At 41.4% G+C, this 279,393-nt stretch overlaps 36 protein-coding genes across 57 annotated transcripts; 16 read left to right on the top strand and 20 right to left on the bottom strand.

Annotated features, from left to right (window-relative positions):
- Positions 1-4,792: 4,792 nt before the first annotated feature.
- Positions 4,793-13,824, top strand: LOC6578412. Its single transcript, XM_032730052.2, has 9 exons — positions 4,793-5,322; positions 6,287-6,379; positions 6,466-6,684; positions 7,948-8,058; positions 8,125-8,361; positions 8,428-8,508; positions 8,570-9,060; positions 9,122-9,376; positions 9,442-13,824. The coding sequence occupies exons 1-9, from the start codon at positions 4,971-4,973 to the stop codon at positions 12,655-12,657; spliced, it is 5,055 nt and encodes a 1,684-aa protein (XP_032585943.1). The 5' UTR covers positions 4,793-4,970; the 3' UTR covers positions 12,658-13,824.
- An 80-nt stretch (positions 13,825-13,904) lies between these two features.
- On the top strand, positions 13,905-14,981 carry LOC6578411. The gene is made up of 2 exons (XM_002004287.4): positions 13,905-14,640; positions 14,715-14,981. The coding sequence occupies exons 1-2, from the start codon at positions 13,960-13,962 to the stop codon at positions 14,823-14,825; spliced, it is 792 nt and encodes a 263-aa protein (XP_002004323.1). The 5' UTR covers positions 13,905-13,959; the 3' UTR covers positions 14,826-14,981.
- Positions 14,982-21,979: 6,998 nt separating this feature from the next.
- On the top strand, positions 21,980-25,479 carry LOC6578410 (transient receptor potential cation channel protein painless). The gene is made up of 3 exons (XM_032729918.2): positions 21,980-22,198; positions 22,261-24,252; positions 24,326-25,479. The coding sequence occupies exons 1-3, from the start codon at positions 21,980-21,982 to the stop codon at positions 24,842-24,844; spliced, it is 2,730 nt and encodes a 909-aa protein (XP_032585809.1). The 3' UTR covers positions 24,845-25,479.
- A 1,964-nt stretch (positions 25,480-27,443) lies between these two features.
- On the bottom strand, positions 27,444-65,474 carry LOC6578407 (sodium channel protein 60E). Of its 11 annotated transcripts, none has more exons than XM_032730648.2 (29): positions 64,378-65,474; positions 60,749-61,265; positions 47,327-47,535; positions 44,342-44,550; positions 43,857-44,267; positions 43,328-43,547; positions 43,124-43,258; positions 42,272-43,067; positions 41,995-42,209; positions 41,762-41,932; positions 41,507-41,700; positions 41,345-41,447; positions 41,150-41,278; positions 40,278-40,292; positions 39,698-39,925; positions 37,478-39,633; positions 37,089-37,416; positions 36,921-37,021; positions 36,207-36,381; positions 35,805-36,101; positions 35,314-35,468; positions 34,354-34,487; positions 33,567-34,236; positions 33,125-33,484; positions 32,919-33,027; positions 32,677-32,858; positions 32,298-32,398; positions 29,953-30,204; positions 27,444-29,877 (listed from the first exon to the last, which is right to left on the bottom strand). In XM_032730648.2, the coding sequence occupies exons 2-29, from the start codon at positions 60,789-60,791 to the stop codon at positions 29,378-29,380; spliced, it is 8,598 nt and encodes a 2,865-aa protein (XP_032586539.2). In that variant the 5' UTR covers positions 60,792-61,265; positions 64,378-65,474; the 3' UTR covers positions 27,444-29,377. The 11 variants fall into 11 exon arrangements, with proteins under 11 accessions (XP_032586539.2, XP_043866361.1, XP_043866359.1 ...); XM_044010426.1 differs by having other exon boundaries at positions 29,953-30,201; XM_044010424.1 differs by lacking the exon at positions 32,298-32,398 and adding an exon at positions 31,202-31,320.
- Positions 44,711-49,017, top strand: LOC6578406 (mitochondrial thiamine pyrophosphate carrier). The gene is made up of 4 exons (XM_002004282.4): positions 44,711-44,821; positions 44,920-45,016; positions 45,127-45,667; positions 47,896-49,017. Exons 3-4 carry the CDS (start codon positions 45,647-45,649, stop codon positions 48,907-48,909), a joined length of 1,035 nt encoding a protein of 344 aa, XP_002004318.2. The 5' UTR covers positions 44,711-44,821; positions 44,920-45,016; positions 45,127-45,646; the 3' UTR covers positions 48,910-49,017.
- LOC6578405 (glycine-rich protein DOT1) lies at positions 49,659-52,099 on the bottom strand. Its single transcript, XM_032730649.2, has 2 exons — positions 51,449-52,099; positions 49,659-51,343 (listed from the first exon to the last, which is right to left on the bottom strand). Exons 1-2 carry the CDS (start codon positions 51,464-51,466, stop codon positions 50,345-50,347), a joined length of 1,017 nt encoding a protein of 338 aa, XP_032586540.1. The 5' UTR covers positions 51,467-52,099; the 3' UTR covers positions 49,659-50,344.
- A 1,651-nt stretch (positions 65,475-67,125) lies between the features above and the next one.
- On the top strand, positions 67,126-69,974 carry LOC6578404 (angiotensin-converting enzyme). Its single transcript, XM_002004280.4, has 6 exons — positions 67,126-68,026; positions 68,144-68,435; positions 68,495-69,061; positions 69,293-69,433; positions 69,495-69,667; positions 69,741-69,974. The coding sequence occupies exons 1-6, from the start codon at positions 67,327-67,329 to the stop codon at positions 69,755-69,757; spliced, it is 1,890 nt and encodes a 629-aa protein (XP_002004316.2). The 5' UTR covers positions 67,126-67,326; the 3' UTR covers positions 69,758-69,974.
- Positions 69,975-70,212: 238 nt separating this feature from the next.
- On the bottom strand, positions 70,213-79,128 carry LOC6578402 (sodium/potassium-transporting ATPase subunit beta-1-interacting protein). The gene is given in 8 exon segments (XM_015163128.3): positions 70,213-71,178; positions 71,180-72,044; positions 76,464-76,524; positions 76,651-76,842; positions 77,273-77,353; positions 77,433-77,570; positions 77,722-78,239; positions 79,026-79,128. Coding segments are annotated over 7 exon segments (1,746 nt in total). The 5' UTR covers positions 77,782-78,239; positions 79,026-79,128; the 3' UTR covers positions 70,213-70,829.
- Positions 79,129-79,333: 205 nt separating this feature from the next.
- Positions 79,334-83,851, top strand: LOC6578401 (inhibitor of Bruton tyrosine kinase). Of its 2 annotated transcripts, XM_002004277.4 has the most exons (8): positions 79,334-79,863; positions 79,920-80,493; positions 80,551-80,678; positions 80,743-80,886; positions 80,945-81,540; positions 81,598-81,721; positions 81,778-82,459; positions 82,528-83,851. In XM_002004277.4, the coding sequence occupies exons 1-8, from the start codon at positions 79,433-79,435 to the stop codon at positions 83,422-83,424; spliced, it is 3,576 nt and encodes a 1,191-aa protein (XP_002004313.2). In that variant the 5' UTR covers positions 79,334-79,432; the 3' UTR covers positions 83,425-83,851. The 2 variants fall into 2 exon arrangements, with proteins under 2 accessions (XP_002004313.2, XP_015018613.1); XM_015163127.3 differs by lacking the exons at positions 79,334-79,863; positions 79,920-80,493; positions 80,551-80,678 and having other exon boundaries at positions 80,771-80,859.
- A 391-nt stretch (positions 83,852-84,242) lies between these two features.
- On the bottom strand, positions 84,243-93,160 carry LOC6578400 (NADPH oxidase 5). Its single transcript, XM_002004276.4, has 14 exons — positions 92,324-93,160; positions 90,259-90,353; positions 88,680-88,794; positions 88,523-88,620; positions 88,321-88,441; positions 88,110-88,260; positions 87,842-88,052; positions 87,551-87,777; positions 86,191-87,439; positions 85,643-85,973; positions 85,396-85,572; positions 84,998-85,314; positions 84,843-84,939; positions 84,243-84,781 (listed from the first exon to the last, which is right to left on the bottom strand). The coding sequence occupies exons 1-14, from the start codon at positions 92,900-92,902 to the stop codon at positions 84,584-84,586; spliced, it is 3,966 nt and encodes a 1,321-aa protein (XP_002004312.2). The 5' UTR covers positions 92,903-93,160; the 3' UTR covers positions 84,243-84,583.
- A 20,957-nt stretch (positions 93,161-114,117) lies between these two features.
- LOC6578396 (autophagy-related protein 9A) lies at positions 114,118-117,227 on the bottom strand. The gene is made up of 2 exons (XM_002004272.4): positions 115,407-117,227; positions 114,118-115,338 (listed from the first exon to the last, which is right to left on the bottom strand). The coding sequence occupies exons 1-2, from the start codon at positions 117,061-117,063 to the stop codon at positions 114,416-114,418; spliced, it is 2,580 nt and encodes an 859-aa protein (XP_002004308.3). The 5' UTR covers positions 117,064-117,227; the 3' UTR covers positions 114,118-114,415.
- A 266-nt stretch (positions 117,228-117,493) lies between these two features.
- LOC6578394 (heterogeneous nuclear ribonucleoprotein K homolog) lies at positions 117,494-145,481 on the top strand. 3 transcript variants are annotated; one of them, XM_015163121.3, is made up of 9 exons: positions 117,494-117,701; positions 131,619-131,722; positions 131,791-131,847; positions 133,550-133,593; positions 134,921-134,993; positions 135,058-135,153; positions 143,110-144,075; positions 144,144-144,313; positions 145,079-145,481. In XM_015163121.3, exons 2-9 carry the CDS (start codon positions 131,624-131,626, stop codon positions 145,107-145,109), a joined length of 1,536 nt encoding a protein of 511 aa, XP_015018607.1. In that variant the 5' UTR covers positions 117,494-117,701; positions 131,619-131,623; the 3' UTR covers positions 145,110-145,481. The 3 variants fall into 3 exon arrangements, with proteins under 3 accessions (XP_015018607.1, XP_032585693.1, XP_043867063.1); XM_032729802.2 differs by lacking the exon at positions 117,494-117,701 and having other exon boundaries at positions 144,144-144,337; XM_044011128.1 differs by lacking the exons at positions 117,494-117,701; positions 133,550-133,593.
- Positions 145,482-148,919: 3,438 nt separating this feature from the next.
- Positions 148,920-164,255, bottom strand: LOC6578392 (hillarin). 3 transcript variants are annotated; one of them, XM_044011126.1, is made up of 9 exons: positions 164,153-164,255; positions 157,051-157,658; positions 155,454-155,595; positions 155,170-155,387; positions 150,681-151,675; positions 150,067-150,553; positions 149,893-150,006; positions 149,648-149,811; positions 148,920-149,590 (listed from the first exon to the last, which is right to left on the bottom strand). In XM_044011126.1, exons 2-9 carry the CDS (start codon positions 157,237-157,239, stop codon positions 149,434-149,436), a joined length of 2,466 nt encoding a protein of 821 aa, XP_043867061.1. In that variant the 5' UTR covers positions 157,240-157,658; positions 164,153-164,255; the 3' UTR covers positions 148,920-149,433. The 3 variants fall into 3 exon arrangements, with proteins under 3 accessions (XP_043867061.1, XP_002004305.1, XP_043867062.1); XM_002004269.4 differs by having other exon boundaries at positions 155,170-155,378; XM_044011127.1 differs by having other exon boundaries at positions 164,168-164,255.
- Positions 164,256-164,490: 235 nt separating this feature from the next.
- Positions 164,491-167,106, top strand: LOC6578391 (DDB1- and CUL4-associated factor 11). Its single transcript, XM_002004268.4, has 7 exons — positions 164,491-164,807; positions 164,869-165,136; positions 165,196-165,342; positions 165,417-165,959; positions 166,109-166,264; positions 166,339-166,445; positions 166,505-167,106. The coding sequence occupies exons 1-7, from the start codon at positions 164,628-164,630 to the stop codon at positions 166,643-166,645; spliced, it is 1,542 nt and encodes a 513-aa protein (XP_002004304.1). The 5' UTR covers positions 164,491-164,627; the 3' UTR covers positions 166,646-167,106.
- Positions 167,107-167,117: 11 nt separating this feature from the next.
- On the bottom strand, positions 167,118-169,285 carry LOC6578390 (PIN2/TERF1-interacting telomerase inhibitor 1). Of its 2 annotated transcripts, XM_015163118.3 has the most exons (3): positions 169,056-169,285; positions 167,555-168,996; positions 167,343-167,445 (listed from the first exon to the last, which is right to left on the bottom strand). In XM_015163118.3, exons 1-3 carry the CDS (start codon positions 169,126-169,128, stop codon positions 167,428-167,430), a joined length of 1,533 nt encoding a protein of 510 aa, XP_015018604.2. In that variant the 5' UTR covers positions 169,129-169,285; the 3' UTR covers positions 167,343-167,427. The 2 variants fall into 2 exon arrangements, with proteins under 2 accessions (XP_002004303.3, XP_015018604.2); XM_002004267.4 differs by having other exon boundaries at positions 167,118-168,996.
- Positions 169,286-169,806: 521 nt separating this feature from the next.
- LOC6578389 (WASH complex subunit 2) lies at positions 169,807-174,931 on the top strand. The gene is made up of 4 exons (XM_032730376.2): positions 169,807-169,908; positions 169,969-170,163; positions 170,232-170,371; positions 170,428-174,931. Exons 1-4 carry the CDS (start codon positions 169,807-169,809, stop codon positions 174,893-174,895), a joined length of 4,905 nt encoding a protein of 1,634 aa, XP_032586267.1. The 3' UTR covers positions 174,896-174,931.
- Positions 174,932-176,573: 1,642 nt separating this feature from the next.
- Positions 176,574-186,033, bottom strand: LOC6578388. The gene is made up of 5 exons (XM_044011129.1): positions 185,812-186,033; positions 184,415-184,513; positions 179,875-180,448; positions 178,667-178,906; positions 176,574-178,596 (listed from the first exon to the last, which is right to left on the bottom strand). Exons 3-5 carry the CDS (start codon positions 180,136-180,138, stop codon positions 177,541-177,543), a joined length of 1,560 nt encoding a protein of 519 aa, XP_043867064.1. The 5' UTR covers positions 180,139-180,448; positions 184,415-184,513; positions 185,812-186,033; the 3' UTR covers positions 176,574-177,540.
- Positions 186,034-186,811: 778 nt separating this feature from the next.
- Positions 186,812-193,535, bottom strand: LOC6578386 (protein rigor mortis). The gene is made up of 9 exons (XM_002004263.4): positions 191,973-193,535; positions 191,603-191,915; positions 191,374-191,536; positions 191,145-191,298; positions 188,005-188,888; positions 187,779-187,944; positions 187,565-187,715; positions 187,225-187,482; positions 186,812-187,164 (listed from the first exon to the last, which is right to left on the bottom strand). Exons 1-9 carry the CDS (start codon positions 193,414-193,416, stop codon positions 186,993-186,995), a joined length of 3,705 nt encoding a protein of 1,234 aa, XP_002004299.1. The 5' UTR covers positions 193,417-193,535; the 3' UTR covers positions 186,812-186,992.
- On the top strand, positions 189,056-191,372 carry LOC6578387 (cilia- and flagella-associated protein 206). The gene is made up of 3 exons (XM_002004264.4): positions 189,056-189,912; positions 189,981-190,330; positions 190,390-191,372. Exons 1-3 carry the CDS (start codon positions 189,270-189,272, stop codon positions 191,134-191,136), a joined length of 1,740 nt encoding a protein of 579 aa, XP_002004300.1. The 5' UTR covers positions 189,056-189,269; the 3' UTR covers positions 191,137-191,372.
- Positions 193,536-193,626: 91 nt separating the features above from the next.
- Positions 193,627-194,377, top strand: LOC6578385 (transcription factor MafG). The gene is made up of 3 exons (XM_002004262.4): positions 193,627-193,668; positions 193,724-193,775; positions 193,848-194,377. Exons 2-3 carry the CDS (start codon positions 193,743-193,745, stop codon positions 194,211-194,213), a joined length of 399 nt encoding a protein of 132 aa, XP_002004298.1. The 5' UTR covers positions 193,627-193,668; positions 193,724-193,742; the 3' UTR covers positions 194,214-194,377.
- Positions 194,373-195,403, top strand: LOC6578384 (mitochondrial inner membrane protease subunit 2). The gene is made up of 3 exons (XM_002004261.4): positions 194,373-194,464; positions 194,552-194,729; positions 194,793-195,403. Exons 2-3 carry the CDS (start codon positions 194,636-194,638, stop codon positions 195,206-195,208), a joined length of 510 nt encoding a protein of 169 aa, XP_002004297.1. The 5' UTR covers positions 194,373-194,464; positions 194,552-194,635; the 3' UTR covers positions 195,209-195,403.
- Positions 195,238-196,301, bottom strand: LOC6578383 (yrdC domain-containing protein, mitochondrial). The gene has a single exon (XM_002004260.2). It carries the CDS (start codon positions 196,299-196,301, stop codon positions 195,525-195,527), a length of 777 nt encoding a protein of 258 aa, XP_002004296.2. The 3' UTR covers positions 195,238-195,524.
- On the bottom strand, positions 196,277-196,756 carry LOC6578382 (DNA-directed RNA polymerase III subunit RPC10). Its single transcript, XM_002004259.4, has 2 exons — positions 196,517-196,756; positions 196,277-196,462 (listed from the first exon to the last, which is right to left on the bottom strand). Exons 1-2 carry the CDS (start codon positions 196,655-196,657, stop codon positions 196,277-196,279), a joined length of 327 nt encoding a protein of 108 aa, XP_002004295.1. The 5' UTR covers positions 196,658-196,756.
- A 214-nt stretch (positions 196,757-196,970) lies between these two features.
- On the top strand, positions 196,971-198,736 carry LOC6578381 (DNA methyltransferase 1-associated protein 1). The gene is made up of 4 exons (XM_002004258.4): positions 196,971-197,175; positions 197,244-197,633; positions 197,687-198,276; positions 198,347-198,736. Exons 1-4 carry the CDS (start codon positions 197,075-197,077, stop codon positions 198,565-198,567), a joined length of 1,302 nt encoding a protein of 433 aa, XP_002004294.1. The 5' UTR covers positions 196,971-197,074; the 3' UTR covers positions 198,568-198,736.
- Positions 198,737-199,526: 790 nt separating this feature from the next.
- Positions 199,527-223,682, top strand: LOC6578377 (slit homolog 3 protein). Its single transcript, XM_015163117.3, has 6 exons — positions 199,527-200,495; positions 219,284-219,680; positions 220,378-221,568; positions 221,626-221,772; positions 221,835-221,920; positions 222,136-223,682. Exons 1-6 carry the CDS (start codon positions 200,479-200,481, stop codon positions 222,752-222,754), a joined length of 2,457 nt encoding a protein of 818 aa, XP_015018603.1. The 5' UTR covers positions 199,527-200,478; the 3' UTR covers positions 222,755-223,682.
- LOC6578379 (lysozyme) lies at positions 213,417-215,397 on the bottom strand. 2 transcript variants are annotated; one of them, XM_002004256.4, is made up of 4 exons: positions 215,168-215,397; positions 214,047-214,196; positions 213,830-213,982; positions 213,417-213,769 (listed from the first exon to the last, which is right to left on the bottom strand). In XM_002004256.4, the coding sequence occupies exons 2-4, from the start codon at positions 214,192-214,194 to the stop codon at positions 213,588-213,590; spliced, it is 483 nt and encodes a 160-aa protein (XP_002004292.1). In that variant the 5' UTR covers positions 214,195-214,196; positions 215,168-215,397; the 3' UTR covers positions 213,417-213,587. The 2 variants fall into 2 exon arrangements, with proteins under 2 accessions (XP_002004292.1, XP_032585859.1); XM_032729968.2 differs by lacking the exon at positions 215,168-215,397 and having other exon boundaries at positions 214,047-214,214.
- Positions 216,833-218,123, bottom strand: LOC6578378 (lysozyme). The gene is made up of 4 exons (XM_002004255.4): positions 217,616-218,123; positions 217,473-217,561; positions 217,345-217,408; positions 216,833-217,249 (listed from the first exon to the last, which is right to left on the bottom strand). The coding sequence occupies exons 1-4, from the start codon at positions 217,764-217,766 to the stop codon at positions 217,116-217,118; spliced, it is 438 nt and encodes a 145-aa protein (XP_002004291.1). The 5' UTR covers positions 217,767-218,123; the 3' UTR covers positions 216,833-217,115.
- A 685-nt stretch (positions 223,683-224,367) lies between the features above and the next one.
- LOC6578376 lies at positions 224,368-225,329 on the top strand. Its single transcript, XM_002004253.4, has 2 exons — positions 224,368-225,085; positions 225,151-225,329. The coding sequence occupies exons 1-2, from the start codon at positions 224,734-224,736 to the stop codon at positions 225,243-225,245; spliced, it is 447 nt and encodes a 148-aa protein (XP_002004289.1). The 5' UTR covers positions 224,368-224,733; the 3' UTR covers positions 225,246-225,329.
- A 622-nt stretch (positions 225,330-225,951) lies between these two features.
- LOC6578375 (protein fem-1 homolog B) lies at positions 225,952-230,940 on the bottom strand. Of its 2 annotated transcripts, XM_002004252.4 has the most exons (7): positions 229,150-229,258; positions 228,988-229,087; positions 227,750-228,032; positions 226,946-227,688; positions 226,469-226,884; positions 226,184-226,410; positions 225,952-226,120 (listed from the first exon to the last, which is right to left on the bottom strand). In XM_002004252.4, the coding sequence occupies exons 1-7, from the start codon at positions 229,167-229,169 to the stop codon at positions 225,957-225,959; spliced, it is 1,953 nt and encodes a 650-aa protein (XP_002004288.2). In that variant the 5' UTR covers positions 229,170-229,258; the 3' UTR covers positions 225,952-225,956. The 2 variants fall into 2 exon arrangements, with proteins under 2 accessions (XP_002004288.2, XP_015018602.2); XM_015163116.3 differs by lacking the exons at positions 228,988-229,087; positions 229,150-229,258 and adding an exon at positions 230,529-230,940.
- A 291-nt stretch (positions 230,941-231,231) lies between these two features.
- Positions 231,232-235,199, bottom strand: LOC6578374 (maternal protein exuperantia). Of its 4 annotated transcripts, none has more exons than XM_015163115.3 (5): positions 235,061-235,199; positions 234,546-234,717; positions 234,320-234,472; positions 233,044-234,236; positions 231,232-232,606 (listed from the first exon to the last, which is right to left on the bottom strand). In XM_015163115.3, exons 2-4 carry the CDS (start codon positions 234,702-234,704, stop codon positions 233,064-233,066), a joined length of 1,485 nt encoding a protein of 494 aa, XP_015018601.1. In that variant the 5' UTR covers positions 234,705-234,717; positions 235,061-235,199; the 3' UTR covers positions 231,232-232,606; positions 233,044-233,063. The 4 variants fall into 4 exon arrangements, with proteins under 4 accessions (XP_015018601.1, XP_002004287.4, XP_043866402.1 ...); XM_002004251.4 differs by lacking the exon at positions 235,061-235,199 and adding an exon at positions 234,777-234,874; XM_044010467.1 differs by lacking the exon at positions 235,061-235,199 and having other exon boundaries at positions 234,546-234,829.
- A 751-nt stretch (positions 235,200-235,950) lies between these two features.
- LOC6578373 (MIP18 family protein galla-1) lies at positions 235,951-237,576 on the top strand. Its single transcript, XM_002004250.4, has 4 exons — positions 235,951-236,514; positions 236,583-236,695; positions 236,920-237,070; positions 237,132-237,576. Exons 1-4 carry the CDS (start codon positions 236,313-236,315, stop codon positions 237,227-237,229), a joined length of 564 nt encoding a protein of 187 aa, XP_002004286.1. The 5' UTR covers positions 235,951-236,312; the 3' UTR covers positions 237,230-237,576.
- A 22,591-nt stretch (positions 237,577-260,167) lies between these two features.
- On the bottom strand, positions 260,168-261,907 carry LOC6578371 (putative gustatory receptor 57a). The gene is made up of 2 exons (XM_002004248.4): positions 260,673-261,907; positions 260,168-260,464 (listed from the first exon to the last, which is right to left on the bottom strand). Exons 1-2 carry the CDS (start codon positions 261,825-261,827, stop codon positions 260,348-260,350), a joined length of 1,272 nt encoding a protein of 423 aa, XP_002004284.1. The 5' UTR covers positions 261,828-261,907; the 3' UTR covers positions 260,168-260,347.
- Positions 261,908-263,285: 1,378 nt separating this feature from the next.
- Positions 263,286-264,167, bottom strand: LOC26528161. The gene is made up of 4 exons (XM_015163114.3): positions 264,062-264,167; positions 263,844-264,002; positions 263,615-263,788; positions 263,286-263,551 (listed from the first exon to the last, which is right to left on the bottom strand). The coding sequence occupies exons 1-4, from the start codon at positions 264,110-264,112 to the stop codon at positions 263,366-263,368; spliced, it is 570 nt and encodes a 189-aa protein (XP_015018600.1). The 5' UTR covers positions 264,113-264,167; the 3' UTR covers positions 263,286-263,365.
- A 241-nt stretch (positions 264,168-264,408) lies between these two features.
- LOC26528721 lies at positions 264,409-265,159 on the bottom strand. The gene is made up of 4 exons (XM_015163113.2): positions 265,109-265,159; positions 264,882-265,040; positions 264,651-264,824; positions 264,409-264,590 (listed from the first exon to the last, which is right to left on the bottom strand). The coding sequence occupies exons 1-4, from the start codon at positions 265,157-265,159 to the stop codon at positions 264,411-264,413; spliced, it is 564 nt and encodes a 187-aa protein (XP_015018599.1). The 3' UTR covers positions 264,409-264,410.
- Positions 265,160-265,700: 541 nt separating this feature from the next.
- LOC116804140 lies at positions 265,701-266,605 on the bottom strand. Its single transcript, XM_032730350.2, has 4 exons — positions 266,555-266,605; positions 266,336-266,494; positions 266,104-266,277; positions 265,701-266,041 (listed from the first exon to the last, which is right to left on the bottom strand). The coding sequence occupies exons 1-4, from the start codon at positions 266,603-266,605 to the stop codon at positions 265,826-265,828; spliced, it is 600 nt and encodes a 199-aa protein (XP_032586241.1). The 3' UTR covers positions 265,701-265,825.
- A 332-nt stretch (positions 266,606-266,937) lies between these two features.
- Positions 266,938-267,894, bottom strand: LOC6578370. Its single transcript, XM_032730548.2, has 2 exons — positions 267,671-267,894; positions 266,938-267,598 (listed from the first exon to the last, which is right to left on the bottom strand). The coding sequence occupies exons 1-2, from the start codon at positions 267,800-267,802 to the stop codon at positions 267,203-267,205; spliced, it is 528 nt and encodes a 175-aa protein (XP_032586439.1). The 5' UTR covers positions 267,803-267,894; the 3' UTR covers positions 266,938-267,202.
- Positions 267,895-279,393: the final 11,499 nt, after the last annotated feature.

Raw genomic sequence — 279,393 nt, 5'->3', positions numbered from 1 at the left:
TGGCGACCTTGATAGACGTGCCAGCGGCTTAAAAACTAACAAGACGAAGAAGCACCCAAAAAAAAAAGCTTTCTATTGTTGAAAAAAGAAAAAAGTGTTTACTTTTGGCGTGACGAAAAATATGTAAAAAATAAATATTTCAGAAAAACGAATTTAGAAAACAAATGTGAAAAATGTGTTCAAAATATGGCTGAAAAGAAATTATGATTTTCAAAAGTGTAATTTATGTGTGCTAAACAAAAAGTTTTTACTATATATATCTAATATGAAGCAGAGTATTTTAGTTGATATTCAACGAAAGAAAATCTGCTAAAGCAGTGCGAAAATTCAAGCTCTAAGAGCCGTACCGTTAAATAGCAATTGTTCAAGCATTTTCCGCAAACTCCACTTGAGGTGCTAATTTCTATTCATTGGCCGGAACCTGCGAACGAGCTGTGAGTACAAATTTGCATTTCCTTTTGCCCAACCCAAAAAAAAAGAAAAACATAACAAGAAAGTTACAGTTAGGTCTGTGAACTGCTGTTGGCCATATCTGGCTAGAGCTTAAGAACACTTTGCATCAACTTTTGATTACTTGTTGTAGACTTTTTATTTCCATGATTTCTGAGCGACAATAAGACTCTGGTGACATAAATTGTTAGAGATCGTTTGAGGCAGTAAAATTATCATTAGGCAAAGACTTTAGCAAATATTTGCGATTATAATCTTTAGCTCAACATAATTTCAGTTATGCAAATTTTACGATATTTGTATAGATCAGATGTGGCATTTAGTATTGTCTGTTTTGATTGAGGAATCAATTTGGTTTTGTTCGAAAAACTATTGTACAACGCTCGACCTTTGTCTGCTGCTTTCTGCCAGCAAACGGATGCTGATTCAAGCAAATTTTTCGTCTTTTCATGTGAGCCCAGAATCGACCCAATTCCAAACATCAGCTTAGTTCATTGTAACTTATGGAAGTTAGGTTAAAAAAGTGGCTAAATACTGATGAACATACTCGTATATATATTATATATTACATATATGACCATAAATCTTGCATAAAAAAGAACTCATTGATTTGCTTAAAATTATTATGATCCATACTTAGAAATTATCAACTGAAATGTTTTCCCAACTCTATAAAATATATAAAATTTTCCTTTGACTATGAGTCGAAAGTAACTGTTAGACAAAAGACGCTATACTTAAGTTAATCTGAATTGGCTAGATGCATTTCCTAGAGTTGAAAGCGCAGCTATAGCTACCCCATTAGCTGAGTCTTAGTCATAAATTTTGTATTCCAAATTAAAATTTAAAAATAATTTTATTAGAAATTCTTTCTATAGGTCAGTTTACATACATATATCATGATATACATATCACATATAATATACGATAAACTTCTTCAATCTAGTTTTTTTCTCAATCAACTCTTGGCCACCTCGGCCCTAGTTCCATTTACTGTTCATTCATATTACACACACCTCGTGTGCTCGACCTTTAGCTTCTGTTTCTGCTTCTGCTTCTGCTTCGTGCCACATATGGTTACATTTCCACTACGTTATCAAGCTGCTTTTCACACATTTCCAGCATTTCTAATAACGAACAAGAAATGAAAAAGGTTTTGCTTTTTATTTCTTTTTTTGGCCTTTTGGTTATGGCCCCTTTTTTTTCGTTTTTTTGTTTTTTGGGCTGTGGACTGCCCTTGCTGTGCAGTTGAACGAAATTAAGCTTATCAGACCATTGAGTTTAGGTCAGTGGGCAGGCGCACTGCGAATAGATCAAGATCTTTTAAAGTGAAAGTAATTTGACCAAACACTAAACACCGAACCAAAGCCAGGCGAACCAAACCAAACTGAGATCCAGCCAGAGCCAAAAAATTAAGACCAAGCAACAATATGGTCAATATGGTAGCTGGCCAGTCGAGTGGAGCTCGGCTCGGAGTTGATTGCACTGTCGTAATTTAGTTTTAACAACTATTTTGAAAACCGTTGGCCAGCCCTAGCCAGATGTGGCTAAAAGCCTAGCCTCGCCTAGCCCGGGCCAAGCATAAGTACATATTAAAGCACATTAAGGCGTCGAGCAAATGATGCGCTTCTCTAACCACACAATGGACCAAACAGCCAGCCAGTCAGCCAGCGGGCTAGCCGCAAATATGTTGAATAAATTTCAAATTTGTTATGAGAGCAAACGGGAGAGAGAGAGAGGGAGAGAGGGGAGTGGTTTCTATAGCGACTCATATGCGACTAGCGTGTGTTCTAAGTGTTAAAAGTGAGCCGAGTGTGACGTGGACTCGGAAGTGTAGCTACTGCAGAAACAGACAATGCCCCATAACAACAACAGCAACTACAACAACAGCAAGAACAACAACAATAATTGTGTGTGCACTGGATCTGCGTGCATAGGTTACAGCTGCATATACCTATATATTGCTATATATATGGAGAGAAACATAAATTTATGCGCAAAGTTAGAACAATGTGCAGCATATCGTGTTGCCTAATAATTAATGAACGTGCATGCAGCAGCATGTAGCCATATAAATAAATATATGTACATATATATATATGTGGTAGGTATGCATGCAGCTGGCGCGCAAAGTTCAATTACCTGTTAATTGAGTTTAGACGAATGCAAAAAGTCAAGTCGTAGCGCGCTACAATTCCCAGTCGCAGTCGCAGTCGCAGTCGCAGTCGCAGTCGCATCATCAAAATCACATCAGTCAGGCATTTTCTGCAGCAGCGCTGGCTAAAAAGCAAAATCAAGCTTTAAAATGGCTAAAAATCAGGTCACCTCTGTCATTAAATTGTTTCAAAATGCAAAGAGATTGGGCCACAGCAGCCTCATCCATAAATACATGGTATTATATATTATTGTTAATCTTTAAATGCCAGCTAACTGTACAAAATGGTTCGCGCTGTTCGACTGCTCAATCAAAGAGACTCAAGCAACGAACTAACAAATCAAAAGACTCTGGCCACGAACTTCACACAAAATTTTACTTTCAAATTAGGCCGCAACTGTTGCTTTTTTTTTTTTATCGCTTTCTTCTCATATTCTAGAGCCACCAAAAAAAAAATAGAAGAGAAAAAAAAACATAATGATTGTTTCCACTTAGACTATTGTTAATTTTATTGTTGCTGTTGTTATTGTGTTCTTCTTCTCCTTCTCTTTGTATAGGTTAAGTGTAACAAACAGTTAGAAGTCCCCAATAATATTTTGTGTGTTGTTTTGTTTGTGTGAAATATTTATGTAAATTATGGTCAAGCGGCTAAAGTGCAACTGATTAGCGGTATAAATACAACAACCATTCACTCGCCCCCCCCTCCTCTCCCTGTCTCTCTCTCTTTAGTTCTCTCGCTATTACTGGGTGTATGTAGATTAAGCAGACATAACTGCAGTCGCATTTGTAACGGTATACCGCGAGCAGGCCAGGTTAGATATACATATGTGGCATATACGCAGCGTGTTCCCAGGCAGAAGCGACGCACTTGCTCCACCGCTGCATAATTCGCGCCGGTGGTGCTGATGGTGCTGGTGGTGCCAGCGTGTGAGTGTGTGTGTGCGTGTTTTTTATAAGTATATACATTTCGCCTCGCAGAACGAGTTTTAATTGCAACATTTGTTTAAATGTTGTCCGTTAGCTGCCGCTGCAACTAGCAACTAACTACAACAACAACAACAACAACAACAACAGCAGTAGCCGCAGCAGCAACCACTTGGCTTTTGATGCTGCTCCATTTACAAAAATGGACGACAACAATTTTTGCCTCATTACCGCCGCTTAAAGAATGTCACCTGGGTGTGCGTGTGTGTTGCCTGTGTGTACGTTAGTGTGTGTGTGTGTGTGTGCGGACAAGCGCAGTCAGTGGGGAAATCTAAACGTATTTGTTTTTCTTTCATACTCTGAAGCCATTTCGAATGAGCAAAACGGGTATCACGTTTATGTGGCAATGCATGTTACAGCTCCCCCCTCCCCTTCCCCTCCTCCCACCTTACCTGAAGCTAAACATAAAAAGCTGACAGATTCTAGATAATGTTGATGGGCTTGGTCAATGTAATTGACGTAGGCTTCAAGTTGTAAATATTTATAGATAGATGTATATTCCGTTAGTTTATTCGCATGACAAGTTCTGCATTCTTAGATCACAGAATTCCCCCTATATCAATAAACTTCTAATTTGGGACATGCTTTTTTAAGCATAAATCGATAACTGCAGGCGCTAAGGTCAATAAATTTTGTATGCGGAACTTAACAATGGAAATTTGTTGGATAAATTAGCGGATTAGCACATAATAAATTTCAATTAGATGTTATGGGTTTTCTTTTTTTACTGCTCTCTCTCTCCCTCTCTCTCTCTCTGCATTGTAGCAGCCGAAGCTAAGCTTCAATATCTTTACTTATTTTTACTACCAATAAAAATTCAATTTCAGCATAACTAAAGAACTTTAGGAGCTAGAGCCATCAAATTTTGTGAAAACACATGTAAATACCATTAAGAGCATTAAGAGCGAATCCATACTAGCTCTAGCTAATCAAATTACATTTATCGAACTTTTTAACTACCTCTCGCTTCACTTACAAAATTTTTGTTTCTAATAATGTAATTTACATAATTTTTAGCGATACATTCTTATAAAAGGGAATAGCTAAAGTCACCATATTTTGTATATACTCTCTCACTTACACATATTTAGAGAATATCCCAATTATATAATTATACCTCCATATCCATCTCTGCGCTCAGAGTATCTTCTAGCCGTGTACCTCCCACTTTTGTTTTGTTTTCTGTGTTTTTCGCCATTTGCAGCTGTTTTTTTTTTTCGCGTTGTTGCGTTTTGGATTTGTTTTAATTAGTCGCGCGTTTTCTCTCTTGTACAACTTATTTATGGCTTAAATGTACTTATTTTGTTTTCGTTTTCTCGTTTTACGTTTCTAGCCCCAGTCCGACCCGGTCGCATGCATTAGCTATGATGCGCTTGCTGCGATGTCTCGCACCAACATTGGCTATTCCTTCTGGCTGCCGCTGCTGCTGCTCGCTGGCTGCTGCTGCTGTCGCAGAGCAACTGGCACGCCCACAGCGCCCCCAAGCAGAGCTGGCGGGCAGGTCATTGGCGCCACCTCCTTGGCGGCGACCCAAGCAGCTGTGTTTGCTGCCACCAGCAGCAACAACAATAACAACAACGACAACAACAATAAGAAGCGACACAACGACATTCAGAGAAATCAACTAGCTGATTTAATGCCAGCAAATTTACTGTTAGAGGATCTACAACAGTCTAACGGACAGCTAATCAATCTGACAAGGCATCACGATGGTGATATCTTCTATACGAGCGGTAAGCAACAACTGTAGTATATAAAGCATATAGCATAACCCCTAATAGAAATCCTAAAGCTTAAGCTTCAAACAGCTTCAAGCTGCAACTGCTGCTGATGTTGCTGATGCTGCTGATATTGCTGCTAATGCTGTGAGCCATGCTGCTGACAGCAGCATTAATTTCCAGCCAGTCAACTTATTAGCCAAGTTGAGCTACAGACAGAGAAATCAAGTGACTTCAAATCGAGAGATAGAATCGAATTTCTTTAAATTAATTTTGAAGTTTAGCTAGATTTTTGGCACAGATACAATTATTTTTATGGACTACAGACTAAAATGTCAGTCGATATAAAATCATATAATAAACATAACTTCTCTTCATATGTATCTCAATTTGGACATCTGTCAGTCTCTCAATTTTTATGTATTCGGGCGCACGTAAAACAGTTACAAGCAAAACCCAGATAACACAACCTGAATCGGCAGAGAGAAAAGAGATAGTATCATCTACAACACGGCACAGTTATGTGCCAGTTCCAGTTCCAGTCCAGAAGACTATAGGTATAGTTTTGATAATCATATACAACGGGCAGCTGTGGCTATTGCCGACTAGAGCATTCTAGCTTTTTATAGCTATTGACTTCTTTTCCAGTTAAACTTTATTGGAATAATCGATATTTTCTCTTTAAAGAGTTTCTAAGGCACGGGCCATACTCTTTTCTTCAGAACTTTCATCTCTTTAGTTAAAGATTGTTTATATTTTTGAATGCATTTTTCCGATCTAAGTTTGATGCTAATCTTCGTTTCTCTCAGTGTAGGCTCTTGGCTCGTTCTGTTGTGACGGGCTTAAATCAAGCTGACAACAGTTCTGCCCCCTTCCAGAGTCTCCCACCAGTTTCCAGTCAGCCAGTCCCCCTCGCTGCCTCGCTCCCTTCTCTCGCTGTGTGCGTCTCCGTTAACAGTTTCTCTTTCTTTTCACGCAGGCTTGGGTCTTGGCGGCGCTTGCAACGCGGACACCTGCATCGGCCTGTCCAGCGGCACGGCGGCTGTCGTTCGTCTGGGTGGCGACTCCAACGGTAATTCGTCGATTCATATGGAAATTTTATTTGCCACACGTTGCCTAATCTGTGCCTCTGTTTGCTTGCTTATTTCATTTGCCTAGCTGGCGAAGCAGTGGGTCAAGCCTCCGCCTCGCTGGCCAGCTCGAGGCTTGAGCTGCTCACGCGCCGCGTGAAGCTGCAGCGTGGCAGTGCTCAGGCAGGAGGCGTGGCTGCGCAGAAGGAGGCGGGCGCCGAGGAGGAGGAGGGCTGCAGCTGCCGCTGCTTGCCATATTTGCGGGCCTATCGCGAGGATTTGGGCATCTGTGTGGATGACATACATGGTAAGTGCCAAAGTGGAAGAGCTGATGACGATGACGATGATGGTGATGATGAGGATGACGATGACGATGACGATGACGCGGAAGTGCTGGCTAAATAATTAGTCAGCCAATTCGCTGCAAATTGTGTGCTCCATTTCCACAGCTGGCAAGTGACGCTGGGAAATTTCGCTACCATTTTCCCAGGCATTGTTAGCTGAATATATATTATAGCCAAAAAAGCAAAAAATCACAATGGTTGCTCAACTATTTTTTCTGCTTTGATTGCGAAAAAGAAATGCTGTAATAATAATAACAAAATTGTGCAGGGCGCGAGCGCTCGAACTGGAGAATGAAAACGAAACGTGACGCAAAATATATCAGCGACAAAGAGACGAGAGCAGAGCCCCAATTGGAGGTTGACGAAGAGTAGATACTCTGCAAATGCAGCTACTAAGTGAAAACGTCTTCGGGCATAGATCTCGTTAGTCTAGACAAAAAGGGAATAGAATAGGGAATGACGAAATCCTCTACATTCATAAGAGAGAGAAGCATTGCCTGAAGAAAAGAAATCAGGAATCATCGACGATATTCCATATTCAAGGATTTGGCTAACTCTCCAGAATAAAGTCGAATATCTTTGCGATAGATGTTCTGTTCTGTTCTGTTCTACAAGGCTATATTCTCAACTACCTTCAGACTCCTTCGATGTTTCAGATTATTGCTAAGTGATAAATCATAATTACTATCCCGCACCCTCTCTTTATTCTTCACACTTTTCACAGACACCTACTATAGCTACCTCCCCTGTCATAGCTCTTATGCAAGTCAAACAACTGCGAATATTAGGGTAACCCCAAGCTTTACAAACGGTAGCTGTAGACGTCGGCTAGTATGGCAAATATGTGCTATTATTGAACAAATCAACTCGAAGCACTTTTATGAAAGGAAAAATAGTTTAAGCCAACTTTCGCTGACGGCAACAATGACAATCGTAACATCAACAATAATCATAACAATAAACCTTCGAAAATCCATCAAGACGGAAAGTAAGAGCGTTTCGAGAAACAAAAACAAAAATGTTTTATTGTTTTTTTTTTGGGAAAATCTGTCTGGCTCTGGTATCAATAATAGATCGATCGAACGATGTTATCACAGCTGTGATATAAACATTGCCATATTATTTCTAATTCATATTTTTGTTGCTATCGTCGCTGTCCAGACTTTCTCATTGAGCTCTTTTTTGTTTTGTTTTTGTTTTTCTTTATCTTTCATTTATTTTTGCAGAATGCTCTCTCTCACCATTTGTTAGCGGCTCATCGTCGGAGAAAATTCCATTTGTGTTTTTGCCGCTGCGCGGCCAAATCATTTACCCCAGCAGAGAAATCAGTTTTCCCAGTAAGTATAGCCCACACACATACGGCATATATGTATAGCCAGCTCTACATACATGTGTGCATTTAGATATACACACGCCGGTCTGTGCGGTTACGGGCGCCCAGTACCTCAGCTCGAATGGCTGGTCGGATCTGCGTAACCCCATTGACACGGACTATCCATTTCGCATGTTCCGCGACGAGGGTCGCAGCTTTCTGCAGTGGCTGGGCGAGACGGAGCTGAGGCAGAAGATGCAGGGCCGACTGATCGTGGTGCACCTGGTGTGCCGCGACATGACCGTGGCCTTAAACGCCAGCCAGAAAGGTGAGTCTAATAATGAACGGACAGCCTAATAGCTATTGCCTGAATTTCCCTGAATTTCCCGTGCAGATCATCTGATGCCGCCCAAGAATGTGCACTCGCCGTGCGTCGCCTTCCGGGTCAATGGCAGCCCAGTCAAATATACGCACAGTAAGTACGGCCAACTGCTCGTCTGTACGCAGCCTAAACGTCCCTCCCGACTCGTGCTTAGATGTGCCGGAGGTCTTCTTTCAGCCCGCCAACTCGACGACTCTGGCCTCCACCTCGGATGGCATGACCATGCGAGAGTACGTGGTCATTGGCATCTGCAGCCTGCTGCTGGGTCTCATCTACGTGGCGTCCGTCTTTCTCTATCTGTACATGAAGAAGCGCAAGAGTCGAGGGCGCCACAACTCCCGCCACTCGCTGGACAACCTGGCCAATGAGATCAACTATCCGAAGAACGACCAAGTGACATACGGAGCGCCCTTCAGTCGAGTGGGCAGCATCTACTCGGCCAACAGCATGGGCCTGGGCAGTGGCAATGGCAACGAGGCGGGCACACGGGCCAGCATGGCCAGCCTGAAGGATGATCTGGGCATCGTGAAGAACAATCCGCTGCTGCAGCACTTCCCACAGCTGGGCGAGCGGGAGCACAACTCTGGCTTTGTCAGCGACATCTCCAACTCGAACTCTGAGTGCGAGATGGAGGAGAAGATTAAGGTGAGTCCAAACAGCTTCGCACTGGATCTCTGGTAGACAGCCTGACCTGATTCTACTGCAGAGCTCGGTTTCGGTTCTGGTGCATCCACAGCTGAACAAATCGCCCAAGCCGGGCCACGCCTCTGGAGCGGAGAGCTCCTCCCACGAGTCAGACGACTTTCGGCAGGACAACGAGTGCCTGCCCACAGAGAATGTGGCTGTCATCGAGGATCTGATGAGTGAGGAGAAGCTAGAGAACCTTCGCGCCATGGTCAACGGCAATGTGCGCAAGAAGCTCTACTTCAATCCAGCCTACTTTGAGCCACACTTGTTAGCGGTAGGTCCAAGTGGAGGAGTCATGTACTCGAAACCATTCCTAATCTCAATACCTTGTCTCCGCAGGAGCCCCCACAAGCTGCCATTGAGTTTCTGCAGAAGATTCGCGAGGTCATTGCCATTGCCAAGTATAAGATGGCTGCGAAGCGCTATCAGCCATCGCTTAATATCATACCCGAGGAGGCTAGCCTGGACTCCAGCTCGACCAGGTACAAGGCGCCGCTGCTGCAGCAGCAGAATTTGCAAGCCAAGAGCGTGGGGGACAAGCGCAACAGCATCGAGCAGTGGCTGCAGAGCGTGCCCAACTCAGAGCCAACGCAGCAGTCGAAGAAGGGCAACGGGTCACCTACAAAGCCCACGCAGCGCAAGGAGATCTCGGCTCCAAAGGAACGTCCTCCTCCACCGCCCATGCCCAAGTCGCAGCAGGAGGCACAGTCCATGCCAGAGCCGCAGTCCAGCTCAAGCAAAGATCTGCGCTCCAACAAGTCCACTCCTGAGCCCGTCAAGCCCAAGTCGCCGTCCTATGACAGCTATACGGCGTATTCGGCAACCGTGTCCGCTAATGTTTACAGCTTTGCCGAAACTGGCGGTGAGATCTATAATAATCCCAAGTTTATGCTGGTCGATTCGCCGGCTGGCTCCATGCGCAGCGCTTCCAGCCATTCCAAGTCGCTGCGCAAGCGCGGCGACGTCTTGGACCAATTCGCCGCGGCCAATTCGACGCCCACCTCGCTCAACTCCTTCGATCGCCAGCATTATAATATGCTGCGTAACATGAAGCCAGCGGAGCTGATATACGACTCGCTGAAGCGTGAGTATGCGGCGCATATTCCCACGCCGGACTACGACAGCACCATGGAGAAGAAGATCAAGGACATCTACAGCAGCACCCAGAGCAGCATTCCATCCGTGCCCACGCCGGACTACAGCTCACTGAGTCGCAAGAGCCTGAAGCAATTTCAGCCGGATTCGCCGATCTACAGACGCAAATCGCCGCAGTATCTGATCGTGGACTACGAGACGGATAGCCTGGAGCGTCTAGAGCCGAGCAAGCGCAAGAGCTCGCACTCCTCCAGCTCGCCCTCATCCGATGTCAGCTCACAGCTCAGCCCCAGTTTGAGCACCGCTCTACCGCTGGAGGAGGAGATGGAGATCAGCCATACGGTCTACGATCGCGTCAACGGATTTCGCAAGGAGGGCGATCTAAAGAAGCGTCTAGCCGGCAAGCATCAGCATGGTCAGCATCATGGCCAGGCGCAGCGGCACAAGGAGGCGGCGGCACGCATCAAGTACGACACGCCCTTTCGTGGCAGCATGACCATCGAGGTAGAGCACGAGCCGCCTTCTGATATGGAGCGCACGGACAGCGACCAGTTCGAGCCGGACACACTCGATCGCAAGCCCAAGAAGCAGAGCTTTTGCGACATCAACGCTTGGGATAATCATGGCCGGCAGAGCAGAGCCGATCTCGAGGACTACAATCAAATCAACTCGTTGCCCGATCTCAGTCGCCAGGTGGGCAGCTGCCCGGTGGAGAACAGCCAGTTGAATAAGCCACGCACAGCCTCCTTCATACTGCGCTCCAGCAACTCTTTTCGGAATCTGCGCGAGATCTACGAGTCACCTCTGGCTGTGCAGGAGAACATCAAGAGCGAGACGCAGCAGCAGAGCGACGAGCAGGGTCGCATCCTGGCGCTGGAGGCGAAGCACTCCAGGCGACAGCGCGGCTTGCAGTCCTCGCCCACCCTGTCCGTGGTGGACGTGAGCAAGGCCAGTCTTAATAAGACCACTATAACGATATCCTCGCCCAAGCTGCCAGAGAAACAGCAGCCGGCTAAGGCCGAGCCGAGCAAGGCCAAGCAGCACTACTGCGCCCCATTGGTGCACAACAAGCGTCCGTTGCCGCCCCCACCACCTTCGCCTAGCTACCAGGAGAGAGGAGGAGCTGCCGACGACGATGCCTACAGTCTGCGTAGCGAGATAACCGAGCTGACGGGTGTCTCGGATACCCTCGATAACTCCTGCAACAATACCATGTCCAGCGTCATCTCGGCCAGGACTGAGCAGTCGAAGCCGTTGAAGGGAAAGTCCTCTGTGCTGGAGCAGAAGGCGCAGCTGGATGCGGACTACGATGGCATAGAAGGCATCTACGGCAAGAAGATGAATAGCCTGCGCAATGACTACAGCCTCAACAAGTATCTCAATCGACGGAAGCGTGAGAACAATAACGAAATGGATCAGGAAAAGGAAAAGGAAAAGGAGCAGGAGCTGGAGTTGAAGGACTCCTCAGATCTTGACTCCAGCAGTAACAACAACAACAACAATGTAAAGAACCTTAAGGATGTGGATCTCAATCAATTCGATGCGCTGTCCATCAGCTCGCGATCGAACAGAAGCAGCAGCCACCTCTCGGAGCGCACCAAGGAGATGTACAGGAATGCTGGAGTGCCAGTGGGCATTGCCTATCCCCAAAGAGCAGCCAACAGTGTTGTCACCACCTCCACAACCAGCTCCAATGTGAATGTGCAGACCGTCTATCGCTGCGAGATTGAGCCGGCGCAATTGACGGCGGGCATGCAGATTGCCATTGGCCTGAAGGATCGGGCCAAGAAGGCCAAGGATCTGAAGAATGCCTGGCGCAAATTCGTGACCATGGCAGCCAACAAGTTCAGCCCGAGCCAGAGTCCAGCTCCGACGTATGGCACCAAGAATGCAGCTGGATTTTTGGAGGATGAAGATGGCATTGCCTCCATCATTGAGGCAGCAGCGGCTCAGCCGGGCTCCCAGGCACAGCCGGTGGGGCAGAACTACTACGAGCAGCGTTTTGGACAGCTGGACAGTGGGTACATGAGCACCGACTCCACGGAGCTGTACAAACGCAACGTCTACGATCGCTACAACTTCAAGCGACAGATCATACGGGTCGATACCATCGAGGACAATGAGGAGGAGAGCGTGAACGGGAACAGGTTGGAGATGGATGCTTCACGCTTTGAGGATCTGGAGCACATGGTCTCGCCGGGCAACGATAGAGTACCTCCAAATACTGGCGAGGAACTGAGCGATGCTGAATCCGACAAGACTCTGACACGTTCACAAACTAATGATCGGCACAGCTCCAATACGATGTCTTCCTATTCCTCGGAGGACGAGCAGCGAAGAGGGCACAGCACTTGTTGCGGATCATCCGACGAGGAGACGAATGCCGAGGATATGTGGGAATCAGGTGCGGAGAGCATCGAGACCCACTCGGTGCTCTACAAGATGATACGAAAAAGTTAGTTTATAAAATCTATATAGGAATATACAAATATACATACACATATGTGTATAATTTAGGAATGTGCAATATCTGAACAAGAAGAAAGACTTCCATTAAGTTAAGCAACCAACAGGTGCAATAATACTACGTTTCTTGCCAAACCATAAGGTGCAATTTAAACCTAAATATATGAAATATTTACATTAGTAGGGTAGGGGTGCTGCAGGTGATATTGCAATAGTTGCCTCTATGGGTGACACATCCCTGTCTGGCTCCCCCTATACCAAACAAGCAATGAATACTCTACCGTTAACTGAACAATATATACATATTTATATAAATAAATAACTAGCTTACATCGCATCAGCTAGTTATCGGATGCGAATTGTGATAAATGTTAGCAGTCTTTGGGCCGGAAATGTGCAATCTTTAATTTTAGTCTCAGCATAAACTAGATGTAGACATACATACATGCATAAGTTTACCTGTAACTACTGTTTACTCAATTTCTCAAAAGTAAATCATGTACATACACATTTGTTTTCATACAGATGAAAAATAATATAAATAAGCAAGATTTATAAATAATGTCAAATTAAACAAAACATTGCGATTTTAAAACGCTTATCAAATTTCTTTGATTATGGTTGTGTGCGCAGACTAATCAAAATCACTGTATATTACTCTCCCGTTTGCTCTAAACTTTATTTGCCGAAAATGAACACAGCTAATGAACCGTCTTGCCGGTATTTGCTCTCTCACTCTCTTCACTCTTCTTAAGATAAGAAAGGCAGAAGTAGAAATACTCATTTGGATACATACATTACGAGAGAGCATCGCTCACAACTCAATTGCAAACAAATACGCAAAAATCAATCAGTACCTGTACTTTTACAGTATTTACATATGCATATGTGAGTGAGAGAGCTCTCACTGCAGATCTGGAAGACACAGCGCTCTCCCTCGCTCTTCTTAAGGCAGAGAACACATGCATGTAGGTATAAAAAGACACTACATATACAATTCAACAACTTCATCTGACCGGCAGAGGCTCTTTCAGGCGCGGCTTTACTGCGTACATATAAACAGAGCGGAAAACACACAGCATAAATGTATAAACATGTACATACATATATATCTCTCGCTCTGAGAGACTCGAGCTGACTGTAACATCAATTTACTAAGTTGATAAGCAAGAGACTTAACCGAACAGTGTGCTAGTGTATGTGTGAGTAGCACAGGCTGAGCATAATTCATTTTCAGACAAGGCGTCAGTTCACCGCCAGACACGGAGGAGTGCGGTTCAATTAACTTCGGTGGGGATGTCGAAAATTTTATTCGCGATTTGTTTTGCGTTGTGCGGTGCTTCGCTGGAAGCAAGCAGCAGGCGCTGGTGGCCAGCCAAGCTGCAGGCTGATCCTGTCACCTACTCCCCAGAGCTGTTGCAGGATCTGCGCGAGTTCATTGATCTCATACCGAGTATCACCGTCGATGAGGTCGTCGCCGAGCATATGCTAACCGATTCGGGATTCCGCAAAGCGATCAAATTTCTGCGCAGTTCCGACTTTAAGCACTTGCAGCAACGCGCCGAGTCGCTGCCCGAGATAATTGAGGTTATAAATTTCGTGCATTTGAATGATACGGCTATCAGATCGCGAATTCTAATCAATAAAAGCGTCGAGCAGCAGCTAAGAGCCTATGCGTACAAAAGCTATGGCTATCCATCGATAACTGAAAGTGCGTTTAACGAGGAGGAGAACGAGGGGGATGCGGATGAAAATAGCTTGGTGGTGATACTCGTGCCACTAAATATCCAGCAGGAGCCCAAGCGATCGACCAACCTCAACAGTTTTGTGAGCTTTGCCCAGGAATTATTGACTCATCTACCGCGCGATCGGTTTGTGGCTTTAATCAACGAGAAACGTAAGAGTGGAACAGTTTTTCCCAAATTCTACGAAGCCATACGCAGCGATGCATTCAAATCTCTGCTGGACAAGACTATGGTAGTAAATTCGCTATATAATCTATATATAATACATACATATACATATTTATTGTATTTTCTTTGTCATTGCAGAAGTCGCAGAATGTTCAGAGTCTGATTAAAACGCTGGCCAGCCATGACATCGATGCTGAGTCTTTGAAGAGCATTGCACTGGAAGTCATCTCATGGGGACCGAAGATCTGATTTTAATTAAATTAATAGATATGTTTAAGGATTAGTATGTATATAATTGGAGCTGTGATAACGCTGGTTAATCTCTGCTCGAACATTCAAGTGCATTTTACGATTGTAAGCTTTCACGCAAGCTAAAATATAAATTCGTACGAATATTATGGCATACTTTTGGGCTGTTTTGTAAATTTAAAATTCATATGCTAGTGGCTGCTGCTAAGCTGCTGTTACTCTGTCTGCTATGTTAAAAAGCTGTTAAGCAGCAACTGCAGCTAGATTTATATGGGTCTTTAAATGATCATATCTCCAGTTATATATGTTCGATCCTGAAATCGTATGTCTTTTTGTGCCCGTGACTATGCCTAGCATCGATTGCCATCAACTATTTTCAGTTTCAAGAGAAGTCGATTTTCGATCATCACGTTTTTTGTCGAAAATGGATATCTCTTGGATTTAAGATTTTGAGAAGCCAAACGAAAATGAAGCTCTGCACGAATACAAAAAGGTATATCATTCCGAAATGTAACTATATTTAAGGGAGATATTCGCATTAAAAAATATATCAATTTTTCAAAGTATGCAATCATGCAACACATTTTAATAAGTACTGTGCTTGCATTTAATGAAAATACGTGAAGTATGTTGTGAAATAAATTTATTTATATTGCCAGTGACTATAATCATACATGTAAAATTTGACTTAAACTTAAATATGTATTATTTATACAAAATATGCTGCTTCCTTGACTTCTCAGATGTAATATTTCCGGATCATCCAACTGATTTTTCATAAGATCTGTGATTAAATCAAAATTATAGCTTAGTATATATTGTAAGTTAAATTGTTGTAATTTATCATATGTATGTATATGTGTCCGGGAAAGATATACCATACATACATATATCAGATATTTGCTGTATGTATGTAGGCTTTTATACCGACTTTAAATTTGTATAGCCTACTCTTAGATGTTGCCTTTAATGAAACCCTTCTGTCTCTTTCTCGCTTTAGAAAGCCTACTTTTGCCTGCTGTCAATTTATTCCATTGAAATGTACAGCTTTGCTTTTTGGTTTGCTGGGGATCGCAACTTGTTGATCGGTTCCAAGTTACTGATCAGTTGGTCTTTGGATATTTCGGAGTGCAGTTGTCTGGCGCGCAAGCATTTAGTGAGTGTTTAAATTAAAAAAAACCCAAATATGGCAATTTTCAAAATGAAACTTAACAAGTGAAATAATATTCGAAACGGAATGAATCATAATACATATGCAAATCGAAAGTGATTTATCTTAAGAGATGCCGTGTGCCCACACTCATCGACTGAGATTTCAATATGTTAAATGACAGTTAAAGTGAATCACGCCTGTAATGCAGATACAACAACAAATGAGCAAACCGCAGTTGCAAACTGCCAAGCACTTACGACCCACACAAACAACAACAACACAACAACAATAAATTATAAATAAAAAAGTTTGAAAACACGTTTTTCGAATCAAGGAACAAACGACGCGCTTAAACAAAAGAAACTGCAATTAATTAATAAAAAATTTTAAAGACAAATTGCTAAAAAATACTTCAAACACTATGCTATGCACAGAGATATACATATATATTATATATATATATATATCTTTTTTTAAAAGTGTTGTGACCTCATCTAAAAAGAGTTTTTCTACACAAATTTTTGGCTTATTCCAGTGGGCAGATCTATTAAAAAAAGAAAAAGAGACACTTGTAGCTGCCTTTTAAGGCAACGCCTTTGGCCAGGCTTGAGCTGATGATATGAGTGAATAAAATAGCATATATATTTATACATATAAATGTATATTATATATCTCTATATATATGTATTGATTGCAGTTTTCACTGCGTTTCCCAATTAACATTGACTTAAGGCACGCACACACACACACACACACACACACACACACACTCAAACACACTGGCAAGCGCACGCACGCACACTCATGCGCCATTTCCGTTAGGCTCAATTATCAGTACATTAATCCAACTCTATATATGTCTGTGTTTGTGTTAGCATTTGCATATGTTTATTGCTCTATTAGCTGCATAAACTAAATAATTGACTGCTTAAGGCATGGACATGCCGAAACCTCTATCATTCTCTTTCACTCTCTCTTTCTCTGTTTCTCCTTCTGTTTAGCCTACCTGCTCGTGCTCCTGCTTAATTTCTATTGGCTACGCCCACGATTTGTATTTTTTCCACTTTTTTCGTGCCATAAACAGTGGCGTAGCTGGCATATATTTGATTGGGGATCGGGTGGGGGTGCGGTAATTAGCTCAATAACTGTTAACTCTTTGGCTGGCGATTTGAATTTTAGATTCATTTCATTTAATTAATTGGAATATGTCGTGGCATTTGTTTAGCACCAGCAGCGAATCTCGTTCGCTCGCCACGATTTTCCACACTCTCTGCGTGTAAGTGTGTGTGTGTGTGTGTGTGTATTTAATTCGTTTAGTTTTACAAATTATTGAAAGAGGGCCAATCCCCACACACCCGGCTGCCCCCTCCAGTCGACCAACCTCTTGTTATTGTAATCGTGAAATGTTTTTGTTAGTGCTCTCCATCTAGGCCAGCCAATTGTTTATGAAGTGCACACTGGGTATATAGAGACTATATACATATATCCACTTATTGTCGTTGTGTAAGTGCGCGCGTGTGTGTGTGCGTTTCCATACTGGAAATGAATTTTTTTCGGCGTATGCCATTGAGAGGGAGAGAGAAGAGAGAGTCGTATGAAGTCATGCTCAGGCGACTCAGCTTCAGGCACATCCATCTTAATTATGACGTTTTTTTATGATGACAATTTCGGAGATGCTCAAAAATGAAGACAAGATAAAAAGCAACAACGAGCGGTACTACTAGGGCCATGTTTTTATAATACCCATTGAAAATCAGCGAAAAAGAAGGGCTTAATTAAATGGTAGCAGTAGACAGTGAGATAGAGAGGTAGGGGGAGAGCAAGGCAGGCAAGCGAAACGAACTTATATATGTCTGTACATGTAGATATATAGGCAACATATATTCCTGATCATATATAGTCAATTGACCGTCTAAAATGTCTAGCATACACACTTTGATTTAAATAAGATCTGAGGTATTTCAACGGTACTTGGACAGGTTATCAAGGATAAGCTCTTATACATTACGTTCTCAAGGATAAGTTCATATACATACATACACATAACAAATTGTTGCTTAACACTACTATGTAGTCAGCTCAAGCTTGAAAATGTTGTAGATTTCTCTGAATGGTACAGGGTATACGACGGTAGTCTATCCGAACTCATTCCTGCATGCTAAACATGAACTGTTTATAATTGCGCACTTGAGCGCATTAAGAAACAAGATTTTGTTAGCTCTATGAAAAAGTGTGTTCGTGTTTATAGTCGACATCTTCTTCTTCTTTAATGCAGGGAACATTCTTCAAACTGTAATGTAAACAGCATTTTTTGCAGCTGTATTAAAAAGCAGCTATAAATGAAATAAACAACAATTCGCTAAAACTAATCAGTTTAATACTGAAACGGCTCATGATATAGATCTTTATATACATACATATATTAATGTCTATATATATGACTGTGTGTGCTTCTCAAGTTGGCCCATCTGGAGAGCTTCTAGAGATTTTGAAGATCACGCTGCCCGACTTTTTTGACACGCCTTTCTCCCTCTTAAAGACAGCGCGTCACGTACAGCGAACTCGACTCCCAAAATTGCTGACAAACACATAAATGTTTTTTTCTGTCTTTATCTGATACCCTAAATCCGTTGAAATTGGTTGTTTGGAGTATTGCGTATTTGTGGAAATGTTTGTAACAGGCAAAAGAAGGGATCAATGATATAAAGTCTATAATATTATTATACAATCTTGATCAGAATCCACTGCAGAGTCGATCTAGCGGTATTCTCTGGTAGCTCCCTCCGCTTATCCGCCTATCTTTTCGTTTTTCTGTAAGTGTGTCCCTCTTTTTTATCCTTCCCTCTGTCTGCCTCTCCATTCATTCATTCCAATGTTTAGAGGAACAGCTCCACTCAGGCCTTCAGAGTATCTTTCAGTCAGCCACTCTCCTCTACAGCACACTTAAATGTTTTTTGCTTGTTTATGCGATCCGTGCAATAAACTTGTCATGGAACCTGAGTTGCACAAAACTTCCTCGAAGTTAGGTAATTATTTCTCAATTTTTATTTCTTTCGATTTCTGTCGGCAAGGAAAACTCGCTGAACAAGTTTGGCCAGCTCTGCGAAATGCAGCTGAGATTGCATTTTTGTACTTTTACTTTTCAGATCTCAGTTCGAAACCTGCCCAGAAGAAGTAGAAGAGCAAACTTCTGCTCAATTACTTCATTCTAATACCTTTAAGTTCTATTTACCTATCAAACAATGAATTCTTTTGTCATGCGACAGCTTTAATTGAATTCGCAAACAGCAGCCAGAGGCAAACAGTGCTGGGGCTAATGTGTTGACAATTGTATTACGAGAGTTACCTGAGACATTGTGGAGCTTGAACTTGTACCTGCTTGCTTACATGGGCACTATTTTTGTATTGAATCATGGTTTATTATATCTACAATGGTAGCATATGGGTAGATGTATAAATATCGTTATATCTTCATGGGGAAGCTGATAGGCATGTAATGTAAGACCAGTAAGACCTTGTTCTGAGACTTTAATTATTGTCTCTGCTTCCACAATGACGCTTCGACTGGGAGTGCAGACCTGGGACTAGTCTTAGAGTCGAACAGGCTCTATTCCACAATTCGCTTCCTATTTGAACTTCACTTGGGAAAGAAATAACGTTAGATATATTAAAAATATGCTAATTGCTGCAGATTCGTCACGGAGTTTAAGGCCAGGTCTGTTTCTTTTTTCCAAGCAAACAATAGTGAGTCATTCCACAACGCAGCTTGGCATTTCAGACGTAAATAAATTGTAGTTTGTTAAATATATTAACTAAGTATTCGATTTTGTGCAGAGCTCGAACTCTCTCCCTGTCTTAAGCTGCCTTTAATTAAGCGGCTTTAACACCTACCAATAAAAGTCTGCCTGATAAATAAAAATCCAAGTTCATAGGCCGTACAAATTATCATTTATCTTCGCTGTAATAATAGAGGCAGCACAATCTGAAAGCCATAGGCTCGTTTCGAATGAATTTGAAAGAATTCGAACCCCCGAATAAAGCCAGCCAATTAGCTGAAGTGATGCTGCAAATAGTGCCCAATGGAGATAACTCTCTAGGCATAGGGTCAAATAGCAACAAGACTTTGTTGTTGTTGTTGTTGTTGTTGCTGTTGTCTTACAATAAATAATTTGTAAAAGCTATCAAATGCCGACAGCTACTTATTAGTTGTTCGCTGATTACTAATATATATTCTCTCTTCTTCTTCCTCCGCGTCATCTTCATCTTCTGCTTCTTCAACTCAGCTGTGCGTTTGATTATATATACAGCAGCTGGGGTATATTCAAATGAGCTCAAGTCTTCGACTCTGGCGTGATTAGCCGATTTCTCACACATATCAAGCGTCAAAACAGATTCGAATTGAATAGCCCCAAACAGACGAAGAAGAAGCAGAAGCCGATTTTGGCTCAATACCTATTCGAGTGGTATATAAAGAGTATATTGGCTTTGCCTATCTATCTAGCAATACAGCATCTGGTAAAGTGCTAAGTTTGTTAGGATTAGACACTTAAGTAGCTAGGTAATTCGGAAATATTTATTTCTGTCAAAGTCTTGAAACTGAACCGCATTAAACTACATCAAAGACAGATTTCGAATTCGATTATTATCATAAACAAGTATTACACATTCAGTTACAACCGACTATCATATTTTTCACTGATTTTTAAATTCTATTTTTCGGAATCTTCAAATCGAGCTTTGCGGCCCAAAAGATCGCAAAAGAATTGAAAGCGTGAAGCGCAACAAATTGATTGCTAATTGATATTGATATGTCGATTATTTTATGATTATTCTTTATGATGGTTAGGAAAACGAAAAACCCGAAATTCCGCCATGACCACCGCGTCAGCGGATCACAAGGCTAACATGCGGCCCCGCCCACGCAACTGCTATAATTTCATAAGCAATTAGATGAGAGCGAACCACAGAAAGCACTTAAGCGAACGCTTTCTTTAATTACCACACAAAATCCAATTGTACATTTATTATCTTGTATTCGAAATTCGCTTTTGTTTTTTCTATGTTTTGGGTTGTCTGTGAGAAAAACCTGTAAAGCAGCTTTTGACCGAACAGAAAAAAACGGTCAAGCTACCATCAACACTTGGCCAAAACCCGCCCGCTCCACAGCTTGTGAAAATCAACGTACCATGAAGCGTGTGTCAAGCATCATGCTCTTCCTCTCTCTCTCGCTCTCTCTGTTAGTGTGTGTGTGTGTGTGTGTGGCAGCCAAAAACTTTTGTTTAGCTTCAAGGTTTCATGCCCCCATCTCGCGTTTAGCATAAATAGAATATCGTAGCTGGACAAATGCAACTACGCTTCAAATTGAATGTGGGTTTCTTCTGCTTCTTTTTTTCTGTTCTATGGCATACTATTTCCGAGGGGCCTTTGATGGCTATGTCCATATAAGTAATCTAGACTTTAGCTTTTTTATATGAGCTCTACACATATGTAATCTAATATGATACAAGTATCATTTTATGAGCTGTTATGATAAGACATGACAAAATGGATTGTTGAAAGCCTTAGGGCGATTTAGGACAGCACATATAAATGTATATATGTACACATATATGTTTATCGGTAAATATTGTTCAGCATTTAGTGCCCAGTTACAGTAATATTCTCAGCCACCCAGCGACATGTATATATACCTATGTATATACGAATTTTTAAAGGGTTCATCTATAAATGAAACTTATTGTTGGCTGATATTGATCATATATAAAATGAATACATAATTTAAGCAAAATTATTATCAGTCAATTCTGGATAATTCATTAGTAATACAATGATATGTGATTAATCGAGAGAGTAGCACATTGCTTCCTTTAAAATCATCTAGTTTAATGGCTAGGCTAAACTGGTCTCATATATATTTAGATATCTATATATACATTTTATACTCACCTTGGGCATTTTCTATTCCAGTTAACAGCTCTACCTCTTCCTTTATACAACAAAGATGGACTTGACCGGTTGCGGGTTAAGTGATCCCCAGACGCAGCTGGCCGCGGCGCTGGCCAATCGCAATATAAAAGAGTTCCAAACGGCGCTTCAGCTGGGCGCACAGCCGAATCTGGAGGATGAGCGACACGCGAGCATCTATGAGAAGGCTCTGTCCACGCCGGGCTGCGCGGAATTTATCGAGGCATGCCTTGCACACGGCTGCAATGCGAATCATGTGAGTAGCTGGACCATAGCTGAAGCTGGAGATAATCTCAACGTGGTCTTTCTCTTCCGTAGATCAATCTGAAGCACAATAAGGCAGCTATTAGCTATGTCTGCGATTCCAGAGATCCCTTGAATTTGGCGGTGCTGCTGCGCCGTCCCGAGGTGCTGGTGGATCGTAAATATGGCCGGCTGACTCCACTTCACTCGCTGGCCAAGAATTTGAAGCCAGAGAACGTGGAACAGGTGCACAGATGCATGCAGCAGCTGCTCGATTACGGAGCCTCGCCCAATGTGGTGGACCAGGGCGAGCAGACGCCGCTGCATTTGGTGCTGCGCAACAATAGGATACCGGCTCCTGCCAAGCAGGAGCTGGTGAAGCTCTTCTTGCAGCAGCCCAGCCTGGACATCGATACCTATCGCAATGGCGAAGTGCGTCAAATGTTGGCGGCGCAGTATCCAGAGCTTCAGCTGCCGCCGCAGCGATCGGTGAACGACGATGGAGAGATTGACTTGGAGAGATTGCTGCGGCAACTGCGGGATGACGATGAGTCCCAATTCGAGCAGCTACTCGCTGAGCATAAGCTGAACATCAGTGACCAGGAAAACCAGCGCAATATACAGCAGGAGCAGTACCTGCCGCTCCTGATGGAGTCCATCAAGCTGGGCAAGCAGAGCGCCTTCGAGGCGATACTCCAGACGGGCATCAACGTCAATCAGAAGCCATTGGGACAGGCTAGCTCAGCTGTGGAGCTGGCCATCATCTGGGGCAATTGGCGCGCACTGGAGAAGCTGCTGCAGCACCCGGAGCTGAAACTGGGGCCCGACAGCAGGCTGCTCAATGCCGTGATCAGCAGGCTGGACCAACAGCCGTTGGATAGTTTCTGTGATTATTCGCGCTGCTTCGAGCTGCTGCTCGATAGTCCGCTGGTGGACATCAACGAGCAGGATGCCAGCGGACAAGTGCCGCTCTACTATGCGGTCAAATACCGCAATATGCAGGCGGTGCAGACGTTGCTGAGCCACGGCGCCTACATCGGCTCGAAGAGCGTCTTCGGTGAGCTGGCCATCGAGCATATGTGGCCGGAGCTGCTGGAGCAACATTTCGACTCCTGCATCACGACAAATGCCCAAAAAGCGGGCGACCAAAACTTTGAGATTATCATCGACTTCAAGAACCTAATGCGACAGCAGCCCAATGTCGAGCAGCAGCCGCTCAAGCGGCGATCCATGCCAGCGCAGGACGAAATGACGCCCATTGCGTGCATAGCCAAGTCAAAGGAGCTGCGACCCTTGCTGCAGCATCCACTAATCTCCAGTTTCCTCTTCCTGAAATGGCACCGCCTCTCGTTCATCTTCTACATCAATTTTGTGATCTACACCTTCTTCACGGGCTCCATCATCATCTACACGCTGCTCAAGTTCCACGAGAGCAGCCATTCGGGTCTGACGGCCCTCTTCGCCATCCTCTCGTGGGTGGGCATATGTTATCTGATTATAAGAGAGCTGATACAGTTGCTGATGGCACCCAAGTGGAATTACTACTTCTCACTTACCAATGTGCTGGAATTGGCGCTGATTGTCCTCTCCATTATGACGTGCAAGGAGTCGAGCTTCGATAGGGAGACACAGCGGGTGCTTGCTGTCTGCACCATCCTGCTGGTTGCCTTGGAGTTCTGCTTGCTTGTTGGCTCGCTGCCCGTATTGTCGATATCGACGCACATGCTCATGCTACGTGCTGTCTCGAGCAGCTTCATCAAGAGCTTTGGCCTCTACTCCATCTTTGTGGTGACCTTCAGCTTGTGCTTCTACATACTGTTCGGAAAGCCGCAGGAACAGCAGGAGCAGCCGCCGCAGCCTGGAGCCCAGGAGGATAATGGCTTCAATAGCTTCTCGAAGCCCATCGAGGCCGTGATCAAGACCATAGTCATGTTGACGGGCGAGTTCGACGCCAGCAGCATCAAATTCGACAGCGTGCCCACCTACTTCATCTTCCTGCTCTTCGTCTTATTCATGACCATCGTGCTGTTCAATCTGCTCAATGGCCTGGCCGTCTCCGATACTCAGGTAAGCCCAGCTTCGACTAAACGCTTTCTTTACTCACTTTACACTAATTATTATTCCCATTCCTGCTCGCTAGGCCATCAAAGCCCAGGCGGAGCTGAACGGCGCCATTTGCCGCTCCAATACGCTGCTGCGCTACGAGCAGGTGTTAATGGATCGCAAGGGACGCACCGGCTACCTGATGAGCACCAAGCCCCTCCGCTGGGCGTATGAGCGCTTGATTCGCGTCTATCCCAACTATCTGGCACTGCGCCAGATCTCGGTGCTGCCCAACGATGGCAACAAGGTGCTCATACCACTTGTCGATCCCACCGAGATGAGGCAGCGCAACAATGCCACCTTCCAGGCGGTGCCCACCAATCAAGATTGCCAACAGAAACTGCTCGATCCGCCCCTGAACCTTCTGCCCTGCTGCTGCTCAATGCTCAAGGGCAAATGCTCCCGCATCGATAGTCGCACCGTCAAGCAGGCCCTGGCGATCATCGAGCAGCGGTCCAGCGGCGAACAGAAGCGTCAGAGGGAACAAAACACCGAGAGGCGTCTGCAGCATATCGAACAGAAGCTGGAACAGCTGCTGCAGCTGCTGCAGAAGTAATGTGCATAGCGAGGGTGGCCTAAAAAATGTGTTGAAACTTAAAAAGAAAACTAGAATAATACAAAAATTAATTTAAATGTTAAATAAAAAAAAAATAAATCAAATAAAATATAAGTTTAAGTTTAATAATTGACTACCCTCGTATACATACATTATCACACTCGCCTCCTGCCAGTTAGCTGCGTCCTGCTCCCTCCACTTGGCTGTTATTTTGTAGTTTGGAAATTATTTTTATTAACATATGAATATATAAATATAATGAAATTTAACAAAAACCCTTAAGAGTTATTAACCGAATGGAAATAATCACTATTATTTAATAGTTACGATCTGCTCCATACATACATATACATATGTGTATATGCATTTGGAGCCTTCTGAACTGAAAACAATTTGTTCTGCTATTTATACTGTTATCAACAAGTTGTTTGTTAATTTTTTATTTATATATAGACTATATGTTTTGCTCTTAACATTGTTCACATCCACCTTGAACCGTGGTCAACTTTTGTGTCTATTCAATATTCTCCTCTTTTCCTGTCGCATTGTCTTATATGTTTTCAGTTTTAAAAGTTCATGTTCATTTTTATGTTTTTCTTTTTCAGTTAATAAATTTTGACTTTTGATAAGTTATACGTATGAGAGTATTTCATTTTCTATAAGTATAATGATTATATAATATTTAGACAGTAAATATTGTATAAACGAATGTCTTTACTGTACCAATTTGTACCCGAGTAAATACATATGTATAATATATATATACATATATATTGTTTTTTTTTATTGCAAATGTTAATTTTCTTTTTTTCTTTTTGTTTGTTTTGATATGAATTCGGTTCAATATGTGACACTATATAAATATATATATTTGTACATATTTACATGTATAAATATATATTTATATATCTTTAACTAGGGCTATGAGCATTGCGGATCTAAGCAAATCAAATTCATTGAAATTAATCCTTTAAGAAATGTGCTGAAAATTTGGAGCGATATATACATACATTTATATATATATATATACATATGTAGTTATTAATTTATCTTCGATCTGTTGCTATTTGAGCATATATATATATATATATATAAATACATGTATTAGTATGATTCGAAGCTAAGTTTAATATATATATATATTATTTTATTATGCTTGGAATGAGGACTAAAACGCGTTTCTAATATACAAAAAATGTTTGCTTTTAATACTTAATGATTTTTTTCTCTATTTATACTCGTTCATGTTGTCTAAAAAGGGAGTATACTGAATTTGTGCATTGTACAGCCGAATTAGAGCAACGTAAATTAGAATTTCCGTGTATAACATATACATATAATAACACAATAGTAAATATTTAAATAATATAGTTACGATTATGAAGAGGGGGGAAAAACTTGAACTAGAGAAGGTTCAAGTTTTTCCCCCTCTTCATAGAGAGTTAAATTGAATTTGATTTATACAACATTTCGCATTTATTCCTTTTTTACGTATCATGAACGAGTATTGCACAGTCGGTTATACACGACTGCAATAATCATGCTTATTTTGTATTATTTTGTTTTTGTTAACGCAAATTAAAAATAATTGACATTGTTTGCAGAGCATGTGTTAAACAATTTGTATGCTCCTATATATATATAACTTACTATGTATATATATAATAATTATAATCATTATTATGAATATATATTTGGTTTTCTTTTCTTCTCATATATATGAAACGTTAACTTGTGTTATAAATTTACTTTGAACCTCAACAAATAAAATCGTTTATACTGTAAGGCATGCCTAATCAAACCAGCTGTACTTAATTGTTTTTAACTATATATATATGTACGTATATATACACTATTTCTTTATTTATTATATATTTTAATGTATCTGCATTGTTTGACGATTCGTTCCACTGCTATATTAAATGCATAGGACTGTTTTTGTTTTATATTTGGTTGGTTCAATATTTTGGACTAAGTTGTGGTGTTTTAGCTATTTTCATGGGTTCTTTGGAATTCTTGAAGCTCTGGCCCGTCTTTATTTAATTTATATTTAATATTAATATATGCCTCATTCGTTTTATTGTCTTTATATTCTATGACTAAATCAAATGTTGCCTTTTCTTTTTTTTTGGTTTTTTTTTTTTCTTTTTTGTAATTGTGAATTGAAAGTTTTGGTTTACATTAGTTTTAAGCGAATATTTGAATGAAAAATTAAAGCTTTGCTATATAATTTAATAATAATATATGTATATATAACATATATATGTATATTTACAAATTGAAAGATGGTACACTCTATTTTATATATGTTGGTTTTGCTTTCATTTTTATATGTACATATATAATGTACCAATTAATAAATATCACTTAATTGACGAGTGTTTGGTTTTGGTTTTGTTTTTTGGTTTCTGACTGCTCGGTATTCAATAAATTATTACTTAAACATTATTTAGCAATTTGTTAACAATTCTAATTAAAAGTTTATTATGATCTTAAGTTTTGTAGTTTCTTTTGTTTTGTTTTGTTTTGTTTTGTTGTGTAAAAATTGCAGTTTAAAATCACAAGTGTGTACGTCTTTGTATTTGTTATTTGTTATTTGTTCTGGAGAAAACGATTTGTAGTTGGTACCATAATTTCAATTTACGATCAATCGTCTGTCTGATTGTCTGTTGTATATAGATAGATAGATATATATATATATATATATATATATATATATATAGTACATGTATATTAGATGAGTGGGCGCGTGTAGGAGGGGGCTCATTAAAAACTTAACATATGATTGATTGCATGCAGCTAAACTAAACATAATTCACTTTTGTTTCTTTGAAACGTGGCCTAGGCCTAATAAAATAGTATATAGTGTATATTTTCAATGTATAGTATATCATATATATATACATGATATCAAATGTCATTTTGTGGAAGCTTGTATAGAAGAGCATTTATGCAAATTTTGATTTCACAATTCAATATATATACATATAATATGTAAGAAATTCCTTTCTTCTTTTTAAATACTAAATAAAATCATTTTATGCCCTAATGGTATATATTCGATATAGCGTAGGTAGTATCAATGCACATTGCTTAGGTAGGACTGCGGTTCAAACTGGCTGCTTATTTTGGTTACAGAAAGAAGAAAACATTATCAGACAAGTGTTACTGTGTCATAGATATCGTATGTGGCATATGGAATATGTAATAACACCCGATTGGGTCTTAGCTATTAGATGATTCTGTTTAAATTGCTTTAGTTTACTTTTTGGAATTCTAAATCACTTGACATTATTTGTATTTTTGGCTTTTTTTTAGTTTTGAGATCTGGAAATTTCTGAGTTCTGAGAAATAGTTGTGAGATAGTTTGCAAAGAGTATTGAAAACTACAATTCTTAATACTTCTCCTTTGTACTATATGCTTAAGCTATCAAATCAAAATAAACAAACACAAAAATGTAGGGAAAAAGTAGGGAAATTCTTTCTTTCTTTTCTCATAAATATTTCAATTCGATTCTCGCTAACTAATTCTTTTAATATATTACTATGAATACTCTCTAATAATTAGCTTTAAAATACTTCCTTTGGCATATGTACAAAATATATATATACATATACATATATCGTAGTATACAATATACGTATATATATGTTTATGTATGTATTGCATTGAAGAAAAACAAACTCTAAGCCTATGTCTACAACGCGATTGTTAAGTTATGTATGTATATATCGATATATATGTATATATACCCATGTAAGAATGTTTCGTATCGTATTTGTATTTGTATTCGTATTGTATAATTAAAAACAACCTTTAAAATATCTTTCGAAATCGGCTGATAAAGCCACTTGACTGACTGACTGACTGTCATAACGAAAATCCAACCGTTTTAACTAGTATCTAATTATACATACATCTATCATATATAATGTTAATGTTACTGTTAAGTTTTACTGTTTATGTTTATGTTAATGTTAGTGTTTTCTATTTGATTTGATTTTTGAGTATTACAACGTGTACGCACTTGTACGGTATAATGCACGTTTTGTTAACACAGAGTTTATATTGATTTTCTTGTTAAAACTAAGCTAATTCTAGTTCTAAGACTAGGCTAGGCTAGACTTGGCTGGACGCACAGCGCACTGTTGCCAAGGCTTAAATATATATGTATGTGTATAGAATGATGTAAACATTGGATAGTTCTGTCTAAGTATCTTATAAAGCAACTTTATATATATATATATGTGTATATATATAGTCGACTAGAATAACAAGTGGGACAAAAACGTTTGCCCCGTTCCTAGGTCTAAGCATTTATAAGTACTCTTCCAAAATGCACGTGAAAATTGCTCTCAGACTGGAGTTTGTCAACTTGGACGCTGTCCATTTGACTGGCTAGCTGATGAGGTGCTGCTGCTGCTGCTGTTGCTGTTAATGCTGCTGCAGCTGCTCGTTTTACTGCTGCTGCTGCTGCTTGAACGCTTCTCTTGCTTCTGTTCCTTATCTGGCTCTGCCACATTAACTGAAGGTCATCTCTGCTTATCGTCGGTATCCGGCAGCTTTGCATCCATGGGCTGTATATCATTGCTATTATCCACATTCGACTCGGGATTGTATTCGTAAAACACTTGCGATGTATCTCCTTGTACATTCACATCAATGGGCGCATCCACATCGACAGTCGGTGTATAGGCAGCACTGAAGTCGCCGCGAGGCGGCTCCTTTGGGCTGTCGACCATTATCTGCACTGTGGGCATTAGGCAGGCATCCATTCCGCTCTCCATTGAGCCAGTGTTGATGCGTATTTGCGGCGGTTTCGGCTTGTCATGGCCACTGCCATTTGCTGAGCCTTGGCCCGGGGAGGAGAGGCTGCATTCATCGTCCTCCTTGTACTCCTCGCTCTCACGATGCACCAGTACATGAACGAGCGTCGCATTGTCCGGCCGTAGGCTGAGCGCATGGACATGCGGATGTTTTTGCTGCTCTGGCGATGGTTTCGTCACAATCACCTCCGGTGCCGGGGCATCCGCTGCAAGGTTGTCAAAATGGGAGAAATGACATGAGTGGAGTTGATCCAGGGTATAGATTAGGGGTTCACACATACAGACATAAGCGTTCTTGTTAACTCTTAAAGCGCTTTGTGCTGACAAACCTCTTTCTAGGGGCGGTTTCTTGCGTATAAAACTAGAGGCGCGCTTACGCGTTGGAGTTGGCGCCATCTGTTGATGGTGTTGCGTTTGCTTGTCGCTTTCAACGGTAGAGGCGCTAGCAGAGACGAAGGCAGAGGTAGAGGCGGAGGCAGATGTGCCGGATGTGGAGATTGAGGTTGTGTTGTTGTTGCTGGTGTTCATTGCTGCTGTTGTAGGTGAAATGCACAGCATTAGTGTACAACGATCGTGATACGAATAAAGTACATAATACATAGAGGATCGTGTGACAAAAGAGGGCAAAGATCAACGGGATTTAAATTGTAAGTAAAGTTGGTAAAGTAAGTGAGTTGTAAGTAAATAGTAAAAAAGTAATCAAATAGACAGTAGATAAGTTTTAAGTCGTGTGTAGGGCTGAATAGTAAGTAGTATGAGTTTGTCATTTTGAGGTATTGGGCAAGAAGTCGACGAGCAGTAGCTAGGTTAATAAATATCAGTAGGTAAGTAGTATGCAAACAGTCGAGTAGGTAGGTACTAGGTAGCAGTAGTAGCAGTACTAATAGAATTATCTGTTGTAGTATTAGCATTAGTAGCAATAGAAACATTAGTAGTAATTGTGGTAGAAGTGGTACTTGAATTCGATTAAGGAGTAAACGTAAAGCGTCTCGTATTTAAGTAGATATCAAGAAGTCGGTATATGGAGTAAATAGTCTATAGTAGTCTAGAATTTGGTATTATTGCAGTAGAATGTTTAGTCAATAGTACATAGTCAGAAAATAGTCAAAAAGTGTACTTAAAATACTAATAATATATTCAGTGGTATTTAGTAAAAGTTAAGATATATATTTATATATAGAGTATGTTATGATTAACAAAATTTGTGAGTGTGTTTGTACAACGATGATTGATTTTGATTGGCAAAAGCAACGTTCGATGTGCGATTAAATCGTATCACAATGATAAAAACTTAGTTGAAATTGGACAGAGAGAAACAGCGAGACTGAGAGAGATTTAGGGACTTTAAGTCAAATGATGATGATAGATCTATATACTGAAATGGTACGTGATTGGCTTATAATTAATTGTAAGTGCAGACTATGGTTGCGGCTATGTACAAGAGAATATATACACAAACATATTGATTGATTGATTGATTGATATAGTGATATAGAGTGATTGGGTGTTTAGGCACTTGTCAATAATTACTTTTTCTATGTACTGAAGGTGAGGTTAAGCTGTCATCGACAGCATCCTGATGACGCAAAAAGAAATTATAAAAGCTTCGGCGACGAGTTGCTCGAGGCGCTTCCACAAATATGCTACCGCTAATGATTATAGATTGATAGAAATAATAATGATCCAAAGAAAATAAACCAATAAATTTTGTTTATATATTTCGATATTGATATGGTCTCAAGACTGTAGATAGATAATAGATACAGATAAATAGTTTTTTTTTTTTATCAAATTCTCTGCAATTTTTTGACGAAATTATGGATTCATAGTTGTTTTTCATAGAACTGTACAAAAAAGCTGCAAATTCAATAAGCTGTACATTATTATATTACAGGGTATGTGAGAGTGTGAGTGTGTACAAATTGGTTTGCTCAATTTCTCATAGATCGAATTTTGAATTTTTTGCATGTGTTTCGGGCTGTATATGATAGAATAAATGCTGCTACATTAAAAAAAATATATATTTAAAAGTATAAACGTTTTAAAGATAATCGTGTCAAAGATCGGGCAAGCAGCGGCTAGGCAACTGAGCAGATAAACTTAACTAAACTAAAATTTACGCATTCAAACGAATTTTGATTTCTGAGTTTCAGAGAATTTCTTATGTAAAGAGAGAGCTCAACTACTTACAAATTAAAAATTTAGATAATTTCGTTTCATAATTCTTATGATTTCATAATTAATTTTTACTGCATAAAGTTTTGGGTTTGAGTTGTAGAGTTTAGCATTGGCAGCAATGAGAGAGACTTTGGAACTGTTTTGATTTTGGTTTTGCTTTGCTGTATGAGTATGTTGAAACTAAGTAGCTAGATAAGTCGACTTGTACGAGTTACTGGGTAAATATTATTAATATTATTATATATATAAATATATTTATTGAGAGATAGAGAGAGAGAGAGAGAGAGCGGCAGAGAAAGGTATTTATATATGAGTGAGCTGGTGGCGGCGAGTTTTTGAAGACAGAACTTAAAACTTTGACAGATATTTGCTAGTTTGTATTGTAATTGTAATAGTTGTTGTTGTAGTTGTTGTTGTTTTAGCTAACTGATATAAGCATTGGCTTTACCTAAATAATTCAAGCCATTAGGCTGCGAGCCACTTCTTAAAACGGCTGTGACCATATCGGCGAGCAAGGACTCATAGTTTAGGGAGATACAAGAGGATATGCTAAAAATAGGGCTCAATTTTTTATATATATTGATGGAACACAAAAGACGTTAAAGAAATTTAATTTTTTTTTTTTAGAATTTCTTCGTTTTATCAATGTTGTTGCTGTTTGCTGTTCATGATTGTGAAAGCCTTTCGTCTAAAAATTGCATTTCGAATCATGTTTACGGTATATATATATATATAGAATATTATATATATGTATATACACATGTGTGTGTGTGTGTGTGTATTTGTATATGCATCTGTGTGTGCGTGTTAAGTATAAGATTAAATACCGTTTGCCCAGTTCATCGCTTTGCTGTTTGATATCCTTGACTACATCATCCGCACCAGAGACGAGCATCAAAGGCAAATTTAGCCAAGGCCCAGCGAGTTCACTCAGATCAGAGCCATCCGAGGCGCGTGAGGACTTGCGCGAGGAGGCGCGACTGGAGCAGGCAGTGCCACGACGGCTTACCTATAAGAAGGATTGATTAGTCAAGCGGAGCAAGGTATCCATCATATTTCAGAGACTCACCTGCAGATGGAAGAAGTTGAGCGCGGAGAGCTTCGATTGCCAGCCGCCTGGACTAGAGTTTTGCGTAGCGCTATCGCCCGAATTGGAGCGTTCCTTTTCACTCTTGCGCCTGAAATAAGTATAGAATCATATGAGCCATGGATTTATAAAGAAAATCAATATTATATATAGTAAGGGATTGTGTTTGGGCTAGCTGCTGTTAGTACCGCAAATAGTCCTTCCATGCGGTCTGTATGGTCTTTGCTGCCTTTTCCTGGCGCTTCCAGATCCGTGTTGATGAAACAATTTCCAATTCTTTTCGTGTTGGAAACTGTTTCTTGAACTTGACATCCATTTGTTCCTGCAACTGTTTGAAGTTATCGGTCTCCTCGACATGACCTAGCACGTGCTTAACTAGCGCGTGCAAAATGTCGAGACAGTGTATTTTATTACCCTTCGAGATGGGTAGATTAAATGACACTAAAGCGACATTATTGGGCTTCGAGATGCCCAATGGTGGATCGAGTGAGGCAATAAAATCGGACAGTTGCGAGAAGTGTATAAATTGGGTGGCATGTGGATCATATCTGTAACGAATTCAAGTGCAAATTTAATCTTAGTATTCAGACAGTTTCCGTGTTCATTGCCGACTCAAGATCGAGAACCTACTTGGACCAGCGTATGTAAAACATTTCCAAATCGTCTTCAACGATGCCAATCTCCTCTTCCTGATGCGCCTGATTGAAGTTCTCCAGAATGATGGCAATGTACATGTTAATCACAATCATATAACTGATTATTATGAAGCTCGTAAAGTAGGTGATCGCCAGCAGCGGATGGCCGCAATCGCCGTTCGTTTGCCTATTGAAGAACGGATCACAATCCGGCGGCTGTATCATTAGCGACTCCAGCACATCATTCCAGCCTGCCGACGTCATCAGACGGAACAGCAATTGCATGCTACGGCCGAACGTCTGAAAGTTCACCATGTCATCCAGCGCGCCTTGCAGCTTGACATGTCCAAACAGCGACATGCCCAATATGGCATAGATGAATGTGATGAGGCCGAGCAGGGCGCCAATGTTGAAGAGGGCGGGCAGCGAGACGACCAAAGCAAATAGGAGCTTGCGTATGCCTTTGGCCGCCTTGATGAGACGCAGGATGCGGCCAATGCGAAAGACGCGCACCACACGCAACAGCGTCGGACTGATGGGCAAATCAATCATGATGTCTTCCATGAGTATGCCAAAGATGGAGGCCAACACCAGCAGGAAGTCAAAGACATTCCAAGGCACCGTGAAGTAATGATAGCGCAGACCCACAATCTTGACTATGGCCTCTGTGAAGCATTGAGTGTCGTATAAGTGTGAGTATAAGAGTTGATATGAGATAGGTATAATATATAAACTATAAACTATCAGTTCGTATAGGCTTTTGCCTAGTTACGGGCACTTACCTAGTCCAAAGACCGTGGTGAAAAATGCATTGCTCACTTCTAGTATAAAGAACACAGCATGGGGCTGATCGTAGTGCTCAATGCCCATTGTAAGCATATTTAGAAAAATCAGTACAAAGATCGCTATTTCGAATCTGCATATATGATCGATGCCGATTCAATCGTATACATACATATGAAATTACAAACAGATATTAATTAAGTAAAGAGTTTTCGAACAAATGAGAGAGACACAGACTTCGTGCGTGCCGAAGTGCAGATGCTGCTCAAAGAACATCAACTATCAAAACATATATATACAGATATTTGAGTAGCATACGACTAAGGACTAGTTCTATGTTTATACTCATGCTTTTCGATATTATTTATTTTGTAGTATAATAATATGTAGTTACAAAGATTAAATCAACCCCCAATCACTAACTCTGTCAACTATTTACTTTACTTTACAGAGTGCATGCCCACACTTCACAGAGTGCGTTTAGAATTCATTTTTCGAATGCATTAGGAAACATCTATTTATATTAAGATATACGTATAGTAGTAGTAGTAGTAGTAGTGCTCTAAAACATCTATAAACATATCGGATTGGAAAAGATTTGTAGTTGCATTATGGCTTATAGGCGTTTGGGCGACTTCTTCGGGTTGCGCTAAAGAAGCAGCCAACAAAACAGCCAGCGAAACATCATCAAATGCGGAGAATGTGAAGTGTTCAAATGGATTTTATCACCAAATCATAATTATATAGATATATATTTAGAGAGAGAGAGAGAAAGAGAGACAGAGACAGAGAGAGAATGCTCTAGATCGATGCCTAACCAGCAGTAGAGTATTATGTTTATAGAGCTAACAGTTATAGTATATAATTAAAACTATATATTTTCAATTTACATAGAAGTATAGGTTAAGCAAAAATAATTGTTTGTGGGTTTTTGCAGAAAACTTTTTGGTTTTGTTTACCTTCTCGAATTGGATAAATCATAAAACATAGCTAAAAAATGATTTATAGGTCGCTTAATAACTTTCTGTGGTTTCTTTCGTCCCAATTTTTTCATAGCGGTGTAATAATGTTTTTGAGATTCGGTGAGAAACATTTCCAACACTCCTCCTTCATACTATATAAAAGTGATGAGAATAGAATGAACATTTATTTATATATACAATACATACAATACACACATATATTGTTATATCAATAAAAACAATGTAAGAAAATCAACACCAATACACACACTAGTTATTGAACACCGATAACTGAATGAACAGAGGGAAATCAGGGTTTATACATCGATTGTTTTATACATTTCAAGTGATTTTTTTTTTTTCTTTTTTGTTAAGGGTAGTTAAGGGAATTGTTGTTTAGAGTTGTTTTTATATTTATAATATATACAGTTGTTGAACAATTGAGAGTATTGATTAGTCTGGTTAAGAGCTTAGGCCATATGGCTTACCTTCTTCTTGAGCATATTGAAATTATCAATGATAACTCCAATGAATAGATTGAGTGTAAAGAACGATCCGCACACAATAAAGATAACAAAATAAATATACGCATATAAATTGGCCTCGCGCTGAGGTTGCAAATCGACGCCGCGCGCATCCACAGCATCCGCCATCACCTCCATCCAGCCCTCAAAGGTGGCCACCTGCAGTAGAGCCAAATAGCCCATGCCGACATGATCAAAGGTGATCTTCGAATTGATCCACGTATAGTTTTGCTCAATGCAATCCCATTTATCGTTGACCTCCTACAAGGAGAGCCAAAGGAAAATATATTATATCAAACTTCCGATCTATGTATATGCAGAGGAAGATATAATTACAGATCCTGATCTGGGTTTTGGCATACTTACAGTAATCGGCAGCAATTCGCCCAACTCATTGACGCATTTGAAAAATTTACCACCAAAGAATTGTACACCCATTATTGAGAAAATTAACCAAAAAACTAAACAAACCAAAAGTACATTGAAAATTGATGGTATTGCATACATGAGAGCATTTACTACAATCCGCATTCCTTGCCACCTGGAATAGAAATGTTTTATGAAACGCTAAAAAATCTGTTACGGATGGGATAATTTCTTTTTGGGGAGGGGATACAGCTACAAAATACAGTTAAAGGCCGAATTATAATATAAGGAATGTGCTTTTCTCATCTGCTAAAAGAACTACACAAAATATATTGAGTATTCGTATATATATTACAAGTGTTGACTGCTTATATACAAAGGATAGTATCGATACTATACGAGTCGTTGACTATGTACATTATGGATATATGGAGTTATGGAGATATGTACTACAAAAATAGATTTCTATTCGAAATTCATAAAGAAGACGAGATTGTATTAAACACTGCACAGCTCATTTGGCGCTGATTTCGATTTGATTCAATTTGATTTGAGTTTTAAAAGAAATAAGAGTTATAAGAAAGTAGAAACCTACGTAGAGATAGAGAGCTTACACTTGGATTAGCATTAGATAGAGAATTGATTCCCTTTTTCACAGATTCAGCAGTTAGTTAGGTGCAACCTAAGCCTAGAGAAACTCGGTCGGCCACTTACCTAGAGATGGCTCTCAGCGGACGTAACGCGCGCAGAGTGCGCAAAGAACGCAGAACCTTAAGATTCTCATTCTCTTCAATGAGTAGCGAGAAAACCGAAACCTGAAAAGCAAATAAATACATACAAATATATATATACATGTACATAGTCTATCACTAGAGATCTTACAAAAACTATAATGAAGTCGAGTATAGTCCAAAAGCTGGTGAAATATTTGGAAAATCCCAAAGCCAACCACTTGAGCACCATTTCCACGACGAAGATGAGACAGAAGGAGAAATTGGTCCAATAGAGCACACGCTTTAAAGTCTTATTGCTATCCAAATAGATATCCTCGAAGCAGAGCGTAATACTAGACGCAAAGATCAACACTAGCACAAACCACTCAAAGGCTGGAGTATCGACAACCGTCAAGACAGCCGTACGCACGCGTGTCCAATGCTTGGCACTCGGCGTATCCATGCAGGACATGAACCAGGGGCAACGGAAATACAGGCTGGAAAACAAAAACACATGAGATATAGCTGATATACATATATGGTGTCACGATCACTCACTGCTCGTAGCACTTTTGTGGAAAACAATCGTCTGGCACTTTTGGCGGCTTTGCCTGGCCAAAGCTTGGAAAAGTCATGGGATCATTGTAGGCGCCCTGCGAGTTACGTCTCCCACCGACAGTGAGATCGTCTACGTAGGATACCAGACAATGCCATGGTTTTTCGGTGAGTCGTGCAAACGTCGATGGTTTGCTTAACGACGGCTCAGTCTTCTCGCTGCTCGAAGCTCTAAGCAACTCTTGCTGGCGATTGTTGGTGTTGTTGCTGCTGCCCATTCCGGGCAGAGCTAAATGTGAAGCTGTGCCGGAGCTGTGCGACTCGGTGCGTGCCGATTGAAAGGAAGCGGCTTTGTCTAATGTCGATTGTGGATGCTCGGCACGGCGTTGTTTACTACTCACAGCCGTGCTCGCAGCCTTTGTTGTTGTTGCTGCTGTTGCTGTTACTGCTGTGGCAGCTTGCGTTGTGGTTTGCTGTATGCTTGTCGCATGATAGTGCTGCTGGTGCTCAGTCAAAGCAGCCAGCGGCGGTGTTGCTTTCAGCGATGAAATTTGCGCCAGTGTCGGCGGCTCAATGCTCGATTTCAAAGACGTGGGCGGCGTGGCTGGCTGCTTGGCAGCATCCCTACACATTTGCTTCTGTATCAGTAGGTTCTCATACGAATTGGTGCTCTTCAGCGAGAGGCTGTCCATGCGCAGTTTGTCGCTGTTAAGAAACTTGCGCGGCATCTTCTCCGATTCAATGCGCAGCGTCGATATGGGCTTATCCTCCTCGGGCAGCTCCTCGACGCGCTCAATCAGCGACAGCCGCTTGAATCGATCGAACTGCACGCTAAATGGATCGTTCTTCCGTCTCATGAAGGGCGACTGGCTGCCGGATTGATGGCTGCCGCTGGTCGCCGCTACAGCCAGCGCCTCCATTGCGGCAAAGGGGGCGTGTATTTGATCACAGATTTTGCGTATTTCATTCGATATGCTAAAGTCTTCGTCGATCTTGCGCTGCTTCTCTAAGCTACGCCGTTTGAGCTTTACGGATTGTCGCTGGGCGGCAGCGCTGACAGATTGAGAGCGTCGGGGCACAGTGGACAGATCGTAGCTATCGTAGGGATTCAATGGATGCACTACCTCATCGGCAGCTGTGCGTTCCGAGGCGCCAGTTATGATCGCTATGTGATCCATGATCGCTTTGGTTGCTTCATCCGCTGCAGGCGAAGGCTCGGAGAGTGTTGAAATCTTTCTCTCCAGCGAGCTAGTCGAGCGCTTAATCTCTTCCAATTCTTTTTCGAAACTCTGTATGATATTGTCAAATTCAGAGTGCTGTTCCATCAGCGGCTCGCTTTCCTGCTGGCCATTGGAATGGCTGCCACTGTGCCTCGAGTCCAGGGTTTGCATTATGGAATTGGAGATATAGCTAAGATTCGACTTGATGCTGCTTGTCGTCGTGGGCTTCTTCTTGCCCAAGAGCTCTTCGTCCTCTTGCAGAAACTGAAACAATTCCTTCTGATCGCAATTGAGCAGCTCCTCGCGCAAATTCGCCTGCTGTGACAGCAGCTCATCCTGCTCCAGTGAAATGGAGTTGAGCGAGTGCCCACTGGAGTGTCTTCGCATGGCACTCTCCTCGGATTTGAGACTGCGCGAGGGCAACAGAGAGCGTTGCGACTGCCCGCTGGATTGGGATAGACGATCGAGGGATTTGCGATAGCTAGGCGAACGTGTTAGCAGCGATTTCTGATACTTGATGAAGGCTTCGTCGGTGTCTTGCAGCGAGCCGCTGCGCTGATCCGCTGCATAGGCGTACGGATCTGTATCTGTGGAATTGTATTGGCCCAGCAGACGCAGCTCAATGGATTCCGTATATGTCGCCGAATCGTTCTGCAGCGAATCATTCTGTTGTGTGCCCACGCCCGAGGAGATTTGATGCTGTAATCGGCTGCGATCAGCAGCCGCCACGGGCGTTAGATTGGAGGCAACGCCATTGCTCGAGGCGTGCAGCATGGCGCACTCATATGTGGGTGGCAGGGAATCAGCTACAGGTTGCTGCTGATGCTGTGCTGCTGGCTCCTCATCATATTCCAGGCCATCGACTATGGTGTGCAGGCCATCGTTGAGTGGAATTTGAAAGCCAAAATCGGAGCCGGAAACGGGACGATTCATAGATTCCTGTGGGCAATGAGATAACTGTATAAACTAAACTTCTCCCTTTGGCTATTTCAGCACCACTCACCTGATAGCTTAATCTATGAAATTTTGTTTCCTCCAGCAGACCTGGCTTATCAATTTCTCTCACTGCCACCGTTCCAGAGTGCGCCTGCTGCTGTGCCTCGAGCACGATTTGCTGAAACTTTTCTGCAAATTTACGCTCCTTACGATCCTTGCGCTCCTGCCGCTTCTTTCTTATCAAATCACGCACGCGTTCTATGCTGCGAGCCAGCTTGGACTCCTCGCCCACCTCCTATACGAAGCAAAGAATTGGCATTAGCTTTAATTGCTTTACAGATGGGGTATGCACAACTAAAGATTACACTACTAATAATCATTTTTGTTTTGTTTTTTTAATTTACACATATATATATATAGAATTAGTTAGTCCAATGCAACAATTTACAATCTAACAGCCAAAAAGCTAAACACTTAGAAACACAAAAAGAACATTAGTTGCATTTTTTTTTTTTTGTAACAAATACAATTAATAATTGGTTTTATGTACAGGCGTTTTTTGTTCACTTTTAGATTTGTAAATAAAATAAAAATAGCAAACAATTTGTTTAAGTAGGATTTTTAAAGTTTGAGTTTGAAAAAATTACCTTTTTCTTGAAAATCTGTTTAACGGTTTTTTGTGTGTGGTTTTAAATATTGGGTTATTATTTTGGTATTTTTTAGGTGTATTTTGTGTGTTTGTGTTTTAGTATTAAAAAGTTTTCAACGCATTGTGCAAAAGTTGACGAACAGAGTTTTAGTTTTTTAGTTAATACAATTAAATTTTTAGTGCATATGAAAAGATTATTATATTAAGACTTAAGACACTGAGACTTAGACAGGGTTTTTATCATAGGAAATGCAATAGACATACGTTTAAATGATATACCAACAACGAAATTATGAAATTTCGTACAAAGCCGAAATTGAATAAACAATATTTAGATAAAATATAAAAATTAATGCATTAACAATTTCAACGATAGTTTCGGTGTTTGAGTGGAGATGAGAATTTAAATAATTTGATTTCCGTGTATATTACACCTTTTTCGAGTAAAAAGTGCTTTTCTTTCTGTTTCAGTGTATAATTCAATTGGGCATCAAATGTATTTTTTTAATGCATTTTGTGTGGAATGTGGTATTAGATACTTAATCTAGTTAATCTAGTTACACACGAATCACACTCAAACGACACGCATACAAAGTGCAAGACAAACACCATATAGATGTAGATATATAGAGTAGATATTTAGAGATATATAGGTTATATATAAGTATTTGGTTTTATCGTTAGGATTTTAGTGACAAGCTTTCCGCTTGTGCTCAAGACTCGGTTCGGTTTTTAGCTTAAGGGTTTTCCTTTTTTGTTTAAGTGGCACACACACACATACACATTTAACGGATAGACATTTAGACATTCCACATAACAATAGATATGAAAAGCATTTCTCTTTCCAAGTGGAAAACGCATTGGACTTGCCTCTTTCTTAGATTTCAGCTCCTCGGAATTGAAGCTGTTGAGCAACAGAGCCAAGAACAAATTTAAAACCATAAAATTTCCCATCACCAAAGTGGGTAAGAAGATGGCAAAGCATGTGGAAGCACCTTGCTGTAATGGCAAAAATATTGTATATAGCATATGTACATTTATATATAACTATAAAATAAATCCAACCTCCTCTTCGGCACGCATACAATCCCATAGTGGTTCAATCCATTCGCCACACAAAATGCGAAAGATCATCATGAAAGAGTGGAAGAAGTCATTGAAGTTCCATCTGTAAAAGAAAAACTTTATTACACACATTTATATATGGATATATAGAAGCAATCTTACCTGGGCACCGGATCAGGATCAAACTTTTCGGGTGTATAATCTTTGGAAAACAATTGCATGCCAATCACAGCGAATATATAGATGACTATAACAAGGATCAACGTGAGGTTGCCGAGCGCACCAATTGTCGATATAATGATGCTCAACAGCACCTTCATCGTCGTCCAAGACTGCGCAAGTTTCAGTACACGCAACTGTAATAGAAGTCGAAGGAGTTATTAAGCTTCTATCACTCTATGCCAAAAGTTTTCTTACCAAGCGTAGACCGCGCAGCACACTCAGACCATCAACTAGCTCGAAAATGATATCAAGCAGGCTGGCAGTGACAATAATCAAATCAAAGATGTTCCAACCACATAGAAAGAACTCTTTGGATAGAGCCATTAGCTTCACAATGCACTCGAAGGTGAAAATGGATGTGAACACCTGGAAAGTAAGGAATTTAATAAGATGTTTTATCAGATTTAGCTAGCTTTATTTATATCCACCTTGTTGCCCACATCTAAGGCATTGCGAAAGCTTTCGCTCATGCCATGATGTTCCATGGCCAGAAATGCGGTGTTTAGCACAATGCACAGCGTAATAGCCAGCTCGAAGAGCGGATCACGCACCACCTTATAAAGGCAATTCTGGAATTGCAGCCAGCTCTCGTAATCCGCGCAGCAGTGCACGCAGCGATCACAATTGCGATCAGGCAGATCATCTGAAAGGAGCATAAACTTTAATATATAATTTAAAATGATATAGATTCAGTTGTTGTCTAACCAATGACGACCACTTCGGAGGAGAATTCCTGATGCAGCGCATAGACATTGTGATTCTTAATGCGCGCTATGTTGCCATTGCATTTGATTAGGCGCACCTCGCGTGGCGATAGAGCCAGCTCCACTGTAGAGACATGACCCATTTCGTTGCCCGTTTCCTGTTCGTCGTGATCGTCCACCACGCCCGAATCATCTTGAGAGGATTCCCGATTGACGCCTCCACTTGAATTGGAACTCGTCTGGCGGCTGCTTGTGATTAGCTGGCCCTTATAGTCAGAGGGATACAGCATATTGGGATTCTTAACGCTACCCTCTCTAAAGCTGATGCGTGTTCGCTGCTGCGATGTTGCAGCTGCTTCGCTTTGAACAAGCTGTTTCTGTTGCTGCTGCTGCTTCTGCTGTTGCTCCATTTGCTGGTATTGCTGCTGTGCTTGCAGCGCCAAAGCCGAAGGACGATCCGTGGTGCTGTGCCGCGGACTCCGTCCTGGACTCGGCGTAGCCGAGTGCACTTTAGATCGCTCATGATCATTGCCATTGCTGCCATTGCCATTACCATTACCATTGCCATGATCATTGCCATTGCCATTGCCGTTGCCATTGCCAATGCTGATATTGTCTTTGCCTGCTTTTCCCTTTTTTCGCCGCGTCTTCTTTTTGCTGTAGGAGGCGAGCAGCACGCCTTTGCGTGAATCAATTTTCTTCTTATTGTTTTTATTGAGCTTCTTGACATTCAGCACTGAAGGATCAAAGCTAAAAGTGGAATCATCTCGATGATCCAGTAAATCCTTTTTGCGCTCCTGAAAGAGTAAGAGAGGGTTTAGCAGAGCTCTTTCTTCGATTATGGATAACTTACCTCATTTGTAATTTCCGCCTCCTCCTCGTAGCTCAAGGCCACAACAGCCAGCATCAAATTGATTAAATAGAAAGAGCCAAAAAACACAACCACTGTAAAAAATGTAACGCTCATTGGACCACACGTAGCTAGAACCTATGAGAGAGCGAGACAGAGCATACGTGAGACTAGATGAATAGCTGAAGAATTCAAGAGTTGCCTTACCATATTGTATACATTCTCCCAATAGTCCAACGTAATCAATTGAAACGTTGTCAGCATGGACCACATAAAGTTGTCGAAATTCGTATAGCCATGATTGGGATTATCGCCAACACAGATGCACATATAGCCCATCGGACAATGACGAGCGCCTGTCAGATTGCCACATAACGTCGGCATCTCGTCCTCATCGTACAGCCAATTGTCCGTGTCATTTACCCAGCTGGAAAAGAGGATTAACATATGGTTAACTGTATGAATATATGTACATATGCTCTTAACATATACCATCAAACAGATAAACCGTTATTCATGTTATGTAATGCGTATAACATAACATTTTGCTCTGATCTGCCACTTACATACATGTATAACGGTTTCTATCATTGCTGTAAGCAATGTTATACAGACGTACATTTGTATAACAGAATTGAATGGCTTATAAAATGGCAAAAACTGCATTCAAATAAAACTAACTTCTTTATGTTCACACTTGTGACATTATCAGATCTAAGGCTATTTCTCCACTTACATTTTCCAATCCAGATGCGATATATTCGTCCAATCTGTGGGCACATTTCGCACGCACTTGTTGCGCAATTCGCCCATGTAAACCTGCAAGGCGAACAGCGCAAAGACCATCAGGCAAAAGATGGTCAAGGTCATGACCTCTGCCAATTGGCGAAACGAATGTAACAGTGCATTGATAATCGTTTTCAGGCCCGGCATAATGGATACCGTTTTAAGTGCGCGGAGCACACGAAATGTTCGCAGCCCGGCCAGATTTCCCACTTCCATGCCGATGGTCGCGTAGCCACTAGTGATGACAACAAAATCCAGCCAATTCCATGGATTACGCAAATAGGTGTATTTGTTGAGCAAAAAGCCTTTGGCAATGATTTTGATAACCATTTCAATTGAGTAAATGGCCAGGAAGATATATCTGCAAATTTAAAAGTAGTATCGATCAACGAGTGTTAACCAGTTACAAATCATCAACGAAAGCTGACTACTTACTCCGCTTCCTCCACAGTCTCTGTCATGGCTAGGAATATACAGTTAAACAGTATAGTTGCCATTACACAGTAGTCGAAGAATTGATTTGTTGCTATATAGACACAGACTCGTCGCCATGGGCTCCATGGATGGAAGAGGAATAGGCTTTTGGTGCCAGTAAAACGATGTATATAATTCTTTCGGAAACGCTTCGACACCACACAAAATGTCTGTGAAGAAAAAGTTGATATTGGCGCCATATTAGGGTTGATTTTAACATTTTATCGCTGGCAGCACCAGTTAACAGTGCTGCTCCTCAATTAACAGAATTGCTCGCTTCGAAATAGAAATGTTTAATGTTAAGCAAATGTCATGCGACCTATCGATAACTTGTGAACTGTCAAAGTCGAGCCACGCGAAGCTGCCAGCTAGATTTCCGTTCGACCGTCGTTCTTTCGTTCTCAGGCCGTCTTCGTAAGCAGAAGGAAAATGAGAGCTAAGGTAAAATTTCGAATTTTCTCCCAGTGAAGAAAAAAATAGTGTATTAAATATTTAAAAAGTAATTGCTATATTGATTGTGTACTCTTGTGTATTTACAGTGGCGTAAGAAGCGTATGCGTAGGTTGAAGCGTAAGCGCAGGAAGATGCGTGCAAGGTCTAAGTAAACCTGCCATTCCGCTATCGACCATTTTCGTGGTGAGTACCGTTTGTCGGCGGCCGGCGGAGCGCTAGCGCTCCATTTACTGCTTTACTTTCTTAGCTCTCATGTGATACTGATATTCTGTTTTTGTTTTCTGCCATTTCAGGAACTTCTGACGTACAAAAATGAAAAATACCGACTGGGCAATATGAAGCCCGAAGTAATTTGCAAATTTGGTTTTCGACAACCAGAAAAATAAATGTGCTTACTAAAATTCACTTTGAAATTTCCATTTGAGAAAACTTAAATAAATTGCTGGTTTAAAAACGTTCCACAAAAACAAAAAACAAAATTTTTGTGTTAATATTGGTCGAAAACGGAATCAGTTTTAAAGTATTTAGAACGTGCTTTTTCAACATAACCAAATATATGTACACATGTGCGGGTCGACTCTCGCTTGTATATGTTTGGAACTGAAGTGTGGAAGCGTGAGTGTCATCTGCAACGGTGCGAGGAAGTTTCTGGAGTCGGCCCACAATGCCAATATTATTGTATTTAGATTAAGTACAAAAACACTGCCGGGATATCCATAGTTTTGGTTGGATTTTACCAAAAACCTCATTTGGACCTTTTTGTTAAAAATTTCTGCTAACAGGACAAGGGCAACGGCGCTACGCTGAATAAAGATGGGGGGCAGGGAAAAAAAGGTGAGCAAAAGACAAATGGAAAACACCCAGCCGGTGATCAGCTGGGCAAGGTCCATCAGCAATGTCCGACGGCGGAAGCGTCTATTGATTTGTTAGCAAAACATTCTGATTGGCATTGCCTGTTAGCCCGTCTTGGGTTTTGGGCAGGAATGGCAGGTTCATTAGCGCTGATTTCTTCAATTAAGTGTGCTGAGGATAATCAAATGCTCTGCCCGGTCCCCAAGGTCGTTTACCGTTGAGCCGTGTAAGCAGAAATTTTAATGTACCAAGCAGAAATTACGATTGGGGGCGGCAGTTTGTTCGTTCTATGGCCCCCCCAACTAGCTGTGGTGTGTGCGTGTGTGTATGTGTATGCGTGCTCTGTAAATTTGCATGCTCTGGGCAGCTGTATGCAAGTGTGTGTGTGTGTGTGAGCTTAAGAAAAAGCGTGTGCGCAAAATGAAAAATTGTGTTAGCACTTGTAACCAGATAAAGTGTATGAAGTGAGAGGGAGGGGTGATGTATGTTCTTAGATTGTGTACATCTTGGCAAACATGCTGCTGGTCTCTTATCACATGCCACTGCAGATGTTTGCTCTTGCTTTTGGCCAGCTTAAAGTGTGCCATTAAATGCCATTAAGCACTTTGATTTTCCGTTCCCCTGTTGCACACACACAAGCACAAATGCCTTGGCGTTGCCATGCGTGCTTGCGCTCAAATGTCTGGCAACATTACGTTACACTTACGCCAGCCCTGATGGCCATTTGAATGCATGTTTACGCTACGGCCCAACTCAGGCCAGTGGAATTATTTGGCCAGAACACGTTTACGTGTGTGTGTGTGTGTTTTTTTTTTATGGAATGCCGCCAAGTCTTGAGTAAACTTGCATGTTCACCTATAATTTGTCCGGCTCGTTGGCTTGCCTGCTGCCTGCCTGGCTGGGCTGCTGTATAGCTGTTGGCTCCACCTGTCGGCCGTTGGCAGTTTGTTTAAGTTAGCAGTCACGTAAAAAAAACTGTTGTCACATTGCTGCTCGGCCATTTTTAAGGCAAACTCTCTGCCTGACCCATTTCCTGTTTGTATATGTACATGTGTTTGCGTGTGTGTGTGTGTGTACTTGTATTTGTGTTTCTTTACTTTAGCTGTTGCTAAATTTACTCTCACTTTATTTGCCCTTTTTTGTGGCACATTATGCTGATATCCGTGGCGCTTACTCAAGTGGCGGCCCCACGAGGGCTGCTCTAGCCGTTTTGCATTTACATTAACCTCAGTATTTTTTATGCTGCTACTTTTTTCAATTTTGGCATCAAAAAGTGCATTCATTTTCATTAAGTCGTTGCATTTTGCACTTTTGCACAACAACAATGGCGACGACAGCGCGTTCCATTTCCGCTTGTGCCACTTGCTGCACACTATGAATAGGCGCATTGAAACGGTTTGGGTTTGCCCTGTGTACGTGTGTGTATGTGTGTCTGTGTGTGTGTGTTTGAGTTTGTTTGTTTGTTTGAGTTATTAATTAAAGGCTATGGAAATGGCAATGGGCCAAATGCAGCATTTTAATAAATTTTGTTGCTATTCTTGTTGTAGCTGTTTCGTTTTCGTTTGCCACGCTAATATGCAGATGAGTGGAGTGTTGTGAGTATGTGTGTGTGTGTGTGTGTGCGCGGGGGCATTCGCTTACCTCCTCATATATAAAGGTGTCAATCTCCTCGAGCGGCTTGCCGTACATATCCTCCGGAAACGGCTCAAACTTTCGTGGCAACACATCGCCATCCTCCACGGAGGCCTTCGTCCGCGGATGGAAGCCATATTCGCGCACCAGCTGAATGTGCCGATTCTCGTGCTTGACCTGCGACTTTTGCGTGTAGGCAACGACTTGCTGTTTGGCAACTGCAACCAATGCGAGAAAGAGAGAGAGAGAGAGAGAGCGAGCGTGAGTGAGTTGAAGTTGAACTTAAAGTTAGTAAGTGATTAAGCACATCACACAGCGTGTCACATAAATCTTAGCGAAAATAAAGTGTTTTTCTCTTTCTGGGTCATAAATGCCCCATCCATCGTAGAAGGCAACTTTCAAAGTCGATTCTCGTGCATAGAACCACCCAATGCACAGGGTTTCATTTCATATAGACGAGGAAAATATAGTAAAAACTATCCCGTCCGGGATAGGGTGCAACAGTTTTGAGCATTTCTAGGCTATATAAAGCAGAATGAACTATAATAGTTTAATATAATTTTGAAAAACCCTCGCAGGCAAACAATTCGAATTCGGCGAAAGTACAAATGCTGCAGGCCCTTGGAGGCGGTGTTTCAGGTGCACTGACCCGATTCGTAGCGCACCCGTTCGACGTGCTGAAGATTCGATTCCAATTGCAGGTGGAGCCGCTAAAGAAACGCTCGAACGTTTCCAAATATGCCGGCATGCTGCAAGCCTTTTCATCCATCTTCCGGGAGGAGGGTCTGCGCGGCATCTGGAAGGGCCATTTGCCGGCGCAAATGATGAGCATCACCTATGCCCTGGTCCAGTTCTGGTCATACGAGCAGCTCCACACGGCTGCGTTGCAGTATAAATTTGGGCGCGATAATGTGCATCTGTCATATTTTATGTGTGGCGGCTTGGCCGGCTGCGTGGGCACGGTGGTTGCCCAGCCGTTCGATGTGGTGCGAACGCGAGTGGTTGCTGCCGATCCGGGTACGACTGCCGGCACTCTGAAGCCGTTCTCCGGCGTGCACAAAGTATTCAAGAATGAGGGACTGCGAGGCGTCTCTAGCGGCATGATGATGACCCTGGTGCAAATCTATCCGCTAGTCGGTGCCAATTTCGTCATTTACAAGTTCTTAAATCACTTAACGTTTAAGATCATCAGCCTGATACGGGAGGAGAAGCATGTTAGACGTGAAATACCGGGGCCGCTGCTCTTCATGAACGGCGCCATCTCCGGCGTCCTCGCCAAGGTGCTGATCTATCCGGCCGATCTGATCAAGAAGCGCACCATGCTCAGCCACTTCCAGGAGGACCGCAAGAGCTTCGGCGTCAATCCGCTCTGCGACACGATAATGCTATGCATACGCAGCACCTTGGAGAAGGAGGGCATGCGCGGCTTCTACAAGGGCATGTGGCCCACTCTGTTCAAGTCGGGCGTCATGTCCGCCTGCTATTTTACCATCTACGATTACTTCAACAACAAAGTCACCGTGCCCTACAAGCAGTACGAACGTCAGCAAAATGAGGAAAAAAACAAAGCCAAAAAGAAAAATTCTAATTAAACGGATAACCAAAGCGCAATCGATAAACGATAATCAAATTGAAATTGAAATTGATAGGAAGAACCAAATGTGAGTTCAAATCAAACGAAGTGAATATGATAGGAATACTACAAATATGGAGCTTAGGGGAAACTCAACAATTTTCGATAGCAAAAGGACGCAAAGGAAAACCACAAAGCAAAAAAAAAAAAAAAACAAATTCCGAATTTTCTTGTCCAAAAATATTTTGTCGTTGTTTTCGTTTTTTTAAACATTTTCTACTCGCATCAAATATCTCTTTATTTATACACATCGAAATAACAAATTTTAGATTTAAACAAAAACTATAAACAAATAAATAATGTTATATATAGAAAAGAAAATTGTAAGTGAATGAAAAAAAAAAAATATATATATATATACAATAAAAAAAATATAATAAAATATGTATAAATTAGTTTTATAATTATTAATCATTTTAATAGAATCTAATAATATTGTTTGTATAGTTCCTAAGTCTTGGACACTATCTCTCCATTTAGTACACTAAAACCATCAATTTAGGTACTTTACTGATAGATAGTTTCATAGTAGATGATAGAAAGAAGTTGAGCAACTGTCTAAACTCTTTTTTCACTCGACATAAATGTGAAGATAGATATAGCTCTAGATATGTATATAAGTATATGGATATAGTTATAGAATGCATCTGATTGACATAGGACCTTTTATGGTATATATCTATACATAGTACATAGTACATAGTACATAGCATGGTATTTCTTCATTTCAAATAATCATGGTTTATCTAATTGAAATGAATATCAAAAAGCCCAATTTCTAATATTGCCTGACATTATTCACATTCCCTCTACTAACGCTTATTTTCCTTCGATTGTTACATAAATCAACTTCATAATAATGATAATTAACATAATTATCATTGGCATTAGCGCTAATAATTACGATTGCTCTTGAATTTGCATTGCATCATCGCGTCTTACGTCTTCAACTTGATCTTCAGCTCAACGCTGAACGGGCATCTCGAATCTCCCACCTTCCATCTCGAATCTCCCATCTCCCATCAACCATCCACCTTCTTCTTCTTCTTCGTCTCTTACACTTTCACCTCAGGCTGACATAATCTCTTGTGGCTTTGACTTTTGGTTAGACTCGAGTTTGTCAAGTTTTGTTTTTGCTCTTAAATTATTACACTACATACTTTATTTTGTACATGGACATAACATTTGGGTTAATCCCCCTTTTATGGGGGCGAGTGAAAGGGGTCGGTTACATAAATACGAAGAGTAAATGTTGCAGAGATGCTGAAATGGATGCTGCGTATGGGTATGCTGATCAGTGAGTGAATCATAACTTATTATCTCCAATGGGGCGCGGGGGCCATGAACATGAACATAGACTAGACGACCAGGGTTGGTCAGAGCTGGCCGTTGGCCTAGGCCCAGCCGGAGTTGCCGCCGGACCAGCCGCCAGTGGGCGGGGAGTAGTTGTAGCCACCGCCACCACCGCCACCACCGCCGCCTGAGCTGCCAGCTGCTGCTGCCACAATGTGGCTGTCATCGTGGCCGCCACTGTAGCTGCTGCCGCCAGTGTAGCTGCTGCCGGTGCTGTAGCTGCTGCCGCCGCTGTAGCTGGAGCCGGTTCCCGTCCAGCCGCTGGCTGGCGCTGCATAGCTGCTGGCTGGCGCTCCATAGCTACTAGCTGGCGGTCCATAGCTACTAGCTGGCGGTCCATAGCTGCTGGCTGGCGGTCCATAGCTGCTGGCGGGCGCTGCATAGCTGCTGAAGCCTCCACCACCACCAGATCCGTGCGAGGAGCCCGAGGACGCAGCAGTCGCCGCTGCCACGACTGCCAAATGGGCATCGTCGTGACCACCACCACCGCCGCTGTAGCCACCGGCACCATGTCCACCACTGTAGCCACCATAGCCGCCGCTGCCATGGGAAGAGGAGTCCGAGGTGGCAGCAATGGCCGCGATGTGTGCGATGCCGCTGTCATGTGAGCCGCCGCCGCCGCTGCTGTAGCCATGGCCTCCGCCACCGCCGCCATGTCCACCGCCAGCGCCCGCAGCAGCAGCGATCACAGCCAGTTTGCCGTCGTCATGTCCGTGACCGTGTCCACCGGCGCTGTAGCCACCGGAACCACCATAATGACCGCCGCCAAGCGATCCACCATGATTCTCAGTAATAACAGCAAAGGTGCTCACATGAGGAGCACCGCCGCCGCCAAAGCCGCCACCGCCGCCATATCCACCGCCGCCATGACCCTGATCGTGTATTTCGTAAGCGGAAAAATCGCCGCCGCCTCCGCCATGGCCATGATCGTGGCCACCGTCGCCTCCACTTTCCGGCAGGTGGATGCGTATATGCACGTGCTCACGTCCAAAGGTTGGCTTGCTCCATGCAGCGGGACTGGCGAGCAGCAGAGCGCTCAGCTATACATGCGAGAGATAGAGAGAGGGGGAGGGAGAGCGAGATAGCACTAGTTAGCAACCACAGCGATGAGCTGCAACAGCAGCAACCACAACAACAACACTCACAATGAAATACGCCGCCATAACGCTTCGATTTACTGGATAAAGGATATGGGCTTTGTTTTTGCTTTGTGTCGTCTGCTGGAACAACGACAAACTGTAAATGATTCGGCTAACGATGCAACGGCCCGTTTTATACACGAAACGAACTAACGGAGCAGCCGAATTGAGCAGCGCTCGGGTTATGTAAGCTGGCCACTGGCAAGTGCAAGAGCTTATCAACAGAGCAACAGAGCACAGAGAGAGAGGAGGAGAGAGAGAGAGAGTGAGAGTGAGAGCGAGGGCGCGCGGTAGAGTGCAAGCAGAGCAGAGAGTGCGTCTGCAGGCAGGCAGGTAGTCAGGCAGTCTGCAGACGAAGTCGGCTCACTGAAGGCCGTCGCGTATTGCTGTTAGGTGCTTTCGTTACATTTCGTTCGTTTGTTTTTTTTTTCGTTTCTCAATTTTCGTTTTCGTTTCGTTTTTTGAGAGTGTTGTTGACCTTTTACACGAGACGAGGCGCCCTTTGCAAAACTTGCGCGCGAGATCAAGATCGAAGAAACAGAAACAAACAAGAAAAGCATAAGCAGCTCTTCCGCTCTTGCAGCACCACACAGAAGAGGGCCGGCGCGGGGCCCATTGCTCCACTTTCATTGACTAACAGTGAAAATCTGGTTTGGTTAAAAAATTTCAAATTATTTAAATCGTATATCGAGCAGAGCAACAACAACAACAACAACAATAACAATAACAAATTAATATGCAAGTTGTGCAGCTGCCCTCGCCGCGCCTGAACCCCTCCTGTCGACATTTTCATTATTTATTGTTGTTGCCGCTGCTCATGCTGCTGCTGCTGGCGTCGAATGCTGGCTGGACATTAACTGTTATTTTGATTGTGTTTACGTTTATGCTTATGGTAATGTTGCCTGCTGATATGAACTTCCTATTGGCAATTCCTTTTGTCACATTGTTGTTGCTGAGCCTTAGGCAATAAACAGAGATAGCAACAGCAACCGAAGCAGCAGCAACAGCAACAACCGTTACTTGCATAACGGCCCCGTTGGCTGGCACTGGAAATTGCTTTTGCTTTGATTGGCCAAACCCTTTTTGCTCACGGGTTTTTTTTCGGCATTTTTGTTTCATTATGTTTTTATTTTTATTTTTTAATTCGACTCTTTTCGTCTCGTTCGAACTCGTTGTTAACCCATTAACATTTATGTATGAAATGTCTCTCTTCAAGCAATGATTAAGCTGTCATCAGCCTGGCAACATTTCAAAATTATTTCATTTTAATTGCCGCCAATTACAATTGCTTTCAAACATTTCAAATAAATATACATATATGTCAGTGTGTCATAGATCTATTTAAATGTGCTCGAAATCATTTAGCAAATTATGTTAAATTAATAATTTGATTGCTTATGTGCAAATTTAATGATATGTTGGACATGTTATTAACAAAATCTGGAGAGATTTGGAGATGTTAAAAGAGAGGGCTATAGAAGAGGATATCAATATGTGTGTATATTGTAGTATTATTTTATGTTATATATTTTTATACAATGTATATCAAATTTAATATGCAATAATATTATATTTATGTATGTATATATTATAAAAAGTTATGCAGGAATTTGTTTCTATTTGAAAACCAATGGAAATTATTAAGCATTAAAGATTAGTTATATGTATATTATTAAATAATATTTAATAATATTAACTTCCTTACGAAATGTGAATTCCGATTAAATTTATAATTCCAACTTTTGTATGCTGTATGAATTGGATATTTGAATTCAGTTTCTAAACTGATATTAGCTCGAATTTTACATAAAATATATTAAATTAAATATTTATATATATTTTAATCACGTTTTTTTTTTTTTTAGCGTATTAACAAAAACATTTCTAAATAAATTTGCTGCGCCTTGTTCTGAAATTATGTATATCCTGCATATTTTCATATACAAATTTGCGCTAAATTTCAGGTCTAGCCTATAAATTGAAACAGTTATAGAAGCTCTGAAATAGGTAATATTCTTAGAATAGGCTCTGACTATTTAGAATTTCTTGTTGGGTCTGTCTCAAAATTGTTTGAATCAAAGATTTTTAAGTATTTAGAAATATGTATATTATATTTTTATGAATAATTCATTTTTAAATTCTTACTTTATTCAATTTATAGCAATTTGGAGAGTTTTTGCCCCACGAAGCGTAACAATTTGAACAGCATGAGCAAATCATATTTAAATACAAGTCTCTTCTGCCTCTGTAATTTTGCTTTACATAGAATGTCTACACACACACATACATACAAATATACACAGGCATATCGATGTAAACATAGATACGTAAGCGGATTATTTTGTGCATGACAACAAATTCGCATTGCCAGTTTTTTTCTTAAGTAATTTCTCTTGTCTGATTTCGTAATTGGGTTGCCATTGGGTTAAGACTTGCCACAGGCTGGTTGCAGCCAGTTGCTGCCACAGTCACAGCCACAGCCAGTGCCACTGCCACTGCCACTGTCTCTCGCTCGCTGTTGCTGCCACTAGCAAAACCGAAAACATCATCAACAACAGCAGCAACAGCAACAACAACAGCAACAACAACAACAACAACAATCATAACACGCTCTGCTGCAGCGTTGGCGAAATTGTAACGCAAATTGTCTCGATTCGCCGTTCATTTCTACGCGTTCTTACATCAGAGACGAGGTCATGGTCACCGAGCCCGCATCCCATCTTTGGTCAGCATCTATATGTAGCTGTAGCCGTAGCTGTAGCTGTAACTGTAATTGTATATGTATCTCACTGATTGTATCAAACTAAATGTGTCTGTATCTGCATAAGACTATATGTGTGTGTGTGTGTGTGAATCTGAAACTTTTACCAAAATATCTGTATCTATTGCTGTATCTGTATCTGACTAACTGCATCTGTGAATTTAGTCAGCATATACATATATGCTAACTGTAATTGTATCAAATGTATCTCTATCTTCATTAGACTGTATGAATGAATTTATATCTGATGCTTTTCTCTGTGTATCTGCATCTGTAAATGTATCTGTGATTGACTAAATGTATATGTATCTTAATGGATTTTGAAGTTTATTGTTTGCTTGAGTAACTCATAATTTGTATCTATGTAGGACCATTTGAATGTGTGTATCTCAACTCATTTGTATCTCTAACTGAATATATACTATAATAAATGTATGTGTATTCCAGTGTATCACTCAATGGGTCTTATAATAACAATAAAAGTATCTATTCTTACCAAATGTCTCTGAATGTGTCTGAAACTATCTAAAGTTAATTATTTGCTAATATAAATATAGTAAAGTAAATATGGGTCACTATATACAGCTGTATCTGAGCACACAATCTATCTGTATCTGAATTTTACTCATTGCAGGTGTTTTTAAGTATACGCATCCATCAAAATTTATCTGTATCTTTTCTTCATATCGTATCTATATCTCGCTATGTTTGCAATTATATCTTAATTAAAATATTTTTTTATTTGGCTAGTCACACAAAATCTGCATCTTCAGCTCTCCAAATGTATCTGTTTGCAACAATAAGCACCTGCAACTCAATGTATCTTACTTTCGCTATCTGTCTAAGTATCTGCATGTGCTCTTATTGTATCTGAATAAAAAATCTGTGTTTTCATTTTAACATAAACATGTATCTGTATCTGTGCATTTCTATCTCTAAGTGCCTGCTTGTGCTCTTCATATGTATCTATATCTTGTATTGTGTGTTCTGTATCGGTATATACCTATATATTTACATCTTTCCGTCAAAATATTCATACATATATATTCTTCGTATTTCCATCTCACATCATATATCTATTAAGTATATGTATCATCATGCTCATATATGTATATATGCCAAGCATCTACATGCGCCTCCCATGTCTGTTTATTTAACAATTTGTATCTGTAAGTATCTTGGCAAGTATCTGCATGGTTTCTCCATGCGTCTGTATCTGACATTTTGCATATGTATCTGTAGTTTTCTATCTGTATCTTTCTGCTCTCTATGTATCGGTATTTGCATATTCTCAGTCTCTCTCTATCTATCTGTCTGTCTGTCTGTCTGTCTGTCTGTCTCTCTCCCTCTGCTGCTTGGTCTGTTTTAGTTCATGGTCCTGTCCATTGTTTGGCTTTCGCTGCTGATTAGTAATCCAGCTGCTGCTGCTGCTGCTGGCCAAGTGGGCGGCAATATTCATTAACCGTTATTTCTTTTTTACATCCGAGAGAAATGAGATGGGGATGGGCGAGGTGGGGCTGACACACATATAGTATATGTAACAATGCAAATCAACAGATTAACATTTCTCATACGGTGTTTCGTTTTCTTCGGCGTGTTGTGCAAGTCTGTCCGATCAGATTCCATCTATTGCCAAATTAATTAATATACATTTTGATTCACTCAAAAGGCAACATAAATGTGTAAACAAAAGACCTATCAAACGCCATCAGAGGCAGCCGACTCATATTATATACCTATATATATATTAATATCATCAAACCAGGTGCTTACATAAACTCCACTTCACCATCAGCTAACAACAATGGCAACAGCCAGAGCAAGAGCAAACAGCAATGAGGGCAGCTGTTACAAATATAATAAGAGGCGGAAAACGTTTTCAATGTCGCACCGTTGGCTCTGATGCCCTTAATTCAATTAGATCTTGGATAAAAAGTGAGAGTTGTTAATTAGGAATTTATGTAAACGATGTAAAAGCTATAAATGAGCGTGATTAATGTTAATACTGTCCTAAGATGTGTTTTAAGATTGAAGATATTTTGTAATAGCAGTAGCGATCGATAAGCAAAGAGACCTTGTGGTCGGCATAAATATTTAGAGATGTGGAGATAGGAAGATGGGTAGACAAATAGATGTAGAGATGGATAGAGAAAATAGAGAAAAGTGGCTATAGATAAAGCATAGCTAGATAAATTGGTAAAGAAAGAAGAAGAGGTAATTAGATGGATAGATATAGATGAGTAGATAAATACAGATTGATGGACTTACATACTGATAGGTAGATAGAAAAATAGATAGATAGATAGATAGATAGATAGGTACAGATAGATAGATACACCTACAAATGAGCTCGATAGATAGATTAAGACTCATATAGCATAATAAATGGCTAATATATCTATTTCAACATCTATAAATACCTATATGGATAAAGAGGAAAAGAAAGGGAATGTAAATAAAAAACCGAATGAGGCTACTTCACCTCTATCAAATCTATTTACATTATTTTCAGCTTTCAATCGATTTGAGCAAATAAATGAAGGAAATCAATGATATAATAGATGTTAATGCTTTTAATTATTGATGCCTTTTATGAATGGAGAGATCTGCAGTTGTTTTATAGCAGTTTTGCAGTACTTCCCCAGGGGCAAACAATCAATGAATGGTGGGCAAAGGAAACAGTTTGACAAACATGACTTGAGTATTCGCTATACCCGGAATTAGTTGGAGGGTATAGCTAGTAACGATGATTAGGTAAAAATCATATGAAATGCATTTTGAATACAATAATTTCGACTCTAGTCTATCCATATATATAAGGCAGACAGTACAGGTCGTTAGCTATCCGAGAAAATCAAGTTCGTGTGTAACGCTTGATGAAGATTAACAGTCGAGACTACGACAACAAAGTAGCGGGTTATTAAGCCAGGCCACTGAGAGACAGCGAGAGTGAAACAGAGTGGGACGGCGATAGCGGGCGAGACAGAGAGCCAAAAAGAGAAAGAGTCTGAGTCTGGGAGACTGGAACTGGGAAGCAGGGCTCCAATGATGGGCAACCGGTTCGCAGTCGCACATTAACATTAAATGCAGCCAACGCACATCTTCCCTGTATTGCATAATGCAGCGACAGCATCAACAGCGGCAGCAGCAACATCGCCTACAACAACAATAACCTGATTGCAACATCTTCGGCAGATGCGCGAACAAAGTTTATGCGGAAGCAAAATGATTCTCAACAGCGCCTCAGATACAAAGTCAAAAGGAAATTGTGCACACACAAACACAAACACTCACACACACATACACACAGGTGCAGCGGCACAGTTATGTAGCAAAAGTTGGATTTTCCAAAAATACCAAAAATGAAATGAATAACCAAACAAACAAGTGTGCTCTTACACGGGCAATGCACGACTAACAGTCACCCTGGCAATGGAATCAGACAGACTTTTGATGTGGAAATGAATTGAGTTCATGCAGACATATAGAAAGTTATTAGAATCCAGATGAAAATGAGTTGAGTTAGGCAAGAAAATAATTTGATAGAGACTTGAGAACAATCAGCATACAAATCTTAAATATATTATAGCTTTATATAATATAGGGACCCGTTCTAGTCACCGCTTTAGCTATAAGCTAGTATTCATTCTATTATATGTAACTGCTATAAATAATATAATATAATATACAACAATTTTGTAGCTGTACTTTGAGATACTTTAAGATCCAGTAAAGTTCTTAAAGTCTCTTGGGTATGCAACAAAGGTGAGCTATCAAATAGCTTTATATACTTAATGAGCGTGTTCATATTAAATTTTGATAACTTTAACTAAACGTCGGCCTGAGTTGGGTTTAAATAAATGCCAGACAAGAGGACATATGCGATACGTAAAAGAATATTTTGTGCATATTTTACGAGCATTTACATGCGAAATTTTACAGCTGTCACAGTTATTGAGGTATGCTGCAGCTAACGATGGGGTATTGAAAAAAGAAGAGGGATATATTGATATATTGATATATTTCATATCTGTGTATACTTGAAGAGCATCAAATACATATAAAATTTAACAACTTGTTCGAGCTGTGTTACAAAGCACAAGAATTTACTATGGCTAAAACTGAAATATTTACTATCTGTCTGGACATTTCGAGCATAGGCGTAACAAATTTTATAGCGCCAGCTCTTAAAGTATTCGACTTGTGATAGATTGGGTTAAATTGTATGCATAGCAAATTTCAAGCTCTGGCTTGAAAAGTCTTTGATTAAGGCATAAGGAATCACTGCTCACATCAATTTTTGGTTGTGTTATTTAGAGATATCAACTATGCCTTAAGATATATACTATGTATAAGATATACATTTACTATATATTTTTCATAGGTATATCAGATATATCAGCTCATTTTAACTAGTGTTATACCACACTCCTTGCCCTGCCCATTCGCCTTGCCCCACCTGTTACCTGCACGGTCATCAAATCATCAAGTTTCCTGGTTAACCAATCAAGAGGTATTAAAACCAGTCAAAGTTGCAAGTCGCCCGTTGCATTCATCTTAAAACGTTGCTGCAGCTGTGCAGACCTTTGCACAAGTTCAATGGTGACTGGGAGTTGTGAGTCTGCATGTGCGAGTGTGTCTGTGTATGTGTGTGTGTGTGTGACATAATTGCCAGTCAGCGTGCTGCACTTTCTTTCTTTTGCCATACGCTTCCTGGCCGAAGGCAAATTGAATTGCCACCAAAAAAAAAGCCAAAATAAAAATGATAATACAAAAAATGAAATAAAATAAAATAGAATACAGTCCAAGGTAAACGGCTGCACAGTTTGCTCTACATATTTAATTAGTTTCCGTTTCCGTTCATATTTGTAATCCGTTGTCGCTGCCTGCCTGCCCGCCTGCCTGCCACGCCCCCTGGCTCACGCGCTGCGCTTTGGCCTTTGTGCATTGTTTCCCGCTGCACTGAGCGACGGTTTGCGTTAAGGCCAAACAATTGGCCCAGCTGGCAATTGTAGCAATGCCACGCGTGCCCACCCTCCCCCCTCCCGCGTTGCCCCAAGCATTGCGTAACCTATGGCCACTCATTAGAGAGGCAGGGAGAGGGGCGTATGTGTGTGTGTGAAAGAGATGGCTAGTCGCTCCCCTAGCGATTGCGTTTTTAGTTTATCATTTATTTAAACAGCCTCCAAATCCTGCTGCTCCTTAAGCATTGCTTTGTGCTCGTATGTGTCTCTATGTGTCTGTATGGGTGTGTGTGTGCGCACACACGGACACCGTTCGTATGTGGCATATTTGATTCGAGTTTGAGTCAAATTTTATTGAGCTGCACACACAATGAGCAATGGCTATTTAATTATGCTGATGAGCCAAGCACGAGTCCGGAACGTAGCCAACTGCCCTTACACCTAACGTCACCTACCGCCATCCTCCCCCACCACCCCTCTCCAGCCAGCAGAGCAAAAAAGCTGGCAACACAACACACGCACACACAGCACCAGCAGCTAACCGTAAATACTCGCCCACATCATGCAGATGTGCCCCTCGCTGGCCCCTGGTGTAGCCCCTGCGCGGTGCTGTGGCCCCTGCTCTAATGCCCGCTTCATTGCCAATCCCTGCACAGCTTTTAGCCTTGCGTGTCGCTATACCCTGTAACTAGTCGTGGAATTGGGTTGGACTACACTCGACTGGACATGGAATCAGTTTACTAATTTTTATTGGGCAATTCAAGTATAATCTTCTATTTCGAATGAGTCCTTTGATAATAGAGTAGTAGAAGCTATTACAAGGCCATAAAATACCCTGTAAATAGCTTTATTGACAAGAATTTTGATGGTATGCATGCCAAGTGCCAATTTCTTTCCATTTGTCACCTCTAAAATTAATTACAGGGTAGCTCCTAGTCGAATGCTCTGTAAAACACACTAATGTGATTAAAATACAATCTACTATATACGCTTAGATGCATGTTAAAGATATGCTCTAAGCACAAATGCTACTCGTGCTCAACCTCTGCAGTCAATGCACAACTTTACAGGGTATCTTTTAGTCTAATACCTAACGAGTAAATCCAATACAAATTATGTATATGTTGCTTAATAATCTATGGCCAAATCTACAGAGTATTTCTTCGTCGAATATTTTTTGTGAAATAGTAATAGAGACCTGTTTATATTAACTACAGAGTATCTTTTAGTCGAGCACGTTACAATAAACTATTTATATACAGGGAATCTCTTAGCCGTGCAAGCCGCGCCTTTTAATTTTCGCCTGTTTGCCTTTGGGCCAGTTGCAGGGTGTCAAGAGCTGTGCCCCGCCCCCTGCTCCTCCATTGCCTGGGGCTCATTTCATATGCATGGCCCAGGACCGGGCGCAGATTTGATGGCAACTCAAACCAGGCGTCGTTCGCCTCGACAATCTGTTTCATACTCGATATTTATGGCAACTACTATGTACTATATATATATACTTGTATAAATCTGTCTGTGTGTGTGTGTGTTTGTGTGTGTGTGAGTTCGTTTGTGTTTGTGGCTCCTTTATGAACTTACCTTTATCATCATTCTGTGCTGCAAGCGTTTGATCATCACTCATCTTGACTGATTGTCCTCGTTAATATCCTTGTTTGCTTTTGTTGTTGCTCTCTTACCGCAGCTGCATGCTCTCTCGCCCTCACACTCTCTCGCTCTCGCTCTTTCTCTTTCGCTGTCTCTCTTTGTCGTTCACTCTGTCTCTGTCACACTTTAGCACTGCTCAGACATTGGGATCGTCGCATTTAGCGTTAATATTGTCGCCTTTGTTAGCATTTTGCATTCGCCTCATGTCCTGCCTTGTGACATCCTTCGGTCGGCGTCTTTAGCTATGCAAATCTGTTGAGTCTGACGGGTATTTCCAATAATGGGCATGGCTCAACGCCTTTGCCTTTTGTTGCTGACACTTTGTTGTTGCCTCGTTTATTGTTATCGCTGTTGTTGTCGTTGTTGTTGCTGCTGCTGCTGCTGATGATGATGTTGTTGTTGTTGTTGTTGTTGTTGGCCTCACATTTTGTGCTTTTGTAGTTAGGGCTTACTGCAGGCAATTGATATGCAAAGCAATTGGGGTAAAGAAGAAAAAAAAGGACAACTTATTAGTTTGGTAACTCATCTAGTTAGGCTTCTATAAGTAAATTGTGCTACGCAGCCAAATTAGAAGATATTTGCCTTAATATATGCATTCAATACTATTAGGCTCTCATGGAACTCATTTCATTCGAGAGTACAATGAAGTAAATTGAATTTTATATTATTTTCATTTAGATTGCCCAAGCCTAGGCACTCGTTCCATTGAGGCCAAGGATTGGATTATTTACGACTGCATAAAGTTCAGAAATAGTAGATATAGGGGGCTGTTTTATTTAAAGAAGCGTAAGCATGCACAAACATGCAGGCAGTTACTCACACACCCATACACATACACATTCATACACGCTCATACTCAGCTTAGCTTGAACTGCATTTCTGACTTTACTATATTTATTTGGGTTTCCTCTTGGGGTTTGGTATCAACTATATATCGACTATATATGGACTGAAAGAGAGAACTTGACTTTATCTATTCAGCTTGTCAGCTTTATCAAGAATTTATATAGTTAATGCGATCCGACTCGCCTCCTTCTGCCTCTTAAAAAACATATTTGATAAGCAATAATAGAATAGAATAAAATCTAGCCTTATTAAATAGATTCTTTATGTCATAATATAATAAATTTATTGTATTTAGGCCTGTTTAATTACTTGTTTAATTATCTGCTTATATCGTACATAAATGTATATATGATATACAGTCCATATAAATGCACGTTCTTTCTCGTCTGTCAGCGGCTTACGTTCCGCTCAATTGTCTCTGCTCATTAAACGGAAATTGGCTGCCAGATAATGTGCAGTTTAAGCCACCTACACGACGGCTTACGCGTCGTATGCGCAATGTAAGCTTGCTATCGCATTACGTTTACGTAACGTATACGTAATGTGCGTAGCGGAAAAGATAAACGTGCGAGCGAGCAAAAGACAGAGAGAAAGAGAGAGAGAGAGAGAGAGAGGCGTAGAATAAATGAAGAAGCGGAAAATGTGCACGCTTTAAGACTTAAAGCATTACCAAAAGATAAAGTTAATTAACATTATGGTACATACACACACACACACACACACACGTACAACTAAAAGTAAGTTACAAGAATTGATAAATGGCGCACAGCAAAAGGCAAACAGAAGGAGGCCAAGCTTCGGATGCTGTAAGCAGCTTTGTATGTGTATGTGTGTGTGTGTGTGTGTGTGTGTGTGTGTGCGAGTGTGTATGTTTGCGTGTGTTTGGTTGACTTGGGTGCTACGTAGGCCTGCTTCCTGTTGTGTTTTTGCAAAACTTCTTGACACCGCTGACGCTGGCGAAATGGAAAACGTTAGATGAAGTGCCATAAAATATTCAATATCAAGTACGGCACAGCATCTCGCATAGTTGCAGGCAGGTGTGTCTTGCCAGCCAGCCCCCCTCCCTGTCGGAAGCCGCACTGTGATTGAATGAGCGTGGGCAAGTGGGAGCGTGGGGCGTGGGGCGTGCTAGGGTGTGCTGCTCGAGGAGCTGGGGTACTTAGGGGGGACAGGTGTCAAGAGTACGCAACAATGCAGTCATAAAGGCGCACCGGCCTAAGCGGGCGAGAGTTCTCAGAGCTGTGTGTACTTATGTACAGTGAGGGCTCTGATAAAGCGAACAATAAAGCGATAAAGAGCACTAAGAACTTGCTTCAGCTCTAAAGTAATAGATGTGTTTACATTGAAGAGGGTGCTCTGAAAAATTATAAACAGAAAATGAAGATAGAATACGTTCATTGGCTTCACTGTGTCTTATCCTATCAAATATGCGCATAGATAGGATTCTACTATTCGAGCTGCTCCTGAGGGATGCTTTAGTGCCTGAACTGCTGGATTCTATTTTAGTATCTGATTTAATATTCCATGGATAAGTAGTGAAATGATGAAGATAATTGAGGCAAACGTGGGAGTCCTTACGATGAATTTATATGTGTAACTCCTGCTGTGCATTTTTGAGCAGCAGATAGTATTCAGGATATCCATTGACTCGCACAATCTGGATAAGAGCTTTTGTTTTCTATACTGCTCAGGTTGTATTGCTTGTCTTTGAATGTTCTCTCCCGTAATTTCTAGTGTAACTTATGTGAAGTTATTTAATCGTATATGTACTTCTATGCATATACGATATTTATGGATGAGTAGCTGCATCTATTTTCATTATATTTCAGTTGTGCCTTAATCTTATCATATAAACTTAATCCTATATGAGTACTCGAGCAACTTCTTAAGTTTATAGCTCACATACTCGTATATTTCCCGCATATTGCGGCTGTTCGTTAATTGAGGTTTTACTGTCTCTTTGCTGCGTGCGGCAGTCGATAAGCAAATGGCCAAGCAGGGCACAGAAATCAGTTAGCGGAACCCCTGCGGTACGCCAACGAACCTTCTCTCTTTCCCCCCTATTTTGCTGCTCTCTGTCTGCCTACTCTTTCTCTCTCGCTCTCGCTCTCGCTCTCGCTATCGCTCTCTCGAGCTCACCTGCACTGCTTCGTTTGTTGTTTTGCTTAGCACACAAATCGTCAAAATATATTTTTTATTACAACAATAAGAGCAGCTCAGGTAGCTATGTGGCGGCGCTTATTTTAATTTTCTTTTATTTTTCATTTTGTTTTTTGGGCGTGACCTCAGGGCATTTCGTTAGGAAGCTGGCCTGCGCCTTGAGCTAGGCTACACTTTTTGGCCTTTCGCTGGCTGCCTCGTCGCGTCGGTTGCGCGCTACTTAAGTGCAGCACATCAAGCGCTAATTTATGGGCCAAAAATACAAAACAAAAAAGAGCAGAAATCACAAAAAAAAAAAAAAAACAAAAAAAAACAGAAGCAGAAAAACAGCAAAACAGAAACGGAAAAACAACAAAAAGTAAGGCAATGCCACAAGCCACAACCGCAAAGGCCGCAATAGGGCACACAGCAAACGCCACGCCCCCTCGACCATTCGGCAACACATGTGCAAACAAACGCAAATACAAACACACGCCAACAGAGCAGTACCCACCCACCCATACACACACATACACACATTTACATATATGCTGCATTGAAAATGTTCGCCGATTTACCTTAAAAGATGTTTAATTGCTTTTTATTGCATTTGTTTGTAGCAGTTGTTGCAGTTGTTGTTGCTGCTGTTTTCTTTATGTAATCGCTGAACAACGCACAGGATATGCACACAGGCGCGCGCACACGCATATGTGTGTGAGTGTGTGTCTGTGTGTTTGTTTGTGTGTATTTACATTTCAATTTGCCCAATGCACTAGTTACTATTTATATATACACACACACACACGCGCATACACATACCAATATATACATACATATGCAGGCTGCATTCGATTGTTGCAATTGGCTCTTCTGCTCTCCTTTTGCTCCCTTCTCCTTTTACAGCGGCTACTTCAATTGGCCGCAGCTGGGCACACTTTTGTTATTATTATTGCGCTTTCTGTTACTGCTGCTTCTTCTTCTTCTTCAACTCTTGTTGCTTGCTGCTGCTTCTGTTGTTGTTGTATGTATGTATGTATATATTTTACATTAATTACATTTTTATTTTAGTCGCAACTCTCTATGCAACAATGCTGGCCCAGCAAGCACAGCGGCGCTGGCAAAAGCAACAAAAATGAAAACAGCGCTGGCACGCACATTGTTTGACACACAAACACACACACACACGCATACCACGACAAATGGCGACGACGACGGCGACGACAACGGCAACGACGACGACGACGACGACGACGGCGGCGTTGCACGCACACACCTCAAGCCGAGAAGTGTTATTACAATTTACTGTTGATTTCTTTTTCTGGTTTGAAGCGCGTGCGAGCGAGCGCGCAACAGCACAGGCGTCACAGTTACTGTAAGTGTGTGCGTGCGTGTTTGTTCGTTCGTTCGTTCGTTGCTGTGTATGTGTTAGTTTGGTCTTGGCTTGTGCGAAAGCGTGCGAAAGAGCGCGAAAATGTAGGTTAGTTTCCGTTATATCCTGCTTTACAACAACAACAATATGCACATTTCACTCTATTTTTGGGCGCAGAAGACTTTTTCGCTGCTTGCACTTGTAAATCTCTGTTTCTCAGACTCGCTAAGTGTATGTGTGTGAGTGTGTGTGGGTAGGAGTGTGTGAGTGTGTATGTCCCTCAGTCTGTGTGTGTGTGTCAGTGTGCTGTCTTTTCTTATATACGTATATATATGATATTTTTTTGGTTTTTTCTTTTTTTTTTTTTTTTTTGTATTATTTTATTTGTTCTTTTGTATTTGTGTGGCTCGCACTACGGACGCGTGCATTGCAATGGCGACTGCTCGGTTCTAAGGTTCGTTGGTGACTGACTGCGAGCAAACGGGTTTTCCTTTCCGTTTGACGTAATCTGCAGAGCAGCCAGACGATTAAGTGCCAACGAAATTTCCCCCTATAGCGCACATGCCAGGACACGCGCGCTCTCTCTCGCTCTCTCTCGCTCTCTCTCTGTTCCAGTGGCGTGTGCCATGTGCGTGTCGCAGCGACCCACGGCGTATGTTTTGGCCAAAATGTCAGAAGTAGCCGACCAACCAGGCTAAGCAGTCGAAGAAAATCAAAACGTGGCTTGGACTCGGCTAAACTCGTCATTGCCAGCGTCGATTTGGCACAGTTTACTTCTTTTCTTTTACTCCTGCCGGCATAAACAAATGCGCTGCTGGGCATGACGAATTTCCCACTATTCTGGCTTCGTGCTGGCGTTGTTGCTGCCTCTGTTGCTACCGCTGCTGTTGCTGCTGCTACTGCTGCTGCTGCTGCTGCTGCTGCACCGCAGGCCGCTGTCTAAAAACGTCAAAATTATTAAGCCCCAAATATGGGCCACTGACTAACAAAAGATGAATTGGATGCTGCGACGCCAGCTCTTTGCTCGCCATTCAATCGAAAGCCAAGTTAACTGTAATTCTTAACCGGTGTGCCACATGGCGTATACTTCATTTCATTTTCGGCCTTGAGGGCCGCGAGATGGCGAGAGCGAGAGAGATAGAGTGGAAGCAAGAGAGAGAAAGGTGAAGTGTTTGCCAGCGACTTCTCAATGCAATTGCAGCAGAGCGTATAAATAACGTTTTATTCATTATTTAAATAGAAACTTATTTAAATTTAGGTCTGTCTGCGTGTGAAAGAGAAGTGTGTGTGAGTGTGTGAGTGTGAGTGTGAGTGTGCTTGAGCACGTGTGCTTTGATAGCCAATCGGAAAACAGACGAAGTATAACTGAAATTAAACATTATTCTTAGTTGGTGCTCTCCTCCTCGATTCTCATAAATTCAACTAGGCTCATGAGTTCAAGTCGAGAGTATATTTTATATATGTGCATACGTATATATTATTTGTTGAAATGTTTCTATTTTTCAATATTTTCATGTTTCCTTGCCTCTATTGCATATTTCTACATACATACTTATCTATGCTTGTATCAATGCACATTATACCAAATTCAGCTCAAGTTCATTAAATTATTTGTTTGAATAGTGCGTTTCTCCCTAATTCTTAAATATTTAAATTAGATCTGAAGGTTTCGCACACTATATGTCAAGGCAACCGGCTCATTCTGGATTCTAGTTGAGCTCGAAACTGATAAGAAATGTTGCTCAAGATTATTGTAAAGAGTGGGCAGCAATAAATGTTGTAGTTAATGAAAATAAATCAAATTGTTTTCTAAAAATATTACTATATATATTAATGAGTTAATTTAATATGAAATAAATTTAATTTCGTTTTATTTTTATCAATTTTATTACTCGTATGTGCCAACTTCTTAAGCGACCCACTCGCTTGTTTGTTTTACGCCCTTATAGGAATACACATATTCCAATCACTCGCTCAGTGCGCAACTGGAGCTCGTATAGCTCGCAGCTCTAGAAGATCTGAACGAGAGAAGAACATAAACGCAGCTTGGAGACTGATAAGCCAGAGACGAGTTGAGTTATCGGTAACAGCTACTTAACGGAAGTAAGCTTGAAGCAGGGCAGCTCTACTCAAGGCCCTAACAATAGCCAGCCGCGCCATGCTCTGGCAAAAGCTGCTGCCAGTTCTGCTCCTGGCGGTTGCCCTAGCCGCTGCCACGCCCACTTCGAATCACTCTAGTCAATATGAGGAGTCCACGCAGCGTATACTTGATGTGGCCACGCAGCGAATGCGCGTCATATGGGATATGCGCCGACGCATCTTTCTGCAGCTCACCTCGAAGGGTAAGTCTCCGCTGGGTGGCCAGGCGCCCAGCAAGCAGGAAGTGGAAACGGAGACCTACAAGCTGCTCCACGAACTGGCGGCCAATCTGAGTGTTGTGCCCGTGGAGCAGCTGCGTGATCCGTTGCTACGTCGTCGCGTTCAACGCCTGGCCAAACTCCAGCTGCACGGTTTGCGGCCCGACGACTATGAACAGGCCAAGGATCTGCTGAGAACCATGCAGAATTTCATCAGCGGCGCCTTGGTCTGCACCAGCGACGATTGCTCGGCGCGCAGACCGTTGGCCATGTACCCCCAGCTCTACAATCTGAATATGCACACAAGGGTGTACGAGGATCTGAAAACGAACTGGTTCTACTGGCGCATAGCCATCAATGACAAGGATACGGCCAGGTCCACGTTCATCGACTATGTGCGCCTCCTGCGAATCGCTGCCACCTACAATGGGCATGTGACGCCGTCCAGAACCTGGTATTTGTATTACGATACGGAGAACTTCCAGGCCGAAATGGAGGAGGGTAAGAGAAGTTTTTTATTTTTGTTTATTTGCGGTAGTTCATCTATATATATGATAGAGGAACTTATCATTGGCATTACTATATATACATATCTATATATCTAACCCTACTGCTTAGTTATCTGGGAGATAATGCCGCTCTATAGGGAGATGCACGCCTATTTGAGGCACTCGGCCAAACTCGCCTACCCCAAGGCCAATATCAAAGATGACGGCGCCATCTCAGCGCCCGTGTTCGACCAAATGCTGTCGCAGGCCTGGTACTCGCACCAGATCTTCCGCACGCCCTATCCCAAGGATCAGTTGCCCTCAGTGCATCATCGTCTGGAGGAGGTGCTCGTGACACCTGTCAAGATTAACAACAAGGCAACCGAGTTCTTCGAGTCGCTGGGTCTCAATAAGATGTCTAGGTGAGATTTAGAGTAACTCTAAGTCGGCCAACCTCAATGCTTATGTTTTTCCTTTACAGCAACTTCTATGAGCGCTTCTTACGGCGCATGAATGATGATGAAGGCGGTCCGGATTGCAAGTCTCAAGTCTACTACTTTCCACCAGATGTCGCGATGCGGTATTGTCCCAAGCCCAACTACAAGAAGCTGATGCAAATCCATGGCACCATGGCCGAGCTGCAGTATAATATCTACAAGCGTGAGCTACCGTTTGGCTTAGATACGGAACCCTGTCCGGGCTTTGCTGCCGCGCTAGGCGAGACTGCGGTGCTGGCTTCGGGCACGCCACGTCATCTGCATCGCCTGTACATCCTGTTGAATGACAGCTTAACGGAGAATCAGTCCCTGAATCGACTCTTCCGCATGGGCGTACACACGCTCTTGGCTGTGCCGCAGTATTTCATCAACGATAAATTCCTTGTGGATGTCATGGACGGTCGCATTGGCGTACAGGACTACAACTGCGCCTATTGGCGTCTGCAGGATAAATTTGCGGGCGTACAGCCTCCCAGATGGCGTACTGCTAAGGACTTTGATTTGGACTATAAATTTTATCGTGGCCTACAGCCAGAGAAATCCAGTACAAGGTAAGCAGAAATATTATTTTTAGCTGGAGAAATTCTTTAGAGGAATTCTAATATAGATTTCCATGCCTAGAATAATTATTTGTCCTTTCATATATACATTTCTACAATATTTCCAGTTTTAAATAGTTTTTCTTCTGCCATATAATCCTGCTAGTCTTATATAGTCTTCACTGTTATTCTTGTTTCGTATTTTGTCTATCTTGTCTAAGTGTTCTCTCTTCTTCTTCCCAGAAAATTCATCAGTGAGGTTCTTGGCTTCCAGTTTTATCGCTCTTTTTGCATAGCTAGCCAACAATATAAGCCCGGAGATCCCAACTTCCCGCTGCACAATTGCGATTTTCACAAAAGCACTGAGGCGGGAGACTTGATGCGGTACGTATAGCTGCTCAACTTAGTTCTATATGCCATATACCCTATATTATTATTTGCATAGGGAAATGATGAAATTGGGCGCCACGAAGCATTGGCGCGACATCATGTTTATAGCCACAGGTGAACGCAAGCTGAGTGGGCGCGGCATCTTGGAATACTTTGCCCCGCTCTTCACCTGGCTGAAGGAGCGGAATATGCAGCTTGAATTGGAGCCGGGCTGGGAAGCAGATGAGTGTGAGTAGTACAAACTTAAGAATATATATACCTATAACTATTACCATACTTTTCGATTATTTCTGGCTTCTAGTGTGCCGCAATGAATAACAACGGGATTATACTTATCTTACATCAATGCCTAAAAGCCTATAAATAAATATCAGGCTTTATATCGGGTCTACAGTTTATATAGCACGAGCTACAAACAATCTATGCATTATAATCGATGTCTATACCTGTACACAAATATGTGTCTATATCTATACCTAAAAATATAAATATATATGTATATTTTTCAGTATATATATATCCATATCTAACCATATCTCTATTTTGCCTTACTGTCAAAAATATGAAGCGTAAGTTCAATGTCATATAAGGGTCACTTATTTTCTATATATCTACGTCAATTCTCATAGCTCTCACTATCTAGAAACACACCAAAATCAATATAAAAACTATATTCTATATGTGCTGACGAATTTTGATATGAAGGTTAGTTTGCGATATCTCATCATCTATCTAACATCTACAATCTTATCTAAATTCATAATACGGAGATCTGACATACAAAAGAATCGTTTATTTGTTGTTGTTTTCTATATAAGTATATACAAAGGCACTTTGGTAAAACGACAGAAGCTTAAAATCTAATTTAGATTTAGAGTTAAATACATTTATAGATAATTATATAAGATATAAGTAAACAGTTATCATGTAGTTTGTAGGCGAATTGTTTACAGTTAACTTTGTATATTTTTATAGCGATATAAATAGTGTTCGATTCGAGTCAATCGAGATCTTTGATGTATATGTGATAGAATGAGTCATATGGACATTCAATAACTTATTAATGATTCATGTGATGTCAATAAGTCATTGAAGGATTCATATCTTGGAATTTCTATGATTCAATTTTATATCTCCGAGCTATTGAATATTTTTGAACTTTTCGAAACATTGAATGATATGAATAAGTTATTAAATAATTCCTTCATTTGATAAATATAAGTTCATAGGCACTAAGTTATTCACATAGCAAATGATAGTTTTAAGTTAATGAATGATATTTTCTTATGATCGTAATCTTTTAGGATGACTCAGACAATAGTTATTACTTATTGATTCATTAGTTATTGAACGATTCATATGCTAGCTATAAATATTTGTTACTGGTCCTTCACATGGTTGTCTCGGAGTCAGGCGGCGTATGATAGTTAAGATTATAGGCAGGCGGTCCATTGTTCAGGAAGGCCATGGAGCGTATGCTCTCTCTGGAGGCAGTGTGCTTTGAGAAGCTCATGTGAGACTGGGCACTGACGTAAGCTGGCGCTGGCTCTGGCACAGGAGGCGGCAGATATTGTTGTTGTTGCTGCTGCTGCTGCTGCTGCTGTTGGTGTAGTGGGTGCTGCTGATACAGTGGCGGCGTGCAGGGCGGCTGTGGCGGACTGGCGCTGGCACCGCTCAGACCCACAAAAACATTCTCCGCATTGTTGTAGGCGGTGGAGAGTGGGCGTGAGCCGTGGAAAAGCCGTGGAGCGCACAGAGGGCGGACGGTTGTTGTACAGCTCATCGCTGGCGTGGCCAACATCGTTGAGCTGCGTGGTCGAGTGCTGATAGCTGGGATTATAATGGCCGCCGCCCAGTGGCGCCGGTGGTGGCGGCGGCGGCGGCAATGGCGGCGACGCCTGCTGCTCCAACAACATGCCCTGCCCATTTGTATTATAGTAAATGGGATCGAGTGGTATATTCTTGCGATAGCTGTGATACAAATTGCTGTTGCTCATAATGTTGTTGATGTTGATGTTGCTGTTGCTAATGTTGCTGTTGCTGTTCCTGTTGCTGGCGATGTCCGCATTGAGACTCTGCAGATTGGAAGCTGTCAACGAGCGCTGACGATGAAATGAGCCCAGCTGTGGCTGCTGCAGCTGCTGCTGCTGATGTTGCTGCTGCAGTTGCAACTGCTGCTGCTGCTGCAGCTGCAACTGTTGCTGCTGATCCAGCAACTTGGTCACCGGATTCTGTTGATATTTGCGCCGCGAGCTACGCGTGCTGCTCCGCACATAGCTGCCACTGCTGCTGTCCCCATGTCCATGTCCATGCTTCGATCTCAATGTGTTGCTGGAGCCATGATGCGAGCGTCGGGTGCTGCTGCTGCCGCTGCCACCCGCTCCACTCGATTGCCTGCCATGTGAGCCGCGCGCCATCACCGAGCGCCGCTTAACCCGACGCGGCGTCATGGGCTTGGGACTCAGCTCGCCGCCATCCTGGTCCAGATCCTGATCGTGTGGATCGCCAAAGCCCAACATCACGTCGCCTCGATGCCGTATCGTGTCGCTTATATCAATGGAGTACAGCGACTGGCGATGCTTCGACTGCTTGCTAATGTGCTTCACTGTAGATGACGAAATGCAAGAAATTAGTTCAGTGATCGATAAACTTTATTCTAAGGCAGATATAGCTAGCCAAGTTAACAGCAGTTACCTGATTGTTAGATATTGATTTTGATTTTTGGTGTGTTTTGTGTGATTAAAATGTATACAGGATTAGCTACGAGAGAGGGAGAGAGGGAGACAGAGATACAGTTAGAGGATAGCAGCTACATGAAGCCAGTTAACCAGATTATATATAAATAAGTCGATAACTATCGATATCGATATCAAAAAGCCAAAAAACATTTTGTGTAAATGAACATTTATTATTATTAATATTTTTGTTTAGAGGGTTAAACGCTTTGCAGAATATATATTGGCACGCAATCAGCTCGTAGAACTATATAGACTCTATAAGTAGAACTACATACATGTATCTTTATATATACTATATAGATCGATCGTTCTGCCTAATAACTAATTAGCGAATTTCTCTTGTGTATAGCTTATTAACTAGTCTTAACAATTGATATATATATATATGTATAGAGATAAATCTATATAACGAATCTCGCTTAAATTTTTCTTTCTTTTATATTTTTCAACAAAAAGTTTTCTTTCGTTTTAAAGGCATTTTGGTTGCATTGGCAAATTTAAATATTTTGATTTGAATTTTTAACAACTTTTGTGACATTTGTTTGTGTGTTTGTTTTAATAATTTGTTATCGTTATGTAGTATCACAGTTGAACATAAAATTATGAAGGCATTTCGACTTTCCGCTTAGCGTTACGTTTCTCTTCCCATTTAGTTCCCTTCCCAGTTTATAGTTTTTCGTTTCATTTCGTTTCGTATCGTTTCAGATTTTGTTTTTATCTTTTTGTAACATTTTCTATCACATTTCATAATGTTGTTTGCAGCCATTATGGAAAGTCTCATATGAATGAGAGCGCGCATGTATGTATGTATCTATGTATGTCTGTATGTATTTCTTGTGTGTTTGTCACATAATTCAGTGAATGGCTATCAAGGCATCCAATATTTAGCTTAAATCTACATTTTTTAATCCACTTCAAGTGCTATGCAAGGCAAATCTAGACGCAACAAATTCTTTTAGCTTTGGTAATAAAATTTCCATTATGTTGAACATTTTGCTAGACTAAATTTCTTTAAGTGTATAAAATTTCAACTTTTCTGCTTGCCGCTTGCTTGAGCTGCAATTGGAACAGTTGGTATTAAATATAACTGTAATTCATTCAATTTGCATTGCACTTGCACGATATGGACAGCTGTTCCTGGGAGCACTCTTAATTATTGCAACATTTTCGTTTTACAATGACACTTAAAGTGAGTACAGTTTAGTATTACACTGTTCCAACAGTTGACTTCCAACGAATTGGGAACAGTGTGTTAAAGTGATTCTATTATATAGTCTACATTCAAACTGAAACTCGAACTGTGAACAACATCATATAAACAGACAATAGGGTACAGATCATCAAATAACTTTTATATGGCTGCAAGTGGGAACAGCTGTATAGTAAAAGTCGAGAATAATTCTTTAGAGTAGAGCTAACTAGAGGTGTTCCTAACTGGGAACAGCATATATGTAGTTAACAACTGTAGTGTCTACAGTGCGTATAAGTGTCTACAGCTAACTGTTCCCACACTTCAATTGCAACAGGGAACAGTTTGTTCAAATGAGCACAGCTCAATATATGCTTTTGCCTAACGCCTTTTTTAAGCTAAACTGTAACTGGGAACAGTTTAGTCGTTCAGTTTTTTTTTGTTTTTTTTTTTTTTGGGAAATCGAAACCATTCTCTTGCATTGCACTTCAAGCCAGCACTTTACAAACTATCTCTAACTATAGTGTTTCTAGGTCGTTCTCGTAGCTTGTATTAAGATTAAACTCTGTTAGCCACAACAAAAAGGATGACAACACATACTAAATCGTAATATACAGTTAGTTAGCATGGACAAACACGTGAGACACAAGCGGCAAATCTCGCCCAGCACCCGCAGTAGAGATTTATAATAGTGAAAGAGAGAGAGAGATGGTTATATAGAGATACTAAAGGAGCTGAACATACGTGAGTCAAAGAGAGCGTGAGAGCGAGAGAGACAACTGGAGCTTCGGTTGAAATGGACGCGACTTAACGCGCCTGTATAATCTCTAAAAGTCTATCAGATTTGGTCAAAAGGAATGCAGCAAAATGAGGATCTGTGTGTGCAGGGCCTTTAGGCTTGGGCGCCCACAATGGAATTGCAAAAGGAGCGCGGGCGAGCTTTGCGTCCGCTGCGTCGATTGACATGCGGAGCCGACTGCGATGGCGATTGCGATTGGGATTGGGACTGAGCTGGCACCGGCTGCTCCTCCAACCGATCTTCGCTGTGGGCGCGCAACATGTAGCCGGGCGGTGTGTCCCGTATCTGATCACAGAAGTTGGCCGGAGCTGGATGTGGACGCGGGCGACGCTGACTGCGACGCACCATGGGCGAGCCACTGGGCACATGCTGTGTGGGCATGGCATATTTTTCGGCTATTTCGGGCGAGAGATCGGGGTAGGGTGCTTGACCCAGACGTGGCTGAAAGATGTGCGGCCGTGGCACAGGAGGAGGAGGGGGCGACAGGGTTAGTTCCGACTCCGGATCAGCCTCGACATGGCAGCTGTGTATGGGCACAGTGGGCAGCGGTATCTGTGTGGGGCGTGGCAGTTGCTTATAGCTCGAAATAGTGGGCAAAGACAAAGGCAAAGGCAAGCCATGCTGTTCATATGGATAATGATTATTATTGCTGTTGTTGTTGTTGTTGTTGTTATGGGCCTGCTCGGGATGGGAGCTGAAGGCAATGTGCGGCGTGCCCACATTATTATTCTCAACAAACAAGCTATTGGGTGTGGGACTCTGAAAGGGCACATAGGTAACGCCATTGTCGCCATTGGGCGATAGATTGTGCAGTGAGAAGCTATCCTCATCCTCTTCCAAATTGCGCGAAAGTCGGGCTGAAGTCACCTGGGCATATTTGATGTCGGGCAACGACTTGGGAGCCTTTGGCTTATAATGAATGCGTGCAAAGTGTCCACTGGACGTATCGTTGCAAATGCTATAGTTGCTGTTGCTCAGCTGGGGATTCGAGTTCTGCAGCGAGGCATACGAGAGCGAGGAGGTGGTCTGCGGCGACATGGACATGGACATGGACAGGGACATGGGACTGACTGAGTTCAAAGCTGGTGATTTGCTTTGATAGAGGCGCTTGCGCTGCTGTTGCTCTTTGTTTTGGCTCTCAATGTGGTTCAACTGTGGCTGCTGCTGCTGCGACCTGCTGCGAGTGTTCTTGCTGCCACTGTTGTAGTTGCTGTTGTTGTTGCCACTTGTGTGGGTTAAATGTGGTTGGTATGCATTAAGGTTATTTGCTTGCTGTGCTTGTGGCTGTTGATGAGCATTGCTGAGTGTATTATTGTAGCTGCTGTTGTTGCTATTGTTGTTGTTGTTGTTGTGGTTGCTCGATTTGTGTCTGTGTTGATGATGGAATTGCAGTGAGTATTGCTGCTGCTGCTGCTGTAGCTGCTGCTGCTGCTGCTGCTGCTGTTGTTGCTGCTGCTGCTGCTGCATATGCTTATTTGATTGCATGGTTGCGCTTGCAGACGTTGTTGGTATACTTGTATAGCTCACGTACATTGGATGGACGACGGTGTGCTGTGGACTCTTCGCATCGCCGTTCATGAAATCGACTGTAAACCAGAAATTGTTTAAGATGCTTTAACATTATAAATAAAATACAAATCAAATGTATATTATGTGTGTGCGATTAAACAGCAAAAGCAATTAACAATTAAATAACAATCAAAAATTATAGCTCTTTTCGTTGGACTCATGACATAATTATAACATAGATAACGTTTACGAGCATATATATAAAGGATATGATATATGATATATGATATAAGATAAATGTATAGAGTATATATATATATGTGGCATATGATTGTTTCTGGTATGCATAACATTTGGTTGTTTTTTTTTTCACATTCGTTTTATAAACATTTCGCTTGGTTAATCAAAAACAAAAAACAAAAATAATAAGAAGACATTCCGGGCAGGTATTCTTTTTTTTGTATATATCAAAGCTTTGAAATTAATATAACATTACACAGTTCACTTCGTTCTTTTTTGTTTATAAATAAATATATAGTTTAACAATTATAGATATAAACATATCAGTCGTTGCGTACATAAACATTCAGCTTAATTTCTTTCGGGGAGCTTTGGGAAATTATTATAAAAATATAAATATATATACACAAAAAGTTGGTTAAATCAAAAAGACAAAACTACAAATTGTTAGAAACCAATTACCAAAGAGTGCGTCACTTTTAGACAGTATAAATATATATTTAGATAGATGAATGTGCTTGAAATTTGTTGAGCTTTGCAGCAACTTACATCTGTCGTCCTCATCGAGAAATATGCAGCTGATTAGAATCGCACCAAGTATGCCCAGCAGCTAAACAAAGAGGGAGAGAGAAAGAGTCAGACAATTGATGACAATTCGTAGCACTTAAAATTGATTAATATATATATGTATGTATTTGAGTGTGTGCACATATTTATATATATTTAGCTTGCTCACCGCCAGCGCGCATTGTACACCCGAATGGATGACCTCAACGAGCGTATAGTCCAGCAGACAATCCTCAACACGCTCCGGCCTCAAAGGTCGAAACGGATCATCCGAGGTAATGTTATAGGTGGGCTTACAGCCATAACCATTTGCCTCGAACCAGGAGACGCTGCCAGTGCCCATGTTAAGCAAATCGCCATCCTGCAAAAGGAAACGAAAGCAGTTAATAGATTGCCTCGATAAAGATATTATAATGGATATATATAATCGATATAAATGAGATGAAGCACAGGGCATATAAATACTTATATTAAATTGGAAACATGTTAAGGAAACAATCTAAAAGCAAAAAAGCAAACAAAAGTTTATAGAAGTTTCCAATGGAAAGGAAGATATGATATGAATCTCTTAAGCAAACAGCTACGTATAAAGAATTTAAAAAGTACTACAAAAAAAAAAAAACGCAATAAACATATATTAATCAGCTACAAAAAGTTCCAGCTGTAAATAAAATCATTTAAAATACAATCGCTCCCTCATAAAAGCAAAGCTCTGTTCTATATATACAATATTTTATCAGGCTAAGCCCTATTTCCCACATTTTATTTGTGATTTGACCTCAATTGCTTACCTTATCCAGGCTGCCGACATTCAAATAGAAGCATATTAAAAACGCATTCCAACCGATCCACACAAAGTTCCATACTAAATACTGTGAACACAAATTTGGGTTATCGTCAAATAATTTGTTATCTCTGGCCGGTTGGGCCTGGAGGGTTTTGTGTACTTACGGTTATAATGTACTTGATTCTAAAATGATATGCACCGTAGAAGCCAAATATGATGAATAATATTTGAAAAAAGTTGACCAATATGGGCGCCCACATATATCCGAGAAAGTCGAATACCTGGCGTTCGATAATCGTTATCTGTCGATTGTTTGGCAATTCAGAACAGATATCAAGCATTGTTTGTATGTCCATAAAAAATAGGGAAATGAAATAAAATTAGGGTCAGCCATATGGTACTCTCACTGTATCTAACACACACACACACACTCACACACACTCACACACTTACCATTTGCAGGAAGCATGTTGACAGCAGAAAGTGTCGCCGTGTACACGAGCACGAGCCCATCACAACATAATTATTCCATTCATTCAATTTGTGCCAAAGATTATGTGCATGTATGTGTGTTGGGGTATCTGGATGTGTGTGTGTATTATCTGCAGTTCCAGTGCAGAAAGCTGCATTGATTTAGTTCAACTCGCTCACACACACAAACACACAGCACACAGCTCTCAGCGCTGGTTCTTTTATGTTGTTTTGTTTCTTAGTTTTTTGTTGATCGCTGCTTTCTTTATGCAGGCGCTTCTTATCTGCTTCTGCTTATGGTCGACTTTTTTCTATTGGCATTTCCGGGGGTTGTGTTCTCGCATTTAACCTGTCCAGTCAGGCACTCAGGCAGCCAGGCAAACACTTGTTCTCTTTCGCACCTTAGAATAATATGCTTAAAAGGGAGACGAAGAAATGTAATGTAATGCAGCTGCAGCGAGGACAGGCACTTGATGACTGGAAAACCTGATCTGTGTGAACTAAAAGTAAATAAAAAGAAATTAATACGAAATGAGCACCAGCTACCGAGAGAAACTTTGTTGCTCTCTCACTCTCTTACACACTAACACACAGGTACAAGCTAGCAACATACTCATGCACTGGCAACATATTTATGTAGGCATGCATGTATGTATGTAAACAAGTATTACGTGCACATGAACTTATTCACTATTCACTACTATTCCATTTTCTTAAAGTAGGTTTGCAAGTGTATACGTATAGACACATGGTATATATAGAATTTTAAAGAATTCTTCAGCATTAACGCGCACATTGAGTGACCGCTTAGGTCAAATAATTAATTAATTAATAAAGGCGAGCTACACCAACACTAATATATACACACACACATTCACACACATAGATTATCAGTTCCCATACACTGAGTACATACAGTTAGCGTATGAGTAGCTGATAAATTGTTTATTGTTGTTATGCATACTAATTGAATTAACCAAATTGATGCCTATGACAACACACAATTCAACGTATTTTGATACTACAGACATGACGCGTTCTCTGCCTGGCTTATGACTCAAACTTAAACTCAATTTATTTCCCGTTTGTAGCACCTCCTGCACACACATGCACATACACTAATGCACACACATAGTAAATTCACTATTTAACCAGCTATGCTGCCACTGCAGTCACTTCCATATGTTACGATATATGTTGATTATTTATAATTTGTGTTATTTCAATTTACATAACACTGCGACTATGTTTTTACATTATCAATAAATTAACACTTTTTAACTTACGTAGCAAGGTGCGCGTAGCTTCTACCTATACACCGTGCACGCAACAACTACTACTTCAAGTGGAGTGCATAGTGTGGACGTATGCGGAATAAAAGAAAATACCAACTAATAGTATTTTTGGCTCATGCGGAGCGAGCCGGCGTTCACTTGGGCGTTTAGTTAATTTCACAATATTGTGATTATAATATGCATAATAAAATTAAGCTTTTATATTATATTTATTTTTTTTTTAGCTTTATTGGTAATGGAAACTTAGATTAGGTTTGTAATTGCTAGCATTACTGACGTGAACATTTGTTCCTTTGCCACTAGTTCCGATTCCGTTTGCAAATCAAAACAACAATTTTTGAAGTGAAAAGTGCAATTTTGTTGCGGCATTTACAATTAGTTATAACAATTAATTACGCATGTCTGCGTTAAGAAATCACGAGTATGATTGCACCTCCAAGTGCCGTCAGCGTCAGCATGGCAACTGCATTACTGCGGCGCTCACTAAACGCTCCATCGATGATCAAAAGTTGGCCACTTTCATTGCCAAAACTTGTGCAAACTTTTGCAATATTCCGGATTATTTGGGCCGCACCGCCGTACATATGTGTGCTTCCGTCGCCAGATATAGGATACTCGAATGGCTACTGAATCAGGGTGCACTTGTTAACGAGCGGGATTGGGAATCGGGCTTTACACCACTTCATAGAGCTTTATTTTACGGCTCTATCGATTGCGCCGTATTGTTGCTGCGTTACGGTGGCAGCTTGGAAGTGCTGGATGAGGATACACGTTGTCCACTGCAGGCCATATGCCGCAAATGTGACCAAGAGCAGCAGGTTGAGTCGCAGTGAGTAACCAAAGCAGTTGCCTTTACCGCAAGCCCTAATCCGTAATCCTTTCCAGGAACGAGGCGCTCGTTTGGGGGTCTAATAGAAATTATAATCTGGGCATTGGCAATGAGCAGAATACGCTGACGCCACAATCCCTGGATTTCTTTCGCAAGTCGAATCTTTGGCTGGAGCAAGTGGCTCTGGGACCCTTTCACAGTCTCTTTCTGGATAAGCGTGGACATCTCTATGCAGTGGGTCATGGCAAGGGCGGCCGCTTGGGTATTGGTGTGGAGAACAGTCTGCCAGCTCCCAAACGGGTCAAAGTGCCACTCAAGCACAACGAGGAGCTCATCATAGGCATCAGCGTCTCGCGCCAACACTCGCTGCTCCTAACCAATCGCTCGTTGGTCTTCGCCTGCGGCTTGAATGACCAACAACAGCTGGGCGTCAGGGATGCCGGCGACTATTTAACCACATTCAAAGAGGTAGTTGCCCTGAGGGATAAGGGCGCGAGTCAGCTCCTGCGTGTCATCGCCTGCGATCAGCACTCGATTGCGTATAGCGCGAAGGCCGTCTATGTCTGGGGCGCCAATCAGGGACAGTTTGGCATTAGCGCCAATACGAAAATCATTGCAGCTCCCACACTGGTAAGTGCTCCCAAGAGACTTGCTCAGCTTAACTAACTATTCTCATTTACCTTTCAGTTAAAGCTAGCGGATCGCACCTGCATACGCTTCGTGGAGGCAAACAATGCCGCGACTGTTGTCTACACCGAGGAGAAGTTGATACTGCTCTTCTATGCGGACAAGCCTAGGACCATTAAGACTCCCAAGTAGGTTGCCTACTATACATAAAATGTTATATCTAAATCATCTTTAACTGCTTCTCCTTCACAGTTACGAGCATTTAAAGAGCATCTCTCTTATGGGCGGCCACATAAAGAACTCCACCAAGGGCTCTGCTGTGGCCCTGAAGCTGTTGATGCTAACCGAAACGAACGTTGTTTTTCTTTGGTATGAGAATACGCAACAGTTCTACAGGCAATTATATTATAACCCACTTCCACTCCGCAATCGCTAATCAAGTTGCCTTTTTCAGATGCGTCTTCTCGCCCGTTCGCATGCCACAAATCAAGCGCATCTTGTACAAATGCAATCAGGCGCTGCTGCTCTCCATGGATGGCTGCGTTTATCGTGGCAAATGCCATCAGCTAGTCTTGCCCGCCATCTCCCAAGAGAAATCGAGGCCCAATTTGGATATATGGCAAAACAACGATCAGCATCGCACAGAGATCTCCAGGGAACATTACATTCGCATCGATTTGCAGCGTGTGCCAAATGTGGATCGTGTTGTGGACATTGTGTGTGACGAGAGCTTCGTCTCGTTTGCTGTGCTGCAGGAATCGCATATGAAATACTTTCGAAAGCCGGCTTTGCCACGACGTGAGCACAGCTTCAAGAAGCTCTACCATGACACGAGCGAAGCGGATGCTGTGCATGATTTAGTCTTCCATGTGGATGGCGAGCGCTATGCGGCGCATAAGTTTATCATCTTTGGACGGGCTCCGGGCTTGAGAGAACTTATTCGCAATTATTTGGATAAGGATATCTATTTAAATTTTGAGAATTTAACTGGCAAAATGTTTGAGCTGGTGCTGAAGCATATCTACACAAACTATTGGCCCACAGAGGAGGGTAAGCAGGCTTAGGAATACAGAGTGCAGGTCTTACTAACCCTTCTTCTCTTTTCAGATATTGACTGCATGCAGCAGAGCTTGGGTCCAAGCAAACCTGCTCAACGCAACCGTGTCTGTGAAATGTTTCATGCCCATCTGGAAAAGTTCCAACTCCATGAGCTGGCCAAATATGTCAACAAGTGAGTGAGCATGGGTCAAACCTCATAACTCAATTTATTCCCTGAATATTCTCCAGCTACCTCACCGAGCAGCAGTTCCCAATGCCACCTCGGCAACGTTTCCATCGTCTCCAGCGCTCGCAATATCCAGAGCTCTACGATGTGCGCATTGTCTGCGAGGATAATCAGGTCCTAGAAGCTCACAAATGCATCCTCGTGGCCCGTCTCGAATACTTTGAAATGATGTTCATGCACTCGTGGGCCGAGCGCACCACAGTTCACTTTGATGGCGTGCCCTTTGAGTATCTGGAGCCAGTGCTGGACTATCTCTACAGCCTCGATACGGAGGCGTTTTGCAAGCAAAACTATACGGAAACGTTTCTATATAATATGATAACGCTGTGTGATCAGTACTTCATTGAATCGCTGCAGAATGTCTGTGAGTCCCTGATTCTGGACAAGATTAGCATTCGGAAGTGTGGCGAGATGCTCGAATTTGCCACAATGTACAATTGCAAGCTGCTGCAGCAGGGCTGCCTCGATTTCATCTGCCAGAATCTGGCGCGCGTGCTGTGCTATCGCAGCATCGAGCAGTGCGAACCGAATACGCTGCAACGTCTCAATGATCACTACCGAAGGATGTTTCAGTCGGTCTTCGATTATAGACAGATCACGCCGTTTTCCGAAGCGATTGAGGATGAGCTGCTGCTCAGCTTTGTGGATGGCTGTGAAGTCGATCTGGATTATCGAATGGATGCGGTTCGTTTAATACATTTTGTAATACTCAATTAAACCTTTAACTAAGCTAAACTCTTTATATTCCTTAGGAGGCCAAGCTAAAGGAAGCTACGAAGCAAAAGCAAAAGGAGCTGCACAACAAGCAGGATGCACGTCATTATGAACAGCAGGCCATATCCAGCATGATGCGTTCGCTGAGGCTAAGTAAAACAGCTGGACCAGCACAAGCAACAGCCACAATAACCTCTCCCGAGTCAGCGCCAAATGAGACTAAAAATTGGTCGCGCGTGGTGGACAAAAAGGAGCAAAAGCGCAAGCAGGCCGAGACAGCGGTCAAGGTCAACAATGTGCTCAAGCAGGAGGTGCAGCCTACGCCGGAGCTTGTGCCCATATCGCCACGTGCCATGTCTACAAAGGAAGCAACGCCCCCACCGCAGTGCGTTAACAGTTCAGCCGAGTGCAGCACGCCCTTGAGCAAGAGCTACAACCTGGACTTAAGTTCCTTAATGCCGCAATCGGCTAAGCTGTCGCAGAAGCAACGCAAACGTCTCTGCTCCGAGTCGCAGAGCTGGCGGGCACCAGTGGAGTTGAATAGCTCCACGCCTGTGGCTGTGCCCAATGCTTGGGGCGTGACGGCCAGCTCGCCGAATTCATCATATGCCGAGCCCTTCAGCTCTCCAGCAGCTGCTCCCACGGGCAGCAGTGCAGATCCCACGTCCTTTGCCAATATGATGCGTGGCGGACAGGTAGCTAGTCCGCCAGAGGCCGGCAACAGCTTCTCACAGATCCTGGCCGATGAGCGTCGTCAGCGCGACACCTACGAGCGCATGCGCAACAAATCGCTCGTGCACACCCAGATCGAGGAGACGGCCATTGCGGAGCTGCGCGAATTCTACAATGTGGACAACATAGACGATGAGACAATCACCATCGAGCGCAAGTCGAGGCCCAGCAATATTAATTTTACCACCTGGCTGAAGCATTGAATAGTTGCTAATACATTTATTTAGGTGTGAGTGCGTGTGTGTGTGTGGAAGTGTTTGTGTGTGTGTCTTAGATGAAATTAAGAACTAGCCAGTTGCCTAGAAATTCGTCTCAGATGTAGAACTCGGAGCCACCTGCAAAGGTGCATTAAGACTACTTCAGCAATGCAGATTAAGAGAGAGACTAAGTCTAAGGAGTGGACAACACATCAGCGTAGAGTGCAGTACAGTGAACGCTCGGCATGTTAAACTGCCCGAAAGATATACGAATTTTTCGTACGAATTATATTTGTATTTAAGCATAAATTGTTTGTGAATATCTAGGTCTGACTATATCCTTTTAAAGGGTATTCAACAATATTATTTGACTAATAAATGTTAAGCACTCTTATGTATATATCTTGAGATATATATGTATATTCTAGATCTATATGGATTGACAAAGTTATTATTTTATTATTACCCCATCTATCATTAATTAAAATTTGTAATTTATGCCACATATCATATCATCATGGCAAGTCTTGATCGAATTTTGAATTATTGTACAAATTTGAATCCAAAAGATTTATGAAACAGTTCGATTTTTTAAATGAAAAGTTTTGTAAAATATTTTTCCAAAATGATTTTTTTTTTTTTTTAGAAATAGTAAAGCCTTACCAAATGGGCCAACAATATAACTATAAATCAACACCTATTCACCTTAGCGAGCGATCACTGTACTTTCAATTTTGATAATCAGTCTTAACATATCCCGAAAGACAACACAACAACAGCTATATGGCCTAGCCATAACCCATTCGCAGCCATTAACCAACATATAGAGTAACAAATTTTTTATTATAATGCAATTACGTATAAAGATAGATATATGTATATAAAGATATATTTACAGGCTGGGACACACGCATAGCGAATGAGGCAACAAAACACATGGACGAATAAATAGAAAAAATAGTAAACAAACCCAAAACCTAATTGAGATGAACATGAGTTGAGTATTGAGAAAGGTTGGGAGGTGGATGGGGAGGGTGCAGGGGAAAAGATGAAAGTGGAAGGTGGAGATGAGATTGAGAAAAGGGACAAGGGTAGGAATAGGCATAGGGATTGGGAATGGGATAGGAGATGGACTTGGGAATGGGGATGAGGATTGTTGGCGAACTCAAAAGCACTCCTTACGAAAGGCGAATCCGTATTGATCACACTTGACGCGCAGCGTCTTGGCCAGCTGTGGCGGACCGCAATAGAAGACGGTGACCTTGCCCTTCTGCTGCGCCTGCAGCTGCTTGAAGACCTTGTCCCAATTGGGTCTGCCAGCATTGGTGCGGGTTTTGAGGCCCGTTATCAGGTCCCGTTTGCCCTGCAGTGGAAGAGTGGAAATGATACTGGAGAACTCTAGAGGCTGAAGACAACTCCATTACCTTCTCGTGCAGCAGGTCGAGCGCCAGCTGCAGTCCCACCGCCTTCATATCTGTGCGCTGCAGTGCGCTGGTTATGTACATGTGCATGTCCAGAAAGCTAGCAGGGGAAGATCCTCCATTAATATATACTCTGACTGGATTCACTGCATCCTTACCGCTCCATGGCGCCGCCCAGCTCTGCCTGCTCTATCTCCAGCTGTGAGAGCAGATTGACGAACCACTCGAACGAGCGCTGGTCCCGATTGATCCAGAAGAAGTCCACCTTGCGCAGATTCATCACAGACTTGGGTATCTCGCTGGCCCACTCAAAGTGGCATCTCGGGCAGCTGTGCCGCGCCTTCCAGTAGCGGTGCATGATGGACTGCAGGATGGAGGCGAAGGGCGTTACCCCGATGCCAGTGCCGATGAGCACCGCATGCTGAGCGCCAAAGATGTGGCTCGAAGGGGCGCCGTAAGGGCCATCTATGAAGATCTGAAACGGAGAGGGGATTAGCCAGGGATTGGGGTTAGTCTAGCGCGTGTGTGTGTAGGTGTGTGTGTGTGTGACTCGCACCTCCATGACGCCTGCATCGAGTGTGACCTTGCTACCGCTGTTAGTTGTGGTGCTGCCGCTGCCGCCACCTCCTCCTCCGCCTCCGCCTCCTCCCCGATTAGTAATGGAGGTGGACAGCGTGCGCAGAAATGTGGGACGACGCAGGCGCGACTTTCGATTGCCCGTGTTTGTGTTATCCTTGGAGAGCAAGCAACATAAGGTAGGTTAGTCTTAAGTATTACGGATTAGTCGGTCAACTCCTGCCCACCTCCAGCGGCTTCTGCTCTGCGCCCAGGCTGAGCCGCATCAGCTGCTCCGTGCCACTGTCCGCCCCGGCTGCATGACCCAGCTCCACGGAGTTGGCCTCCATGGTGCCATTGCTGTCGGCAGCTCCGGCTGCCTGCTGTGCCTCGCTCAGCTCCAGGCTGGGCGTCTTGAAGGCTATGATGGTGGGCTTGTTGCGCATGTAGCGGAAACTCTGCGCCAGCGACTTGTTCTGCGGACTCAAATAGGCCAGCCCCACGCTATTGTTCCGAGCGCGTCTCAGACGCTGGTCATCAAAGGCGCGCTCCGACTCGGAGCGACCCAAGGCGCGCAGTCTGCAAAGGATTGGCATTAGAGGGGATAAGGTTACAGTAGGGAGAGGGAGCTCTATGTCTAGAAAAACAACGGGAGATCAGTAGAGGCAACAACCCAGATAACTCTAGACATCTCCAAGCGATCTCTGCCCAGACAAGGATTTCTAATGCCTCAGGGAACCCTATTGGCTACCTAGACTCATACACACGGAGAGGGAGATTCCTGTCAAACACTTACGCCTTAAGCCGACTGCGCTTCTTGCTCTTCATGCTAATGTCCGGCAGCGAGATGCTCTTCTCCAGGGGCCGCTGCTTGCGCCTGGATTGCTCGCGCTCCGTCTCAGCCATGAAGGCGCCGTTGGCTATACCCGAGTTCTTCGGCTCCGACTCCTTGCGTGAGAAGGTGCGCTGCAGGGATTTCTTAATGCTCCTTATGCGATTCACGCCCGTTGTGGTGGATGGAGCCTCCAGCGGTGCGGCGGCTGACTTGCGGTGCTGCCTGGGCGGACGCGCCGGCGGCAGCTGCTCATCCGGAGTGCCGCCTCTGCTGGCCATGTTGCGTGCCAGGAAATCCGTCTGCGGTGTCGTCGTGCTGGACTGCCGCGACATCTCGGCGAGCGCCGGATTGCGCGCCTCGTTGAGCATCATGAAACTGGGCGTGGGTATCGCATGCATGTGAGTATTCACTTCGCCCTTGTGCAGCTTCTGCTGCTCCCTTTCGAAGTAGCGATAGAGGCGATTCGTCCACTCGCCCACGGTGCGTATGTGGAGCCACATGTAGTCCTCCTGCTCCGGGGCCGAGCTGATCGTGAACGGATGCCACTCATAGTTGGCAATGGCTGGTATGTTGACAAAGACGTAGTCGCCGGGTCGGAAGTTGAAGTTGAAGGGTCGCTTGATGACCAAGTGAATCACCTTCGAGGGGAGGAGCAGGCCGGAGCTAATGTAGGTCTTGCCATGCTCTCCGCGCATCCAGACGAAGCGCAGCACGCGCTCCACAATGTACACCAGGCCGGGCAGCATGAACCACTTCCAGAAGTTGGGCCCGTGAAAGAGCGTGAGTATCCAGAAGGGCACATAGAGCAGATGCGTCCAGTAGAACACCTCAAAGCTGCCCTTGCGCCGCACGAAAGGCTGCGAGCAGACGAACATGACAATCAGTATCACCAGCAGGGCAACTCCAGTGGGATTGGCGCAGCCCGGAATGAGGCCAAACAGGCCGGGACGATCCGTCAACAGCCATTCGCCTATCGTGTAGTGTCCGGCGTTTATCTGGGGGTCATTGATCACGATGATGGAGAAGTTGAACAGATGCATTATCGTGTGCACCAGACTCAGCACCGCGATCGTAATGCCCGTCAGCTTGTGCAGGTAGACATGATGGTCCAGTGGCAGGAAGGAGGACAGGCCACGCGAACGGAGGTAGGTCAGGGAGTGGCGCAGCATCAGCACCAAGACCCAGGCGCAGTTGAAGTTGAGGCATTGACCTGGGCAGGGACGAAAGCTGGATTAAGGCGAATGGATAACTGAGGCAGGGTAGAGTCCCTCTCTGCTCTGTTTACAGAGGAAGGACTCAAAAGGACTCTAGCTGTACTTACCACACGCTCTGGCTATGATCACAAAGCCATTGCTGGCGCGATACTGTATGGCACGGGAGATGAACAGGCAGAGATTGACGGCGATGTAGAAGAACAGGTAGCTGACAAACACCTGGTTGTTCTTCATGTAGGCCAGCGTCAGCTGGTGAGGTATTGTGTGCCAGAGCCTCGACCTTTTGCTGCTAGACGGCGGCTCCTCCGCAATGGGCACCAGCCAGCGATCAATGCTGCGAGGTAAAGTAGATATTGAATAGATAGTAATACTAATTATAGAGCAAAGTCTCTATCTACGTAATGCTGAGATTCTCGAGCAGGCCGCCGTGTTTGTGCAGTTGGTTTTTGAGCGCCTCGTAGGTGATCTCGCCGCTGTTATGTGGATCGGCATCCTCGAACATGGCGCTGGTTAGGTCCTCGATTTGATCCTCGGAGAACTCCATGCCGTTCTCCTTGATGCAATGCCGTATCACGTCGTGCAGCTCCTTGTGCTGTATGAGACCATCGCCTGGAAAATGTCATGGAAATTAGTTCTGGATTATGGGAAGCTACCCAATGCACACACCATCTATGTCGTAGACCTTGAAGAGAAACCTTATCTTATCGTCAGCCGATTGTCCTGAGAACTGATGTATGGCATCTATGAACTCCTGCAGCGATATGGACCCAGAGTTATCCTTGTCGAATATTTGGAACACGCGCTCCGTAAAGAAGGGCTGCAATGAACATTAGTTAGTCTGCATTTGCTTGACAGTTGACTGGAATAGTTGTCTTACATTCTTGGAGGTGACAATCTTTTGGAACTCCTCGCGTCGTATCTCCTGCTCATTGCCCACAGTGTTGCGAAAGAGCTGCTCCAAGCGCGCCAGGGAGCTCTTGTCGAAGCCTGTGCGAGGTCTAAATAGTCAAGATATGGTATATTATGTTACTTACTTAAAAAGACCTAGTAGAGCTTTGCTTCTTTCATTATAACCTTACCTGGAGTTTGTTAGATGTGATATAAACTCCATGACCTGGTTCGTGGAGATGAGATTGGTGCCATCGATGTCAATCAGGCGGTATAGCTTATCCAATATCTGCAAGTAGCTCGCGTAGTTAAGGATCTTATCTTGTAAAGAGTGTGAGGAATACTTACACCTCTCGTATGCCAGATATCGCGAAAGTTCTTGAAGTTCACTTGGCTCTTCTCGCCGCAGATGACGTAGGCCACCGACTCGATTTGCTCCGCAAAGTCCATTTGACGATCATCGCTTTAAGGTAAAAAATTATGTAAATAGTTAAAGTTTGCATGGGAAAAAGCCAGCTCAGTCCTTCCACCCTTTCCCTTCTTCTTCGAAGTCTAGAAGGTCTTATAGGAAATAAGATCTTGTACTTTCCCTAGAGGTAAAGCTTAAGTTTAAGCTTCTATTCCACCAATTTCTGTTCATCTATCTCTTTCGTGTATAACACCTTTAATATAAGCTTCCTGCCTTCCCCCTCGACATGCTTCCAGCCTTCCAGCTTTCCAACTTCCTTCTTTAGTTCCTCCCTCGACATGGTTGCCCAGTCCAGCAGTCAAACAAGGCCAGGTCTGCCAGTTATAGCTACAGCTGCAGCTACGAGCCTTCCAGCTTTCCAGCCTGCCTGCCTGCCTGCCTGCTCTATCGCCTCCCTCGACACGCTATATTTGTATTTTGAATGACTTCATTACGACAGGCGGGCCAGTGACAGTCGGAGCTGCCAGAGCTGCCGTGGATCGGGTGGGTCAGGGGCTGGCTGGGGCAGCGGGCATGCGGACTATGTTAGCTGTTGTATATGTTAACATACAACACAGATAGCATCACCATCGGCGATGGCATCGCCGCGGCAGTTGGCGTGCAAAGTGCAGCGCAGCTGGAATGCCAGCACAAACGAAGCTGGGAATGGAGATGGCGATGGAGACGGTGCTGTAGAAGCTGGAGCAGGGCAGCTGGGTTCGGCTCGGGTTGGGTCTGGCTAAGGCTACGGCTATGGCTATGGCTATGGCTATGGGTATGGTATGTGCGTGTGTCACATGCTGCGATCGAGGATTGGGGACCGGGGCGAGGCCAGTGAGGAGTGGAAAGTGAGACAGCTTTTTTGCGTGGCAGCGAGCTAATTGTTTTGGCACCGCTTTGAAAAAGGCAAATGAGATGGCTGAAAAAAAAATCTAAAATCTGATCTAGTTCGGAATGAACGAATCGTAAATACCCTACAAACAACAATTTGTGCTGGCATACAGCTGAACTTAATCAAAATCAACTCAAAATTTGTGTCGGTGCTTGGCAATATTTAAATTTATGCATATAATATTTATCTATATATAATATATTTAAGTATACAGCTGATGAAAGACAGAGATAGAAGATAAAATACAATGTGGGTGTATTTTTAATTTATTATAAATATAGGGTATTCAAATAAATATAAATATGTACAAGATATGCGAATTTTACCTATAAGAAATGTACAAATTTTTAGTATTTGATATCTATACTCATAAAAAAGTCTTTACTTTAAAAATATTCTTCACTTATATACCCGCTTTCAAACATGATAACATACTGGGTATAGCTTTTTCTTTTCTTTAATTTTAAATTATATACCCGTTTACTCACTATACCACTTTACAGGGTATACAGCCTGCTCTGCAACACACACACACACTCACACACAGATACATATGTAGCTAAATATATGTTAAGTGCCATACTCACGTTAGTCGTCCCTTGAGATGCTCGATCCAGCGATCTTGTAGCAAATATCCATTTCGTTCAAGATCGAAGAGCTGAAAGAGCTTCTGCTGAAATTCCTATGAGAAGAGAGAAGATAGACAAAACAATAACAAATGAGCGAATCTGTAAAGAAACTCAATTTATACATATAAACAAATATATATATATACATATGAAGAGTACTATATATAATAGAGTTTGCTTAACAATTAATTAGCGTTCATATAAATTGAGTTTCTTTACAACCTGCTTATTTGCTGTTCTTTTATACATATATAGGTATATTTATCTAGTATATGCTTATAGACAGATGCTGTTTACTCTAGAGAATTTGTTTACAAACTTCTTCGATTTATGCGCCTTTGTGGGCAGAGCGAACATAATTGAAAGGCTTTGTCGTTAATTAAATTCTTATTAATATATTTTAATGACATTCAATAGCACGATACTTAGTGTCTGCATGTACATACATACATATGCATATATATATGTATGTATATTTGTTTGATCGGGCGATAGCTGCCCAGCCCGTTGAAAAAATGTGCATATTTAAGAGATGAGCTTGATGCTTGGGTCTGGAGACTGGTTCAACAGCTTTCTTATAGTTCATAAAACAGCACAGAGTGAGAGAGAGAGAGAGAAGAGAGAGTGAGGGCTACTACAGAAAACAGCATAAATCAAAAAACCAACAAAATAAACGAGTTTCAATTTTTGCTTCGGGTAAAGGACCACAAAATATGTAGCACAAGGTCAATACACACACACACACATATATATGATACACACACATGCCGCCTTAAGCAAACCCTACGGTTCCAGTTTTTTCTGAACCGAAAATAAAGTTGTGGCAGACTCAAGAAAACTCGACAGAAATTATTTCAATTTATGAATATTTGTCATATTTTGGTTTAGCTAATCCAAACTTAAGGTAGGTCTATGTTGACTATTTTAATATGCAATTTTTTCAAACTTAAGCTATAAGAATAAAAGGGATTGTTGACCGTGAAGCAAGCGACACCAAACTTGTTTAAAGATATTTGATAAAAAAAAATGAAGCCATTAGAAAATTTGAAAATTTTTTAATAAAGCTCCAAAAAAGTTGTGAAGTTGTATGTATATTCACATTTTAAATTATAAATACCACCAAATCATACATATTTGAACCAAAAAAGCATTGCAAAAAAAAAAAAAATAAATAAATAAATAAGTAAATAAAATAATAAATACTAAATTCTTGTACTAGAACAAATTTATGAAAATTTGCATAAAAATTATAGATTAGTAATTTAAAAAAAAAAAAATTATAATTATTTTCAATATAACCTATAATTTCTTTGAAAATTTCAATTGTTTATAATAAAAGTAAGCAAATTTTTTATTTATTTAAAATTAAAAAAAAATATATTTTTTAGGTTTTGGCTTGGACTTCACAATTCTTTACATTTTTGTATTTTTATATATTTTTTACATTATTTACTTTATATTTAATTTTAAAAAAATTTTATCTCTTTATGTCAACTTATATAATTTTTTATTGTAATTTAATTAAATTTTTTTTAAATTATTTTTTTTAATGTTTGTTTTTTGTTTAACTTTTAAAATTTTTTTTTTAACAAACAGTTTTGTTAATGTTTCATTTATTTTTAAATTTTTGGATTATTTAATTTTTTATTAGAACAACGCGATTTTATTATGTTTTAGCTAAAGATATATTCAAATTTGTATTCACATTTCCTTTTCTGTTGAATTTCATTCATTGAACAATTTTTTTATTTACTTTGAAAATTTTGTGAGTAATTAGAATAATTTTGAAGTATGATTTCAAGAAAAAAGCACTTGCTGTAAATTTTGCATTAAACTTAAATGATCTCACAACTGGAGTAGTTGGCTTTCAACAAGTCGTGGTTCGTTATCAGAGCTTTCACTGTAATTGATCTTTATCTGGCATATAGACACAGTCACTTTGTATACTCCCTTTACATAATATATCGCATGTATATTGACGTCTACGGTAAGAGTAATTAATGCAACTGTGGATGAATCGTACCTCATCGAGGAAGAGCTTGCGAAACGCTTCGCGCGTGTGCTTGCCCTCGCCGAAGCGGGCGCTGCATTCCGATATCAAGAGCCAGCGCTGCTTCTCGCGTCGCGCCTCCAGCTCCATGGAGCTGCAGTTTTTATCTAAATGAAGCTTGTATCGCTCCATGTACAAATTCGATTGCGGCTGATCATACGGCACTTCCTGCTTGCCATTGGCGTAATCATTGCCATCGTCACCAATCAGAATGCTCGGCGAGGCAGCAACGGCGGAGGTAGCAGTAGCAGCAGCGGCAGAGGCAGAGGTAGAGGTATTCGCTTCCAGCTGAACCGATTGCGTATCCAATTGCAGCACAGCAGGCGTTGGCTCAACATCCTCGACTGGAAAATCGCGTGCGCCGTGCAAACGTTCCAGATACTGCGAAGCCTGCTGGAGCACTTGGCTGACGCCGCTGGGCTCGGATTGCACTTGGCTGCCGGGCAGCTCGTCGGAGAAGGACACCTTTTTGGGTGAGCGTGAGGGCGTAACAGGTATATCCAATGATTTACTGGAGGACACCGAACCGCGGTGATTGTCCTGCGTATCCATATTGAAATCACAAAGAACACAACACAACTCAACACAGCATAGCAGAAGAGACAGGATCTCAAATTTAATACATTTTTGTGCGCGATATCGATTCGGCTTGGTTATCGAGGCAGCGTTTTACCGTTGGCGAGAGAGCAGCTCACGGCGAATAGCGCGACACGGCGAAAACGACGAACGGCGAATGGCGAGCAGCGAAACGGACAGCGAAGCTGAAAGACAAAACCAATCGGACGCAGCAACGAGCAGCAACTGAAAGCGAAAGCCCGCTAAACACGAGCCGCAGCCCCCCAACGAGCGAACGTGCGTCGGCCCTCGGCTCGGCTGTGTACTGTTGTTGTTGCTGTTGTTGTTGTATTTGTGAGTGCCTTTGTGTTGTTGTTGCGGGGATCTGGAACTTGGAACGCGTTTTAGTTGCGTTTGACGTGCTAAAAACGCTTTAATTTCCAAGATTTTGGAATTAGTGAACAGAATGGAAGCACGCTGAGTATGTGTGTGTGTGTAATTGTATTGGTTTATGCATGTATGCATGTATGCATGTATGTCGTCAGTATGTACATCGATCGATCTGTGGGCAGAGAGATGTTTACGATCTGCTCGTAAGATAGATATTCTAATTTGTGTGTGTCTGTACTTTATTTGATAAGGTGCAAATAATTCGAGCTGTACAGGTAGCAAAAGCTCCCTCGGTGTGTGTGATATTTCTCTTTTTTTTTACAATGTCTTCAATTTTTAATTTCAACGGCCGTGTTTCGTAATAATCAAACTTGTTTAGTGCGGCGAACGTGTCTGTTTCCGAATTCTGCTCTGACTGCATTTGTAACACATTTAGCACGAATTGTCATGGATGATATTATCAATATATGTACATATATGTTGTATTTATATAAGGTATCTGAGCTACTGTTTCTTTGTTCTGTGAGTCATGTCTGCGGGAGTTAGAAAACAATGCAAACATTATGCAAAGCACAAACAGGAAATGAAATTGAAAATGACCGTTAGCACCGTTGCCCCTTCTGCCTCCCTCTGCTGCTCGTTTTTCCGCCTCTTTGACAGCCAACATGAATCAAATCTTGTTAAATAGTTCATTTGCCCACGAATTTAAATCAAGGCCAAGCATCAAACGCAGACCCTACACAGACAGACAGAAAGACAGGCAGACAGACCGACAGACAGGCCATTCACAGCTTTTTAGACACCTTTCAACAATACACACAGACACACACACACCTACACACATACAATATCAATCTTTTTTGAGTCATTGAACTTGGCTTTTTGATTGCAGCGCCTTGAATCATAAAAAACGTGAAGTTGAAGCTGAAGCTGAAAGAAAAGAAATATATGAATAAATAAATTGAATCTCAGTTTCTCAGCTTCAGCCAAAGGGCAAAGCGAATCAAAATAAGAGATTTTTGGAGCAATTTGTAGCTGGCAATGCGCTGTAATTTACATAAATGGGGTATGCAAGGCACAATGGCCTATGTTTGCAGAAATTACCATAGTCTGATAGCGATAATAGCAATACTAGATTGCGCTCTGTAAGCTTAAAAGAAATTCTTGAGCTGTTTGCATAAAGACATTTAACAGTTTGACTTAACATGTTTAGCTTTAACAGCATATTTAATCGGCAAACAACAGGCACATATACATAAATACTAACATTGTCTGTTATGTTAGCAAATATTGAATTTTAGAGTTTGTATTATCCTACAGGACAATATTTATTCATTACTCATTCGCCATATACGCTTTTACAGGGTATCGCCCAGTTGCTCATCTAGAGTGCTTACATTTTATATTTATTTATCCTAATAACTGCATAAACAATGGCCAATATACGAATATGATCTGTTGATTAATGTGCGCCATTGGCCTTTGGCTCGGTCAATGGTCGCCACGAACCGCTGCGGAGCGCAGCTACCGCTTACTTTTACTCCAGCGCACAGTGCAAATCCAATAAGAAAACAAAATGGCGTTGCCCGGTTTCAAAAATTCATATTCAAATTGGAGATCGTGCGAGCAGTTAAAGCTACACACCAATTGCCGTTCCAATCAGAATATTGGAAGTGGCTTTAGCTTTAGCTGAATTGCAAACGCATCTCAGTCTCTCTCTCTCTCTCTCTCTCTCTCTCTCTCTCCCATTCGCTCTTGCATCTGCTTCTGTGGCTGACTGCTGGCTGCTGCTTTTCCAGTCAGTTTATGCGTTTCACGCATTTATGGCCATTGTTGTTAATTGCTGAAATTGGCATTCCCGTGCACAGCGGGCGACTGCGCGACTGCGCTGCTGCGCTGCCCCAGCAGCAAGTCACATTGCCAACTCCCAGGGGAGTCAGTGAGCTGGCAGCTGCAGGCGGCGTAGGTTTGCCTTTAATTGAGCGCTGGCGCTGCAATTGACACCGCAGCGGCCAATTATAAAGCACCTGGAATTGCAGCACTCACAAGCACACAAATATATATGTATGTATATGTATATATATGTGTGCATGTATATACACAGTATCGTATCTGCCGGGTGGTCCAGTGTCTTGACACAGTTAGCCGTCGTCGCTGACTGCTGGCATGCAGATTGATTTGCTTGACCAAAACGTTGCCAACTTTGTACGTAATTTTCCGAATGGCCAGCGCCGAGCGCAGTGTCTCATCAATTTCAATTAAGTTCCACTCTTTATCGCCATCGTCGCTTGGACTCCTTCTTCCAATCCGTTGCCCGTCATCATTATCCAAAACATGTCATTAGCCGACTCCGACTTCGACTCCAACTAGCAGCGAGCGAATCCAGAATCCTGTTCTGACACCGCTATCAACTCTGGCATTCTGGCATTCCGAACTCGAACAGCGACGCCAGCAGCGCTGCCAGCGTCGCCGCACAGTGCTTAGCAACGTGCGACAAGGGTTTGTTATGCAAAAATTTGTATACGGTAATTCTGATGTGTGTTAGCACAGGGTGTTTAGCTTACAGAGTGTTGCAAACTAGAACTGTTAATGGGAGAGCTGATTGATGGATTTTATTTATGAAGTATTTGTATTCTCTGAATCCATTGCTTTATATAGCAAGTTATTGTGAATTGAATGAACACAACTGTAGGTTTTCATACAGGGTGTTTCGCTTAAAGACTGTAACGCACTAAGCTAATGATCAAAGAGAGTTTAATTGCCTTTATTTACAATGTATTGACTATACTGAAACTAATGCCTTATTTTTATATATTTATAAACAATATATGAACGGTGAATCTTCAATGCATTTTCAGACCGAGAGAAGCGATATTTTTCCTTAATTTTCTTCTTTGTAGTCTATTTGATATAAAACGGGGGCATCCGTTCGTGTTTACCTTTTCATCTGTTTGGTTTATGTTTTGTATAGTGCAGTGTTTCGTATAGTGAGCAAAACATTTTGGGCTCGTACAGGGTGTTTGGTAAACTAAATACGTTTATATGACATCCATGCAGCCATTTGCCCAGCTTCTGCTTTATGAAGTGGGATTAGCTATAAATGGCAATCGCTTACAAAATGATTTGTTTGGCTTCTTAAACTGCGCTCAATTGTCAGCACATTCATTTGTCCATAAATGCGGGCTGTTAAAATTTTAATCTTTTTGCCACACCATCCGGCCCGACTCGTTCCACTGTGCGGCGGCAGCGGAAATTGGCTGCAGGCGCTTAGCAGCGGCAAACTGGAAGACGCTGACGCAGTCGCCATCGCAGACTCTGCGCAGATGCAGACGCGCTAACATCGCCTTCCACGTTCATTCGTTGTAGTTGTTGTTGTTGTTGTTGTTGCTGTTGTCGTCGCCTAATAAAGCAGCCGCGCGGATCGCAACGCTAATTAAAATAATTGAAATTTCTCACGGGAAACGTCGCAGCTGTTTTGTTGTTTTGCTGTTTGTTGCAAGTGTCGCAGGGCATCCAAACCAAACCATATCCGTTGCAAGTGCGGCTAATTGCAAATTGATCAGAGCAGAGCAGCGCAGCGCAGCGCTGAGTCGTATCTGCAACTCCTTGGCAACTTTGCAACATGTTCAACAATCGAATTGACAGCCGAGAGAGTCACATTTATTTGATGGACATTAACATGGATCATGGCATCGTGGCATCATGGCATACGGACAACATCCTCCACATTAAGCCCGTTGGCATAAATGCATAAATTTCATTAGTGCAGACAGTCCCTCCAATTGGAGCTCGCCGCTCGAGTTGGCTCGAGCTGCAGTTGGAGCACGATCTGGTCCTGGTGTTGGCACTTAAATTAAATGTCAGCTTAGTTGGGCACGTAAAAAATTCAATATTTTTGTAGGAGCTGCTAAAAAGTGAGACAGGAAATGTGGCCAACAAAGTGAAGTGCCTGCTTCATGGGAGTGTTAGTGAGTGCTAGTGTGCGTGTGTGTGTGTGTGTGCGTGTTTTTGATCTAAGCTACAGATAACGTGGCCCAAAAAATAAAATAAAATAAATAAGTAAAAGAAAATACACTGAAAGCAAATATACGAATTTTTATTAGTTATATTTTCATATTGCTGCTAAAATCATGTAAAAGCTAAAAATATCTCATAGGTTTCTCTTTAATCTCAACTATTCTCAATGGAAATCCAGCTCAAGCTTAAATCGTGATTCTTAGGTTCAAGCCAAGTTTTTAAATTATGTGAATTTTGAGCATAAAGCGATTTTATTTTCCTTGAGATGAAATTCTCTGCATCACAATTCCCATTAAGCTCACGCGGTCTTTGCATTGATTCTTTGATTATAAACTTGTTTTTTTGTCCGCTATTTCTCAAGACTTTTACAAAATATTTATGGTCATATTTATGTTAGTTTTTAGTAAAATTAATTGTTTAAGATTTTTTATTAATATAAATTTTAATGATAATAATTATTTCATTATTTCTCCATACATTTTAATGTGAATAATTGAATATTGTGCACTTGGTCAAAAATCAAGCACAAAGAAGCTCGAATTTATGGTTATTTATGATTCTCGAATTTATCAAGTACACACATTAAACATATATATTTTCATTATGCTTGACTTTAGGGATAGATCAATTGTGCTTTTAGAGAACTATTCTCAACTCCATCTATTGAAATTCAGTGGAAATCCGATATAAGCTCAAGCTTAAATGAATATATAAATATTATAAAATATTAAATGAATATATAAATATTATAAGAACTGTTGGCAGAAAAAACAATATCGAAACGTATTTGATAATATCCTCACTTAAACCTGCTTCGTACTCTGCAACCTGCATATAACAAATATCACAGCAAATCTCGAATGTTAAAGTTCAAAACAAATCGAAATGGATTCGCACCCTTTGTTTTCGCCAAGTGTATTTAAGAGTTATGCACGTTTTTGAACGTGCGCGCGGCCGTAAAGTTGTCGAAAATGATTTGCAGATCAAGATTTGTGTGCACAATTTATGTGATAAGAAAACTCAAAGGCTTGCAACATCCACAACAACTGCGGCAACAAATGCAACTGCAACTGCAACTACAACAGCAACAGCAACAATTGCAGCAACTGTTCCAATTAGTGAGGCGCTTCCATTTGAAATGCAAACAATTATTAGTGCCTCCTTTGTAGCGCTAATAATGACGCCTTTAAATGTGCCACAGCAACAAAAACAACAAAAAGAAGAGAGCAGAGCACTCCAGATCGATCTCTATATGTGTGTATGTATTTATGTCTTTATATACATACAGCTATCTACATATATGTGCGTGTGTGATTGGCTGCTTGTAACTCGGCTCAATCAGCAGCAAAAAAGTCGCCTCATGAGCTACGTGCGACGTTTACTGATGTCAATCAGACAGACAATCCGGCCTCACGACGGACGCGCATCATTATGTGGGAGAAGAGGAGCCAAGGAAAAAAAAAATGAATTCCTTAAAGCGTCATGCAGCAGCTGGCAGTGCATCAAATACCCTAGCGAACACTTTGTAGTGAAACGCTTACAATTATTTGCCTATTACTATTGTTATTATTAACATTATCATTAGCATAGTCAACTCAATATCGTTCGTCTTCTCATTCAGATTCTCATCACTATTGTCATTACCATTCTTGATATCCTAATTAGTCTCATTCTCGTTCTCAATTTGAAAGTCATTCTCATTATCGTCTTAGGGTTATTTCTCTCCTCTTTCTTATTCTTACTCCCAGTCTCAATCTGAGTCTCATTCTCATTCTTACTTTCCCAATCATTGTCCTTCTCAGTCCTTCCGATAGATAATCCTGCTATATATACTTTGCTGTTCGATTCGATTGGGTTTATTGTAACATTTTATTAATAAAAGGTTTCTCATTGATAGAATATTCCAATATTTCCAATCACACTCTTTCTCAACAGAGAACCATGCTCTCTTTTCTCTCTCTCTCTCTCTCTCTCTCTACAAGTACAATAATGAAATGTAATTGGCAAGCTCGAGTATTTGCCATATTACGTATACGCATCGATGACCATGCAGAGGATTAACACCATAAGCCACATATAGCTAAGTAGACTGGTGTGAAGATTAATGTGCAGCCGAGACAGCTGTAAACGAGAAAGAGCCGCAATTGAGCTTAATTGGATGCAGCAGGTAGATGAGGTGCAGAAGCTGCAAAGGTATAAAAAGTGAAAAATTGATGATATATACATATATGTACATATATATGTATATATAAGTAGCCAAAGGGTACAGTGTAATATATATATATATATATATAACTGACAATTCAATATATAGAAATATATATTATAAAGTCAATTTACCTGACTTGTTGAACAGTCTTAACTCTAAGTGGAAGCCATGTTAACTAATTGGATTTGAGAAATTCCCAAGTTCATAAAAAGTGTGTTTCCTAGATTTACTAGAAATTGTTTTAAAAACTCCCATTAAATTGTGTCTCAAATCTGGCTTTTACATTTTCCCTCAATTTGACTTTTACTTTAAATAATATACATTTCACATTTAACTAAAATTTTTAAATTAATATCCTATAAATATTCTACATACGAGTAATTTGACAATATTTTTTATTAAATATTTAAATAGGCTATTCATATCTATAGCAACAACCCTTATATAATATAGAAGCTCTGCTCCCAAAATCTAGTTTTTACAGATTTTAAATTTATGTGTATTTACAAATATTAAATATACGCATGGGTGACTGCATATTAAACAGTTGATTGAAAAGTAATTAATTATATTATAATGATATTGCATATATGACGTATTAATATTAGCTACCTTTCTGCTATGCTAAGCTAAGCTAAGCTATCTATAGTATATATTTATGATACTCATATAAGCTTCTATAGAATCTAAGCGAGGGCTGACTAAGAGTTAGCTGAACTTGGATATATAAAGTAAGCCAAAAGTTAATTGCTCTCCAGCTTACATTATCTCTTGTCAGCTGTCTATATAATATTATTGCTACTCTTGGAACCGCCCTCGTTTGCGCCACAGCGAAACTCATTAATCAATTTGGCTGCAGTTGATTAAGAATTGGGCGCACAGCGCGCTACTTTAGCCAAATGAAGCCCTTGGGAGAGAGACAGTGTTAACGAGCGCTGGCCACCAAGGAGATCATTGAAATGCACCGACATGTACGCCGGACAGACAGAGACAGACAGCACGGATAGCAGGGGCGACAGCTGAAACAAAGTGTGTGTCAGTTGCAGTCAAGTGGAGTCATAAAGCTGCGGCCCAGATCGGTGGCTCGACTTTGACACCTCGATCAGTCAACGGCGTGGCAGCGGGATTTGGCTCTGGGATTGCTGTTGCTGTTGGAGTCGGAGTAGCAACACCAGGCGGATTTATGGGCTGCCCAGCGTCGGCTTAATGAGCTGCAGGCATTAATAAAAAGCACAAAGGAGCTCTGAGCGAAAAGGGAGTGGGAGTAGGAGTTGAAGCCTGAGTAGGAGTAGGAGTCGACACTAGATGCTGTTGCAAGACATTGACTGGTTCCACACACTCACACACACACACACATGCACACATACGCACACGCACACAGACAATCGAGTTGGCAATTGGATTAGATTAGACGTGGCCCAGCTGTCGTGACAGGTTGAGAGCTCAGAGACCCGGCACGAAAACGAACGAATGAGAATTTATGGCCAATGGCCGTGCGAGCCAGCGGCCCCGGTTCAGGCCTGGTCAGGCACGGTGCGTGCATTGGACGCAATATTTTATAATGACTTCATTACAACAAAGCAGCCAAACAGCAACAACAATGCGCTCGAGCGTCTGCCGTAAGCGACTGGCATTTACCCTGGAGACGATTGGCGGGTGAGGTGTTCAAGGTGGGAAATGCCAAAAGACAGCTCATGGGTCATATTTGATGGGAGTAGCTGCTATAGTTATCGATTATTATAGATTTCCTTTCGGGACCCTGAGATATTTGATTTCCGCGACAGTTATCTATGTCTAGGAAAGTGTTAAATGATCAGTGGTAAAGGACTTACGCTATATTTTAATACTAGTTAAGAAAAGCTCATACCAAATTTGACCTCTTTAACCCTTATAGTTCTCGAGATCTTAATTTTTATAGCTCTTACAAAAAATTACCTTTCGGGTCTCATAGACATTTCATATTTGATTTCTGCGACAGTTCTCTATGTCTAGCAAAGCATTAAATGATCAGTGACGCGAGGTATCAGAAAAAGGATTCACGCTATATTTTAATACTAGTTAAGAAAAGCTCATACCAAATTTGACGTCTTTAACCCTTATTGTTCTCGAGATCTTGACTTTTAAAGCTCTTACAAAAAAATTCATTACTATATATCTTTCTAAACAAGCATATATACCAAATATCAGATCTTTAGCTTTTGGAGCTATATTATAATTGTAGCTAATCTCCCACAAGTTTCTTCGATTCCTCCCACAGCCTGTCACATATCCTCACTCACGTACATCATACCCTTTATTCAGTTATCTGCCATGATCGGCAACTGCTGTTGCCTGGGGCCAAACTCTCGAGAATTGCAATAAAAAGCTGACTTTATTTTGATTTTCTTTTGGCCAAATTTGGCTGCTTTGATTCGTCGCATAATTGGCAATTACCGTGGCCAACTGCTACGTGGGCCCACAGCTTCTCGTGGCCCATGGCTCTCTCGCTGCCCGCTGGGTGTACGACTATATATCGCATATAATTGCCAAATCATATTTGTGCCCAGTCACGCGAACCCTGCGGGTTGTCTATCCTGCCATTTTTTTTTGTCAATGTTTAAATTGTTTTTGTTTTGTTTTAGGTTTGGGAGAGTATAAAATGGAATTCGTGACACGAGTGGGTGGGTGACAGCACGATGAGATGAGAGTATAAGGGGAAGCATATTGGAATCATAGAAATATAAATATGAAGGCAAATTTGGAATTTTTTATTTGAAAGGAGAATTAAGATTTTAAGAAGTGTCGAAAATCCATTGAATAGCATTTTCATTTATATTTGACATTCTGGACTTTGGATTTAGCTTACGAAATTGGTGTCTTCACCTGAGGCCTCGCTTTGATAGATAGGTCATTCTAAGGTTTGTCTGAGCTTTACATATCTGGATTCTTCTCTATTTTCCCTAGTTTCAATATATGAATTAAGTTTTAATATAGAAATGCTCTCTTTGAAAATGAAGAGTCTAAGGGCTAAGTTATTTATGATATTTTGCTACGAGTCCTCTTCTAAATGTTTTGTAACATTTTTTAAAGGAAATGTGTATATATGAAAGCTCTTTGAGTATATCAGATGTATTTTATTTTCTTCTTAAATAGAAATGTAAGCTCTTATACAAGTTTTTCAATATAAATAGTTTCGTATGCTTTACAGGTTTTCTTATGATAAAGGTATTCCAAAATTTCACTCTCACTTCCTAATTATATGTTTACACGCTAAGTTGGATATCGCTTTATCCCTCTATTCCCTTCCTTAATACCTCTCCTTCTATCAATGTGTTACTGTCTCACTCTCTCTCTCTCTCTCTCTCTCTCTCTCTTTCATTGCCCCTCACTTTTACTTTCACTCTTTTTCTTCCTTTTTCTCTATCTCTCATGTTCCGTGAAACACTTCGCATTATTGCTGCTTATTCCCATGCTTAACATTTTCGTGTCACGCTCTCATCTCTAGCCGTTCTTTGATAGCTAAGCTGCTTGCATCTACGCCCAGATGGGCTGGCAGTGTCACATATATTTAACTTTGGTTTTCCTTTCTTACGGCATCCTAATCTCTGACTGCATCCGTATAGCGTAGAGGGATGCGGGGGCAGCGGCAGCAGCAGCAGCTGGCTTCAACTTCTTTTTATCTGATATTTTTATTTTTTCGGCTGGGCATGTCAGCCATTTATTGATTGCTTTAATAGGCGCAGCCGTTCACTTTGCTAAGCCTCTAGCCTTAGCCTTAGCCCAGGTGAATGTGCCACACACACACACACACGCACGCACACACACACAGAGTTTCCTGCACGCACATTTGCATTTTATTTAAATGCATTTGTATGCTAAAATTAGCGTCTAATTGGAGTTTACACGCTGCATTTTTTATGCGCAAATAAATTGTGGCAATCTAGAGCCTAGAGCTCAACCTGCCACGCCCCCTCCGCGTCGCACACCCGCCTCCCCAACTTGCGGCTGGTTGCTGTAGTTTGCCATTTGCCGAATTTGTCAAAGAGCTCAATGAAAACAAAAAAACGAGTCGCTCGTATTTTGTGATAAAAAAAAATAATAATAAAAAAAAAATCAAAATGAAAAACTAAGCTAAAGCTCCAACTAAAAGCCAAAATCAAAATCAACAAACAACAAGTGCGCGCACAGCCATTCACTACGCACACACACACACATACACGCACTCTATCTCCATCTCCCTCTCACTTGCACTGCTCGCTCGCCTTTGGCGGCCAACTTTGCGTATGCGTGATTTTATTTTTCGTTTCTTTCTGTTCAATTTTATAATTGCACATTACACACACACACACACGCACACACATTTACGCACAGGTGTCACAGCTGCTGAAGTAGGCGTGTTTATTAGACGGCCTCAAAGCCAGCTTTAAAATGGCGTCCATATAAATAGCCAAAAGCTGCTTGAAATTTCGTCAAGTTACGCGTGCGCTGCTCAAAAGTAGTTTACGGTAGTGATGTAAAAAGTCGATGCATCGAGCATCGATGTTTTATTACCGATGTTTTTCATTGTTGAACGATGCATCGATGTCTTGCAAAAAATCATTATCTGCGAATGCAGTTAACCCCATTTGAAAGCAACGTTTCCTTTGGTTATTGGGTGGGTATGAAAAGTAAAAAATTGCAATTAAATGTTTTCCGTTAATTGTATCTTCTGTTCCCTCTAAAAATTTAATGTAAATCTGTTCAATTTTAGTGAAATGTATAAGCATAAAATATCTCTCCTATGTTAAAAATTATTAAGTTTGGCCTTAAGCAAAATACTGCTATGAAAGCTCATTTTTATTTTGGTTAAATAATGTTGAATACTTATAAGTTTTATTTTTTATTATTATTATTTTTTTAATAATAATAACGCCATAAGAAAAAAAAAGAAATATTCGTTTTAAAATCGTACGGGAAAATTTTCAAACATCAGTCATACATCGATGCATCGAATTTTCAATACGATAATTAATCCAACATCGATGCTTGATTTTGGAAAACATTGATGGACATCGACATCGATGTTTTCATTCAAATTTACATCACTAGTTTACGGCTAACTTTGCTGCAGTCTGCAGCAGAGACACAGTTACAGAGAGTGTCAAGTGCTAAGCGGACTAATGGATGCTCACTGAAAGCCTGAAGACTTGCTGTAGCCTTAGATCAGAGACTTTATAGTTGACATTGCTCTCAATTATAAATTACATACGTTAGTATTAAACAGCAAACAAAATGTTAAGTGTGAAATGTTAAATTAGGCTAATTAAGTTTAATGTTAAGAAATAGTTAAAGGTTTATTCTTCTTTCTGGGATACGTTCCGTTCGCTTAATCCATTTTCAGTTCTTGCCCAATTGCAGCTCTTATGTCCACAGAAATCTCTAATAGAAATACTATGCCTATGCCAGACAGCATATACTTTTCCCAATTTACAAATGAAATTTCTTATATATCAAATAGATTTCTTATTTCTCAAACAGTAGCTTATTCTATAGTCTAAGTAAATCCCACATATTTTATCGTAATTTTTCGATGACATTTTAACAGCGAACCGGGATATTTTCTCAACCGATCTTCAAGAGCTTATTCGAGACTCTCTAACTAGCATCCAATAAAGGATCTATTCAATGTCGACCTCTAATGTCCTCTTTTGCTTCCTAATCAACAATCAGCTCTGCAACTTATTTCTTTTATGATCGATTACTGTATTATATAGATTAAATACGTGCTGTATTGTATAGATTAAATAAGTTTTCGATTCTATGTCCGAGTTCCTAGATCATAGGTCTGAGGTATGTCGTGTACTGAGAAATCTTAATCTGATCTCTTCACTTTTGAATACTCTGCATCTCACCACCAATTAGTTCAATTCTCAACTAACTGTTTTGCAACTATTTGGTAAGAAATATTTGTCTGGATCTCAAGATGATCTTGTTTCCCAACAACTCAATGAGACTCTTCTATATTTTTACTGATATTATCTGGATAGATTTTATTACTTTTCAGCTTTTGGCTGTTAATTCGTCTGCATTTTTCCATCAGCTATGAGAAGCGGCTTTCTATGAAGTCGCTTCTTCTCTTTTAAATATGTCAAATGAAACTCTCTTCTATGTCTTGTAGCTGATCTTTTTTTGCAATCCACCCATCGTCATCATATCTGGCATCTCCCATCTCTGGCCTGATCTAATCTAGCAACTGTAACATCTGGATTGGCTAACTGCATTGGCTTTATAGCTTTTGGTTTCGGGTTTTAGCAGTTCATGTCCGCTGCCAACGGCAGATGATGCCGCATCTTTGCTGTATTCTCTTCTTCCTCGTGTTGCCTCTTCTTTCCACCTGCCTTGCAATGTGTCGTCGACTTGGGATGCCTCTCATTCTGATGTTGCTGCCGCTGCTGCTGCTGCTGCTTCTCCTGCTGTTGCTGTTGGCAAGGCTTGTTCAACATGTGCTTATGCCCGCCTCTGCTTCAGTGGCTCGGAGTCCAGGCCAGGTCCGCAGTCTGTGGGCCTCTCTCGTATCGGATTACGTGCAATGACAAGTGGCTGGCTACCAGAGCGAAATTCGATATAGCATTTGCTGCTGGCGCTCTTGTAGAGCAGCTGCCCAGCTTTTCGCCAGCTAGGCGGCTGCCCACTTGCATTTGCTTGGCTATTTCTTGTTGCATTATTTTCGAGCTCTGCTTTTTCAATTAATTTCGCATTAGGCGCCGCCCAGTGCAACTCTTTTTCATATTTTTATATTTTGTATTTGTGTTTCGTTTTAGACATTTTTGCCGCCTGTCACTCGCAGCTATGTAACGTCATCTTCAACATGACAGCCGGCTGCTAATCCACACCTACCCAAAAGCTCCATCTCGAGTGCCTTCAAGGAGCTGCAGCAGCTGCGGCTAAGAGGCTAACCATCTACCAACTACCAGCTACCATCTACCATCTACCAGCTGCATTTGCTGTTTGCATTCGCTGCTCCTCGGCTCGCGGCTCAGAAAAATTATTAACGCCATTAACGGCAATAGAAATATTTTTGTGTTGTGTGCCACAAGCAAAGCACGCAGATGCTGCCCCCTGCCCCAGCACGCCCCTCCTCATAACCGGGGGCTGTGAAAAACGGGTTGCACTTAGTCGAACTCGTAAATATACTCGATTCAGGTCTGACTAGCAGGCCGTTACCCTAACTAACTCAGCTCTTAAAGGCTCTAGTTGATCCCTTATTATTCCTTCTGGGCCTGATCCTCTGGGTATATATACGATCATGTGTAGCTTCAATATTTAATGGTAAATTCCTAAAGGATTCTTGATTCCTGACTCGTCAGTTTAAGAGGTCTTAGAGTTAGGAATAAGGAATTTTTTATCTCTAACTTGGAGTTACCAAAAAAAGGATATATTTCTTAGTATTCCTTACTTGAGGAGCATCTATGTAACAAATCTGCAGTCTCTAGCGCGTATAGTTCTCGAGTTACGTCGAAAAAGAAACAAGTTCCTAAATCTATTTTTGGGCTTACAGAAGAAATTGTGAATTTCTTTATTATAAATTCAGTTATAAGTAAAGCGAATATGTATATGATTTGATTGTCATATCTGTTAAGCTCTACATATATAAAGTTCCTTTTACGTGTCACATAGCTGGTAGCACAATCAATGTACCCTCCTTAGAGCATTGCTAGGGTATGCTTAAAATTACAAGTCATGGTAACAAGCGGCAATTGCGACGCTGTGCCCCACAAATGTGACTAATGGCATTTTTTAATGCAGACTCTGCCAGACTGAGCAGAGGATGGGCAGAGGATGGCAAGGTAGGTTAGGGTAGGAGTGGGGCATAGGCATAGCAACTCCTCAGCTCGATAAGTTTTATAGGCAACAATTTTTAACGCCTAGACGCAGGCGCAGGCGCAGGCAGAGCCTCGAGCAGATTCGCCCATATTTGCATCAGCTTCAAGAGCTGCTCCAACCCAGCCACAGCCTCCCAGCTCTACGGCTGTATGTGTGTGTGTGTGTGTATGTGCATTTTCTTCAGCGTCATTAATTTTGCCATGAATTGACAAAAACATCATAAACTACTTGTTGAACAGAAAATCCACTTCGGGCGACAGCCGCTGCCCACGCGCCAACCGTCGCTGGCGACGACGCAGAGCAGAGCTCGATGGAGCATGGATGCTGTGGCGGATGCTGCGGCTGCGGCTGCGGCTGTGGCAGTCGATGCGATTGCCGCCCGGCAGGCGCATGTTAAGTCAGCTCTCGAGTCATCCCCCTGCCCTGCTGCTCCTCAGTCTCCTGCACTGGCCTCATAAATATGTCTAGCGGTTTAATTTCTTCTCTTTTTTTAACGGCTCGCCTGACCTACAGGGCGTATACGTTGCGCAAATTGATGACCATCAACGGATCAGATTATAGTGTACTATATATACAGCTAGTTTTGCCAGCGTGTGTGTGTGTGTGTGCGTGTGTGCGTGTGTGTGGGGCTGTCAGCTCTTGTGTGCCTGGCCCATAAATTGCGAACTTTAGCTTCGTATCAATTACAAGCAAACTTGTTCACAAATAATCAAAGCCAATTCGCGTTTAATGTGAACTTCGCATGACCCAAACTTATCTTAGAGAAGAAAAAGTGTTTCAGATTTATGTTAATTTATAAAAATGCAAAGAAAACTTATATAATCGATATAAATGTTTGACTAGGTAACAATTTGAAAATACATTTTAAAGTTTTTAAAAAATATATTTAAATATTTGTTATACTATATAAATTGTGGAAGTAAATTGAACAATGAAAAAAAAAAAAAAAAAAAAAAAAAAAAAAAAAAAATACAAAAAAAAAAAAAATAATAATAATAATAATAATTTTCATACCTTGATATCCATTTTTCAATGGGTTCAGGCATATAAATTTAAGCAAAAAGAAAAAAAATAATAAGAAAAAAACGTATCTTTATTTATGTAAAATTCATCTAAAACTTTTGTGGAATTTATTTAACATTTATTTCAAATTCATCAAAAATTTCTTTAAAATCAGTAGCTCCATATTCAAATTAGATCTATGCTACACCGTTATATAAATTGATAAATTTATATGTATACAAATTTCATTTGTCCATTTTATTTTCAAATAGAAAATTGCGTTTTTTACTGAAAATAAATCAATGCATATTTATTTTCATAAAATGATAAACGCTAGAATTTATATACATATATTCATAATTTGCTTTTATTCAAATTTGGGTAAATAATTGTAAACTTTTCAACCTATATAAAATACTTACAGATTTCTCATTTGTCAACTTCAACTAAGAATAAATTTCTAGCTTTTGTTACAAATTTATATACCTAAAGAAAACCGCCTCCTGCCATCTATTTACTCTATGTTTATACGTAAAACGACGTACTTAACGTAACGCTCTTTAATTTGAATATCTAGAGCACTCAAGAGCCCACAGCTTAAGCCAAAACCTTTCACACCTGCTCCACTCAAGCCAAAACAGCCGCACTTTAGTCTAGCTTCTTGGTCTTTAAGTAGTTGACCCGAACGATCCATTAAATTGACCCGAGCTGCCAATTAAGTTAATGATCGTGTAAGCGATTTAACAAACAGGCGACAGCAATTGGATGGTTAATGAATTGGCCGTGGAGTGAGGCAGAGGACGCAGAGACAGAGAGGAGAGACGGAGATAGCGTTTGAAGCAGTGACTGGTGCAGAGATTGGAACAGAGAATGAAAGAGGGGGTCGGAGGCAAGCTGAAGGAGAGCTAAAAGCAATGACTTAGTTAGAGACTAGGAGAGAGGCTGAAGTAGAAGGGGCTGAATGGGAGTTCGAGATGGGTAGGGGAATGCGGAGGAGGAGGAGCTGTAGCATCTGCTAGGATAGAGACTAAGAGAGGGAAAGCTGAAGCAAAAGCCGAGACAAGCAGAAGCTGAGGAAGAGACTGCAGCAGATTGTAGCAGAATCAATATCAGAGGCTGGGACAGAGGGAGGAGGGAGGAGGGACCAGGATGGACTGCCATAGAAGTTCGCAAGGAGAGAGGAGGCAGAGATAGAGCTAGAGGAGATGCAGAAGGAGCGATCAGGATAGGAAGGACGGAGAGACTGGAGCTCGCGCTGCAGACTGACGCCGTAGGGGAGGAAGGACTGAGGGAGGGAGGGAGGTAGACAGAATCCACTGTAAAGATAGAGGCTCGAGCAGAGGCAAATCCAACAAGCAACTTTCTACAGTCGCAGCAGCAACACGAGGAACAGCAGCTACAAAACGAGTAGCAAAGTTGCCTGCCAAAGGTAAATCGAAGCCAGAGATTAATAGCGATAAGCTATTGATTAGCCAGGCAGCCACTGCCATTAAACGGAGAGAGGCCGAAAGGGAGTGGAGGCAGATGGGAAGAGAAAGAGAGAGGGAGAGGGAGAGAGAGAGTAAGTTAAATTGTAGACGATCCACTCTAGATGTTATCAGCGACAGGTGCTTCGGGGGCTGGAGGCTGGGTTAGGTGTTACATGCATGCGATCTAGAGATAATTCAAGCGAATCTTCATAGCCGGATGCCTAAAGATCGAGTGTGAGAGCGAGTGAGAGCGAGTGAGAGAGAGGAACGGGCAGAGGAGTAGGGGTAGCTAGAGCTGGATCGAAAATTAAGCGCACGCTGGCAATTTGCATAAAAGCAGTTTAATGTTTAAATGTTTTATTGAATCGACGCTCGATTACAAGCTGCACGAGGGCAGCCGCAGGGGGGAGGGGCTGTTGCTGCCGTTTCTAATTTGCATTGCAAATGCAGCAGTCGAGGATTGCAGCGCAGAGTTTCGGGCTATCTGCAACGATCCATCGGCCTGCCTCGCCGCGGCGTCTGCAATTTGACTAAACTATCTGACCGCATATGAGAGGCCCATTTGTAAGGCGAACGGGTTTTCCTTTTTATATTTTTAATTATAACTGCTGCACGGAAATGCGGCTCAAATAAATTAAAAGAAAAGCACAGTTAGCTGACGAAGTGAGGCTGATGAAATACCCTGTGAAGATCAAATTCGAGATGCTTAACAGATGATTCAATAAAAGCGCTTCTATTGCTTCTTATAGACTCATAGAGTCATATAGTCATATAGGTTCATAGACTCATAGACTCATGGACTCATAGACTCACAGACTCCTAGACTCATCGATTCATAGATTTATAGATAGACTCTAAGACTCATAGACTCACAGACTCATAGAGTTATAGATAGATAGAGTCATATACTATTAGACTCATAGACTCATATACTCATAGACTCATAGAGTCATAGACTCATAGACTCATAGACTCATAGACTCATAGACTCATAGATTCATAGACTCATAGACTCATAGACTCATAGTCTTATAGACTCATAGACTCATAGACTCATAGACTCATAGACTCATAGACTCATAGACTCATAGACTCATAGACTCATAGACTCATAGACTCATGTACTCATAGACTGAGACTCATAGATAGATAGAGTCATAGAGTCATAGACACATAGACTTATAGATAGATAGAGTCATATACTATAGACTCATAGACTCACAGACTCATAGTGTCATAGATAGATAGAGTCATAGACTCATAAACTCATAGAATTATAGATAAATAGACTCATAGATATACTTCTGGATAGATAGATAGACTCATAAACTCATAAACTCATAGACTCATAGACTCATAGACTCATACACTCATAGACTGAGACTCATAGATAGATAGAGTCATAGAGTCATAGACTCATACACTGATAGACTCAAGTGAAGCTACCCTTTGCTAGTTTATACAGGTAGAAAAACTCTAGATCGATAGCTTATCAAGTTAGCGGCTAGTTACGTGACTAAAAGGATGCCTCCAAAAGCGTTGGCCAACAGCTTCCAAGCATCAAAGCTAGACAGTCGGCACGTTGCACGTTGCGCGTTGCACGTAGCACGTTGCACGTTGATCAGTTGTCAATCAAATGGGACGCAGATGCTTCACACTCGATCGTCTGAGATCTGGCTGCAACTATCATCATTAGTCGACATACAGACACGTCGCTGGCCAGCTCCAACTGGATGGATCGATGGATGGATGTGATGTCTGGCTGGCCTGGCCTGGCTGGCTGGCTGGCTGGCTGGCTGGAGCTGCCCTAATTGCTGGAATGGCAGCTGCCGATCTGGCTATGGCCAAGGCTTTATCCAACTGCGCGCCCCAACTGGTTGATTCGGCCATGCGGTGGGTCCACTCTCTCAAAAAATATCAGCACGGACAGACATTCACTTCTTTCCAATTCTTTTGACATGGCCCTGCTGTGCGTAGCTGAAAACTGATCTGTCGATTGCAAATATTTGCATTTTATTTCTATATACATATATATGTTTTTTATTTTTTATTTGTATTGCGTATGACTGTGCAGGAAATCATAAATTTAAATCGACAAAAATAAAGTGTTTAAAAATAACAAAATAAATCCGGATTCCTATTGACTTATAGAATATAAAATATCTATTGATAAAAATAAATATGTTTTCTTTTTTTTTTTGTTGTATCTAAGCAATAAATAAATTTATTTAGTAATATTCAAAGTGATTTAAAATCATATCCAACTTAAAATAAATAATATATGCATATGTATATATACTTAAATTTATTGATTAAAATATACAATTTATTTAGCAATATTTAAAGTGATTTTAAATCAAATTTAACTTAAAATAAATAATATATGCATATGTATATATACTTAAATTTATTGATTAAAATATACAATTTATTTAGCAATATTTAAAGTGATTTAAAATCAAATTTAACTTAAAATAAATAATATATGCATATGTATACACATATATTTAAATTTGTTGTATTTGATTATCTGATAGAGAATTTGGATCACAGAAAAAAATAAGTTTAAAATTTAAAATAGTGAAATCAAATTTAATTTGTATGTCTTCTTTTTAGAGTACCCGGTATGTCTTATTAATGATGCTACATATATATCTATATATATTTATTTATATTTATATATATTCTTATTTTTATATAGATTTATATATAACACATATATTTGTATAACATATAGAATAACTTAAATATAAATAATAACTAAATGTACATACATATTTATATACATATATATAGATCAATATCAAGCAATTATTTTCATAGCTAACGCATTATGGTCCGCTCACATTTGGCATTCGATTTTGCTATCGCACAAGAGAGCTACATGATCGCTACAATTAGCACAACATGCAACAAGTGAGGCACTGCAGCAGCGAGGCACTGAAGGTGAGGAACTGGAGGCCCAGCTGTAAGAGTCTGGCATGGCAGATGCTCGTGGTGATAGCGGAGATTTACCAAAACGGGCAACTCTAACAAATGGGCTGGCAGTTAATGTACAACCACGTTTCACCCAAAATTGGCGTGCAGCGTAAAAATGAGACAACGTGTTCTACACAGCCAAAGAGCTGCAAGAGCTGCAAGAGCTGCAAGAGCTGCAAGAGCTGCTAGAGCTGCTAGAGCGCTCTGCCCCCACACTCCTACTCGACTCCAACTACCATGCGAGATCCGACTACAACTCTCGCTCAATCTCACGCGACACGCTCATAATTCATAAACTTGGCCATCGCATGAGCTCCGCTGCAGCTGGAAGCTAATGCAGATGCTGATGCTAATGCAAGCACACACATATAAATATATACACATACATATCTGTGTATATGTATCGACTCTAACTTCGCCATTGGCCATCAACACCCAGCTCCAAATGGGGCTCGTGTGTGGCCATTGACACACGAGGCGCTGCTGCACAGCTGGATGCGACGTCGTCCACCCAAAACGCAACTATTTAGCTATAGATATACGTATGTATGTATGTCTGTATGTGTGTATGTGTATGTATGCAGGTGTGCGGTGTGCGGTGTGTGCGCAGGTGTGTCGACAATTCCTGGGAATGGAAACGGCATAACTAGAGATGGCAGCGTGACAACTAAATTAAGGCTGATTGGAGCACAGAGGCCTGAATGATCTCATTGGAGGATTCCCTTAAAGAGAGCTTAGAAGCATTGGCAGTAGTTCCAGGAAAAGAGAGTTTATATAGTTGATTGCATGTTGGCTTCATATCTTTTCACCCTCACTTGCTCCTCGATTTTGGTCTCTATATGCATTAGGTCCTCTTCGCCTCATTTTGCCTTGCTCAAAGTCATATTTCTCATTCCTCACTCTACCACTTTCTCTCTCTTACTTTCCCATGCATTATCTCTATTTGCCTCCCTCTCACTCACACACACTCTCTCTCTCTCTCTCTCTCTGTCTCTCTCTCTCTCACAGTTTTCTATATGCCTTCCTCTCACTCTCACTCTTTCTCTCTCTCTCTCACAGTCCCTTGCTCTCTTACTATTTGCCTCCCACTCCTGCTATCTTTCTATCACTCTATATCTCTCATATCTCTTTATACATATTCTCTTGTGACTTAACTCTCATATCTCTCTATACATATTCTCATTTGTATTTCCTTTCCCTACCCTCTCCAAAGCTGACTCTCATTCTGTCCAAGGAATCTCTCAACTCTCTCTGTCTAACTTCTCTCCCTTTTCCCACACCCATGGAAAGCAACACTCCTTCAATTGGTTCGTTGATGCAGTTAATTTATTGCTTTTCGTATTTAGATTTAGCTAAGGCTAAAGCACTAAGACATCGTCCGATTTACGTTTCGATTTACACACACACAGTTTGTTTGTTTTTTTTCTCACACTTTACAACTTAAACGCTAGTAGCAGGGGGAGGGTGTTTGTAGTGTTAGTAGTTAGTACAATGAATTCTGTTTTAGGTTTAGGTTTAGTTTTAGTTTCTGTTTCTCTCTTTTTACTTAAGTCTATAAGTATTATGCATAGATATTATCAATTAGATCCAAACTGGTCGCTGCTATGAGCGAATGTTGCCCAAAAGCGGCGTCCGCTCGGCCGCCTTGGAGGTAATCACGGTGTGGCCCGCCGATCCGGTGGGCGGCTGTGTCGGTGCCTGTGGGCGTGGCCCCCTTGAGCTTGGACCGGGTCGCTCGTCAGCCTCCTCGATGCGCGATTGCCGGGACAAGCGCTTCTGCTGACTCAGCTCGTGCAAGTAGAGAGCACTAAGGCACATATCCGCAACGGTGACGCCAATCGGATTCTTGGCGAGGCGTGGCTCCACGCCGTATAGGCTGTAGAGCAGGGTATCCGTTGGTCCCTCGAGGCGTCCTTCAGCCTTGCTAAGACGCAGTCTTCGCATGCTGTCCCCTGGACCCATGCTCATGCTGCTCAATGGCTCGCCCAGATTTTGCTGCAGCATCTGGCGGAAGTCGGATGCAGCCGCTGCTCCGGCTCCAACTCCAAGTCCAGCTGGAGGATTGTTAAAGCTAGCACGGCCAGCGTTCATTGACTGCGAGAGCTGCAGCTGCTCGGGACTCACATCGGCAGCCAACACAGAGTTGGCTATGGAGGAGTACGCCTCGCCAATGTTGCCAAATGAGATCAGGCTGTGCATCAGCGGATTATCACGTGCCGCTGTCTGTGGCGATGTCTTCGCCTGGACCAGCTCATCGATGGCATGCTCTCGAATGCCCTTGATAAACTTGGAGGCCTCCTTTGGCATCTGCCATTCTGGATTGTTCAGAGTGAAGCGCACCAGCGACATTTCCGTCTTGCCGCCAGCCAAACTCTGCTGCTGCTGCTGCTGCTGATGCAGTGGATCATTGTTGAGACCAGGTAGATCCAACAAATGGCTATTGTTGATCTGCCAATCGGGATTGCCATGCTTGCGCACGTCCATCTGGGCAAAAGAGCAAACGTTGCCAACGCCACGCACAGAAACTGAAAATGGAAAAGTTTTAGTTATATATGGTGATATATAGAGCAGAAAGAAAGATGAGCCAACTCACCTGTGAAGCTGCGAAAGAACTTAACAATCTCCATGGCCTTGGGTCGAAAGACAAAGATGAGCACAAATGGCGTCACGAATGGACTGAAGATCTCGCTGAGCAGATAGCCCGCCTTGAACTGGAAGAAGTTGCTGAACTCGCTCCGCACGTGGGCAGTGTGGGCCTGCTGCTTCCATTCGGTGGGCAAGTAGTGAACGTGGGCTAGGATGGCGGTCATCAGCTGCTCGGGGCACCAGATGAGGTTCTCATCGGGTATGAAGGTGCGGCATAGCACGCCGACAACGGTCAAGGCAGCGATAATACTGAGCACATGCTCCACCTGGAAGACATGCTCGTCGTAGATGCCCAGGGCGAGTATCAGGATCAGCAAGCCTCCGCTTATGAAGAGGCCGTTACGGGCTATCACAGCAGCCAGAGGCGAGGAGAAGGAGCTCAAATAGCGATCGGCGTACTCGTAGGCGCGATTCAGGCGTGCATCCAGCTCATGGTCCAGCTCATTGAAGTGACGCAAGTAGAGGCGTCCGTAGTTCGACCAGGTGCGCACACCTAAGGCACTGGGCTCCTTGCGCAAGATGTTCGCATACGAGAAGCTGAAGTAGATCAGCTGCCAGAGGAATATGACGGGAGCCAGCAGCAGGTTAACTAGTGCCACGCCCAATATCAGCTTCGACAGCCTTTGGGCCAATTCCGTTTGATTGCTGCGCACGGCGAACTCATCGCGCAGCTGCCAATTGTTCTGGAACGGAGAACCAGGTCCGCGGAAGAGTATGAAATCGATGTTGAAGAGCATGCCGCGAGAGAGCGAGACGACCTCGCCAATCAATGGCAGCTGGAAGCGGACAGGCAGCAGCTGCTTGTTCATGAGAGCCACCAAATAGTTCTTGAAGCGCAGAATGCGATGGTAAATGTCCAGCTCCGTGAGCAGCTCCTTGTCGATGCACATGTGCTGCTCGGCTTGCACCTTGCGCGTGCGCTGCTGCACGTCGTGCCAGGTGATGTTATCCAAGTCGCTGTCCTCGATGCCCAGGGCAGTGTTGTAGAATCTCTTGATATCAGCGTATTGGGTTATGTGATAGATCGTCTTGAGCAGCCGTATGCCCAGGTATATGGCAGCCAGGAATATAGTCAGATAGGTGAAGAACCCAAATTTGGACACACATTCACCCGTCGATATAAAGACGTCGCTCAGCATCGTTTTAGTTCGATTAGGCTCGGGCAAACTATTGCCAAAGAGCACATCGTACTTTATGCAGTGCGTCGAAAAGGTAAACAGCCAAATGACGAACCCGAGCTCCAGCACCTGAAACACCTCGTCCAGTACAATAACACGAAATCCATGCTTTTGTTGATAGTTGTACATGCGGGAGAAAAAGGAATCGAGATCTTCGATGTGATTCCAGCGTTGCGATTCTTTTCCAGTTTCGGGAACGATATGTATCATAATTCCACTATTGTGTGACATATCCTCGTGCTCGTGGTCGTGTTCCTGGTCTCCATCTTCTTCGTCATCCGCGTGTTCGCCTAAATGCGCAGCAGCTGTAAATGTTTTTGCGTCGTCCAAATTTGTTTTTATGTTCGCTGCTGTTGTTGTTGTTGTTTGAAATGGATTTGCGTGCTCCTCAGCCAAGGAGCGATAATTAATGTTTGGGCTAGCCATGACGCACACCTCACAGCGCCCAAGGTCAATTGTATATTTTCCTATGTATATATATTTATATCACTGTGCTATCTATCTAGTATAGTTTAAATGAATAATTCGTCTTCTTTGTTGTTGAATTTGGCTACTGTTCGCATAATGCGTTGCGTATAAAAGTACTAATGAAATGCCCAAAATAGAATTAATTGGTCACACTCGACATATAACAGCTGGTCACTCAATTTGCAGAACACCTGATGCGTTTTTGCAAAAAATGCCTACTTTTAGATGTCGAAATAAATTTAATACCATTTGTATGCGCTAAAAAGTATGCAACTCTATTCAAGTGTGGAGTGAGTGGAGCAGAAATGTTATTTATCAGACTGTTGAGTCAATTACAGCACTGTTAGATGCCTTGGCAATTGCTGACTATCGTTGGTCGTCCATCTCTAGGTTGAACAAAAAATGCAAAAATAAGTACACGATAGACGTACAGTCATTTTAATGCTCGGTTATTAATTTGCTCGTGTTTTTGTGTTAAATATTAAATAAAGAATACAAAGGATTGCAAATCAGTTTATTTAGTGTTTGTGGAAGCTGAAAAATATATAGTGTTGTTTGTGCACGCGGAGCATAAACTAAAGAAAGCGAAGCGTGAGGTAAGTTAGAAAAACGACGCGACGTGCAGGGGAAAAAATACTCGAAAGAATTTGTCACCTAAGAAATTGCGAATTTCACATTACATTTGTATCGTACGCGCATATGTGAAGATGTGTGTGTGTGTGTGTATTTATATATGTGCGAACTAATAAAAAATGTTATACTGTGCTTTGCATTGCTTTCGGCAAATTGCCAATTGTGCAGTCCTTGTGCACTGTCTTTCGTGGCTTCTTTTGGCTTCCCATTCACATTGTATTTACAACCACCAAGCTAAAAGGTTCTTGAGAAGGGAAAAATAGATTGGACTGAGCTGCTTTTGCTTATTTTGCTGTAATGTTACATCAGCCCTCTCGCTTGCACTCGCATGTGAATGGCGCGCCGGCTTTCCGCATTTTGAGTGCAAAGGCGTCGCAGTCGACGGCGCTGTTAGCGATTTAACTGTTGTTTCTGTTACCTTCTTTGCTTTTGTCTGTTGTTTTGCTATTTTCCACGCGCCTTTTCGCTGGCTACCGCGTGTGCCGGCACACACGCACACACACACTCATAAGCAACTTCATTATAGTGTAATTTAGTTATTCTTTGTTGTTGTTTTGCAAGTCGAGAGATAAAATCAAAACAAATTGTTTACTCGAAAATAGTAACTCCCACGCTTCGCTTCGCTAAGCGCGCTGAGTTCAACGTGCCGCTACAAATATGGCAAAAAACGACAAATACAGCATAACCTACATTTTATGCATAGTATTTTGCCGTTATTTATGTGCTGCTGCTGCTGCAGCCACAGTCACAGCATCAATCGATTGATCGAATCGAGTGGAGATGTTTTTATTTTGGTCAATTAATGTAATTAGACACGTGTGATCAACCGAGACACAAAATCAAATGAGGAAAGAGAAAAATCGAGAGAAATTTTGACAGGCAAAGTGAAAGAGTGAGAGCAACTGCTTCAGGTTAGCAAGCGAAAGGGGCAGAGATAGAGAGTGAAGAAGATAAATGCTGAGCAAACGAGAGTTTAAGTAAATATAGAACTGTTTATACGAAAAGGTATAACGGCTAACAACAAAACAAAACATTTATAAATGTATAACATTTATAACGAACTTCCTAACACTTCAAGTAAATGAATAACAAATTTATATGTAAACGTATAACAATATAACACTTTGTGAGTGTATAGCAAATACAAATATATAATTTTATAGGACGAGCAAACTTGCAAGTAGAATTATTGAAAATATATTTAAATGTATAACAGTAGTGATGGTATAACAGTAGAGTAGAAATATATTGGTTTACATAACCTGTGAACTTCTTCCAATAGCAGTCAACAATCATGGGAATTTGCATTCATCTGAATATAACATCTGAATATATTCAGAAATCTGTTATATAGGGTATTTCGCAGTCGGTCGCAACCTATCACTATGGGCTTATCAGTGTTTGTAGATTCTAATTAGCGAATGTGTTGAGCTTGTGATGTTTAATTCTCCTTCAAAGTTACCCCTAAATTATATATTAGAGTGTATTATTAACTAACATATACTATAATTATTGTTATATAAACTAAACATCAAAGATTGTAGCCTCTATCTCTTTCTCTCTTTGTAAAATATGAATTTTTACAAATTTATTTACATTTCCCAGGGCAAAAAAAAGTATTAGCTTTCAAAATGTTTTTACATAAACTATTCCATTGTAAATAAACTCAAGTGAGAGAGAGAGAGAGAGAGACAGGGAGCTAGAGTGAAGATGCCATAAATCGAATGTGTTTAACACCTTTGTTTTTCGTTTTGTCTAGCAACTTGTTTCAATTGCCATTTTGGTCGCTTGGAATCTCAGTTGAAAACGAACTTAATTTTTTTCTTCTGTATTTGAAATATATTAACTTTTGCTTTTTTCCTGCAAATTCCAGTTTTAGCGCTCACTTTTATTTGCTCTCTTTGCGAAAAGAGAGGCAGGGAGAGCGGCAGAGTGGTGAGTCGAGAGAGGAGGACGGGTTGTCAAACTCTGCCAAATTGCTAATTTGTGTAGCGTGTTTAGCTGTCGTCTATATATATGGGCTCACATCTTTGTATGTGTATGTGTATGTATGCATGTATGTGTGCGCTTTGTTTCTTTGCATATTTTGGCAGTGAGACAATTCTACGCCAAGTTCGCCAAATCATTGAGATTGTTCTCAGCGTATAATATATATAGTCTGTGTGTATGTATGTGTGCTGTATTATATCTCTGAATCTCTATTTGTATTTCTCTCTCACACGCGTTCTTAGCCAATATGCCGCGTTTTTTGTTCTGTTTGCCAAGTCTGCTCTGTGTTTTGTTGCGTTCATTGACATTGAGCTAAAAATCTCGAAATACACTTCATTTTATTTTATTGGCCAACAACGAAGTTAACCTATCTTATTATTAGCGAAGCCATAAAAAATATACGGTATATACATTTATATATATATTCCCGATTGCTGATTAACAGTCTGTATGTTTCTAATCTTATTTGCAATCTGTGTACACAATTTAATCAGGGTTTTAATTGAACTGGAAATATAAAAATTGTGTACATATATATATATTATTTATTTATTTATTATTGAATTCTTGAGAAATTTTGACTGTTGAAGTAAGGTTCTTAAAGCTAAGTAATTTTGGTACACAAACACAGATTTGGTTGTCTTACAAAGAAGTTCTAAAAACTGTATTAGATAAATATAGACGCTTTCAAAAGGCTAAAAGAATATGTCAGGGTATGACCTAGTCGTCCACTCCTTTCTATATATGTATATATATATTTATTTTGTCACTGATTTCTTTCATAATTTTTGCATTGTTTTCAATGTAAATTTATTTCTGCTGCTCGCTTAGCTTGCTAATAAAGAAAAACCGATAAGAATACGTATATAATATATATATTGTATAAACATGTTGAATAATGTTTATTTGTTGTCTTTGTAATTTTGGTGACACGCCAAAAAATAAAATGCGAAAAAAATGAAACATTCAAAACATTTGTTCAACAAAAAATTGGTTTATTAAATGAAATTTCTCTTAGGCGGGGGTGTTTTTTTTTTCTTTTTGCTCGGCCTATATTTACTCATCAAACACATAAAAGCAGCCAGCCTACCCAAAAAAAAATATATGTATAAGTGTATGACAAGCCTTTTTCTGTATTTGCTTTTTTGGCTTCATTCAAAAGTTGTGTTTGGCTTGTTCATAAAATATTAGCTGGACGCATCATTGAATATTTATGCACTTTTTATATAGATTATCCATAGCTGGAAACGCAATCGGCTTAACTTATATGCACTTGTTCTCTCCATAGTATACAGTGTATACCCCTTAGGTAAATAGAGAAATGGGTAAATAAGTATATAATGTTTAATTTGTATATAAGTGTTATAGATAGAAAAGGGTGTGGCCGATGGTACGAAGCTTACTTTAACTTTATTAAGAAAACCTCCATTATCCAGTCCGGATTACGAAGTATCCAGTAGCTGGGCACTCCCCATTATCCGTATATTTTTTGTTTAAATATCATCAGTAGCTTGTTATCCAGCTATTTCTCCACTCCTTACTCGTCGTACTCCTCTCTCTTTCTATCTCTTTCCCCCTCTCAAGCTGCATTTTGTTTTCCTGATTTCCCCGTAGGCCGAAAAAACAGTTTTTACTGAATTTTGCTCTGTGGCTGTCTCAAATATCTGTGTACATGCCATACATATATGTTGGTCCGAGGGCTGCCATTGTAGTTTGGGAATGAAATACTCTCGAATGCTTAAAAATAAACCATTGATATTGTATATAAAGCGCATAATAATGTTTCAATATAACTATAAGATCTTAAGCTTTGATCATTATAACTATTTTGCTGCTTCATTGTTATCAGATGAAATATATTCAAAACTGAATATGTTTTCCTAGATCATGATTGATATACGATTTATAGTCAAAGTTTGTAACTAACAAATGAATAACAATTTAATATTATTGTAAAATAATTCATTTGAAATTCAAGTCTTAGTAATTTTTAGAGTTCATCTCGCAACGCTGATGTATATTTATTTTCGTATAGTCGTGTATTTTTACTGTTTAAATATTCATTTCTGCCCGCATTAACAAATACATTTTATGAAATATATTTCATCTACAACAGTTGCATGCACACATGCGGGCTAATTGTTGTTATTGTTGTTGCTGTTGTTGCCGTTGTTGTTTATTCATCTGTAGAGATTTGTTTCTATGATTTGCAGCTGTGATGTCATAAAACATGCAACTTTAATCTTGAATTGTATTTGTTGTTATACTTGTTCATGGAGTCAAAAGAGAGAGTCTATAGGTTTGGTCAATTTGTCTGAGACTTGAAATTGGGAATTTATACTGATGTGTACCCTTGTCTGATATGCTGATAAGATTTCTGTTATTTATTTGTTGAGGCATAAGGCTTCGGGTATATTACAACATAAACAACGTTGTCTAGAGATTCGGTAAATCTCGACTGGTATATACCCTGTCATATGGAAATATAAGAGCATATGCAGTTATCTCTCATTGATAAATATTGAATCAGTTCGTTTTGTAGCTGAATCAGAATATTATATTATAAATTTTTGCGTAGATAGAGTTTTTCTATACCTTAGGCGAGCATTATGTAGTCAGTTGAGCCCGGTAATGTTCTCACTAGTTTCGCGTTGTTGTTAGTTATTAACGCAACTTGACGCTTTCCTCGACATGCTTTTGAGAACCCACACTACCGCTTGACACCCCTTTACCACTAGCTGCTTCGCAGCTCTCCTCTCCGTCCGTCTATGTCCTCTCTATGCGCTTCTCAAAACCCCCCTCGGGCAAAACATGTTTCGTTCAAGTCGTTTTTGATGGCTTTTGTCTTATTGAATGGCAGGCAGGCAACAAATATTTATGCTGTTATTGTTTGTTGGTTGTTGTTGTTGTTGTAGTTGTTGCTTTTATGCTAATACTCGATTTGCTGCAAACACGTTTCACGAGTCGAGAAAGAGCCTTGAGCTGCCTTTGGAAGCATCAGCCGCAGTAGCAGCAGCAGCAGCATTTCTTGTTTTCCCATGACATTATATATGTATAATTGCGAATATGTTGAATATTGAATGTTTCATTATACAATCATCAACGTCATCATCATCTTTACTTGCCAATGACTCGACACGAAACTATTTTCAAGCCATGACAATTACAGTCGCCAATAAGAGAAGAAGAAGAAGAAGAAACTGCAGACTTAAGCTTTATCTACATAATTTATGCGAATCGGCATTTATAGTTTTATTTATGCTCGTAGTAAAACGTAACGTATTAATTAGCTTAAATTAAAAATATTTGTGACTTATGTGCTTTTGGTATAAAAAGAAGCCACGGGGCATTCCCTGTGCTAGATTCGCTTAGGTGTTTCAGCATGAAAGGTGTGTAGCAGGCAACGGTAGAAATGTGGATATTGGTGACGGTACTCCTATGTAGATATGTATGAGTCTGAGCGTCGATAAATATTGTTAAGCTTCATGTCTTATCTGGAAGTACACTTAAGATATGAGAAAGATAATTGAAATAGATTAGTGGGAAAACAATGGCTTGTGTTGTATATAGTAATGTTTGTATATAAGTAAACTGATAATGATAATACTAACACTAATACTAATGATAATGATAATGATAATGGTAATTAATCTCATTAATGCTGGAGTTAATGCTAATTCTGATACTAATGATTATGATTGACATTGATTTTTATTTTTATATTGATTAATATTTAATATTCTTACTGCTATTGGTATTTATTAATTTATATAATTATAATAACAAGTAAGAAGGCTCCAGTCGAGACTGCTCGACTAGGAGATACCCTGAACCCTCCTCCAAGCTGATATTCTAATCATTCTGGACTTTTTTTATGCACACATACATACACATGCACTTATAAGCACGCGCTCTGCTAGCTGCGCAGTAAGCAGCGACAGCGCTTAGGCTGCGCTGCAATGTGGGCAATATTATGACAATTTATTTGTTGAATAATTTCTTTTGTAGACACACGATCTTAATGAAACTTTTAGAGCGTAATCATATGGTTAAAATGTGTGTACATTCCAAAGCACAAGTCTCTAGTACTTGAAATGCGTTTTTTATAAATTGGGGGCGAAGGGGGCGTGGTATCCAAAATCTGTAAATTACAAAATCTTTGTGTCAATTAACTCTATATACAAGGCAAATTTGAAGTCTCCAGGTTTAAAAGTGTCCAAATTAGGCTGAAAAAACCAAGTCGATTTTTCGATTATTCTCGATAAAAAAGTTATCGGATGAGTTATCGAAAAAATAAAGCAAACTCGTACTGCCTATGGTATTCACGAGTATGCATGCCTAATTTCAGCTCTCTAGCTCTTATATCTTCTGAGATCCTTTTGCTCATACGGACGGACGGACGGACGGACGGAGGGACGGACGGACAGACGGACAGGGCTATATCGACTCAGCTCGTCGTCCTGATCAAGAATATATATACTTTATGGGGTCTGCGATGATTCCTTCTGCCTGTTACATACTTTTCACAAAACCATTATACCCTGATTTCCCATTTTCAATGGGTTCTGGGTATAAAAATGAACAGAATAATACATATGAGAATAATTCATTATATTGTTGCTATGCATATTAGGAATATTTATGATAATAATGCTAATAACAATACTTCAGCTAAATGCATAATTCACGGAAACTTGTTTCAAATTCTTTTCGAATAGTTTAAAAGCTTCCACTAAACTTTTAACAGCTCAATATTTTTTCATTAACCGCGTCTATAATTAAGTTTTATTAGCTCACTATGCAGGCCATGCAAATATATATGAAGCGAGAGGCGCATAATTAGTCGAGATGTAGATGGATTTGAATTTTGACTTCGATACGAATATATGGCCCCACGTTTGGGTGTTAATGGGTGAGAGGTGGTGGTGGGATAAGTGGTTTGGGTTTGGGTGTCTGCGCCAACTGCTTTTCAATCGAAGCCTCTTAATAATTCAAATCGAATGCTTAACAGAGCAGAGAGTCAAATAGACAAGACAGCAAAGGCAGGAAAATTGACAAAGTTTTTTCTTTTTCCTCTTTTTTTTTTTTTTTTTTTTTTTTTTTTTTTTTTAGTATACCACGGAACTTGGTGTTGTTCAGACCAGCGCACGCCATAAGGACATTAGTTTTTAGCGCAGGCATTTGGTTGATGAGGGGGTCGCGAGGGGCCGTTGGGAAGGGGGTGGTCTAAGGTAGGGAATTAGCCTAGGTGGGAGCTGGTAGACACGCGATGGCCGTTGTGTAGGTTCGCTGAGCATGCTGACATGTCCATAAAAGCCTTGAAGTGGACAGACAGATAGACACAAAACGCGCATAGAGCGAGGGCAGACTACCGTTTATACATACATACATATACATATATACATATATACATAGATATATATATGTATGTATGAGAATTGTCAATTGTGTGCATTTCCGCCCACCAAAAAGACCCCGCTGTTGCTCGCCTTTTGTTGCTGTTGCGTGGCGTTCGGACTGGACATGACGTCCATTAGCTGTTTTTCCGCTAAATTATAGAGTGCTAGGCCAACGCATATACCCCACCGTCAGCAGCAGCAGCAGGAGCACCAGCAGCAGCAACAGCAGCAGCGTCCAATTAAGTTTACTGAAGGCCGGACCGGTAGGGGGTGGCTTGGTAACAGCGACACAACTACACATGCATTCAGTCCGGCAAGGGGCACAAAATATGCTGCTACTTTATTGTCCTGCATAAAATAACAGCCTGGGTGCGCATATAACCGTTTCCTGGTGCTCGACTGCCTCCTGTTTCCTTTTTCCGCCTCCTCTTCGCTTGCGACGCGGTTTTGCACGTCTCGCCTTTGGCTCTTCCTCTCCCCCTATCTCTTTCCCCCTCTCTTACGCATACATTTTTGTGGTCAGCAGACCACTTGTGCGTGCGTGTGTGTGTCGAACATGAAAAAATGTGTCTAACCCCCGCACACTTCAACTAACTTATACCCTGTAGGGACAATTTTAGTAATGAAGTTGTAATTGTCGGAAAACTTGTACTAAAAAGTTGGTATTACCTCTGAGGTTTTATAAAACTATTACGATATTAAATTTCATATCTAATTCGGTTCTCTCACTCTCTCGCTCTCTTTATAACCTAAATCGATAAATATCACTTGCTGCATTGCTTGCGATAAAGTATTGCTGAAACTTTTATATAAACATTTTACTCTCCATGCTAACAACTTGCTTATATTAAAGAGAAAATCTGTGGTATCCAATGGGATTTCAGGTCAAAAATATAGGATTTAGATATAGAATATACAAATTCTTATATGAAATACAAACAAACATGAATCATTGTTAAATTACTGCGTAGAGAGCTCAAATATCGTTATATTTGTATATATCGATATTTATCGATTTACCAAAAGCCGTTAAACTGCTTATTTCCTTCTCTTTTCATTCGCCCAAAATCGCTCAATGTTTACAGGGTATCCTACAGTCGTGCAGAGACGCTATAGCTTACGCCTACCTGTTATATTCCCGCTTATTCGTATTGTATGTGCGAGGGGCTTGTGTAGGCGTGGCCGCGCCTGTGGTTAGGCGTGTGTGCGCTGTCAAAAGCTATTTGAACAGGATGTGGCTAAGCGAGTGTATTTCTCTTTCTCTCTCTCTTTTTTCCCTTTGTCGCTCTCCTGTTCACCCTCTTTAAGTGTGTGTGTGTGTCAATCAAATGATTTTCACATAATTGCTACCTGTCATTTATGTCACATTCAGCTCCACTTGCTTGGGCTCTATCAATTGCTCAGCTGCCCCTCAGACAGCACTTCATTTAGGTCCCCTACTCACGCATTTGCTCTCTCTTTCTATCTAAACCTTGGCATATGTCTTGGGAAGCTGTAAATATTTGATTAAGCTTCTGCGGTTGCTTTAATCAATGGCCACTTGACTCATCTTCAGACTAGCCAAAGCAACCGCTACAAAGTGTCCTTCAAGCACACGCATCCCCTATTTATGTACCCTCCCTGGCCTCCCTCTGTGGCTCGCTCTCCCTGTCTCCCTCTAGCTCTGTGGCTTTACTGACAACGCAATTAACCTATTATTAGTTGCTTTTGAAGCAATTGAGGCCAACGGCTGTTCAAACTCTCAGCATTTTAATTAAAAATGCGTCCGCCTTTTCCTTCTGGAAAATGGAAAATGTCCTCTTTTTCGTTGCTATTGTTGTTGTTGTAGTTCAATTTTGTTCCTGTTGCAAATGCATCGAGCAGCTCCTCAAGTCAATATCGAAGAATTGTTCGCAGCAAATTGCTCCAATTACATGAATAATATAGAAGTTTTGTGTCTTTAGGCTGCATTTTCTATTTTCCGATTTGCACCGGAAGAAAATTTGTAGTTAACTGTACTAATGAAATGAATGCGGTTTATCTTGTGTTATACAAATTTAATAATTCAGAATTTAAAACTTTGCGTGTGTGAGTGTGGCGAGGCTATCGAATTAATACAAAGATGAGTAGATCCAAAACCTAAACATGGGTACTTATTGAGATAGATTGCTTTAGGTATATCGATTTGAGACTGAATAGTTTCGACCTCAATTTTCTCGCAGAACTGCTAAGTATTACAACTTCCTGTAACGGCAGAATAAACGTAAAAACCTCTAATAATATTTTCTTAATATTTTATCTCAATTATTAATTATGCCAATTATATTATCCATTTACATTTGCATATACCTCTTCAATAATGTTAAATGAATTGAATTATCTCACTGTTTTTCATCTATCTTAAGATCTTAAGTCCGAAAATATTTGCATATACATTCATTTATAATTTCTCTCAGTGCATCTGAACTATACCTTCATTATAATGACAGTTCAGTTAGTTATAATGACGGCCTTGCTGCACCTGTCCACGTTATTCTCCTTTTTCTAATAATATTTGCCCGCAATTTGTTGCATTTCACAGGCATTTAGCGAAGACCCCGCCTCTTGGCCCTCCCCCTATTTCCCTATGTCCCTCTATTAATTTTTTAAACGCTTTTTGCTGTCTTGGATGGAACGCATTTAAAAATGCATAATGTGAAAACATCAGCTGAAGTCGTCGCATATACCGTATAATATAATATATGTAGTAAAGTCGTTTATCTAATATTCATAAAGCTGCAGGCGTCGCAGACCCAACCCCCAAAACCTGGCCCAACTACGGCCCCAGCTTTTATAGTTCAGTTATTAGGTCCATATATTGAGGGAACTTGGGTTTCATTAGTTGCCCCAAAGCCAATTACTATATAAGCTTTTATATATAATTTGTCCATATGTCAAATATGTATATATATGTGTGTGTGGTATATGTGAATATATATACCATATATCATTCTTATGTAAAGCGACCCACATGTGTGTAGATCTATCAATCAAGGATATGGAAAATGCACTTTTGACCCGTACATATATATACCAACGTATATATTGGTATCTCTCTCACATTTGTGTAGTTGGAACAGTATCTGTTGGTATAGCTCGTCTAACTTCTGGGTTTTCTCCACTTTTGTCTGTTGTGGCCAGAAGTCAGGGACAATTAGTGTCCCGTTGCCTAGCATCGGCAATCCATAGCTCTAGTACCCTCAGCATATATTTCCCCTGTTTGTCTGTCACTTGTGAACACATTTGTACGATTTCTATTGGTCAACCAATATCCGTTTCCGTAGCTATCCCTAAACCGATTTGTGTCTCCTATTGGCCAGCCAGCCCTTTGCCTGATTGCCCAAGATTTGGCTATAAATAGTGAGATATCTGGTTTATATTTTCATTAGTTTCTGTACTGCACTTGCAACAGGACACTAGGACCTGCTGCTTCTACTACACCTGATAACCTCTCTAACTGCCCAAGGAACATTTCCAAAATTAAATTCAAACATTATGTAACTGGTGAAAAATATTAAAATCGTATTTTGTGTTGAAAACTGTGATAAACTAAATGAATTGGCCGTAAAACTTAAGATATCGTGTGAAACTGAACCGATCTGTGATACGCATATTCTTAGAGAAAGGTAATTAAATGAAAAATGATATTTCACTTGAAAGATCTGGAAACTGTAATCGGAATTGTGCGAAAGAGCAAATATTTCTACTTTAGAAACATAAAAATTACAAATTAAAAACTATGTGAGATAAAAGAGGAATTAAAAAAAAATGAAATAGGTCTAAATTCTATAGTACTTATATTTATCAGATATTTAAATTGATTCAAGATAAAAAAAGCTAATTGTCGTTCTTTGACTATTGTTTATATTTAGTAATAGTTTATAAAATAAGTTCCTAGATTTATGCTTCGATCTTTCTGTCTTACGTTTATATCTCAACGAGACGATATCACATTTTTACTCCGACATTAAATTTACTTCAAATAGATCTGAATCAATTAATCTTATAAAATATTTAGCGAAGACTTGAAAAGCAGTTCCCAAGTCTTATGAAAACTTGAAAAGCAGTTCCTAAGTCTTATTGCCACTTAAGATTTGATATGCAGTTGGTCAACATCAGTTTATCGTCAGACAACCATACGACAAGAAAGCCCTAAAATGATGAGAGTGCTTGAATATAAACATTTTCTCAGTTCAAACCCACGAAGAACAATAATTTCTTTTCAGTTCTTATTCTCATTATTATTGGGCTTACGCTCGGCTGGGCACAGTGTCTGGCAGCAGTTAACCAACTGGTTGGTCAATAAGAGCTTTTCCAAGGTGTTTTGCTTAACCTTTTTGACAATCCAACGCTGCCCACACGAGCCCATTAATACGATTATATGGAAGCACTTACAGCATATTTATATATGTATGTGTATGTATGTGTACCTGTACCTGCACTTGTAATTGTTGTTGCCCGTTTCATGCGACGGCACGGAACAAAGCCGCGCTTTTTACTTGGCTGCTGTTTGCTCATGTATCGGACATCATTTTGACAACTTAACAGCTCTGAACAATTCAATGTTTTGACATCTGAGCCGAGTGTTTGTGCTCACTCGAAGTCTAGAAATGGGAAAACAAAAAGCAACAACAGCATCCATGAGTAAAGTGGGCGGCTGTTATGACTATATCCCCCAATTATTGTTGGCTTTAATGCGCGTTCATTAACTGAAAAGGGGTGTATGATATTAACGCAATGTCTGCTGTCTGTTTGTCTGTAAGGTAGGGAAAAAAAAACAAGTGTTGCTCAGCTGATTGGTAACCAGTTTACTCTAAATCTGATCTACAAATACATATAAGATGATGCATTTGATTGTTGGGGTTCGACTAATTGTAAATAAATAAATATGCAACTAAATTACGATAGTTTTGCAGTTCTATCATAACATAACTCATCTATAGTTAGTCGATTCACCAGTTAGATCACTCTACTTCTGCAGTTTTAAAGCCAAAGTCCCATCGGTGCCATCTGCATCGTTTATACTTCTTATAGACTATATAGATACGAATATAAACGCATATATACGAATGAATTTAAATGCATTACACTCAAGACAGACTGTGGTATTTTGGCTAGTTATTCATAGATGCTTAGCTAAATGCATGTGAATAACACAAATTGCACTTAATTATGCATAAATAATATAGAGCAACAAATGTGGGATATACAATATACAATATATTGTTTATATTATTTATATATAGCATGCATTATTCTCATGAGCGTTGGCTGTCTGGCATTTCCGCTTGGGCCCAGGGCGTATGCAGCGATATATATAGAATACATATATAGATAGCTGCCCAGATAAATAGATATAGCTTGCTAAAATCTAGACGCAGTCTTCAAAGCCTTGAACGCCTTTTCTCAAATGCATTCGCTGGCAGCTGCACGATTCTACAAAACACCAACACAAATAGCAAATATATATTTATATACTATATATGAACAGTCAGTCGGCTTCAACTCAGTCGGCGAATCTCATTCAACTTCGACTGTATTCGATATGAGGCAAATTGAATTTTTGTTTAATTGCGCTTGGCAAACTCACAAATTCCAACCCACAATGTGCGCTGCCTCATTTTGAGTCATTGTTATTTTAGCTGAATTAACTATGGGGCTTGAAGACTGCGACAAGCGTTTTGTAACCTTTAAAGACTAATATAAGATATAAGATTTAATATTTTAACAGTGTTGGTAAACATGAGAAGTTGCAGCTTAGAGTTGAAGCCTTAGAAATACTCATCATTTCGAGTTCAGCATTCATTTATTACCCTATACAACACTGTTATATTTCTGTGCAATGTTGCGCAACACTGAAATTATAAAAAATAACTCAGCAACCCTATATTTTGTTTCATTTTTAATTACTTTACTGATTGCGTTAGACAACACTGTATGTCAGTGAGTCTAGTAAAATACAGGCCTGCTGTCAATTCTGACAATTAGTTCATTCGAGTCGGTTGCAAAAGTTTCTTATTTTCATGTTTTTCATAAAATTTAATTTATTGAAACAATTCTTGGATTTGTTGTACTATTTATACTTAAGAGGTATGTGGAGTAAAGAGTGTATCTTTATATTATAGTGCAATTTTTAGTTGAAATAGTTTATATGCATGCGAAAGCACAAGAAAAACTCTAAAGATTATAAGAAGGAGCAGATTTAACTAATATATATACGCATGTATTATAAGCCTATGCAATTAGACTATAGAAATCTAGAGTATATATGCAAAGTTTAGAGTATTCATGTGTGCGACTTGAGAAAATATTTGAATCAGCTAAAAGTTTTTACAGACTTGTCGCTTGAAGCCAAATGGCTCGTACGTTCGCTCAGTTAACTATGAGCGGGCGCAAGCGGCGTATGTGTAATCTGTAGCGCAGAGTTTGAGCCGTATTTATAATGTTTGTTTTGATCTTTGATTTATTTTACAGGGAGCATGAAAATGAAGCGCGAAAGCAATGATGGAGATGGACCACAGGACCAAAAGCGCAACAGACGCAATGAGGAAACGGTGCGAATATTGATACCAAGCAGTGTAAGTAGAGGCCTTGAATACTCTTATATGGTATATTCTACATGTTCTCTTTTGAATCACATTTGCAGATTGCGGGCGCTGTCATTGGCAAAGGAGGCCAACACATACAAAAGATGCGCACTCAGGTACTATAAAACCAAACTGATCTCACATAAACCTAAACTTATATATATGAAAGAAAAAACAACAACAAACAATACATTTGAAGCGTCTAGTATTATTTATTAATTATTTATTTCACTACGCGTTTACCAAAAAAAAAAAGGAAAACAAAAATTAAATCCCAAAGTTTAAGAGAAAGCAAAGCAAATTCCAAAATTCCGTCTCTCTTTTGTGTGTCGCTCCTATACTCTTCGACTCTCTCAAGCTCTACTCTTCTGTATATGTATATATATACCGCATTATATACATGTATATAAATCCATAATGTCCAAGTAGTACCCGTCTCTTATTCTCAGTCCCCTTCAGCGTGTGAGTTTTTTCCTTCAACTCTCTAATAATCAAAGCTTAAACGACACGCCTTTAACTAACTCTCCCTCACTCACTCCTATCTCTCTCTCTTTCTCTCTCAGCTGCCCGCACTCAGCTAACAGTCTCTCACTCAATCTCTCTCTCGCTGTCTTTCTCTTTCTCTATGTCTCTGTCTCTGTCTGTCTCTCGCCTGTGACCCAAGTCTCAAAAGTCTTTCATAAATTATAATATTTAGGCGCTTTATTTACCAACAAATGAAAAAAAAAAAAAAAAGAAAAACAAAACAAATCATACGAAAAAACATTTGCCACTTTTTTGTTGTATAATTCAATATATAAAAGAAAATATATTATACAAATAATTTACACGCTTTTAACCTTTTTAACTAAATGAACAATTTTCTCTCTCTCTCTTCTTCTTCTCTCTACTTCTTACGTACGACCCAAAAAATAAATATAAAACCAAATCGAATCTTGTAAAACGACCAAATAAATTACAATCATCCAAAATTATCGATCAACTGTGATCGATTGATCGATCGACCCGCCTACTCGCTCGCTCGCTCGCTCTGGTCTGTCCCGCATATATATGTATGTATATATGTGTATATAATATATATATACATATATATATATATGTAAACTCATATAACTGGCGTCTTACCCCTCAACCCCGGGTCTGGGTCTGGGTCGTCTCCTCGCTTCGTCACCTGCCACTGCTCTGTAAACAAAACTCTGTAAACTGGCCCGGCCTGATGATGCCAAAATGAACCAAAACAAAAACAATCGTGCATCGATATGTGTGTATATCGATCAACAATAAATAATTAATCAATGCCCAACTGATGGCCTTGCGCATCAACAAATCTTACGTAATAAAAAATATGACTATAATCGATAATCGATAACTGATGCCAAAAAAATGATGCACCAATATAATATCATAATATCTGTACAAAATCTCAACATATATATATGAAACGTATATATATTTATAAATCTGGTATAACAAATGTTTATCCATGCTTGGGGCCCAACCAACGTTCCCTTTATTGTTGTGTGTGTGTGTGGGTGTATATATATCTCTCTCTATCTATCTATTTCTCTCTTTGTGCCCCACAACAACAATGCATCGTAATATATATACACACAACAACAACAAAATCACAAATATATATACAATATTTATGCGGCCAACCGAATCAACTGATCGTTAATCGAAAAAAATATATATATAATAATAAAATAAATATCTATCGACCGACCGCCCGCTCAATCGCCCGCCCGCCCGATCCGACCGACCAACTGCCCGCCCGTCTGCCCGTCTGTTGTCCAACCATCAAATGTAAATGCACAGTATAAAGCCACTGTGTCTGTGGACGATTCCCAAGGCCCCGAACGGTAAACCACAAATCTTCAAATCTTTAAAAACAAAACAAAAACAAAAAATCTTTACCAAATATTTCATCATAAATAAGCTTACCAAAAAATGAAAATAATCTCTTACAGTGAACCATTAAGAATGTAATTTGTACCACATGCTTAGCCTTTAGTTAGGACTATTTCAGAACTTTATAATGTATGCATAGTATTTGTTTGATAATGTATCTAGAATAATCCTGTTTGAAAAGAACACACTTGTACCTGCTGGACGCGTGTCTCTTGCTCGCTCGCTCGCTCGTTATTTCTCTCTTTCTCACTCTATCTCTCTCGCTCTCTGTCTCGCTCTTGCTCCGTAAGTTGTTGTATATGCTAGTGTCCTTAGGTGTGATCGTCTCATATGTGCATATATATAAATATCCCGAGTTTTGAATTACATTTAACTCCAGCAAAAGCATTTTAATAATATCTCTTGCTACTAATCACAGCACGGCAATTAACTTCATATGATAAAATAATCTCTCGAGCTCGCTATATATTCACGTAATACTAACACCAACCAAGCGTTACGTCCAAACCGAACCCAGCCCAGAAACAAAATTTACTATATTTGTCTTTTATTATTATTTTTTTTTTGCCCATATACCTCCTCGCCCGCCCAGCAAGCGTCTTGTGTGTCCTTCTAAATATGTGTGTGGATGTGTTCACAAAAAAGAAGTATGAGTGAGTGCGAATGTGAGTGTGTGTGCGTAGGTACAACAAAAAAGATTCACAGCAGTTCAGGTCGTATATCTCTTTCTCTCTCTATATACATATATATGTATCATAAGTTGTTAAAGACGGGGGTTGCCTTTTAAAAGAAATTACTTACATTAATACTAACTGATAATTTTTGAATATGGGATTACAAGAGAACTACAGAAAACAGTTACGTCAGTTATTCAAATATTCCACACAAAGTTAGGGAATAACAGAACTTCAAAGTTACTAAAAACTACTTATAGCATTGCAAAACTTTCGAGTATTTGATTCGGTTTTCATTATTAATAAAATAAAATACAAAATAGTTCTACAAAATTCGACTTATTGTTTGAACCGCATTCAATCAAATACTGAAGGGCAGCCCTCGTTTAAAATATTGTATAATCCTTAGTCGTAAATCTATAAATACATATATATTTTTTTTTTTTGTAAGGTCTAGTGTTTAAGTTGAGTTTTTGTATGTTGCAATGTGTTTTTAATATGTTCCTATAAACTTTACATTTCTCTCCCTCTTTCTATCTCTCTGTTCTCTACTTTTCTCTCTCCAAACAAAAACCAACAATTTTTCATCCTGCACTTTAAACAGCACCATACAAATCTCCACGGATATCGACTCCACGCTGGAGATTATAACAGAAATGCTGAAATACTTTGAAGAGGTGAGTGTACACCGACCGTTAATGTAATATGATACAGGCATTAATCCCACTCTATTTCTTTTAGCGCGACGAGGAATACGATGTGCGCTTGCTAATTCATCAAAGTTTGGCCGGTTGTGTCATAGGCAAGGGTGGCCAAAAGATCAAGGAGATACGCGATGTGAGTCCATAACTATATACTTTATATATATATATATAAATACATATATATGTATTATATGCCATATACTATATCTATATATCTATAGCTGCCCTTGCATGCAGCTAATAGCCTTTGTGACAAGCCTAATTATAGTTTCCTGCGGTTGTCCTGTTATTTGGGGGTTTGAGTCCTTTATTTTTTACGACGGGCTTCAGCGGGCACGTTAAGTGCCACATTCCGTTGCAGGCAATCAATAGTTGCCGCTCTTCAACTGTCAATAGCAGCGTCAGCACCAGCAGCAGCCGCGCATAACAGCTACACTACCACACACACACACACGCACACACTCGTGGCATGTGCAGGATCTGCTCCTGCTGTGAACGGTTGTTCGTTTCAGCTCTTGCATAACGCAATTGTCGCTATTACCAACGCGATTCAATTTGCAAGGAAACCTGGCAACGCAATGCGTGTATGTGTATGTATGTGTGTGTGTGTGTGTGTGTGTCACATGTCAAGCTCTATTCAATTGCGCAATTGTATCATACACACACACACACATGCACATGCACAGAATTCGCAGCGGGTGCGCTCAGGTATCGCAATCAATTGACTACTTCGATATTTTTTTTTATACTCTTCATTTGTTGCAAAAGGCTTAATGTGGGGCTTAGTCGACAGGAGGCGAAAGGTTCAATTACATAAGATCTGATGTACATATAAAGCTGATCTATTTGTGCATAAACCTCTGTTCTATGTGATCCAATTTTTAAGTTATAAATACACAAAAACTTTATTTAATAAATCACTTGCTATCGATAGCTATCCTCTTCTAGTACATCTCCTGTTCAAGTCAGAGGGTATCTGCTGGCTGCTTACTGGCTAACATAACCCTAATTTGTTGCCATTTCCCTTATTCACTCTCCTATGCGTCTCGCCCTCTCTTTCTGACTTTCGCATTAAATGTGCGTTGGCTGTTTTTCATTAATTAACAATGAGTAGTTGCTGCCAAGTGGCTGCATTTTAATTGGAATGTCTTTGTTTTGTTGCCGACCCGCCCCCTCTCCCTTTCCCTCGTCCTCCTCCATCTCGCTGTGCACAGCGGCTGTCCAGCGCATTCATATATATATATGTATATAATATATACAACATATATATTACATATATTTTTATCGTTCGTCTTGCTCGTTGACTGTTAGCCGTCCGTCCGTCCGTCCAAGTGTCCATTTGGGGCGCACAAAGGCGCGCGCGTGAATTTATTATTGCATACTTTTGAGCGCACGCAAAAAATATGTCTGCCCTGTCGCATTTGCTTATGTGAGTTGTATGTGTGTGTGTGTGTGTGTGTTGGTTGGTGTTGGCCTGCCTTCTGCTGCCTTATTTATGCATATTCATATTATACCCTGGCTGCCAAGTGGAAGAGGTCTAAGCATTGTGAGGAATATTAAATGTAGAAGATAACTCCATTTTGATATATCTTGGCGCTCTGTGTAGATAAATAAATATATCTCAGCAGATAAATTTGTTATTCAGTTTGTTATCCTTGAAAGAAAATAACACAATTTTTTCTAGGATTGTTTGGAACTCTTAATTCCTACTTCACTTAATATTTAAATAAGTTCCGTTAGCTTTTATTTTCATATCCATATCATTCAGGGATAAATATGTATAGATATCTGATCAGCAGAATCATAAATTATAAAAAAAAAAATTATCTCCAAGACTTCATATTGAATCACATTCAAATCTTCGCCTTCATTTCCTATGAATCCTCCTTAGCTTACGACTTTTCACAGGGTATTTGTGCCTTGTTAGATTTCATATTCTTTTTGTCCATTTGCTGCTTGCGCCATGGAGGTCAACAAGTCCAAAAGCAACACAAAGGACATGGCTGTTCGTCCTGCGTGCTGTAACGTTTCTGCAGCAACTGTGAAAACGTTTTCACTTCATGTTTTTTCTTTCATAATATTTCTTTGGAATTTCTTGGCCTGCTGCTGCAATGTGAAAATTGTTTGGCATCATCATCCGGCTGGCTGGCTGGTTGGTTGGCTGACTGGCTGGCAGCATTCTTCAAGCAGGGGCGCTGTCTCGCATCCTGGCGGCACATCCTTTGCAGCTGCCATCGCCCATTCAGCTGTTGTGTCAGCGTTGTGACGATCAACAGTGGAGCAGCCTCTCTCCCTGTCTCTCTGTCTCTGTCTCTGTCTTAGGTCCTGTCTGTGTCTCAGCATGTGTTTCAGTTTTATTTATTTTTTTGTTGTGCGTCGCATCTTTCATCTTTTCGTCGCTCGTTTGGTCCATTGTCTTGGCCCAGCCAGCAGCTGTTTCAGTTTCTTTCAAAAGGCATTTTGCATTCTCCCTGCTTATCCTTCTATCAGCTTTGCTTCTTTACCTTGTTTTCGTTTTGCGTGTTGCTCTTTGTTTCTCTTTTTGCTTGTTGGTTCCCATTCTGACTTTTTGTTTTTGGCTTTCGCAGCCGGTTATTTTTTTTTTTATTTTATTTTTTTTATTTTTGCACTCATTTAGTTTGCCCTTGGCAAAAGGTTATAATAAGGTTGTCTTTGAATCAGCTAAGGATAACATTTTGTATAAAGTTTGAAGATTGTTGCTATGGGCCTAATTAAGTTGAGACTGGAATGCAATTCATACCATAATTTCAATAAGATTGTGTATAAAATAGTTTTGGTTTTATCTCAGATAGAGCAATGGGAATTCGAAGAAACTGAAAGACTGGAAAATTCCCATTATAGACAGATCCTTGTAGAGAATGAATTCAATAAATTTTTTCAAATTTCGCCTTATTGTAACATGCATTTAATTCCAATTCCAGTTGCTCATGATATCATTATACATTATATTTATAATACATGTCATATATTATAAAGCTAAAGGATTCTGAAACTGATTTCTTGAATGAACTTAATATAATAAAGGAATAGCTTAGGTATTAGATTTCTTGTTTATATATAACAATTTGGTTATATAACATTCAGAAAAATAAATAAACCTTGTCATATTTCCTGGAATTTCTCGCACATGTTTCCTTTTTCGTCCTGCTTGGCTGCTTGTGACATTTTCCTTTTGGGCGCCAAATTTGTCACGTCAACGTTGCTCCCAACATGTGTCTGGCTCTCGCCTTCTATACATATTCTTATATATATCCATAGGTATACTCTGTTCACTTTTCAAATGTACTCAAGCTGTTGCCCATTAAAAATTGTTGTCCTGTGCCATCTGATGGTTTTTACTTCAAACGGCATCTGCTGTCGCGCCCTAATAATGAGCAGCAGCTACAACAGCGACGGCAGCTGCCGTTGCTTAGTCTCGCTCGCTCTCATTCCCCCTCTCCTCTCACTCTCTCGGTCTGTCTCTTTCTCTGATCCATCTACTAAATCCATCTATTGAGGCATTCAAAATTGAGCAGCGTGCCAATGGCTTTTGTTAGTCCCTCTGCCCGGCCCTCGCCCTCATCCTCATCCTCACCCTCACCCTCGCCGCTCGCTGCTGGTTGCCTGCGGCTCACAATTGTTGCTGCGCTTAGGACGAAGTTGCCTCGTAGCCTTTGTTGTTGTCGTCGCTATGCCGTGTGTGTGAGTGTGTGTGTCAGCTCTTAATGAATGCCTAACAGGTGTTACATACGCACAGACACACACACACACATACGCGCTGTGGCAGCTGAAGACATTCGACTTCATGCATCGGCATCTGCTCCTTGGCATTTCGTTACAAGCTGCTTGAATTGTTATGCGACTGGCATGTACTACTCTCTACGCATGGCTAAGAATGCTTCTAGTATGTTTAAATATATATATACGTCAGTTTTATATATATGTATATGCAGTCCTGATCAGCATTCACAACTAAGACAATTTTTCTTTGATCATAGAGAAATGAAACCCAAGTTACACAATTTAAAAGTTTAGCAATTAGATTTTGTTCTAATTTTAGTTTACATAAATATATAATTATATTCATGTATTGTCTATATATAACTCTGATCCGATATATGAATTGAAATGTAGCTGGAAATATTTTGAGCTTTTAAACTTGTTTTAAGCAAGCATCTTTCTTTCACATACAGCCAAGCTGGGAGCCTTGGCCTATTCACGGGGTATCTATCAGTCTATTACCTTAAAACTAGGCCACTCTTAACAGCTTTTAGTGCCTATAAAACTTTATCAATTGATGAATAAGCTTATGAAACTTCAGCTATGGCACATGCATGCTGCTGCTGACAGCCGTATGCCACGCCCCCGCTCGCTATCTTTTATTGATGAATGCCTCGCTCTCTGTCTCTCTCTCTCTCACACGCACACACTCACTCACTCACTTACTCTCTCGCTCGCTTTACATGTCGCGCATTGTAAATCCTGTCAATATCCGGTTCAGTTATCGCTCCTGTATGTGGCATCAACTTAAATGTTGTTGAGCTGCTTCCGCTTTGTTTTAAGTGCGGCCCCAGCCTGCGACTCAAACGCAGCCTCAATCTTTGCCTCTGTTCAGTTTGACAGCTCATTTGCTGTTGCTCTTGCCCTTAATCCCCCTGCTGCCACAGCTCCTGCTCCTGCTTCTGCTCCCATCTTGGCATCATCCAGCTGCTGTTATTTGTGGGGGCCAAAAAGTTTTCTAATTGCAGCTGCTGTTTTGGATTTTAATGCCCCGAACGCCGTAGCAAAGTAATGTGAATTGGGTATAATGATTCAGTGTGTGTATATGCAACAGTAGAATCACCAGAAAGAGAGAGACATATATATGCTCGCTGTGCAAAAATAGTTATCTGGGTCATCTGGAGAGTTTCGATAGTATATAGACTCAAAATATGTGTACTCGCATAGAGAAATTCGTTTTAGGTATATAGAAATCTCTTTAGATTAAGAAAAAACTAAATATTCATATATCTTACTCGGATTGATTTGGGTTTTGAGGGTATTTTCTAGTCGTGAAGTTTCACTAATTTTTGTTTTTTTGGACGACTCTTGGAAAGCAAGCGCAAAAACTCAATTACAAACAAGCTGCTTGCATTACGAACATTATTGGTGCCACAGGCATACATACAGAGTAACCACATACATAACCACACACACACACAGGCACAGGCACAGACACACACGTGCCAAGTGTTGCCAAGCTGTAGCTGCAGCTGCTTTAAGGATATTAGAGAAGCACTTGAAGAAGCTGCAGCTGCCTTGCAAATAGTATTTTTTTGCATAAAAATCCGCTTAGAAAGTCAACATGAAGAAGAATATGAAGGAAGAGCAAGAGGCTGAAATAGAAGGTAAAAGTAGCTAAAGTAAAAGAAGTAAAAATTAATAAGTAGATGGCAGCAATGATTGCGTTCCATTTGCCATGGCTACATCTAAAGGCATAGGAGAGAACTAGTGCGTGTGTGTGTGTGTGTGTGCGTGTGCCTAGTTTACTGCGGCACAGCTACTGCGCAGGCCTCAATACACACACACACGCACGCACATGCTGAGAGCAAAGGAAAAAAAGGGAAGGCAAGGCGAGCAAAAGAAGCTGAATAATACACCGGTTCCGACAGCAGCTGCGCCTCAGCAGCGGCAGTGGCAGTGGCAGAGCCAGAGCCAGCAGCCGTATCCTTTAAGCCGTCTGACTGACTCGACTGCCTATAGCCAGGACTCTACCAACAACAGCGAGAAGAAGAAGCCTAAAGAAGAGCGCACATGCTGCCTGGCTTGCCTAGCTGGCTTGGTCTGCCTGCTGTGGGCTCTCTTCTTATTTCTACACATAACTGTGCTCTCTCGCTCTCTCACTATTCTGCTCTGCTCTGCCCGCTGCTCTGCTCTGCTGCTCTCTTCGCTGCTGGCTGGCTGCGTCTTCTGCTTTACATGGCAACTAGCATTCGTTGAACCCAATTAGTTCGACATTGGCGCTGGTCGCGCACGGTACTACGCGCTGCTGGTGCTGCTTCAACAGTGCCTCGCATTTCTATATGCACCTTTGGTGTATATACACAGTGCACAGTAGTTGATAAACAAAAATATGGGCAGAGGTACAAAATATAAACAACTCAACAAAACTAAAGAAAAAAGTGACAAATATATATAAAGTAAAGTGTGGTGTGTGTATAGAGAGATGTGCGTGCTAGTGTGCGTGTGTGCTGGCATGCCTGAACGCACACATACACACATCTACGTATTGCCAATTGCTGCTTCGCACAGTTTCGTACATTTTTGTATGCCACTAAAAAGTATGCTACGCTTTTTTTGTGCGCTCGCTCGCCTTTCGTCTGTGTATGCATATGCATGTGTATGTGTGTCACAGCTTGCTCTCACTCGCTATGCTCTGCTCTCGCTCGCTCGCTCGCACGCTTTGTCTTATTGTTGTGTTTTAAATTAAATAATAAATTCAATAAGCGTCCAGTCGCCCGCACGTTGCCTTTTGATGTGTCCTGTGCATCGTGACATAAAAGCTAAAAAGCAACGCACACACACATACACACAGAGTATATGTACGTGTGTGTGTGTGTGTGTGACTCAACATTTTGCGCCTGCCATTCATAAGGCTGAACGTGGGGGCACTTCAGCAGCGTTTTTATACATTTCTTTTTAGTTTTTGATGTGTCGCCATTGTTGTCTGGGGGTCACACGCAACGAGTTGTCGCCAAGGGAGCAGCGGACTGTATAAGTGTTTGTGTGTGTTAGGCATGACGCAGCCTTTGGTCATTCGCACACACACACACATAGAGACATAGTTAAGCATGGAGTAGCACGCAATTTGGGCTTTGGAAATGATGCAATCATCAAGGCAGGACACCAAAACACGCAGCTGCGAGCTGAAGGGGGAATAGTAATGGCAGGGGTGGCAGCAACAGCAGCAGCAGCAGCAGCAGGGGTCACATAAAGGAAACGGAAGCAGGCTCCAATGCACGTAGGCATAAAATCTGCGACCCTATCACACACGCACACACACACACACACAGAGCAACAAACACTTAGGGCCTGCATTGCTCTAAGTGCCTATCGAATTTCACATTTACACTTCCGCTGCAGACGACAGACGACAGAGAGAGAGACTATCAAGGATGTGGAGGAGCTGGGGTAGCTCTGTGCGTGTGTGTGTATGAGTGTGGGGTAGGGGACAGCAAACAACTTCCGGTGCAGCAACTTGGGAGCCAAGCAGGTAGCGCAAATATGCTGAAGTGCCTGCACATCCTGCACACATCAGCAGCAGCAGCAGCAGCTGTCAGAGTGAGCCGAGCAGAGCATAGCGGATCATGGATAAAGAGAGGCCTTTGTTGTCGGTTTAAGCCTGTTGATAGGGCCGTGTCATAAGCCGCAGTGGCTTGGCTTCCCTTGCCATGTCGGTGTCGGTGTCGGTTGTCGGTTGTCGAGCAGCGACGCAGGAGGTTTGGGTCAGTGTCATGGCCAAAATTGATTTGAACTGTGAAGCAGCGGCAGCTGCTTTTGAATGAGAGGCTGTTTGTGCGACGAGTTGGCCAGGCAACTCCAGCCATTGTCGGCCATTTTGAGTGGCTGAAAGGACTCTGTGTGCGTGTGTGTGTGTGTTTTTATCCTGTTTGAAATGCTGAAGCGTAAGAATTGCTCTACAAATGAAACCAAGCGAAAATAATTATCAGATAGTAGTTGTCCTACATATATACTCCATGAGGAGTAGATAGGAAGAGGCGAGCTGTATCTGCTTAGCTAAAAATAAACAACAGTTGGGCAGTTGATAATATTCTAAAGTATATTTATATATAGAATCTAATTATTTCTATCTTAGCTTTCTTATCCTATAAATGATCCTATCAATTTTAAATGGATTCGTCTCTAACTATGAGCAACAGGATATCTTTTAGTCATCCTATAGATAATCTTAATTCATCATTCAGCTCTAGCTATTTGCAATACGGATTTCTCTATAGTATAAGCAGTTGTATATAATGTATTTATCTGTTCGCGCTATTCTGTGCACACTGTACTTAGCTAACTCTTCTCTTTTCTCTTCTCCCTGCAGCGCATTGGTTGCCGTTTTCTGAAGGTCTTCTCGAATGTGGCGCCGCAGAGCACAGATCGCGTGGTGCAGACGGTGGGCAAGCAGAGCCAGGTCATCGAGGCGGTGCGAGAGGTGATCACCTTGACCCGTGACACGCCCATTAAGGGGCCGATACACAACTATGATCCGATGAACTTCGATCGCGTCTATGCGGACGAGTACGGCGGCTATGGCACCGGCACCGGCAGCACACGGCCCAGCCAGCGTGGTGGCAATCGCGGTGGTGGCGGCGGCGGTGCTGGTGGTGGCGGTGGTGGAGGAGGATTCGGCGGTGGTGGCGGCAATGGCGGCCGCGGTGGCAATGATCGCTTCGGTGGTGGTGGCCGCGGCGGTGGCGGAGGAGGCGGCGGTGGTGCTGGTGGTAACGGCGTCTCCGGGCTCGGCGGCATGGGCGGACCCCGCGACAATCCCTTCATCAATCCCTGGGCCAACGGCGGCGGCGGCGGCGATGCCGATGGCTTCGGCGTGGGCAACAATGGCGGCGGCTTCGGCGGCAACAACTTCGGCGGCGGCAACTTTGGCAATAACTTCGGCAACAACTTCGGCAACGGCCCGAACGACTTCGGCGGCGGCAACCAGCTGGGCGGCGGCGGAGGTGGCGGCGGCAGCAGCAATCTGCCCAGCCTGGGCAACTTTGGCCAGAGCCAAGGCAGCAACAGCGGCGGCGCTGGTTTCGGTGCGGGCAACAACAGTCTGGGCAACGGCCTGGGCGCTGGCTTCGGTGCCGGCGGCAACAACAGCCTGGTCAATGGCCTGGGCACTGTCAACAATGGCGGCGTGGGTGGACTGGGTGCTAACAACGGCGCTGGTGGCTTCAATGCGGGCGTCGGCGGCAATGCGGGCTCCAACAACAGCGCCAATGCCCCGACGAACATACCGCAGGGACACGATCCGAATAACAGCACACAGGTCACCATACCCAAGGATGTACGTGTTATCTGGATTAGAGATTTAACTGAATTTTTTTTAACTTTCTGCCTGTCTTCCTCTTCCAGCTGGCTGGCGCTATCATCGGCAAGGGAGGCGGTCGCATACGACGAATCCGGAACGAGTCGAGCGCCTATATTACCATAGACGAGCCGCTGCCCGGCTCGAATGATCGCATCATTACCATCTCGGGCACGCCCAAGCAAATACAGATGGCACAGTATCTGCTGCAACAGAGGTTGGTGTCGCAAACAGACTAAAAGTATGCACCACAACTCCTCCTTTCATATCGAGCTAACTGAAGACCCATACAGACACACACACACACCGACACACACACGTACAGAAACACACACAGAGACACACCTATAATCATATCAGTTTCGTTTACTCAAGTGCTTTGCATCATTAACAAACCTAACCGTTCGTCGTATCGAGTGCTTGCCGTATGGAAGACTAGTGATTTTGTTGTTTGGTCTCTGCTAATAACAATAAATCCCTTGTCTTCTTATGGCTCGCATTGAGCTCTTCATTTCAAATCTCGTTAACGGTGGTGCCACAACTAACTAAACTAAATAATACTAAATGTCGTGTTCATTCATAATCAATCCCACACACATACACACACAACACACACATACACAAATCATTGACATTGACATTTACAGTGAAAACTTGCTTGAGTTGAACAATAATATGCTTATTAATCAATGTTATTTGCTAATGCATTAGAATTGATATAGATTTTAAGTAAATTAGATTAAAAATATAAATATTTAATATGTGAAGGCTCGTTTAGGCTTTAAAGTTATTGGCAAATCATTTATTTTATAACTAATTTACTAGTTGTTCCTCAATCGAGTTTTCACTGTACCCGCACATTATAGAACTTCCCTCAATATAACACGCCCAGAAATACAATTTTATTGATAATGATCTCATTGCAACTCTGCTTTTCTCTCTCTCCCGTTTTGTCTCTCTCCAATCATCGCTCACTTTGCAGCGTGCATGAAAATGGAAGGCGAAACATTTAAGTGGACTGCAACAACAACAACAACAACAACAACAAACATAAGCATATAGCGAAGTAGCCATGGAAGTGCAAAAGCTGCGTTCACATTTAACTTAAAAACATAAAACAAAAAACTTACTAAAAATATAAAATAAAAAATGCAACTGATTAAGGATTGTCCCCAATATCTAGAGAGTAAAATTATACTATAATATTTCTTTGCTAAGTTTAAGTAAATTCTACAAAAACCTTCCACCCGCCCCCCGCTACATATATATAAAGAAATGTGCCCCAAAAAAGCTCGCCCCCTAGAAATTCTCTATATACATATACAATACATATATTTATATGATTAAGAAGCATGAACAAATAAAGTATACAATAAAGAACGAAACTTGAAATGGATATTTTTTCCGGGCCTGGCGGTGGGAGTCGAACTCTCTCCGCCAGGAGGCCTAGCTGGAGGCCACCGGACGGGTCGCAGGTTGCGGATAGCGAACGGCCTGCCACCAGGTGGCAGGTTAGCTGCGAATAAGCAGCGAGCGTCTCGCCGCCCAATAAGCAGCCCCGGACAGCCAGCGGATAAGGCGGCTGTCTCAACAGGCGCCTTATCGACCAGGCGCTTGTGGGGCCGCCTGTCAAAGCATAGCCCCACACACTCGTTCCGGGCCGGACTAAGGTGTCATTCGAACCGTGCCAATGGTCGGCCAGGCTGAAGGCCCGGGTTAACAAATATTTCAGTCGCGAACGGCGAGCTCAGGCACTTGGCCAACGCCTGTTCTATGTTCGGCCTTACCCGGGTAACGCGGATCTCTGCCCGGGCGGACCGTTTGTATATCTCCGCAGCTCGTGGGAATCAAAACAAGATGAATCGAAAATTTAACTACAATAAAAACAAAAAACCAAATCAAAATCAAATGCCGCAACGCTTTAATGCGGGTTACCATTCCGGAAGGAATATGCAGAACATGCCACAGTGGCAGAACGAACAACAGCAGCAACAATCTGGCATGTTCTATGAAGATCGTGGGGATAATGGCATGGAGCAGGGCATGCCCCACAGTTTGGCCTACGGGTCGGACACCCTGCCGGCTAGAGAGCCACAGTTCCGACAGGAACAGTTCAGTCGTGGTCCCATGGACGGGCCACAAGGCAATGTACGGCGCTTCAATCGCAGTCCGGACGGAGCGCAGTTCAATCACAGTCCGGAGAGAGGAGCTGGTTCGGGCTATCATCAGCAAGGCCAGCTCAGTCGTGATCGCAGTCGAGAGCGAGAACCGTCAGCGGGCTATCGTCGAAATCTTTGTACTCCGCTGAGTGAGTCAGACTTTCAAATGAGTCGGAATCCGGGCAGACAGTTCGGATATCAGCGCAGTCCGGAGCGCGGACTGAATTGCCATTCGGAGCGAGAGTTCGATTATCAGCAATCAATGAGAAATCCCGAGCGAGATTCGGGCTTTCAGTCCACTCGCTATCCGGAATCGTATCGCTGGCAGCGCAGTCGCAGTCCGCAAGGCAGAGAGTTTAATGAAGCTGGACGGCGTAGTCGCAGCCCAATACGCGGCAGTCGCGATATGTCTCCCACTTATCCGCGGGAACATAGTCCATGGCGTGCTGGGGGTCGTAATTCGCCCCCATTTGAACGAGATGCAAGCCCGGACCCGGGTCCTAGGTTTGGCCCTGGCAATCCAGTCGAATGGCAAGACTCGACCATTAGGCCAGAATTGAACATGAATGGTAATGGTCGCGACTGGAGGAAGCCTCGCAAAAAATGGGAGGCCAATTTGCCTCCACTCGGACAGCCCGGCGCTCGGGATGATCCGAATCGGAGAGTCCTGAGCGGCTCACGTACCAAGTGGTATATGCGGTATCTAGAGAAAGGCTTCCCGGCCGACGAGGCCTTTCGCATGGCTAAAGAGCCAAAGCAGCCGGCAGCAAATTACTTAAGCGGGCCCGATTCGCTTGCCCCGCCGCAGCAGATGCCCAACTGGCAGAAGCCCTCAGAAGAAGATCTGGTAGAGGATTCCGACCACAATAGAGTGCACGACACCTCAAAAGAGCAAAATCAAGCCAAAGACGACCAATTGCATGTCTGCCTGTTGCCCGTGGGCTATCCGCAGGCGAAGCTCAGCCAGAAGGACAAGGTGGATCTGGAGGAGGCCATACTCCAAGAGGTGGTCACAGCTGGCTTCAGCTCGTCAGCTCCGTTGCGCTTCTCGCGAATTCGTTTCAAGAACGCTTACCTTAAGGTGACCTGCTCTGATCGCGTCTCCGCGGACTGGCTAATGAGCAGAGGTGCTCATCTCTACTCCTACCATGGACATCCTGTGATCCCTAAGCAGGGCCATGCACATGTAGAGAAGCCCAAGCACTTCTATGTGACGGTCTTCCTGGCGCGGACCGCTGGCAAAACCGATGAATTTATCTTTGCTCTGCTCAAGTCACAGAACCAGTACAAGACACACCTGTGGAAGTTGATCTCGCGCAAGGATGAGGCCGGTGGTGCACTCCTCGTCATCAGCATCGACCCGGAGAGCGCTTCAAGTATTGCGGCCAATGGTTACTCGCTCTATTATCGATATGGCAAGGTGGTGGTGCATGGACTGAGGAAGAAGTTCGGGGATAAGTCCCCGCCCCGCAACCCGAAAGCGTCGGCCAATTGTGGCAACCGAAATCCGAAAGCTAAGCCAGCAGAAACCGACGTGGAAGAAAATCCGAGTTCAATGACTGATATCAAGCCGGATCCCGCTTGCACCGCAGTGGCAGCTGAGTCGCCACTCTGCATCGATCTGGCATCCGATGATGATGTTGTCGAACTCTGACTCCAATAGTACCTCACGGGTTTCTACCCGTCTAGGCATACACAGCCCACTATTCACAATACATACAAATCATGAACTACTTCTTCCATTATCGAAATAAATGCGTTTTAGTATTCTCTCCCCAATTATTTATTTTATTTTATTATTATTTTTGTTTTTTACAAGTTTTTAATTTGAGTTTTTACCAAATTTTACAGAAAGTGAACATGCGCGGCGTTCGGAGTTACGTTCAGTCTGTCACCTTCCCTTGTTTGACAGCTGCAATCTTGGAGAACAATCCCCTGTTGTTGAGTTCTGAGTTACTTGTTCATTAAATGCGTTAATGGTTATCGTTCGTTATTGAAAAAATTGACTTTTTATTGAATATGGGGTGGATTTGGGAGGTGTATTTGGTACAGGCGATCAAATGGGGATTATAGAATATACTGCTGCCTGGATGAAGTCGTTGAGTAAACTGCCACAAGGACTATTTACAATTGGAAGGAGCTCTTGATATGTATTTGCAGAAGCGGACTCAATTCACTGCTAACTGGGAGGTCTTTGAAAAGTGAATGGTACAGTGAACTCTCAGTAAACACAATTTCTGAATGCAGCACAAACAATTCAATATTTGCAGTTCTCTAGCATAAAATCTGATCTAATAATTAAGTACAATGAATGCTCAGCAGAAGTATAGCCTTCTTTGGTTTTATAAAAACACAAGAGAATTGATTGACATTTCAGAAAGATAATCTATAAACCACATTCACTTTAGCCAGTTTTCACTGCACATATTTTACTCCTTCCAGTCTAATTCAATTAAAAATCCATTTTTTTAGTATGCCAAAAAAACATGTTTATATTATATTGCTGCACTTGATCAGAGAGTGTTTAATTACAATTGATTGTTGATATATTTATGTATGTATATTATATAGAGAAATATTGGAACGCTTAGGCCAAAACTATATATATATATATATATATATATGTGTGTGAATGTATATATAAGTTGTTTTAAAGACAATTCATAATAAATTATTAGGCTTTAATTAAGGTAAATTAAGTACAAAAAACGGCGATTGCTCAGATATTACTATATAATTTAAGGTCTAATGATTAGAGTCTAGAGTATTTACATGTTTCAATTCGATTCAATTTCATATATGTATATAAATGTTATATATCTATATCTATATGATGAAGCCAAGTGTGGATTAACAAATGTTGAGCAGGATATACAAGATATATATATATAAATAATATATAGATGATTGGTATTATTATAGCACCTGCACAGTGGTGCAAAATATATATATATTATATAAGGTTCTACGAGGGCAGTCTAAGCACTTTGTAAGCTAACAAAAATATACAAAAATCTAGCTTGCTAACTTGATTCTTGTTCAGTCTACCCTCGTCTATATAGATGCAACTATATATATGTATATATAATTATTTTTGATATATCGTATATCAATATTGTTTAGTTTAGTAACTGCTTAACGTTTAGACTATGAATTAATATTGCATTTCGTTCTTGTTTCAATTCCTTTTGGAGGAGTTTATTAAATATTTACAGCAATGCGTGAGCAGATGCTTCTCGCCGGATGAGGAGTTGTTATTATTGTTGTAAAGATGCTGCGGAGCGCCCAGCTCACGTGTGTAGATATCCAGACCATATTGACCTTCCTCGGGAAAGCTGTGGGAGGAGAGATAAGTAAATGAGAGTTCTAGATATAGGCGAAGGCAATCTCACTTAATGATGAATGTGACAATGTCATCCAGCGTGCTGTGCGTCACGTATTTGGCCAGCTTCTTCTCCTCGATGCCATTCTTATGCAGTGTGGCCATAAAGTCGGTCAGCGGACGTGACATGCGGAACTGCAGGTCCAGGCTGCGGCCGGCAAAGATTAGAGGATCCTGGCAAGAGATTAGAGATTAGGCAGAGTAACATACAGCACATATATATGTATATGTATAGCTAAAATCTAGTCCACTCACCTGATGTGTTATGGGTATCAGGCCAAAGAGGCGTGTCGCCTTGGTGGGTCCCCACTCTCCGCTGGCGCAATCCGGCAGCGGCACCATTACCGTCTGCAGCTCCTCGCAGCAGATCTGAAAGGCGAAAGCAAACATTAGACTCCTGTAGAGATAAGCAAAACTCCCCGTGTTCACCTTAAACTTGCAGACAGACTTGAACTTCATGGGCTCGCCCGTTAGGTACTCCTGCGGCGTCACCGCATTGGCAAAGATGTCCAGGAGGAAGGCGCCCGAGCAGGGCGCATGCACACGGAACGCCACAATGTTGCCAATGACGGACTGCATGACGAACCGCTTGAGCGAGACGCCGTCGTAGGAGAGCTCCTCGTCGCTGTCGTAGAACTTGAGGTTATAGTGAAAGATCAGGCAGCTCTGCATGTCCGTGGGCATGGCGATCCGTACGGTCGCAGCGCCCGTATCGTCCGTGAACACAACGGCGCCGTAGCCCTCGTCGGCGAAGTGCAGGCCGTAGCGAAAGAAGAGCGAACGCACGAACGGAAGATTCTCGAACTCTCGCAACGTTATGGGCCGCTTCAGCAGCTGCCACTCCTCCTGCAGCGGGTAGAATTCGTAGATGAACTCGCGCGGATCCGTGAGAAAGTAGTGATCGTCGTACTCATAGCTGTAAGAGAGAGGAACAGTTGTGTTAGGGAGAATGGCAGAGAGAAAGAGAGAGGCAGTAGGGAGTAGGGGTGGTAGGTAGGGGTATGTTTAAATGGGTTGGATGGGCTCAGCCGTACCCAACTTACCGTAGGCTATCATTTTTGCCACGCCCCTGCTTGGGCGCCTCCTTGGCATTGACCAGATGTCGTGCGCCCCAATTGCACTGGACGAAGCGCCAAGCGCCGGCCACATAGACGGCGTTCCAGGAGTTGCGAAAGCGCGAGTCCTGGAACTTGACGCCCGGCTGGTAGCCGGCACTCTTCGAGTAGCCCTTGATGACCACGCAGTGGAGGCCGGCGTAGCTGCAGAGGCGCTTGAAGAGCACGTGGTAGCTCTCGGTGCCGTATTTGATGCCACGGAGCAGGCCCATGGGGGTGTCGCCTCTCAGGTCGTCGTCGAAGTGCATGGCATTCAGGTTCTTCACCGTGATCCAGCGGAAGATCGTGCGCGCCTTCTCGATGTCCGTGGTGCAGCGGCCGACGAGCTGGCGCACCAGATCCGTGAAGGTCTTCTGGTCCTCCTGGGCCACCGAAATGGCGATGCGGTCCACGTCCTCGAACTCAATGGGATCCGTGTAGATCTGAAACTTGCTGACAGCTGGCGGCGCCGGCACCGGAGCATGCAGCGGGTACTCAATGGGCACGGTGCCCTCGCTGAACTCGTCGTCCAGGAAGATGCTCTCGCTCTGCATGTACTCGGAGCGGCGGGCGCTGATCAGCTCCAGCATCTCGCTGGACTGGCGATCCACCAGGGCGGCCGTCTCGTACCGCTCGTGCTCCAGCATCTTGCGCGTGATGCTCTCCTTCTTCTTGCTGCGGCGCAGCGTCATGTTCTTCTCCAGGTCCTCCTTCTGCTGCTCGTGGCGCAGCGTCAGGATGTTGGCCTCATCCCGATTGCGCCGCGAGATGGCCAGCTCCTTCTCGAACTTGTGCGTCAGCCGCTGCAGCTCGCGCTCCCACTCGTCCTGGAACTCACTCTGTATCTTGCGGTCCTCCTCCTCGCGCTTGCGTGCGAACTTCCGGTACAGATCGTCCTCCTCCTTGCGGTGCTTCATCTCCAGATGCGCCTGCTCCTCGCGAGCCTACACCCAGACAAAGAGAGAGAGAGAGGGGGGAGTATGAGTGGAGTGAGTGGAGAAAGTAACTGTATTTAGCCTCATCTGCTGCTGCAGCAGTTGCATCTCGCTGCAGCTCGCAATGCTTGGCTTGTTAACTTGGCTAATTATAATGCCACGCTTCAGCTGCCAAATATCTGACATTATCTGCAGTCCGAGCCAACTGCAGTCCAAGCCCCCTAATACCCGCCCACCGCCTCCACTGGCACAGTGGTCACGCATTGCGTGCGCCTGCTCGATAAGCTGCGTGAATCCACGAACTATGCGAATTGGATTTGGATTTAATTTTATTTATTTTTAACAAATTTCTCCCATTTCAGATTTTGCGGTAAACCAAACTCTAGAAAATACGAAGCTCTCTAAATACTTTTAATGTAAGAAGTACTACAGAAAATACTAAGAGCTAGTATTATATTACGGATATATAAAACAATTAATTTCTAAAATTTGATAATGGTTATAAAGAAACTCTACTGTACTTAAAAATTAATTTTATTTATTTATTTTTCATATGGTTACAAAAAATCCACCCCCAAAATCGAGACATTAAAATGCTTCATTAAAAAAAAAACTCCTCTTTTGTTTGACAGTGTTCACACAATTTGCGTCTTTTTGTGTTTTTCGCTTTTGACTAACATAAAATTCAATTAGCTGGCTTTGTCATAATTACAGTGGTGCTGCAGGTTGCATGTTGCACTCTGTTTTGTATAGAAAACAGACACATACATATGTATGTGCGTGTGTGTGTGTGTTGTGTTGGCTGTAAATAATATGCTGTTAAACAAATTAGCTGCGGAGCGGCTTAATTAATGCTTCCGCATGGGAATTTCGAGGCATTTAGCGCCACAAGCACATACATACATATATATGTATATAAATCATAACAATATGCAATTAAAACCAAAATTCAATGTCAAGTTCAAAACAATAACTTTTTAACAAACAAAAACAAACAGTAATAAGCAGTAGCACCAGCAGCAACAACAACAGCAACAACTAAATGGTTCATAGCCCCGTTGACAATGGACAGTTGAAATTGCGTGAGCGTCAAAATAAAAACGAAAATATGTACACATACAGATATACATAGTATATTGAGAGCAACAACATTTTTGACGCCCACTGTGACAAAAGCTATAACAGTACCCACAACGCCAACAACAACAAGCGGCAGCGACAGACGCAGCGGTAGCCGAAATCAAAATGAAAACGAAAGTCCAAAAAGTAACGAAACTAATTATTGCGCAAGCTGCTTAATACAAACAAATACAATACATAAATAAATACACAAATACACGACTGCATAAACGGTAAATTGGCTGCGTCTGATAAAAGTGCGCAAAAAGCTTAAAGCTAAGCATGAGGAAGTGTGTGTTTTGCAAGCAATAATCATTACATGCCAGCCATTGCATAAGGGCACGCCAATGCCGGAGTGAGACGGCAGTAGATAGGGAGAGCGAGCAGTACAATGCGTTACGCACACAGTCAGTGGGAGAAAGAGAGCGCGCGGGAGAGCTTGGAAGAGAGCGCCATAGAATGACGCTGCCAACTGCGCTGCCGTCGCGTCGTCTGGAATGATGAAGCAAATGCGACGACGATGCCGACAACGTTGCCGTTACTTTCACTCTGGAGCGCATAATTTAGATTTAGCAAACGGCGACGTCGCTGTCGACGCTGACTGACGCTTAAGTGCAGCCGGAATGACGACGCACACACAGTTAGCCGTATATGGAAATCTATGCTGCTGGCGACACTGCTGGCCGAAATAGTGTGTACGAGTGCGTCAAACCAGCTGCAAATGAGCGCGCAGCGGAGTTGGTGGGTGTGTGCATGTCTGTAAGTGTGAGTGTGTATGTGTGCATGTGCGTGGCAGTTGTAAAACATGCAAAATTTTTAATGATTGCATGCATGCAATTTTTCACATATTTGTGGTTTTAGCGGTGTGGCAACAACAAAGCCATCAAACACCTGTTCGAAATTTGTTAAATTGAGCGTTGCAATAATATGCGCTTGCTAACAGTTTTTGGTGTTGTTGGTGTTGCTGTTGATCAGTCGCGTGTGGCATTCTCGAAAGTGAAAGAAAAACTGTTTGTGGTGCCACCACCAAAACTAACACAGATCACACACATACACACACACACCCACAGAGAGAGAAAAATAAAAACTTGTGCAATTTTATTTTCCTTTTTTAATTTTTTTTTTTTTTTTTTTGTACGTAAAATGCGATTATAATGCTTTCACCATCATGCAGATTTTTGCAACAGATTTGCCAAGTCATGCGCCTAAGCTAAAGCTGATCTGCCATAGATACAGATATATTCATTTATATATATGTACATATATTCGACGATAAGTGCAGCAGCAGCTGCTCATAAATTGTAATCGAGCTGGCAACTGCAACTGTTGAAAAGTCAAATGCATTTTTTATATGGAGCAGCAAGCGGAAGTCTGCTGAGCGCCTTTTTATAGCCATGCCTGTTACAGTGCTGGCATTGTTATGGGCACAGTTAATTCTAATGCTTTAGCTTTATACATATATACCCTGTAAAATTTGCACAGAATCAGAAAAGATGACAAGCAGAACATAATTTAAATATATTGCTGTCTAAGATCTGACCAACTACATACTCTACCCTGTAAATTTCTATAAACACAAGCCAGCTCTGCCTGAACTCTACCCCTGCACCACTTCTAATCTAAAAGTAACTTTCAAGTAAGTTTTCTAACCTGCTTATTGACCAGCCCAAAACAAAAGACTTAAGCAACAAACTATAGTCTCCAAGTGCTCATTAATACCCTATAAAAATTCAGTTCAGCCTGGCAGTTTAAGTAGCTGCTGTTAGTTCTTGCAAACTTGCATACCCTGTAAGTGTTTAGCCACTCTTAGCCCAGCTATACCTTAACTGTTCTTTATAGTCTAGCTAGTCTAACTAGCTGCTGCGCTAGATAATTCTGCTGGCTTTTTGGCTTCCAAGTGCCCCACTCAAAACAAAAGACTTGGGCAACAAACTTGATGGCGCACAAGTGCAAATAGCACACTAGCCTACATAATCATGACTCTAGCCAGCCAGCCAGCCAGCCAGCCAGCCAGCCAGTCAGCCATCGAGTGCATTAATTAAATAGTTGCCCCCCTCTCCTCCTTCTCCACTCCAAAGCCAACACAAACTCAACTAGCAACGCGGATCGAAGCGAGGCGGACATGGCAAAAGATGGAGATGGAGTTGGAGAGGGAGCATTGCACAACCGTTTGTTTACAAGACACTGTGTGTGTGTGTGTGCGTGAGTGTAGCTCTGTGTTGGTCCGCTATAAACGACTGTAACAATGATTGCTGGTTAAGAGCAGTTAAAATTTCATTAGATGTTCTGCACTAAATAATTTCTTAATTTGCGGCCAGTTGGCAGTTAGAATAGACATCAATAAATATATATAGACAGAGAGAGAGAGAGAGGGGTAGACTTACCAGGTAAAAATCGATGGGCTTCTCGCGCGCTTTGTTGTAGGCCTTTTGTATTTCAGTTTGCTTGAGCGCATGCGCAATATGCAAAGCGCTGGCATCGAATCGTCCGTATTTGTAGTCGGAATCGTTTTGGGAGGGGGAGCTCAACTCCCCCCTGCCGCCATAGCCGTTGGGCGTTGATTGACGCGAGCCCAGCCCACCAGCGCTGCCACCTGCAATCGCTTATTATTAGACATGGATAGATATAGACTCAGATAAAGTCAGATATATCCCCTCCCCTCACTCACCATCGACTTCGGTGCGTGTGCCGCGTATTTGCTCGTTCACAAATTTGTTTGTGCGCGGCGCATTCAGTGCCTGACGTATGCCCACCGACGTCTGATCGAGATGACCGGGTCCGCTCTTTGGTACATGTGAACTGCAATAGACCTGCAAGAGAGCGAAGGGGAGCGCAGCGTTACGTAGTCAAAAGTGAACAAGGTAAGCAAACAAAGCAAAGCAAAGCAAAAGCCAAAGCTCAGCCACAATGCAATTAGATTTGTAGATTTGTAGATTGCGTCGCTCATAAGAAATGTTTATTAGTCTCATTGCAGATAAACTTGGGGGCTTCGGTCACGCTTTGTCTTGCGTGGATCATGCAGTGAAATCTTTCTATAAAAGGTGTGCGAGATACGATAAGATGCCCTGGCCATATAGAGCACTACTCTTGGTAACTTGGTAACTGGCGGCCGTAAATGGTATCAGAGGCAGTTCAAAGTTTTCAAATCATGCTAGGCAAATCAAAGATGATTTTCGTAAGAGGGTAAAATGGGCTAAGAGAGAGAGATAGAGAGTGAGAGAGATTTGAGATAAGTGTAGTAAGACTTGAGTTGACTTGACTTGAAGATGCTCTATAATCTTTGTATGAGTGGGCGAAGGAAGAGATTTGATTAGATCAGTAAATGATCCGGATAAGTTCAGACTAAACTATGCCAAATATATATTCACTAGAATTAACACATTTACAGGGTATACTAAGCAACATTAATGATGTAACGTGGCATTTATGATGTAATTATATATTCAAATCACATAGGTATGTTTATAGCATTTATTATATCATTTTTTTGTACTTACAAAGCAAAAGATTCGTAACGAAAACACGTTCACTTATAGAAAACAATTACAAAAGACGTAAATTAGATTTAGAAATCGAAATTTGAACGGGAGAAAAACTGAAACGTCTCTGCCGTAAAGTTCATAAAGAATTCGCTTGTTAATTAAACTGAATTGCTTGCATAGTTCTAGCAATTAACTTGAAGCAGTCATAACTCAAATTTAGACCTATGTATGTGTATGTATGTGTGTGTATGTGTGTACAGATATATATTTAAACTGCAGAGTCTATAAACTGTCAAGCAATATTATGACTCGCACAGGCAAATACTTCACCTACTCACAGCAGGTGAGCAGGCCTGAAAAACTAGCCATAAATATAGATATGGCATAGATAACTAAACATATATATATATTCATATTCGCATACATGCATGCACATGTATATAGACATAGTTATATGTCTAGGTCTGACAGACCGCAATGACACACATTTGGCTAAGAGCAATAACAATGTTATTTATTGTTATGCAAAATGCAAGTGAAGTAAAGTAAGAGTGTGGCAAATTGGGTATGCACGACTAGGAGATACCAGACATGGCGACGATCTTGATCACGAATATACATATACATATACTATATAGTATAGCTGTTATAGTATACCCTGCATTTCTACATCGACTGAGTGCAACTTGTAATAAAAGTGCAGTAAATTTTGATTTTCATTTTCATTTTCATTGCAAGTTTGTTGCCTAAGTCTTTCGTTTCGCTTTTCGTTTCTCGTCTTACCTCTTTGTCATCCTGCTTGTGCTGATTGTTGAAATACGTTTTGAGCGTTAGCTTGGTGCCGCAGTGAACGCACTTGAAGCAACCGGAATGAAAGAATGTGAAATCCTTGAGCGGACCCACACGATCCACCTGATAGACGGTCTCGCTGCAGCGCAGGCAGGTCGACTCGTAGAAATTCGGCCGATACATGTTAGTGGAAGTTGCCTCTACTACTTCGACTTCCACTTCTACTGCTGGTGCTGCTGCTGCTGCTGCTTCGTCTTCTTCTTCCTCCTCTTCTTCTTCTAGTTGCTTTGTTTCCGGTTTGTGCGAGTTTTTACTTTTATTTCAAAAAAATTTCACTTGCAATTTATATTCTGTTTCGATTGTCTATCGACACGTTTATCAAGTTCTACTTGTTGCTGCTGCTGCTGTTGCTGCTGCTGCCGTGTGTTGCCTGTTGCTCCTCGACGTCGCCTCTCGCTGCTGCTGCTGTTGTTGTTGTTGCTGCTGTTGTTGGTCGTGACACTTTCGGTTTGGCTTGTTCAGCTCCTATGTTAATTTATTGGCCAGTCAATTTGTGAGCCATGTTCCACATCAGCTGCTGCGGCTGCTGCTCAGGCCAGTAGCTGGAAGAGCGAGGAAGAAGAATAAAAACACACACATAAAATAAGTCAAACGTGCCAAATTGAAACAACAAGTAAATGGAAATCAAAGCGTGCTGGTCTAGTTAAAGATAGCCCGACTTGTGTGTACCCTGGAATTAACAGAGACTGGTTGAGTTTACATACAAAGACTTGATTCTTTCTGTTTATCTAGTATAAAACTTTAGATAAATTCTTTAGAGTTACGATGAATCCGAAAACGGCTTATTCGAAACGCTTATTCCATCTCATGCTACAGCTCCGTTTCCTGCTCTACTCTTTTATCTAAATAGTATCTCTCATGTGTCAACTATTTATTTCAAGCTTTTATAACTAAAGTTGTTTCACACCTGCCACGCCTCTTTTGAAAATACGCATGTTATTTATATTATTTATGAGTAGAGAGTCAAGATTAGTATTTATGTATTTCCAATTCGAGCCTTTTAGCTTGAAAAGCGCCGACATTAACCGTTATATACATCTTTGATTCTCTACACACATTAACAACTAATTAACAACAGACCTAAGCACAATATTTTGAAGTATATTTGACAATGCTTAGAAATGATAGTAGAAATCTTCACATACATCAAGTTGATAAAAGAGCTTAGAATAAATGACCAAACTTTGTTAATAAAAGCAGCTAAAATCAGCTTCTATCAAGCCCATGCTACTGAGCATATTTACAGGGTATGAAGATGACAAAAATCTTTAAGCCGAAACCCACCTTAGTCGCATTTGTGTGGGCATTTGAATTTCCTTTTAATACGCGCTAACCCACCCGCAGCAGATGCCTCAAATTGGGCATATCAGTGGACAGCAACAACTAAAGCAACAAACAACAACAACGACAACAACTGTGACCAATACCAAAACTGGCCAAAAGCCAAAAGCCAGCAAAAAGTCAAAGTCAAAGCCAAAGTTGCTTCATTTTTTTCTTTTTTTTTTTCTTCTTCTTCTTTTCTGCTTTGGTTTGTGTGTCCAAAATAAACTTTCATTTTTGTTTCGTCGAGCCGACGCGAAGTTGGACTGTGAAAATATAATTAATGTATTTTAATCAAAGTGGACAAGAGCAGCAGCAGCGGGCGCAGCAGCCGCAGCAGCAGCAGCAAGAGCTCAAATATGGACAGCAACAGCATCCCGCTTGGAAGGTTAAGCTAGAGATCTTGACGAGGCATTGAAAGCCATTTGCCATTGAACTCGCTGGCAGGCAACGTGCAACAATTGAACTCGTTGCAAACGGTTGCTGTATTAGCTTTTGTTGCTGTATTAGTTGTTGTTGCAACATGCGCGCCTGGCACCAGCTGCTGCAGCAGAAGCAGGCTAGCTCGCCTATAGGCTTGCCTCCCTCTCCCTCTCTCTCTCTCTCTCTCTCTCTCTCTCTCTCTCTCTCTCTCTGTCTCTGTCTCTGTCTCTCTCTCACCCCCTCGCATTTTTATTTCCATTTGATTAATTGCTGCGATTGTTGTTGTAGATTTTTTCCACAATTAAATCAGAGTTGGCTAACCATAAAGCACACACACACACATATTAATTGATTGTTGCAATTGCATTTGCACTTGCTGCCAAAATAAAAAAAAAAAAAAAACAACTTTGCTTTCTTTTCAAGTTTAATGAACGTTAAGCAATTGTTCACAGCAGGCAACAGGTAACAGGTGACGCTTGGGGGGTAGGGGAGTGGAGCGGTGTTAGCCTGATTGCAGCATTCAATTGCGAAGGTTGCTGGCCGCTGTGCGCTGCTTGCATGCCACTTTGCCACGTTTTGTGGCAAGCAAACGTTTTGTAATATAAAATTATCTTTACCAAAACCATTTTGCTTCAAGTTTCCGACTTTTGCTCTCAATCGAGCATTACAAAATGCAATTAAAGAGAGAGAGAGAGAGTGAGAGGGAGGGAGAGAAGTGGGGAGATAGGTGTGGGGGTTACAACTGTTTCCTATTAGATTAGCATTTCCTTTCATTTCCATAATTATAAACAATGAATTTCCAAATTGTGCGCAGAGAGAGAATTAATATCGAAATCTTTGGAATGTTTTGATTGAGGAAATTTTAATAGAGAAAATTGGCCAGATGTAAACTTATGTTATAAAAGAGTTTCTTTTTGATAAGCTGGGCAAGCTCGGAAACTATCAACTGTTCCCACTTCTATTAATTATTTTCCCATGCATAATTACTCATTCCCTTGACGGTTTTCACTTCAATTATATTTCGTTTTCTATGTTCATTTCATATCTTCAAACTATATAATTCCCTATATTTGTTTAAAATATTTTTACATATATATTTCATTAGCATTCTCTTTATACAACATAAACTATTCCCACGTTTTTATTAATCTCATATGTATATATATATATATAATATAGAGTTTATTCACAGACATTTATATTAATTTCTAGCTCTTGATCTGTCTATATCTAATCATTTTTCTATTCTATGTAGAAACTTATAAAAACTGTTTTCACTTATACATGAAATATATCATTTAAATATTGTAAATATAGTTTTTTTTTTTTTTTTCAAACTAATCAAACACCTCTTTTCGGCTGTTCCCACTTATAGCTCATTAAATATATGCAACCCTCCCACACATTTATCGAAAGATCTTTAGTTCTAACTATGTTATACTAATTTTCTCAATTAATGCCAGTTGAGTGATTAAGACCAAAATCGTTTTTAAGTATCGATGGTTTTTTGTTTTAACTTTTGGCCAACACCCCGCAGCATTCCTCGCAGCATCACTCATCACACAGTTTGACTAGACTACGAATTCTATAAATGAGCTGATGACGAAGGGAAAGAAAGAGAGTAAGAGAGAGAGGGGCAGGGATCGATAGAGCACGTCTAATAATGAAATTGATTTGGCGCCGCTGGCAGCCCACACACAAAAAATAAACAGTCAATCGAGCCATGAATGAAAAACGCCTACAAATCAAATATATATACGCACAATATATAGAAATATATATATATATATACATATATATATGACATATCTGTGATGCGATCACAATATCGCTTTGATTGAATGGTCCAATCAGAGTCTACTTTTTGACATAATTAGCGTGTAATGATAATTTGTAATGACAGACATTGAAGAGACTCGAAATGGGATTGGAAACCAACTGACAACCGACAAAACGCCTACCCCGCCCCAGTCCTCAGCAGGGTTACGGATCTTACATAAGCGTTGCAAACGCGCTGCCAGCACAGCGCAGCCAACTGTAACTGAACAGAAGGGCAGGAGGAGGAGAAGAGGAAGCTGAGGTAAGAACGTGGCAGTCGGCTGCATGATACACGTCTAGCATCTATGTATAATATATATAGGAAAATTCAAGTCTCTAGTTTCTAAATAGACTTAACCCATATACCCTCCTTGCACCCGCTGAACGTGCAGCTATGCCCGGTTTCTACACCCATTTAAATGGTAGCCGAGCCAACTTTGTTTGTGTTTCGCAGCTGGCGTAGAATTTCGCACATGCCAAGCATAAAATTTATCTCATGTATCACTCGACTCGACTTGAGTCGCCTCGTCTCGTCTCGTCTCGTCTCGTCTCGTAAGATTTGTTTTCCATTTCAATGCATTTCATACAATGCGATGCGGAAAAACAGCTGAGCAAACAGTTGCAAAAAAAATTTGCATATAAATTAGATTATTTATTTTTGATATTTTGAAATAAAAAACTAAAAACGTTTTACGAAATAAACTTAAGAGAGTACTCAGAAGAATACAAGTTAAAAGGAGTTTATATAAATTAGTTTTTTTTATATATGTATATATATTTATGTATATATGTAAATTAATTTGTTGAATAACTTAGAATTTATATAAATATTTTCTATAATTTGACATCCGAAAGCAAAATCATTTTGCGTATAAAAAATAGGTGAGAAAATTCTAATTGTCTGATATGAAAATGCTGCTCATATATAAAAATATGTGTAGGTGTATATGTATATATCTATATATGAGTATATGTATGTGTATGTATGCATTGTCAACATTTCCTAAATAGATATCAGGTGTAATTTAAATTTACTTTTCACTGCGCTTTGCAGACTTTAATCAAACGAAATTTTTAACAGAGCTCTCCTCCTCGATTCTCATAATTTAATGTAGGGTTTGCTGGCTTGGAAGATGAGCGAAGTCTATTTTGTGTAGGTGCTTGAGTGTGAAAGTGTATACAGATGGAAGTGTGCATATATGTACGTGTGTGTATATATGCATTTATATACATATGCATTTATGAATGTATTTTTGTATGTATGTGTAATTTGCTGAACTGATGAATGTATGTATTAATGAATGTATATGATGCATAAGATCAGCCTGAGTAGACGCATCTAATCATATGAAACTCTACTAAAATTTTAGTTTGAAAGACTAACATAGTGAAGCATTAAAGAGATCTATATGTTAATTAATTACATCATACATTTACATACACACGTATACAGACACATATATTTCCATAAATAAGAATGCTTGCTAACTCAATTGATAACTAGAAACGAGTTTTCTCTGGCTAATGACAACTATTATGTAAATAGAAACGAACATTTGAAATCTATATTAAGCATCATATTTCATTATCGAAGCGACAATTTCCTATTACGTAAAACGAGCATTCTCAACATATTCAAGATAGAGAAAAGAAAACTTGAATAATTCAATTCAAGCTGTTAAAAAAGTGATGGCATTATTTCTTTTGAATTGTTTCCGAAAATCAGTTTAACTTCAGACGAGAAAAAAAAAACCCAACTTCAATAAAGAAAACGAAAGTCGCTCAATCAAAATATTTAAATAGATTAAATGTTATTTGCATAAAGAGCGTTTTGGGTGTTTGGTTTTCGATTACTTTTTTTTTATTATTAGCTGCGTGACACTTTGGTGGCAAGTTCGTTGCTTAAGTCTTTTGAGACCAGCAGCAATAAAACAAAAACGATATGTCATTGTTATCGATATTAATAACGGTAAAAGACAATATGCCGCAGCAGCAGCAGCAGCAGCAGCAGCAGCAGAAGCAACAATGATGTGAACACTTTAATGAGCTTTTATTGGTATAATTGCCAGCAACAGCAACAGCAACAACAACAACAACCACGTCAGATGAAATGAAATGTCTAAATAAAATACAGCTCGTTTATATCTATAACTGGTTTGCAGTCATTAGCAATGAAACAATCATAGTTATTTAAACAAAATGCAAATGATTGCGTCACTTACGACCGCTGCACGGTCAAAAGCAGATAAAGATAAAAATAACGAAAATAGAAAGAAAATAAAAACACATTTAAATTGCGCGCTTACGAAACGAAATGAATAGCATTAAAAAAAAAGGTAGCTGGAGATAACTCTGTTTTTTCATATTTCGTTTTTGCCATCTATTGTGGCAAATGAAATGCGCAAATATGTATTGGCAGATAATGGAATGTGGAAAGCGGACCTTAGTGCTGTTAATGGCTTAAGCAAGTACTTTCGGCTAGTGCTAATTGCAAGTGTGCCAAATTCCAAGCTGCTAATTGGAAGCCGCCCTAACAATGGGCGAGAACTGTCAAAAATCCAAATCTGATTCCAGGCCAACACACTCTAACCAACACTAAAACGCAGTGTGCACTAAATTTCACAGACGACGTTTATTATTTACGTACAAAGCAGACAAAAGGGAAATAAAAACAACAAATGTGCAGCAACAACAATGACTGCAGGTGCCCACTCTCTCTCTCTCCCTCTCTCTCTCTTTCTCGTTTACTCTATGCGTGCGTTTGTGTGTGTGTGTGTGTGCATGCTTGCAATCTTTCACTTTTTTGTGTGCCGCTCCACTTTTTTGTAAATTATTTCTCGTCTCTTTCCATTATTATTATTATTTTTGCCTTGATTATACACACGCGATATACACATACACATAAATAGATATGAATGTATGCAAGTGCATGGCTGGAAAGTTCGTTTTAGACGTTATGCACTTCGGAAGGCCCTTTGCTCCTCCGCTCCTCCCGCTGCTCTTCCGCTAACTTCTAACAAACATTTGACATACTTTGTGTTTCAGCATTTCAATTGTTTTCTGTTATTCTTTCGTGTTTCGATGCTTTTTTTTTTGTTTTTTGTTTCGTGTGTTGTTTTCTACGCAGCTAAACAACTTTCTTCTCATGCGTTTTGAGGGGCGCGCGTTGTGCAAAAGTATTTATGATAAATTTCACACACTCATACACACATGCATAGACGGCATAAGCATAAGCTGGTATAGCAACAAAACTCGCCACTAAAAACGCACACACACACACACTCATGCACACGCACACAGTCCAGTGAGCACAGGCACAGGCGCAGGCACGGGAACGGGCACAGCCAAAAGTTTAAGATTCTTTATTATTTACTACATTTTTGGCATTTTTATAATATTTTCGGATTCTGTGTGTGCACAACTGCGCACCAACACAAATACAAACTGTAAACGGGAATGTAACAAATTTCATTACCAAACGCACACATACACATATATATTCATAAACACACACACAAGTGCAAGGCAAAGTAAAGCCGACCGTTGCGCACGCTACTTCGTTAACGATCGCCGAGAGACTGATCCGAGCTTTGAGACATGCCTAAGCTCCAAGCCGAGCAAACAGCTTTGAGTGCTGTTAATTAACAGCAAATGTAAACACCAAAATTAAAAGGCAAAAATAGCTATATTTTTTATTGACTTCAGAATGGAATAAAACAATGATTCTATGAGAAAGCAAGCAAATAATTTAATTGTAATTTAAATTTAATCCATTCACAACAGCTTCTACTTTCAGTGTTGTAAAATTGCAACTATTGTGACTTACCGATATATAACACAGCTGAGAGCTCGCAGTCGACCCGCCTCCACATTGATTCTAACAAACAACTTATTGACAATTTGGTGTAAATTCCATTTATTTTGTTTGGTTTGACATCCATTATTATAGCATGGGAAATTCATTGGGGATCATAAGCGAAGACGATGACCTATTTGACATACCCGCCGATGGACTTGGCTACAATGTTATCAATTTCACAGTGGATGCCATGGATGTGCATTTTCGTCAACAAAACAATCACCCAAATAATCTGCCAGTTTGTGAAAAGCCAAACGTAGATAAATTTAAAGTGAGCATGAAATTGATAATAGTTTCTTTGTTTACCCACAATCAATTGCAAATCGTTACAGTACACAGAGATGTACAACGAGGTAAAAGCTCGTTGCAGCATGACCGCCAAGCCAACGGAACAGCGCTGGAACTTAATGCAAGCCCTGCAAAAGCGTGAAAATGGACTTGCATATCCTGGCAGCGACTCTTTCTCGCCAAATCAACAACGTTATTTCTCTAACATGTATATACCGAACCATAGATCAATGCGTTTAATGTCGCTCGATGCCAAAGTGTTTGTGTCCAAGTTCAATAAGACGGGCACCAAGCTCTTAACAGCGTGTCAAGGTCAGTTTCAGTTCCAGTTTGGTTTTTCCATTGAATTAATGCGCAGTTTGACTTTACAGATGGCTTTGTCCGCATTAACGATGGCTCCAAGGGCACTTATCATCTGCTGAATAGAATAAGTGCACGCGATATACAGTGGAGCATTACAGATGCGGACTTTAGTCCGAATGGCCAGCATTTCGCCTACTCCACTTGGTCACGTTCTTGTGAGTTGTGTGCTATAAATAGTTATTTAAGATCTATTTACATTCATGATCTATCTCCTTTTCTCCCTTTGTAGTTTATATAATGCCCGTTGATGGCTCTGACGATGATTGCCAATGGATCGACGTGAACGATACTTCGAGCAGTCGCGTTGCTATTTTCTCGATTCGTTATTCGCCAACGGGCGATAAGATTATTGGTGGCAGTAACAATTCCGCTGTGATTATTGGAGATGTGGAGACACGTGCCACACAGATCCTGCGCACCCATCGCATGCCTGTAACGGATGTGAATGCCGTTTCTTATATTAATGACAATGATCCGAATGTGATAATAGCCGGTTGTGATGATGGCTTGTTAAAGGTTTACGATTTACGCACCTCGTTTCGCAGTCGCAATCTGTCCAAAAGTGTTGTCTCGTTTATTGGACACTTTGATGGGATTACCTATATTGATTCGCGCAATGATGGCTACCATGTGCTCTCCAATTCCAAGGACCAAAGTATCAAAATCTGGGATATGCGCAAGCCAAGCAATCTGCGAAACCGCAGCACCGCCCGCCAACATCAGCTGGCAATGACTACATGGGACTATCGTTGGGATCGTGTTCCCCGCGAATGTAAGCAATATATAGCTATCAAGTGTGTTATGTATAAAGTTAAACCTAACTTCGCTTGCTTTGCCTTCCCTTTAATAACTTATATATCATATATATTTTAGTTCATTATGAATGAATTTATAACTTTTTCCTCTTTTCTTCTATTACAGTTTACAATCCACGAAAAGCTTTAGATGGTGATAGCAGCATTATGACCTATCGTGGACATCGTGTTAGTAAAACGCTGCTTCGCGCGAAGTTTTCTCCCATGGAGCAAACAGGACAGCGTTTCATATACACGGGCTGTGCCACGGGCCGAATAATAAGTAAAAATATCTTCACTTTCTATAGGTATACATCTACAACTACTCATATTTATATATCTATTATTTCCTCACAGTTTATGACGTGCTGACGGGGAAGATACGTGAGGCTATTGAGGGACATAAAAACGTTATACGGGACCTGGACTGGCATCCAGTGCGCTCTGAAATTGTATCCAGCTCGGTAGGGCATTGCCTTTGAAACGAAATCGGATTTGAGCTAACTGTTTTGTTATCTTTCAGTGGGATACGCATGTTAATCTGAACAATTATAATAGAAATATAGCGACGCAGAGTTTGAAACGTCGTCGCAGTCAAACCCATGATAATCGCCCGTTGCGTCGTTCGCGTCGATTAGCTAATCGGAATAATGCACCTGAGTAGGAGGCCTTTGATATTTGCTTATTGTATAGCTTTAATAACTAACAATTAGTAATTAATTATAAAACTTGTTCAAATGTTAAACCATACCTCTGCGAGTGACACGTTCATAAAAACATATACATATTTATCTATATATGTAAATCAAAATATAAACAAAACTGCACAAAAACTCTCCTAGGAAGACTGAAGTCAAATTTCGGAATAGAGGAGAGTTCTCAACATACAGCATACCAACATGTATATGTTAAATAATTCAATATATATATGTAATTGTTTAATATATATTTATTTGTATTAATCAAATCATTAATCAAAAGAAACGATCACTCATTATTTTTTATGTAAGTGCGCATCCACCTTGGCAGGTTTTATTATATATAATAAATATATATAATTGTTACATATTAAAAATGGAAACTATGTACAAAAGGAAAGCTAATATATTATCTACAAGTTAAGAATTCAACAGTTGTTTACAATTAAGATTTACATTTATTAATATTTACGTTTTGTATGTATTCTTAACTACAGTCCTGAGAAGGCATTACAATTGTTTAACTTTTTAAGATGCGAACCCGTGATTCTCTTATATTTCAGTTTTTTTACCATAATGCGTGTCCGCTCTACATCTGATTTTTGTGAATATTTTGAACGCCTGCCCTCCCACAGACTCATGATGCGCATCGCATCTGTATGCATCTCCTTCACCTGGAGTTCAATGTTCTCATTCAAGGAGTAGCCAACTATTTCGCTCAGTGAGGAGTCCTTGAACGCCCCCATATCTAAGATGTGAAACTTTTCTGCGCAAAATGAAGAGATTTCGAATACATTGAATGACTTTTGCATTTTTAGCAAATGCGACATTGATAGATAGCGTACGCCACTCTTATCTGATTCTTCTTCACTTACTTCAGTTTCAGTCTGCGTCTCATTGGCGGGCTCTTGTAGCTCTCTGGGGGTGGTTGCAAGGTCATCACCATTGGGTGCGTCGCTTGTCATCGATTTCGTTTGAGATTTAGTTTCGTCTTGTAATTGCGGTTCCTCTTTGTCCCCTTTTTTACTTTCTTGCTTTTCTTTTTTAGCACGTTTCTCAATTTTTTCTTGGGGTGTTTCCTCTTTCAATTCGAACTCATTCTCTTCTTTGTCTTCTGTTTTACTGTCTTCTCTATTCTCTGGAACCGGTTCTGTTAATTTTGGCTCCTCTGTAAGTTCTTCTATGTTCTTCTTACTCTTCTTTTTGGCAGGCTTTTCGCTAAACTCTGCTTCCACATTGATATCCTCATTTCTCTTAGATTTCTTCTTCTTCTTTTTAGGCTCTTCTTCAGCTGGAGCTACTTCGCAGGGCGCCTCATTCTCTTTCTTATCCTTCTTTTTCTTTTTGCGCTTTGGCTCACTAGATGCTTCTGTTTCTGGCTCTTCTTTCTCTGCTTTCGCATTCTCTTCGGCTGCACGCTTTGACTTCTTTTTCTTCTTGGACGGTTCTTCTGCCACTGCTTCCGCTGGCACTTCAGTTTCTACTGTCTCTTGCTCTTTTTCTCTGCTCTTATCCTTCTTTTTCTTCTTCTTTTTGATAGGCGCTTCTTCAACATTTTCATCTCCATTTGCGGTTTCATTTGCTCCATTCATCGAGGTATTTTCAACATTCTTCTTCTTTTTAATAGGCGGTTCTTCAACATTTTCATCTCCATTTGCGATTTCATTTGCTGCATTCATCGAGGTATTTTCAACATTTTTATTTTGCGCCATCTTTTGCTTCATTGCTTCCATTTTCTGTTTAAAATAATCATTGACAGAGAGTCCAGTGCTTATAGTGCAAACGCCTGCAAAGTTAGGATTGACAGGTTTCTCCTCCGTCACTTCTTCCTGTTTCTTGATCTGCGCTGGAATCTCAGTTTCATCCGCAGCCTTCTTGCCAAATATGTTGGCCAGATCCTTCTCACTGTATTGTGCCAGATCCTTGCCACGTGTGAACTTCTTGTAATGCACGCGAGCCTTACTGCGCTTGGATTTCTCCTCCAGGGATATTCCTGTTAGCTTTTCCTTGAGCTTCTTTGGCTCTGGCTCTTCAGCAGCAGTTACATCCGCTTTGAAACCAAGGCCCATGGGTCGGGCATCTTCGGATTCAGATGCATTGCCGTTCTCCTCTCCTCCATGTAGGGACTTTAACAGCCCATTGAAACTATCGTCATGTATGGTCCATTGATCATCGCGTTCCCCGTAGCCCAGTCCTCCGCAATCGTTCTTGAAGCGCAAACGCACAAATTCCTGAGCACCATCCTCATTCGCACCCAGGCCACGGCCTTTCGTCCAGCCCATTTTCTCCAGCATTTTCGTACCAAAGCGCGAATCATCTGCAGTTAAAATAAAATTCGTAAATTCAAATTTTCATGCTCATTTTCTTTTGGTTCACCTTCGTAGAGTGGCTTGCCGCGCGGACACAAATTGTAGCGCTTGCGACGACGCGGTTCTGCGAGCATTGCCATTATTAAAATATTATATGTTTGTATGCAGGTCACTTAATTTTTATGTTCAATAAAAATAAACAATAAATAATATTTGTGTAAATAAAATAACTTTTAGTTTCCGATACAAGCGCAGCCCATGCCAAACACGTGTTGAGCAGCAGCAAAAGAAACTCGAAAAGAAATCACGAAATCAGCTGTTCGCTTGTGCATGTACGACGAGGGCGAGTGTGTCGTGTATGGGCCATGAACTGAACATTTAAATAATTCGGCGCATTTTAAGGCATTTATTGTTAGATTATTAATATTATAGAAAATTTATTTTCTTTAAAAATTTTAAGCATTCTCATAATTCAATTTTAAACAAACAGAATCAAAATTGCTCGTTGCATATTTTGCTGCAGAGTGTGTGAGCCTCATTAAACTGATTTGTAGAGCAGCAAAGATTTAGGAATAGGAAAACAGTTATTAGGTGGTGCATATTAATTTAAAATTTAACAAACTTAATCTTATAATCATTTTTCATATTTTATCTATGTATATTAAATGTAAATGTTGAGGTTTCGTACTGTGCACTTTGCATGACTTGCTATAACGTGTGTGAGCCACACATCAAATCAAGTTCTATTGTGATTGATGGCTGCAGCGGCAAATTGTTTTGTTTATTTACAATTTAAGCATATTTGATATATATTTAAAATGGATATAAGTGAAGATGTGAACGCGATTATATCGCAGGCTTCAGACTGGAATTTTGCTGGTGACTGCGCTCTGTTGGAGCTAATGAAACGCATCTCCCAAGTGGGCGTTAATATTGATAAAAGAAGAGAGCAAATTTGTATTAATCACAGCAATTTTCAGAATCTGCATGAGCGGGGCGAGCGAACGACCAACAATTTAATCCAATTTGAAACGAACGTGAGACGTACTGACATTGCCCTGGACAATGCAACAAACAGTCTGCGTTCGCTGCAATTCGGACAGCAATTCGTGGAGTATCGCGTGGAGGAGGTGGAAGATGATGATTTTGCGTTGCCTGAGGAGGAGGTGAAGAAGGTATTGATGTATATTCACGCTGTTATCTCGTGTATGTATTTTGAGCCTAATCGTCATTCCAATCACAGCCTGAGCCTCCGTTGAAGACCTCCAAGGAACTGTCTGAAGAGTTTTTGCAAAATAATTTGCAAATGTTTAGAAAGAACTTTGAGGCAGTCACAATAGAAGTGTCCGATTCGGATGAGGAGGATGGCGCTGTAAATGCCACGTAAGTGATGCAGTTTCATATGGAATCTCCATTACCCTTTTTCTACTCACTTGCAGCACTGTGTTCCGCGACAAGAACCCCTATGATGCTATCCCATTGCCTTTTATTATTGGCTCCAAGCAGTGGCAGGAGCACAAGTACGCGGGACTCTATGATAGTGCTGAAAATAGCGAGGACGAGCAGCCAGAGCAGTTCTCTTCCAGCTCCTCGGATGAGCAGGAATTAGTGCAGCCACCAAAAGCTGCGCCGAAGCAACAATGGGACCCATCACAGCGATCGCTGCAATCAGATTCCTCTTCACTCGCCTCGCTGCCGAAGGAGGCACCAGTTGTCAGGCAGCCAGTGCCAGCAGCTGCGCCTGTAGTCGAGGGAGCTGCTCGCCCTATAGCTCAGCCTCGACCTATTATCAGCATGCACAGAAATCCACATGAGAGCGATTTATTTGCAGCGCTGCGTGCCTCGCCTCCTAGCGATGATCCGCCCTCCACTTCATCCTCGCTTAACTCCTCTTCAGCCACTTCTCATGGAATTGCTGCAGCTACGAATCAATCAAGAGCAAATGTTTCGCTCAGCTCGAGTAGCAGCAACGTCAGCAGAGTCGTACAAGCAGGGGGCAAACAAAGTCCGCCCAAATTATTTGATGATGCAATTCCAACAATTCCAGCAGCCACGCCTACTGCTACGCCCATTGCAGCTGCCAGCGAAGTTAAACCCGTTGCAGCTGGCAATCAAATTAAGCGAAAACCTGTTAATCTGTTCAATGACGATGAGTTCAATTCGTTTATGTCGGAAATAGTGGACAAGGTGCAAGCTAAGTCAGGCAGCAACTCGACCCAAACTGCGACTGTGGTCAAGCCAAAGGAAGTGCCTGTTCCGCAGGAAGTCAAATCAAAGCCAATTGAGACAGCCTCGCGTCGACCAAATCTCTTTGAGGACAGCCCACCGTTAAGTCCCAATTTACAACCCGCAACTGTTGTACAGCCCGTTAAGAAGGTGCCCACATCGCTCTTCGACGACAATTTGGATGACGATGTCGATGACTTCTTGAGCTCCCTAGCGCCCAAGGCAAAGCCACAGCCGCAAGCGTTCAAGAAGTCTTTATTCGATGACGATGATGATTTGGATATAGATGATATATTTGTGAAGAACAAACCTATAGCGCCGCCAGCTAATCTAACTGGAAAAACTGCGCTGTTCGATGATGTGGAAGAGGATAACGAGAAAGACATCTTTGGCAAACCACCAAGAGGCGTTGAGAAGCAGCCTGCGCCTGCGCCAACAGCTGCAGTGCGGACAGCCAATAGGAAGCCTACAGAGGCAGCTTCATTAGCAAGTAAAACCTTTTTGTTCGATGATGATCTGGCGGACGATCAAGTTTCTGGGGCTCCAAAAGCAGTTGAGAGGCAACCAACAAAGACTGAGAGAGGCCAGCCAGCACCTGTTAAGCCGATTGCCAGGAAGCAGCCTACGAGCAAGGTGTCCTTGTTCGATGACGATGAGGAGGATGAGCAGCTAGTGGAAGACATTTTTGGCAAGGACTCCAAAGGAAGTGAGAACAAGCCAAAATTGGTTGAGCCTGCACCTCCAGTCGCTGTGGAGCTGCCTAAACACGGTCTCTTTGATGATCAGGAGGATGATGATCTCTTTGCCACGCCCAAGTCAATAAAGCCCGTATATATTGTAGCGGAAAGGGAAACTAAGCGACTTGCTGAGCAAGCTCCGACAGCAGATGCAGCTGTCAAGCCTGCGGAGGAGCTGTCAAAGCAGTTGGAGCTGGAGCCACAACAAATTGCAAAGCAAGCTGAAGAGAAGCAAACAGGCAAAGATTCGACTGATAAGGCGCAGCTGCCAATGCTCAAATCAGATCTATTCAACGATGATTTCAGCGACAGGGAAATAATAGGAGATTCAAAAGAGATTAGAGCAGTGGAAGAGCCACAGAACAAAGCTGCAGATGAGCTACCTGCTGAGCAGGCAAAGTCGGAGGTGCAGAACATGGAGAATCAAGTGGAGCCACCTGCCAAGCCTGAGGTGCACTCTAAGGGTAATGAAGTGAAGGAGGAAGAGCTTGAGGTGAGGCCTGCTGCCTCCAAATTTGAACCAGAGTTGGCGCAGTTATTGGGCAATGAGAGGGAGACCGTTATGGAGCGTGGATTGGCTGATTGGAAGCCTGAGGAAAGCGTCGTGGCTGATAGAACAGAGGAGCAGCCAGAGGCAGTTGTTGAGGACCAGCAGGATCCCATCATCAGTCTCGTTGCGGAGCTAGGCCAAGGCAAAGCCAAGCAGGAGGCGCGTGCAGCCGAAGATGTGGCTGCTGCAAAGCAAATAATGCAAAACTACTCCAGTCTTTTCTCGGATGAGCCGCCCGATGATAGCGAGTTCTTTCAGTCTCTGGGCACCAGCAGTCTGCCCAGTTTGGGCGGCTCCAAGATGTTCGACAGCGAGCACGAACACGACTTCTATGAGCCCGCTTTGCCCGATCTGCCAGCAGCTGCTGAGGCCAGCAAGGATTATGGTGGCATGCGTTTGTTTAGCGATGTGCCACCAGATGATGATGATGATGATCAGGAAGCGGAGCAGGCAGCAGCAGCCGCTGCAGCGGGAAAAGCATCAGCTCCTGTGCAGGAAGAATCGTCGACACCGAAGCGGATTCACACCATCTTCTATGATGACTTTAGTGAAACTGCTCGCGCAGGCGCTGCCGCCTGCCTGGATGAGAGGCCGCCTGCAAATGTGGCTAAGCCCAGCTCTCCCGTCAAGAAACTGCAAATGCCCAACATAAATATCAATGTGCATGCGCTGCTGCCTAGCGCCAAGCTGCCCAAAAAGCAGGATGAGCCAGCTCCAGCTCCAGTTATTCGCCAAGCTCCACCTCCAGTCATTAGCCAAGCTCCAAGTCCAGCCTTGAAAGAAACGCCCAAATCAACCTCAAGCGAGGCGGAGAACATTTTGCAATGCGTTGGCAAGACGCGCGTGAGAGGTCCAGCTCATCGTCGACCCTCGACTCGACGTGCTCGACAGGCCAACTATGCTCAGAGCTTGCTGGAGTCCCAATCGGCCGACAGTGTTGCCCCGGCAGCTGTGCCATCAACTTCTGCCACAACATCAAGTGCCAGTATTGCCAGTAAATCCATTGGACAGCTGCCTAGCTTCGACAGCGATGACAACGAGGAGCAGGCTGCGGATGATGCCCTGTTTAAGTCCCTTGCAACGGGCGCGCCAGCACAGACTGCTACGAAGATAGCTCCCAAGGAACCACAGCGCGCGGCGAGTGCCAAGCCAACTCTGTTTGCGGACAGTGATCCAGAGGATGATGATGATGCGCTCTTCGGCAAGGCACTCCAAAGAAAAGTAGCAGCTGTCGCTCCAGCAGCTGCTTCAATTGCTGCCCCTAAAGCTACTCCAGCCGCAGCTCCTGCTGTCCAGAAAGCTGCCTCAAATGCCTCGCCAGCAGCAGCTCCTGCTGTTACTCAAGGCACAGCTGCTTCAGCTGCTGCTGCAGAAACTGCTTCAGTTGCTGTCTTGAAAGGTGCACCAAAGACCGCCTCAGCAGGAGTTACTGCACTTACTTCTCCAACAGTTTCTACAGTGCCTTCTGTCACTCCAGCAACAGCTGCTTCAGTTCATCAAGCAGTACCTGCTACATCTGCTGCTCCTGCATTTACTAACCCAAAGCCTACACCGATTGCCTTGGTATCCACGCTACCGCCAGAGGATGACGTGAAGAAGCTCCCACCCAAATCGGCTTTCTTTTTGGACAGCGATGAGGATGAGGATGATAGTAATAGTTTTTTCTTTAGTCCAGCATCAACCGCTCCCCCACGAAGAGCCGCTGCTGGGCCACCCAAATCCTACGTATCCTTCCTCGACAACAACGATGACGATGAGGATGCGCTTTTTGCAGCAGCTCTAAGTGAAAAAGCTGCCAAGTCAGCACCAGCTCCAGTTCCTGCTCCTCCTGCTGCTCCAGAGAAGCTCAAAGCGCCAACTAAAACGTTCCTGGATAGCGATGATGAGGAGGAGGATGATGCACTCTTTAAGCCAACCAAGGCAATGGCTCAGCCAAAGTTAAAGGATGAGCACAAGGACAGTAAAGCGACTCCCCTTGCATTGGCTAAGGAGCAGAGCAAACCGAAGGCGCTGAAAACGCAACTCTTTGATGACAGCGATGATGATGATGATTTGTTCAGCAGCAAAGCTGCTAACCCTACCAAATCTCAGCCAGCGGCAGCAATAAGCCAAGCTACATTGTTTGCCAGCAGCGAGAAGGGACCGAAGGAGGAGCTGCCCAAGGCCAAGGCAAAGCCAGTCGTCAAACAAAGTAAAAGTCTCTTCAGCGATGACGAGGATGACGATGATCTGTTTGGCAGTGGAGCAGCTGCTTCAGTTGCACCTGCCGGCGGTGCTAAGCGTGGTGCAAAGCCTGGAGCATCCAATGCAATCAAAAAGCAGACAGCCACGCCCATACAGGGCAGTTCCACAGATATAGCGGATAATCCGCTGGCTGATCTATTAGGACCTTAAGGAGCTTTAAATAAAAATAAAACATGTTTGATTCAATTACAATGGAGGACAAAAGTATTTTGACAACGCATTGCAAAAACTTTAACCCCTTATTTCTTCGTGCTGAGTGAGCTAACGGTACCCATTATATTTTTTTGAGAGAGCAAACATACTAGGCTTTAAGTGACCAAAATATTGCAGTGATAACATAACTCATTATTTTTCTATAATTATTTGCATGCCGGATTGTCATTATTTGGGTGGACAAAAGTATTTTGACATTAATATTTATTAAATAAAGTGAAACAAAAACTTAACAATGATGATAGTAACAAAAATATTAATAAGAATTAAACCCTCCTTAGACATCTGCAAGCGTTTAGGGATCGATTTAACCAAATTTTGTAATGTTTCTATTGAAAAATCCTGCTAAAGTCCTCAAGCCTCAGCAATCCCTATCCTTGGGCGTTTTTGATAATTCTAAGCTACGTTTTACTTTTGCATAAGCCCGCACATTCTCTATAATATTGAGATCAGGACCCTGAGGTGGCCAATCTAATGTATTGACTTCAATATTCCCCGAAAATTGAATTATAATAGGGACCTCGTGGCATGGATCATTGTCCTGCTGCAGTATACACGATTTTCCAATGAGCCGGTAACCGTCATTCGATGAGTGGTCATTCAGGACACGTAAATAATTATCCCTCTTCATTTTTCCATTAATTAATATCAAATTGGAGAGGCTATCGACACATGTGAGCCCCCAGAGCATTACCGATTCTTCACCATGTGACACCCGTTCGTACATAGCACTCTTTTTTTGCGTATATCCTTTGGCAACCTGCTATAAATCGTTTTTTTTTTTTATCCAGGATACTCAAAGGAACAATCTTCCATCCATAATACTTTTCTCCAGAAGAATTGCGGCTTGCCTATGAACGTTTTAGCAAATCGTTACCTTTTTAGTTTATTTTATAGTGATATTAAGGGCATTGCAAGATCTATAAAGTAGAAAAATTGGCCTTCTTTCGCCGACCTCTGATAGTTTTTCTGCTTACTGACAATTTATGATTATTTTTTACTTTGATCGACATGGCTTTTAGGAAAATCCGAACATTTTCTTTAAGATTTGTTAATATGATACGGCTTTCTACAGGTTTTTTTGAATGATTTTCCCGGTCTGGCCTTTTTTTTGAGTGAATCAGTTTTCTATTTTTTGCTAATTCGGTAGTAAATTGGTCATAGAGGTGCATTTTATAAGCTTGAAAGCATTTCCACAGAAATACCTGCATTATTCTTTGTGACCGATTGATTTTTTAAAGATTTCACTTAATCACGTTGTTTGCCCATAATTTACCGAAAACTATGATCAACTAATGGCTATTATTAAAGAGGACACAAAAAATAACTTTAAAAATAAAAATACGTATTTTTTAATTCAAGCGAATTACTGAAAATGAATTTGAACAGGAATGTCAAAATACTTTTGTCCACCCAAATAATGACAATCCGGCATGCAAATAATTATAGAAAAATAATGAGTTATGTTATCACTGCAATATTTTGGTCACTTAAAGCCTAGTATGTTTGCTCTCTCTAAAAAATATAATGGGTACCGTTAGCTCACTCAGCACGAAGAAATAAGGGGTTAAAGTTTTTGCAATGCGTTGTCAAAATACTTTTGTCCTCCATTGTATGTATATTTACACTTAGCGATTTGTTTATGTTAATTACACAACTCTACAAGAAAACAGTTTCAAATATTTGTTAATCTCTAGTACAGTAATTAATAATACAGTGAACACTCGATAGTTAGACTAGTTACTAAAACAGTTAGCTCTATATAGATTCCACATTCATATACTCTATATATATACCTAATATATGTAAGTATATATGGTCTGGATCGGTATTAACAGCCTACTTGTTGTAGTTAGCATTTATTCTGTGTCTCTCTTATGCCATTTATGGAGCGATAAGAGTTAATGCGACTTTGACCTACAATTACCTGAGTAATTACTGGCTTTACGGCTTAATTACATATTAATTACACCATTCTTGGTTTAATTAGTTGAGTAACTATAGGTTTCAGCATTTTTAATGTAAAAAATACAAATTAAATTTCCGAAAATAATGTCAATTACTTAAGTAGTTGTCTTAAAACTCCTTTCGAGAATTGCAGTAATTAGCACAAAATCTGAAATAAGTCAGGTTATACAAATATTGTTTTCTTGTATTAATTTGTGAAAAACAATAATTGCTTGTAATTAAAAGGTAATTACAAGTAGTTACGGGTAATTACAAGTAGTTACTGGTAATTATTGCAAATTGCTGCACATAATATCTACTTTTAAAGCCAAAGTCGTTGTCGCTGTGAAAGTGGTAATGTTCGTATTGGACATAGGGCGCTTATAACTAATTTGCATACAGCTAGAACCTCAATTGACAAGGTTTACGCACTGCAAGTGCAGACGAAACGAAGCGAATACAAACACTGTAATTGAGTTAGTTTTGTGGCTCTTTGGTCGTTATTCCGAGGAATTTCTTGTCTGTGGTAGTCGAGCAGGCTACAGCTAATGAGTATGATGTATAATTTATATATATAGATATATAGATATATGTGTGTGTGTGTGTTTTTGACTGGAGCATAGCTTAAATCTCTACTAAAGAGCCACATCGCGATACTTGCGATAGTCATCGGACTCATTGCCCAGGGACAATTTGCTGTTGGCTGTGATGTAGGGATTGGCATAGTTGGCATAGCCGAAGCCGCCGTAGTACTGCAGGTGCTGCTGATGGAGCTGCTGCTGCTGCAGCTGCTGGGAGCCGCGTCGCTGCACTCCGAGCATTGTGCAGCTGCCCGTTACGCTGCAGGCCGAGGGGCGGCGGTAGAGATTGGACGCTGCTGCTGCGGCCGCCTGCTGCTGTTGCTGCTGCAGCAGCATGGCCAAGTAGTAGTGCTGCTGCTGCGTGTAGTTCTGCAGCAGATTGTTGCCATAGGCAGCCAGGTCGTTCTGCACCTTGCTAATGCCGTCGAGGTTCTCCAGGGAGATGCAGTTGCGCGCCAGCTTCTTCTGCTGGCCATGTCGCTGCTGCTGCTGGGCGGGCGGCGGCGTCAGCTGCTTGGGCTCGATGGAGCAGTAGATGGGATCATTGCTGGCGGAGCCAATCAGCGAGGGCGGCGACGGGCGGTGCGAATCCTGCAAATTGTGCTTCAGGTCGTCTATGGTTATATTGAAGTACTTGGCATTCTTGTCCTCCGTGTCCAGCACGTGCCGGGGATTGTACATGCCGGGCAGCGTGCAGCGCAGATCCATCAGCGACTGGGCGCGATGCCCCTGACTCGAGCTGCTCCGCTGGCTGGGCACATACTGCTGGGGCGCAAACATGCTGGCATTGAACTCGTTCTGCGAGCCAAACATCTGGTTAGCTCCGCTGCCCAGGGGCAGCTTCGTCTCGTCGCAGAGCTGGTAGCCCGCGTTCTCGAAGCCACTCAGCCGCTGGCTGGAGCGCCTCGAGTCCGCCTTGGTCATGGGCACGCTGGGCGCCGGTGTTTGCAGGGAGAGGCGGGTCGCCAGGCCTTGCAGCTGATTGAGCACCTGCCTCTCGCGACGCCACTTGATGCCGGTGGGAATGACGCAGATCAGAGCCAGGCAGTTGATGATGAGCCTTATCAAATAGGAGGTGAGCTCCGTTAGGCCGTGCACCGACTGCAGACCCTGTGAATGGAAAGTTGTCAAAGTTGAGTAACTCTCTCTCACTCTCTCTCTCTCTCTCTCAGTTACTCACCCAATGCTGCGTGGTCATTAGCATCACTAGCACCAGCTCCGGTATCGACATCAGCCCGATGACAGCCGACCAGGCGAATAGGGGCCAGCAGAGCCCACTCACTAGGCCATGGATCAGAATGGTCGTCGCCACAAACATCACAAAGTACAGTGTGCACAGCGTATAGGCGGCGAAGGGCAGCTCGCCGTGGGCCTCCAGCAGCCACGAGACCTCGCACGAGAAGGCGCCCAGGTAGACAATCTGTGCGGCAGGTGAAAATCGATGCGAGAAAAAAGCGAAAACGTAAATCAAATAATTTAAAGAAAAAACTAAACGGAAATCTCTATATAAAGTGGAGCTGCAGATGAAGCAGCGGCCGATGCTGTAGCTATACGAAAAACAAAACAAAAAACCGGAGACACATTTGCGCCGCACTCATCCATCAATCAATTAATGAGTCTTGTCCAGCTGGTCGTCCGTCCGTCCGTCCGTCCGTCTGTCCGCTTGTGTCGATTCGTCTGTCTGTTTGTCTCACTGTCACGAAGAGTCGCAAAAAGAGTTGAAACGATTTCATTTCATTTTCACTTAATGGCGCAAATAATAACGAAAAAAGAAAAAAACCATATTGTGGCCAATTGATAACGGTACCCACAACAGTTTATAGAAGAAAAAACTAACAAGAAGCTTTTAAACGGCTCCTAAAGACTGGCCAATACTTGCTCAGGTTTAAAGAACTGAAAGTCTGGAAGATTGGGGATCTTTGTTTTATGTAATAGATTATATTGTATATTATATGTGTGTAATATATTATATTATATATACGAGGTATTGCCTATTCCAAAAAAGGAAACTACTAAGAACAGCATAGACTTATAGATACATCAGCCTACTAGAAGCCTCTTCACTTCAGAGATCAGAGAAATCTTAAATTAAACTTTGAATTTTTGTCATATAATGTAAATTTTACAGGGTATATATACATAGCAGGCATATCACATTTCTCTAACTCTATCTGTCAGCTAACTTCTCTATCAGCTCTGCTCTCCAGTTGTATCCCTCTCTCTAAATATATCTCCCTCTCTCTATAGTTATCCCCCTCTCTCTCTATTTGCTCTACTTCCGATATCACAAAAGTTCTTTCATTAGAGTTTCGCCCAAGCTAATATGCTCATTCTCTGAGTTTTCGTAACGAGTGTATATATGTGTAAATCATGAATTGGTTTACTTACCAGCAACAGGCCCGCCGCCACACAGCAGATAATGAATAGATTCGCCTTTATGAAGCGCTCCATGATGCGTTCGTTCCAAAAGTTTTGTATGCTATTGCCGTTCCCGTTCCCGTTGCCTTTGCCTTTGATGCTGTTGCTGCTGTTGCTGTGGCTGTTCTTCTTGTTGCTGTTGTTGTTGTCGTTGTTGTTGTTGGTGCCAGCGGGCCGTTTCGGCTTCTTGAACGGGGACGGTGAATGCGTTTCACTGGCCTTCTGATAATTCATGATCGTGTTGTTTCGTCGTTTGTTGTTGTTGGCCAAAAAAAAGAAAATAAGCTTTGATTTCGGTCGGCCTTGGCTTTGGCTGTTCGATGGTGGCTCTTAGCTCTTAGCGTTTGGCTGTTGGTTGTTGGGTCAGTGGTGCGAGGCGATGACAAGCTAGTTCTAGTTCTACTTGGGATGCTTTCTTGTATGTTTCAATGATGAGTTTCGTGGCGCTGCGAATGCGAAAGCGTTAAGCGGCCTAATTGAGGCTTGTCATGGTATTTTGGTTTTTTCTAGTTCCTATTTTTTTTTTTTTTCTGTTAAGTTGCCCCTGAAATGGAAATGCAGATGAGTGTTAATGTGTAAGTGAGTGTGCGAGAGTATGTATGTATGTATATGTGTATGTATGTGTGTGTGTGCATGCCTAACAAAAGACTTAGGCAGCGAACTTGTTTCGCGGCCAGCTAACGGCATGCTGATAGAGATTCACATTCAGATTCGACTCGACGATTTTCACTTTTTCTTAAAACAATATTTGTTTGCGCGTTCGTTGCCTCAGTCTTTGGTTCTTAGTCGTTTGTTGGCCAAGTTGTTTGCGTTCGCTGTTTAGCCTAAGCGATGTTTGCTTGAAAAGTTATAGACCAAGTCCATTGATACTAGAGGTTTGATGCCGAAGTACTATATTTTGTTCTTCCAAGGTAAAGTCCTCTTGCTGTGGCATATCAGAAATAGACGGGGACTTCTTTCAATTATTGAACAACATTTGAGTGCAAGTTTGTTGCTTAAGTCTTTATAATTTCAACAAGTTCGTTGTCTAAGTATTTTTTTCTAGCCAATCCTTTTGTCTTCTAAATCAGTACAGACTGTAGCCGGCAAATAAGTGTGCCACGCTTTTCATCTCATCCTAATCTAAATCTGTTTTCAAGTTTGTTGCCTAAGTCTTCCAACAAGTTCGTGTCCTAAATATTTGCTTCCTCGTAGCTCGTTGCTCAAATCGCTCGCAAATATTTACCGAACTTCGCCCTGGCAACACAAAACAATATTTGCTTGCAAGTTCGTGACCCAAGTCTTTATAATTCTAACAAGTTCGCTGCCTAAGTCTTTTGTTTAGCAGCACGCGAATTTGGGCTCAAATAATTGACTACTTATGTCATGACTTATAGCTCAGCGCTAAATGCTCAGACAGCTAGACGAGCGCACAAAAAACCAACACGCACACACCTGTGACACACACGCACAGACACAGGTAGAGTCAATTAATCGTGTTAGCGAACGCCAACGTCAGTTAACGGCTTAGTCAGTCATTTGGTAATCTGCCTTTAATAGTCAACGAAAACTGCGTCGTCATCAGAATTGGAGCCTCATTCAATGCCGTCAACAGGTGTGCCATCAACCCAAACATAATCATAATCATAATCGTCTTCAAGTTGCGTGGGTGACAAACGTCGGCCCAATGCCAATGGGCCGGATATGCGCGCGCCTTAAGTGCTTGGGTCAGCGGCCCGAGGTGGCCCATTGAGAATTCTGCACCATCAGCCGCTTTCTTCTGTCCAACATAACTGCGAACGTTGCTCAGTTGGCCAGCAGAAGTCGCGCTGTCTTCTTCTTCTTCCTCTTCTAATTTCTTTAATTCTCGTTGGCTATGCAAACATTGCGAGCAAATTCTTTTCGGCTTGTCCGGTTTTCTTTTTTCGGGCAATCCGTTTGAATAAAACGGGTTTGTTTATTATTAGCCATTAGCCAGCCAGCCAGCCAGCCAGCCAGCCAGCCAGTCAGCCAGCTAGCCAGCGGACCAGCTGAAAAATTGTTATCTCGCTTTGCGTATTACCTCCGAAATGTGTTAAGTGAAATAGGCGAGCGCACGGGTCCCACTGAACGGAAGCTGCGTTACGCTAATCTAGCCGCACCTCAATTGCTCTAAGCGTTCAATTACTTAAATCTGCCGAGAGTTGTGCAACAAATCGCTCTGTTTGACTTTTGAGTGATAAGCTGGAGTGTTGTTTATATAAAGCTCTGATCTATCAGCAGATGAATGTGTTAAACATATTCGCCGCATTCATTTCTGTGGTTATTTGGAGTTAGATAAGGCAGATATTGTTTTTTTTATATCTTTCATAAATATTTATATGCAGAGAAACGAAATTTTGTGTTGACTTTGGAATGAGATTCAGGGGTAGGTGGTTTAGTTTTCTACAGAGTTTACTTTTAATTTGAGTTGCGTTTTGTGCTGGAAATTTGGTGTATTATGCCAATATTTTTCAAACACAAAAGAAAACGCTATATATTAGCTTTAGCTAAGGAGTTGGTGCTACCAAAAAGTAGCTAGATATATGTATGTTAGAATAGGATAGACGAGCTTTAGATGTTTTGTAGCTTCGCCTGCCTTATGTACCTTACCATTCATATATATTCTATATATATTAGTTATTGTAAGCGACTTACTTCCGCTTAGGCCTGAGACTTGATTAGGTTTAATATTAGTTATTTTTATGGATTATTACCCTTTTTTAAATTTTCGGCTGGGATTTATATATATGAGGCACGAAAAGCATACAGCACGAACTGCTTATGCATCCGAATGAGCAGTTCCATGAAATATTTTCTTGATATGCTTTAGAGACAAGACAGACCTGCTTAACTTCTTGTCTATTTAGCACTTATCTAATAGTTGATTTGCATGAATCAACAAACTCTTGTTTTGGCGTGTGCCAGCCTCATTTAAAAACTAGTGTGTCTTTTAAGTAGAGCCGCAATATATATATATTACTTATATAGTATTATAATCACACCTGTGTGTACATAGTGTTAAATTTAGTAATAAGTATTACAGGTCTGCATCATTATATGTATAATGTATATATACTTTGAATGTTAGTATGCATGCATATATATAGAGTCTTTCTTTAGAACAGTTCAATTAGTCAAACACTGCTAAGACCTCTGCCAATTTTCAGAGGGGAAAAACAATAAAAATCATTGTTAGGCCTAAATAGTTGTTATACTCAATTTAAAGGCAAGTGCAAATGCCTGCGCAATGATGTAACAAAAAGCTAATTGTATTCAGATATAATATAGATATATACGAGGGTTGTTTAAACAGTAGCATTGAAGAGGGAGCTAAGCAAAATGATTGAAATAGACGCTAGAGAGTGCAAATATGTAATATCTAGTGTTATATTACTTTGAAAGAGATCAAATAGACATTCATTGCAATGAATAGTTTTGGAAAAGAGCTGAAAATGTTCAATACTTTTCTAGACTTTCCGTATTTTCTATACTTTCTATACCTTCTGTGCATGCATATACTCTATATAAATAAAAAAAACTTTGTAAGTAGCTTTAATTGATTGTTTTGATTGTTCATGCATATGTCGTAAATATTGACAGATTAGAAAGCATATTTGTTGTTATTATTGTGTTGCTGTTGCTGCTGTTGCTGTTGCTGTCGTTGCTGCTGTTGCTGTTGTTACTGTTGCTGCTGTCAGCTGCAATAGTTGAAAATTAACATTCGCCCATCGAACATTGCATGCGGAATGTAACGACCTCTTGAGCCATAATATGAATTGAAAGACAGCGCGCCCTTGACTGACACGCCCCAAACGCCCACCTTTATAACCCTGTCTCTCTGTGCGCGTGTGTGTGTGTGTGTGTGTGTGTGTGTGTGTTGGCATCTGTAACACTGCACAGCGTGGTTTTTTGGTATTACAAAATTTATGTAGATTCCGCATAATTTGCTGTGAAAAAGGCGCATGTCGAAACAACAATTCGCATTGTGTTATATGTTAGACATATGCCATCTCTTTCGGCGGCTATTGCTGGACTCTTTCGCATGGAATTAAATATCTAAGTTGTTCATGATGTTATGATTGTTATAAGCTCAGGCGCGAGTGTAAATCGTTGCAGTGGTGCAGCTGTTGCGTGCTGCGACTGCAGAGGTGAGTTCAATAGCATCCACAACAACAACAACGACAACTACAAACAATAATAAACCATAAATAATCACAATATGAAATGAGTGAGGCATGAGTGTGGTGCATATGCTTGAATAGACAACAATGCAATGCGGCGTGTTTAAACTATTATGCAAATCCTGAATTATGTTGAAAGGAAAGCAACAAAAGCAGCAGATAGGAATTCCAGCTAGTGCGTTAATGCGTTTCAAAATGTAATAAAAATATATGCGTATTTCTGTATAAATATATACATTTGTATAGGCATACACATCCATGTTGTTGTTGTTGTTGTTAATGTTGTTTGTGTTTGTGTGTTCGATTTGATTTCGTTTTGATGGGCTTACCTTTCACTCGATTGCAGTTTAATCCGTCGTTAGTTGCAACAGCCACAAAAAGCGTATGATATATTATGATGGTACGAATGCGAGTCTCTCGCTCGCTCTCTGTTGTGTGTGGGCAAAGAAAACGCAGAAGAAAGACGAATTGTAGAAATTATCGTTCAAGCAAGAAATGATTTCACATGCGACACGGCCCGGGCCGGGCCTAAGATACACTCCCAGAAACTACGCAAAAAAGTACGCATCAACAAGTGGATGGAGGGTGCGACTAGCAGATGCCCTGGAACATTCTGTGTTTTCCGTTTTGCGATGGAAGCTGAGAATTTATTGTTCTAGATATGGACAGACCTTAAGAGGCCTTGTATACCCATGTATATCCAGTATACCATATAGGCCGTCTCTACCTCTTAAAGCTTTCGAGTTATCCTTAACAAAGATTTCAGTGTTCTTAGAGACTTTGTTTGAGAAAGGTATCAAAGGAACTTTTCTACTTCATATTTAAGGACTGAGTGTCTTTTGAGCTTATATTAAACAATTTGATAAAGTATCAAGTATAGATCAACATATATTTAATGCCCTTTTAATATTGTTATCTCTAAAGGCTGGCAAAGAAGTCTGAGAATTCTAGCTAAAAGAAAAAAAAAAACCCAAATAAAATAAACTTCATAAATACCTAAAATAAAACCACTGCTCGATTTGTTCATACAGAGTTCTATTGTATCTCTCTTCATAAACAATATACCCTGTTTACGTATTTGCAATGGATATCATAATAACAACAACGACGACAATGTTAAGCGACACATAAACAACAAAAATTGCTGAACGTTGAGTCATGCTGAGGGAGAAGTCGTCGTCGCCGTCGCCGTCGTCGTCGTCGTCGTCGTCGTCGTCGTCGTCATCGCTGCTGCTGTCGCTGTCGCTGTCTGTTTCTGACTGTCGCATGCAAATGGAGAAACAACAACAGCAACAAATGCAGCAAAAAGGTGACTTCAGTATGTAAGAGTGTGTGACATATGTGTGCCAGGAAAAAGACAGCGAACAACGAGCAGCGAGCCGAGAGCAGCGGAAAAGTGCTTAAGTAAGAAAAGCCCGCGCACTTGTTCTGACACTTTTGCAAGCAGCGCAGCCCAATTAAGACTGAAATCGTATGTAAAAAACGTGTTTGTTCATTAAATTCATTTCTTGTAATTCGCTTTTTAATTTGTTTCTATTAAGCGCGACACTCGAAGCAAAAGCGAAATGCACTTGAGCAAAAGCGAAACAAAAAATCACAATTTAATTGCGTTTTAATTGGACAACGAACGGACAAGAAGTCTCCAAATAGACGTGAGAACGGAGTGCGCCTCATGCGTGGTCATGCAAATAGTTACACGCACACACACACACACACACACACTTACACACTCGCTGCCAGATAACCGTAACGTGCTGCGTCTAACGGTAACGGTTTAAGCACAACGCGCGCGCGCGCGCTCTTCGAAACAGTTAAAAGTGAAAATCGAAATGACTTAGGCAACGAACGCGTTGTCTTCCTCTTCCTCATCGACCAGTTCTCATATAATAAGCAATCGACGCGTCAGCTGAGCTCAGCGGCTGCCCCACAACTGAATTGCGAGTTGACTCTTTGCCCGTTTGGTTGCGGCTCTGCCAGCGTCGCTGACAGCGCCGTCGACGTCAACGTCAGCGTCAGCTGTTCGCTTATTGAAATCATCTTCGTTACCCATTGCCAGTGTGTACCAAGTGGGGTATATTGAATCGATTTTTATATGGCAGGTATACTATCAGTGTACAAACCCCATTGAAGGATATACTTACGTAACGTCTCGGTGCTAATTATATGCATAACAGTGTATTTATATACGCTGTATACCCTATATATATACCCTATATACCCTGTCCTGCATATAATGAGCAAGTATTTGAGCTCAGCTCTCAGCAAGTTTGTGTTTAGCTAGGGTATGCTCTGGTCGATCACGCCCCAGCTATTGTTTATTGTCTCTTCCCTCTGTTCACACGCACTTTGTCGCTGCTTGCAGCGCTGCCTGCGTCGCTGTCGACGTCGCGCACCTTCGTTCAAACAATTAAGAAAAAACTTAATTTCTAGCTGGCGCTGCATTTGCATAATTTGATTGTCGAGACAAACCAAAACAATACTCGTTAAGATTTTCTTTCTTTCTGTTGCTTGCTTCTTGTTTCTTGTCTTTTGGGCTGGCTAACGGGATGGCAGACAAATGGGCCGAGGCTGTCCATAGGAGAGTTTCTGATCCAAGGGCCCTGAAGTTGTTCTAATTAAGAAATAAAAGAAGCGCATTTCTTTTCCATTATTTCTTTTTATAACTGCGTTTTTTTTTTGTTTTTTTTTGTATGTGTGTGTGTTTTGTTTGCCTTGGACATTTTGAATTGTGATTCGTATAAATTCATGCTTGGGGTTTGGTTTGGAAAACATAATTGATTGAACATTGATCAATTAGTAGTTCGTTTAACAAAAGCTTGAAGAAAAATGAGCCAACTAGCTGTCCTTACTTCAAATAACAGTTAATGGTATGTATGTGTGTTTATATGAGGCGGAGTGAGCTTACGCTCAGGCTGCCTCCTCGACGCCCTCCTCTGGCTCTGATTTGCCCTCATCGAACATGGGCCCCAGCTGACCTATGCGCTTGATTTGCTCCATTAGATCGGCTATTTCGGCGGTGCGGTTGCGGAACTTGCGCAAAAACAAATAGCCACGCAGCATCTCATTGTCCAAGACGCAGCTGCAAGGCGGAAACAGCAAAGGATTAAAACTGAACTGAGCTAGGGATCTAGACACTTACATAAGTGCCGCTGCGGCATAGTTGCCCGTCTTCTCCAGCTGATCCAGCCACTTGTTGATAATAGTCTTAATGATGGGATCCGTGGCGGCCAAATGGATGCGCGCATTGATCAATGCCTCCTTGAAATACTCATGCTTCAGCAGCATTTCAATGGCCTCCGTTTGCATGTCGACAGCGAGCATATACGTTGCTGCATGCAGTATGTAGCCCTGCTCCTCCATTTGCTGGGCGTAGGCCTTGCAGCAAATTTGCCAGAAACTGGAATGGAAATGGAAATGGAAATGAAAGCAATGAGAAATGACAATGGTGTGCGGGCAGCAAGAGGACGTGCGCGACTTACACATAGGAGACAGCGGGCGCTAGAGATATATGCCACTCGTTCAACGTCTTATTGGCAATATGCTGCTCCAGTTCCTCGCGCAATTTGAATGTCGTAACTGCCAGATTAACTGGAGCAATGTCCTTGTTGTTTGACTGCTTCAAATTGCTAACTGAAATCAGGATGAGGATTAGGATGAGCTATAAAAATAGAAACAACAGTATATTATACTAACGCTCTGTAGCAACTAGCTCCTTGGCCATGACTTTGGTGCTAAACAGCTTCGACATGAGCACCGACTTGTCTATCTTGGCAGCATCCTCGGTGAGCACTATGGCCAGTTTCTCCAGAGCGCTCTTGTTGAGCTCCTTTTGGGCGAGGCAGAGGCAGGTGCGGCTATGCTGTACGGGATAAGTCGCAGCATGAGTGAGGGATTAGAGATCGATGATCCAGCTACTTACAGAGAGAAAAGTGTTCGGCGCACTTTGTGCCTCCAGCTGTTTGCACTTCTTGCACTCGAGCGCATTTGTATTGGTGCCCTTGGTTTGCAGACTCAGAGCGCCCATCATGGACTCAATCGGTGGCTGCGACGGTTGCTGCTGCTCTTGTTCCTTTTGCTCAACTGATTGCTGAGCGTCCAGCTCCGGCTTGACTGCCTGCCCACTGGCAGCAGCTGCTTGATTGGCCTTGCGCTTCTCGCGGGACTGACGCTTCCTTTGTGCAGCGGTCAATGTGGGTTGATTGGGCTGTGCGTTGGATTTGTAAGCCCAGTGCAGCTTGCCTATGGGATCCAGCTTGGAGCGTATCTGCTTTTCGTTGCTGGCCAAAGCCTCTTTGATGCTAACCAGTTCGAGTGAGAGTGTCTTGCCGCCGCACATAATGATGAGCTCATCGGAGGGCAGGAACAGACCACTCCACATGGGGCACTCATATTTGATGATTAGCGGTGGCTGCTTCGGCTCCCTGGTGCTCCACATGCACACCTTGCCCTCAATATGGAAGCTGAGCAGCAAATGTGCATGCTGATTGCTCCACTTGACCGATGCAATGGACGCGCACGAATCGTTGTCCGTGAACTTGTGCAGCTTGGTCCAGGTGCGCGTGGCTAAGTGCAACTCCAGCACATAGATCATACAATCGTTACCCGCCACTGCAAACACATTCGTCGCCACCGGACTGAAGGCTATATCAGTGACATAGCGGGCAAAAAGCGCTGTACAAGGCAGTTGTTCAAACGAAGTTCTACTATGTAACTGAAGCAGACCATTCTCTGTGCCAATCAAGAGCAAGGGTCCACGCACATTCAGAAAACTGGGACGCTCGATATGCTTCATCAGTAAGGCCTCTGAAAGAGAGCGAAGAAGACGAAGATTAGAAGTATATTCAGCAAGGGCTTTGTGAAGGGAGAGAATTTGATTAGACTTCATTCAGAGAGAGAGGTGGAGCGAACCTATCGCGACATTAGAGAACTCGTTAGGGTTATGTTTGAGTGAATGAGAGAGAGAGAGAGAGCGAGAGAAGGGTCGAAGTATCGAAGTAGATTAGAGTAACTTTGATTTGATAATCGCTCAAAGCTGTTGCCAGGGACAACTTGTTTGCTTGCTCAAATAACAAAAACAATCAACAAGGCCGAGAAGTCAAATTACATTTCACATTACGCTCAGTGTGCACACAAAAAGCTCATAAATTACTAGTTGCATTAGATTAACTAAGAGACGAGGGCAACATGTCGCATACTCATCAAAAAGCACTCGACGACATTTGCCGGAGCATCGAGTCGCAGCTAGAGGAGCGCGACATCGAGGTGGACAGGGAATTCATAGCCTTTGTGGTGCATCTGCTCATTCGAGACGTGCGCCTCGGTCTGTTGAGGACAGACTTAAGTAAGCCAAGCACATGCCACATCAGGGCGTTCGTCAACAATGTTATCAGCGGTTTTCTGGATGACACCGACACGACCATGGCCAACCTGCGCTTGTCCTGGATCATGAAGAAGGGCCACGGCATCAAATTGTCCTACGTGCGCGAGCAATACGAGAAGGACTATCAGCAACAGCTGAAGCGACTCATTGACGACATCCTGCAGTATCCAGAGACTTGCAGCAAAGTGCAGCTGGATCAATTGTTCTCCAAAATGCAAGTTTTCATTGTGGCTACCAACCATCTGGGCTGTCCCAAGAACCATGTGCTCCTCAAGCTGACAGCCAAGGCGCTGCACAGCGTCATCGGCCGCAGCGACCTACAGAACTATGTCCTCAAGAAGAAGTATCACAGGCAGGAGTATCTGAAGCGGCTGGCCGACACTGTCGCTGGCATTGTCATCTACAACAACGACGGACCCGACGGCGATCGCGAAAACGTTCGAAATAGTGGGTGCAGATAGACCTCATTTATGTAGATTCTACCACACATTTGATCTATTCCCTCATCTCTGTAGTAATTGGAGACCTGCAGATGGCCCAAGCGAATACAAATGCCGCCTTTGATGCCGCGCTGGAACGCCTCAAGGAGCTCAGCTCCAGGTGCCAGACAGCGATTAGCGAGCAGTTGCAGTTCGACTGCAAGGAGACGACGCTCTACTATGGCGTGGCCCTGGCCCAGCTGGATCGCATCAATCAATTCACCATCACGTTCAATATGCTGATGCGCTGCTTGGTTGCGCTCCAGAGCAGCTATGAGCACACGACGTATCTGCTGAGCGTGGAGACGGGTCGCTACGACTGTGTGGTGGCCAAGATCAACGCAACACTGGCCATGCGCACCTCCATTGAGTCCGAGTTGATATTTGTAAGTATCAGCTGGAGTTGCCCAGGTAGATCCTTGAAATATCTGTTGTTGCTTTGCAGCCGCACTTTGTCTACCTGGCCAAGGTCTGGGCGAATCTCAATCACTACTTCAATCACATTGTCGAGTTGAACAAGCTGCGTGAGCGTGTCGAAGCCCAGATCACTAGTGGGATGGTGCAGCGCTCGAAGGAAACGATTGCGGAAATCCAGGAGCTGGCCAAACGTCACAGCGAAATGCGTAAATGCAGCTTCAATCAGCGCATGGACACGTTGAAGAAATTTCAAACTGATGGCAACTTCTGCAGCCTCGCTCAGGCGGACATTCAGGAGTTCTGCGCCCTCGCGATGGCCGTGACAAACGGACTGCTCCTGCCAGCCAAGGTGGTGCGCAAGCTCTGCATGAACGTGGACATTAAGTTTGGCTTTCAGGACGAGACCTATGCCCGCATAGGGGAGCTATGGTTCGAGCGCTTCATAACCGCTTTACGACAATCAATCTTTAACAATGCCAACTTGGTTCTGCTCTTCCAATTGGATCATATACTGATCGCCAAAGAGCTCCAGCCAGTGCCCGCGGAGCCGCCAAAGACGAAGGATTTCATAGGGCAAACCGAAATGGTAGTTACGAACGACTTAAAGCCGGCCAATTGGATAAATGTGACATGGAATGCCTGGGACTACCATCGAGAGACAATACATCTGGCCGAGATACGCAAACGACAGACGCGCGATACCCAGTCGACGATCACGTATGGCAAGCGCAATGCACAGAACCAAACGTACAATGTGCGCCATCACTTGCGTTGAGGATTCACCTTGATTTGGTTGTCGCGCAGAGTACATGCCCACCATGCGATTTACTATAAAGTAAATGTAGTCCTCCTTCCACACCAGTGAGTAGATCTCCTTCTTCTGCACCGGACGAAACGTGTTCTTCACTCGCATCCGCTCCACATCAAGTATGCCCACCTGCATGAAATTTATGTTAAATGTAGTTCAATCAATGTATGTGTGTAAATAAAGAGTTCGTTCAGTTCCACGTACAATGCCATCGGCGGTGCCATAGGCCAGCTGCAGGCAGTCTGGGCTCCAGGACAGGGAGTAGACGGCGCTGTTCACATGCACGCTCTCAATGGGTATGCAGCGGTCGGTCAACTTGGATATGTCGAACATTGCAACGCGTTTGTCCGAACAGCCCAAAACAATTCTAGAAATTTAGCAGAGATATGAGATGAGTTTACTTCCGTACGATAATAATCCGAAACGAACTTACTTGTTCATATCATTGGGGCATTCGGACATCGCGCGCACGCCGTAGGCCAAGCAGCCATAGACGGCGTTCACCTGCCCAGTTAGAGGGTTCAATAGGAGTACACGTCGGTTGCGCATATTTAACCAGATCTGCGGATATGCGGCGCTGGCCACGCAGCATATGATGTCCTGCTCGGAGCACTTGTGCAGTTGATCTCTCGTGATTTTGTAGCGACGTGATTTGGCCTCATAGCTTACGGCCCAGAAGCACAAATTGTTACGACTCAGGGAGACGATTGTGTGGTCGTTGAGCCAGTAAAGCTGCTTGGATTTGGCTGCAAGGAGATCATGTAATCTATAACTGAAATGTAGCTATCCAGCTTCTCACTTACCTGTGGCATTTGACTTGCTATAGTTCTTGGCGCAATGTTCACCCGTTCGCGTATTCCATATCATAATAGTATCGATGTCATTGATGGAAGCCAGGAGAATGTCTGGACGGGGAGGCAGAATTTCTGTGGAGCAATAGCTCAGCGTGTCTACGCTAGTTTGCTTGTCCAGGGGTTGGACGTTGGTTTGCAGCTGCTGCTGCTGTAGCTGCGGAGATTCGGTTGGGGCATCGTGCACCTCGGCTTGGTGGTAAATATGATGCAGCACCTCACGCTTGGGCTTGGAGGCTTCGCCATCGACAATGACAGCATCATCGCTGGACGAGCTAAACTGTATAACCTCCAGGCTGCCTTCGCTGGCGCTCTGCAACTCCTGCTGATCCCTTTCGGAATTGTGGCTGCTATCGCTGCGTGGGCCAGTTGTGCCTGTTTGCTGGCAGTCCTGCAGCGTAACCTCCACTTGAGGCTGATCTTTGGGACCCTGGCGATGAGCTGCCATTTCCACTTTCAATGACTCGCAGGCCTCCATGAAATCGAGACTCGCATTATTGGCTGGCTTCTCGAGCCCAACAAAATCACCACAATCATCTGAGGATTTGCTGGTCAAACGAGGACGCACGCTGGCCGGAGCACCAAACTCCGATTCCAAATGATCGTAGTTGTATATATCAAATATATCATCTGCCTCGGCTACTTTTGACTTCGCAATACGCAACTGATCAGAGTCTGCTTGCGGCTCTTCCTGGTCCTGCTCTCGCTGTTGTTCCGGCTGCTGTGACATTTCCCGCCAGGCCAGATAACAAATGCTGGCATTCCGGCCATGTCCATTCAATTTATGCACAATGTTCATTTCATTTAAATTACAGATTAAAATTGATCCACCTGTGGTGCCCACAGCAAATATATGCTCATCGTATGGCGAGCAGCTGAGCACGCTTAAATTATGATTCCGTTGCGATAGGAAGGTGGGCCGTCGGAAATAGCTGTTGGAGGCGACGCAGTAGACGACCAAATTGCCTGCATCCATCGATAATATATTGCCATTGCATATATAACTCATTAGTACATTCAATTGTGGATGCAGTCGCGCATCTCGTGCCTCATTCGGACGTTGATGCGCCGTATGTCCTTTGATCGCCACGCCCATATCACAATCCCAGACGAGAACGCTCCAATCCTCACCAACAATGGCAAATTGCTTGTCATGAGCATTTGATACAATTTCTGATTTATGCTGTTTGCCCCACAGGGGGCTGACATCGAGTCCACTGATGGTGATGCGCGAGGACATGGTTTTCACTTCTCGATCCTTCGCATCCACAGCCGGTATATAATTGATGCATTTAAAGCCGCTGTAGAGCAGCCCGCCATCGGGCGTCGCGACTGCAAGCGGCGTTTGTACGCAGATTGGCGTTGGCACATTATTGATAATTACTGCCCGTTTCATACTGATTTCATTAATTGACAGTTGAGAAAAGAAAATGGAGAATTTTTACAGCGGATTGCAAATCAGCAACTGATGTTCAGTTCTTCCTCCTTCCGTTTTGCCCTCCCAAACTTTCCAGCACTTGTTATCAAATATATTTTCAAAAGGAATCATCCTTTGGTATTTTTAGTTTGGTATTTTTAGTTCATGCATTATTTAATGGTTTGCTGCAGCTGGGCATACTGTTTTTAATCACATCTTTTATTGCGAATGGTAATACGCAAAAACATATACAAATTGTGAAAATATTAAAAATTATTTACTACAGGGGATAAAAAACTTTAACTATGGATTCCAAACGTGAGAGAAAGTCGTCTTTGGTATGTGCATAAATCATTTAGTCTTGGTAGACTTGTTTTTTTGCTCTGACCAACTTCCATTGTTTACGACAGGCTCCACTTTCGCCATGTCCGATTCCAGACATAACGGATGATGAGTTGGTGACGATTTCGGTGCGTGATCTGAACCGAACTTTGAAAATGCGTGGACTCAACCGGGAAGAGATTGTGCGCATGAAGCAACGACGTCGCACGCTGAAGAATCGTGGCTATGCGGCCAGCTGTCGTATTAAGCGCATAGAGCAAAAGGACGAATTGGAAACAAAAAAATCGTATGAATGGACAGAATTGGAGCAGATGCATGAAGACAATGAACAGATACGCCTAGATGTTAATAACTGGAAGAACAAATACAAAGCGCTCCTACAATTTGCTATTCAAAACGAAATACCTATCCCAAGCGAACTGGAGGGCTGCTGAGTGCTGGCAATGGAATTACATTAAAATTATTCGCATTCCTGTTTCAGTTTTAAAATATAAGAATCAAAATCAAAACACCTGTAACCATAGTACAATAGCTGGAATTTGATTTGTAACGCACTTAAACTGAATTTAATTTTTAATAAACATTTGTATACGAACGATTTGTTCAGACACTCTGTTTGAAATGTCACAGTGAATGTCAACGTAAATACGTGAATGTCAAAAAATTTAAGGGAACAGCTGTATACGTATGTATATTATTGTTATGTATTCATTTTAAAGACGCAACCTAAACTCATTTTATATGTATGTACATACATATTTATATGTGCTAGCGGTGCAAACTTTTTTTCACCAAACATATAAAAAAGCAAAACCTAATAAAGGCTACACAGAACTAGACACCAAACCATGCCGTCATGGCATTCCGTCGCTTTGGTAAATCCCTGCTATATGGCTTGCCACTAGGCATCACGTTCCTCGATTGCGTCGGATATGTGGCTAGAGTTGACGGTAAATTCAACAGTGAATATTTCAAAAACAATGAATGGTTCATTAAGCTTTTTTAATTTCAAGGCACTTCTATGCAACCCGCACTTAATCCCGTGGCAGAGGAACGCGACTACGTATTTCTTTTGCGCTGGGGCATCCACAACAGTGCTGTGGAACGCGGCGATATAATCTCACTAATCTCCCCCAAGGACCCCAGTCAAAAGATTATCAAACGCGTGGTGGGAATGCAAGGCGATGTCGTCTCCACTCTTGGCTACAAGCACGAGATTGTGCGCGTACCAGATGGCCACTGTTGGGTCGAGGGTGATCACACGGGCTACTCTCTGGACAGCAACACCTTCGGTCCAGTTGCATTGGGTCTGATGTCCGCCCGAGCGGTGGCCATCGTTTGGCCCCCAGAACGTTGGAGGATATTGAAGAATGAGCTTCCGCGACGAAGGCGACCGGTGCAGGTGGCTAAGGCCAATTACTACAACTAGGCACAAGACTGAAGAAAGAGACAAAGCTGTTGGTAGCCGCTAAGTAGCCACATACACATACTGTTTGTACATATATATATTTTATTATCGGTTTTGTGTTCAATTGGTATCGTTCCTTTACGCAAAAATAATGTTTCAAAATTTTTAATGCTGTAGGACTATAAATCTTAATAAACTAGATACCATTACATTTAACATGACATAGTTCGCGGTCGACGCAAATTCTAATTAGAAATGAAAATGGTTGGAAATTGCTTAGCGGATTTTGAGCTCTTGTAACAGTTGTAATTTAAAACAGCAGTTGTAATTTATATAATTATGTAATTAGATTTTGGTTGACATAGCCGAATTCGTGCAGCACTGAAAGTGTCTGTTTGAGGGCCACTCCAGCGCGTACGATTTCATAACAGCCCGGATTGGCCAAGTCAATGACTGTAGAGGCCAGCCGTCGCTCCTCTGTCTGTCCGATGCGACCGGCATCAAAGATGGCGCCCAGCTGCGGCCAAAGCGCCTGGAATTCGATGATTTCCAGGCTACTGGGTTCACTGGAACGATTTGCGCTGGTTAACGCCAAGGGTTGCTCGTGCCACCTAGCACACAGATCCCGAATGAACTGGAAGTCGGGTATGCGTATACCGATTTTGCTGGTGCTCGGGTTTAAGTAGCGATTGCTCAGATGCGGCGTATGCTCAACGATGATGGTCAGTGGCCCCGGAAGCAGCCGAGTTAGCAGCTCGTCACTCAAGTGGCTCGCCTGACCATAGCGACGCAGCGCTGTAATATTGTTCACACAAATGGCCACCGGTTTGTGTTCGTCTCTTCCTTTGATTTCGTACAGACGCTGAATGGCCTGCTCATTGTTGGCATCGCATGCTAAGCCATAAACTGTGTCTGTGGGCAACGCAATCACCTTGCCCAGCTGCAGGCATTGTTCCGCCAGCTTTAAGGCATTTAGCGACTCCGCCGAACAAATTGGAGTCGCCTCTACTTGTTGCTTATGCATGCTGTTGCTGCTGCGAGTCCCTTGGAGTCGCCTTATTAGTAGATTTTGTAAGTAGCGCATCAGTTCTAATCTCTCCAATTGTGGCCGCATTGATGATTACAGCACTTGTAGAATGTCGTCATAGGTTCATCCGCTGACCTGGTTTGTATTTGCATGAAGTAGGCGCGTTTGTGTGAGCAGGACGGGCATTCAGCATCCGTTGAATCAACGTTCTCCCAAGCCGCAACGCCACCCAAAACGTGATCAACTTCCTAAAAGAAATGAAATGTAAACAAAGTTGGAAAATTGTGCTTTTGCAAACCTACCTTCAGACGTGGGTACGTTTTGGTGGTTATCTTCCGCTTGATTTTCGATATGAAAGGGCACGTGTTGCACGTGAACCTATGGCTGGACGTATCTTCTTCAATAATTAATATATTGCCACAAGACGGGCAGAAGAACAACATTGCGAAATGCGAGCACGTTTGATCAACTGCTAAGTTAACAGACTTTGCCTGCTCGATTTAAATTGTTATCGATTATTCAGCACTGACAGAAGCAGCCATCTTAGGCAAATTTCATGTATAGTTGGTTTCATTGTAAATTCAATACAAACAAAGATTGTGAGCTGTGAGATTGTTTGAGAGAAGAATTGTGTGTGTGTTCAGTATTTTAGAGTGCTCGATGACATAATTAACATCTCATCGGTTTGGTATGTTGTGGAAATTTTATCGGGGCTGACCCACAACTGCTAACTTAACAGAGCTCGATAGACTTTGCTATCGATATGATTTTCTGCAAACGTTAATCAACACCGACCAGCAGCGAACACAAAATAAGCCTATTTTATAAATATTGAATGAAATTATTAGATTAAGGCAAAAATGTCAGCTGATGTACGTGATATTTTAGACATTGAGCGTGCTAATACGCCCGAAATAACCCGAGACTCATTCCTTGCCACGAAAAAACGTAATTTTGAGCGGTAAGTAGAAGCATACAATGCTGTTTGAACCGCTTCTCTAACTTTTTTTTTTTTTTTTTTTTTTGCAGTACAAAACATGCTTCCCGGCGTCCGGAAGGAATGCACCGCGAAGTCTTCGCGCTTCTGTACACAGACAAGAAAGATGCGCCTCCTTTGCTACCGACAGACACTGCACTGGGCATCGGTGCGGGCTATAAACAAAACAAAGCCCGGCTGGGCATGAAAAAAGTGCGCAAATGGGAATGGGCACCTTTCTCGAATCCCGCTCGTAACGATGCTGCTGTCTTTCATCATTGGAAACGTGTCAGCGATGACTCCACAGACTATCCGTTTGCTAAATTCAATAAGCAATTGGATATACCCACATACACCATGACCGAATATAACGCGCACCTGCGAAATAATATCCAAAACTGGAGCAAGGTGCAAACGGATCATTTGTTTGATCTAGCTAGACGGTGAGTAGACAAAATACCTCAATAGGCATATACTCATGCTCATCTCTTTTCAGCTTCGATTTGCGCTTCATTGTTATGGCGGATCGCTGGAATCGCCAGCAGCATGGTATTAAAACCGTAGAGGAGCTCAAGGAGCGGTACTATGAAGTAATTTCACTGTTGGCCAAGGCCAAGAATCAGTCCGTTGAGAAGAAAACATTCGTATACGATATTGAGCACGAGCGTCGTCGAAAGGAACAACTAGAGAAGCTCTTCAAGCGCACCACACAACAGGTAGAAGAGGAGCAAATGCTGATCAATGAGATGAAGAAAATCGAGGCGCGCAAAAAGGAACGCGAACGTAAAACTCAAGATCTGCAAAAACTGATTTCCCAAGCAGATCAGCAAAACGAGCATACGACCAACACGCCAAGCACACGCAAATACGAAAAGAAACTGCACAAGAAGAAGGTGCACCATCAGCCACGACCCTCCAAAGTGGATTCGGTGGTGAACGCCATCGAAATTGGCAGCAGCGGCATCAAATTTGCCGATCTACGCGGCTCTGGTGTATCGCTGCGTTCGCAAAAGATGAAACTGCCCGCCAATATAGGACAGCGTAAGGTGAAAGCGCTCGAGCAGGCCATACAGGAGTTCAAAGTTGGTAAGCTACGAAACTATTGGCGAAACAAACTAAATGGCGTTTGGATTAACTGAATAACTCCATCTTATAGATCCCGCACCACCACCCACTGAGGAAATATGCACTTCCTTCAATGAGCTGCGTTCGGATATGGTTTTGCTCTGCGAACTGCGCACTGCGCTCTCCACCTGCATCTATGAAATGGAGAGCTTGAAGCACCAATACGAGGCTGCCTGTCCGGGCAAGACGCTCAATATACCGCCCTCCTTGGTGCCCATAAAGAGCGAAACTTTGGAGCCCAATGCAAACTAGGCGAAAAGGCAGCTAAGTCCGCGGAGGATAATGCGCACGTCTCACTAATCAGCGCACGGACAATAACAACAGTTGCACTTAACCCGTTTGCCACTCGCTATATTTGTGCATGTGCGCTACTCCCAGTCTAGTTGGTAGAATAAATAGAAAAAACAAAAAGCAAAAAGAAAACTGTGTTTTGCAGCAATCACAGATCACAGATCACACACGTATATATACATATACATATTTATATATATATGTGAAAATCAAGTAGCCAACGGTCAAATGGAGTGTGAGAACTTTTTTCTTGCTGCCGCTAGCTGTGATTTATTTACCTCTTTCCATCTTTCCAGACGCTCATGGCCTTAGTTTTCTTCTCTTCTCTTGCACGTATTTGGGTTACGCTCGCCTGCCCAAATATGGCTGGCATGCAATGGCATTTGGCAAACGCAATGTGGATATGAACAAATGAATGACTGTCTGACTGACTGTTGCCTGATGCTATTGCTGCTGCTGGCTGCTGTTGCTGTTGGCTGTTGCTGTTGCTACTTGATGCGGTGGGTGTTGTTGCCGACTATTGATGTTGCTCCATATAGCCTGCTGCCTGATGTTGCTGTTGGCCGTTGTTTGATGTTGTCTATTGACTGTTGTTGCTGCTTGATGCTCTCAGATGTTGTTCGATGCAGCTGTGGATGTTGCTGTTGCTGCTTGAGCTGCCTGGTGGACTTTCTAGCTAATTGCTGTTGCTGCTAGCTGCGTATTGCTGAATGCTGCATCGTGATGTTGTCTGATGCTGTTTGATATTGCTGCTGGTGCGGTATGTTGCTGTTACTGCTGCTGGTGGTTGCTGATGTTAGTCTCTGTTGTTGCTGCTGTTGCTTAATGTCTGTTGTTGTTGCTAGCTGCCTATGCTGTTGTTGTTGCTGCTCTCTGCCTGCTACTCGCTGCCTGCTGCCTGCTGTCTGCTGCTTGGCTGCCTGGGTGCTGCCCACACGCAGTGAGTCGCACCGACTGGTCATTCAGAGAATCAGCTTGAGTCAGCAGTCGTAGCCGAAGCAGCGACCGACTTCTATATTTGTGAATGAAACAGACAGACGAGGCAATGCCGATTCGGTAAATGGGGAATCGGGTTTTGTTCAGCTGCAGCAGAGCTCAGTCGAGTTTCAGTCGTTGGCGCGTTTAGTTCAGCTAGCAGCTGCGGCGTTTACTTTGTATCTGTGTTGTGTGTGCGCGTTTGTTGGTGTTTGTGTTAATGTAAATAAACGCGTGTGTGCAGTGCAAAGTTCGTTGCTTCAGTCATTCGTTTCGTTAAGCGCCAAAGCAACAACGTGAAGTAAATGCAAATGCGAAACCCAAATGTAAATTGAAGAATTTTTGAATGGCCGTCGGCAGTTGTTGTTGAGTATCCTGCAGGCAGTCGAGTCGAGTCGAGTCGAGCAGGCAGTCGGGCAAACAAAACGTCTTTGCATCCGCTTCCGGCTCTTTGTGCGCTCGTCTTTTATGAATGAAATGCTGGCGCGTCATGTCCCTGTCCCTGTCAACTAAGCGACCCATTGTTAATGTTACCTACTAGAGCGGGAGAGGGAGTGAGAGAGTGAGCGAGAGAGTTAACAAAAAAACCCTAACCAAGTGCAGCGTAAAGATCTTTATCGCATTTGCCTTCTGGAGCAGCAAGACAAGACAGCCAGGTAGACAGCTACAAAGAAAAAAGTAAAATACATTCGGTCAAGTCAAAGTCGGCTTAAATATATATACATATATATAGAGAAATATATCCAAGTCAGCAAAAACGTCGCCAGTTTGACTGATAAATCGCTCAGCTTATCTGCTGTTTAAGTTTCGCACGCTGATAAATCGAACTGAGAGCGAGAAAGAGAGAGAGAGAGAGAGAGAGAGAGAGACAGAGAGTGGGAGCTCAACTCATTCAAAATGTTGCCCAAACTAAGGTGAGTCTTAGACATTTATTTATTTACCTTTTAAATATATTCATTTATTTAAAGCCCGACATCTGTGCGGCATTTGTTGACTATATTAAATGAAATTTATTATATACGCTAGCTACGCCCACCTGATCTGCATGTCAAATGAGCCAATTAGAAATCGCATCTCTGATCTAGATTGCCTATATATACATATATGAACCATATACACTATCTATATATAAATGACTTTTGCCTCTTCCATCGAAAGATCCGTTTATTAAAAAATGTTCTTAATTGCAAATTCGTGCTCTAATGATGCTTTTATTTCATTTCGATTAGGCCGCAGGCGCGGATATTTATAGCTAATTATAGAGCTAATAGATTGAGAGGCAGCAGAGGGGCTCAATAATTGCCATGTTAGTCGTAGACGATATATATTTTGATTAGCTCAGCTTATATCTTGATTTTATAAAGCTCAAATTCAGGGAGCCTATAAAATTATATATAAATAGAGCTATAGATATATGCGGATATACATATATCAATATGCCTCTGTAGATAAAGCTATATATCTAAACACCAATATCTGATTGTATCTTTTCATCACTGTCTTAAGATTATTTGTACCTGCGCATTGTAGTGGGAATATTGATTATAAAGAGTATTTTCAAATACAATATATGCGCTATAGTCTATATCTAGCCAAAATTGGCTGGAATTAAATATAGTTAGGGCTAACCAAGTTATATGTGCTATAATGCTAGGTCTGCCTCTAAACATATTTCAACTTCCTACTACTTCGCAGTTACTTCTTAAGTATTTCTCGTATATATAAATACTCTACCATTAGACTTACTCCTTTATATGTATACATCTCTCTCTCATGCTTCCCCGCATCACATAAATATTTAATTTATAGCTTTATACCTTTGTCACCGACACATTTATGTTTGGACGTTTGAACTCTTCATCTAATCTGTATGTGTATAAATAGTATTGAATTTATGTTTATAAATTTTGGATGCGAGCTTGCGTCACGTAGCGACGCCGACGACTGCTGTGGCAGCTCATTAAACGCTGCTAACTTTGTTGAACAGCCGCACTTCCGTTGCGGGGGCAATTATTGCGACTCCCTGTTGTCATTTACCCAAAAGAGAAAGAAAGAAGAAACCAAATTCAAAATGCGTTAAGAGATTTTCAAAAATTATCAATACACACACACACATGTATGTGTATTGAAATGAAGAAAATGAAAAGCTAGGCGAATGAGTTAAATGTAATGTGATTGCTGTTGTTGTTGTTGACAGCATGAACAGCTCCGACAAGAGGTTTGTTCAACCTACGCACCTTACGCACACACACACACACACACACACACACATAGCACACACACGCATCATAGTTTAAGCGCAATTAGCGCTTTGTCGTTTTGTTTTCTTTACATTTCATTCGTCTACGAGTTTTATTCATTTTCTTTTTCAACTCACTCGCTCTTTTTTCTCACTCTCTCTCTCTCTCTCTGCCTTCTGCTGGCTTTCTTCTATAGTTCATAATTTTCACAGCATGCTGTCTGCTGCTTCTTACCAATATAAACAAAGTTTTTATTTTCATTTCATTTCGTACGCCCACAACGTAGCCGAAATTAAAGAGATAGAGCGAGGAGCAAAGGGATAGAGAAGTAAACGTACATAATTAATGTTTATATAATTTTTTGTTACTTTATTTTTACTGCTTTACATGCGCTCATTAGCCGCTTGGTTTGCTTAGTCAACGTTGTTGGCTGGCTGTTGTTTCTGTTTCGGTTTCTGTTCTGTTGGAGGTAAGCTGGCATCAAGTTCGTTGCCTAAGTCTTTTGTTTGCCCAGCTGTGGGCGTCATTTATAAGCCGTCATTTTGCAGCAGCAGCAGCAGCAGCCGCCGCGGCCGACAACTCTTCAACTGTGCTACTTGCTGGCCCATTGTTGTTAGCCAGTTGCTGGCTGTTGTTGTTGTTGTTGTTGTTGCTGCTGCTGCTAGTTGCTGCTCCACAACAAGTTGCCAAATTTGGCAACAACAACAAATGCTGCCCACTTCATATTGATAAGTATGTCGCACACACACACGCACACATACACACTTGTATATAGGACACGTTGAATGTAACGCATCTCACATTAACTGGACTTCATTTCAAATGCATTTCATTTCTCTAAGTGCTCTAACGTGTACTGAATCCCATAAAGAAACGAAAAAACTAATAAAAAAGCGTCAAATGTTTGTTTGGTGGAGACTAACTCAGATGACCTAAAGTATGTATGGATGTAAAAAGCAAGTCACTCGAGAGAGAGAGAGAGAGGGAGATACAATATTGTAGTACCTGTACATCATATACGAACATCTATGTATAGGTCCGTTATTTTTAAACATAAATGGAGGATTACAAGAACTACATATATCAAGCTTTATATATACCCTCTTCGAGTATACACTGCTATATATCTGATACTTTTTTTGCCTTCCTTTTAGTGTCCACTGGTTGAATACCTAACAGCTGGTTATTCACATAATTAGAAGAGTTTTAAATAAACATTTTTAATGTGTAATCTCTTATAATAGACATACTTAGGGAGCATTGCTTTCAGCTCTCTTAACTCATTGCTTTCTGGATCTAAGCAGTTGTAGGGTATTTTCTAGTCTTGCACTACTCAATAGATCTACTTTAGTTGCCTTTTTTGCTAATGAACAAAGCAGAGGCAGAGGCAGCGGCAGAGGCAGAGGCAGCGACAACGGCACCGGCAATTTCTCGCAGTGCACACACAGAGAGCTAGAGCCGTTCACTTAGCATACTCCTCCGCAGCATCCAAAACAACAACGACAACAACAACAACCGAGAGCAACAACAACGAGCAACAAGAATAGCTACAAACAGCATCTACAATTTCTTGACATACAAGTTGAGCGGCTGGCATTTTGTGTGTGGGTTTTTCGGTGCTTTTCACAGACTGATGTGTCGCTACGTGTGGGCTAACACAGAGCTATGTCTGTGTGTGTGTGTGTGTGGCATGTTAGCCGCATTGCCAGCCATTGCTTACAAATCGTACAATAACTTTAATTTGGTTCATTTGGAATCTATTTCCGCAATGCAGTGCTTATCTCAACCAAATGCCACGCCCACACATTTAAATGCCATTTAGAGGCAAATTGAAAATTTGGAAAACTATTTCAGATGCATACGCATTGATCAGTCTGAGGAGAGTTTCGTTTTTATTTGTTTTTCACCTTTCATTCATACAATTTTGACAGACTTTATGAGCTCTTCATGGAATATAAGTCTGCCTCTATCCACATACATGAGTGTGTGTGTGTGTGTGTAAGGTTTTGTGGCTTTGCTTTTTGGGCCTTGTCTTGACTTTCGAAATGTCGCAATTAACAGGCGATTTAGCATTATGCACGTGCGTTGGCGGCGCCAACGTTTTCGAGTGCTGCGTGGGCTGTGAACTTGGGTTGGTTTTCAGTCATTAGCTATGCCCTACCTTAGCCAAGCATATGCATATCATTATGCTGTTTGCCTGTTTGTGACGTGAGTCAACAGAATTGATCAGATAATTGTATATATGTATGTAGCTGGGTATGCAGAGAGGCTTTATAACCATTTCTTTGCTTATGTAATGTAATTTCATATAGATCTTCCTTATTTATTATGTAATGAAAAGAGACTTAATATTTGAGGCATTACAGTAGAAACTAAGATAATATTCAATTTTGTATTCACTCAAGAGAAAAGAAAAAGAAAAAGTTTGTTGCTAATGATCCACATTTTAATGAGATTCATTTAAATATCTCTGGTTTACCTTTAGAGCCAAACAAACTTCACTCAAACAACAGTCTCATATGTACATTAACAAATATATTGGCATAGTCTGGTAGTCTGGTAAACATTAACACATAATTATTAAGTTTTGAATATATAGATCTCTGTATTGCATAAATCTTCTTAAATATATATATAAATTATTCCATTACTCATATATATCCCATAATCCTACAATTATAAAATTCCTCAAAACTTAGCTTAATATCTGAGTAAATATAGTCTGAGACAATTGCAGCCAGTTTCACTAAGAAAAATATACATTTGTTTCTGTATCTGTATACACATACATATGTGCATATTTAACTGTGTCTGTGTATGCATTTAGATTAGTCTGTGTGTTTTTTTTTTCTAGCTTTAAATTACGGGCAATATTGTCAAGCGACTGCAAATTAGTTTACAAACTTGTTTTTCGATCTAAGCAACCACAACAACAACAACAACAGCAACAACAATTGGTAAACATATTTTTGAGAGTGGGCTGAGAAACGGAAATGTGTGGGTGTCTTCTGTCTTTTTGATTTGCGACTGCTGCCAAGCCGGTTGCGGCTCTTTGTTTCTTTTTTTCTTTTTTTTTCTATTTTTGTTTTGTTAGGCAAATTACTTTTTAATTGAACGAACACACACACACACATACACCTGTAGCCATGGCCCGAACACTTGAACAATTAAAAATGCCTAATAAGTGACAGCAATCGAGAGTCAAGAGTCTTTCGTTGCTCGCTGCCTTCATTGTTGAGCTGCCAATATGGATAAAACATAAAATTAAATTAAATCTTGAAAGAAAAATATGATATAAAATAAAGGTCTTGCAGGTGCTTAAATTAGCTCAAATTGAATGTTAAAGTTAAGAGAGAAGGTAAGCTGGCATCGAGCTGAAGAGATATTGAGATCCAGAATCAAAGTCTATGATATCCGAATTCCGCTGCAAAACCTAATGCGAAATTTACTCTAATTGTCTCTCGCTCTGCAGACGAGCTGAATATATTTATATATACAGTGTACGCCCTCTCTCTCTCTCTCTCGCTTCTGCAGCAATCGGACAGAATTTCAAATGAAATCTGAAATATATAAACTACAATAATACAATATGCATATATGAAATGCGAGGCAGCAGCAGTTGCTTAATCCCCAAGGCAAAGGTAAACAAACCATTTTTGAAATGGCTTTAAGCTGGCATTTGTCTGCAAGACCAAATCGTTCAGTTTATGGGCTCTAGAACATTGGGCCACATTTCCGTCCCAAACACGGCAGCAGCAACAACAACAACAATAACAACAACAACTGTGATGCAGGCGCTGTTCGATTTTGTTACCTGCGCTGAATTTCATTTAAATTAAATTGGTTTTCATATATGTATATGTATATATATTTATATATAGCACACATATATATGCATATATATTCATTCAGCCAGTGCAGCCTCTTTGTTGCTGCTGCATTCATTTATTTTGTATGTGTTTGTTTTGTTGTTGTTGGTTGCTGGTTGTTGGTGGGGCATTTGCATATGAATGTGGCCCGCGGCATTGGCAGCAACAACTAAAAGTAATTTGGCACTAAATTTATGGCTGCAGCGGTCGTAGGATGCGAGGCAATGCCTTTGCTCATTGGCTGGGCTGACGTGCAGGTTAAATGTTAACGTGCACGTCAGCTAATTAAAAAGAGCGCTTGGCCCACGCTTTCCTTTGCCTAGCTCGTACTTCAAGTTTGTTGCCTAAGTCTTTCGTTTAATTTTTTTTTTTTTGGCAACTTGGCCTGAATTTTCGCTTGTCGCTTAATGCGCTTAACTTTTTGGCACAATTGCCTAAGAGCAAATCAAGTAGCTGCTGCTGCTGCTGCTACCGTGTGCTAGACTCTGTTTGATCGAAGTTTAAGTGCTTCTTGGGAAACTCGGTTTAATTGTTTTGCCTTGCCTTAAGGACAACATCCGCTTCCGTCTTAATGTGCTGTGCACTTTGATTTCAGTGTTTCGCAGGAAAGGCCCTGCCCTGCCCTGCCCTGCTGCAAGGAGCGTATGCACAATCAGAAATCCCTTCTTCATTGCTTCCTGCCACGCACTCGAATTCCACAATCCCATTCCCATTCCACAATCCCATTCGCATTCACATTCAAAACGGCAGCAACAGCTGCTGCTGCTGCGCTGTCTTTTGTTTGCTGCACGTCTGCGGTTGCAGCTACTTCAAAGCCAGCCACACACATGTCTCTCGCTCTCGCTCTCGCTCTCTCTTTTTCACTCTCTGTTTGCCTTGGCGTGACATTTTGACCTTTGGCTGGCTTTGGCCTGGTCGCAACTTTTACTATTTTTTCACGCATCCATTTGCTGGCTAATATGGCAGAGAAACGCATCAAAGTGCGCGCTATTCAATTATGCCCATGTCTTATGGGCAAGCAACAGCAGTGGGCAGTCAAATAATGTCGGTTGTGTTTTATGGAAAAATATTATGTAAAGCCTTATAAGCTAAGACAGATAGAACCTAGCTGTTATTAGTCTATATATATGATGTACTCTTTTTTATCAGCTAATCTATTTCAATGTTTATATGCGTATGTTTAACATACCTGTTATCCCCCATTATCTCTCATCCATCTCTCTTCATTGTTCCAAAAATATGTTTCTCTATTCATCTATTATAGAAATTTTGTTTCTTTCCGACTTCTCCATTCAGCTGTCTCTATTCAGCATCAAAGTCAGCCATTGAAATGTGAATTGGCAACAGTTTGTGGATCAACGTTTCTCATAATTACTGTAGATTTATTATGTATTTATCTCACATCAATCTCCACAATAGCCCGCAAGTAGGCCGCCCCCTTAATCGGCCATAAAGTGATTTAAGCCGTCAATGGATATTAGATATATGTGGTGCGATTCGATATGATGTCCATTCAACTGTCTCTATTCATGCGCCCATAGCTGTCAGTTCGCCTCTGGCAACATTTCGTTGCGCTTTCGAGCGTATTTTTTTCGTTTTTAGCGTACAGATTTGGCGCTCGCTCAAGCGATAACAATGCAACAGCAACAGCAACAATAACAACAGCAGTAGCAATGGCAGCAGCAGGTTGTTATTGACTTGGCCAGAAAGCTATAAGCCGCATATGCACACCACCCAAAAACAAAAAACACTGAAATCTCTAATTTAGCCTTTGGCCTTTGCGATTTGCAGCAACATGTTGCTGTCAGCATTGGCAACATGTTGCCTAATTTGACTGCAGCAACAGCAGACTGACTCTAAAGAGAAGTATATTGGATATGAAATATAACGGATTACGGAGAGAAGCTGGAAGCGAGACAAATTGGTCGAAATTGAGCACTCGAAACGTATTTCTGGTATATCTATTATATTATATTTTGAGCGAGTATTGAGCAGTCGCTAGCATTCGATTTCACTTTATATTTATGTGGCTATGGTATACTATGCCCGAGGCCAGGTCGCCAGACTGAGCAGCTGAGCAGCAGCAGCCGCAGCAGCAGCAGCTGCAACAAATTGTTCCAGAGTGACAAGCAAAAAGTGGCCACAATTGTCGTTTACTTTTAATAAGCACTGTGTGGCAACAAGTGCGACTACAACTCGGGTTGCTTGCACAGTCAGTCTGTCGAGTAGAGACAATGAAAATGAATGAATAAATTGACATATCTGTAATGATAATGGCAATGCTAATGATAGTACTAATAATAATGATAATAACAGTAGTAGTGATATAGATAGATCCCTTACAGATCCCTCAATTTTCAAACAGGGTATGCGCAGTTCGTATATGCTCGCATGCAATTTATTTTCGACTTATTGCCCCACCAAAGAAGGCGAAATAACGAAAAAAAAAAACGCGTTTTTAATTGTTCAGTGGCTTATCGCATGTTTTTGGCCATTTTGGGAGCGCAAATATGTTGAAAAAATAAACAATAAAAAAAAGACAACAACATTGTGTGATAATGTGTGTGTGTGTGTGTGTGTGTGAATGTGAGTGTGTGTGCTACTTGCGTGCCGATTGAGCATTAAATGATGTGAAAATCAGTTTTCGCATTCGCTCACTTTTTGGCCAGGCTAAGCAGCTGCAGACGGTCCACAGAAATTGCAGCCGATTATCGCCTCTGTTTATGCATTTTCTATTTGTTTTGTAGTGTAGTGAGGCAATCGAATGAGGCGCAGCGGGCGGCCAACACCTTCTGCTTTCGACAGTGGCAGTAGTCCCGTATATCACCTATATGTATATCTTATAATTATATCTGTATCTGCATCTGTATCTGTATCTTCATCTATATAGATCTATATCTATAATTGAAACTGCATCTATATCTTTATGGGCATCTTTATACGCATCTACATATATATTCGCTCGTATGTATATCGTTATTTGTTTGTCTGCACCTTCATCTGCATCAATCTCCATAGCTACGCAGAGCCAGCATCAACGGCACATCAAGAGCATGTCTGCAGCCAACATCCACAGTCACATCCACAGTCCCATCCACATCATCAGCAACAACAATCTTCGAGTTCTCGTTCCATTGCTGCTCCACAGCGAATGCTGCAATGCCGTTACGAGCAACACATTTGGAGTCATTTGGCTGGCGCACAGAAACACACGAAAATTAAAGAAAGAAGGTTTATTTCCGCTGACGTGCCTTAATTTCAGCCAGTTGTGAACACATTTTTGGCCAGAGCGGCTTTTGGTCTGAGGCCGGTTAGCTTGGGTCCGCTTGGGCTGGCTGGGGATGGGTTTCACTGTGCTAAGAGCGGCGCTTTGGCTGCGCCTACACAAACAGCTTTCGGGTGTGCTCTGAGCTTCAAGCGGGCAACGTGACTTGGAAGAGTGATTCGATCGAGTTTTTAATGACTTGAATACCATTTAGTTTTAGTATGTGAAATACCAAGAGGATAAGGAGCTATAAGTGAGTTGTTAGCTAGAGACTCTGTCTGTGATAAGAATGCCAAATATTTAGTTAAAAATTTACAAACTACTTGTAAGTAAAGTCTAACGACTTGAGTCTAAATATGAATGAGCTCTAGCATCAGCTAATATTATACGGATCGACTTTTACAATCAGCTTATAAACTACAGATAGAAACAACAACAGACTGTTAATAACAGAATCCGACTTAGTCTAAGAAAGAGTATTTAAGGCTCAGCTATAAACTTGAATACGTTTCTTGTGTGGGAGACGACGACTCAGAAGAATGTTAATGCGAAACTGCCTGGTGGATCGGCTGGTTGGGAATCGTTGAGCTCTTCAGCTCTTCGGCTGACTTGTTGTGCCTTGATTAGCGAGCGAGTGCTAAAAAAAAAAGCAGAGCTCGTCGACGGCTGAGGCTAACAAGTTGGCTGCCAATGCCGTCTAGACAAGGCGCATCTGCCTACATGGGCCGATTAGCACATGTCAATGGCAATGAGTCAGGCAGGCAGGCAGGCAGGCAGGCGGGCAGGATCAAGGGATCAATGGATCAATGGATCAAGGGGCAATGCCACAGCTCAAGGGCGTGGCTTGATCTCATAATTCTGGCCTAGGACAAATCAAATTGTTTTGCTGTTGTTGCTTTGTTGTCAATGCATTTTATGCATAATTAGCCAGCCAGCGACAGTGACGAACAAGCCAAGCTGACCAAAGCACAAAAGGAAGCCACAGCTTAAGCAGAGACTGCAGCAGAGGCAGAGACAGAAGCAGAGACAGAGGCAGAGACGGAGGCAGAGACTGCGACAGAGGCAGCGGAAATTAAACGCACTGAAACGTTTCGAACATTACGTTTTGGTTGCTGTTGTTGTTGTTGTTGTGAGTTGTGGCCAGATTAGCGTGACAAAAAGGGCGTTTCAGGCAGTGCTACGAATTTAGCAGTTTTATAGCTAAAAGTAGCTTAAATGGAATATAAAAGTTGGAGCTGAAATGAAAACTACAATTTAGCTGATAACTGATATTTTATATAATATTGTATATAGCTTAAGCAATACTCCTCAACTGAGTATAGAGCAGAATCGGAAGCTATATACGAATATACGAATAGAGCTAAGGTGAAGGCCTCAAGCAACTGAGAATTATAGCTGAATAGATAGTGCAATAAAGTTAAATAAGTAATAATAATACATTCTATACATTCTATAAAGCTTAGCTCTTTTTCTGGCTTTTTTTTTGTTTACAGCCATTGTAAACTGCTCAGCACTGAGTGCAGGAGTCGACAGCTGAGCTGCATATCAAAACTGTTTGAGGTGAGCGTCCGCTGTGTGCAGAGGATGTTGCTGCTGTGCCTTTTGACCAGCTACGCAGCAACAGTTGCTGCTGCTGTTGTTGTTGCTGTTGTTGCTGTTGCTTTTGATTTATTTTGACCACTCACATATGCAAAACGCATTCTAATGGAACAGCAATAACAACAACAACAACAGCAACAACAACAACAACAAGTACAACAGCAACAAGGGCTACATTGTAATTTGTAGTTACGCTCTGATTTTTGAGTTTCATTTGTAGCTTCACCTGTTGCCATGAATTGTGCTTATAGTTATTGCTATTATTATCATTACTGTTGCCGTTGCTGTTGCTGTTGGTTGCACGCTTCACGCGTTTAAGAATGAAAGAGCTGCTCATTGTTTCGGCTGGCTCTCGGTTGGCTGTGCTCCGTCCATAAACGGAAGTGCGGCTTTTGTTGAAACGGAAATGCAAATGATATCGTAGACAATACCCGGGCTCAGCTACGCGAATTGTTTTACATGTTTTCCATTGCTGGCCGAGAGCCTATCAATTACCAAGTGAGCGCTTGTAAAAGTAGCTGCATTTAAATGTAGTTCGTAGAACCTTGCCAAAGACTCTTCAACTCGCAAAGGCAGCTCGCAAGAGGTCTGCGTTCTTGTTGCCTTGAATATATTTGATGGTGTTTAGAAAGGGTATACGTGATTGTGTTATAGGAGTGCGAGACGGCAGCTAGACAACTATAGAAAATGATCTAAGATAATGTTGGGCTACGTCTGGCTCTTGGTAGTTCTATAATATAAAATATTGATTTTTAGCTTTGTTCCTTTAGGTCTGCTAGGTCTCTCAATAGCAAATCCAACTTCTCTTAAAGTATACTCATATAAGAAAAAACTGCCATTTTAAATACCGTGCTATAGCCTACTTGAAATGTCGGCATGAACATGGCTTGCCACTCAGAGCATCTCCTAGTCAATCACTCCGAGTGGAGCTACACTTACGTGTTTTACCTACAGCAAACTGCATTTCATTAGACCAAAAATAAAACGTAGGTTGTCCTACGCCCTTGCAGTGAGTCAAACAGCCAAGCAGCCATTCCGCCATCCAGACAGACGCGTGCAACAGCAAGACGCGTCTAGGAAGTGCAGATGCCCAAGCTAGATGTCGCCAGAGTTACGATTGCGACTCCGTTTGCCGAGGCGTTCAGATCGAGCCACAGCAAGCCAAAGCGCCCACGTTCAGTTGATTGTTGGCTGTCGCTGCGGGGCGTGGGAGTAGTGAATATAAAAGAGTTACGGCTGCTATAAATATGTATGCTATATGTATGTGTATGTATATTCTTCAGTGTGACAAAACACGAAACTCAAGCCAACTCTCTGGGCGTTTGCCATCAAGAAAGTTATTATTTATTAGCATAACATGTATTAGTTAGCTAATCATTTATAAGTATTGTCATTTTTATTGCTAAGTAGTAAAAGAACAAAGATTAACATAGTCTCAAGTAAATCTCTCAGGCTTAAGTGCTTATTCAAAATTGATTTCTTGACTGGATTGTTATTGTCTCTTACCAAATCTTTGAAATATAAGAGTAAGAGTCTTATCAATAATAAATCTGTCAAAAATTTAAATAAGGTCAGTAAAAGTCGTACAAGCTACAGCGGATTTTTGCATATTTTCAAGCAAATTTCGCTCGCTTGCAAACGAGACAGTTAACGGTTCCTAGACGACCCGATTGCTCTTGGTCTAATATGCCAAAAAGCCAATCCTGGCGAACCTAAATTCACAAAACACTCATACTTGCAAATGCGCAAGTAATGGTCATAAAGAATAATGTCCTTTTTTTCCAGCTCGGCTCATGCCCTCAGTCCACATGCTGCTCAAAAGAACTGCGGAATGCGCTCACCAAACGACCTTGAAATGGAGTAGTTCTGTGAGAAGTTGAGCTAAATTTGCTCTCAATTGGTTGACCTTGAAATGAATTTTTGTGAAAAATCTCACTCAAAGAGTTTCCGTCGACTTTCTGCACTTTCTGCGTGCCTGGTATATCCACAGCTCATTCGTGTAGAATTCGACTTGTGGTGCAAATGGAAACGTAAATGTAGTGGAGCTAGACTCTCTCACATAGTCTCTCTCATATTGTTGACCTTGAGCAGCAAATTTGTAAAAATTGCACTCAAAGGGTTTTTGTCGACCTGTTGCCCCTTTCTGCGTGCCTGGTATATTTACAGATCATTCATTAATAATTCCACTTGTGGTGCTAATAGAAATGTAAATGTAGTGGTGTTGGACTCTCTCACATAGTCTCTCTCATATGGTTGACCTTGAACAGCAAATTTGTGAAAATTTGCACTCAAAGGGTTTTTATCGACCTGTTGCCCCTTTCTGCGTGCTTGGTATATCCACTGATCATTCATTAATAATTCTACTTGTGGTGCTAATAGAAATGTAAATGTAGTGGTGTTAGAGTCTCTCACATGGTCTCTCTCATATAGTTGAGTCTCTCTCATATTGTTGACCTTGAACAGCAAATTTGTAAAAATTTGCACTCAATCGGTTTTTGTCGACCTGCTGTGATTTCTGTTCGCCTGGTATTTTTGGTGCTCTTTGGTTGAAAATTCGACTGGCAGCGCTAATAAACGACACTGAGTGAGAGTAGAGAGTAGAGAGGGTTACTCTCATGTCACCCAATGATTTTTCGACAATTTTCGGTGACATTCTGCTCAGTTCTGAGAGCCTGGTATTTGAGTGGAAATCTGCTAAAAATTCAACAGGCTCACTAATTTTTGCTGCCCCCGAAAATATGCAATACTAGAGTGTAATGTGATGGTAAAAATTAACTGCCCCCAAAAGTATGCCGCATTAAATTTGTTGGATGAATTAAAGTTATGCCTGAAAGTATGCAATGAAAATAAAAACGCCGTTCATTTAGTTTCAATTGGTTTTTTGTTTATTTTGAAGATTTTTAGGTACAATTTCCAATGAAAATCTAGTTTTTCAATGCAATGCACTTACAATCTAATACCTGATATAAAACTAGATGGAAATTCACATAAGTAATTTTGCACATTTTGTTGCTTAACGGTAAAAGGACGACTCTAATAGAAATTGGGTGAACGTATGGGTGACAAGGTGCTCAGTTTACAGGTGACATCCAAGTTGGGCAAGTTGCGCGTATTGCGACAATAGCGATTCCAGCCCTTCCAGTACTTGAAGCCATCGCGTTGTTGTATTCGCTGTGCGCAGGCAATGTCATCCGAAATATCATCATTGGAGAGATCTAACAAAATTTATATAAGCTTTATAAATGAGAAATAACTGCAGATTTGCTTTAACTTACCTTCGCATTTCATATTGCATAGACCGCCACGGCGTCCCTCTGCACAGTAATCCCTGCTGTTGATCTGAAAGAGTCCATAGTTTTTGCTGTTGTTCTCATTCCTCGTCACTTTGTTCGTATTCAAGGAACTCTCATGCTCCACCAGGCAGATCCCTAAATCGAATGAGAATTTATTATAATGTTATTCTATATAATATAAATTTCGTATTAAACATACAATTGGACATCAAAGTCTTCTGGAATCTGTAGGTCTCGACCAGCACACGCGTCAGCTCGCATCGCATATACTGCTTAGACTCCACCTCTTTGGCAATCAGCATCAGACAGAGCAGCAGAGCTGGCAGCAGCAGCACTTTTGGCGACATATCTGAAACGATTTCAAATACTACGTATGAATTCGTATGCATGTCTGTTTGTGCTAGTAATTAAATGTAGATTATATACATTAGTTCCAGGAATGGACAATTGATAAGCGACTCATTATACATGGGCATTCATTGTCACAACACACGAATAGCCGAAAGGTTCGAAAGGCCAGTTGTGTGCATCAAAATTTTGCATGATTGTAACTCGGGCGTTTCAGACTCGATTTTTGAATATAATATCTCTTTCGACTCGTTCGACAGAGCACTTTGCATTGGAAATCAAAACTTTTGTCATATTTTTGAACTATTTCTTCAAGGATTTAGAGTCTATAAAAATATTCGCTTGATTCCGATTAACTACCTCTTGAACTTGCCAGGAGTCTAACACGAATAGTCAGTCTCTGCCTACAGCTCACTTATATTTCATACGAATTGGGAGAGAAATACCATATCTTCAAATATTTGAATAAAGTTTTAAGTACTGCAAACATTTGCTGTTTAATCAGAGTTTGTTGTTTTATGTTGTTAGGCTATGCAGTTAGGGGTCTCTGGATAGCATTTGATTTATGGTATGCGATTAATTAGCACATTGAATATTGTTGATAATAGCAATAATGATAATTTCCGATATTGTTTGAAGCGTTGCTTGAGCCAACAAGTTTCGAAGAACTGCTGCTGTGTAAACAAAACGTTAACAAAACAAAACCTGTCAGCCCACCTGAATAGCTGAGAGCGTTGAATTGTTTCCGAAAAAAAAGAGAATAAAAAATCTAATAAAACACTGTTAAATATGTGTTTTTTATTGTATTTAAATATATATTGGGAAACTATAAGCAGCACGATTTATGCATCAACAGATTTATTATAGCTCCAAGTGCTTTACACATTCAAAGCACGTCACTTGTATTATTTTGGCTAAAAAGCACCTTCTCACCTTTAGTGGACTCAATTATAAAGTAATTACAATGTTTACCTTTAGTTAATTAACTGGAGCCCACTGAAACAGACGCAATCAAAACTAGTTTCAACACGAATACGAATTGTGATATCTTTTTTCTTTCTTTTTTTTATTATTTTGATTTGTTTGTCTTTTGTGTTCGAGTTACGCTTTAAAGGCTAGACAGGTGCGCCACAGCGGGCCCCCACACAGATACTGAAACCGAAATTGAAATACTTGACAAAGTGTTCTTTAGGCAGCGCAGCCCCGAAACAAAACAAAACAAAACTCTCTCATCGAATGAAGCGTTGGGCTCTCGCCTTCCCGAGTATTTATTGGCAATTCGGTCTCTCGCAATTTGCTACGCTCTGACTACAGAGACAGCACTTAATACGTACTTAATATATACTCGATCAAAACATGAAAAAGAGAGTATATTCGTATATTTACAGATACAGATACAGATACAGATACAGATACAGATACAGATACAGATACAGATACAGATACAGATACAGATACAGATACAGATACAGATACAGATACAGATACAGATACAGATACAGATACAGATACAGATACAGATACAGATACAGATACAGATATATCATATCTGAACCATTAACAAGTATTATGCAGTCGGTTGCGCCCGATTGCAATGTTATACTTGTTTTTTTTATATTTTAAATAATATTGTTGTGCCTACAGTTGACTTAGTGATAAGATGTGTCTAAGGTGTACAGACATATACATTACATATATGCATATATTCATATACTAATATTTATGTGTGAATATTTATATTTACGCTGTTCTCTGAATTCGATATTTCTCAATATCTGTACCTGTATATCTGACAGCCCAACTAATTTACACAGCCTTATCGGTCACTTTATTATCAATCTGTATTCATATTTTCTGACCGAATTACACGAAAACGATTTTAAGGAGGCAGCTGGACGATGAGATGCCCTGTACAGAGTAGAGTATAAGAAATAGAGCTGATGTTATCTAAGTAAATATGCACGATAAGCAAGATATTATCTATAGAATAAAATTAGTACGGGCTGCCTCTGAGCTCACTAAACGAACTGAGAGAAGAGAATGAAATGGGAAATCTCTCTATCACGAGAAATTGCAAAATGGAGGGCTTAGCAATCTTCTCTGTTATCATAGAGCTGCAAGATATAATGTTAGTCATACATTTAGTATGGTAAGAAACTAATATATATACTTTTCCCACCCTGGAATCGGGGTATATATGTATGTATGGAGTAGCTGAAAATTACGTTAAGCTGAAATTCAAATCTAATGACATCTAAATAACTGGCCAGGATCTACATTAATGGGCAAAAACTAAACCCATATACCCCTTTTACACTCCAAAATTAAGTTATAAAGATATGAAGTGGCTGAAAAATGTTCAAAGTGCACAACAAAAGTGTCTTTATCTGTATAACTAAAAGACTCTAGATTTCTCCACACACGACATACGTATATATACCGCCGGAAAGTATATACCCCATTTTAATTTCTGTAAACAGGGTATATTTGTAGCTTCATTTGCTGCAGCTGTAACGTGTTACCATGCAAATTTCTATATTCTTATGAAATTATTAGCTTATATATTAAAATAGTTTAGCAAGAAGCGAACATACCCTTCTCCCCACTCTGAAAGCAGGTAATATGCATTTAAACTGCATGGTAAATATGTGTAGAACGCAATATTAAAAAACTGATATGATGATTCCTGGAAAAACTTAATCGCGTACAAAGATGAACTCAATATGCGTGTGTTATATTTAATATAATTGAAATGCAATGAAAGTCGAATGAAACGAGCGACGCTTACAGCTAACAGCTAACAGCTAACATATATGTTTAGGACTAAGAAAGCTGAACTCTGGACACCGGCAGGGGTCAGAGCTAAGAGACACCACTTTGCTGATGGGGCGCTTGGAGGTAAGCAACCCCCCTTTGCGGCCTAGCAGCGAGAGACATCGGGCAGCGTACGCCCACGACATTTGCTCATCCAGCCGGGCCAGGCCTGAAAGCCGTGACGGTTGAAGATCTGCATGGCACAGCGCGAATCATCCGAGATCTCATCATTCAGAAATTCTAAGAAAAGACAGAGAGAGACGGGAAGAGAGAGAGAGAGAGAGAGAGATCTATTGCGAGCTAATTGTTAGGGTATAATTCGACTACGGTTTTACCTTCGCATTTGATATTGCAGATGCCACCGCGACGACCCTTGCGACACCAATTCTTGCTGTTGATCTGTTAATGAGCTGAGCGAAGTTAGAAATGTAGCAAAATGAAGGTGTTTGGGCTTTGGCTCTACCTGAAAGAGTCCGTAGCTGACGCTCTGATTGGGCAGCTGCATGGACTTTGAGGTGCTGCGTCCGCTCTCCGATTCCACCAGACAGACCCCTAGATAGAGCAGGGATCAGTCGCACGATCGGTTGGCAGAGTTTCGATACTTACAATTGGATAGGTAGCTGCGTGGAAAATCATGACGCAGCAGCTCCTTGGCCAGCTGGCAGCGAGTCAGCAGCTTCGATTGCGTTTGCGTCAGCAACAGGATCACGCTGAGGGTCAGGAGAAACGCGCTCGCTTTACTCCAACGCAGAGCCATTTAGGAACAGAGAGAAAGCGACAGGCAGACAGACAGACAGACCGATTGATTGATTATTTGGGTTTTGAGTTTTGGGTGCCTGGACCACTTTAATCCTAAAGCGCTTCCGCAGCAACTGCCAAACTACAACTAAACACGCGTAGCGTACGAAGATGGGCCTTTTAAAGCCTCGCACGCAATTTAGTGTCTGGTGTCTGCCCATGCTAGAGAATCGTTCCACTACGAAATTGACATACATATGATGCAATGAGCACTGCTGGCTCCGAAACAAAGGATGCCAACTACTAGATACCCTACCCAAAACAGTGCTGGGCCAAGACATGAGATTGCTCTCAAATGGAATTTATTGGGGAGATTGCTTGAAACATTTTCATTGATTATGGTTGAGCAAAGTTTTTGGTTCGTTTGCAGGGATTAATTGAAAGATAATAGCGATTACTTATATATATAAAAACTAAATATTTGTTTATCGATTTGAGACCCAGATGAGTCTCGGTTAGTGTGCACGAAATTCTTAATTGAAACGATTATATAGTTAAGGCTTTTTCTATCAATTATGGGATAGATGGATCTTTCTAGTACGATACGTAAACATAATTAGACAGAAGAATATTTGTTGGCAATTTATAGTTGGCTTATCAGAAATTATCAGACATTTACAGAGAAACCTAGGCAAGAAGAGAAAATTGAGATTGAAATCGTTTACAGTTACATTACAGTTATATTCCTTTAGCTGTGATGGGTGTATATGTATATAGTACCTGAAATGAAGTTACCCGAGCTCTCAGCTGGAAGTCCTCTGAGTAATAAACTAACACTATATAGCAGCATAAGTCTATATACTTGTCGATAATTCCAGCTTCGGCTCTATTTCTCTACTCGACGCATCTTCGGGAACATCTTCTATGACAAATTCAGAGTACGTGCAGCTAGTGCATAATAAGAACAGATACATACTCTCAATTAGCATGCCTGGGGGCAACGTCATCCTCAGCAGCAACAACAACAACAACAACAACAATAACAATGTCCCATGAACATTTATTGTGTTGCTTTCGCTTTTGCGTGAAATATAAAAAAAAAAAAAGAAAAAAAAAATTGGGAAATGTGTTTGTGCTGGCAAATCGATGTCACGTCGGCATTTGTCTATTTTTCGAGCAGATTGCATACGAAAAGATACAAAAGTATCTCGGACTAAGACACACGCACACACAGATTCAGTTTCAATGCAATAAATCGCACGCTCTAACTGCGTTAAGCGCTTAATTGGCAAATTGTCTTGCACAAGATACAAATGTATCTGCATCTGTATCTGTAACTGTAAATGTGTATCTCAAGCTATGACCGCTGCGCCGCTTGACCTAAAAAGAAATTCCACACACAATTTCAATTGGCTTTAGCATTTTATGCAAATGCAATTTCACAAATATATTTATTCCCTAACTGTTTTATTTTCGTCGAAAACATCTGAGAAAAACTTTTCCATAACGTTGTTTTTTGGTTTCTCTCTTTTTTAGCTGCCTGCTGCTGGCTCTGACGCTCGTGGCAGCCAATCAGCTAAAGGATCTGCTCGAGGACACTACCACCGCAGCCAGCACGAGTTCGTCGAGCACCACCCCAACCACCAGCCCCACCACTGTGAGCGCCTATGTCATCTCGGCGGCCGCTGTGCCCGCCTTCAATGCAGTCGCGCCCAAGTCCAAGTCGAAGCCAGCCCCTGGCAAATACTTCAATAAGAGCTCGCCCAGGAAGCGCAAGGCCGAGGAGGTCTCCTCGCTGCCGCTGCCCGTGGACACGGATGGCCTGCTCGAGTGGAAGTGCCCCAACATCTCGGGCTCTCGCAATGCGGAACTCGAGTGCGGCTGCGATCTGCCCCACACGCTGCGCTGCAATATCGATCTGCATGGACTACTGGTGAGTGGCTTGATGGGTACCTTGAATCTTAGATCTTAGATATATTTCAGAGTGCGAATATATGACAGGCACAATACATTGATTAAGAGCTAAGAGTTCGCTAAATGATTTATCTGAGTAGATCAGAGTTCGGTCAGACTTCAGCTGTTTTGCATATAGACAGTGTTTTAGATAGGCAACTAGCTAAGGCTTGAACCGAATGGAAACAGAAGATCGATCGAGTAATCGAATAACAGATAAGAATATAAAATTGTCAAGCATCACAGTATCACTACATGTGTGATCAACTAAGATTTCACCCCTTACCTTAGATAAACTGCATAGCTATGCGAACTGAAAGGAGCATAATTTATATAGATACAGCATTGTTCAAGCTCAATCTAGGTAACTATTTAGATTGTGTGTGATGAGCTCGAGGGAGCAGCTAAGACTTTGGTGCATCGCATATTTTAGTATATCAGAGATCAGCCGAGACCTTGCCGAGAGAGGAGTAAAGGTGCCAGACAGGCATTCGTTTAATTGTATGAGTATTTGATATGCAAGCTGCTCTTGAGAGATGAACTGAGCCAGAGTTCAGCTGGGACACTTGTAGCATACATAGTAAACGAATTGGGTGTAGATTAAACCAGTGAATAAACATATATATATATACCGTAAAATCCACTCTAAATCGACTTTCTCTCTTCATCTCCCGCAGGTGTTGGCAGACAGATTGCGCAGCTCGCCGTATTCCATATCGCTGCTGGACTGCTCGCTGCGCAACGTGACCTTCCTGAGCGATGCCAAGATCTTTGATGGCATCTCGCTGCACGGCCTGGTCATCTCCTCGGGCGAGATCAAGCGGGTGCACAAGTCCGCCTTTCTGGGCATCAAGGGCCCGCTGCAGGCCCTGGGACTGCCGGGCAATGCGCTGTTGAGCGTGCCCTGGAATGCCCTGTCCACGCTGAATAGCCTGGAGCGGCTCGATTTGGCGAACAACAAGATAAAGGCTCTGGGCACGGCCGACTTTGTGGGTCTGGGCAACCTCGTCTACCTGGAGCTGAGCAACAATCAAATCTCGAGCATCTCTCAGCGCACCTTCAGCGGCCTGCGCAAGCTGGAGGTGCTGAAGCTGGGCGGCAATCGACTGGGCGACTATGCGCAGAGCCTGAAGGCCCTGAGCCAGTGCCTGAGCCTGCGCCAACTGGATCTCACGGCGAACAATCTGAATGGGCCGCTCAGCGAGCAGACGCTGCCTGGCATGCGCAACCTGGAGAGCCTGAACTTGAACAGGAATATGATTAAGAGCATACAGAACAAGGCCTTGGCGAATTTCTCTCGCTTGGTCAGCCTCTCGCTGCGTCACAACCAGATCGACGTGCTGCAGGATCACGCCTTCTTCGGGCTGGGCTCATTGGACAGCCTCGACTTGAGCTACAACGGCATTGTGGCCATCTCCAGCGCCTCGCTGCAGCACCTCACGCGGCTCACAGTGCTCGACCTGACGCACAATTTTCTGCGCGCCCTCACCTCGGACCTGATTGCACCGCTGCCCTCGCTGCGGGAGCTGCGCTTGGCCGGCAATGACATCTCGATCGTGGCCAGAAATGCCATGGATCGCGCACAGGAGCTGCAGAGCTTGCAGATGCAGGAGAATCCGCTGTCCTGCGACTGCAGCATTCGTCCTTTCGCCGAGTGGCTGCAGGTCTCCAAGCTTTCCTCCAGTCTCAGCGCCTCCTGCGTCACACCTCCGCGACTGGAGGGCGCTCCGCTGCTGCAGGTGCCGGTGGAGTCGCTCACCTGCGACATGGACAACGTGGAGAAAGATAATGCGAACATTATGGAGCATCTGGAAACGCTGGCCAAGCCCAATCAAACGTCGACACATGTCAAGGACTTGTCCGAGGAGGTTTGTACTCTATGGAATTATTATAGTTCTTTGTAGCTAACTTGCCGATTCCCTTAGATCATTCTACACGAATTGCATTACTCGGCGGACTATGGCCTGATCCTGACGTGGCTGCTGAATCTTAGCAAGAAGGACTATATGTGCGACGCCATATTCGTTTACAAGGAGCAGAATGTCAACGAGATTCTCATCGATAACTCACCTGTAAGTGGAGGTGACATAATGGCTTAAATGGGCTGAAAGTAAACTGTAAAACTTTTATTTAGATCCACTGCGAGAGCAAGGTCGTCAATGGGCAGAATACCGTGAGCGTGATAGTGCCCGATAGTTCCTCATTGGATATTGGCGAAAGGTAGGTTACAGTCTACACAAACTCCTATATATTCTCTATATGATTTTTATAAACTCTTCAAGAACTCTTCTGAATTCTCTTCATATACATACATACTACATACACTTCATAAACTCTTTCTGTACTGCCCTCTCTACTCTCTACTTTCTATATATTATTAATAACTTTCCACACCTTAAACTCTGCATTCTCACGGTTTGCTTTTGCCTTTGCAGCTATCGCTTCTGCCTGGTCATGGTGCAGGAGCAAAATCCCAAAGCTGAGCTCAACATCGGCTGCTCCAACATAACGCAGCTGCAGCTCAGCAGTCCCGGCTCCAAGCCCGCTCTGCGTCAGTATCAGCGTCGGCCCTACTATACGCCGCACGAGCTGGATCTGGAGCCGGAGCAGGCGGCTGGCGAGGACTACCAGCAGCTGAATCCGCGCCAGTTTAGCAGCGGCAGCCAGCAGCAGCAGCCGTTGCATCCACATCAGCAGCAGCCGCCGCCGACGTTGATGCACAGCTACGATGTTATTGATTCGCTGCACAAGAGTTTCCTGCCCGGACTGGGGCTGGGCATTCTGGTTACCTCGGTGGTCGTCCTGATCTGGGGTGCCACGCGCATACGGCAAAGCGTCAGTGGTGGAGCGGGTGATGCCAGTCTGAGCAGCATTAGCAGCTTGCACCACCACCACCACAATAACAACAACAACAATAACAACAGCAGCAACAACAGCAGGCCGGGCACGCCCACCGCGACGACTTGCTACGCCGCCTCGGACCACATAGCGAGGATGGCGGACGCGGAGAATGGCACGCGCTACCTCAAGCTGCAGGCAACGACCAGCCTGTAGGAGCAGGAGGAGGAGGAGTAGGAGAAGAGAGGTAGAGAGGTAGAGAGGCGCCAGCCAGACTCAGAGCCAATCGAACCAATCGAACTTGTGATAGTACAAGCACCTTGTACCCAAATAAATGTATATCATATCATAGAGTATATAGATTCATACACATAGCATATGCTTATAGAGGGAGCTGTCGTCAGCTCACCCGCACTAATCCAAATACTTGGCCTAACACTAACCAAATTGTGCCATAAGCTAACTCACACAAGAATAGCACCTCGTTCTATATAAGAAACGAAATCTTAAGCTAACACTCAATATATACATACATATATATTATTACCAGTTTTAGCTTCAGCTCGGAATTTTCAAGAGGGCATTCGAAAATAGTTTAGACACAACTGAAAATACCTATATATATATTAACATACTTTTCTATTTTGTTTTATGTTCCCCTTAAGATCGGACACTTTTCAGACTAACCTCGCATACACACATACATATGTCTTACTCAATATCTTTAGGATGCCACTCATGTGCAGGCTCTTGCAGGTAGAAGAGGAATACACATTCTTTCGCCCTGTATATTTCTTATCTTAATATAACATTTATATTATATTATAGTTAAAGCTATTGACTCTAGGAATATGTCGAGATTTGTATATTCGACTTATTTCGACTTTTATATTCCCCATCCGCCTCTGCAAGGGCAACTGCAAGTTTACTATAAACTGCACAACAATTTTTGTTAGCCTTTGGGGCTAAAAACTTTGACGTCGCCTCTTTGACTTTTGCGTAGTATTAAGGAATCATAAGTCATGACCCTTTAGGTTTACGCTTTAATAATTTATTAACCATATACCAAGCACACAAAAAACAAAAACAAATTGTAAGTAAATAAAATGTTGAAATTACTTTACGATGATGGCAATAAAGCACACACACAATGCAATGTCGCACTCTTCAGTTTGTTGGGGTGGGGTCGATGGGGGCGTGGCATCACGCTGTGCATGAGCAATCGAAGCCTTGGCCATTTGGTATTTCGGCTATTTTTATACATACATAATATTAAGTGGACTATTAGCATGCGTATGACGTCACACGCTCTTGACTTTTTAGCTTATGGACCTTATGAGCTCATAGTTTTAAGCGCCCACGGGACGCACTGCTTAAAACAATTGGCGCAAGCAGCAATAATAACGGAATAACAAGGACAAGGCGAGGAGTGAGGCAGAGCCATGGCTATGGTCTAGTGGAGCTGATTATTGACTATCGCCTGGCTAGCCAGAAATCAGAGTTGGTTCAATGCTGGTCAAACATTGCAGCACTTCCACTAAACTGTGACCGTCGCCCTCACACTTCCGCTGCGCTTGGCATACCCTGTATTTAGTGAGGATGCGCGACTAGGGAGTGAAGATGCGCAACTGCACAGTTCGATAAATTGCTAAGACTCATCTACCAGAACTAGGAGATGTTTTATATAAAATCGATACTTATCGATCGATTCTATATCTATATTTCGATATTCGAAAGACTTCTTATAAATATACATGCATGTTCATATTTGATATACAGATTGTTAACACAGCATAGGAAGAAGAATACTTACTTACAGGGCATCTGCTAGTCAGTCATTCAGTTGGTAATTCTTTGCTGCGGTCTGTTTGTGTTGTGGCCATCGCTGATATGGCGACGCGTGAGTCCAGACTTGCCAAACGGTCAGACGTCCTCGCGGGCCGTCAGTTGGGCGACAACAATGAGCACGGCCAGAACGACAGAGCTGGCCACGGGCAGGACGACGCGTTAGCCGTTTATCGATTTTCATATAACTCACCCACACACACACACATACAGCCTCGAAGGCATTGCGGGTGTTGCGTGTTAGCAAAGTGAAAAGGCAGAGGAAATAAAATAACAACTAGGTCCTCAGTTCAGTTGAAAGTCCCCTGGAACTGGGCGCCCCTGTGGCGGCCCTTTGGAACGGCCTCCATATGAGCATGCTGGGCTTTGTCTACTTAGTGCTGATCCTTGGCTGGATATTGATCGTGCTGTTTCTCAAGTGCAAGAAGTCGCTGACGGCGCCCTTTCGCTTGGGCGAAAGCTACACGGATGCCATCGCGGAGACGAGTGCCGAGCGCCGTCCCTCGGTGCATGTGATCCAGCTACAGAGCGAGGACATCGAGCAGGAGGATCACTACATGAACAATTTCCACAGGCAAACGGACAACCTGCAGCGCTACTCGCATCGCTCGACGCTCGAGGAGCGCACCATCGAGCGCACATATCCCACGGATGCGGTCATCAACCCAGCCTACATGCACGACGAGGACTACGTGATTAACGGTAGGCGTTGCATGACCGAACGCTAACTTAGTTATGAATTTCCTTCTTTCCTCCTTTAACTCTAGCTCCGCCGCCCTCATACGACGAGGTGATGCGACAGCCGCAGGTGTACCCGCAGGTGCGACACAATAATCATAAGATTAGCCACCTAGACATTTAGGCTACTTAAGATAAGATCTCTGTGTACATATGTATTTGGATCAGCTGTGATTTCTCTGAATTATATACATATATAGATAGATGATATATGCATATGCATTCAATTACAAAGTTTCCTTCTGTTATTGCGTATTTCATATATTTATTTTGTGTTGTGGGCCATCAGCAACAAAATCAATTCAATTGATTCTACAAATTGTTGCAATTAGCAGTTAACATTAATTATACACATATAGAAAATGTACAAAATCATTTTACATATGATTACAAACAAACAGTCAGTCAAAGTGTGCGTAAGTGTGTGTGTACGTTGTAAATAAATAATTAGATGAAAGTGTATGTGTGCTGTGAGTGTGTGTGTTTGTCATACAAATTAAACCGAAAGAGAAACATATATAAAAACAAACTAAACTAAATAAGCATAAAGATGCGTGGTCTCCATCCATCCATACATATAAAGTATATATATATATCTATATATATGTGATGTGTGTCCGTTTATGTGCGTGTTGGTATTTGGCTAAATTAAGTCACTAAATTCGTTAGACCTTTACATAAATATGCACAAACATTTGCGCCTAGGCTCAAATTATTCACAGTTCTAATGACTTAAGTTGAGTTTCCGATTTTCATATTTCCCTTTTTTTTTTGTTTTTTGGCCCAATTTTTTGGCTATATATTTATGTATAAATATATATATATCTATCTGCATCTATGAGAGCACCTTATGGACGCTATGCATTTGTATAAACGCCTCCAGCTGCTTGGGTATCATGCCCTTGAAGCTTATTCTGTTGCTGGCAATGCAGCGCGCCGCTAAGCATTTCAGAGTCGTGTGCGCGTTCTGATGGCCATGCAGCAGGTTGGCCAAGTTGGCTGCAAGAAGACGAGACATTCAGTTAGCAACTATGATTTGAAGCATATTTAACTGCAGTTTACCTAGCTTGCAGGCTGCAGCTGCTGTTTGACCCGCTGCATTCACCGCATCCAAATGTGCGCCTGCCTCCACGAATAGCTGCAATATGCGCGTCATCTCGCCCTGGCGATCCTGCGAGCTGTTTATCTTCGTCACTAGGATATGCAGCGGCGTATTCCTGGCCGCATCCACAGCCACCACAGAGGCGCCGCAGTGCACCAGAACCAAAGCAGTTGCATAGCAGGGGAATCTGCCAGAAGACAACAACAATTAGATGGAATCTTTAAAGGACCACACTCTCCTCTTACTTGCACATTTCGTTGGTGTAGAATTCGTCTATGGGTGTCACACCGTTCACGGCCAGATGCAGCAGCGTTTGTCCATCCTGCAGACGTGTGTCGTTCTGTATAAACTTACGAACCACTAAGAATAGCTGCTGTATGTGATCCTCATTGATGTCCTGATCCTTCTTGCGACGTGCTAGCTGAGTGACTATCTTAATTAAATACAACGCTGTGATGCAGTTCTGATTGTTCTGGTCCTGCAGCAGACTGACGCAGGTGTTGGGCTTATCGTTCCGCATCTTTAGCTTGTTGTTCTCAATCTCCTGCTGGCATTTGGTCAACACGGGCAGCACATGGTCCAGGGTCAGGCGATGGTTCTCCACACGCAAAATCTGCGCAAAGAGCTGCGCAAAACGCAGCAAATCGCGATCCACGCTGACCTGGAACGGAAAATAGGAATGTGAATAAATGCAGCGCAATAAGTTGGCTATATTATCTTACATTGTTGCGCATGCGAAGATCGATGGCATAGTTCCACAGCACTTGACACTGCTCGAATCGGCCCTGATCTGCCATTACAGCGCCTCGATAGACAATCGCTTGTGGCAATTCCGGATTGTTTTTTCCCAGCACACGCTCCCGTATGGCCAACGACTCCATGTGGATGGAGTGATGATTCAGCTTGATGGCATTCAATTCGGGCAAGTTCTCCGTCTCGAACCAGCTGTCATATGCAGGTACCGGCTGTTGCACCTTCTTACGAATCACGTGTCTCGGATCGCTGTAGCGCATCTGCATGGCACGCATTAAATAGCTGTAAGCGCGATTCACGTCATACTTCGTCTTATCGTTCGCATACGTAGCGCCTAGCAGCTCCAGCGCAGTGATCTGCTCCTCTTTGCTCATCAGTCCAGGGCGCTGGATGAAGGCCTCCACTACATCCTCATGCAATCGCTCTGCAGCCTGCAGTGCTGGAGTTATTCCTGCCTCATTCTTCTGCAGCGTGGCGCCATGATCGAGCAGAGCGTTGACCACATCCAGATGGCCGCTCTCCGCAGCATAGTGCAGAGCTGTGGCTCCACACAGCGCTTGGTCGTTGGGGCGCGAGCCATTCTGCAGCAGCGTATTGACAACCAGATGATGACCCTTGTAGGCGGCTATCATCAGCGTGTTGTTGTTGAACAAGTTTGTGGCATTCACATCGGCGCCATGTTCCAGCAGAAACTCCACGATGTCCAAGCGACCTGCACGACAAAGAAATGCAATTGACTAAATAGAACACGGCATGCATAATCAATTAATTACCTTCGTAGCAGGCAGCGCGTAGCGGCGAGGATTGCGCCTTGGTGTTGTGATTGATGGAGGCGCCGGCCTGCACCAGCATCTTAACAATCTGCAAGTGGCCCATGCCAGCGGCTACCCACAAGGCTGTGGCGCCATACACCACCAGCCCATCGAATATGACATTGCATTCCCGTTCCAGGTCCACGTCGTAATGAGAGAGCAGCGTCTTAACGAACGTCACATTGCCCGACATGGCGGCCATGGTGAGAGGCGTTAGCGATTGGCCATCGGGCTGATCAAAGTTCTGTGTGTGAGAATAGAGAGGGAGTTTAGTATGGAAGAGTCGAGAAGACTTTAAGATTGATGAGCGCATATTATATCTCTATGTCTTATAATGAGACTATCCCATAAAGTATTTGCTACAGTGAATACGCGAATGATAGAACACTTCGCTCCTATAACAATAAAACCTTGATACATATACATATATGTATAAACTAAAACTGCAGGGTATATTTTGGTCTACTAGACAATATTTGTTACAGTCGCAGTCTATTCTTCAATCTTCAAACCCTCTGTCCACAATAGGCATAGCTCACTATCCATGCATATTATCATCTATTTAATGTATGCGTATTCACGCTGCGAATACATTGTTTATGGCGCAAGCTCTATTCTCTATCCACTATAACCTTAGTTCACTGCCTACATAAATGTTTTCTATTTGATATGTATATTTTGGTTATATTTTGTATGCTTATGAGATGCGTGCGCATATATATTTTATATATATTTTTAAAAACTTTTCACAGTCAAGGCTGAAGCTGGCGAACATACGAAAATAGTGCGTTTTTCCTCGCTTTTTGCAGCATAAATTTCTCGCTGTGGGAAAACGTGCATACAGAATTGTCGCAGCAAGTTTTCCTTTGTTGTTGCTGTTGTTCATTTGGGTTTTGGCACGGCAAATGTAAATATTACAAATGCGCACGCTCTTTGTCTTGGCTGCACATCTACTATACACATATTATACACATACATATATATTTATATATGTGTGTGGTTGTGTGTGCTAGACATATGGATGCTGCGGACTGAGACAAGATCCAGACATGGCCTGTCCAAAGTCCAAGGCAAAAGTCTTTGCATTCAGGGCTGACACCAATTGCGTTCTTGGTTTTTGGCTTTACTATAAATAGCAACTGGGTCAAGAAACTCAACAGACCCGGGACTTGGTAGTCGCGACCCGGATCGACACTCACCGCCGGATAAGTTATATAGCTGGTTAGGGGCAATTGGTCGCTAGCTCCACGCCAGAAACTTGCGCCTGGCCAAGCCGACTCGTACCAGCGCTTCCGAGTGCTGTCAAAAAGTAGAATTAGTTGAGGGATAATGCCAATGGCCAGCGAAACTCTAGACTTTACCGATATAGCTCTGCGTGCATGGTCAACTCCTGTATAACTTGGTTCTAGGTATAAATTCAACTGGAGCTGTGACTCGTGCAAAGGACGCAGCTGGACTCGACCAAAAATTCGATAAAACTTCGTGAAGAGAACGAAACCAAAAAGGAATTCCAGCGCCCAACCCCATGTTTGCATATGGCCACACAGCGAATTCGGTTTTACACTTCAGAGGGGTTGTTCATCAGTCAAAGGACACGCATTAGAGGGTAAAACGTGCGCAGGCGCCGAGCGAGCCGCTGGCACAGCTGATGCACAGGAGAGCGAGAGAGCACTGTGAGTGGGAGAGCAGCCTTCTCTCTCAGATATAGATAGGGGTTTGTTTACAGATTGAGACAGAGAGAAAGAGAGAGAGAGAAAGTGCATGTGTGGGGGTTTGTTTACAGTTTATGCCAGCTGTTTACTGCATTCCAAACTCAACTACTGAATTCAGCTTAAGAAATGTTTATTGTAGTTCATTTACCGCACTTTGAGCGAATGTATGTATGTGTTTCTTGATCATGGCATGTATATGTACTTGTTTCTATGCAATATAGAAAAATACAAATATAATAATTTAACATAAAATATTCTTTGTCTGGTATTTTCAGAAATTACGATAAAACAATTAAAATTCTGTAATCGTATTCCTACCTATAATATTTTAAAATCCACTTTTATTTTGATATCCCATCATCCCACCCTTTTTCAATATTCATAAATTCGGAAGTGGGCTTCATAAATAGTTTTACATTGATGATGATTAAGGAACGCACAATAACAGGAACTGGCTGTTGGCCAAGTTCGTGTCGAGTAGATCCAGAACAAGAAAGAAAAGAGAAGGCACGCGAGCAAATGAATAATCAGCTAAAGATGAGGCTATAATCGCGAATAGAAGATGACGGGGCAGCTTTTCATCACATACATGAATAAATATAATATGTATATATATATAGACATGTTTGCCTCAATTGCGTATCAAAACTTGTGAACATTAATTGCAAATTAACAATTACTGCGCGCTTGCAAGCGATAAAATAATATATAAACACCCGCTAAATACACATGGTACGGTAAGGTAGAGAGCGGAAGAGAGAGAAAGAGAGTGGGGGCAATTGGTGGGTCTTCTCGCTTGCTCGCCCTCTCGCCCAGCTGTGTGCGATAAACAAAGAAAGCAACCAAAAATAATAGCAAAAGAGATTCGATTCTACATATACGTATATCAAAACATTATACCTATATATAGGTGAGCGTTTTCATTAATGACGCAGTAGAGTAAATTACGCTCATTACGCAAAATCAAATTAGCAGTTATTTGATTGATGTGGTGGGGCAGAGGAGTGCGGATGGGGGCTGTGACTTACCGTATTAACCAAATGAACTTGCATTTCCTTCGAGTTGATCGTGTTTAGGGCCTCAACAAATCTCATCATCTGACTGCTGCGTGCCGCCAAAAATATGGTGTTCACCAATGAGAATTTGATTTTCTCATCTGGAAATTTTTTGTGCAGTTCCTCGGTAATTTCCACGAGCATTCCGTGTGCCATATTAAAATAGCCATAGTCCAAAGAATCGTCGTAGATCGAGGTATTTGCGTGCTCGTCCTGGTCATCGTCATCGATATCCATGTTGTTCAGCAGCGACGCCAACTGACGCAGCGTGCAATAACTAAGTAAACCGCTTATATTGCCGAATTTTCTGATCGTACCAAATAATGAAAAACTTTTTATTGACACTAACACACATGAGCACTTGTTCACAGCAACAATGTTACTGAGCATGCGAACCAGTCGTTCATGTTCATTTGAACTACTTGTTGCAATCGATACATCGTATATGGTCTGTTAATAACAGAATGCTGTTAGCTGTCGCCAAATTATTATATGTAAACAATATTAAAATCCACGATTGAGTAATAGCAGTGGTGATAGTGTGACTGTCTTTTAACAGCGATTAAAAACGTTATTAATTTCATGAGCTCTTTATTATATTGTTGGCCCGTAACGCCTACAGTGCCCCTCTTTAGCCATCAGTGTGACCATAACCACTATAATTAAAATACGTTACTTATTCTTGATTTCCATTTATTTGTATTGTTATTCAAAATAAAACTTATGTGCAAACATGAAACAATTGTGTGAAATACAGCTTGAAATAAAACATATACATATACATATATTTTATGTGCCTGCCTGCGTATGTGTATATATAGGTGTGCTTACAGTTTCTTTTCTTCTTCATATCAGCTATAGTTTCTCCTCTCCTTAAAATTTATATGCGAAATAAGTTTGAGCTCTTAATGTTGTGTGAATTACAGACTTGGTATATAATGGTGTTGTTTGTGTTGACATTGTCATTGTAGTAATAGCAAATAGATGTCCGATCGCTAAGTACTTCTCTCGAGGAAAACGTATTAAAATTTGTTTGTTGCAATTCTTCTTTTCCTGTGTATGTGTGCGTACATTAAGCTTCGTTATGAGATTTTTTGAACATTGGGTAACCTGATATATATATATATATATTACATATATAAATTTTCGTTTATATATCACTGTGTTTATTGTCTAGGTTTACCCAATGTTGTTTTAAAATCGAAGCGTTTCTGAGCCCATATTTTTCCAATTTATTTGTGTTTCTTCTGTTATTTTGGAAAATTATGCCTGGAACGCAACGATATTTGATGATAGCATATTCAATTATGTATATACATTTATACATATATAATGCTTGATCTCTTCTATACACCATTTTTAAAGTCGGATCTATTTCTTCATGTTTTTCTTCCGATTAATTTGAGGCGTGTGTGTTGGGTTAGATGTGTGTTTCAGCAGTAGCCCAAGCACGAAATTCCAGAGTTCGGGTCAACTTGCTCCATATTCTTATATATATATAAACATATTTATATATACATACATATATGTGTTGATAAATACATATATGTATATATATATTATTCTCATAATTATGTATATATATATAGATCTAAATATCGTATTCCATCCACATTATTTTTTGTGAGTCTTCTTCAATTAGGGCAACGACATCCAAGACCACATCAATTATACATATATATATTCCATATTCATATTATCCATATCCACTAACATGTCCTTTCACATATATTCTCGAGTATTATCATTGGGATAGCCACGTGTACATGTTGCGCAAAAAAAAAAAAAAATTATATTACTTGAAATTTTAACTTCTTACACTTGAATTTTGGGATTGCAATTTGTTTCTAATCTGTGCCGTTCTTCAAAAAGGAAAACAGTTCGCTTCGCTTGTTGTATTATTATTATTATTTTCCATTATTTCTTCATCTTCTTCATTATTCTTTTTCTAAATTTTTTACTATTTTTTGTTCTAAGAGTTGCTTGATGCCTTTGTGACAAATTTTTTGTGATTTTCTTTTTATCATCATATTTGGTTATTCTGTTTGTGTCTGGGAAATAAGTTAAAATTTATGTTATATAATTTACTACAATGGCTAAAAACAAATTGTAAAATTAATTAACATTCAAAGTGCGCTTCACTATCATATTATATAACATTATAAATATATATACAAGTTTAGCTACATTAGCATATCTAAATATTTGTTTTGTTGTGACAAAATCTGAAGAGCTTTAACCATTCATTATGCCTCTTCAGTTGGTGTGCGCATGTGTAAAAGCATTCTAAAATCTAAATCAACAAATTATATAACATTAAGCTATTCAGCGCGCAGTATACCTGTTTTTACATATTTCATATTTCTTTCAGTATAGCGCTGAATAACATCTATATATATACTCTATATACATTAGCTAACGTTAGCATTACGTTTCTTAAAAAAGCGTATAATAAATGCTGTGTAAAAGTTAGTAAACAATAATTTACTTGGTAGCGCCGCGCCCCTTTTAGTTGATGGCCGCAATGGGTACGTAGTTGGGCATGGAGATGCTAGCCGGAGCAGTATTGTTCAGTGACTCGGCATTCTTCACCTCCTTGGTGTTGAGACTGGGACGCGAATTGCGTTTGCGCTGTGGACGCCCGTTGTTCTTGATAGGCGACGGTGTTTTGGTGGTTGAATCTGGTACAGATGATAAACTTTGCGACTTATCCCCGCCGGCACCAAATTCATCGCTGGCCGAACGCGATCCATTTCCACCGCCGCCGGACTTGTGAGAGGGCGTGTTACGCTTATTGCGACGACGAATGGTGCTTGGCTTAATGATCGGTTTGATGGTCACCTTATTGGGATCAAAGAAGCTATCGAGCAGCTCAACAAGCTCGTTTTTATCTTCGGTCTTGAGGCTGGCAATGCCTTGCAGGGCAGCATCTAGCCCCTCGGTACGCTTCTCAGTCCAAATATCATTAAGCGTGGTTAGATCGAAGCCATTCTCGGCCAGCACAATACGAAATTTGACGGCACGTACACGATGATAGAGCGTGGTCTTGAAATAGTTCAAGAAGACGGGACGAAACGAATTTTGTCGCTCTAAATGAACATTCTGTGTGTCCAGCTCCTTGACATCACCGCTGATTGCCTCAGTGAAGGGCTTGAGAGCATTAAACAGATTGCTCAAGGCCTCCGCTGATGAATCCGGCTCAGCGGTGTTGCTGCTAACGTCCAAATTGCTTAGCTGCAAAGCCACATTGAAGGTTAGCTTGGCACGGACGCTGGCACTGCCATCGAACTCATCTCGCTCCTTTTGTTGGAGTCCATTCTTTACATGCTTATCAGTGCTGCTACTGTTACTGTCAGCTTCATTATCGTTGCCATTGCCCTTGGCGGTCTCCTCCTTGGCCTTGCTCAATATCTTGGACAGATTGCGTAGGCTATAGTGTTTGGTATCGCCAACTGTGGACTTGGCCAGATTGAAGCTGTTTACAAAAGACTTGACTGTCTTGGTGAATCTATCGAGCATGCCGTACTTGACCAGCGATTGCAAAATCATGTATGGAATAAATTTGCGCTCCTCATGGTAAAGCAAGACAATGCCATCCGCATTTGGATTTTTCGATTTTAACTGATCCAGCCAGTCAAGGAAGTCTTTTAGCGCAGCGACCTCTGATTTAGATTTGATGATCTGGGAAAAGAGCACACAAAAATATTCCCCGAATTAGATATATAATTGGAATACTGGATTAAGCTATACTACTTGGTACCTACCTTGTAGGTCTGCATCGACTTCAGCATACGAAAAAATCCAATCGAAATAACGCGAACTTGATGACGCTGACGGGCAGCAGGATTTAGATTCATATACGGCATAATGTATTGTTCAAAATGATCGGTAGGAGTATAAGCTGCCAACTGGACAATCTGCCATTTGCAAGTAGTGCAAAACAGTGTGAGGTTAAATTCGATTGCCAACGAGTTCATTGACCTCGCTTACCTCGTCGATGAGACGGCGTCCTGTTGTATCGATGTCAACGGCAACCAAAATGTAGTTACCATTTGGTAGCTCATCCTTAATAGCAACACCCGTCGACGTAGCCGAGGACTGATCCGCGGCAGAGATATCAATCACTGAATCAATGCTAATGGCAACCATTTTGGTATATGAACTGCCAAAAAGAGAAAAAAATACCAATTAAAATACCTCAAGAAAAAATTTAAAATTTACTTTTGCCAGCGGCAACAGTAACGATGCACACAGATTGAAGACGAATTGCGAACTGAACTTTGTGCAGAACTGTCAAACAAGCAAGAAAACAACGGCATATTTCCAGGACTGTTTTACGCTTCGCCATTTTTTTTCGCCTCTCAATTTTGTATTTATTGCCTTTCAATTCAATTCTCATTCTCGCACACACACATACTTCTATAGTTTGCTCTTTACGTATGTATGTATATACATACATGAATTTAAATTAAAAAAAAAAAGAAAAAAAAAAATCATTCGCTTACCTTTCCCACTAACGTTCGGGCTTAATTCGATGGGTTTTTTCGCTTTTTACGAACTTTTTCCTTTATTTTTCAAAAGGGTAAAAAAGCGAGATTTGCTTCCGTTCGACGAGCTTTCACAAATAAGAAACAATTCGTAAGACTAACAAAAACGAAATGAATAGAAATAAAATCTGAGCTAGGCATGTGCCGAAAATTTCGATTTCAAAGCCTACTACAAATCACTTTTTGAGCTAAGTACAATGGGTGTCACAGCTAAAATAACGCATTTTTTAATTGCTGCACTGTGGGCACTTAAAAGATTTTCTAATTATGTCTGATTCTTATTTATTTTACACTTACACTGATTATAAATATTATTTATTTGTCTTTATCACACTTTTTAATTACAATTTGTTGGCATGTAAAATAAGTCGGCGCACTTCTTACATATGCAACTGCTTTAAGCCGAAAACGCACAAGAACGGGAACGGCAACGGGAACGGGAGAGCACAAAACAGAGATAAGCTGCAGTGTTGCCAAATGTATTACAGGTATATGCAGGTTGTCGGCAATTGAAACAGAACGAAAAGAAAACATCGTGTTAGAAATTTGCCATGCTTCATGCATTTTTGTGCTAATTGCAAACAAAGCTGTTACAAATTCCATTGCGCAGACCGCGTTGACGTCACAGACTAACAGAAACCAGGGCTGCATAGCGGATGTAAATAACAGAGCTCATATGCCCATGTCAGCGATAATTTAACCTTATAGGATTTTCTCGCATTTATCAGTTCAAAATATGCGCGTACATGCGCATGACGTCACGTCACACATTTGCAAGCACTTGGAGTGTTAACAGACCTGCGCAGTGCGCAGTGGCTTACCTTGTACTTGTGTACCTGTGATGCAGCCCTGCTGATACCAAAACAAAAATCAGCTGTCTTATAAAATATTAGTCCAGTGTGATTGCATTGTAAATGTTATTTGTTTAAACAGCACATAAAGTTAAATAGAAAACACCATAATTGAGAGAACAATATTATGGTGGGCATTAAATGATTGCAGCACATCGCCAACAAGAACAACAATAGAAGTTCACAGAGAAACAAAATCACTCTCTTCGTCGCAACGCGTAAAAGATAAAAACACGGACGAGATAAGAGCAACCCAATCAAACGTGCCAAACAACAAATACCCATACAATTAAACACCTATACAAGCACACACACACTCATACAGGGGAATAATTAGAGCACATAGCAAAACGCTAAATATGTTGTCTTACATTAAGCGCAAACTCTCTGAATCGGACAGCGGCAACAGCAATAGCAACAGCAATTCCACACCAGCCGCGGAGCTCGTCCGGAAAACAAGTCAAATGTCATTGGACAATGGTGCAATTGTCTATGGAGAGGATGCCTTACTACATGAGCTGGGCTATCGAAGCGCCACAGATCTACAAGAGACTATCTATGGTAACGAGAGCATTGCAGATTAATTGATAATAATTATATAATTAGCATATGTTGATTTATGCTCACAGATCTGTTGCGCACCATTCGCGATCCGGAGAAGCCCTGCACACTGGAGGATTTGAATGTTATCTATGAGGATGGGATCTTTGTGATGCAGCCAACCCGCTCAAATGTCTCAGTGGTAAGCCTAGCTATGGACTGTATAAACTGTGCTACTGCACTACTGTAATACGACGTTACTGTGCTACTGGATATTTGAGCATATGGTCTTCTTGACTTTTAACTACCGTTGTTGTTGTACTACTGTACTATACGACTGTGGTAGTGGACCTATGTACTACTGGACTACTACTGTACTACTCTAAATCTGTCCTAAAATACATTTTTTTTTTTATCATTTTTAAGGTTCGCATTGAATTTAACCCGACTGTGCCGCACTGCTCGCTGGCTACGCTGATTGGCCTCTGCATACGCGTCAAGGTGGAGCGTGGACTGCCGCATAATATAAAGCTGGATATTTATATCAAGAAGGGCGCACATCAAACCGAGGAAGAGAGTAAGATTTGTTAAAGAACATAAAACGATAATCTGATTTATATATCGATTAACTCTTTCAGTTAATAAGCAAATCAATGACAAGGAACGCATTGCAGCTGCCATGGAGAATCCCAATTTACGTGAACTAGTCGAGAATTGTATCAAGGATGAGGAATAGAACACGTGTGGCTGCTCGTATGTGCTGTATATACTATATAGAGATTTAGGTCGGGTTTAGTTCATAAGTTTATAAGTGTACCAAGTACTTGTCGCCTGTTTCTGTATGAATTGTCTACAAAATTAAAGTCTTAAGATTTGTTAAAAGGGAGGAACAAAAATGTAAATGTCGAGGCTGATCATGTTCTCATTTGAGCTATATTTAAAAAAAACATATATCACCATTTTATAAAATGTGTTATATTTTATTAATTGTGAAGCTAATGGAGGAGAGACATGTGCAGAAATCCTTTTCACTGATGCTATTAAAACTTATTCAATCACTGATTGATTGCCTGAAGTGTGAGATTTTCGAAATTCTATGTCATATTCTGCTAGTTTATATCTTCCTCACTAGATCCACAGACGGATTCTTATTGTCCATCTACCCTGTAGGTTCTAGATATCACATACGCGTTACTTCTGCCCGTTTAATCTGGAATTTAAGCTGTTGAGGCCTTGCCTAATGCATTGCTGATAGTGTGGCACATGTAGCCCCATTTTCCTTAAAGCTCTATGCTATCTATATATAGAAGTCAAGTAACTGTTGTTAATCTTTTGAAGAGGCTCGCACGAACCGTGTGCAGGGCAGTTATCTGCTGTGAAGTTCGTGAATGAACTTGTCAGCCATGTTGGCTACCATTTTCAGGTGACGAATCGGGCAATCATGCCAAGTATGCCCATCATATACGGGCACAGCTATCAGCCTACAGTTAGATGACTAAACGGCTTATCAGCGAGCGCATTTCGTTGCTTTTACCGTTCGACACATAAAAGAATCTCAATTAAAGCCGGAGCTGAGGCCATTTTAAAACTTGGCGCACAATTAAAAGCAGCTGCTGCTTGAACTTTACTGCAGCCAATATTCTGGAAGGGCACAGGACGAAGGACGAAAAACTCTGCAGATGATAATAAAAAAAAAAGACAAAACCTTCTGGCAAAAGCATATTGCGAATATTACGCTAATTGGAGTCGGCAATCAAAGTGGACTGCGCGTCACAGGCACGTTGTGTCGTGCTCTCCCCAAGGATGCCGAGTTCTAATCGAATGCGCCCGACTGAGAGATACCCTGAACGCAAGTTTGATATGGATGTAGAACGCCTGTGGATCTCTAGTGCTACTGAGATCAAGCGGATGTAGAAGATCATGGACAGTCAGTCAGACTGTGCTGGCTTGACTCAATAGTCTGACCAAAAATATTTTGTTGTCTGCCCAGCCAATATGCCCCGTTTATTCATTTTCAATTGAGTGCAGGGCATGAGAGACAAGAATGTTGCCTGGCAAAAATGTCCTTTAGCTTGCTCTCAACGTCGCTCGAGCCGCGTGTCAAACACTTAAGCTTTCAGCAGCTACGCTGACCTTCACCTGTCGCAGGCGGCTTTTTCTTTTTATGCGCGTTTACGAGCCGAGTAGGAAGGAGTATATAGGTTTTGTGTAATGCTCAACTTGATGTCCAGCTGCGGACTTTATACTCGCGCGTAACCATGTCTGATAAGCTGTCTAGACTTTATAGCCAACGTCTAATTGAGTTGCCTTCAGAGAGAAAGCTATGAGGAATGGGAAATCGAGTAGCCTGAGCCATTATTATGCAGTCAGTTACGCTCGCCTGCAATACCTTTGCTTGTTGTTCTCAAGGATCACGAGCATAACCATTAATAAGTTTGAGCATATCCATTAGCAAACGGATTGAGGCTCTTCTTTCCTATAAGTACGAACAGCTCTTTGATGAGACGTCCTTCCGGCTTGCATTTTCTCGGAATTGCGGCCCATTATTATGATTGCAACTGCCATAAAAAACGGGACACCACGAATTGCCCCAGTCGCATTTACTCTCAAATTAACATTCGGATTTCAGTCAACGTTCATATCTGCTGTATTTCATTATGGCTACAGCGTGCATTATGTGAACTATCTTGGATGGGTCTGAACTACTCTGGGATGGCCTTTGATGACATTGTGAAGAGGCAATGTTTGCAAATATATAAAATGTATATGAAATAGTGAGTTGAGCTGATTGTGCAGGTATATATTTATTTTCAAATTCATACTATACTCTTCCTCTTTTACTCTTCTCAGTTGTTGTTCATCTTCCAATTGTTTGTCTGCTTTACTCATTCTCCTTCACAGATTGCTTGTCCAATTCGTATTATTCTTATACCTATACATATTCTGGCTTCTTCATCCTCTTCTTGCTTTACTATCATCTTCTTCTACTTCCTTCTCTTCCTGTTGGTTATTTTCTAGTTTTACTTCACCTGATTGGTCTTTCAGTTCTATACAATTTCTCATTTTTTTCCATCCTGTACTGTGTAGGGCATTCAAAATTCGCCCTTTTCACAACTTTCATGCAAAAATGTCACCCAACTTGTCGTTGCTCGACATTTTGCTGTCGTGTTGCTACTTATGTACATGCAATTGTAATATGTAATTGTTGAAGTTGCTTGTACTATACCACTGCTTGCAGTTCCAAAGGGGTATATCAGTTACAGCAATAATATAAAGCACGAAGGAAGTATATATGACTTAAGATATGTCAGAGATATACTCAAGATATGCAGGTAGATGAAGAGATGTATTGATCAATGTGCAGTTGTTATGTATAATAATATTTATATATCTCTATATCTAAAAGTTTTACATACCTAAATCTAGAGTCTGCAGTTGAAGGCAGAGCTGGTCTATCCAGATGGAATGTTCCTCTGGCATGACAGAGTATTAAGCAGTCCGCACCCTTTGCTATTTCTGGTTGCTGTTGCTGTTGTTGTGGCTGTTGCTGGTCAGGCTCATCAGTCGCTTAAGACCGGAAGTAACACTTGATGGCTTGATGTTGCGGTGCTCGTGCTTACGCTGCGTATGCGCAATATGCAAAGCTGTCGCAACAGCAACTGCCGCTGGCTGACCATGCCCACAGTCACAGACAACTGGCAATAACAGCGCGGACAACAAGGACAACTTATGCAATAGCAACGGCAACGGCAACGGCAATCGTGACCAGACAGGAGCCGGAGCTGAAGCTGGGGTGGAGCCGAAGTTGGGGCTTTGAGCTCTTATTGTTTGCACTGCACTTAATTTCTGTTGCACTCGGCTTTGCCATTTACTTTCGCACGTAAAATGTGCCAACGTTATGAAAGCAGTCGCCCCACGTACTGATTGCTTGGTGGTGCAGGGCGTGGCTGTGGGCCAGGTGGCGGTGTCTCCCAAGCGGAAGTGGTCGCGTGCCTCGCATCCTGTCAGCAATTATGGTGGCCCCCAGCAGCAGCAGCCGTTGCCGTTGCCGTTGCCGTTGCCGTTGCAGCAGAAGCAGCGGTAAAGCCATCCAACAACAATTACACAGACAGCTGTTGTTATGCTTATTGTTGTTGTTGCTGTTGCTGTTGTTGTAGTCAGCGCAGCGTTGTAAGCCATTTTAATTGCTTGTCTCTTTTTAATTTTCAGCTCTTTTGTTACTGTCGCTACTTGTGAGAGTGTGTTAGTGTGTGTGTGCTTGTGTGCGCTTGTGTGTGTTGCTTCTATATTATTCATGCTTGCATTTCCTGCATTCACACACACACACACAAACTCACACACACGTACACGCACACACACCCTTCAGTCTCTGTATAAGCGCATTTATGCAGATATCTGTGCTGACTTTCTTAACCTGAACCTTTCGCCCCTCAGCCCATTAAATTGGCCGAGCAGAGGTCCCTGCTCCTTGGACTCGGGTCGTCTAAGTGCTGGCCATTTGCTAAGCGAGCGAACTAATGTCGATTGCATATCAAATGACATTTGAGCTCTAGCCAACCACCCCACCACCCAACCACCCAAACTCCTGTTGACCCGTAAACACTTGCTCGTGCAATTAACAAAGTTAGGCTGGGGCCACACAATGGCTCAGGCTATGCATGTGTATGGATCTGTCAATGTGTGCATCCAGGAGCTCCTCGAGCCTCTAATCAATAATAAAATGGCAACGGGACAACTGCATTGGGCAGCAGCAAATAATTGAAACGTTGCCCCCGGAATGGCTCAGCATTTACAGAGTTTGCAACATGGAAATGAGACACGCAGATCTAGAGGGGGCCCAGAAGAAGGCTGTGGAAATCGGACACAGGGATATGGCATAGGCAAGAGTGTGTGTGAAGAGGGCGGGCAGGAATTGAAGCAGTTGAAGAGTTTGTACATTATAGATTAACTAGCTCTAGTTCGTATAGCTCCTCTGAGGTGTTGACCAATTAGCCAAAGAGAAATCAATGAACGAACTAGATATTATAATATACAATATATTATATAGGCGCATATATATTCCTAACTCTCTCTCACTATCTCTGCTTCTCTCTCTCGCTCTCCTTTCCACTGCAATGTATCGAAAGAGAATAACGAAATAATACATCACCGTGGGGGTAAAAATTAAACTCATTTTTAGCACTTAATAGCCATAATTATAATAATTAAGCTACACAACAATTATATAGTGACCTCATTTTGCGACTGCACAATGAAAGCCCAAAAATTATGCAAAAATATGAGAAATTTAATAATGCACAAGTCGCATTCACATTCGCATTGTTTAATCTAAATTCAGAGGGAGACCGAGACAGAGACAGAGACAGAGAAAGAGCAAGTGTGAGAGGGCATGATAATGTTTTTGTTTAAATAATTGATTGGGGGCAACCTAATACTAGCTGACGGACAGGCAAACCGAGTTATGAACTTTCCAAGTGCTGGCCACACACACACACACACACACACACACACACACACACACACCTATATACATAAATGTGAAAAAAGAAGAAGAGAACAACACTTAAACACGCATTCCTGTGGCCTTCTACAAATTACTTATGCAACAAATTTCAAATTACATAATAAACTCGCAGCTCGGCCAAAATGCAAAGCAAATCTACACAGCAACAAAAAAAAAAAAAAAAAAAAAAAAAAAAAGAGACACAAAAAAAAACAAACTTATTTACTGCCCGAGCGAGTCGACGACCGCGCTCAAAATTCACTTTGCCACTGAATTGAGGAATACCCTAAATGCGAATGGGGCATGTGGACTGGACTCTGATGAATGTGTGAGATTTTTGGTATATATTTTTAGGTCGAAATTCAAAATTAAACTCTTACATATCTAAGGTCATTTATTTGTCAAATTTGTAAATACTCAACATAAATCATAAGCTCTACTGGAGTAGTGTTGAGAAGGCGGTTCGATATATATATCTATATCAATATAGATACCTGCGTATACCTTTTGCCATGTGCATACTTTGTGTAAGACTCAATAGTAAATAAATATTTAAATAAATATAGAAACAACAGTTCTAAAAGCTAATGAATTTCCAAGTAAGCTCTAAAGTATTTTCTATCAAAATAAAATAAATATATATGTAGCATAAAGCTAAGCTGGTGGGCATACGGGTTTCTCTATTAAAAACGAGTCTTGTCTCAATACCCCTATATAACATCAGCTTACAGCAATTACAGCATATTATAGAGTATTCCTATTCGGTTAAGCCTCGCTGCTTTACGCCTGTCACTTCTATTCTGTGTATGTTTATTTGTTTTTCCATTTTTTTCTTGTATATATTAATACACTGACCGCAGGCAAAAATAAATTAAATCATGAAATAATAAACTGAATTAGGTGCAAAATGTTGTTATGCGCGCGCTTTTATTTTATTCCAGCTGCTGCCTTCTGCTGCTGCTGCTGCTGTTGCTGCTGCTGCTGCTGCTGCCATTGTCGCCATTTGCCGTGGCTAAAACAATTTTCGGACTCAATTCGGGCAGCTCGCAAAATTTAAATGGCGCAAAACTGTCAAAAACATTTAATTGCAGCCCAAAACCAATTGAAAGTAAAAATGTGCGAACAAAAAAAAAAAAAAAAAAAAAAAAAAACACATTTTAAATAGGCTAAATAGCCAGGACTTTTTAGATACCCTACAAAGTGATTGCAGAGGACAGATTGACAACTGAAAAATGTATGTGCTGACGGTACTGTAGCAGCCTCAGGAGTTGACTTCATTTCGATCTGTTTGTCTGTCCATCTGGGACTACAAAATGAAATTCAAGTAGATAATAATCTACAATCTATTAGAAACGGTTTAGGACTTAAGTAATTTGGGATCACATCGTATATTTATGGAATATCCACACTTACAGAACCCCCAAATTTGCTATTTGATAATCCTATAATACAGATAGATAGTAGATATAGTACTTACATTATATACAAACATAACTATTCCACAGGACAGCTCAGGCTCTTCTGGAGTGTCTTCCAGTCGAGCACATCTCGGGGAGCACTTTTTACTTGCTTTTTTTTTGGTCTGTTGTTTTCAAGTGTTGCAAGATAATTATAAATTAATTATTAACTGACAAAACTATGGAAAATGTCATAAATAAAGGGTACAAGCACACCCTCACACACACACATACATATGTATATACTTTGTAAAGCAATAAAAACTGGGCTTCTTGTAGTTGCAAATGTATCTGCATGTTAACATTTATATCTTTGTCTCTTTTTCTCCCTCTCTCTCTCTCTCTCTCTCTGTGTGTGTGTGTAAAAGATATTGTGGCATTTGTATGCCACCTTCTATATATATACATTCATATCATATATATAGTGTCTATATGGGTCTGGGCATGTTGTTCAGTCAGCAAGCACAAAAAAAAAAAAAAAAAAAAAAAAAGGGAAACTTTTATAATAATTTGCGCTACAAATTTGAAATTGTAATGCGGACTCATTAGAAAGTTTTTCATTCGAATTTGTTTTCTGCTGCGGTTGCTGTGGCAGCTTCATGTGGATTATTTTCTGATTTCATGACTGCTACAAATATATGTATATATCCGCTCTCTCTCTCTCTCTCTCTCTCTCTCTGTCTCTGTCTTGCTCTACCTCTGCCCTCTCCTCTGGCTGTTTTTATTTTTATGCTTGTTTCATGTGCCATAAATTGCCTACCAAGTAAAAAGCAATCGTTGTTTGCTCTGGCTCTGCCTCTGTCTTCGCTAGCGCCGCTGTCGGTCGCGCATTGAGGCTTCACTGTGGCTTATGCACTGTCACTAAAAGTTGGCCAAACAAACATATATATGTACGAAATGCTGCGCTCGCAGCGTATGTCTGAGCCCTGTGCTGAATTAATGTCAAATTATATGAGAATCGGCTCTCACTTACATGTATACTAAATATATATGCATGTATGTGTATATATACATTATTTATCCATATTTTTATGATGATGAGCTATGAATGTGTTTGTTTTGTGGCACAAATGACTTTGGCCTTGGCCATTCGCTTTATTTGTTATGCATATCACTTTGGGCTTTGTTTGTCTCTCCTCTGGCTCCCACGTCGTATACTTGATATCAAAATGTATTTATTTCAACTTGTCTTGTCTTGGACATGAGCTGTGGCTGCTGTCGAAGAAGAGTTGAACATGACGTGTATAGCTCGTATAATATATTTGTATTAACTAATGAATGTCCATGACTATAAACCAAAAATAAATACTATTAGCAACTATAAAATACCGTAAATTAAGAAGAATACCTTTTCAGATTTTACTAACTGCTATATGTTATACTGCTCCCGCCTTATATCTACTACTACTAATATATACATTAATATATACTACTACATACCACTACATACTACTATATACCACTACATACTACTATATATACTACTACATACCACTACATACTACTATATATACAACTATATACTACTATATACCAAGACATTCTACTATATTCTACTTTAAGCTACAATACTTTAGTTTACTGTTATTTTCCTACTTTACTACGCATGCATACGCACTTCTACTACACTTCTACTACTTGTGCTTACTCTTCTACTCCTACCTCTCATTCATCTCACTCGCTTTACAAATACTGCAACAATAGTTGTCAAAACTTTTGTGGAGCCCTGCAGGCAGCATTGTGTTTATTATCATTGCATTGCTTGAGTACGCCTTTGTGTGTGTTCATATTGCTTGCAGCCAGCAGGTAATATGCTTTTAATTAGTTGCAATTGCATCAAAAGTTACGCGCAAACACCTTTTAAATATGCCTCACATTCTCCTAAGTAAAGCTTCACATGTGTGCGTGTGCGTGTTTGTGCATGTGTATGCGTGTGTTCCTTTGCATTTGTGTTATGTGAAAATTAATTACAGAGAGGCTCATTAGCATTTTCGTTGCGTGTTTATTTTGGCTGGCGGCGAGCGTCGCTTCCACACCCACATAAGAAAACAAATCCCGTTAGTTGCAAAGGCAGATGCAACAGCTGTAGCAGGAACAGCGGCACTGGCTGGGGCGCCAGCAGGAGCAGCAGGAGCAGCAGCTGTTGTCGGTGCAAACTACACGAGTTCAGACAGGATCAAAGGCAACTGTGATTAACCCACAGCATCCGCTGCTGCTGTCGACAGCCAGACGAATAGTTATCTCTCTCTTTAAATGGGAAGAGAGAGAGAGAGAATGGGTGGAGAATGGGTAAATGGGTTCTGTAAGAGAAATATTAAAAATTATTTTTAAATGACTTTTAATATAAATCAAAAATAGATTTAGTTACAAATTAATGCAAATTAATGCTATACAAAGCAGAAATATATGTGTATTGGATAGTATAGTATAGAAGCAACAAAAATTCTATTCACATTGTTTTATTTTCTATTGTATATAAAATATTTATTGCAGGTTCAAAAACTTGTTTTTTTATACCCTGAACCCATTTTCAATGGGAAATCAGGGTATAATGGTTTTGTTGAAATGTATGTAACAGGGAGAAGGAGGCGTGGCAGACCCCACAAAGTATATATATTCTTGATCAGGGTGACGAGCTGAGTTGATTTGGCCCTGTCCGTCTGTCTGTCCGTCTGTCCGTCTGTCCGTCTGTCCGTCTGTCCGTATGTATGAACGCGTCGATTTCAGAAGATATAAGAGCTAGAGACTTCAAATTTTTTTTAAAATGTCCGTAATTACAGCGCGCATATCAAGTTTATCATTAAAAATCGATAACTCATCTCGATCTTTTTTATCGATAAAAAACCTTATCGAAACCCAGTTATAAAATTATATCTTTTACACCTTTATTGCTAGAGTCTCCAAATTTTTAATGTATGCTTATATGCAATTTATACAATTTCGGTTTTTGTTAAAATTTACCCCCCACCTCTAAATTCACCCCCTCACCCTCACTTTTGTAAAAAGCGTATTTCAAATACTAGAGACTTGTGCTTTGGCAATTACGTGCATATTCATGTTATAATCATAATCTAAAAGTTTCATGAAGATCGTACGTCTATAAAAAAAAGTTATTATTAAATATTAAGTTCTCATAGTAAGCGCACACTGCAGCCCATGCGTGTTTATGCGTGGTTGCTTGTTTGTGTATGTGTTTGTGTATGTGTTTGTGTATGTGTGTGTGTATGTGTGTGTGTGTATGCGTTTGTGTCTGTATGCGTGTGTGTGTGTATGTGTGTCTGTATGCGTGTGTGTGTATGTATACCTGTGTGTGCGTACGTGCGTGTGTGTGTGTGTGTGCGTGTTTCTTGTGTAAGCTGAAAGTCGCGAAAAAGTATTGAAATATCTATTGCTCCAAGGGTTCAGGGGATCTCGTAGTCGAGCAGTCTCGACTAGAGCTTTCTTACTTGTTTTTAGTAAATATTCATAATGTTTTTATATAATATGGTAATAATATAATATGGTAAATATATTATGCAATTTTGTTTTTAGCTCGCAAAGTAGCAGTTGACTTTGGTATTGCCTTGTAAGCGAGGCTCTCCTGCACTTCTCCTTCTCCTCGTCCCACTTCTGGTTCTCCGTGCACTTCCTAGTTGCTTCTACAAACATCTCCGCAAATTTCCCTCTTCGGATTCTATCATAGATCTCGCTTTCACTTTTCGGTTCCCTTTGAGTTGCCCTCTCTTTACCTTTCTTCCCTCTCCATATCCCTTTCCCCCTCTCTTTTTTGCATTTCCCTCCCCACTACAGTTCCCCCACTCTTTCCGCAATCCCCGCTTTTGGTAATATCAACTAAAATGCATTAGATTGGCATCAAAGTAATTGTTGCCAAATACAACGAACGAAATAAAAGCTCAAAAGCAAATAATACTACACAAAAGTGGCAAATAAGCTCTAGTGTGTTTGAATGTGTGTGTGTATGTATATGTGTCCCTCTCTCTCTATGTGTGTGTGTGTGTGATGGTCCTTATAAAGTGCGCATACTGCAGTTGGCATGCAAAATTAACAACTTTTGCGCCAGTTGAAAGTTAAGCGCACAAGTGGGGGATAGACTGAGCGAGAGCAAGAGAGAGAGAGACAGAGAGAGAGAGCATACACGACGGAGTTTTAATATGAATTTGCTTGTGAGATTAAAACACGCCGCGAAGTAGGCAACAACAGCAAACGAGGCCAAGAAGCTGCAGTTGGATGCTCGAAGCTCGAGAGCTCAAAACTGCAGCAGACCAAATTGAGTTCTTGAACTTGTTACCAACTTAAGGAGTATCCATTGCAAATGGCCTGTAAACAGGGTAGTTACGTTCTCTATAGAGTGGTGGGGGTAGGTAAATAAGCTAACTATATGCACTTTAAATAACAGATTGGTCAGCGGATTTTGAGTCGATTAGAGCTCAGCTGAATATGTCTGATAAGATAATTAAAAATTTTAAATCTACTTTTAAGAATGCTTTGTCAAAGAGTTAGAGGATTGACATTTTAGCTCTGATTGACAATAGAAAGAAAATAGAAAATTTTCAATATGAATTTATGACTCGAGAGCTAAAGACTTGAAACTTGATATGTTAGTGTTTTTTAGGTATGGTAGAATGTATTTTAGTTCCTCTTCAAATGACAAGTTTATACGTTTCTTACGAACTATTAAATCACGAGTTAACTCTTTTTTTTATTTATGTATATAGTCTTTAGCTATAATCAGACAAAAGCCTGCTCCCCTCTTCAAGCACTCCCTTACCTCTGCCATATTCCTTTGAATAAATACAAAATCTGAAATTTCCACCTCCTCTCCTTGCTCTTCGTGTCTATATGTCATTTATGTCGTGTCCAATTTTCAGTTTTCAATGTTTCAGTTATTTGCTGCTGGCCAATGCAGTCGTCGCGTTGCTCCTGGATGCACACATTGACAGATCCCTTTGCGGCTGTGGACCGAGCATATCCGCTAGTCGTGCACTCTCTGTCAAACTCTCAGTTGTTGGCGGTGTTTGCAGCCTGCGTTGTTGTGCAATTGAGTCACTAAAATAGCACACACATACGCACACACACACAGACACACATATGCGACAGACTCATGAATAATGCAATTATAGTGCTAGCTGCTCGAGCAGCAGCTGCTTAATTATTGCTGGCTGGCTGCCTGGTTGGCAGGTAGGTTGCTTGGCTAGCGGGCGGAGCTGGGTTGGGTGTTGCCAAGCAAAGCACCTTGACACCTGAATGCATTGAATAAACACCATATGTCAGGCTTAAAGAGCACCACCAGCAGCAGCAGGAGCAGCAGGAGCAGCTGGAGCAGCAGGAGCAACATCACCATCTCAGCTGCAGAGCCTGGCCGAAAAATGTTTTTGAGAAATGGGCAGCCAAAGTGGAAACGCGATGCATTCAGCTGTTTGTTTGGCTGTTGCATTTGTCATGCTGCTAAACGGAAAATGCAAAATGAAAGCTGCCACAACAAAATACACACATACACAGAAGGAGGAGGAGTAGGGCATAGTAGGCGAGTTGCAGCTCCTGCTCCAGCTCCTGCTGCTGGCAGGCAACAGCAGCGACAACAAGCGAACAAAAGGAAATGCCAGCAAAATTGCATTTTGAGTGCAAATATTAATTTCAGCAGTTGCAACACTGCAAGGGGAGCGCGGCTGGAGGGGGGAGGGCGTGGGTGGCATGGTCAGAGTCAGCGTGTTGCAATTGCTATTTGTGTCATGTAATTCAAACGTGCGGCCAAAAAACATTTTGCTAAAATGCATTCCACAATGACAAATGCATTGCGCATCCTGCAGGACGCTCGTCCTTGCCCACCGGCACTTAACGTAATGGTGCGCATAGTTATATAGACCTTGAGCCACGCAACCCACTGCCAAGCCTCTGTCATTTACACACACACACACACAGAGAAAGAGCCACACACTCACACATTTGCACAGCTTAAATGAATTAAAATGGCATAGCACAAAGTGAAGTCAAATGCAAAAGCTTGACCAAAATGTGCGGACATCCCATACTCAACCAGATGCACACACGCACACGCACACGCACGCACGCACGCACACACATACATGTGCAGAGCTGTTGCCGTGCTCGTCTTTGTGTTGAAAGCAACCAAGTTAAAATGTTGATAAAAATGTAGACCAAGGCCTTGGCAAATGCGACGCGTGCAAAGCAAAGGCTTCCGCTGACCTACTGGAGACTGCATTAGAATAGTAGCTACAAGGTATGTGCTTAACTAATGAGGTTTACATATGACCATAATAAAGTTACTTTATTGTTATTCATCAAATATTATTTAGCTTTTTAATGTCAGGCATAAATCGAATGGGCGTGCCAGAAAAAGAATTTGATTTGGGGTAGAATGAGAGGAGCTATATAACAGTAATAGTAATAGTAAGTAATTTGTAACAGAACTTTAGTCTCTTGAGATCGATGCAGTCGTACATATGGACAGATAGGCAGAGTGAGTAATACATATATGGGGATGCAGATATACGTATGTATATATAGACCCATATGGATAGGCAGACATGTGGATAGAGAGACAGACTGATAGAATGGCAGACATATTTCGAAGATGATGGACATGCAGAGGAATTGACATATAGTCATAAAGCTAGAAAGCTAGACAAAAATATAGACAGAAAAACAAACTAATTAGAGAAAAATCAATACACTCTACTGGGATATAAAATATATAATAATAATAATAATAATGAAAATAATAATAATATTAAAAATAATAATAATAATAATTTATTTAATTATTGAAAGTAAGTCTTCGCCTCTCTTTTTAAATAAGGTTTTTCTTCAGTTTTATTTTCTAAAAAAAAATATATTTGAAATTTCATTGGCAGAGTTTCAATTTCAGCTATTGAACGAATACAGTTAACTATGTTGGTGTTTAGTTTCGTATTGATCTTTATTCTTCTGAGCCTGGGTTTATATACCCAGACTCATGCATAATTTCAACCCTTAAATCTAGTGCGTCTATTGCTGAGTGTGTAAGGCTCAGCATTGGTCTATTACATATTCTTATCTTATCGCAGAGTTTGTAAGGCTCCGCGTGGGTCTATTAGCTATTCTTATCCTATCGCTGAGGTTGTAAGGCTCAGCGTTCGTCTCTTACATATCTGACTCTAGGGTTGCAAGGGTTGGTGTCCATTTGTCTATTTATACAGTCCGTACATGTGACCCTTATCTTTTCCCAGCGCACTACCTGCTAGTCGTAGAGTGCGTCGGAGGCATGTATACGATCTTCGTATATTCATATGTTCATGCGTGAACATTTTGCGGGGGGCCAAAGTGTGTAACGTCCAGAACTGCTATCTGTGGATTTCTTAGCAATATACAGGACAAATACAAATTTAATAATTGTTAGTATTCTTGACGAAATGATGATCCTTGCAATCCTTATGTTCGTGTCTGAACAGCTATTAAATAAATTAAAGTCAAATTTATTTTCAACATGTCTGCAAACTAGTTTAAGAAGTAGCTGCCCAACTATTCGGCTTACTGCAATTCTCTAAGACTTTATTCCCTCGCACACACGCACACGCACACACACACACACTCGCTCTCGCACATTCGCACACCAGCCCATACAGCTGCTTGAATAAAGCACATTTCTCACTTTGTTTGCGTCTTGAGCACAATGTTGCGCATACGCAATGTGCGCCAGCTCAGTGCAGCGTAAACAAGCGACAATAACAGCTGCAGCAGCAACAACAATCAAAACAACTGCAGCAACACGAACAGCAACAGCAACAACAACAACAACAAAAGGCGTTGCGCTGACACAGAATGTGATTTTCACTTCAATTAAATGGATGCGCCTGCTGCGGGTCGTCGACCATTATGTGAACTTCGTATAAGTGGATTTGACTTGAGAGAGTGCAGAGCATATGAGTGCTCTGTGACAGTATGTGTGCCTCTGAGTGTGCCTGTGTGTGTGTGTGCGTGTGTGCCTCTGTGTGTGCTGGGATTTGTTTAGTCAGTCAATTTAGCAAATGCCGGAAACGCGAAAGTTTCTTAACACGCTGCGTTTGCAGCTTGTTGCCAGCATTTAGGGGCAAGAAGTTCGCAACGTCTTGCTTGTTGCTGCTGCGGGGACTGTTGTTGTTGCTATTGCTGTTGCTGTTGCTGCCACAGTTTCCGTTTGTAATTATGCTGCCAAGCTCTAAGAGTTGGCCGCAGCAGCAGCAGCAGCAGCAGCAGCAGCAGCAGCAGCAGCAGCGGCAGCGGCAAAGCAGCGTGAGCTTTCAATTTCCGCATTGCCAAATTGTTTGCCAGAATCAAATTCAAATTACAAAGCAATTTCTGTTCGAAAATAGCTAAGCGCACACAAACACACGACACATGGATACACAAGCACACGATACACAGACACACACACACACACGCACACACATACAGGCTCACTTATAGCTTAGCTATCGACAATTTCTGCTAGCAAGCGAATTGCTTTCCATCTCGCTCTCGCTCCTTTGCAGTCATTCAACTTGCTGGCACAGACATCCGCCGGATGTCAGCGGCAACATGCTTAAAACATTGCCGAAAATGTGCAGCTTTAAAAATAGCTTTCAGCTGGGCGGCGACTTTTGTTGTTTGCATTTTTGCTGCACTTTATTAAGCATACGCCACGTTCGCCAATCGCATTATCTACATTGACTTGTCGCTCAGCCATTTCAGTGCCGACAGACTGTAATTACAATTTGTGGAGCGGCGAGCGGCGACCAGCGCATGCTTAATCCCAGAATTTGTGTGTCCAAATGTGTGACAGATAGCACCAGCAAATCCGTGTTGTTGTTGTTGCTGTTGTTGCTGCTGCAGCTGTTGAATTCAGTGTAGCGAGCGTACATAGCTGCTGCACGGATTTGGTTTGGCTTCTCTGCGGCTCTGCATTTTGGCTTGTGTGGTCAATATGCAAATAAGTGTAGCGAGAGCGCATGCAATACAAAACAGATGGAAAATCGCTAATATGTCAGGATTGAATCTGTTAAGGGGTGTCAGCTCCGAGCATTCGAGTGCATTAAGTGCGAGTGAGCAAATATGCTCTAGCTGAACAGACACATACATATATTGTTTGCGATTCTGCAATTTTTCTATGTCAAATCTAAGAAAATTATAGCTGTTTTTCATATAAGTAAACATAGTCAGGGCTTACTGGGATTAAGTGTAAATTTTGCTTGCCCACAAAAGTAGGCAATATTTTTTTCTCAAAGCCAGCTTCACTAATTTCAAGCGCAGCCCAAAAGTATGCAATTAAATTTTTTACCATGAAACGTTTGGTACAATATGCATTTTTTGTTTGGCATGTTATTAGTGCTTGTAAAAATTAACTGGACAAATATATTTCAAGGGACCTGCTCAGAGATCTGCTCAGGGGTATTAGCATATTTTCGGCTCTTTAATCCAAAGCCAAATTTTCTTGACGTGCCTAACATTTGGTATTAAGGCATTTTCGGCTATGTTATGCATTTAAATGACACAGCAAAAAGCGTCACACACACAAAGTGAGAGACGCTGTCGAGCGTAGGGCAAGCCCTTGGCCAAAAGTAGCCTTCACCTTTGCACTTTTCTTTCGCTCGTTTATTTTGCTTAAGCAGCTTGCACAAAATGCTTGTAATTTGCTTGTTTCTTTGCACTTAAATTAGATGAGCGTTCGCACACACGCACACACATATGCATACACACATGCACACATAATCGCACACAGGTAAACAAGCATTCAGGTATACGTTGTGTTATTTTTGAGTTTTACCTTTGCGCCTTGGTGTCCTTGCAGCTGCGGCACTTGTCAAGTCGTTTGCTTGGACCGTGTAAACAACATGAGACCCGGAAAGGAGGAGCAGAGCGAGCAGCGGAGGGGCTGGAGCACGACCTGGCCAACTACTAAATGCATTAATGCCAGCCTCCCTCCGAGTAGCTTGCGCTTGCAGCCAGCTACAATTCCAGTTACAGACTTGGCTAAAAGCTCACCTCGCAAATTTGCGCCCCATTACGAGGCACACATGCGTGTGTGTATGCGAGTGTGTGTGTCAAGTGAGGCTAGAATGTTTACGCTCTGACATGGCTAGAATGCTCAGCTTGGCGCCTGAAGTGTTTTTGCAGCCGTTTTGATTGCGCTTCGCATCAAGATCAGAATATTTCTTGAGCACCTGCTCCTCCAGGCCCTCGTTAAGTGTCATCAGAGCAGACAGTGGGCGATGCTCCTATGGCATTTGATGCTATTTTAAATGCATAAGCCCACGTGTTTATTTTTGTCTAAATAAATAAGCACGAGTGAAGCGACGCGTCGATGTTGATGCTCACTCGAGTTGGCTTCACTTCAGTTGATGTTGATTTAGAATCTGGCCATAAAAATGTTTATTGCGCGGCTGCTGCTGCTGCTGCTGCCGCTGCTGCTTCGAGTGAATGCCAGCTAGACGCTTTAGTGCAAGGCTGCGTCGCCTCTTTGGGCACCTCGGCTCATTAGCAATTGAAGTTAAGTTCGGACTCGTGCGCTGCCTCCAGCTATGGCTATGCAATTTTCATTTGTCAAATGCGTCGTTAGGGCAAAGCCCAGAGCTTCATCAGTTTGCAGTTGTTGTTGCTGTTGTTGCTGTTGTTGCAGCTGGGAAACAAAGCAAATGTTCCTCTCGTCTATGGGGTTAATGCATTTTTAATGAATTCAAACACATGCTGAAGACGTAAAATTGCATTCAAATTGCTTTAATTAAGTGGATTTGCATTCGAAATTGACACAAAATTTCCCAGAAGACAACAACAACTACAAAAGTGAAGCCGAAACAGCAGCAACAGCAACGGCAACGGCAGCAGCAGCAGCAGCTCAGTGCCAAAAAGGGCCACGGCACTGGCGTGAGTTTTAATTGATTGCTTCATTAATTATTTACATTAAAAGCAGGCACACATGTGGTATACTTAATTTTCATATGCAAAAGCCTTTCACTCAATAGAACAGCTGAGATAGCTGGCAACTTGAAGGTGGGCGAGAAATTAAAATAAAATCAAATGAGTGCGCTTCAGTTAGACTGTGAGAGACAATGACTGAAGATAGATAGTATAACTAGAAGATACCCTGGATAAAACTTGAAGCTGCAATTCAATGCAGTTGAATCAATATATGATATTTGTTATGGGAATATACTCAAGGTGAAGGCTTTATAGTTATTTTTGATAAATGAAATTTCAGCATGAGATTTGCAGAGGATATTGACACGATATGATAAAGCTCAGCTAGACATGGATATATATATATTTGACATTTATAGTTGCAGCAAATGCAATGAAAATGATTGCAAATTAATTCAGTTGAATATCAGATATTAGAAAAAATATTGAATACAGAATATTTTATAGTAAACCTTTAGTTCAGCCAACCAGACGTACACTAGACTGGGTTTGGAACCATTATACCCTTTCTTTATTCACCTTTTTCGCATAGCTACATTCTACTACTACTACTATTACTACTACTACTACTACTATTACTACTACTACTACTACTATTACTACTACTACTACTACTATTACTACTACTATTACTACTACTACTACTATCATTACTACTACTACTATTACTACTACTACTACTACTATTACTACTACTATTACTACTACTACTACTACTATTACTACTACTACTACTATTACTACTACTACTACTACTATTACTACTACTATTACTACTACTACTACTATCACTACTACTACTACTATTACTACTACTACTACTACTATTACTACTACTATTACTACTACTACTACTACTATTACTACTACTACTACTGTTACTACTACTACTACTACTATTACTACTACTATTACTACTACTACTACTACTATTACTACTACTACTACTACTATTACTACTACTACTACTACTATTACTACTACTATTACTACTACTACTACTATTACTACTACTACTACTATTACTACTACTACTACTACTATTACTACTACTATTACTACTACTACTACTACTATTACTACTACTACTACTACTATTACTACTACTATTACTACTACTACTACTACTATTACTACTACTACTACTATTACTACTACTACTACTACTATTACTACTACTATTACTACTACTACTACTACTATTACTACTACTACTACTACTATCACTACTACTACTATTATTACTACTACTATTACTACTACTACTACTACTATTACTACTACTACTACTACTATTATTATTACTACTACTACTACTATTATTATTACTACTACTACTACTATTATTACTACTACTACTACTACTACTATTACTACTACTACTACTACTATTACTACTACTACTACTACTATTTACTACTACTACTACTACTATTACTACTACTATTACTACTACTACTACTACTATTACTACTACTACTACTACTATCACTACTACTACTATTACTACTACTATTACTACTACTACTACTACTATTACTACTACTACTACTACTATTATTATTACTACTACTACTACTATTATTATTACTACTACTACTACTATTATTACTACTACTACTACTACTACTATTACTACTACTACTACTACTATTGCTACTACTGCTAATACTATTACCACAACTACTACTATATATTGTATATTAAATTTTTAATTATTTGAAATTTATTTGAGTTTGTCAAAGTTTGCTCTCTTCTACTTATCAATCATATACAAATATATATAGATTTCTATATTTTATGATGAAATGCATAAAACTTAAGCTAAATTGCATTGCATTTTTATGAAGAGCTTTGGAAACACCAAGCTAACGAGCAAACAGTCGGCAAACTCTGGCCAAGCATCGCTGGCAATCATTTAGAACACAAGAAATAAATAACTATAACTATATGAATATACATACATATATATGTATATCTATAATAACAAAATTTGTACAAGTCAATTGACAAATATTTGCATAGAAATGTTATTTAAATATTTGGCAAATAATATGACGTTCTCTATTTGCATTTGAATTGGCTTTGAGCTTTGATAAATCTGTGCCAAAAAAGCCAAAAAGGACACGCACAGGATGTCTATGTGTGTGTGTGTGCGTGTCGGGTAAATACACAAAAGTTTTGATAATTTGCAAGTGTTGTTGACAATCAGAAGTGTTTCCTCTGCTTCTCTGTCTGTCTTCTGTCTATCTCCATCTCTGTCTATCCGGCCTGTCTGTGTATCCTTAGCTTGACACTTTAAGTGAAATATGCAAATAAATGCATTTGACTCTCTCTCTGTGTGTGTGTGTGTGTGTGTGTGTGCGTTCGTGCGTGTGTCTGTGTCTGTTTCTATATCCTGCTTTGATTGACTTGTCAATAAACTAATTCAAATATTTGCAGAGAACACTTAAAGCTAATTAGCTGAGTATTTATGATGATTTATAGGACATGCGTGTTGCTAAGGCCGCATGTCCTTTTCTGCTCGGGGAACATGTGCAAATGCCAAATCGCTGAGCCGCATAATTATAATGAAGCGTTTAACCTTAATTCGCTGTGTTATCCTTTTATGCAACTCTTTTTCGCTCGTTTCTTTATATGTATGTATTTATAGAGAGAAAACCCCGCTTAAACATTTCATTGTGCTCGCATTCCTTATGCAGGTGCGACAAAAAAGACTTTGCAGCACGCATTAAAAATGAGCCGTCTGCTAATTAAGTTAAGAGTGAAACAGAGAGAGAGAGAGAGATGTAAAGCGAGTGAATGAGTGAGCGTGACAGAACGAGAGACAGCTGTATATAGAGTGCTTCTGTCGGGTGAGCTTGACTTTTTGATACCCTACAATGTGCGAAGAGTCGCTGTTTCGTTCATCTAGTCATCTTAAGCTGGATTCCAAATTCGAAATGTCTCGACGTTATAGAGATAATCCTGTTCTCCAGATAATCCTGTTCTCCGTGTCATGCCTTCTACTTACATATTCATCTGGAAAATCTCTACCATTTACCATAACTTACAGGGTGTCAAAATATATGAAAAAGAGAACACTTAAAATATAAATGGAAAAAGTCAGGCCAGGCCGTGCCACACGACACAATGGCGCACGCATTCTGCTGCAGTTACTTTTTGTGCATCAAATAGAACAGATGCCTTGCTCTGCTCTGCTCTGCTCTGCTCTAGACTCCTTGCAGCATCTCCCCGCCTCTCACCGCTCGCCCGCTGCCTTCACATGCGGGCAGCATATGTGCCACGCCCTGACCACATTTTAATTGGGCTAAGCACATGTGTGACATGCTATTAGTGAAACTTTTAAATGAGTTAGTTAAGTAAAGCGGGTAATGCTGTTATGAGTTTTGGCTCCAGCATTACAAAAGCTTCGCAGCTGGCACACACACTAACCCACACACACATACACGCTGATTGTCACGTTCATAAGCCATTGTGTATGTATATATGTACATACTTAAATATGTATGTACGAATGTCTCTGTGTGCATAGTTGATGAAATGTTTCATAGAAAAGCCTTGAAGTACTCTCAAGCCCGGCAACTCAATGAGAACTTACACACAGCATTCAAAGTACTTTTGCTAATTCTATTTACATAGCACTTGCATTAACATTTGCCTGTTAAGTTAACAGCAAGTGCTTATAGACACATTTGTTTGCTCTCTTTGGCAGACTTTGCTTACTGATTTTTGAGTGCCTTAGCGTATGCTAGGTTTATTTTGTAAGAAATCAAAATTTGATATAATTTTGGTTTGTTGGGTAAAAAAGCTTGCCTAACAGTTGCCGTTAGCAACGTAAAGTTTGCCATTTATTAATAGCATTTGAATCTCCTTATACCTAACATTTCCTGTTAAGCATAACAGTAGAATGAATCTCTTTAACATTCTCTCACCGTCAACAGCTTAACAGTTCGAAACTTGCTAACATGAGCATGTTAAATTTAACAGCTCATATTTACTTTCTGTTAAAAGTCTCTCTCGTTATATTTTAACATTAATCCCATTCAAACTGCCTTCAATTAGGCAGCCCAGCAAAAATAATGCCGACTATAAATAGGCAATTATCATATCGTCGTGTTTAGGTTTTGATGTTAAATCGTGAAATGTTTCCCATATAAATCGGAGACTTTTTATAACTGTTTTGTATGCGTGGTAATTAGGTCATATGTTAAGTGCAAGCTATTAATATCCAATTACATTCGGGTGATATTTTTTTCCTCTTTTTTTTTTGTTTTGGAATACTTCTTGTGCATATTTAAGTGGCAAAAACTGTTTGAAATGCTGGCAAGTTTCCTCTTTCTCTCCCTCTTCTTCCTCTATCACTCTTCCCTCTTCGCCTTCTTCCTCTGGTATGCAGCAATTATCGCAAATTATATGACCGATATATGATTGCATTTATGCTCAACTGAGAGATTGAGAGAGACAGCGCTGGAGGCCCATGGAATGTTTTCCTTTTTTTCGGGGTGAATATGAAACACAACGAATGCCAAGAGAGAAAAAATATTATTCAATTACGTCAATGGGTCAATGGGAATGTTGCAGCAATTCGAATTACGCGTTGCCCAATTGATGGGCGTAAATATGCGTTGCAATAAATACTTGAGGTTGGCTCTGACACCCCTCCACACCCACGCCTACCTTCCACCGCCCAGCTCCTCCACAGTTCGATAAATTTCATATAACAGCAGCAATCGCATTCAGTTCGTTCTCATTCACAATAATTTTATTTCGCCCTCTTCTTTCCCTGTTATTTTTTTTGTTTTGCTTCCTCGAATTACGTCGGCTTTTGTTATCTGGATTTATGCCACACATCCAACATGAATGAATGCTCTATTTATTAGGCTTATTTCGACAGCAAATTTTACTCGATATAATCGCAAAAGGATATTTGGACAGCAACGAAATGCTATTGTTGCCTTTTTGGTTATCCTATTGTTCTTTTTATTTCCAATAATTATGAACTAGCATTTTGTATGAGATTTGTAGTACATAAGTGAATCGGAGTGTTATAGTATTGTGGAATGAAATGGAGACTATGGGGAATATCGTAATATCATAGTAGCATTGCGTATAGGAATGCTCGACTAGCAAATGTCCTGAGCAAAGACTGGAAGCATTCGTTCGATTATTTTAACAATCGATGATTTAACTTCGTTATCATTAATCTAAAAGATAATCCTCTATTCGATCAAAGAGTCACAACCTTCTCATCATTTCATATTATAGCTTTCTTTTATGAGCTCATGAGCTCAAACTTTTACCTCAATCAAATATAAAAAATTACATATTTTTGCTTCACTCTTCATTTACTTTTCGCATAATTTATTGGCATTCCAAATCTTTAGCTTTATTTTCCCTACCGTCAATGTCTACTGTGCTAATGGAATGCACTAAGAAATATTTTCTAATGCACTTCTGTTGCGCTTGTCGAGGGCACAGTTTAAAGGCAAAGACAAAGTCGAGCAGAGTGAGTGTGGTGGAGGCGTGGCGCCACCCATAAATGAGGCTCAATGAAGAGCCGTAGGCATGGTCGCAATGATAAAGCCTGACTGCATGGCTGGCTGGTTAGCCTGGTGGTTCGCTGGCTGGCTGGCTGGCTGGCTGGCTGGTCGTTCGATTGCCCGTTCCGAGGCTTGGCTTATTTGCATAAAATTCAAATAAAATAAACGACAAACATTATAATCATTAGCCAGCGAACGGCCTTCTGGGTGCCTCCTGGGTGCAGTGGCATCCCAGAGCTGGCGCAGCCCTGCGCTGACATATTTATGGAGTTTATATGTTAACGAGCCGTAAATTAATTTAGCTAATGATATACTATGTATGTAAGTATGTGTATATGTGTGTGTGTGTGTGTGTGTGTGTGTGTGTGTGTGTGTGTGTGTGTGTGTGTGTGTGTGTGTGTGTGTGTGTGGGTGTACCTCTCTTAAATGCCTATCCAATCCTGCAGAGCGACCTTCTGCTGCTCCACCTGCTCGCCCAGCTGCTGTGTCATGGCGAATGAGATGAGCACCAGCAAATAGTTGAACACAATGGAGGTATACTGAAAGAGAAATCAGAGAGAGAGAGAGAGAGAGAGAGAGAGAGAGAGAGAGAGAGAGAGAGGCAACAATAATGAGACTATGATAATGGCGATGGCTAAACAACAAACTTGTTTAGAGTCTATCTATCAAGAGATCGTGCTTTGGATTCCCTCACATCATCTCTTATTCCCTCCCTCTCTCCACCTCCTTTCAGCTTCTCCCACTCACCACAGTAATAACAGTTTTGTTGTACACCGTGCTCCTGCCACTCGTGAAATTGATTTTGAACTGCAGACGCCAGCGCATTACGGACTCCACGAGCTCTTTAATGCCTGGACTGCCCGGAAACCAATTGTCCAGCTGCTCGAGCAAATGCAAGCACTTGCGGCCCTCCTCGATGCTGTTGCTGCAGTAGACGGGCCCGATGAGCATCTTGTAGAACGGCACCAGCATGCAGATGGAGAGGAACGCCATCAGCATCACGCCCATCGCCTCGCCCCCCTCCGGACTCTCACCGTAGCTGCCGTCCCCAATGGCGCTGCTGCTGCTGGTGTCTGAGGAACGCCCGAAGATGATGTACAGCTCGGTGGTGCTCAAGGCGAAGTCGTGGACCATGGCAGACCACAGGGTGACATTGTAGACCTCGTTGATCTCCATAACGAGGTAATGCAGCTGCTTGACCGTATCGATCAGGGAACGCAGGCCATTCTCCAGCTGCGGCTTCTGCAGGCGCTGCGGCTGCAAAATTTGCTGCAGCAGGCGAAATCGGATGCCCAGCAGCTCGGCCAGGCTCATGTGCACGAAGCCCGTTAGATGTGGGCCACCTGTGATGACGATGTAACAGAGGGCGGCGGGCACCACGATCTCCAGGTGATGGCCATCAGCCAGGCGCGCCAGACCCATGTTCACAGCGCCCAAGTAGAGGACGGCCACCGTGAAGAGCACCACGATGTGCTTGCGCACCACCTTGCCGTAGTTCATGCGGGCACCGAACTCGCCTATCAGTCGCCTGTCGATGTCGGCCAGCTGCTGGTAGATGGCCACGTATCGCTGCGACCAGGAGTGCAGCGAGATCACTGTGATCAGGAAGACGAGCGTGGAGAGCAACAGCTCCATGGCCATGATGCACAAGACTAGCTTGTCCACCTGCAGCACTCGCTCCAGCAGCACTTCATTTTGCAGCAGGTCATAGATGGTGGCACTCAGACCATAGATTACCAGGCTCACGAAGCTCAGGGAGTAGAGGCGCGTCCACTTGTTGCTGACAAAGCGACCTGCTCGCTGGAAAAATCCACTGCAGCCCATGACGAACTGCACCCAGCTAATCAGGCTGACGCATTCGTGCAGACTTTGCGGTTCCCGAATGAAGTACAAAATCGCCATTACTGCCAGTTCGCTGGATGAATCAGAGCTCGGTCGCGTTGCGTGGACAACTGAATTCGAATCCTACGAGCGTTATGTTTCCGCTCAGCTCTGTGGCCTTTTTATACCCTGAACCCATTGAAAATGGGAAATCAGGGTATAATGGTTTTGTGAAAAGTATGTAACAGGCAGAAGGAATCATCGCAGACCCCATAAAGTATATATATTCTTGATCAGCACGACGAGCTGAGTCGATATAGCCCTGTCCGTCTGTCCGTCCGTCCGTCCGTCCGTCCGTCCGTATGAGCAAAAGGATCTCAGAAGATATAAGAGCTAGAGAGCTGAAATTTGGCATGCATACTCGTGTATACCATAGGCAGTACAAGTTTATCATATTTTTTCGATATCTCTTCCGATAACTTTTTTATCGAGAATAATCGAAAAATCGACTTGGTTTTTTCAGCCTAATTTGAACACTTTTAGACCTGGAGACTTCAAATTTGGGTTGTATATAAAGTAATTGGATACAAAGATTTTGTAATTTACAGATTTTGGATACCACGCCCCATTCGCCCCCAATTTGTAAAAAACGCATTTCAAGTACTAGAGACTTGTGCTTTTAAACGTACACACATATTCACCATATGATTACGTTCTAAAAGTTTCATTAAGATCGTATGTCTACAAAAGAAATTATTCAACAAAGAAATTCTCATAATATTGCCCACACTGCAGCGCAGCCCAAGCGCAGTCGCTGCTTACTGCGCATTTAGCAGAGCACGGGCTTATGCGTGCGTGTGGATGCATGTGCATAAAAGAAGTGCAGAATGATTAGAATATCAGCTTAGAGGGTTCAGGGTATCTCCTAGTCGAGCAGTCTCGACTGGAGCCTTCTTACTTGTTTAGTATTCAAGTAATTATCGAATGCCATGCTATAATGAAGCAATCAATCTGATATCTGTGCGAAGCAAAATGCATCAATAACTAATTAAGCACATTATGTACAGAGGATGAAGAATGGTTGTTAATTACGAAATCTTCGTATCGATCAACTGTATATATACAGTAAATCTGAAGTCTCTAGGTCTAAAAGTGTTCAAATTAGGCTGAAAAAACAAAGTCCATTTTTCGATTATTCTCGATAAAAAGTTATCGGATGAGTTATCGAAAAATAAGATAAACTTGTACTGCCCATGGTATACACGAGTATGCATGCCAAATTTCAGCTCTCTAGCTCTTATGAGATCGGCTTGCTCATACGGGCGGACGGACAGACAGGCAAACGGACAGGTCCAAATCGACTCAGCTCGTTGCCTTGATCAAGAATATATATACTTTTTTGGATCTGCCACGCCTCCTTCTGCCTGTTACATACTTTTCACAAAACCATTATCCTGATTTCCCATTTTCAATGGGTGCAGGGTATAAAAATAGATAGAATGAGGCGTGGAGTAAGATTTTATACCCAAATACAAGATCTATATAGCAATACAGTTTATTTACCTTCCTACTGCGGAAGTATAATTACCCATTGCTAGGTTTTATTGTTGGTGTTCTATTCAGTTTATGTTTTTCTTAATCCTTATCATTTCCATAGCTTGAAAGTAGAACTTAATGACACCAACATATTCGCTAAGCCCCTTGGGCGAGACGTCGGTGATTCTTAGGGAAAACATGTAGATGCCTAAAGGCAAAACTGGGAGCATGTTCTCATCAATGGATAAATTCCGCGCATATAGATGATTCTGTATGTGATAAGAATCAGAATTAAACTAGTTTACAAATCAGTGTATTCAATATCATAATACCTCAATTGGGCAGGGGTGGTTGACATTCGAGAACTCTTTGACTGTTCTCCACATGATGGTTCCGTAGGGCAAGAAGCTTCTCTTAGCTAAGATGTCACATGCATTGAAGGTGACATTGACCAGGAAGGGATGGTACTGATTGCTGTAGCCCTTTTTAAACACCTCCAACTGGATCTACAACAGAGACTGTTATACCTTGATATTATTCAAACTAGACATTATTATTTACCGAAAAATTGCGCAGAGGCACAACGAGATCACAGTCCATTTGGGCAACTGCCTTGTTCCAATTGATTGCTTTGATGATGCAGGAGAGATTCACTGCGCGCTTCGGGTTGCCAATGCATTCGATATTTGTTGCCTTGTATACAATCTTGGGCTCGGCGCCCTGAAAGAGAAAAATCCTTAAATATCTAATAGATTTGTTGCATTCTAATTGAACTTAACTGCACTCCAGTCTGGCAGTAGGATTACGAAGACAAGCCAAGCTAAATACATTTTGTCGACTGATCGAATGGCAAGGGCTGCACTTTAATATTACAGAGAAACAAAGTTATTTTTAATTGTAGGGGAATCGGATTAAATGAGGCGAAACCATTGGCAATAGCGTAAAATTAATTTTACATTGGTATAAAAATTTTGAGTTTGAAATCTATTTTATGGTGATTAAATGATATAACCCAACCGATGAGCTGGATTTACTTAAATACTTTTGCAATTTAAAATGAATTACTTCAATTAACTAATAGAAATTTCTCGATTTTTTGTAGCATTATTTTTTTTTTTTTAATTAATTCTACTGTTGCTTAATTTTAACCATTTCCTTAACATTCACATAAAACTTTACAGTGCCAACGAATCGAGCAGGTCCATCTGCGTAGTTCTCATAGAATTTTAGAGAAAATAGATAAAAGCCCAGTGGGAAATTTGGCATTAACTTCTCATCAATGTACAAATTTCTAGCCAGCAGATGACCCTGAAAATCCGAAGCTTAATAAAACATTCATCAAACAGTCAATGAACAGGGAAACATTACCTTAATGGGGCAGCTGTGATTTACATTTGTGTATTTCTTGATCACTTTCCAAAACATCATGCCATAGGTAAAAAAATTCCTCTTGGATATAATGTCACATAAATTGACAACTGCATTAACCAGAAACGGATGATATCGATTGCTGTAGTCGCGCTTAAACAACTCTATGTGCACCTAGATATATCAAGAAAGGAATATAATATATGGGAATACCATGCAAATGCCATTTACCGATGTGTTTGCCAGAGGTAGTATCAGATCACAGTCCATGTAGGCCACGGCCTTGTTCCAATTGATTGCCTTGAGGTAGCAGGTTGCATTTACGGCGAATGCGGGATCCGGGAAGCATTCAATATTGGTCGACTTATACACAAGCGCGGAATCAGCGCACTGCATATATAGATAACATATTAATATACTATTTTATAAGATATGGTAGAAGCTCTTGAGAGTATTACCACTCTGTAAAGGTGCCACAGATAGAAAATAATGCCGATTCGAAAATACATTGCGCTCACTGATAATACGTCAAGTGCCTCCTATTTATAAATTGATGATGTTCACATTTGTTTTAGTACAATATTTTAAATATCATTAAAAATAAAAACAAATTTACTTAACAGGTTTTTAATAGCAATCGATTAGCATTATATTATCGAGACATAATTAAAACTTGATTTATGTTCGTGGCATATAAATATGTGGATATATATGTAAATGTGCGTAGTTAACTATTTAAGATGCATGAGCACTCGATATTCGCCATTTTATACAATATAAATGATGGAGGCAACAAACTAAAATTATCAAAAGTAGGATAATACAACAATCGATCGATCAATTTATCAACCTCCAGAAAAGGAAACACCAAAGGAAACAGAGCAGAAAATAAATATAAATAGTACTCAGTGAAGGAGACATATTATTATTAAAAGGTATATATACACATATACTTTAATCATAATCTGATTTGCAATCATTTCAATATTTATTCATAGGAGTTATATCATGTATAGCATATTCTAATATTTCAAGCTGGCTCACAGTAAACTTCACAGTTTTATTTTTTGATTTTAAAGGTTAATACACTTTATTACAGAGTTAAGGCATATTTAGAAACATCGATAAGTAAGTTAAATATGGAGAAATACGTTTTTGTATTTCATACTCCCATCTTACAATAGGTTACTTGTATTATTTCTGTTGACCTTCAGTTTCTTCCTTAGTTTTATCATTTCCATAACTTGAGCATCAAGTTTGGCGAATGCAAGTTTGGTACTTGGTCTGTCGGGAAAGCCCTCAGTAATCTTAGCGGTAAAACGGTAAAAGCCTAAAGGAAAAGTTGGCAATAGGCCCGGTTCCATGGTGAAATTCCGTACAAATATATGATTCTATATATGTGTTAAAGGTTTCTATTCAGTTTAATAATCAAGTGTTATCGCAATCGGTTCACCTCAAACGGACAGGTGTGGTAGGCATTTGTATAATCTTTGACTAGATTGACCCAAATTCTACCGTAGGAAAAGAAGCTTCGTTTTGCAAGGATGTCACACACATTAAACGTAGTATTGATCAGGAATGGATGGTACGTATTGGTGTAGCCCCTTTTAAACACCTCAAACTGGACCTGAAACAGAAATCCTTTATAAAGAAACCCGCATTTTAAAACCAAGATTATTATTTACCGAGCAATTGTACAATGGCACAACGATATCACCGTCGAATTGAACAATCGCCTTGTTCCAATCGACCGCCTTAATGGAGCAGGTGAGGTTCTCTACGTGTTTCGGGTTAGCGCTGCACTCGACGTTCTTAAACTTATAAACTATCTTTGGATCAGCGCACTGAAAAAAAGTAAAGTCTGTAATGTCTTATGGATCTACTCTATTTCTCGTGTTATTTACTAAACTCAACGCCGTTCCATGGATTACGAAGACTATCCAAAGTAGGTACATTTCCCCGAGTCAACTTTACTTTTTAAATGGCTGTGCCTGCACTCTATATATAGGTAGAAATCGTAATTGATTTTGAATTGCTGCGAAAACATAATAAATGAAGCGATAAGTCATTATCATATGAGTGTATATATATTCACAAATGTCATAATATTGATAATTTTAATATCAAGAACTTATATTTGTAATTACTGCTAATCGAAGCATACTAAATATATAATGTATGAAATAGTAGAACATGTGTCTAAATAGGTTAACATTCCTGATAATTCGAAATGGCAAGGGGGATCCGTTTTTTTTTTTTTCGATTTACACAGAAGTTCAAATTAGTGAGAATTATTATTGGCTTATCGCGATTTTCGTTTTACGGGGTTATCGAGACTCGACTGTATATATATGTTGATTTACTTTTTACAAACTGGTATAGGTTCACTTAAGTAAATAATATTATGAGAACTGCAAAGAAAGGCGATAGCGATAGACGTTGCTGTGAAACGTATTAGAAACCAATTAGACAAGACATTTATGCATTTCTTTTTTTCAAAAATCGACAGAGCTCAGGAACTCATGATTGAAATTGGGTTAGCAAAACTCATTTTACTTTGGAGGCTGATTTAAACTTACGTTAATGTTTTTCGTAGTTTTTCTTCTATTCAATTTAACCATCTCCATGGCATGAACAAAAATCTTGATTTCCCCAATGTAGTCGAAGCCGTTGACATGATTTTCCATTATGAAAACTGAAAATTGATAGATACCCAATGGGAATGTCGGCAATAGGCTCTCATCGATGTACAAATTGCGGGCCATAATGTGGCCTATGAAGGGGCAAGAGTGATTAAAATTCGTAAATCGTTCACATAGCTTTCGAATTATTACGCCATAAGGCGAAAAGTTCCTTTTCGAGAGCACGTTACACATATTCAATATAACATCGATTAGAAAGGGCTGATATTGATTGTTATAGTCCTGTTTGTAAACCCTGACTCGAACCTGCCAGATTAGAAGAAATAATTAGTTCATAAAGTTCTGTTTAAAGTTCTGCATAAAATATCCTTTACTCACAGTCATATTGCGTACGGGTTGAATAATCTCACAATCCATTTGAGCGATTGCCTTATTCCAATTTATCGCTTTCAAAACGCATAACGATGTCGAAACAAACTTGGGATTCGTTAAGCATTCAATCTTTTTCATTTTGAATATTATCTTGGGATCGCAGCTCTGCAAAAGTTCAAAACTTGCTTTTTAGAACTTTTAATAAAAGTTTTCAATTCACCCCTTGATATATCAGAAACACGCTGACCAACGCAAATAGTCTCAAGTCCATGACTGTTCAGTTATGAAATAAGTTGGCAACTTAGTAATGTAATATATATATGGAAAGAGCGACAGTTCATAATTTAAAACAAATCGATTTTTAATGAAATATATTTTTATTAATTGATTTTGTTATAGAAGTTTAATTTCGAAATTCAAGTGGGATAGAGATCTTTCCACTGATTTCATAGAGAGCAATGTAATATGGTTTGTATATGGGGACGCCGTTATTGATTTATGTCATATACGTATAACTAATACTTCTAAATATATATATTTATATTTATACGTTTATAAATTTATTTGAATAAATTAATGGTACGTGGTTCCGATAGACCAGCTCATTTGAATGAATTACTGAACTTGTTCAGGGATCAGTCTGCAATGAACGTCATCATGAATGCTAATCCTGGCTCAACTAAATTTAGAGAGTAGTTCGATTTGCATATTGATTTTCGAATGAATCGACTGCCATCTTGGCTATAAATGAACTACCTCAGTTTCTCAGCACTCCACGAACTTATCAATCATTTACTGAGCATTATGAATCAGGCATTACTCTCTTGCTCATTAATAATATAATATAATAATTTAAGCTGATGCATGGAACTAGAACAACCAACTCTTCTGCTTAATTAATGTATAATCGATTTTTGTCGTAAATGTAATATAAATCAATGTGATTATCAACTAAAGGCGAATGTTGTTGTTGTAGTTGTTGCTGTTGCTGCTGCTGTTGGCTCATGACTGGCGGCTTTATTTAACAACATAATCTATGGCATTATGGCAACTGTCATTGGAGCTGACGCCGTTTCAAAAGTCGCTGACGAGGCGTACGACAGAAGTTGACGGCTTCCAATGGGCGACACGTGCACCCAACTCCCTCTGGCGGAAAAGTATTGCATAATTTACGGCCAAGCAGCAGCAGCAACAGCTGCAGGAAGTATTGACACGGATATGGCAGCTGGCAACTGGCAAATGGCAAATGGAAGTTGGCAGTTGCCAGTTGCCAATGTGCTCTGGGCTGAACTATTATCCCGGTGCAGACTTTGTCCCGACTCTTGGCCGCAAGGCGCCGCCATTTTGTCGCCTTTAATTAATTAAACTTGATTAACGAAAATTTTATGATTGTCCACTGGCAGGCAGCAGGCAATCAATCATTCCATCCATCCATCCAGCTCTCATCCTGTTCTCGTTTGCCGCTGTTCACGCGATGCTGTTAATTATTTTGCATTAAATATTTATGAGCTGACGGAGTCCAGAAAAAAAAAAAAAAAAAAAAATGGAATTGGCTAATACGCGGCTAACGATAGCAACGAAAAAAAAAAAATGTAGTGTAAAATTCATTAGGCGTGCGCAAAATTAACGCCTGACAACAGCACTACACCTAAAACAACAACAACTGTAGCAGATACAACAAGAACAACAGCAACAGCATTTGTTATAGTTAATAGATAGTTGTTCAACAGTTGACTGCACACAACAAATTCATACTAGTTCATACAGCGATCAAGAGAGTATATCGGGTTTAGTTTAGTTTAATGCTCAGCTGCCTATCAGTTTATTTATAAAGTTAGAGATTGAAAGTTCGATATGATTAGTTAGTCAGGCGAATACGTGTGATAAAAAGATTGAAAAAATCAGATTGATGAATCAGTATACCCCACGCGAGCGCTCCCAAATTGTTGAAATTTTTATATATGTATAATTATACTTCATTTTACTGAGTGTGCAGGCATTATGATGTCAGGCAACATTCTTAATTTTTTTTTTTTTTTTTTTTTTTTTAATTTTATACATCTGATTTCATGGCTCGCTAATTCAACAGATGAGCCATTAGAACATCATAATGTTTGAATTATTTACACACACATATAGAAAACATATTAGAGCATATGATTAAAAGAACACTCTTCAGTGGATAAATTGTTACTATAACTAATTTTTCAATGTTTAACTTAACACGACTCAAAGCATAGGACAACCCTCTAAAATGATTCGATTCGATTTGACTCATATGAAAGAGTCCGCTCAATATTCCTTAATATTCATATGCAGACAGTGAGAGATCTACAGAGATATCTATAGATTATCTTCATATTATAATACTACACTATATCTGTAAATCTTACTCAGTAATATATAATCTATATAATATTTTTTCTATTGTCAAGCGCATTAATAGTTCAACTTTTACCTCACATTAAAAATTAACTGCGATTACAATTTCCCGTATTTTTTCTTTTAAATGTTAACTAAATATTTTTGTGTTAATTGAAATATTAAACAGTTATATCTTTACACTTAAATAAATTAGCATGTGACATATGCACAGCAAATGCATTTTAAATGAGGCAAATTAAATAAAATTATCCGTAAATTTGTGTGAACAGTCGAGAGTAGTTTAAACAAACATTAAAGCAAATTAAAGATAACAATTGAGATTCGGAGATGTAATTGAATTGCAAGCGAGATAGCTCGCCTGGCTATAGGCCGTCAACTGGATCAGATATAATGCTTAACAATTTGTCCAAGACACTTGCAGGCTTTTAGCCTTATTGGGAACGGAAAGCTAAATGATATTTGAGCAGCTATGAGTAAAGTAAATAATTGTATATTATATTAATTGGGCTGACAGTCAAGAAGTATCATTAAGGCGAGTCAATTAATCAAAAAGCCATTATGCTTGTACTCTAGCAGCAAGAGAAAAACAAGGTGAATAGGTGAAGAGGTATGCAACGAGAAGAGGGACGTGTGAACGATCTAGTCTTAAACATGATCAGCAGACGACTCGATCTGAGTGTGGCTTACTATTCGAGCATTCTTCTGTCCATGCGGCTTACTTTCTGCCTCTTATCTTTTGATCTATAAGAGCGAGAGCTATAGAGATGCAGTCCAGTCTGCTTGGCATCATTGATAGCTCCTTCCATGAAATCCCATTGGTCATTGAAGCTTAAGTCATTTGAGGGCATCTCGTAAGGATATACTTCATATTGGGAACACTCTCTCTCAAAAAGCTGCATAGCAGCTCAGGGAATTCAGGGTATATAGTAGTCGAGCAGCTCCTGCTCCTCCTAATCAATACCTAAATAATGTTCACTTTCGGCCCGAAAATGCTCATTAGTAAAACACCGTTGACAATCCCAACTAATCGAATTAAAGAATCGAGGAATTAAAGAACCTTCGAGTCGCATCGGCAACCCGAGCTTGACTTACATGCGAATGCCAATGTATGGGATTTGGAGGCTGTCAAAAAACTTATTCGGCAAATTTGCACATGTGACAGCTGACTTAACTGACTTAACTGACAGGCTGACAGACGGACAAAGGGACGCGGTGGACAAGCGGACATATGGACGGGCTAGACAGCTGGACGATGAACGAGAACGAAAACACTTCTTGGCTTGATTCAATTAGCGCTAATTTAAAATGCCAGCACGAGAGCTGGAAAAAAATAGCAGGAAAATGCAACCCCAATTTTCCACATGACCCGCATCAAAAAGTTGTTATTGTTGTTGTAGTTTCTCTGATTTGTAGCAAGTGTTGATTGGCTGCTATTTGGTTTATTTTCACTTGCTGCTGTTGTTGTTGTTTGCTGGCTGTCATTTTGGCAAGCGTTAACTGATCCATGTGAGTGGGAGAAATAAAAAAAATAAATAAACAAGCATTATCCCACGTCTATGGAAAGCCATTGAAACCATCTCTCTACAATTTGTATGTGTAAATCAGGCAGCGGAAAAGCCAAGTGGGGTATGCCAGACTAGCAGATGCTCTATGTGCATAATTAGTAGCAGTTAAAGCTGAGCTACAATCTATATCGTAACTGGATTCAGTTTAAATGGAGAATTATGAGAAATCTTTCTCTTGTTGTTGTCGAGCGGATCCCTAGCTCTATTTGTTCTTGAGCTGTACTTTCTTTAAAATCAAGTTTCAAAATCAATTCCTTAACGATTAAGAGAAAATTTATCTTATAATAATATAAAACAATGAAACTCAAATTTCGATTAAAGAATAAAATAGAAATAAAAACAAATAATGATAGATATATATAATTCTAAGTAGATTGAATTTGTATTTACATCAATTTCTTGTGAGATTGGAACACTTTCAGACTACACCCTGATTTATCTCATATTTCGAGGAATAATGATTGAGTTGCTCTATGAGATTTCCTTTCCCATTTCTATTCCTTACGCTAATATGCTCACGTGAGCCTTTTGCAATTCTATTGAGGGTATTCCAGGAAGCATTTTCTAAAAATATTTCTACATGCATTTGCTGTTCAGCCAGGTTTGAGTTATTATAGATTTCACTCGAAATGACAAGAGCAACAACAACAACAACATACGGGCAACAACGAGATTATTTGTATGTAGCTCATGTATTTTTGATGGAAGTCAAAATGCTCGCACTTAGTCGCTACAAATGAGCATATAATGCGTATACGCACCATGGCTCACAGCAGGTTGGCAGCATAATTTTTATATCATTATCATGATCAACATAATCAACGAGCATATGTGGCCTAAATGCACACAATGACAAATGTTTCACTTGCTTTCCCAAAACATGAAAACACATTTGTCTGCCCCCAGGAGGTTGAGCTCTTATTGTATGTCTGTGTGTGTCTATGTGTGTGTGCTGCAAGTGCACATGCGTGTGTGTGTGCTTGTGCGTGTGAGTATGTGTTTTAAAGGCAGCGTCTGCTAATAGGCCAACCATTTGTACGCACTTGCCAACTGACTGCGTCTAAATGCCACACGCAATTAAATTAAATAACACCATAATTAATTACAGTGTAGCTACACGAGACCAAAAATAAACAAACGAAATGAAAAAAGGAAAAAGAAGGCAGAAAACAGAAGTAACAAGAAAAAGAAAAACAATTCCAGTTGGCCACAGTCTTGATTTGTTAGCAGCATTTGATGGCACGCACTCTCTACACCCTGCAAAGGTAGGTGTTAATGCTCGCCGGGGCCAACGCCATTCATTATTAAACTTTACGCATGTGTGTGTGTGTGTCCGCGCGTGTGTGTATGAGTGTGCGGCTGACCGGCTTGAAATAAAGAATGATTTATGTTGCGAGCGCCGGCCACGCATGTTCGTTCTCACAATTAAACTTTGACCCCAAGTGGCGAGGCTTTCCCTTTCTACTTTCGCTTAACACATTTTTTTTTTTTGGTAGGGCTTTGCATTGCAATTTATACCCTACATGAATGGAATTTTATATAAATAAAAGAAAACAATTTTAATTTAATTGTATTTAGCATGAACTTCCGCTTATAGAGCTCAACAGGAGATCAACACAAAGGCAGGAATTTAGGGTTTTAACAGAATGTGTTGCCTGGTTATGTCGATCCTAGAGATGGGAAGGAAGAACTATGTAGTACTTATACAATTTACACTGATTCTCTGTTCTATGTTCCATATTCCTTGTTACATGTTACATATCTCTGGAACATGTTCTCTGTTATCTGTTCTATATTCTATGTTCCATGTTCTGTGTTCTATGTTCTATGTTCTATCTTCTATGCTCTATGTTCTATGTTCTCTGTTACATGTCCCATGTTCCTTGTTCCATGTTTTAGGTTCTATGTTCCATGTTCCATGTTCCATGTTCTATGTTCCATGTTCCATGTTCCATGTTCCATGTTCCATGTTCGATGTTCTATGCCCCAATTTTAGTAGGGCATTCCATTACCATATCTCTCCAACGCATTCACTCTTAACACTCTGCTTCAGGCAGTTCAAGACTTTCTTATTGGCAAAAATCAAGATGGCGGCTAAGCTGAAACAGCTTCTCTTCTGGTGGAAAGACGTGCCACTAAAAGAGCAGTTCCCCCATAAAGCGCATCGTAAATTAAAAGCTTATGACTACGAGCAGTGCACAAAAAGCGCACAAATCAATGGGCCATAACTCGTAATGCAATTTGGCAATAACTGAGCAAATGGCTGCATTGATTGCCAATATACACGCATACATATTTATATATGTATATAAATATGCATATATATAGTATAGTCGTCAAAGGCCGGCCATCAAAGCCATGTTGCAAACTTATCAGCGATATCTTTATCTGAGCACTTGTTATGCTCCCAGTACAGCTCTTGTTATATCAAAAATTGCATGCATAAATGCGCTTAATGTTAACGAGCAGAAGTTACTGCCCATTGCTGTTGCTGCTGCCGATTGCTGCTGTTGCTGCTGCTGCTGTTGAAGTAATGTTGCTGCTGTTGCCACTGCTGATGCTGCTGCAGTTGTTGCTGTTGTTTGTGCTGGTTATGTTGCTGCTGCTGCTGCTGTTTTATGTTGCTGTTGTTGCTGGTGACGTTGCCGTTGTTGTTGTTGCTCCTGCTAATGTTGTTGTTGGTTCTTGTTGCTGTTGCTATTGCTGTTGTTGTTGTTGCTGGTGACGTTGCTGTTGTTGCTCCTGCTTAAGTTGCTGCTGCTGTTGTTGCTCTTGCTTATGTTGCTGTTGCTATTACTGTTGTTGCTGGTAAGTTGTTGCTATAGTTGTTGCCGCTAAATTTGTTGTTGTTATTACTGCTGCGCCTGCTTATGCTGCTGATGTTGCTATTGCTGTTGTTGCTCCTGCTGTTGTTGCTGCTGCTCCTGCTTATGTTGCTGTTGTTGTATTTGTTGGTGTTAAGCTTGTTGTTGTTGCTGCTGCTGCTGCTGCTGCTGCCGCTGCTCTTGTAACTGCTGTTGCAGTCCCTGCCTTCGCTGTTGTTGCCCTTGGCCCCGCCCATTCGCAAGTGTTATCATCATCATCATTACCGTCTGTTTTATCTCCTGCTGAAATATGCCCACATCCGCTGTTGGACGCCGCTTTTTCCGGCCGCGACTCCGTGTTGCAAGCTCTCTTGGCCTGCTGCAGCATAAAAGCCGCTGAGGCATGCAACATAAAAACAGCAACAAGCAACGCTGCTTGACTTGGCGGTGCGCACTTCGATCAGGAGATATCCTGTAGTCAAATAATGAGTTCCAAGCTTTGGGCACTTCATATAGCTGATCAGAAAATTCCAGGATATCCAGGATATCTTTCGTACCTTTCACCTCTTCTTCAACACTTCTTCCTTCAGTGTATAGAGCATAGCCTTCATCTACTTCAATATACCCCATTTATCGTATCTACAGGTCATCTTTAAGGTAAATGAATATTCAGTATTTTCTTCTTCTTCTTATGCTGCTCCTGCTGCTGCTTCTGCTTCCAGCTGCATATTGTTGCGCCCCTTTCTGACAAGTGTTTTTTTTGGGCGCGGATGAGAATGCAAAACCAGATGGTTTATTAAATCAGCGAATCAGATATAAAAGACAATTGCCAGATAAGGTGGCCGAGCAGAGGTGCCTATAAAGCGAGAATAACGGCACCTTGAAGCTGCTGTAACACTTGAGCAGGCAAAAGTATCAACACTTTTGGCTTTACTTGAGAAAAAGAGCCAAAGAGCTATATAAACGAAAGAGGCTGAGAATACAGTTAAATTAAACGATCTACTTAGCTTTATTAGCTGAGTCATGTGCTGAATCAGCAATATATATCAGCGATTTCAAGGAAGGAAGTTGGATATGCGCTCTTCAAAGAACTCTTTCTGGTATTGCAAGCAATCCTTTCATGTTTGCTAGGCTCGTTCGGAATTGTGTAAGTTCCTTGTTCTATTACAAAATAAAGCAGTTTTCTCTGCGTGAGAGATGTTTAGATATTTTATTTCTTGTGGAGTCAGAAAGGTATTTTCTTGGCATCAAAAAAGGATTTAGCTCAATCTATATATTATAGTATGAAATATGTCTTCTAAGCATGAAGTGCAGATTTAGTTATATACATATTTAGAGAAACATCTTACTCTCTGTCTAATTTCACCTGCTTTCGCTTTCACTGCTAATTTCTCTCTCTCTCTCTCTCTCTCTCCTCTTCTAGAATCTCTCTCATCGAGTCCTTTAAGGCATTTATCATATCTCCAGCTGCTAGATTCACAATCAAAGCCTACGCTAGACGTCTGGGTACCCCGCATTAATGCTAGAACAAACCTCAGCCAATGCTTTCAAAACCCACAGTTTCTGTAAATCTGTGTATACATATATTAAAAAATGAATAAACATTTTTTGTTATGGGAAAATGATTCGATATGCACATTGCCTCTCATGCTATCGATGAAAAATTGATTCCTGGCAATGTATGCATCACTGATTCAATTAGGCCCCACATGCTCTAATCTATCATAGGTTTTGGCATCAGCTTTTTTACTCTACGAAAATAAATCAAGTTTTATTGCTGCTCTGATTGACGCAGACTCCGTCAGGAGGCTTAGGCATGGGCCATAATACCACATGTTTATTGAAGTATTTACAGCGAGTACATATTTTATTATATGTATGTATGTCTGTACTGGCTGTGGTATTATATCAGGCAAATGCCTCATTTACTCTACCCCTTTTCCCATACTCCCTCTCTCTCTCCCTCTCAGTCATCAGCTGCATATCAGCAACGACTGTGCATGAGGCGTCTCAATCAGTTTTTGTTACGTTGCGCAAATATTTGCAAAATTTCTGTATAAATATATAAATACATGTATGAATTATATATGTGTATGTATATATATCACATATATTTATATATGTGTTTATTTTCTCGTTAAATATGAAGAAAAGCCGATTATGCCGCACGATGTGGCAGCCAGAAAGAAGCCTGCCACAATTTCAGGTCGACTGCTTCGTAGGCCCCGCAGCAGCAGCAGCAGCAGCAGCAGCAGCAGCAACCACACAGACCTGATTAATGAGCTGCAAATGATGTTGTGCGCTCGACTTTGCTGTCAGTGTGCGTAAATCACCGACAATTGGGTTGAGTGGGGGCGTGGCTGTGGGGGAGCCTCAGCTCAGCTTGCGTGTGTGTCGTATGCGTGCAGGGGCGCCGCATGCAGCATGCGAGAGGCAACAAAATTGCAAACATGTTGCTAATGTTGCTGCTGGTGTTGCTGCTTCGATTATTGTTGCTGTTGTTGCTGTTGTTGTTGTTGCTATTTATGTGGCATTGGCATTTTTGAAGTGCGCAGACAACTTGGCATTCGATGCGTTTCACTTGTTGCATCGCAGCTGTTGCACTTATCTCCTAACACGCTATGCACTGCAACTGTCAAAAGGGGTATATTAGTTGATGGATAATGATCAGCGTTGCAGCTGCTCGTTTCAATAGCTCCGGATTGAGGAGTGTGAGCAATTTGATTTATGGTTCTCATATGATGAGATGAATCAAGGCTCTATTTAGTTCAGTTCTATTCAGCTCAGTTCACAAATCTATTAAATTAAATCGAGTCGTCCTTAACGTCACAGATCCTTGGCATGTCACGCTATTGCAGTTTGACAGTCCCAGCCTAGATATAGTATTAGAGAGTCGAGTAGAACCCATTTTAAGAATCACTAAGCCTAAAGTCATGAGATGCATTCAAATTTCTTACTCACAGTTTGACAATCATTGCCAATATATAGTAGTCTATCAAATCTATTATCTCAGACTTTAATCAGCCTTTTTCTGCTCACAGTAGTTGAGAGCCTATTCCAAATACCCGTATTATCAAGTCTAAAGTCATGTAAATCACTCACAAATCGCACCAAGTCACAATTTCCAATAACAGTTTGACACTCACACAAGTACGCAGAAGTTTAAGAGTCACTGGGATGCGGCTGTTCGCTCTTCTCGGAGAGTATCTTCCGAGTCGCTTTCACGGCAGCAAGTGCAACGCTTTTATTAGCTGTTATTTTTACAAGCGAATGCGACACAGGCGCATCACGCGCGGACACTTTGCTTACGCCCAGCACTTGCCACGCCCGCTCTTATGACAAGTGAGCAGGGGAGGGTGGGGGATGGGGCGGCACTTGTTTGCTTTTGAAAGTTTGAAATGCCGGGCACAATTGGCAGCGACGCAAAACATTGGCTTAAAGCAGTTTTGTGTAACAAACGAAAGCCGAACGCCTGGCAAGGCTGGCGGGCAAAAGTTTTTACAGCAGCAGTTAACAGCTATTCGGAAACTTGTAAAAAAAGGGGGCCACTTGTGGGCGGGGTGGGGGCGGCCAGCAGCCAACAATGGCATATATAGAATATGCTGCTGTTCGGCTCTAGACCCAGTTAAAAAAGCACTGCGAACTGCAGTTACTTCTGTCTGTCCGTCCGTTTGTCTGTCTGTCTGTCCCTGAAAAGCGGCTTATGGCTTAATAAGTACTTGCAGCTGCAACAAAGCCAAATGTTAGCTTTTAAGTAGCCAAAAATAAGAATGAGCCCCGAGCAACAAAACGCTAACAAGCAAAAAATATGCTCGCATGACTAACGGGAAATGGGGGTTAAGAAGCCGGCAGACATTCATTCGCCTTACCTTGGCTACCTTTTGACATGATTCGGGTTTCGCTCTGCAATCAGAAATATTAAAATATTTTTGTTTGCCAAACAAATAAACGAAAGTAGACTGCGGTCTCCTTGCCACTCCACATCCGAGAGCCCTTCAATGATAGCCAAATATTTCGCATATGAGCTGGTATTTGTACTAAGTGGAAAACGCTGATTGCAACATTGATCCACTCCTCGATGTTGCAATCCTCTGCTGACTATGGCTGCTCAAGTGTGAACAGAAAGAAGGTCGACCAAGAATGTCAAGAGGGAGAATCATAGCAAGATGGGATTGGACTTGACTTAAACGAGATTACCTATAAATTACTTCAAAATAAATTTAGTAATAAGAGAGAGAGAGAAAGAGAGAGAGGGAGAGAGAGAAAGAGAGAGAGGGAGAGAGAGAGAGAGAGATCTGATTTTATTATACAAAAATAATCTATATAATATTTAAGCGCTGAGAACTTCCCACTTTGGTTTCAGTTAAGTCCATCGTGAAAGTTGCAAGAAATGCTATCCAAAGAGGGAATTCAGTTATTTGTAAACAAGAAAGATAACCTCTCCATTATGATTAATAGGCATGCTAATGAGTTCTGTGAATCTAATTGGCATGAATATAGAAGTCGTATGTTAGATCTTTTAAAGGCCGGCTGCTGCTTCTGAAAATGCCGCAGGTCGAACTTGTCAATAACAGCGAGAGATAAATGTGAATTACCCTAAACTTCAACAGCCAATATTTTGTAATCAAGTCTGTGGCAAAAAACTACTGAAAAGATCTACGAGTTACTAAGCTCAAGAGACCAACAAATTTTATTGTTGTTGTATTATTATAGAGTTGTGAAAGATGTTATAACAGTAGCTAGATTCGAAAGTGAAACTATCTACGATTCTAATTAAGCCGATCCAGCTAGCTAGTTTGTTATATATGCAGATGTGGGTAGAGATATGGATAGAAATATGAAATAGGGGGAGAAAGATAGATACAGATACAGATACACATGCAGATACAGATACAGATACAGATACAGATACAGATACAGATACAGATACAGATACAGATACAGATACAGATACAGATACAGATACAGAGACAGA

Source organism: Drosophila mojavensis, unplaced genomic scaffold (assembly GCF_018153725.1).
Source record: "Drosophila mojavensis isolate 15081-1352.22 unplaced genomic scaffold, ASM1815372v1 contig_80, whole genome shotgun sequence".
In the NCBI taxonomy this organism is placed as follows: Eukaryota; Metazoa; Arthropoda; class Insecta; order Diptera; family Drosophilidae; genus Drosophila; species Drosophila mojavensis.
The sequence above is the reverse complement of the archived record's forward strand: the minus strand, read 5'-3'. Positions and strand labels throughout refer to the sequence as shown.

Coding starts and splice junctions, on each gene's coding strand:
- LOC26528161 (XM_015163114.3), bottom strand. CDS start 264,112: ATGTATTTAGCTTGGCTTGTCTTCGTAATCCTACTGCCAGACTGGAGT. Junction 263,789..263,843: donor TGCCTCTGCGCAATTTTTCG/GTAAATAATAAT, acceptor TCTCTGTTGTAG/ATCCAGTTGGAGGTGTTTAA. Junction 263,552..263,614: donor ACCACCCCTGCCCAATTGAG/GTATTATGATAT, acceptor TATCACATACAG/AATCATCTATATGCGCGGAA.
- LOC6578379 (XM_002004256.4), bottom strand. CDS start 214,194: ATGTCGCCAAAAGTGCTGCTGCTGCCAGCTCTGCTGCTCTGTCTGATG. Junction 213,983..214,046: donor GAAGACTTTGATGTCCAATT/GTATGTTTAATA, acceptor CATTCGATTTAG/GGATCTGCCTGGTGGAGCAT. Junction 213,770..213,829: donor ATGCAATATGAAATGCGAAG/GTAAGTTAAAGC, acceptor AAATTTTGTTAG/ATCTCTCCAATGATGATATT.
- LOC6578396 (XM_002004272.4), bottom strand. CDS start 117,063: ATGGCTAGCCCAAACATTAATTATCGCTCCTTGGCTGAGGAGCACGCA. Junction 115,339..115,406: donor GTTCTTTCGCAGCTTCACAG/GTGAGTTGGCTC, acceptor TTCCATTTTCAG/TTTCTGTGCGTGGCGTTGGC.
- LOC6578381 (XM_002004258.4), top strand. CDS start 197,075: ATGTCAGCTGATGTACGTGATATTTTAGACATTGAGCGTGCTAATACG. Junction 197,176..197,243: donor AAAAAACGTAATTTTGAGCG/GTAAGTAGAAGC, acceptor TTTTTTTTGCAG/TACAAAACATGCTTCCCGGC. Junction 197,634..197,686: donor TTGTTTGATCTAGCTAGACG/GTGAGTAGACAA, acceptor ATCTCTTTTCAG/CTTCGATTTGCGCTTCATTG.
- LOC6578377 (XM_015163117.3), top strand. Junction 221,773..221,834: donor TTCTCATCGATAACTCACCT/GTAAGTGGAGGT, acceptor ACTTTTATTTAG/ATCCACTGCGAGAGCAAGGT. Junction 221,921..222,135: donor TCATTGGATATTGGCGAAAG/GTAGGTTACAGT, acceptor TTGCCTTTGCAG/CTATCGCTTCTGCCTGGTCA.
- LOC6578392 (XM_044011126.1), bottom strand. CDS start 157,239: ATGTATCGGCCGAATTTCTACGAGTCGACCTGCCTGCGCTGCAGCGAG. Junction 155,388..155,453: donor CACACGCACCGAAGTCGATG/GTGAGTGAGGGG, acceptor TCTAATAATAAG/CGATTGCAGGTGGCAGCGCT. Junction 149,812..149,892: donor TGATACCCATAACACATCAG/GTGAGTGGACTA, acceptor ATCTCTTGCCAG/GATCCTCTAATCTTTGCCGG.
- LOC6578391 (XM_002004268.4), top strand. CDS start 164,628: ATGGGAAATTCATTGGGGATCATAAGCGAAGACGATGACCTATTTGAC. Junction 165,137..165,195: donor GCTCTTAACAGCGTGTCAAG/GTCAGTTTCAGT, acceptor TTGACTTTACAG/ATGGCTTTGTCCGCATTAAC. Junction 165,960..166,108: donor GGATCGTGTTCCCCGCGAAT/GTAAGCAATATA, acceptor CTTCTATTACAG/TTTACAATCCACGAAAAGCT.
- LOC26528721 (XM_015163113.2), bottom strand. CDS start 265,159: ATGTATTTTCGAATCGGCATTATTTTCTATCTGTGGCACCTTTACAGA. Junction 264,825..264,881: donor TACCTCTGGCAAACACATCG/GTAAATGGCATT, acceptor TGATATATCTAG/GTGCACATAGAGTTGTTTAA. Junction 264,591..264,650: donor ATCACAGCTGCCCCATTAAG/GTAATGTTTCCC, acceptor TCGGATTTTCAG/GGTCATCTGCTGGCTAGAAA.
- LOC6578387 (XM_002004264.4), top strand. CDS start 189,270: ATGTCGCATACTCATCAAAAAGCACTCGACGACATTTGCCGGAGCATC. Junction 189,913..189,980: donor TCGCGAAAACGTTCGAAATA/GTGGGTGCAGAT, acceptor TCATCTCTGTAG/TAATTGGAGACCTGCAGATG. Junction 190,331..190,389: donor TTGAGTCCGAGTTGATATTT/GTAAGTATCAGC, acceptor GTTGCTTTGCAG/CCGCACTTTGTCTACCTGGC.
- LOC6578373 (XM_002004250.4), top strand. CDS start 236,313: ATGTTGTCTTACATTAAGCGCAAACTCTCTGAATCGGACAGCGGCAAC. Junction 236,696..236,919: donor CCCGCTCAAATGTCTCAGTG/GTAAGCCTAGCT, acceptor ATCATTTTTAAG/GTTCGCATTGAATTTAACCC. Junction 237,071..237,131: donor ACATCAAACCGAGGAAGAGA/GTAAGATTTGTT, acceptor TAACTCTTTCAG/TTAATAAGCAAATCAATGAC.
- LOC6578404 (XM_002004280.4), top strand. CDS start 67,327: ATGCTCTGGCAAAAGCTGCTGCCAGTTCTGCTCCTGGCGGTTGCCCTA. Junction 68,436..68,494: donor GGTCTCAATAAGATGTCTAG/GTGAGATTTAGA, acceptor TTTCCTTTACAG/CAACTTCTATGAGCGCTTCT. Junction 69,062..69,292: donor CCAGAGAAATCCAGTACAAG/GTAAGCAGAAAT, acceptor TCTTCTTCCCAG/AAAATTCATCAGTGAGGTTC.
- LOC6578400 (XM_002004276.4), bottom strand. CDS start 92,902: ATGGATACGCAGGACAATCACCGCGGTTCGGTGTCCTCCAGTAAATCA. Junction 85,573..85,642: donor CAGAGCAGAAGCCGCTGGAG/GTGGGCAGGAGT, acceptor TTGCTCTCCAAG/GATAACACAAACACGGGCAA. Junction 85,315..85,395: donor TCGATGCAGGCGTCATGGAG/GTGCGAGTCACA, acceptor TCTCCGTTTCAG/ATCTTCATAGATGGCCCTTA.
- LOC6578376 (XM_002004253.4), top strand. CDS start 224,734: ATGAGCATGCTGGGCTTTGTCTACTTAGTGCTGATCCTTGGCTGGATA. Junction 225,086..225,150: donor CGAGGACTACGTGATTAACG/GTAGGCGTTGCA, acceptor CTTTAACTCTAG/CTCCGCCGCCCTCATACGAC.
- LOC6578385 (XM_002004262.4), top strand. CDS start 193,743: ATGGATTCCAAACGTGAGAGAAAGTCGTCTTTG. Junction 193,776..193,847: donor GTGAGAGAAAGTCGTCTTTG/GTATGTGCATAA, acceptor TGTTTACGACAG/GCTCCACTTTCGCCATGTCC.
- LOC6578384 (XM_002004261.4), top strand. CDS start 194,636: ATGGCATTCCGTCGCTTTGGTAAATCCCTGCTATATGGCTTGCCACTA. Junction 194,730..194,792: donor ATATGTGGCTAGAGTTGACG/GTAAATTCAACA, acceptor TTTAATTTCAAG/GCACTTCTATGCAACCCGCA.
- LOC116804140 (XM_032730350.2), bottom strand. CDS start 266,605: ATGTACCTACTTTGGATAGTCTTCGTAATCCATGGAACGGCGTTGAGT. Junction 266,495..266,554: donor ATGGAACGGCGTTGAGTTTA/GTAAATAACACG, acceptor ACTTTTTTTCAG/TGCGCTGATCCAAAGATAGT. Junction 266,042..266,103: donor ACCACACCTGTCCGTTTGAG/GTGAACCGATTG, acceptor ACACATATATAG/AATCATATATTTGTACGGAA.
- LOC6578386 (XM_002004263.4), bottom strand. CDS start 193,416: ATGAAACGGGCAGTAATTATCAATAATGTGCCAACGCCAATCTGCGTA. Junction 191,916..191,972: donor TAGCAAGTCAAATGCCACAG/GTAAGTGAGAAG, acceptor ATCTCCTTGCAG/CCAAATCCAAGCAGCTTTAC. Junction 191,537..191,602: donor TGCCCCAATGATATGAACAA/GTAAGTTCGTTT, acceptor CTAAATTTCTAG/AATTGTTTTGGGCTGTTCGG.
- LOC6578410 (XM_032729918.2), top strand. CDS start 21,980: ATGGACTTGACCGGTTGCGGGTTAAGTGATCCCCAGACGCAGCTGGCC. Junction 22,199..22,260: donor ACGGCTGCAATGCGAATCAT/GTGAGTAGCTGG, acceptor TCTCTTCCGTAG/ATCAATCTGAAGCACAATAA. Junction 24,253..24,325: donor TGGCCGTCTCCGATACTCAG/GTAAGCCCAGCT, acceptor CCTGCTCGCTAG/GCCATCAAAGCCCAGGCGGA.
- LOC6578375 (XM_015163116.3), bottom strand. CDS start 230,792: ATGGATATCGATGACGATGACCAGGACGAGCACGCAAATACCTCGATC. Junction 226,411..226,468: donor TACACCAACGAAATGTGCAA/GTAAGAGGAGAG, acceptor GTCTTCTGGCAG/ATTCCCCTGCTATGCAACTG. Junction 226,121..226,183: donor AGCTGCAGCCTGCAAGCTAG/GTAAACTGCAGT, acceptor GTCTTCTTGCAG/CCAACTTGGCCAACCTGCTG.
- LOC6578407 (XM_044010424.1), bottom strand. CDS start 60,791: ATGAGTGATGATCAAACGCTTGCAGCACAGAATGATGATAAAG. Junction 41,933..41,994: donor CCTTAGATGTGGGCAACAAG/GTGGATATAAAT, acceptor CTTACTTTCCAG/GTGTTCACATCCATTTTCAC. Junction 36,382..36,920: donor CCGCTGAGAGCCATCTCTAG/GTAAGTGGCCGA, acceptor TTTCTATTCCAG/GTGGCAAGGAATGCGGATTG.
- LOC6578388 (XM_044011129.1), bottom strand. CDS start 180,138: ATGAATTATCAGAAGGCCAGTGAAACGCATTCACCGTCCCCGTTCAAG. Junction 178,907..179,874: donor TGGCGGCGGGCCTGTTGCTG/GTAAGTAAACCA, acceptor CCTGCCGCACAG/ATTGTCTACCTGGGCGCCTT. Junction 178,597..178,666: donor TAATGACCACGCAGCATTGG/GTGAGTAACTGA, acceptor TTCCATTCACAG/GGTCTGCAGTCGGTGCACGG.
- LOC6578390 (XM_002004267.4), bottom strand. CDS start 169,128: ATGGCAATGCTCGCAGAACCGCGTCGTCGCAAGCGCTACAATTTGTGT. Junction 168,997..169,055: donor CGGCAAGCCACTCTACGAAG/GTGAACCAAAAG, acceptor TTTTAACTGCAG/ATGATTCGCGCTTTGGTACG.
- LOC6578412 (XM_032730052.2), top strand. CDS start 4,971: ATGTCTCGCACCAACATTGGCTATTCCTTCTGGCTGCCGCTGCTGCTG. Junction 8,509..8,569: donor CCCAGTCAAATATACGCACA/GTAAGTACGGCC, acceptor ACTCGTGCTTAG/ATGTGCCGGAGGTCTTCTTT. Junction 9,377..9,441: donor TTGAGCCACACTTGTTAGCG/GTAGGTCCAAGT, acceptor TTGTCTCCGCAG/GAGCCCCCACAAGCTGCCAT.
- LOC6578378 (XM_002004255.4), bottom strand. CDS start 217,766: ATGGCTCTGCGTTGGAGTAAAGCGAGCGCGTTTCTCCTGACCCTCAGC. Junction 217,409..217,472: donor TCAGCTACGGACTCTTTCAG/GTAGAGCCAAAG, acceptor GCTCATTAACAG/ATCAACAGCAAGAATTGGTG. Junction 217,250..217,344: donor CTGCAATATCAAATGCGAAG/GTAAAACCGTAG, acceptor GTCTTTTCTTAG/AATTTCTGAATGATGAGATC.
- LOC6578394 (XM_015163121.3), top strand. CDS start 131,624: ATGAAAATGAAGCGCGAAAGCAATGATGGAGATGGACCACAGGACCAA. Junction 131,723..131,790: donor GAATATTGATACCAAGCAGT/GTAAGTAGAGGC, acceptor TCACATTTGCAG/ATTGCGGGCGCTGTCATTGG. Junction 134,994..135,057: donor TGCTGAAATACTTTGAAGAG/GTGAGTGTACAC, acceptor TATTTCTTTTAG/CGCGACGAGGAATACGATGT.
- LOC6578411 (XM_002004287.4), top strand. CDS start 13,960: ATGTCGAAAATTTTATTCGCGATTTGTTTTGCGTTGTGCGGTGCTTCG. Junction 14,641..14,714: donor CTCTGCTGGACAAGACTATG/GTAGTAAATTCG, acceptor TTGTCATTGCAG/AAGTCGCAGAATGTTCAGAG.
- LOC6578374 (XM_002004251.4), bottom strand. CDS start 234,874: ATGCCGTTGTTTTCTTGCTTGTTTGACAGTTCTGCACAAAGTTCAGTT. Junction 234,718..234,776: donor TACTGTTGCCGCTGGCAAAA/GTAAATTTTAAA, acceptor TCTTTTTGGCAG/TTCATATACCAAAATGGTTG. Junction 234,473..234,545: donor GACGCCGTCTCATCGACGAG/GTAAGCGAGGTC, acceptor TGCAAATGGCAG/ATTGTCCAGTTGGCAGCTTA.
- LOC6578371 (XM_002004248.4), bottom strand. CDS start 261,827: ATGGCGATTTTGTACTTCATTCGGGAACCGCAAAGTCTGCACGAATGC. Junction 260,465..260,672: donor ACAAAACTGTTATTACTGTG/GTGAGTGGGAGA, acceptor TTTCTCTTTCAG/TATACCTCCATTGTGTTCAA.
- LOC6578370 (XM_032730548.2), bottom strand. CDS start 267,802: ATGAAAAAGATTGAATGCTTAACGAATCCCAAGTTTGTTTCGACATCG. Junction 267,599..267,670: donor AACCCGTACGCAATATGACT/GTGAGTAAAGGA, acceptor CTAATCTGGCAG/GTTCGAGTCAGGGTTTACAA.
- LOC6578401 (XM_002004277.4), top strand. CDS start 79,433: ATGTCTGCGTTAAGAAATCACGAGTATGATTGCACCTCCAAGTGCCGT. Junction 79,864..79,919: donor GAGCAGCAGGTTGAGTCGCA/GTGAGTAACCAA, acceptor AATCCTTTCCAG/GAACGAGGCGCTCGTTTGGG. Junction 81,722..81,777: donor CTGGCCAAATATGTCAACAA/GTGAGTGAGCAT, acceptor AATATTCTCCAG/CTACCTCACCGAGCAGCAGT.
- LOC6578389 (XM_032730376.2), top strand. CDS start 169,807: ATGGATATAAGTGAAGATGTGAACGCGATTATATCGCAGGCTTCAGAC. Junction 169,909..169,968: donor TAATGAAACGCATCTCCCAA/GTGGGCGTTAAT, acceptor AGCAATTTTCAG/AATCTGCATGAGCGGGGCGA. Junction 170,372..170,427: donor GATGGCGCTGTAAATGCCAC/GTAAGTGATGCA, acceptor ACTCACTTGCAG/CACTGTGTTCCGCGACAAGA.
- LOC6578383 (XM_002004260.2), bottom strand. CDS start 196,301: ATGCGGCCACAATTGGAGAGATTAGAACTGATGCGCTACTTACAAAAT.
- LOC6578406 (XM_002004282.4), top strand. CDS start 45,647: ATGGGGGGCAGGGAAAAAAAG. Junction 45,668..47,895: donor TGGGGGGCAGGGAAAAAAAG/GTGAGCAAAAGA, acceptor AAACCCTCGCAG/GCAAACAATTCGAATTCGGC.
- LOC6578382 (XM_002004259.4), bottom strand. CDS start 196,657: ATGTTGTTCTTCTGCCCGTCTTGTGGCAATATATTAATTATTGAAGAA. Junction 196,463..196,516: donor AAACGTACCCACGTCTGAAG/GTAGGTTTGCAA, acceptor CATTTCTTTTAG/GAAGTTGATCACGTTTTGGG.